Raw genomic sequence first — 219,928 nt, 5'->3', positions numbered from 1 at the left:
TCATCCGCTATCATCTCCTTCTCCTGCCCTCAGTCTTTCCCAGCATCAGGGTCTTTTCTAGTGAGTCAGCTCTTTGCATCAGTGGCCAAAGTATTGGAGCTTCAGGTTCAGCATCAGTCCTTCCAATGAATATTCAAGATTCATTTCCTTTAGGACTGACTAGTTTGATCTCTTTGCAGTCCAAGGGACTCTCCAGAGTCTTCTCCAGCACCACATTTGGAAAGCATCAATTCCTCAGTGCTCAACCTTCTTTATGGTCCAACTCCCACATCCATACATGACTACTGGAAAAGCCATAGCTTTGACTAGACGGACTTTTGTCAGCAAAGGGATGTCTCTGCTTTTTAATATGCTCTCTAGGGTTGTCATAGCCTCCCAGATACTGAGCATTAAGCCAGAATACCTGTGTAACTCATGGGAAACCTACCTAGGTTCACCTGTGGGTGATTGTGGGAAGGAAGAAATGAACACATCCCCTCCAGGCTCTGACCCAGAACCCGGACCTGCTCTCTCCCCTCTTAGTATAAAAGAAGTCTGAATTCTAACTCAGAGAAAATGGTTCTTTGAGACACACTAGTCCACCACCTTCTTGGTCTGCTGACTTTGTGAATAAAGTCACTATTCTTTGCCCTGACAACTCATCTCTGATTTATTGGCCTGTTGTGGGAGGAGCAGTACCAGTTTTGGCAAAGCCAACTGGGAGCCTCCTTGCTCCTAGCCAACCCACCCCTGTTAGGGAATTTTGGGGTAAATCCCTAGCAGCTGTGAGACCACTTGTCCTGAGGATCTTCCCTTCAGAATCCCCCAAAGCAACACCAGCTGCCCCATCGCTTGGCAGTTGGAGCAAGAAATTGACCTGTGGGAGCCGCTGGGTTCCATACAACAGGGCAAGTCATTTCCGGAGGAAACTTTTCTTCCAGGTGGGGCTTTTTCCCTCCAGAATAAGCCAGTTTGTTTTGTGTTGAAGTGGGGTACCCTGTTGGAGAGAGGCAATGATTGCTGAACTTTTCCCTGAATTGTGAACCGGTTTGTCTGATCCTGGCGTTTGTGTGTGCTGTGTGCGTTTTATTTTTTCTTGTGTTTCTGTCTCTGCAAATTGAGGAATGTTCCGACTATCCCTAAAGAAAACCCTCTAGGGCACATCTTGGGTAGATGATCTGATTACAGCTACAAACCCATGACTGAGAGGCACATAATACTTAATGCGTAACAATGTGTGACCACAGTACCTGTTAGGATCTCCACAAGAGGGTTGGGGAGGGGTCATCTTGGGACTCTGTGCCCTGTGTACCGTCACCTTTGCTGTGTTAATTCCATCATCTGCAGTCTCCTGGGTCATTGGTCTGGATACAGCAGCTCTCCAAGGAGTCACATTGCCCAGGGGTTGAGTTGATGGTTCTTGTGATACGTAAAACCTCGAGGCCAAACTTGAGGATTTATTTAGAGTTCTGCTTGTGGTCTGGGGTTTTTAATTTCATTTTGCTTTGGTACCATTTCTTTATTTACACACTGATGTCAAATGGAGGAAAGGAAGACAGACACAGATACACATATACAGACACACTTGCTGATAGACACACACACAAACACCTGTCCATCCCTGTCCCTAACTGGGAGAAGAGAAAGGTTTTACTTGGATCCTAAAATCACTGAAGGAATTATCCCAGAATTCAGCCCACTTGGTGGATGCCAAGGCCAAAAGTCATCTTTTAATGGTTAGAGATGCTCAATTGCTATGTATGGTTTTACAGGAGTCTTTGAATGGCTCTGTAGCTATTCTGTGGTGAAGCAAGGAAGAGTAATGGAATTATCTAGGTGCAAGCATTTGTATATGACATCAGGGTGAGAAAAAGACAGTCGTCACTTAATGGTAATAGAAACCCAAGAGAATATCTATCACACAGGAAGAAAAGGAAGGGAGCGAGTTGACACAGAGTTGACACAAAGTCAGTCTGTCCACTGAGGATCAGCACATAGGCTTTACTCAAATGCCTTAAGCTGTGGGAAATTTCAGATACCAGCTTGTGCATGTGGACAGTTTTTTTTTTTCAGGACAAGTGGAGGCATTTCCCACCCAGACAGAAAAAGCCTCTGAAGTGGTGAAAACCCTCCTTAAAGAAATTATTCCCCAATTAAGATTACCTTACAGCCTTCAATTTTCTTGGGCTCCAAAATCACTGCAGATGTTGACTGCAGCCATGAAATTAAAGACACTTTCACTTTGGGGGGGAAAAAAATGACAAACCTAGACAGCATATTGAAGAAGGCAATGGCACCCCACTCCAGTACTCTTGCCTGGAAAATCCCATGGATGGAGGAGCCTGGTAGGCTGCAGTCCATGGGGTCGCTAAGAGTTGGACACGACTGAGCAACTTCACTTTCACTTTTCACCTTCATGCATTGGAGGAGGAAATGGCAACCCACTCCAGTGTTCTTGCCTGGAGAATCTCAGGGACGGCAGGGCCTCGTGGGCTGCCGTTTATGGGGTCGCACAGAGTCAGACATGACTGAAGCGACTTAGCAGCAGCAGCAGCAGCAGACAGCATATTAAAAGTCAGACATCACTTTGCTGATGAAAGTTCATATAGCCAAAGCTCTGCAAGGAAATCCAACCAGTCCATCCTAAAGGAGATCAGTCCTGGGTGTTCATTGGAAGGGCTGATGCTGAAGCTGAAACTCCAATACTTTGGCCACCTCATGCGAAGAGTTGACTCATTGGAAAAGACTGATGCTGGAAGGGATTGGGGGCAGGAGGAGAAGGGGACGACAGAGGATGAGATGGCTGGATGGCATCACTGACTCGATGGACGTGAGTTTGAGTGAACTCCGGGAGTTGGTGATGGACAGGGAGGCCTGGAGTGCTGTGATTCATGGGGTTGCAAAGAGTCGGACACGACTGAGTGACTGAACTGAACTGAACTGAACTGAATGGTTTTTCCAGTAGTCATGTACCGATGTGAGAGAATATAAAGAAGGCTGAGTGCTGAAGAACTGATGCTTTCGAATTGTGGTGCTGAAGAAGCCTCTTGAGAGTCCCTTGGACTGCAAGGGGATTAAACCAGCCCATCTTAAAGGAAATCAGTCCTGAATATTCACTGGAAGAACTGATGCTGAAGCTGAAGCTCCAGTACTTTGGTCACCTGATGCGAACAGCTGACTCATTGGAAAAGATCCTGATGCTGGGAAAGACTGAAGGCAAAAGGAGAAGAGGGTGGCAAAGGATGAAATGGTCAGATAGCATCACTGACTCAATGGATGTGAGTTTGAGCAAACTCTGGGAGATAGTGAAGGACAGGGAAGCCTGGTATGCTGCAGTCCATGGGGTGGCAAAGAGTTGGACACGACTTAGCAACTGAACAACAACTTCCTTCAAAGGGACAGTGTCCTTGCTCTTGTCTCCAGTGTAACCAAACATATCTAAAGGATTACAAATCAATTGGAAAGTATATTCGTCCTGGAGATTACAATTAACAGGAAAAACTGAGAAAATGAATCCTATGTTAAAGAGGAGCATTAGTAAAATATGTCATGAGACTAATTTAACTTTGGGTTAGGCCTAGACAGTAATTGTTTTGTCTTACCCAGAGTTTATAATTGTTACCTGTTGGAGGGTTGGAATTTTTTAATCTCTGTGGCTCAAAGCTTTTAATTATAACACACTGCCCCCTAGTGGCGGAAGGTGGAGACTCTGTTTAGGAAGTTCAGTTCACTTCAGTTGCTCAGTTGTGTGCGACCCTTTGTCACCCCATGGACTACAGCATGCCAGGCTTCCCTGTCCATCACCAACCCCCAGAGCTTGCTCAACCTCATATCCATGGAGTCAGTGATGCCATCCAACCATCTCATCCTCTGTCGTCCCCCTTCTCCTCCGCCTTCAATCTTTCCCAGCATCTGGGTCTTTTCTAATGAGTTAACTCTTTGCATCAGGTGGCCAAGTATTGAAGCTTCAGCATCAGTCCTTCTGATGAATATTCAGGACTGATTTCCTTTAGGATGGACTGGTTGCATCTCCTTGCACTCTAAGGCACTCTCAAGAGTCTTCTGCAACATCACAGTTCAAAAGCATCAATTCTTCGGCCCTCAGCTTTCTTTATGGTCCAACTCTCACATCCATACATGACTACTGGAAAAGCCATAGGTTTGACTAGATGGACCTTTGTCAGCAAAGTAATGTCTCTGCTTTTTAATATGCTGTCTAGGTTGGTCATAGCTTTTCTTCCAAGGAGCAAGTGTCTTAATTTCATGGCTGCAGTTACCATCTGCAGTGATTTTGAAGCCCAAGGAAATAAAATCTGTCACCGTTTCCATCATTTCCCCATCTGTTTGCCATGAAGTAATGGGTCAGATGCCATGATCTTAGTTTTTTGAATGTTGAGTTTTAAGTCAGCTTTTTCACTCTCCTCTTTCACTTTCACCAAGAGGCTCTTTAGTTCCTCTTCACTTTTGACCAAAAGGGTGGTGTCGTCTGCATATCTCAGGTTATTGGTACTTCTCCCGTATAGGAAGGAGTAGGGCAGATTTGTAGCTTTTTGAGAGCTGCATGGCTACTTGATGCAAAGAGAAGAACCGACTCATTGGAAAAGACCCTGATGCTGGGAAAGATTGAGGGCAGGAGAAGGGGGTAACAGAGGATGAGATAGTTGGATGGCATCACCAACTCAATGGACATGAGTTTGAGACTGCTCCAGGAGATAGTGAAGGGCAGGGAAGCCTGGCGTGCTGCAGTTCATGGGGTCACAGAGTCAGACACAGCTGAGCGATTGAACAACACTGTTTTAAAACTTTTTTTTTTTTTAAATCAAAACAATAGACATAGCAACAAATTTGTAGGGAACAAATTATGATTAAAAGCTGCCCAGGGACTTCCCTGGCGGTCCAGCTGTTGAGATGCCACACTTCCAAGGCAGGTGGCTTTAATTAGTCACTACCCAATTCCCTCCTCCCTTCAGTCACTCAGTCGTGTCCGACTCTTTGTGACCCCATGGACTTCAGCACTCCAGGCCTCCCTGTCTATCACCAGCTCCCAGAGTTTACTCAAACTCATGTCCATTGAGTCAGTGATGCCATCCAACCATCTCATCCTCTGTCACCCCCTTCTTGTCCTGCCCTCAATCTTTCCCAGCATCAGGGTCTTTTCAAATGAGTCAGTTCTTCGCAAACCATTCAATATCACAGTAATCCAAGCCTATGCTGAAGAAGCTGAAGTTGAACAGTTCTATGAAGACCTACAAGACCTTTTAGAACTAACACCCCAAAAAGATGTCCTTTTCATTATAGGGGACTGGAATGCAAAAGTAGGAAGTCAAGAAACACCTGGAGTAACAGGCAAATTTGGCCTTGGAGTACAGAATGAAGCAGGGCAAAGGCTAATAGAGTTTTGCCAAGAGAACGCACTGGTCATAGCAAACACCCTCTTCCAACAACACAAGAGAAGACTCTACACATGGACATCGCCAGATGGTCAACACCGAAATCAGACTGATTATATTCTTTGCAGCCAAAGATGGAGAAGCTCTATACAGTCAGCAAAAACAAGACCAGGAGCTGACTGTGGCTCGGATCATGAACTCCTTATTACCAAATTCAGACATAAATTGAAGAAAGTGGGGAAAACCACTAGATTATTCAGGTATGACCTAAATCAAATCCCTTATGATTATACAGTGGAAGTGAGAAATAGATTTAAGGGACTAGATCTGATAGTGCCTGATGAACTATGGACAGAGGTTCCTGACATCGTACAGGAGACAGGGATCAAGACCATCCCCATGGAAAAGAAATGCAAAAAAGCAAAATGGCGGTCTGAGGAGGCCTTACAAATAGCTGTGAAAAGAAGACAAGTGAAAAGCAAAAGAGAAAAGGAAAGATATAAGCATCTGAATGCAGAGTTCCAAAGAATAGCAAGGAGAGATAAGAAACCCTTCCTCAGCGATCAATGCAAAGAAATAGAGGAAAACAACAGAATGGGAAAGACTAGAGATCTCCTCAAGGAAATTAGAGATACCAAGGGAACATTTCATGCAAAGATCGGCTCCATAAAGGACAGAAATGGTATGGACCTAACAGAAGCAGAAGAGATTAAGAAGAGGTAGCAAGAATACACAGAAGAACTGTACAAAAAAGAGCTTCACAACCCAGATAATCACAATGGTGTGATCATTCACCTAGAGCCAGACATCCTGGAATGTGAAGTCAAGTGGGCCTTAGAAAGCATCACTATGAACAAAGCTAGTGGAGGTGATGGAATTCCAGTGGAGCTATTTCAAATCCTGGAAGATGATGCTCTGAAAGTGCTGCACTCAATATGCCAGCAAATTTGGAAAACTCAGCAGTGGCCACAGGACTGGAAAAGGTCAGTTTTCATTCCAATCCCAAATAAAGGCAATGCCAAAGAATGCTCAAATTACCACACAATTGCACTCATCTCACACGCTAGTAAAGTCATGCTCAAAATTCTCCAAGCCAGGCTTCAGCAATATGTGAACCGTGAACTTCCAGATGTTCAAGCTGGCCTTACAAAAGGCAGAGGAACCAGAGATCAAATTGCCAACATCCGCTGGATCATGAAAAAAGCAAGAGAGTTCCAGAAAAACATCTATTTCTGCTTTATTGACTATGCCAAAGCCTTTGACTGTGTGGATCACAATGAACTGTGGAAAATCCTGAAAGAAATGGGAATACCAGACCACCTGACCTGCCTCTTGAGAAACCTATATGCAGGTCAGGAAGCAACAATTAGAACGGGACATGGAACAACAGACTGGTTCCAGATAGGAAAAGGAGTACGTCAAGGTTGTATATCGTCATCCTGCTCATTTAACTTATATGCAGAGTACATCATGAGAAATGCTGGGCTGGAAGAAGCACAAGCTGGAATCAAGATTGCCGGGAGAAATATCAATAACCTCAGATATGCAGATGACACCACCCTTATGGCAGAAAGTGAAGAGGAACTCAAAAACCTCTTGATGAAAGTGAAAGAGGAGAGTGAAAAAGTTGGCTTAAAGCTCAACATTCATAAAACTAAGACCATGGCATCTGGTCCCATCGCTTCATGGCAAAGAGATGGGGAAACAGTGGAAACAGTGTCAGACTTTATTTTTTGGGGCTCCAAAATTACTGCAGATGGTGATTGCAGCCATGAAATTAAAAGACGCTTACTCCTTGGAATGAACGTTATGACCAACCTAGATAGCATATTGAAAAGCAGAGATGTTATTTTGCCAACAAAGGTCTGTCTAGTCAAGGCTATGGTTTTTCCTGTGGTCATGTATGGATGTGAGAGTTGGACTGTGAAGAAGGCTGAGCACCGAAGAATTGATGCTTTTGAACTGTGGTGTTGGAGAAGACTCTTGAGAGCCCCTTGGACTGCAAGGAGATCCAACCAGTCCATCCTAAAGGAGATCAGTCCTGGGTGTTCATTGGAAGGACTGATGTTGAAGTTGAAACTCCAATACTTTGGCCACCTCATGCGAAGAGTTGACTCACTGGAAAAGACTCCGATGCTGGGAGGGATTGGGGGCAGGAGGAGGAGGGGACAACAGAGGATGAGATGGCTGGATGGCATCACCAACTCGATGGACATGAGTTTGAGTGAACTCTGGGTGTTAGTGATGGACAGGGAGGCCTGGCGTGCTGCGATTCATGGGGTTGCAAAGAGTCAGACACGACTGAGCAACTGAAGTGAACTGAACTTCGCATCAGGTGGCCAAAGTATTGGAGTTTCAGCTTCAGCATCAGTCCTTCCAATGAATAGTCAGGCCTGATTTCCTTTAGGATGGACTGGTTGGATCTTCTTGCTGTCCAAGCGACTCTCAAGAGTCTTCTCCAACACCACAGTTCAAAAGCATCAATTCTTCGGTGCTCAGCCTTCTTCACAGTCCAACTCTCACATCCATACATGACCACAGGAAAAACCATAGCCTTGACTAGACGAACCTTTGTTGGCAAAGTAATGTCTCTGCTTTTGAATATGCTATCTAGGTTGGCCATAACTTTTCTTCCAAGGACAAACGTCTTTTAATTTCATGGCTGCAGTCACCATCTGCAGTGATTTTCAAGTCCCCAAATAAAATCTGTCACTCTTTCCACTGCTGCTGCTGCTGCTAAGTCACTTCAGTCGTGTCCGACTCTGTGCGACCCCATAGACGGAAGCCCACCAGGCTCCCCCGTCCCTGGGATTCTCCAGGCAAGAACACTGGAGTGGGTTGCCATTTCCTTCTCCAGTGCATGAAAGTGAAAAGTGAAAGCGAATTTGCTCAGTCGTATCCAACTCTGTGCGACCCCATGGACTGTAGCCCACCAGGCTCCTCCATCCATGGGATTTTTCCAGGCAAGAGTACTGGAGTGGGGTGCCATTGCCTTCTCTGCTTTCCACTGTTTCTCCATCTATTTGCCATGAAGTGATGGAACCAGATGCCATGATCTTAGTTTTATGAATGTTGAGTTTTAAGCCAGCTTTTTCACTCTCCTCTTTCACTTTCATCAAGAGGTTTTTGAGTTCCTCTTCACTTTCTGCCATAAGGGTGGTATCATCTGCATATCTGAGGTTATTGATATTTCTCCCGGCAATCTTGATTCCAGCTTGTGCTTCCTCCGGCCCAGCATTTCTCATGATGTACTCTGCATATTAGTTAAATGAGCAGGATGACGATATACAACCTTGACGTACTCCCTTCCCTATTTGGAACCCGTCTGTTGTTCCATGTCTAGTTCTAACTGTTGCTTCCTGACCTGAAAACATATTTCTCAAGAGGCAGGTCAAGTGGTCTGGTATTCCTATCTCGAAGAATTTTCCACAGTTTATTGTGATCCACACAGTCAAAGGCTTTGGCATAGTCAATAAAGCAGAAGTAGATGTTTTTCTGGAACTTGCTTGCTTTTTCGAAGATCCAGTGGATGTTGGCAATTTGATCTCTGGTTCCTCTGCCTTTTCCAAATCCAGCTTGAACATCTGCAAGTTCACAGTTCACATACTGTTGAAGCCTGGCTTGGAGAATTTTGAGCATTACTTTACAGCATGAGAGGTGAGTGCAATTGTGTGGTAGTTTGAGCATTCTTTGGCATTGCCTTTCTTTGGGTTGGGAATGAAAACTGACCTTTTCCAGTCCTGTGGCCACTGCTGAGTTTTCCAAATTTGCTGGCATATTGAGTGCAGCACTTTCACAGTATCATCTTTCAAGATTTGAAATAGCTCCACTGGAATTACATCACCTCCACAGCTTTGTTCTTAGTGGTGCTTCCTAGAGCCCACTTGACTTCACATTCCAGGATGTCTGGCATTAGGTGAGTGACCATACCATCATGATTATGTGGGTCATGAAGATCTTTTCTGTATAGTTCTTCTGTGTATTCTTTTTTTTTTTTCCTTCTGTGTATTCTTGCCAACTCTTCTTAATCTCTTCTGCTTCTGTTAGGTCCACACCATTTCTATCCTTTATGGAGCTGATCTTTGCATGAAATGTTCCCTTGGTATCTCTAATTTTCTTGAAGAGATCTCTAGTCTTTCCCATTCTGTTGTTTTCCTCTATTTCTTTGCATTGGTCACTGAGGAAGGCTTTCTTATCTCTCCTTGCTATTCTTTGGAACCCTGCATTCAAATGGGTATATCTTTCCTTTTTTCCTTTGCCTTTAGCTTCTCTTCACAGCTATTTGTAAGGCCTCCTCAGATAACCGTTTTGCCTTTTTGCATTTCTTTTTCTTGGGGATGGTCTTGATCCCTGCCTCCTGTACAATGTCACAAACCTCAGACCATAGTTCTTCAGGCACTCTATCAGATCTAATCCCTTGAATCTATTTGTCACTTCCACTGTATAATTGTAAGGGATTTGATTTAGGTCATACCTGAATGGTCCAGTGGTTTTCCCTCCTTTCTTCAATTTAAGTCTGAAATTGGCAATAAGGAGTTCATGATCTGAGCCACAGTCGGCTCCTAGTCTTGATTTTGCTGATTGTATAGAGCTTCTCCATCTTTGGCTGCAAAGAATATAATCAATCTGATTTCGGTGTTGACCATCTGGTGATGTCCATGTGTAGAGCATTCTCTTGTGTTGTTGGAAGAGGGTGTTTGGTATGACCAGTGCGTTCTCTTGGCAAAACTCTATTAGCCTTTGCCCTGCTTCATTCTGCACTCCAAGGCCAAATTTGCCTGTTAGTCGAGGTATCTCTTGACTTCCTACTTTTTCATTCCAGTCCCCTATAATGAAAAGGGCATCTTTGGGGGGGGGGTGTTAGTTCTAGAAAGTCTTGTAGGTCTTCAAAGAAACGTCCAACTTCCCTCCTCCCTTCAGCCCCTGGTAACCACTAATTTATTTTCTGTCTCTATGGATTTGCCTATTCTGGACATTTTATGTAACAGAGTGTGACCTTTCGTCTGACTTTTTACTTTGTATAGTGCTTTCAAGGCTTATCCACTTTGTAGTATGGATCAGAACATCATTCCTTATGTCTGAGTAATATTTCATTGCATGGATTCAGCCCATTTTGTTTACCCATTCATCAGCTAATGGACATTTGGGTTGTTTCTACTCTGGGGCTATTAGAAGATTACTGCTGCATTCTAGAGATCATTCCTCTTGCCTGAGAATCCCATGGATGGAGGAGCCTGGTGGGCTGCAGTCCATGGGTGGCACCCTGAGCCAGCAATTTTCACTTTCATGCACTGGAGAATCCCCACTCCAGTGTTCTTGATGAGAATCCCAGGACTGGTGGAGCCTGGTGGGCTTCAGTCAATGGGGTCGCACAGAGTCGGACACGACTGAGCGACTTCCCTTTCAATTTTCACTTTCATGCACTGGAGAAGGAAATGGCAGCCCACTCCAGTGTTCTTGCCTGGAGAATCCCAGGGACGGGGGAGCCTGGTGGGCTGCCGTCTATGGGGTCACACAGAGTCGGACACGAGTGAAGCGACTTGGCAGCAGCAGCGGCAGAATCATTCATGTCGAAGTTTCTGCATGAACATTGTTTTCTATTTTCTTGGGTCTATGTTTAAGAGTGGAATTGCTATGCTCATTTTTAAAGGGATATGAAAATCTACTTGCACAATATCCCCTTTTGCATTTTAAAATTTTGATTCAGATAAAGTCCAGTTGTTTTGCTGTATAGGTCTATGAGTTTTGATAAATCAGTCATCCGACCACCACAATTAAGATACTGAACAGATCCATCATGCTGCCCCAAATTCTTATTATGCCAGCCTTGCAGTCAATCTCTCCTGCTCCCCTAGACACCAACAATTTGCTCTCTGTATATATAGTTCTCCCTTTCTAGAAAAGTCTCCCCATTAAAAAATCTCAACCAGTAATCATAATTGTCCTAAAATGCTGTGGGCTAGCTGATGCTGAAGGTCAAGATAAGCGCAGCATCCCCCACCCCATGCCCATTTCTTGCTCTAAACTGTAGACCACCATCTAGAGAACCTCTGCTGAGAAAAGACAAAATTTGTCTCCACTTCCCGTCCCACCCTTAGCTTCTGCTGTGGTCTGACTCTTGCTTCCTCTCCTTGTTACATTTGAAATCTTAAAGAAAACCTATTTCTTAGAGCTAAGACCTTGACTTGCACCCTACCCCTCCCAGGAAAGGGTATCTCAAAGGGCCTGTGAATTAAGGAGTGAGATTTAGGCTTCTTGTGGAAATCTGGGATTTCCAAGTTGCACCTTTAAGTCTTTATTTGGGGTAGTGAATGGCCTGTACCACACATAAACAGGATTGGAGTCCTTGGGTGGATGTGGTTCCAAGAGAAGACTCCGGGTAGTTAAAGGCTCTTAGGGAGGACAGAGATTGGGCGTGTTTAGCCTGGAAGATCCCATGGACGGAGGAGCCTGGTAGGCTGCAGTCCATGGGGTCGCTAAGAGTCGGACACGACTGAGCGACTTCACTTTCAGTTTTCACTTTCATGCACTGGAGAAGGAAATGGCAACCCACTCCAGTGTTCTTGCCTGGAGAATCCCAGGGATGGGGGAGCCTGGTGGGCTGCCGTCCATGGGGTTGCAGAGTCGGACATGACTGAAGTGACTTAGCTTAGCAGGGAGGGCTAATCTCATCACTCTGGGTATAAAAGGATGGGGTGAGAGCTTGCCACAGTGGAGAGGTGTGTGGGTGGCAGTGTGTAAAGTCTGAGGGAGGAGGAAGCATAAAATGATAGGGGGGAAGGGCAGGACTGAACAAGGGGATCCAGAGGTGGCTGATCTCTGGGGGAACCTGGGTTCAGCTATGGCCTTGAGCAGTGTGACTTTGGGCCAGCTTTCTCAGCCTCAGTGAGCTATTCTGCAAAATGGGTACAAGCATTCTTCCCTCAAGATTGTGGCCAGGACTTGCACACACTGTAGACCGACAGGCCCAGAGAGCAAGGGCGCCCTGAGTGTCAGCAGCACCTCAGCTAGTTTCTGGAGACTGGGATCCCAAGAGCAGGGCATGAAGGTTCTAGAAATGTCTGAGGGAGGAAATGCTGGGTTTTGGGGGCTCCCCAGGGTGCAAGCAAGGATGACCCACCCTCCTACTGATAACTCTTCCCTGCAGCACCCCAGATGCACCCCCTGGTCCTACACCAGACATGAGCTTGCCTAGCATTCAAGGACACTTATGAATCTCGTCTGGGCTTTGGATGACAAGACCATTTTCCAAAATGAAAGGGCAGAGACTGTTCAATGAACGGAGAAGTATGTGCATGGAAATCTCTTTGGTGGAAAAAACTCCTCTGAGAAAGACCTGGCTGATGAAGACCTGGCAGGACAGAACCCGGGGATCGCTCTGAGAGGCAGGACTTCCAGTCTTTATTTTTACACTCTGCCGTATTTTGCAGCTTTTAGCTCTGGTTCTCCACACTGCACAGGGTCTGTTTTTCTGACTCAGCGGTTATTAAAAACGTAGCTTGAAAGGGCCCCCCTGCCCTCCCAGCCGAGTCCGAGCTCCAGGCAGGTCCACCAGACCGGGTTGCTCTGACCTCCTCCCACTCTTCACACCCGCCAAGCACATTGCTGCCTCTGGGCTTTTGCACTGCGGTTTCCTCTTCCTCTCCACCCTCCAGCCGGCGGGGGAGGGGGTGTTCCTCACAGCCTTCTCTAGACCGGGTGCCTAACTTTCTCTCTCTCACAGACACAGCACTTCATTTCCTTTGGGTGTCTTATTACACTTTGCAATGGGAGACACGTGCCGCTAAAGCTCCCAGGCTTCAAATTTGGTTTAACTCAAAAGGAATGAGCGGGGATTTCCATCTACCCCGTTAACGTGGCGCCCTCCGGTGGTCGCAGCTCACATTCCGACTTGGGGCCACTCAACCCATTTACAGCTGTTTGTTTGCATTCCATTCAGACTTCACTCTTAACGTGAGACCACACCAAACATTCCTAGACCAGGCTTTCAAAGCACAGTCATTCCGGAGCGCACGCCATTCCCGGGCTCCTGGGCTCCGGTGCGGTGAATGAAGGCGCCACATGGCCAGTAGCGTCCAAGCCCCTTTTATTTGGTTTCCCGCGCTCAGGCCTGCATCACCGGCCGGGACTTCTCCGCCTGCAGCTTCACTCCGGAGCCCGCGAAGCCGGTGCCGCCCTGTAGGAGGAGAGGGTGCCATGAGGGTTCCCTAGCTGCGGAGGTGAGGCTGGCTGAGGAGGCCCTGGCTTGATGAGGGCGGGGCTAAAATAAAAGGGCGGGGCCTCTAGGAGGAGGGCAGGGTTACCGGAAGGCCAGGGGGCGCCACTCACCCGCTGCAGCACGATGATGTCACGGTCCGTGAGCTTCTCCCCGGTCACCGGGTCCACCATGTCCTTGCGAATCAGCTTCTCCACGCACTCCAGGGTGACCACAGCCCCACTGCGGTGAAGGTGAGGGTGGGGGGTGTGGATCAGGGGCCCCGCCCCAGACAGTGGGCCACACCTGCGCCCGCCGTGTCCAGCAGGTCCCCGGCCTGTCCCCTTGGTGACTCACGAGGGCCGCAGCACGGCGCACGGCGTGGCGTTGCTCAGGCTGTCGCGGGTCACGGCGCACACGTAGCGCTCGCTGCGCGTGATGAGCCCCACGCGGTCCACGGAGCTGTCCAGCGGCGTGAAGCGCACCGGCGTCAAGTCGGACATGCGCAGCGGCTTCCCGGACATGGGGCAGGTCACGATGCGCGACTGGGGGTAGGGGTGGGGGAGGGAGGCAGGGTCAGCAGGCGGCGCTGGAGCCGGGTGGTGGGAGGATGGTGAGGGGACCTTCAGGACCCCCGTTTGGGCGGGGGGTGTGTGTGAGGGGGTGAACCTGGCCCTCTCTGGCAAAGAGTACGCACAGGCGCGCGCTGGGGTAGGGGGCTCACCGGCTTCTCCAGCTTCGTGGCCTTCGCCTCGGGGGTCAGCGACGGGATCCAGAAGCTGGGCAGCGCTTTGTCCTTGTCCTTGCCTGCAGGGCCCGCACTGCACCCGGGTTGGGCATTGTCTGTGGGGAGGGGGGGAGGGGCTAGGATGCCGCACCCACGGAGGCACCTGTGGGACCCCCCCCCCCACCTGCAGACTCATCTCTCTCACCTGGGCCGTTCCCTGCCGAGGCGGCCTTGGGCGTGAAGGGGTTGAGGGGCCGGCTCACGATGGCTGCCTCCTTCTCCAGGAAGCCCCGCACGTGGTCCTGCGCCGCTGCCCGCTGCAGCTCCTTCTGCTCCTCTCGCCGGGCGCCCCGCTGCTTCTCGTAGGCCTGCAGGCAGCCAGGGAGCAATGAGCCGGGCACCCTCCTGTGGGTTGTGGGTTTGGGGCACCCTAGGTGGGGGCAGGGTGGCTCTCTGAATTTAAAGGAGGGTAAACCGGGACCCACCCAGGGGACACTCCTGGCAGAGGCTCTGTTTGGTGCCGGCTGGTGGCCGCAGTCATATGCCGTGTGTCTGCTGCCTTGGCTGGTTCCTCCCATCAACTGTAGGATGCCCGAACCATTTCCCTTTTAGCTGGTTTGGGACTCGGTGGCTTTTCTGTCCCTTGGCAGCAGAGTGGTCAACAGCTTGGCTGGAGACAGACTGCCAGAGCTCAACCCTGCCTCTGTCACTGATGAGCTCTGTGGCCTCTAGAAAGTGCTGTGACCTCTCCTGGCCCCAGTTTCTTCACCCATAAAACAGGCTCACCTTCATCTGCCGGGCAATTTCCTTCTTCTGGTGCAAAATGTACTCGAGGATTGCTTCCCGCTCATACAGGTAGCCATCTGGGCTGCAAAGACAGGATAGGACAAGAAAGCATGGCCAGTAGTTAACAGCCACCCGCCAAACATCAGCTCTCTGTCCTGGAGACCCCCTAAGCATCTTACAGGCAGCAGCTCACTCAGGGCTCTGCTTAGCTCTCTGAGGTGACTGCGCCGTTTTAACTCTCCTGGCTTTGTAATGTGCTCCAACACATAGGGGAAAATCTCGTGCCATAAAGGGTTAGCTCAGGAAGCCAAGGTCGTCCACACCCTGCATATTCCAACCAAAGGCCTGGCCTGTGCCTGGCTCCTGGGAGGGTACTTCTAAGCCCTTGGAATGTCCCGCCTGATAAGGGTTTGCCTGGGGGGTATGGCTTATGTGGCATCAGCTGGATCTCTGCAGTCAAGTGAGGGAAGTGAAGTCGCTCAGTCATCTCTGACTCTTTGCGACCCCATGGACTGTAGCCTACCAGGCTCCTCTGTCCATGGAATTTTCCAGGCAAAGGTACTAGAGTGGGTTGCCATTTCCTTCTCCAGAGGATCTTTCCAACCCAGGGATTGAACCTGGGTCTCCCACACTGCAGGTAGACACTTTACCATGTGAGTCACCAGGGAAGCTTCTGCAGTCAAGAGGCAGATAACGGGAAGCACTCTGTGAACTGTTATCATGGGCTGGCGGTGTCCCAGGAGCCCTACCCTCTATTATGAGCGTATTCTCTCCCACACCCCGTGAAGTATACTAGGATCGTGCCCAGTTATCAGAGGGAACACCGAGGCTCCGGGAAGGTAGGTGGCTTGTCTAGGGTGCCTTGGCTGTACAGCCCCTCTCTTGCCCTTTGCCCCCCGACCAGCCCACCCACGTGCCCAGCTTACGTGACGACAGGGTCGTGGCAGGGCTGCAGCGAGAGGCAGCAGCAGTCGAAGTCCTTGACGGCATCCCGGCTCAGTCGAATGTTCTGGGTGCCATAGCCTGAGGCCGCTGGGGACAGGAACACACAGACGGACGGAGAGACAGGGGACGTGCCCCTGTACAAATCCGGAGAGAAAGGCACAGCGAGGACACAACAGAGGTGGGGGGCGCTTGTGCCCGGGGTCTGTGTGTTGGGAGCGGGGCACATCCACAGGAGGTGTTCATCCCCAGAGGGTAAGTGACAGGCTCTGAGGCAGCCCGAGGGCCAGCTGAGGGAAGAGGCTCGTGGCTGACTCCCCTCGGGCCTTCTGGCTCTGGGACCCAGCTCAAGCGCCCGCATCTCTCTGGGCCTCAGTTTCCCCATCTGGAATATGGGCTGACAACACTGATTCCTTCCTCTGTGGGTGTTTAGGAGGCTTAGTCGAATTCAAGCAGGAAGGCACTTAATGTACAGGCAGGGAAAAGGTTGTTGGCTTGTGTGGGCTGTTATGTCTCTGGTTATGACCATCAGTCACATGGGCTATGTTAACACGGTCAGGAGAAAGACACACATAGCAAGCTCAACCAGAGGGGCAAAGTGAGCGACCTGGGCATTTTGGGGTCCATTTGCCCCCCTCGCAAACCCAGTACCTGTGTCCTTCTTTTTCTCATGGTAGGTGTAGACGGCCCCTGCTGTGCAGTTCTTGCCGTGCCGCGTCATCCCGGCGGGGAGGAAGGGGTAGCTGCAAGGCGGTGGTGACCGGAGGGAGCCCACACAGAGAGGACTGGACCTTTATGGTCCCCGAGCTGACCTGATGGGGAAGCTGGCAGTGGGGCAGGGGAAGATAGTTTTGTACTCATTAAATGGTTAAGAAAGGCCTCTACCCTCAAAAAAAAAAAAAAGCACTCCATCCTGAAAAAGACCTGAAGTTTGCTTCTGGAAGTGGTGTTGGAAGGGGCACAAGTTGCGAGTTATCCTGAGGTGGTGGAAGGAGGGTTACGTGCAATCTGACAGAAAGTTCTGGCATCCGAGGCAATGGGTGGGGCCAGAACTCACGTGGGAGACGGAAGCGCCAGGCAGATGCTCTGGGTTCTCGAGCCCATGTGGATGCTACACGCCCATTTCAACTGAGCGAGTCTGGATTCGCTTAGGTGCAGTGCGCCTGTTGCTCAAGTTGTTCCCTCATGTGTCATTTGCATTGGAAAAAATTCCAGGTTTTCAAAACAAGTGTTAGAGGGAGAACTGACTGGTAAATCAACCAGAAAAACCCAGCTACCCTGATAGGAAAACGCGCCAAGGGTGAGAACAGGTGAGTTACAGGAGCGGCCCAAAGACTGACAGGTGGATGCCTCAAGCTCTCCTCACAGGAGAACCAGGACGAGACGTCACTGTGCTCCTCTCTCCAGGGCGGCGGGTGGCACCGTGAGCACGTGCTAAGGCCAGGGTGAGGGCTGGCAAGAGGAGCCCCCGCAGGGGGTGCTGGGGGAGCATGTACGAGGATGTTCACAGCGGTGTCGTTTATCCTGGAGGGGAGCTGAAGGCAACTGAATATCCCACCCTGGTGAAACGGACAGTGAGTGCCCACCAAGGAGACCACCCAGCAGTGAGATGCAACTGACTGGGTGTGTACAGAGCATCATGGGTGGATCTTAAAGCCATGGCACTGGGTGAAAAGGAAAGAAAACAATCTACACGTGCACCAAACATTACATTTTGAACACCTGCAAACAAAAGGATCAAGCATGTAACAATGGCTGCCCACGTAAGGGAGGGGACTGGATAGGGGATGGATGCACGCATGCTCAGTCGCTTCAGTCCTGTCCCACTCTCTGAGACCCCATGGACTGCAGCCCACCAGGCTCCTCTGTCAGTGGGATTCTCCAAGCCAGAATATAGGGGTGGGCTGCCATGTCCTCCTCCAGGGGATCTTCCCAACCCAGGGACTGAGCCCACATCTCCTACATCTCCCACATTGGTAGGCAGGGTCTTTACCAGCTAGTGGAAGACTAGGGGGATTACAAGAGTAATCCCCTTTTAACAAGAGTAAATCAATCGAACAAGCTAAGGGTTGATGGGATCAATGGAATAAGACCTTCTGCCTGGCCTTGGCCCTCTCCTGGCGGTGACTCTGGATGGGTAATTCCCTTTCAGCGCCCTTTGGGTAAGAGGTGCGGAGAACCATGGGCTGAACCTGATGTTAACTGGATGGCTGTGTGGATTAAATGAGGTCATACACAGAGTCTGGCTATGGAATGCTCAGGAAATTATTCTCTCCAGTTCTCCGGCTGCAAGGAGGAGTCAGAAGGCAGGGGTGGGGGCACCACCAGGGGCTCCCAAAATATGAAAAAGCAACTTCATCTTTATTTCTCTGGTTTGTGATGCTTTCAGAAACTTGCCTTTCTCTTTCAAAACATAAACCTCTCCTGGAACTTATGGACCTTGCACGCCCCCTACTGGCGTCTTCCTCCCAGTAGGTACATTTACAGAGAATAGATGCACAGACCCGTAAGATGCAGTTGATGTGTTTTGACAGATGCATACACCCTCCTAACTACTGCCCCAATTGCGATGTGGAACATTCCTGTCACTCCAGCCACAGCCACTGTGCTGCATGCAGCGGTTCACCTTGGTGAAACACCCCAACTCGACCCACGGCCCCTCCTCAGGCTTCCCCTCACCCCCCAGCTTTGGAGCAGGTGTCAGGCACCTGCTGCCTCCCCGGCTCACCTGCCACCCCCCTCCTCCACCCTGGCCCCCTGGCTTCCGCCCCATTCCCCCACCCATCACCACTCATGAAGGTCGAGTTCACCTCCGCAGGGACAAATTCCCCACTCTATTCTTAGTTGTCAACTGCCTTGACCCTCCGTGGTATTTGGCACTGGGCTGCCTGTCTTGTGGCCAAGCTCTTTGGCTTTGTGGACTGGGACATTTTCTCTCTGAGAAGAGAGGAACTGCTAGAGAGGGATCATCACTTCTCTGGGCTGTCACGGGAATAAGCACAAGGGACACTGCTTGACCCCTGACCCCTAGGCCAACTCCCCGCGGCCTCATGTCGTCAAGCGTCCAACTTCAGCCACCCTCTGAGGTCTGCTCCATCGGCATCTCCACTTTGGAGACAGGCAAACAGAGGCACAGAAGTGAAGCCACTTGCCTAAGCCAGTGGTTCTCAAAGTAAGGTCTGCCAAGACCCCAGGGGTCCCTAAGATACTTTCAGGGGGCCCACAGAACGATTTCCATGACATCAATATGTATTTGCCTCTGTTCCTCTCATTCCCTAATGAGCGTCTGGTGGAGTTTTCCAGAGGCTGTGCGACTTGTACTTGTACAACCCTGGCTTTAAAAAATGTCTGGTACGGAGTGAAAGAAGCCAGGTACAAAAGGCCCTATTGTTGATTCCGTTTATATGAAAGGTCCAGAATGGGCAGATCCACAGAAACAGAAAGGAGACTGGTGGCTGCCACCCGCTGGGAGAAGGGAGGACGGGAGTGGGGAGAGGCTGCTAAGGGGGATGGGGTTTCTTTCTGCAGTGATGAAAATGTCCTGAAATCCGAAAGTGGAGATGGTTACAAAAATAGTGATTATATGAAAAACCAGAGTTGTATACTTTAAGATGAGTTTTTTGTTATTTGAATATTTCAATAAAGACCCTTTCATGTCTGTTTTCATCTTATAAGGCAAATCTTTTTTCCTTTGGCCGCACTTGTGGCTTACAGGATCTTAGTTTCTGGACCAGGGATCAAACCCAGGCCTTCAGCAGTGAAAGTGCGGAGTCCTAACCAGTGGACCACCAGGGAAGTCCCCTGATGTGGCCAACTATGATGGATCGAACTTCCACACACAAAAGCTTTTTGGAGTCCTTGCTGATTTTTAAGATCCTGAGACCAAGAAGTCTGACAACCGCTGACTGGGGTGGGCAGGTTTATGGTCTCCTCAGTTAGGACAGGCTCAGAAAACAGAACACTAGCACTTCAGAGAGGACACATCCAAGTAAGAGCAGCTATTATTTATCAACCTTCCCCTCTTACAGAGGAGAAACCAGGCCCGTGGAGCCCCCCTGGCAACAGAGCCGGACTTGAACCCGGCACTTGGGCTCCAGAGCCGCCCCCCCTTAGTCACGTGACAGCTGGCAGTCCTCCCAGGGAGGTCACAATCCGAGAAGAAAGGCTAATCCACTCCCATTCTCCCAAGAAATCTTCAAAATCCACAGTCTAGTCCACCCTTTTAATATGTCTCGACTCAGAGAACAATTTTCACTGGAGGAACTTGTCCAACATTTTAGATTTCATAAAATTTACAGGAGCAAATGTACATTCACACATCCTGGTTGTCCCAGACATACTTAAAAGTTTTCCAGGGACTGAATCCAGTATTGGTGCTTGAATGTAAATTAATTAAAATGAAGTGATTAAAAAAAAAAAATACAGTCCCTCGGGGCCCTGAGACAAGTATCAAAGTGCGCCACAGCCTCTGGGGACTCGTGGCTACTGTGTTTAAAAAACATGATCACAATACCATGGATGCATTAATAATTCCTTAACATCATCTACTATCCAGCTGGTATTCAAATCTCCCTTATTATCTCCCCAGGTCTTTTTCTGCAGTCGATTTGTTTGAATCTTCAATATCCTGAGGTCAGAGATCCCTCTGAGAACTAAAGGATGAGAAAACTAAAGAAGAACTAAAGGATGCTACAAGTCCCCTCCTGAGAAGAGCATGGGGTCACATGGATGCTGCTGGCTGTCCCAGGGGGGGTGTAGGCCTGTGTTGCTGCTGCTGCTGCTGCTAAGTCGCTTCAGTCGTGTCCGACTCTGTGCGACCCCATAGATGGCAGCCCACCAGGCTCCTCCGACTCTGGGATTCTCCAGGCAAGAATACTGGAGTGGGTTGCCATTTCCTTCTCCAATGCATGAAAGTGAAAAGTGAAAGTGAAGCCGCTCAGTCGTGTCTGACTCCTAGGGACCCCATGGACTGCAGCCTACCAGGCTCCTCCATCCATGGGATTTTCCAGGCAAGAGTACTGGAGTGGGTTGCCAGCCTGTGTTAAGGGAACCCAAAGGGCCAATTACATTCAAGGAATTCACAGACAGATATAGGAAGTATCGGAAGCAGGAAGGAGGGAGGCTCCCTAAAAGCAAAGGGGAACATCTGAGATTTTTCTATTAATAGTGACTGGTATTCATCTAAGAGGTTTGGTAAACCCAGCCCTGTTATAAGCACTTTATACATGTTAACTCCACTGAATCCCAGGGCTTCCCTGATAGCTCAGTTAAGAATCTGCCTGCGATGCAGGAGACCCTGGTTCGATTCCTGGGTTGGGAAGATCCCCTGGAGAAGGGATAGGCTACCCACTCCAGTATTCTTGGGCTTCCCTGGTGGCTCAGACGTTGAAGAATCCACCTGCAACGTGGGAGACCTGGGTTCGATCTCTGTGTTGGGAAGATCCCTTGGAGAAGAAGGGAATGGCTACCCACTCCAGTATTCTGGCCTGGAGAATACAGTCCATGGGGTTGGAAAGAGTTGACCAAGCGACTTTCACTTTCAGTCTCCACCGAATCCCACAGCACAAATGGCTGCTACAAACAAGGAAACAGAGGCAGGGAGAAGGTGCCCAGTGCAGCCGGGGGTTGCCCCAGGCATCTGCGTCTGTGGCCGAGGCCATCCCATCGCTGGTGCCGCCTGGCTGCAGGTGGCCCCAGGCTCTGTGCTGACTCAGTGTGGAATGGGCCCTACAGGCAGGGCCTGGCTCTGCTCCTGGAAATCCCTGTGGGCCTGGTGCACCCCCTACCCTGCCCTGGAAATCCCATCCGCTTCCTCCTCCCAGGACCTGAGGGAGGCATTCCTGATGCTCTGACAACGCCCTGATTTACCTCCATTACAGCCATCTCAGAATTTCCCCCTCCAGACTAGGAGCCCCCTAGAGGTGGGGCCTGGGCTGGACTCCAGGCTGGGTCCCAGCACTGCCTGGCACCTGGGGGTGGGGGCTGGGCACAGAGATGGCATGATAGTATCAGTTAACGACTTCCAACCATAGGGCCTGGGTAGGTGTGTAATCAATGAAACGAACCATCCATCCAGTCAATACATCACAAAAGCACTATAATAATAGAAATGACTGGACTTCCCTGGTGGTCCAGTGACTAGAAGACTTTGTGCTCGTAATGCCGAGGACCCAGGTTTGATCCCACATGCCATCACGAAGATCAAAGATCCCATATGCCACAACTAAAACCCACCACAGCCAAATAAACAAATAAATATTTAAAAAGAAAAAAAACCAGGATGGTGTGGAGGGGGAGACTGTTAGAAATTAAGAGGAATTTAAAAGACAAAACAATTATTTGAATTGATTCTGATTCAAACAAATGACATTTTTATTAGGGTTGCTTTTGTAAGTATTATGATAATAGTATGATATTATGATAATACGATTATGATAATAGTATTGTGGTCATGGAAGAAAATGTTCCCGCTTTTTTGTGTGCCTGAAAACGAAGATCATGGCATCCGGTCCCATCACTTTATGGGAAATAGATGGGGAAACAGTGGAAGCAGTGGCTGACTTTATTTCTCTGGGCTCCAAAATCACTGCAGATGGTGATTGCAGCCATGAAATTAAAAGACGCTTACTCCTTGGAAGGAAAGTTATGGCCAACCTAGATGGCATATTCAAAAGCAGAGACATTACTTTGCCAACAAAGGTTCGTCTAGTCAAGGCTATGGTTTTTCCTGTGGTCATGTATGGATGTGAGAGTTGGACTGTGAAGAAGGCTGAGCACCGAAGAATTGATGCTTTTGAACTGTGGTGTTGGAGAAGACTCTTGAGAGTCCCTTGGACTGCAAGGAGGTCCAACCAGTCCATTCTAAAGGAGATCAGCCCTGGGATTTCTTTGGAAGGAACGATGCTAAAGCTGAAACTCCAGTACTTTGGCCACCTCATGCAAAGAGTTGACTCATTGGAAAAGACTCTGATGCTGGGAGGGATTGGGGGCAAGAGGAGAAGGGGACGACAGAGGATGAGATGGCTGGATGGCATCACTGACTCGATGGACGTGAGTCTGAGTGAACTCCGGGAGTTGGTGATGGACAGGGAGGCCTGGCATGCTGTGATTCATGGGGTCGCAGAGTCGGACACGACTGAGCGACTGATCTGATCTGATGCTTTTTAAAATTAAAAAAAAAATTGTTGAAAAATTTTTAAAAAGTTGAGGTATAGTTAGTTTAATGTTGTGAAAATGTCTCTGCTTTTTACACATGTATCTTAAAGTATTTAGGGGTGAAATGTCACGATAGACAGGCTTTGCCTTATATATTTAATTAAAAAAAATACCCAGCCAATATGGCAAAAGTATTAATAAACAGAAACTCTGGCCATAGGAATTTTTATATTATGATCCCACTTTTATGTAAGTTGTGTTAGGTAGGAAGTTAGACATGAGCAAGGAGGGGAAGCCTGGCTGAAGGAGACACACCCAGGAGAGCTCACAAATATGCTACAAATATAACCACAGAGACTTTTCAACTCCTGCACAGGTATCCTATTCACACAGTGGATACAAAATGACCACAGGGGCCTCTCCAAGTAACCTTACCTGCGGTGAGGCAGTTAGGAGCCTATTAAGACATAACCAACACAGCCTGCAGCTATACAATTTATAATTAAATCATTGAGCGTATGCTTATTTCTATTCCCTTTCATTGACTGGTGGTGGGTAGAAGCCCTACTTTGAACGGGGCAAAGCCAAAAGAAGACTGGAAGTGTAAAGAGGGAGGCTTGACAGGAAGGATGAGGAGGACTCCTACGGAGTGTTGGATTAATAAAAGATTATCTGCTTGAGCTGAATGGAGCTGTAACTTGTCTGTTGTTCTACACCTTTTCGTCCATTGCTCCAAATTTTTGTTGCCACGAGACAAGAATGGAGGAAGAGACATTAACCTGACAGGTGGGACACTTTCATAGTAAAATATTACAGTAAAACTGCTTTAAGGATCCATCAAGACCTCAGTTCACAACGAATCGGCAGCACCATCAAGGTGAGAACCTAGGACTGCCTAACCCCAAAGTTCCACAGAGGAAAACGTTAACCTACAGCAACTCCAAGAGGGAAGGGCCTGTCAAAAAGGTGCAAGGAGGCAGCGGCGGCGACTGCACAACCCTTCCCCGCTCTCCCCATCACGATCTGAGAAACTGAGGCCAAGAAAGGGGGTGCGGGGGTTGCTTCTCATTCAATATCACTCCTTAGACCTCCAGGAGTCCCAGTCTCTTCCGTGCCCTGGGATCCGCAGCCCATTCGTCTGCACTGGAATTAATACTCTCGGGAGAACTGCCGGATGAAGGTTTGGCTACCTAAAGGGATTTAAAGCACCTCCAATTCGGCTTTAAACTTGAGGCACCTAGAGCGCTCTATTAATAACTGCCAGTAAGTCAGCATTTCAAAATATTGTCCCAGTCTCCCTCAGGACCACAAGACTCTTGCCCACAGGAAGGCAATCGCACTAACACTAGTCTTCTACCGCCTAGAACTCACCTCACAGACGACCCTCTTTCCTCGGTGGCTACTTCAACAGTACCCCTACACCGGAAAGGAGCGCTGTTTTCCCTCTCCGCTCCGACGCTTCCGCCCGGGGAAGAGATCGGAAGTAGTTCTGCCCCTAAAGGCGGAGATAGCTCTTCTGGCTTCATAAATTCTCCTTTCTTTTTTTTCCTCCCCCCGGAAACGTGAGTGGCAACTCGAGGGTTCCGGCCGGTGAAACTGGCGTGAATAGGGGGCGTGCTTAGTAAATACTAGGCGTTTCCCTGGGCGGGCAATTTCCTGCTTGTTCCTAGGCTTTGCGTCTCTTCAAGCCTGTGTTTAAGGACTAACCACTTTGCCCAGAAATTGAAAAGCCCGCTTACCAAAGTATGTATCATCCACTTTTCTGCCGCAAAAGAAGAAACAATAGAGAAGGGAGAGCTCCTCTGTCCCCACTTTGTAAATGGAGCAGTTGAGAAATCGAAAGTCAAAGCCTTTCAAATTGTCTTAGGAAGCAGGAATTTACTGCGGCATACCTGCCTATCTCTAGGGACTAAGGCATACGTTTCCCTCCAGTTTCTAGATAGCTAGATATCTAGATGTTCATTTCCCTAGCTCAGCCTGGCGAGCTCTCTGGGGTGGGGTGGGGGGAGGAAATTATAGGAGGGGAGGGGAGGAGGCGCCTATCCAACACCCTAAGTGTCCCCATGGTGTCAGGAGACCCAGGCTCTCTATGAGGCTCTGGACGTTATACCCTTAATTATAAGGTCCCTTTATCTATTTATGTATTTTTTCATAAGGTCCCTTTAAATACTCTGTCCCTTACCTGAGTCCCGCCCAGGGCAGGTAATAAAAAACCCCGCCCCTCTTGCCTGGAACCAGGATTGTGCCGGCTTTAATGAACAAAGTACCCTCTGGTTCCTCTCCCCTCCCCTCTCCCCTGCCCCTCTTCACAGCTGGCCGCAGTTAGCCGAGGAGGCCCCGATTAAGTAGAGGACAGTGCTCAGAAGTCTAGGCAGGTAAGTGAATGTCCCTGGAGGCAAAGCTTGGCTTGGGGACCTTGGCGACCTGGCTGTTGGAGCCCCCACATCCAGGAGTCCAGGATCACTGCCCCCTCCCTCAACTGCTGGACCCCAGGATATGCCCCTCTGGTTTTACTTCTTGTATACTCTTTGATCTCTGTGGGTGGAAAGGTTTCCCTGGTGCTCAGGCAGTAAAGTATCTGCCTACAGTGCAGGAGACCTGGATTCAATCTCTGGGTCAGAAGATCGCCTGTAGATGGGAAGGGCAACCCACTCCAGTGTTCTTGCTTGGGAAGTCCCATGGACAGAAGAGCCTGATGGGCTACAGTCAATGGGGTCGCAAAAAGTCAGACACGACTGAGCGACAAACGCTGTAGGTGGATATGGCAATGGGCACAGAGAGATGGGTGTGGATGTGGCAGTGGGCACATGGAGATTATCAGGAAGAAAGGGATCCAATCAATGGACGTGTTTACGAGCGCCTGCTATGTGCCCAAACCCATGCTGGGTGCTGCATGCACAGCTGGGAAAAAGATAAGCTCCTGGCTCTGGTCTCTGGAGGGACACTGCGTTTGCTGAAATCCTGCCTCTGAATCTTGCAAACTGTGTGAACTTGGGCAAGTTCTTTTACTTCTCTGTGCCTCAGTCTCCTCCTGTATCAAACGGAGATAATAGCACTGTGATGAAAATGAAACTGAGTTGATAGAGGTAAATGACCTTGAACAGTCTCTGGTCCAGATTACAGGCCACGTAAGTGTCTGCTCTTATTATAATTCACGGACCACAGAGTCTGATCAGGGAGACCTGGCCTCATTCTTCAGTAGCTGAGGCACTTCTCATCTAACCACACCTGGTTCCTAGTGTCCACAAAATATGAGGGGCCGCCCCTCTGTGCTGCTGCTATACCTGGGATTGGCCACCTGCCTGGACACTTCACCCAGTGGGAAGCAAGGCCGAGGTGAGTGTTGGGGGGAAGAGCCAGAGTCCAGGCACCAACACCCACCTTCCTCTGACCCAGGAGAAACCCTGCCTCCAGTCGCCTCCTCCCCAGGACCCCATAGCTCTCCGTCTCTTTAAGTTCAGGCTCCTTCATGTCCCCAAGGACTTGCCTGTAGCTCAAACAGGAAGGAATCTGCGTGCAATTCAGGAGACCAGGGTTTGGTCCCTGGGTCAGGAAGATCTTCCGAAGAAGGGAATGGCAATCCACTCTAGTATTCTTGCCTGGAGAATCCCATGGACAGAGGCACCTGGCGGGCTACAGTCTGTGGGGTCACAAAGAGTCGGACACAACTGAGCGACTAACATACACACACACACACACACACACACACACGTGTCAGTCCTAGGAGCCCTCCGTTTTCTGTCCCTTGTGTCTTTTGGGTTCCCCTGGAGGCTCAGACGGTAAAGAATCTGCCTCCAATGCAGGAGACCAGGGTTTGATCCCTGGGTCCAGAAGATCCCCTGGAGAAGGGAATGGCTACCCACTCCAGCATCTTTGCCTGGAGAATCTCATGCACAGAGGAACCAGTGCAGGTTACAGTTCGTGGGGTGGCAAAGAGTCAGACACAACTGAGCGACTAATGCCCTGTGTGTCTTTTGGGCCTAGAGGTCTTCCTGGACTCCCCAGAGGCACAGAGCTTCCTGGGCAGCCGTAAGCGGGTTCCAAGAGCCAATTACTGGGACCTGGAGTTGTTCACACCAGGGAACCTGGAGCGGGAGTGTCTAGAGGAGATATGTTCCTGGGAAGAGGCGCGAGAGTACTTTGAGGATAATATTCTGACGGTGAGGACCTAGGGTCTCCCGAGGAGTCCCCTCTAGGACCTGGGGGTGGGGTCCTGCCCCTCAACTCCCTCTGCCCTCCTGCCTCAGAGATCAGGGTGGGCTGGTCTGGGGATGTGGAATCTTCCAGATAATGCTTTTCAGCCTTCCCTCCTCCTGCCCATTCAAGGATCGCTTTTGGGAGAGCTACATCTACAATGGCAAAGGAGGTGAGTTGGGAGAGCTCTGTCATCCTGTACAACTAGGGCAAGGCTTTACCCGGGAGGCTGAACCACCATCCCCCACCCAAAACTGGCCCCTTCCAGATTCCACGCTCCCTGAGTTCCTGGAGGGAGTTGTCAAAGAAAGCCCTTCCTCTGAGACTAGAGCCCTTGCCTCAGAATCCCATCACACCTCACTGGGAGGAGGTCCCCTGTCCCCAAGAAGGGGGACAGTTGGAAGGAGAGGTTACAGCCCTGAGGCCTCAGACTCAGAAGCCCCGGCCCACCTGAGCCCATCTTTGGAGTCCAGAGCCTCAGCAGCTTGGTTGCTAAGGGGGTTGCTCCCTAGCAACGGGGCCAGGGTAGGCCAGTTGGTGGAAGCCTGTGTGTCTTCACCTGCCGGATCAGCGCAGGCCCAACCCCAACCCCTCTCTGAGTTCTGAGGCCCCCTTGGTGGCTGCAGCCTTGTTGCTAAGGGGGGGGGGGTGCTCCTTAGCAACCAAGCCTGGCCTGACCAAAGAAGCCAGCAGCACTCACTACCTGGTTGGTTCCCCCTCCCCCACAACTCCATCCTGGCTTTGCCCTGGTTGCTAAGGAGGCCTTCTCCCTAGCAACCACACCTAGCCAGGCTCAGGACCCAAGGCCTCCTGCCCACAGGAGGACCCCCCTCCAGGTACCAGGCGTCTCACCCCTCTAGTGGCTTGGTTGCTAGGAGTGTATCCTTAGCAACAGGCCCTAAGTCTGGGCTAGAATCCTTACATTGGTTGCTAGGGGAGGTAACTGATTTGCTACAGGCCTATCAAGGCCTGGCGGCTACTTGAATCTACCTGAAGCGTGTCCAAATCAGGAAGCCCCACCTTCTGAGTGCAGCTTTTTGCGAAGAGGGCTAAAAGCCTGGGGTTTACTGTTTGAGGAAAGTCCCCCCACTACCCAATCCTAAAGGAAACTTCCTCAGCAGCAAGACCTAGCAAGGCCTCAGGAAGCCAGGGTCCTCCCTGTGCCCCACCCCCATTTTGCTCAGATATGAAACCTTGATTGCTAAAGGTACTTCACCTTAGCCAAGGGTCCATATGAGTCCTAAACCCCTTTGCTCTGTGACTGAGGGGCGATGTCCCCCTTGATAGATGAGTTTTTCTGACCTGTGTGGTGAGGCCCCGCCCCTCTGTGGGCTGGGTGGTAAAAGGGACTGCATTCCAGAGGGGACAGGGTTGCCAGATAAAATACAGGATTGTATTTTATCCCCACCCTACACCCCCAGTTAAATTTGAATCTCAAATACACAGGGATAATTTTTTTTTTTAGTATATCTCATATAGTCCATGAGACATATGAAAAAGTTACTCATTGTTTATCTAAAATTCACATTTAACTGGGTCTCCTCATTATTATTTGCTAAAATCTGGCAGTACTCAGCGTTGGGGCTCAGAAAATTGTCTACCTGAACTCCCTACCTTAACTAGGCATGTCAACTGCAAACACCCCACCCCCCGCAGGACGTGGACGAGTGGATGTCGCAAGCCTGGCTGTGGGGCTGACAGTAGGCATTGTGCTCATCATCCTGGCCGGCCTAGGAGCCTTCTGGTATCTACATGGCCGTCGGGGCCGCAGGCAGCGTTCCTGTCCTCAAGAGTAAGGGGCTTTGGGGGCTTTAGAGCTTTAGAGCAGGGTGAGCAAGGGAGGGAGGGTCATCCTAAGGAGACAGACCAGATCGGGGGCACGTAGGCACTGCTGAAAGATCTGAGGAGATCGTCCTGTGAAGAGTCTGTGAGATTCTGTGTCCAGTTGCAGCATCCAATTATATCCACAGCGCTCGGCACCAAATAGGGACTCCGTCAATATTTGCTGCCTGGCTGTCTTTGCAGTACCCGGTTTACCAGTGATCTTCATCCTGTGGATGCTGTATCTGATGAGGCTGCAGCCTGTGGTCTGTGGGTGTCTGTGGGATGTCAGTTTCTGGGGTGACAGGATGAGGCTGTCTTTGTGTGTGTGTCCGTGTGAGTTGTCTAGGTGTGTCTTTCTCAGTGACAGAGTGTAAGAGAGTGCTGGAGCATCCGTCTTCAAGTGGAGTGGATTTGGAGGTTTCCGGGAAGAGTTTGTTGGAAGAGTGGATCTGGGAAATTTGCGCCTGAGTGTTTCCCTGTTGTGTCTGTCTGTTTCTTGTGTGTTCTCTGCAGGGCTGTCTGTTTCTCCATGACTCTGCCTGTATCGGGGCACATGTGTCTGTGAATAAGCCTGTCTCAGCAACTGTTGATTTCTGTGACTGCCTGTCATTGCGTGGTGCTTTTCTGTGTGCAGAGTTCGGTTGAAGGTGACCCTCTTTTTCCCTGGTCTATCTCCCTTACTTTGTCCCCCTACGACCCTCAGAGTCTCTGTCTCCCTAAGTCTGACCTTTCCCCAAGGCTCTCTCTCCTGTAGGTTTCCCCTGCTAACAGTGCACCTTCTGTCCCCAGTGTCGAACTCATTAGGCCCCTTAGCGATCTGAGCCCGCAGACGCCCCAGCCTCCACCCCCACCTCCAGGCCTCCCCACCTACGAGCAGGCGCTGGCGGCCTCAGGGGTGCACGACGCACCTCCGCCTCCCTACACCAGGTAATGGGCTGGGCTTCGGCCTGGGGGCGGGGCGCAGAGGGAGGGCCCGGCCGGAGGAGGGGCGTGGGCTTAGGGGCGGGACTTAGAATTTTGAGCTTATTATCCAGGGAGAGGCTTGGAGAACGGGGGCGTGGCCCAGCCGTGTGTATGTGTGTGTCTGGAATATTATAGGAGGGTGGGTCTTGTGTGTGTGTGTGTGTGTGTGTGTATGTGTGTGTGTGTGTGTATGTCTGGTATATTGTAGGAGGGCGGGTCTTGAACCCAGAGGGTCCGGGATTGGCTGAGACGCCCAGGGCGGGTCGGAGTGGTCTTGGTTGATGGGGCAAAAACAGCCGGGCCTTTGACTCCGCACTGTTATCCTCCCCCTGCAGTCTCAGGAGACACAGCTGAAGAGTGGCTTCAGAGCGGAGCCGGGGTTCTCTGAACCGTGCCCCAGATTCGCACCGGATTCCGGAAACCCCCAGGCCTCTTAAACTCCGGAGCTGAGCTTGGAGGGGTGATGGGAGTAGGGGTCGTCCGGCCCGAGGCCTACCCTAGCACACGTGTTTCCGCTGCGTACGGATACACGCAAGTTCCCAGGCAACGTGTTCCCGCGTCCCGGTCCCTCGCAGGCCCCCACGGTCTTCTGACCTGGGGGTATCCGCCAGCCCTGCCCCCGGGGTAGGAGTGCGTGGAAACTCGGACCCAGGAGCGCAGTCCGGGTGCGCAGACTCGCATGTGAGCGGGTGTGACACGGCCATCGCCCTCACTGTCACGGACCACGGACACGCAGAGACTCGCCTGTGCACACGCGTGTTTCCCTGCGCTCCCCGTGCGTGCACAGGGGCACTTTGCAACCCAGGAAAAGATGTGGGGGGGGGGGTGCGTATTGCAAGCGAGCTCGGTTGGGGGCAGAATCACGCTGCACCTGGGGGACTGGAGTTGAGCTCTTTCCCCAAATAAAAACACCTTGGAAAAGAGATGCAAGAGTGAAATAATGCAAAAATTAAAAAAAATCAAATAAACTGAACTGCGTTCCCGGGCGCGTCTGCGCACGGCGGAGCTGGCTTTCTGTACAAACGCTGCACCCTACACCCCCAGGCCCTGCTAGCGCCCTGTGTCTGCCTCTCTCTCTCTCTCTTTTTTTTTTTTTTTGCATTTGCACGGGATTGTGGGAGGAAGCGGAGCGCAGCCAGACACCCCGCCGCCCGCCCCCCCTTCCCCTCCCCCCTCCCCCAGCCGCCTTGTGCAAAGATGGCTGCACCGTGAGCGCAGAGGAGGAGGAGGCGGCGGCGGCGGCGGCGAGAGCGAGCACCCAGAGCCCGCACCCACCCCGGGGCCGCCCGGGACGCCCCCTCCTGAGCGCGCGCCCCCCCTTCTCTCTTGCAAGGGCCGGGGCAAAGGCGGAGACAGCGGGGTCCCTCCTCCCCCCTCTTTCCCTCCAGGGGGAACCCCCCTTCCCCCCTCCTTGGCTCGGCGGCTGCACCCCCTCCCTTGCCCGCCCCTCCGCCCCTGTCCCCTCCCTCCCCCGCCCGGGGCCTTCCCGGGCCTTCGGCTGCTGCAAAGAAAAAGAGAGAGAGAGAGAGAGAGAGAGAGAGAAGGGAAAAAAAAGCAACAGCGGAGGGAGAGGCGGCGGAGGAGAGCGCGCGCGCGCCCCCTCCCTCCCCCCTCCCTCCCCCTCCCCCAATTTCCACCGCGGCCAATTCATGGACAGGAACTACCCCAGCGCCGGCTTCGGGGACCCGCTCGGCGCCGGGGCGGGATGGAGTTACGAGAGGTCAGCGAAAGCTAGGTAAGGAGCCGGGGGTGGCCTGGAGGAAGGGGCCAAGGGGTGGGGGCCCAGCCCGGCCGGGCCCGCCCGGCTACGCGTGCATCGCAAACTCCCCTCCGGCTTGCAAGGGAGCGGCCTTCCTCGGTTTGCAACAACGCCGCCGCCCCAGTTTGCAAATTGCAAACTCCGCCAAAGCCAGCTCCGGCATGCAAAGAGAAAGATGCAGCGGGGAAATGGGGTGCAAAACAATTTCTGATCGAGAGGCCTTGGGAAGGTGGGAGGGACTGGCGAAGCAAGGCCTGGATTTCCCCCCATCCTTGGATTCCCAGCTTGCTGACCCCTCCCCCTCGCGCCCCAGGCTCTGCTCTTGCAAAGGTGGGAAGGAAAAGAGAATTAGAACGCAGACCTGGGGGGCGCGCCCCCCCTCCAGGTCCTATTGTTCCGGGACTGCGCGAGGCCGCGCAACGCGGGCCCCCCCCCCCAGAAATTCCGCGAGCAGAGTGGGCACGGGGCCCCGCCCCCTTCCTAAGCTGGGGTTCTGTGTGTGTAAGGGGGGGGGGTCCTGGCATCAGAGACACGCCCCCTTGAGCTCCCCCACCCGCAAAAAAAGAGAATCCTAGTTGATGGCGAGGAGTGGAGTGTTTGACCTCTTGAGTCCGGGCCATGGATGGGGGCCGCTGCATAGGAAGACGAGGCTGTTTTTCCAGTGTGTGGTTGTGTGTGTGAGCGTGGGCCCAGGCGTACATAGCTGGCAACCAGTTCACCTGCGAATCTGCCCCTTTTCTGCTGTTTGTGTCACGCCCTCACTCTTCACCTGCCCCCTGCTCCCCTCTCCCCACACACCTGGGTTTCCCAGCCTGGCAGGGCAGGACCCCACGTGAGTTAGTATTTTCCATGTGGGACTCCTCGCTCTGTATCTTGCCCCACGAGTGAGTTGAATACTGGTTTGCACACATACCTGGCCTTGCACAGGCCCATGCATCTGAACCTCAATCCGGGGGATGGACGACGTTCATGTTCACACTTGTACCTGGTACTTTCCCGGAGTCCTATCCTCACCCCACCTCCCCATCCCTGCTGTTGGGGAACAATCTGCTGCTGACCCTGGCTCGGTTTGCACCATCTCGTGAGGTTCAGGGCCTCTGTTCCCACGTGTCTGAAGAAGAGGGGGCGTCCCTCGGGGTTGGCCCCAGGGCTTTGTGTCACCTACAGGGTGGGGGCCCTGGGAGCAAACTCCCTGTTTTCAACTCAAGACACTTTTCTCTGACTCTTCAGCCTGTCTCCTTCTGTGCATGTCTGTGAGGCTCTCTGGGATCTATTTACTGGGGCTCGAGTGGGGACTATGGCTCTTTTAAGTTGGGGACCCCGATTCCCTTGTCTTTCCTTTATGGCCCAAGGTTCCTGATGATAACCCCCAGTCAGCTGGAAGATTCTCCCGAACTCCCTGGGGGATTTGCTGAGTTCCTCACTCCGAGGGCAGCTTCGGAGGAAACCCTAACACCTCCCTTTCCCCCCACCCCCGCCCAGCTTGGTCTATGGCAGCTCCAGGACCTCACACCCCGAGACGGACATCTTACACCGCCAGGCCTACGCGGCCCCCCACCCACTGCAAAGCTATGCCACCAACCACCACCCGGCAGGTACGGCCCCTGTCCCGCCCCGCCTGGCCCTCCCTCCAAAGCGGCTGATTGGCTGCTGAAAGTTCCACCCTTCCTAATTGGCTGTGCCCTCCGTCCTGGCTCGCCCCTTGCCACTTCTTCCCTGATTGGTTGTTCTGAGACTGGTCAATTTCTCGCCGGATTCGTCCGCTCCTGTTTCTGGTCCCGCCTCTTTAGCTCCAATTGGTCCGGTCCTCTCAGCCCCCAAATCCCACCTTCTCTTCCAGGCTTTTCCGCCTCTCCAGCCCACCCGGTCCCTTCCCTCTGGATTTGTCCATCCTCTTGGTTCTCTGAATTCTTTCTTCCTGATTCCCTTTCTTCCTGATTGGCTCCGATTCTTGGACCTCCGCCTCCTCGCTTAGATTTGCCCACTACCTGATTCTTCTGTGACCGGGCCTCTAGTACCTCGGGTTGGTTCTCCTTTGATCCTGCCGCTTCCTTTCCTAAATGGATCAGCAACCAGACTGTTGTCCAGTTTGACCCTAAGACCCTCTTGGTTGGCTCCTTCCCTTTATCCCTCTCCCCACCCCCACCTTTTTTAAAAAATCCGGACCCTCTCACTAGGACTCAACCCCTTTCGACTTGTTCTCTGGTTCTTCCCAGTGGCTCCAGTATCACCCCATCTCTTCCCCTTTCTTGTTAGAATTGCCTAACTCCTTTGGCCTCCCTTGGACCATAGGAACTCTCTGTTTCTCTCACTTTTTTTCACTTCTGGATTTTTCTACTCCTTTGTCTACCTTTCCCCTCCTGGGCTCCCTGCCCTTAGGATTGCATCCTACTCCATCCTGCTTACTGTCTCCTTGTTTCTGCCTACTTTCTCCTCTTTGAATCTGCACCTTCCATCCAACCCCCTTTCCTGACCCAACTTGCCTTTGGCTTGCTCTTTTCCCCTTTCGACCTTGCCCTATCCCCCACCTAGCTGACTCAACCCCTGCCCCCACCCTTGCCAGGCCTCTCTGGACTCTTCGACACTGGCCTCCATCACGCAGGCTCAGCAGGGCCCGACGCCTCCGTCATGAACCTCATCTCGGCCCTGGAGTCCCGGGGCCCCCAGCCTGGCCCTTCTGCCTCCTCTCTCCTCTCCCAGTTCCGCAGTCCTTCCTGGCAAACAGGTAAGCCCGCTGCCAGCCCAGGAGGGCCAGGGTGGGGCTGGCTTGTGGTCAACCCTCACCTGTGGTCTCCTCCCTCATTCATCCCTAGCCATGCACACGCCAGGCCCCACGGAGCTCTTCATCTCAGGCGCCCTGCCTGGTTCCAGCACATTTCCATCCTCCTCCGCCCTGTCGGCTTATCAGCACCCGGCTTCCTTTGGCAGCCGCCCCTTCCCAGTTCCCTCTTCCCTCAGCCTCCAGGATCCCCCATTTAGTCCCCCAGCTAATGGGCTCCTGTCCCCTCATGACGTGCTGCACCTGAAGCCCTCGCAGGCACCCACGGTGCCCTCCTCGCTAGGTTTTGAGCGCCTGGCGGGGGGTGGTGTCCTGGGGCCCGCTGGTCTTGGCCCAGCCCAAACCCCACCTTACCGCCCTGGTCCCCCAGACCCACCCCCACCTCCCCGCCACCTCCCGACTCAGTTCAACCTGCTGGCTTCCTCTTCTGCTGCTGCCGCCGCCGCTGCCGAACAGTCCTCTCCACAGCTCTACAACTTTTCGGGTGCTGCCCCCGGCCCGCCACCCCCCGAGCGGGCCCTGCCCCGCCAGGACACGGTCATCAAGCACTACCAGCGGCCCGCCAGTGCCCAGCCCCCCCCACCCCCACCCCCAGCCCATGCCCTCCAGCACTACCTGAGCTGCGGAGGCAGCTACACCTCCATGGGCCATCGGGCCAACTTGGCCTGTAGCCCGCTGGGCGGTGGAGAACCCTCGCCTGGCGCTGGTGAGCCTAGCAAAGCTGGGCCCAGTGGAGCCACGGCCGGGGCATCGGGCAGGGCTGCGGGCCCTGAGGCAGCCGGAGGAGGTGGGGCAGGGGGTGGCGGTGGAGGTTACCGCCCCATCATTCAGTCACCTGGTTATAAGACGGGCAAAGGTGGTTACGGGGCAGCTGCGGGCGGTGCCAGTAGGCCCCCACCAGCCCGTTCGACCGCCACACCCAAATGCCAGAGCCTAGGTGGGCCAGCAGCGGCCTATGCCACTGGGAAGGCCTCCGGGGCTGGAGGGGCCGGAGGCCAGGCCTATTCCCCCGGTCAGCCCCAAGGGCTTCTAGGACCCCAGGCCTATGGGCAGGGGTTCGGAGGGGGTCAAGCACAGGACTTGAGCAAAGGCCCTAGCTACTCAGGGGGGCCACAGCAGCCCCCGAGTGGTCCCCCGCCTCCTGGCCTAGCCACGTGTCAGAGCTATTCCCCAGACCAGCTGCAGGGGCAGCTGTATGGGGTGCAGGGTGAGCCATATCCGGGGCCAGCTGCCCACTCCCAGGGTCTGCCCACAGCCAGCCCCTCGCTCAGCTACAGTACTGGCCATTCCCCAGCACTCTCGGGCCATGGAGGCGGTTGGGGGCCCAGCTCCCTGGGGGGCGGCGGAGAGGCCAGCCCTTCTCACATCATCCGCCCACTACAGTCGCCACCTGCCCCCGGCCGCCCACCCGGAGTCGGCTCTCCAGGAGCCCCTGGCAAATACCTGAGCTCCGTCCTGGCCTCAGCCCCGTTCCTGGCACCCCCAGGGGCCAGCAGCTATGCAGCTGGAGCAGGTGGCTACAAGGGCAAGGGGGATGGCTCCGAGCTGCTGGCGGGCCCTGGTGGGCCTCCCGCTGAGCGCACGGAGGATGAAGAATTCCTCATTCAGCACCTCCTCCAGGCGCCCAGCCCTCCGCGGACCTCAGGGGCAGATGGCCTGGTGGGCGAAGATGGGGCAGCGGATGCCTCCAAGGGACTTGGGGGCAGTGGAGGGGCTGGGGGTCCCCCAGGCACACCCTACGAGCTGGCCAAGGAAGACCCCCAGCGGTACCATCTGCAGAGCGTCATCCGGACCAGCGCCAGCCTTGACGAGGGTGCCACCGCAGCCCTGGAGCTGGGCCTGGGGCGGCTGAAGGAGAAGAAGAAAGGGCCGGAACGGGGTGGCGAGACCCCTGAGGGGCTGGCCACCTCGGTTGTCCACTATGGGGCAGGTGCCAAGGAGCTGGGGGCCTTCCTCCAAAAGAGCCCTCCGCCCCCACAACCCACGGCCCAGTCGGCCCAGCCTGCCCCCCATGGCCTCCTCCTAGAGGCAGGGGGCCCCGACCTCCCTCTGGTGCTGCCGCCCCCTCCTCCCCAGCTGCTCCCCTCAGTCCTCAGCCACACTCCCAGCCCCTCCTCCAGTGCTCCCAAAGTCGGCGTCCACCTCCTTGAGCCGGCCACCCGAGATGGGGCACCCCAGCCGCCCCCGCCACCTCCCCCACCCCCACCGCCCATGCCCCTCCAGCTTGAGGCCCACCTCCGCAGCCATGGCCTGGAGCCTGGTGCCCCCAGCCCCCGCCTGCGGCCGGAGGAGAGCCTGGAGCCACCCGGCGCCATGCAAGAATTGCTGGGGGCCCTGGAGCCGCTGCCTGCTGGACCCGGTGACACTGGCGTGGGCCCACCCAACACCGAAGGCAAGGATCCCTCCGGTGCCTACCGCAGCCCCAGCCCGCAAGGCACCAAGGCCCCCCGCTTCGTGCCACTCACTTCCATCTGCTTCCCTGACTCCTTGCTCCAAGACGAGGAGCGCAGTTTCTTCCCCACGATGGAGGAGATGTTCGGCGGAGGGCCGGCGGATGACTATGGCAAGGCTGGGCCACCCGAGGACGAGGGTGATCCCAAGGCAGGGACCGGGCCGCCCCCCGGTCCCCCTGCTTATGATCCCTATGGGCCCTACTGCCCTGGCCGGGCATCTGGAGCCGGCCCCGAGACTCCGGGCCTGGGCCTAGACCCCAACAAGCCACCCGAGCTGCCCTCCACAGTCAACGCTGAGCCTCTGGGCCTGATCCAGAGTGGGCCGCACCAGGCGGCGCCCCCGCCCCCGCCTCCCCCTCCGCCGCCGCCACCCCCTGCCTCGGAGCCCAAGGGAGGCCTGACCTCGCCCATCTTCTGCTCTACCAAGCCAAAGAAGCTGCTCAAGACGTCCTCTTTCCACCTGCTGCGGCGCCGTGACCCGCCCTTCCAGACGCCCAAGAAACTGTATGCCCAGGAGTACGAGTTTGAGGCCGACGAGGACAAAGCCGACGTGCCCGCTGACATCCGCCTCAACCCGCGGCGCCTGCCTGACCTGGTGTCCAGCTGCCGCTCCCGCCCGGCTCTCTCCCCGCTGGGTGACATTGACTTCTGTCCACCCAATCCAGGCCCCGACGGCCCCCGGCGCAGAGGTCGCAAACCCACCAAGGCCAAGCGTGATGGGCCGCCCCGGCCACGTGGGAGACCCCGGATTCGCCCACTGGAGGTCCCCACCACTGCCGGGCCAGCCTCAGCCTCCACACCTGCTGATGGGGCCAAGAAACCTCGGGGCCGGGGCCGGGGCCGGGGCAGGAAGGCCGAGGAGGCAGGGGGCACTCGGCTGGAGCCTCTGAAACCACTGAAGGTGAGGGGTGGGACCCTAATGCCTGGGGGTTGGAGCCACATTTGAGGTTCTTGGGCAGGATAGGGAATGTGGTATGAACTGACTCCCAGGAGAAAATGAATCAGAGGGCTCAAACTCTAGAGTTCCACGCTTGGAGAGATCTGAGAGTTGAAATTTGTGTGTCCAGAGGGAGGCTGGGAGATAGTGCTTGTGTTCTTAGGTTCTAGGTCCCACAGGACTATTGATCGTGGGGATCCTGGGTTCCTGGGTCTTGTGGGAGGGAGTCAGTAATGAGGAAGGAATATCAGTCCTGTCATTCTGGAATCTGAGCAAAAGGGTTTGTGGGATTCAGTTCTAGGTCTGCAGGCTGAGATTGCTGAGAACTTGAACTTAATAGTCTTAAGCAGGGAGAGGCCTGGGGCCCCAGACTCCTGAGTCGGAGGGAGGAGGGGACTTAGGGGCCGGGACACGTGGGCCCTGACTGCCCACTGCTCCCACATCTAGATCAAGCTGTCTGTGCCCAAGGCCGGCGAGGGTCTGGGAGCCTCATCGGGTGATGCTGTGTCAGGAGCTGACCACAACAGCCTGGACTCCAGCCTCACTCGGGAGAAGATCGAGGCCAAGATCAAGGAGGTGGAGGAGAAGCAGCCTGAGATGAAGTCCGGCTTCATGGCTTCGTTCCTGGACTTTCTCAAGTCAGGCAAGCGCCATCCACCACTCTATCAGGCTGGCCTGACACCCCCGCTCAGCCCCCCCAAGAGTGTGCCGGCCACTGTGCCGGCCCGGGGCCTGCCTCCCCAGCCCCCCACCGCCCCCACTGTGCCACACCCCCCACCCGCCAGCGCCTTCGGGCTGGGGGGGGCGCTGGAGGCCGCCGAGAGCGAGGGGCTGGGGCTTGGCTGCCCTTCACCCTGTAAGCGGCTGGACGAGGAGCTGAAGCGGAACCTGGAGACCCTGCCCTCCTTCTCCTCTGACGAGGAAGACTCTGTTGCCAAGAACCGGGACCTCCAGGAGAGCATCTCCTCAGCCATCTCTGCTCTCGATGACCCGCCACTGGCCGGGCCTAAGGACGTCTCCACTCCAGATGGGCCCCCCTTAGCTGCAGAGGCTGCAGTCCCCGGGCCACCCCCGCTCCCGGGGCTCCCCAGCGCCAGCAGCAGCGGCACACCTGGTGAGAGCTGGGAAGGAGGTCTGTGGGGGCAGGCCAGGGATTCCCCAAGATTCAGGGCACAGGTCTGATGGTGTAGGTTACACGCTGGTCAGCATAGGTTATAAGTGATGGGGAAAGGTGGGTGACAGGGTCGGAGAGAGCTCTTAAAACTGATGAGGGGACATGGGATGTGCGAAGACCTCTAGGGGTTAGAGATGTATGACAGAGGACAGAAGAGGGTCTGGGGGAGCAGACAGAGACTTGGGGAGGGTTGGTTAAAGAAACATGCATTACCAACGACTAGTCAGATCGTGGGGTGTGGGGCATCAGGAAAGGCTAGGGGTACAGTCATGTCTGAACGGCATTTAGTCCTGAGAGGGCATGTCGGACAAAATTTCAGGGGCTTTGATAGGGGCATTGGGGATGAAAGAGTTGAGGTTTGGGGGAGGGTGTTTGGAGCAGTGAATGAAGCTTAGGTGCTCAGAGGAGTCTTATGGAATGGTGACGTCTTCTGGAAGGTGGGAAATGGGGAGTAAGACAGTGAGAGACTAAAGGAAAGCATCAGGGAAGAGATGGGAAAGACTGGCAAGTTCTATGCAGAGCGTCTGGATCAGCTGTAATGGGAGAGAGCATCATGGAAAGAGAGGGCCTTGGAAGGGTCAGGAAGGCTCACGGCTAAGGACCCAGGGATGGATCAAAAGCAGTTTGAAGAGTCAGGAGATCTCAAGGCGTTGGGCTGGGTGAGTGAGGATGTTTCAAATATCATGGGTATTTAACAGGAAGGAGAGGGCATTGGCAATTCCGAAGAGCAGGCTGAGGAAAGGAAAGGAAAGGGGAGAGCTTGGATAGAGGAGGATGAGATCTCTGAGCAGATAAGGAACAGGTATACAGAGGGGATGGCCCAGGAATCAGGAGGGACGTTAATAAATGGGAAGTAAGCACCAGACTGGGACCCCAAAACAGCAAAGGTAATTCTGGACTACAATGGACTCTGTGGGAGCCTGTTTCAGGGGCTCAGAATCCTCACTGGAGTCTCAGGGAGGGATGCTGGTGTGGCAGGAGGACTGTTGGGGAGCTGAGTGGCAATAAGGAAGGAGCCAAGGGGCTGTTGGCACAGGGAGAGACATTCACGGACAAGAGCAGAGGTGCTGGGATGGAGAATGGTATTTGCAGACTGGGGGGCAGGGCAGGGCCAGAAGATTGTAGGGACTAGGCTAGGGAGCCAGGAGGGGGGTTTGATGGGACCAGAGAGGCCTCCTGGCCATTGTGGTGGGGGGACACTAAGCAATGCAGTTGGGTTGCAGAACTGCCCTATGACACTGGGGGTCTGCGAAGACCGGGGAAAGATGAGGACCAGAGTGGCATGTCTGCCTGAGTGCCTAGTCAGTCAGTCACGTCTGACTCTTTGTGATCCCCTGGACTGTAGCCCGCCAGGCTCCTCTGTCCATGGGGATTCACCAGGCAAGAGTACTGGAGTGGGTTGCCATGCCCTCCTCCAGGGATCTTCCCAACCCAGGATTGAACCCAGGTCTCCCACGTTGCAGATGGATTATTTACCATCTGAGCCACCAAGGAAGCCCATTAGGACATTGGAAAGAGGAGTTAAAGGAACGTGGGCTTCTTGTAGGTGTCGGGGATGGGGCGGGTGTTGAAGGTCAGGGAGAGGACAGTGAGCGGGTCAGACAAGGACCCTCTTTGAAGGAGGAGAAAGGGCAACAGAAGAGTAATGGAAAGTAGAAATGGAGGGGGGTTGAGGCCAGAGATGGTTGTTAGGTGAAGAGCTCAGTTTGTTCAGGAGGGATGTTGGGATACAGGGCAGGAAGAGGACTGTGTTGGGAGCCCCCCCCAGAATAGGCTGAGAGAGTTTTCACCGTCAGCAGGTAACATGTTTGGTGGGAGGGTGGGTTGAGGGGGGGCTCCAGCCCTGATGCCCCTCTCGCCCCTAGAGCCCCCACTGCTGGAGGAGAAGCCCCCACCCTCGCCGCCTCCCGCCCCAACACCGCAGCCGCTGCCCCCACCGCCGGCCCTGCCCTCGCCGCCCCCGCTGGTGACCCCAGCACCCAGCTCGCCGCCACAGCCACAGCCGCCGCCGCCGCCTCCGGCTCCGGCCCTGCCGGCCCTGCCGCCGCCGCCGCCCCCCGCCCCCCCCGCCCGCCGCCCCGCCGGCCACCGCGCCCCCGCCGCCGCCCCCGGAGGAGCCCGCTGCCCCGTCCCCCGAGGACCCGGAGCCACCCGACGCCCGGCCCCTGCACCTGGCCAAGAAACAGGAGACGGCGGCCGTGTGCGGGGAGACGGACGAGGAGGCGGGCGAGAGCGGCGGGGAGGGCATCTTCCGGGAGCGCGACGAGTTCGTCATCCGCGCTGAGGACATCCCTTCTCTCAAGGTGAGCCCCCGCCCCCGACCGCCGTCGTCGCGGGGACCAGCAAGCCTGCTGCCTCGGCTGCTGGAGAGGCTGCTGGAGAGTTCGCGGAGCCCTTGTTGGATGACAGGCCCGGTGCTGGGGGCTGCACGTACCGCGGTGGCGGGGCCTCTCCGCTGCACCTCCTAAGACCCGTGGCAGGGCAGGTGGATGGGACCTGCTAGTCAGTGTGGAGGATCCCGGCCTCTGAGCTGTTACTCGGGTGTATATGCATATGTCACCGGTAAATACGGTGAAATGATTGTTGGCAGTTATTCCAGATACTCTTACTGTGAGTGTTAGGGTCATACTAAGGGACAAAGCTGAAGCAGGCGCTTTTAACAAGCCGATGGGTGCTGTAAAGGCTACTTGTCACTTATAGATGGAAAGGTGAGGTATTGATGTGACCCGTACCTTTGAAAACACACACCTATACAGTCACAGCTGATGGTTTGGGAATGCCTGTGTGTCAGTCCACATCTTAAACCCTTTTTAATTTTTTTTGCCTCACCATAGGGCGTGTAGGATCTTAGTTCTGTGACCAGGGATAGACCCTGTGCCCTTTGCAGTGGAAGCAGTGTTAACCACTGGAACACCAGGGAAGTCTGTTAAATACTCTATATACACCAGCCCATTTACTACTTCCAGTTACTTCATACAGGGATGGGTGCACTATGACACACACACACACACCCCACCTGGTTTTGGAAATTAAGTTTTATTGGCACATGGCCCCGCCCATTTATTTACATATCATATACATAGGCCGCTTTTCCCATCCAATAGCAGAGTTGGGTATTTGCAGCAGAGCTGAGCTGACCCACAAATCCCAAAATACTTCTTGTCTACTTTGTTACAGAAAAAGTGTACTGACCTCTCCTGTGGTCACTTGTTCATTGAATAAGGTAATTGGATCAGAGGGTTAATGTCAGTGCTTGATAAGGGTAGGTGAATTCAGATGCCTGTGTGGTGCTTCTCACAGGGCATGGGGCTAGAAGGAGTTCTCAGGTCAGCAAGCCATGATCACCCTGGTCAAGATACCAAAGTCTAAGTAAAGCCATTCTTTATGTTAGTTACTGTCACTGACTGGATATTCACTAGGGGGCAGGAACCATGTATCTTAACTTTAATTTCACCTTGGGTGTTGTTTCTTGTCAGTTACGGATAGAGAGGTTGTGGAATGCATTCATTATAAAGATAGACACTATTATTATACTTTGTTACTAAGAGTGTGTTTTGGGAGATGAGCTTAATGTGCTTTTTCCTGTGTTGTTTTCAATTTATTTTATTATGGAAAGAGTAGAGCAAATAGACCCCACTCTACTACTCTTGCCTGGAAAATCCCATGGACAGAGGAGCCTGGGTGGGCTGCAGTCCATGGGGTCGGTAAGAGTCGGACACGACTGAAGCAACTTTACTTTCACTTTTCACTTTCATGCATTGGAGAAGGAAATGACAACCCACTCCATTGTTCTTGTGTGGAGAATCCCAGGGACTGGGGAGCCTGGTGGGCTGCCGTCTACAGGGTCGCACAGAGTCGGACACGACTGAAGCGACTTAGCAGCAGCAGCAGAGCAAATAGAGTAAGGGGGCTGTGTGTATCCATCACTCAGCTTTTACCTTATCACCTTTTTCTTGGTCCTGCTTCCTCTCCACCCTGGCATTCTTCTTCTGCTCCTTTCTTTTTCTTCTGGCCCCACATCGCAGCATGTGGAATCTTAGTTCCCCAACCAAGCATCAAACCCATGTTCCCTGTATTGGATATGTAGAGTCTTAACCACTGGACCACCAGGAAGGTTCCACCATTCTACCTCCTCTGCCCCAGCCCGCCAATCCCAGGCTGTGTCTTCTTACCCATTGTTTTATCGTCTTCATATCATGGTATTCGATAACATACAAACGAACATTCACGAGAGATAGGTAAGTTGTAAAGCAGAGTGAATGCTAGCATGAACTCTCACATCCCCACCCCTCCGCCAGCGAAGGGACCATTCCCGATGCCTTGCGTCTCAGTATCCCTCCCTGCCCGGTCCTCCCACCTCCCTCACGGTCGTGCTCACTCTGCTAGTGCCCTGTGCACATCATTTCATTTGACGTCAAGATTTCTGAGACTCTTTGGCCATCAGCTGGGACAAGCGATGGAGATGTCAGATGAACAGCAGTGATGGGAACTGCTACCAGTTCTCAGGGGATAGGATTTTTTTTTTGGGGGGGGGGTTTATTTTTGGCTGCACTGGCCTTTCTTTGCTGCATGTGGGCTTTCTCTAGTTGTGGCTATCTTGTTGCAGAGCATGGGCTCAGGAGCTCAGGGTCAGTAGTTGTGGAACATGGGCTTAGTTGCTCTGTGACATGTAGGATCTTCCTCGACCAGGCATCAGACCTGGGTCCCATGCGTTGGCAGGTGAATGCTTAACCACTGGGCCACCAGGGAAGTCCAGGGTTTAGGATTCGGGATGCATCACATTCAGGATTTAATTTGTTTTTTTTTTTCCTTTCGGTTATGTTTTTCGGTTTTTCGGTTATGTATGATAACCGATACACATCATGAAGTTTATCATTTTAACCATTTTTTTTGCCTTGGGAGGGGGCCATGCCACACCGTATGTGGAATCTTAGTTCCCTGACCAGGAATCGAACCCACGCACCCCCTGCAGTGGAAGCACTGAGTCTTAACCACTGGACTACCAGGGAAGTCCTTGTTTTAACCATTTTTAAGTGTACCATTCAGTGGCATGAAGTATTTTCACATTGTCATGCACACCATTGCCCCCACTTGTAAATTTTATCTTTGTAATCACTTTCTTTATAAGGATTACTATCCTTCTTTTATAGGGAAGGAAACTGAGGCTCAGAGCATTAAAATGGCTTTTCCAGGCTTTTGCAGCTTGGGACCTGGATACAGTTACTGGCCCTGGGAGCCCACGCTCTCAGCACCAGGGTCAGCTGTTCTCTGGGTATTAGAATTCTAGCAAACACTAGTAGTGCCTCTGGGCACCCAGTACTGGACGAGATGAGCCAGGCTCTGGGACCCTGACCATTCCCAGTTTACAGATGAGGAAGTTCACATTCAGGGTGAGGGAATCATTTGGCTGGCGAGTGCCAAGCCAGGATTGGAGCCAGGGCCATCTGATACCACCTCCCAGCTGGCATGGGGCAGGGGAGGGGGCCAGCCAAGGACTCAGATGCTTAAAATACAACACGGGTATGTGTTCTGATGGGGAACTCAGAGCACCAGGATTGAGCCACTCATACAGATGAGGACTTGTTCGTGTCTCTGGAATCCGGGCGGGCTGGCAGCATGGTTATTAAGAGCCCAGCTTTGGCACAAAACTGATTGGCTTGAATCCGTGCCACTTCCATGCTGGACTAGGGTTTGACCGTCCCGAGCCTCAGTTTCCTCATCTGTAAAATGGGAGCTGATTGTGTTAGAATTCCTTCATATAATGTGAGGACTCAGGTGTTACAGCCTGTCCGGTGTTCTGATTGTGGGTGGCATGTCGAAAGCACCCTGTAAACTTTGCTTCTGGGACTTCCCTAGCAGTCCAGCGGTTAAGACACCACACTCTCAGTGCAGGGGCCACAGGTTCGATCCCTGGTCAGGTAACAGATCCCACATGCCTCATGGCCACACAGCCAAATAAAAACAAAACAGAACTTTGCTTCTATTATTCATCTCAGTGATCTTGGGCAAATCTCTAATGTAGAGCTTGGCAAACTTTTTTTGTGAAAGGCTAGAAACCTGGGCTCGATCCCTGGGTTGGAAAGATCCTGTGGAGCAGGGCATGGCCACCCACTCCAGTATTCTTGCCTGGAGAATCCCAGGGACAGAGGAGCCTGGCAGGCTACAGTCCATGGGGTCAAAGAGTCGGACATGACTGAGCGGCTAAGCACAGCACACATAATAAATACTTCAAGCTTTGCAAGCTGCTTATGGTGTCTGCCAGGTATTCTTTTGGTTTTGTTTAGTTTTTGATTTTCTTTTTCACAATCCTTTAAAGTAGAAACCATTCTTAACTCATAGATTTATAGAAATGGGCCACTGGCCATAGTTTATGGTAAAACAAGGGCAGCCCAGTATAAATAATCATACAAGCCATGTTCTTCATTTAAAATTTTCTTACATCTACACTTCTTTAAAAAAAGTTAAAAGATGTGTGAGGTTAGCCATAGGGTTTTCTTTAACCCAGTACATCTAAAATATTTAGTTTCTGGACAGTTTAGGAAGAGTTAGTGAGTTGTTTTACAGTCTTTCTTGTTTACCAAGTCTTTGAAATCCAGACTATATTTTACACTTACAGAACGTTGATTCAGGTGAACTGGGTTTCAAGTGCTCAAGAGCCATGTGTGAGGAGGGCTTACTGAACTGGACAGTATAGGGTTAACAGCCCTCTCTGCTTCAGCTTCCCCACCTGTAAAATGGGCATGAGAATATTAACTCCCAGTTCTTAGGAATGCTGAAGATTTACCAGGAGCTAATCTCTGAGCATGTAAGTTTATTGGATAGAGAAAAGTATGTGGAGGGCAGTCCAGGCAGAGGGAATAGTCTGTGCAAAGGCCCTGTGGTGAGGCATGTCTATGTGATGTGTTGGGATGGAAGCAAGGGCTTAAGTGTCTGGACAGCAGGAGCCGAGGCTGGGAAGGTGGGCAGAGTCCAGATCATGCTGGGGTGAGATCAGGGGTCCTTGCTTGAGAATCTGCTTTGGGTTGTCTGGCTGCTTCTCTGCCCCGGCCAGCAGGGAGGTGGCTGGGAACCTGCAGTCCTGTTGACAGTCTGTCCACTGCCTCAGTTCTGTGACAGACTCCCCTGTGTCTGACCCTGTAGCTTTCTCCTTAATGGCCAAGCTGGGTGCCTCTACCTTACTCATATCCTGCTGCTTACTGCCCTTGTCTCAGCTGGTCACCATTCACTTTCCCAGAATACAATCTGATTGGTCCAGCACAGCATTTGAAGTAAAGATGAGCTTCATGGTGTGCCTGCTGATTGGCTGTCCTTGTCAGGTCTCCTCCAATCAGCTGTGGCTTCTGTTGAATAGGGGCCATGGGTGGGGCAAGTTTCCCACTTAGGGGAAGTGGGTGTGGTCTGTGATTTGATTGACATGGGGAAAGGAAAGACGTGGCTTTGGGACTAACGGATCCTGGTTTGGGAGAAGGCAAGGAGGATGTTGCCAGGGCCTGGATGATTGGGGGATGGTGGGATCCTGGGAGGAAGAGTGGTTTGGGGAAAGAAGCCAAGCCCCATCGGGATGTGGTGAGTTGAGGGCCCCACGTCCAGTTAAGAGAAATAGCTGGCTCCTTAGAGAAAGGAGATTGGCAGTGGCAAGAGACAGAGAAAGAGGTGCTCTAATGGATTTTTTTCAAAAACATCTGAGAACTGGAACAAGGAACGTTATATCCACAATGAGAGGGAAAAAAAGGCACCCCTAGTCAGGGGCCCCTGCATATTCAGAGACTTGAAAGTCAGAGAGTCTGGGCTTTGGGTGCTGAGCTTTGAGGGCCACCCCAGGATGGCCTGGGATGGGAGAAAGGAAAGGAAACTGAGGCTGTCTCTATGCCAGGCTGCGGAATGTGCTTTGGAGGCCCTGGTGGAAGGTTTTGGAGCAGGCAGGATGTAAATGGACTTTTCAGTCCTTGAAAAGGATGGGAAATAGACTTTTTGATCTTTGGACTCCTGACCTGAGGAGCCAGGAGTGAGGATTGAAAACTGGTATCCTTGGGGAAAGCACTTGGGGTGAGAGGTCTACAGCCCTGTCTCATCCTGCCTCCTTTTTTTTTTTTTCCTTTTCTGCCTTATTCTGCCCAATGAGATTGCAGCCAAGAACCTCTCTGGCCCTGATTTTCATTCGGTTGTTTTAACTCCTCCTTTCTGTTCCCCTGGCTGATCTGAAGGATACAAAAATTCGTGGATGTGAAAACATTTGACCAAAAACCAAGAGTAGATAACCAGTACGTGGCATTCAGACTTCTGAGCTGCAGCTGCTGTCAGCAGCAGACATCACTAACTGATCCCAGCACTTGCTGCTCCTGAGCCTAGTGCTCAGGGCAGCCATGATCAATCCATTGGCGTTATCGTCTGAATCTTGTTTATCACTTGACTGTGGAGTCTTTGAATGCCAGGGCTTGCCTGTCGTTCATCTCTGGGTTATCACAAAGCCCAGTGCATATTTCCCACTGTGTTCTTATTCTTTACTTACTGATGCCTGTCAGTTGCTCTTTTCTAGAACCATAGCTGTCCTACATGTTACCTGGCGGTCCCTGGTCATCACCCAGCCCCCTCATGGGAGACACCGCCTCATTTAGGTGTCACTTCCTCAAGGAAGCATTCTTGGATTGAGCCTGAGTCCAGAGTCCTTCTAGGCTTCTGGGACACCTGCCATCAGCACATTTATTACTTGTGCTGCTATTTTTTTTTATGCCCAAGCCTGGTTCCCAGGTACCCCTCTTACTGCCTGAGATCAGATTCTGGGCCTGACATCCTTTGTTCTCAGTGCCCTGCTGGGATACATAAGCCTTGGGTTTGGGGATGGGGGTCTGAGTATGCTGAGGGGAGTGTAGATTGGGGAGCCTTTGTGTCACTGTCCTGCCCTGCAGTGGCCAGGCTGATGAAATAAATGGTCTCATGTAACCTGCCACGCGTCTATTCTAGGCACAAGCCACTACCTCACCCTGTTTTGTTTCTTTGCTTGTCTTATTATGTCTGTAATGACAACCCCAAAAAAGGCTTTGTCAGCCTTGTTCTCTGCCTTACCATGGTCCCCATCACCATATCTAGAATACGGTGGGTGGGTGAGTGCTCAGATTCTGTCATTTCTTTGAGTCATGCAGATGGCTTGTTCCAGAATAGATTCAGGGAACTAGATCTGGTAGACAGAGTGCCTGAAGAACTATGGATGGAGGTTCCTAACACTGTGTAAGAGACAGTGACCAAAACCATCCCAAAGAAAAAGAAATGGAAGAAGGCAAAGTGGTTCTCCGAGGAGACCTTACAAATAACAGAAAAGAACAGAAGTGAAAGGCAGAGGAGAAAGGGAAAGAGACATCGACTGAATGCAGAGTTCCAGAAAATAGCAAGGAGAAATAAGAAAGCCTTCTTAAGCGAACAATGCAAAGAAACAGGAAAACAGTAGAATGGGAAAGACTAGAGATCTCGTCAAGAAAATTGGAGATACCGAGGGAGCATTTCATGCGAGGATGGTCACAATAAAGGACAGAAACAGCAAGGACCTAACAGAAGCAGGAGAAATTAAGAAGAGGTGGCAAGAATACATGAAGAACTATACAAAAAAGGGTCTTAATAACCCGGATAACCACAATGGTGTGGTCACTCATCTAGAGCCAGACACCCTGGAGTGTGAAGTCAAGTGGGCCTTAGGAAGCATCACTATGAACAAAGCTAGTGGAGGTGATAGAATTCCAGGTGAGCTATTTAAAAATCCTAAAAGATGATGCTGTGAAAGTGCTGCACTCAGTATGTCAGCAAATTTGGAAAACACAGCAGGATTGGAAAAGGACAGTTGTCATTCCAAAGAAAGTTTAAACTACCGTACAATTGTGCTCATTTCATATATTAGCAAGGTATTGCTCAAAAGCGTTCAAGCTAGGCTCCAAACAGTACGTGAACCGAGAACTTTCAGATGTACAAGCTGGATATAGAAAAGGCAAAGGAACCAGACATCAAATTGCCAACATCTGTTGGATCATAGCAAAAGTAAAGGAATTCCAGAAAAATACCTACTTCTGCTTCATTGACTATGTTAAAGCCTTTGTGTGGATCACAACAGACTGTGGAAAATTCTTAAAGTGATGGGAATACCAGACCACCTTAACTGCCTCCTGAGAAACGTATATGCAGGTCAAGTTAGAACCGGACACAAAACAATAGACTCCTTCAAAATTGAGACAGGAGTTCATCAAGGCTATATATTGTCACCCTGCTTATTTAACCTATATGCAGAGTACATCATGTGAAATGCCAGGCTGAGTGAATCACAAGGGGGACTCAAGATTGTCAGGAGAAATATCAGCAACCTCAGATATGCAGATGATACCTAATGGCAGAAAGCGAAGAGGAACTAAAGAGCCTCTTGATGAGAGTGAAAGAGGAGAGTGAAAAATCTGGCTTAAAAGTCGACATTCAAAAAATGAAGATCATGGCATCCAGTCCCATCACTTCCTGGCAAATACATGGGGAAAAAGTGGAAATAGTGACAGATTTTATTTTCTTGGGCTCCAAAATCACTTTGTACAGTGACTGCAGCCAGGAAATTAAAAGGTGTTTGCTCCTTGGAAGGAAAGCTATGACAAACCTAGACAGCGTATTAAAAAGCAGAGACGTCATTTTGCTGACAAAGGTCCATCTAGTCAAAGCTATGGTTTTTCCAGTAGTCATGTACAGATGTGAGAGTTGGACCATAAAGAAGGCTGAGTGCCAAAGAATTGTTGTTTTCAAATTGTGGTGCTGGAGAAGACTCTTGAGAGTCCTTTGGACTGCAGGACTGCAAGGAGATCAATCCAGTCCATCCTAAAAAGAAAATCAGCCCTGAATACTCATTAGAAGGACTGATGCTGAAGCTGAAACTTCAGTACTTTGACCACCTGACGTGAAAAGCCAAGTCATTGGAAAAAACTCTGAGGCTGGGAAAGACTGAGGGCAAGAGAAGAGGGCAACAGAGGATGAGATGGTTGGATGGCATCAACGACACAATGGACATTAGTGTGAGCAAGCTCCGGGAGATGGTGAAGGACAGGGAAGCCTGGCATGCTGCAGTTCATGGGGTCGCAAAGAGTTGGATATGACTGAACAACAACCACAATCGCACGGTAAAGCTATGATAAGTAAAACCTGGTTAGCACAGAATGAACAGCCTATTTGTAACAGCGTGAACCGAACTAGAGATTATGGTACTGAGTGAAGGAAGTCAAAGACAAATACCATGTGAAAACACTTGCATGTAGAATCTACAATACGACACAAGTGAATTTAACTACAAAGCAGAAACAGACTCACAGACATAGAGAGCAGACTTGTGATTGCCAAGGGGGTGGTGGGTGCGGAGGGAACGATGGGGAGTCTGGGATTACCAGATGTAAACTGTTGTGTATTAGATGGATAAACTACAAGGTCCTACTGTATAGCACAGGGAACTATATTCAGTGTCCTGTGATAAACCATAATGGCAAAGAATATAAAAAAGAATATATGTAACTGAGTCACTTTGCTGTACTGCAGAAACTAGTGCAACATTGTAAATCAACTATACTTCAATACAATGAAACACACAAAAAACAATAGAATGAACAGCCCGGTTGGAAATACACATTGTCCTCAGTGGTTCAGTTCAGGATTTTCCAATTTGACGGTGATGCAAATGCAATAGGCATTTAATTTTGAATTCTTTTCTATTCCTGGGCTAATGATACACGCTTTGATACTCTTGTGATGGTAGGCAGTAGCAGGGAGCAACAGAAACCTCCAGTTCGTGGTCAGCCACGCAGTTAATCACAAGGGTGAACAAGTGATACACTTTCAAGCCTCCCGTATCCAGACAACCATTCTGTTTTTCACTTTCAGTCCAGTATTCAATAAATTACATGAGATGCTTTACAGTTTATTATAAAATAGGTTTTGTGTTAGATGACTTAGTGTTCTGAGAACGTTTAAGGCAGGCTGGGCGAAGCTATGCTGTATGGTATATTTAGGTGTATTCGGTTTATTGGGAGGGAACTCCATGGCAAGTCAGAGAAGCTCTGTTGGGTGAGCTGTAGGAAGGCAGGGCAAGATGGAAGCTGCAGCCCCAGAGCTCAGAGCATGAGGAAGCCAAAGATACCCATCAGCTGCGTCTTGGTTGATTCTTGTTGACGACGATGTCTTTTCTCTTAAGGGGGTATGGAGGGAGGAGAGAGGTCAGGAATTGGGTCTGGAAGAGCCGGGGTGGGGGTTGACCTTGCGGTCTTGCTGTGCCCCCCCTCAGCTGGCCTTGCAGACCGGGCGCGAGCCCCCACCCATCTGGCGAGTCCAGAAGGCGCTGCTGCAGAAATTCACTCCGGAGATCAAGGATGGACAGCGGCAGTTTTGTGCCACCAGTAATGTGAGCCTGCGGAGGACAGTGAGGGCCAGGGGCGGGGGGGAGCCGGGGTCCCCCTCACACATGACTCTGATTTACCGTGGGTCTAAGAGGCGTCCCGAAGGGGCTCTCCAGCCCCCGGCAGGCTCCCGCGGTAGCGCAGGGCGGGGCTGGGAGTGCTGGGTGTTGGGTTGCCCATCTGCGGTGGACGGAGTTCTTCACGTGCTCCTTTACTTTCGTAGTATTTGGGGTACTTTGGGGACGCCAAAAACCGGTACCAGCGCCTGTACGTCAAGTTCCTGGAAAACGTCAACAAGAAGGATTACGTGAGGGTCTGTGCTCGGAAACCTTGGCACCGGCCCCCAGTGCCTGTCAGGTACCTTGGAGGCTGCGGGGCAGGTCATGGGCGGGGCGAACAGTCCTAGGGGTAAAACATACTGGGATATTGACATAAGATCAACCATTTTAAAGTACAAAATGCTTCTAAGCAAGAGTCGGGAAGGGGGTGCAGAGACCCTGAGAGTGGGGGCCTCAGAGAGACGGGGACAGAAACCAACTGCGTAAGAGTCTGTGCTTTCAGCTGTGGGCTAGGTAGTGGGGGCTCGGGTACCCCAAGGGGGACAATTTGGGTTTTGGGGGCTGCTGAGCACAGTCCCATCTATGTCTCCTTCCAGGCGCTCTGGGCAGGCCAAGGGCCCCGTGTCTGCTGGGGGTAGCTCTGCACCGCCCCCCAAGGCCCCGGTACCACCTCCTAAGCCCGAGAACCCTGACAAGACGACGTCGGAGAAGGCCCCAGAGCAGACAACTGACACGGCCGTGCCTGAGCCGCCTGCCCCCGCGAAGCCCTCGCCGCCACGGCCCGCTGAGAAGGAAAAGGAGAAAGAGAGGGCAACGCGCGGGGAACGGCCGCTACGGGGCGAGCGGGGCATGGGTGGCCGGCAGATTCGGCCAGATCGGAACCTCACCACGGGCCAGCCCGCCACCTCCCGGCTGCCCAAGTCCCGACCCACCAAGGTGAAGGCCGAGCCGCCCCCTAAGAAGAGGAAGAAGTGGCTGAAGGAGGCGGCAGGCAACGCCTTGGCGGGTGGGGGCCCACCGGGCAGCTCCTCGGACTCGGAGTCGTCCCCCGGGGCCCCCAGTGAGGACGGTAAGGGGCCATCAGCAGTCGTTGGGCTGGTGGGGAGGTGACCCCATGGTTTTCAGAAAGAGGCATGGTTGGTTATTATACAGAGGGCTCCAGGCAGCGTCATCAGACAGTCATAGTAGTAATAAGTTAAAAATCATAGCTATGGCTGACGGTTATCTGGCACCTAACCATGTGACAGGCTGTCCCATAAGTTGTTTATACATGTTAACTTGCTTGATTTTTTTTTACCGTGGCCCTATGAAGTAGATACTCCATATTATCCTCAAATACAGGTGAGCAAACTGATGTGGAGAGAGTTCAGCACAGCTGGGTGTGGGTGTGGAATCCCACCTGAGTTGGCTTGCATCCAGCAGAGTCTCAGGCTGTGCCTCCACACTGTTTTGGCTCAGAACAGGCACGTTCTCGGGCTTCCTAGGTGGCTCAGTGGGTAAAGAATCTGCCTGCAGTGCAGGAGACCTAAGAGACAGGGGTTCGATCCCTGAGTTGGGAAGATCCCATGGAGGACAGCATGGCAACCCACTCCACTATTCTTGCCTGTAGAATCCCATCGACAGAGGAGCCTGGCGGGCTATAGTCTATAGAGTTGCAAAGAGTCCCAGGAGTTGCAAGTTGCAAAGAGTTGACTGAAGCATGCACACGCGTAAGCAGGTTCTGAGGAGCTCTGGGGACCAGCATCTATCCTGGAAGCCCATAGACAGTGGTGTTCCCTATGACCCGCTGGGTGACTCTAGGAAACAGGCGGCAGCACCTCAGTGACCTCACCTGTAAAATGGGTTAATAATAAAGTCAAGTAAAGTAAAAAAAATTCACAGTAAAGCATGTAGGAGGGTACTCGACTATAATGGGCACCAGATGGGAGCTCCATTGCTTAGAATGATGTCTGGTTTATTATGACAGGAACAACAAAAATATATGTGCACATATGTATAAAAATATAATAGCTGACTTAGTTCTTTTAAGTGACAGGCGTCATTTTAAGCATTTTACACATTGGCTCATTTTATCTGTAGATAAACCCTGTGGGATTAGGTACTTTAGAATTCTCATTCATTTTAAAATATGTATTATTTCATTTATTTGGCTGCACCAGGGTTTGGTTGTGGCATGTGGGATCTTAGTTCCCCAGCCAGAGTGCAAACCCAGGCCCCCTACAATGGGAGTCTTAGCCACTGGACCACGAGGGAAGTCCCTAGCCTCATTTTATTGTCAACAATTTTTTAATTAATTAACTTATTTATTATCCTCATTTTTAAAGATGAGAACACTGAGGCCCTGGGAGGTGCCATGACTTGCCCAAGGTCACCTACTCTTTGAGGTGTAGTGCAGGGGTAGCTGTTTTAATGGAGGCTAAACATATAGCTCGTCAGTCAAATGAGAGAGATGGAGTTAATTCTCTTTCCATCGAAGTCCTGATGAAGTAGAAGATTTGTGGAGCATAAGAGGCTCCTCTCAAGGTTGTCCACGTCTGGGTTTCTTTTCCTCTTGTTGCTCTGCTGCCCCCAAGCTTGCTGTCGTCAAGCACGTGGTGAGAGGCATAGCCCAGCAGCCCCACAGCTGCAGTCCTGCCAGTAGGAAAGGACCCAAGGGTAGCGATAGACTGGCCTTCCAGCTCAGTGCCAGATCTGGGAATGGCCCACATCCTGTCTCCTCTTCATCCCACTGGCCAGAACTCATACCATGGCCACACCTAGCTGCAAAGGAGCCTGGGAAATCCAGTCTTCTGTGGGTGGTGGGCTCAATCTGACCAGGTGGAGGCACCCTTGGCCCGTTACAGCTGGGTCAGGGGAAGATGCTGGCAAAGGAGGAGCTTAACCAAAGGCCCAGATTTGCAGGACTTGTTTCTTAAAACAGTTTAATTCTTTTGACTTTTAGTGTAGTCAGAGCTGTGTATCCATCTGGCAATCAACTTTAGAATATTTTCATTGCCCCTAAAAGACACCCTGCTTCCTTTGTCCATCACTTCCCTTACTCCCCCTCTTCATCCCTAAGCAACCAGTAATTTACTAATTTCTATAGATTTGCCTATTCTGTATATTTCACGTAAGGGATATCACACGATGTGCACTCCTGAAGCACTAGCAACTTTGCTTAGCGTGTTTTTGATGTTCATCCATGTTGTAGTGTGTATCAGTACTTCATTCTTTTTTTTTCTAATTGAACTACAGTTGATTTACAATACTAGTTTCAGGTGTACAATATAGTGATTGAACATTTTTATTATACTCCATTTAAAGTTATTATAAAATATTGGTTGTGTTCCCTGTGCTGTACAGTATATCCCTGTAGCTTATTTATTATTATACATAGTTGTTTATAGTATTTCATTCTTTTTTATGGCCAAATACTATTCCATAGCTTGGATATGCCACATTTTATTTGTGGACTGGTTGATGGGCATTTGGGCTGTTTCCACTTTTTGGCTACTGCTGCTGTGAACCTATATGGACAGCCCAGAATTTTCTGAACCTATGAAATGGGAGAATCTAAATTCTACACCCTTTGGGGAAGCTGTTCCCCAGCCAAGGGTCAGTATCTTTCTCTCAGTCTGATTCTTTGTCCATTCACCCCGTTTGACCAGGAGCCCCTCCAGGGCAGGGTGAACCTGACTCCTGTCTGGGTGCCCTGAAGGTTCTGCCCAGACAAGGAGACCTCAGACCAACCCTCTCACTGGTCTAAGACTGGTGACTCTCCTTGTGCTAGAAGCTGATGTGTCTCCTTGGATTCACAATGAAAGTTCTAAAAAGGGGCTGTGCCCTCCCTTCCTTTAGTCCACTCTCAATCTGGCTTTCTCAGTCCCTTTCTGCAGATGTTAACTGAACACCTACTATGTGCCCTGAACTGGGGGTTCTAACCCTGAACAGAGTAGACAAAAACATGTATCCCCATGGGAGTTTACCGACTCTCTGGGGGAGTTGATCAGATAAAGATGTTATGTAATAGAATTTCATAGAAAACTATGAAAAATCATCAGTGTAAGGCTGGTTGGGATTAAGGGCAGTAGAGAAAAATAAATCTGGTAAACAGGATCCAAGTGGGATCCTGGGTGATTATTTTCAGGAGAGGGGGGAGTAGGGGAAGGTTTCTGGAAGTGACATTGGAGCCAAGATCTGAAGGCAACAGGACTGGGGTGGTGTGACATTAGGGGAGAGAACATTCTGGACTGGGCGTGTCTGAGGATCAGGAAAGAGGCCAGGCACTGGAGGAAGTGAGGGCAGAGAAGGAACAAGACCAGATCCTGGAGAGACAAGGAACTTGGGACTTTGCAGCCCTACTGGCAGGATTTTATCACGAGCGAGACAGGAGCCATAGGAAGGTTTAGGCCGAGGCTTGACGGGGTCTAACTTCTGCTGCCAGGTGGTCACTCTGGGCTTTTGAAACTGCTGTCAGCGAGGACCGTCCATGTGGATAAATCAGGCGGTCATTTCTCGGGCCTCTTCCTAAGGGATTTTTTGGGGTCTTCTCATGCGTGGGCCCCCTGCTTCTGTTTTCTCCCCGCTACTCCTTCTTGAGTTGCTAGTGGGTGTCCCTCCAGTGCTATCTTTGGGGGATTCTCTGGTTAGGACTCTGAGATTTCACCGCAGAAGCCCGGGTACCATCCCTGGTCAGGTAACTAAGATCCCATGAGCCAGGTGCCATGCACTACAAAAAGTAAGAAGATGATCTTCCATCCTGTTGCTTGACCTTCCGTACCTCTCACTTGGCCGGCTCCCTCCACTTTCGTGAGCCTCAGACTCCTTTCTTTACCCTGGCCATCCTCCCAGCCTACCCCCACCCCCCTTCCAGAGTTCACGGAGCAGGTCCTGGTTTCTGTATCTCAGATGCAGCCCCACTAGCCACCCGCTCACCAGGCCAGACCCTTCAGGCCCCTCCCTCATCTCTGCAGCTCGGAAACCTCCAGTCCCACCCCTCCAACCCCAACTGTCCCCACCCTACTGCCCTGTCCCACAGCCCTGGCCCAGACACTGGCCCTCCTGCCCCTCAAAATCTCTGTACCTGTCCCTCCAGCCCCATCCCCGCCTTGTTCTTTCTCAGCTGCTCCATTGCCCTGGCCTCTGGTCTCCCTCTCCGATCATCAACATGGCCTCGGAGAGGTTGCTCTCCAATTACCTTCACCCTTCCCTGCTCACAGCTCTCTCCCATGGCTCCCTGGGACCCCTCCCTAAAAAAGCCCCTGCCCTTTGCACCTCGTCTTGGAGGCCTCATGTGGTCTGGCCTACACTAACCTTTGCAGTCTCGGTTCCCACCTCCTCCCTCAACCTTGCCCTTTGTGATCTGATCTCTCAGACTTGATTCACCGGTTTGGAAACCAATTCTGCTGCTGCTTTAGACTTTACAGAAACTTTGTGGAACTGGTCAAACACAAAGGTCACCGACCTGGAATTCTTTTTCCGATCGCAAGATTTGGTGCTTGTATGACCTTTAATAGCTTTCCCTGACTTGCCAGGCTGAGCTCGTGATGGTACCTGTGATTCACCCTTAGAGTTATTGTCCTGGTATTGGAGCGTCTTCCCCTCAGTGGACTCAGAAGTTGGAATAATGGATCCATGTCTCCTTTTTTTTCTCCCCAGAGCGGGCAGTACCTGGGCGTCTGCTGAAGACCCGGGCGATGCGGGAAATGTACCGGAGCTATGTGGAGATGCTGGTGAGCACGGCACTTGACCCAGATATGATCCAGGCCCTGGAGGACACACATGGTAAGTGGACGCAGACCCCTAACCCCTGCTTTCCTCCCACCATGTATTGTCGTGGGGCTAAGCTTTTCTGATGTCCCTCCTCCCCTTTCAGACGAGCTGTACCTCCCACCCATGCGGAAGATTGATGGCCTCCTGAATGAGCACAAGAAAAAAGTCCTGAAGCGGCTGTCGCTGAGCCCAGCCCTGCAGGTGCTTGGGGGGCTGGGCAAGCGGTGTCTGGGACCCAGAGCTCAGGCCCAGAGGAGACACGTGCACGTCAGCCACTGTGCTCCTTCCCAGAGCTTTGGGCCCTGGAGGGGGTGATCATTGGAAGGCTCAGGCTTGGCCAGGAGAGTAGTGGAAGGCTGAGATGTTCCATGGGGATCTCTGGGCCCAGCATCCCCACCCACCCAGATAGAGACAAGCTGCAATGGCCTGGAGGGGTCATTGTCAAGGTCTGGGCTGGGCTGCTGGGCAGGCCCAGCAGAGCATGGTTATGGAGTACAAATTTGGGGACAAAAGGTGAACTAGGACCTGGACCCAGGGCTCGCTGGAGCAGAGTGTCGAGCAGATTCTGATGGCTTCTCTTGTCAACATAATTCAGGCTCTTTGAATTTCAGGCTCGAGCATGAAGTTGTCTATGTAATTTCCCTTCTGGGATGGGATGTTAGGGTGGCTCCGGAAATTCTGGGAGATAACACTAATCTGGCTCTGAGAATTCTGATGGGGATGTTAGTGTGGTGCTGAGAATTGGGCTGTGAAATATCAGGACAGCTCAGAATTCAGCCATGGAATATTAGTCTGGCCCTGAAGGTTTGTTGGGGGGGATGTTAGTCTAGTTCTGAGAATTCTGGGATGGATTTTAGGCTAGCTCTAAAAATTCTTATTGAGATATTAGCCTAACTATGAAAACATGGGGTAATCTGGTTCAGAAACTCTGGGTGGGATGTCAGGATGACTCTGAGAAGCCTGGGATTGACTATTCGTCTGGCTCTGAGAAGACAGGGCTGGGTGTTGTGCTAGGATTAAAAATTCCGCTGTAATGGGAATTCCCTGTGGTCCAGTGTTTAGGACTCCATAATTTCACTGATGAGGGCACAGGTTCAATCCCTGGTCAGGGAACTAAGATCCTGTAAGTCTTGTTGGCATGCCCCGCCTCTCCAAAAAAAAAAAAAAAATTTACATGGTAGAACATTAGGGTATGTCTGAGCATTATGGGATGGAATATGAGTCTGGTTGTATAATTCTGGGGTGGATGTTAGGGATTCTGGGTTTCAGGCCAACTCAGAATTTTGAGTAGGACGTGCAAGTGACTCTAGAAGCTTGGGTGGGATGTTAGCTGTCTCGGGAAGGCCTGGGCTGAGCCACAGAGCACATGATAAGGGTCACCAGCCTGGCCTAGGTTTCTGCCGTCCTTGGAGGAAACCAAGACGCTTGTGTCTTTTCTGATGGGTTTTCTGGGTGAAATCCAGGCATCTGACCACTCGGAATCTGAGAACCGGGGAGGTGGGTGGGTCTGGGGTGGGCGGGTCCAGGGAGGTCCCCCTGATCCACCGAATTCCTGCAGGACGCCCTGCACACGTTCCCCCAGCTACAAGTGGAGCAGAGTGGGGAGGGCTCCCCCGAGGAGGGAGCTGTGCGGCTGCGGCCAGCTGGGGAACCCTACAACCGCAAGACGCTCAGCAAGCTCAAGAGGAGCGTGGTCCGAGCCCAGGTGCGATGGGTAACCGGAGAGTGGGGCCTGGACGGGAAGGTGGGGGGACAGGGGCGGGGCCTAGACTGGAGGTGTGTGGGTCAGGGGCGGGGCCTGAGAGAGGTGTGGTCAGGGGCGGGGCCTTGCGGGAGGGCGGGGTCCGGGCGGGCGTGGAAGGAGGGGCTGCCTCGTGCTGGGCAGGGTGGCTGAGGCCTCTCCTCTCCACTTGCCCAGGAGTTCAAGGTTGAACTGGACAAATCGGGATACTATACGCTCTACCACTCACTCCACCACTATAAGTACCACACCTTCCTGCGCTGCCGGGACCAGGTGAGCCCATGCACGCCCCGCACGTATCACTCTGGGATTCTGCCCATCACAGGCTCCTGGCTGGACCCTGGCAGTCCAGGTCCCCAACCCGTCTTCCCTCAGACCCAGGAGTCCCACTCCCAGCCCCCTTTTCCCTGAGACACTGACCCCGAGGCCCCCAGCCCCCTCCCACCCCAGATCTACGTTTAATCCCCTACAGACCCTGGCCATCGAGGGCGGCGCGGAGGACCTAGGCCAGGAGGAGGTAGTCCAGCAGTGCATGCGGAATCAGCCGTGGCTTGAACAGCTCTTTGACTCCTTCAGCGACCTGCTGGCCCAAGCACAGGCCCACAGCCGCTGCGGGTGACCCCACCCTGGCCTGGGGGGGGGGCACCTCCTCCATGAACCAAGAATGGGGACAGAACTGTGCCCTCAGGAGTTAACCCCTGGGCCCTGTTGCTGGGGAAGGGGGGGGTCACTGGTCAGGGTGTGTCCGTGCTGCCCCCACAGGGCAGGGTTCAGAGTTCGACTCCCCCCACTTCCCAAGCCCTCTCCACTCCCTCCCCTTTCCTCCCACTGTCGGGTGTACAGAGAAATTATTTATATATATGTATAAATGTCTATTTAGTAACGGTTTCCCTCCCCCACCTTGCCCCGATCCCCGCCTCCATGGCCATAGCCCCAGCCCCCTCCACCTTGTACATAATGTATAGGAAAAGTCTATGTATGGTTGAGGGGGGCGGGGCGGCTTCAGAGAGCTGGGGGACCCCTTCCCCCTCCCCGCAAGCCCTCCCTCACAGGCCAAGATCTTTGCTAAAGGCCATTCCCTCCCCAGGGCATTTGGCGTCGGGTGGGAGGGGGCAAACGCATCTTGTTAATTATTTTTAATCTTATTTATTGTACATACCTGGGGCGGGGGTCTGGGGAGGTGGAGGGGGGAGAAGGGTCCCCTCCCTTTACCCCTCCCACTCCTTTTCTACTGCGATTTGTCTGTGTCTGCTCCCTCCACCCCCATCCCCTTGTCATCTGGATGTGGTTCTATTTTTTATCAGTCTCTTCTCTCCTCCTCCCTCTCTCTAACCCCTCTGCTCCCATCTCCCCACCACCCTTCGTCTCTTGCTCTTTCTTGGGCTTCTGTACAACTCAACTTGTATACACTGTGTACACACAACCAGCCAAACGAAAACCCAACGGCAAACACTTTATCAGCTGGCTGGAGTGCCTCTGTCCTGCGGCATGGTGGGGCGGGGTAGGGGGGGTGGCATGGGCAGAGTCTGGAATCTGGAATGTGGCTTTTCTAGAGCCCTGGAAGGTGGTTGGGCTGGGGTCACTGTTTTCCATTATGTCTTGCTGTGTAACAAATTAGCCCACCCCAAAACTTAATACCTTGAAAACAACAAACATTTCTATCATAAGGTTTCTGAGTTCAGGAATTTGGGAGCCAGTTAGTTGGGTGGTATTAGGGTCAGTCATGAGGGTGCAGCCCTCATGGGTTTGACTGGGCTTGAAGGATCTGCTTTAAGGTGGCTCTCTCATGTGGCTCTCGGCTGGAGGCCTCAGTTGCTTGCTGTGTGGACTATGCCTATAGGATGGCTTAAGAGTCTTCCACACGTGACAGCTGGCTTCCCCCAGAGTGCGTGATTGAAAGGAGAGATCAAGGAGGAGGCCACTTAATCTTTACGTCCTAACCTCAGACGGTGTGCTCCACTGCTTCTGCCACACTGTTCATTAGAGGGGGGTCATTAAGCCCAGCACACACAGCTTGATTCCAAGGAGGGGAATCAAGCTCTACTTTGTGAAGGGGAAAGTATATGAGTTTGGAGGTGTTACCTTTAAACCAGTCCAGGCCGTGATGGGTGTCAGGAGTTAACCAGGTTTCTCTTGGCTCCCTGAGGTAGGCTTGAGGGTTCTCAAACTTGAGGTAGGGTTAAGATCCTAAGTGGGTTGGCATTTTAGAGGTCAGCCTGCAGAGTTGAATGTGAATTCCTGTATTCTCACGCCTTCCTGGAATCCTCAAAGAGCTGGTAGAGATGTAGACTCTTGGGTTCTTTCTCAGCCCTGAGTCAGAACCCATTTTTAAAATAAAATCCTGGGAGGATTCTAATACGAATTCAAGTTTGAGGAACAATGTTGTAGAATAAGAATGTTAACAATTTGGAGGTCACCTGGTGTCTACTAGAACCCAGCCTATAAGGTAGTGAGTAAGCCATTGTTCTAGTCGTGGACGCATCCTCAAAAGGAGACCATTGGTATTTTAGAACTCTGGAGTCAGCGTTGAGGGTGGCTGGTCAATGGGTAGAGACCCAACAGAAAGTGTAAGGTGGATTATCAGCATACTAGATTCTCTTCCAGATGAAACTGAGGAAGAACCCCTCTTCTAGAACCTTGGATATTGGCTAGATCATAACCAATGTGATAAATTTTAGAGACCTGGTTTTATAGAATAGAGGACTGCTAGTAACATTTGAGGACCATGACAGAGTGAATGATGAGCCATTTACTTTCTAGAATCATGGAATTAAGATGAGTCATTAGTGCCCTTGAACTCTGACCTATAGCACATGAGTGCAGCCTCTTGTGAGGGAGTCACATTTCTGGATTCTGGGCTGCTGATGTCAAATTGGGACCAAAGTTCCCTGGATTGTCCCAGAGTAGAGATCCAGGGTAGAATTCAGAAGAAATGTTCAGAAGGTGACCTGCGGAGGCAGTATCATCCCTTTGGGGACAGAATTACCCTGTGGTTGGCCTTCAGAATTCAACTGTCGAAATTCCTATATCAGCTCCAGCATTGACCAGACAAGTTGGATAATAGCCTCTACCCTCAGCTTTGTGATCTGTAAAACGGGCTTCTGTCAAAAAGGAAAGCTATTTGTTTGAAGCACTGTTCAGTGCATAGCAGGAGACCCTGAGAGGTTTGGTAGCGGTCCAAGAGATGGTGAAAAGGGAGGAGAAGCAAAGAACTATAAAGATGGATAAAGCGAGGGACATTAAAACCCCCAAGGGATTTGAAATCATTGACAAGCCCTGCTAAGCCCAGGGGAGGGCAGGAACCTGAGACTTACAGGCACACACTTCACCTAGGCAGATGCCAACTGGGCCAGCCCAGCCTCTTTGCTGTTGTCTGACCAGCTTTGGCATGGTGGTGGCTGCAAACTTTCCAAAAATGGCCTGCCAGTTGTCATGTGGGTTTTGTATCTGTGCCTTTTTTAGGGGCAAGCAGTAGCTTTCGTCACTTTCTCAGAGTGCATCTTGGTCTTCTGAGAAACGAGGTGTCCCAGCCAGAACTTAACCCCATTAGACCACACAGAAAAGACCGCTAGCGGCGAGACTGGTAGGAGCCGGGGAGAGAGGAGTTAGCAGGGGCCCCCCTGGTTCCTGTTGAGAGGAGCTCGCCCCTGACTGGGGCTTAGGTGGAGATATCAGATCTTAAATGAAACATCCCCGTCCCACAAGGGGAGGCCTTTGCTGAACAGAGGTTCTTCTGGGGGAGTGGACACTGGGGAAGGGAGGGGAAACGCAGCACAATACATCTGAGCCACGCTTATTCCCAGGGCGGAAGGTTGAACCCAGGCCAAGGATTCTGTGATAATGAAACCCGGAAAGGGATCTTTAGCTAATCGTTGTTCTAATCTGGAATACAGAGGGACCTTCATGCTTCTAAGACTGGAGAACTCTGTCATTGCTCCTGAGCGCGGAGTACCTCCCAGGCCCTGCTTTCATCCTCTGGGTGCAGGTTTGGTTCCGAAAGGCCTGTGGCCATGGGAAGCAACTGCAGTCTCCCCCACTCTGTAGATGTGAAAACTGAGAAGCACGCACAAAGGCACTTGCCTAGGAGAGTCAGCGCCGGATTGGAACCCAGGCAGCCTGCTGCCAGGGGCCACGCGGGGTCATCGTCCACCCCAGAACCAGGAAGCAGGTTCTGGGGTGGGTGGGTAGGTGTGAAGGGAGCGTTTTGGGATCAGGGCCCAGAGATTCTGTTGAGAATTAGCCAATGTGAGGGTAGGGGGAAGAGATCATTGACTGTTAACAGTAGTCAGGTGGGGACCAAAGTTCCAGGAGACACAGACATCTTGGTTGAGATTTCTGGTGTGGTGTGTTAGAGTTCAAAGATGGTCTGTCTGGGACTTCTCTGGTGGTGCAGTGGCTGACTGAGTTCTCAGTGCACATGGCCTGGGTTTGATCTCTGGTCCAGGAACTAGATCCCACATACCAAAACAGACCTGGTATAGCCAAATAAGGAAATATTAAAAAAAAAAAAGATGGCCTCTCTGATGGGCCTGGGCGATGGGGGAGTGGTGTTCTCTGGTTCTGGCTCCAGTCTTCGAAGTTAGCAGCTGCGGTACAGAATTGGGGGTCCTGATCCCCAAACCGTTGTCACCCTACACTTCGGCCCCACCCCCAGAGGAGAGGCTGGCAGGGAGGTTCCTCCACACCAGCCTCCAGTTGAATTCAAGGTTGAGAGTCAGACGTCAGCCCAACCGAGACCTTTCTGGAACTGAGAACCTGCCTGTCTGCGGCTTAAACACCATTCAGCCCACCTGTTCCTTCTCCCCTGCGCAACCAAACCGCCTTTCTCAGTACACATTGGAGGTGGGAGGCAGGTGGGCACGGTTCGTAGCACTTGCTGCTCGTCTCCAAGGTCTCCTAGAACACCACTTCTGTCCGACAGACCTTTCTGCAGTAATGAGAATATTGTGTATGTGCCCTGCCCACGGCGGTGGGGCTGGGGTGTGGGTAGTAGCCACTAAGTCACACGTGTGAATACTGAGCTTTTGAATGTGGCTGTGTGACTCAGGAGCTGAGTTTTTACATTGAAGTTAATTTAAATAGCCACATATAGCTTCCAGCTACCAGACTGAAAAGTGCAGTTCTAGAACTTCCCAGAAAAAAAGATTTTTTTATTTATGGCCCCCCACCCCCACCCCAGCCCCGGTCACCAGCTCCTCCCTGCCTGCCTGCCTGTGGGAATCTTAGTTCTCTGACCAGGGATCCAACCCATACTCCCTGCCTTGCAAGGCAAAGTCTTAACCTCTAGACTGCCAGGGAAGTCCCCCCTCAAATATTAATCCTCATCCCAACAAAATGCCCATTGAGACAGAAAAGGGTGGAATCTGTTAAGAGAGGAAGTGGGGGTCAGATGGCTGGCTCAGCTTGTCTCTGCTCTGAGCAAAGGGTCTTAGATCTGATGGTTCTCGGTGGCGCTAGGCTTTAGCAAGTGTGCACAGGCCTGGAGTTCACCCGGTCCCTTTTATAAAAAAACACCTCCTTGGCAGTGACGTTTATTTCTCTGGGGAGGGGAGTTATATACAGCAGTGACCCGGGTGCCCGGGAGCCCTCACCCTGGGGCTCGGGTGGGGGAAGGCAGCGGTGACAGAAGGCACAGGGTGGTCATGGCCCCCCGGGGGAGGCCAGGAATCGCGGGTGGGGGTGTAGTGTGTCCTGGGAGACCCAGATCGGGAAGGGGGCTCAGCGAGAGCAGCTTGTCCCTACAGAAGGACACAGGGGCAACCTCCGGCCTTCTTCCTGGGGGCGCTGGGCGGGGAGGGCGGGAGCTCTTGTTCCTGGTACTTCCTGTGGGAAGAGGCTGGTGAGTTTGGGTGGAGTAGGGGCTTAGGGAACGAAGAGGATCACGGGAAGGGGGCTCAGCTCACCGGACAGCCCGCACCAGCTGCTCGAAGGCTTCATCCACGTTGAGGCGCAGTTTGGCAGAAGCTTCGAAGTAGGCCACGTGGTGGGAGGCACTGAAGGTGGAGGCTTCAGATCGAGGGACCTGGGGCACGGGGGGCATACGGAGGAGTCAGGTGCCTGCTGTCAAGGCTAGTCCCAGCCGGCAGGGAGGCAGAAAGACAGACTGTGTGCTCTAACTGGGGTAACGTACTGTGGAGGCTCAAGTGTAGAGGAAAAGGTCCGGGGTGATCACGACAGAGGAGCCCAAGGGGCTGGGTGCCATGTAAGTAGGGAGTAAGAGAAGGCGCCACAGACCTTCCTGAGTTGTCAGGCAGAGAAAAGTCAGGGTGTTCCCAGCAGAGACCCAAGCAAAGCTCCAAGGCCTTAATCGAAAAGATGAGTTCTGTGTGGAAATCACAGTCTGTGTATATAGGGAAATGGTGAGAGCAGAGGAAGGAAAGGACAGGACCGCGGGGGTGGGCATCAAAGGCCAGGTGGCTGAGCTGGGGTGTCAGCAGGGGAGGGGCAGGTGGAGTGGGAGGTTGACTGGAGGGGAGAAATCCAGAGGAGGCTGAGGCCAGGCTCCAGGTGGGAACGAGAGGAGGGGTCAGGACAGAACAACACTGGGGCTGGTAGACCCTGGGAAAGACACCCTTTTTCCTTTTTACCATTCAGCCACCTCTCCTGAGAACTCCCGTGTGGGCAATGCTGGGGACTCAGAAGCTATGACTAGTGGGGTGTGTGGCTGCAGACTGAGGGAGTCAGAGGAGGATGCTGACGTGAGGAGCCTCAGGAGGTGGCGCCAGAAGGAACCTCCCAGACTGAGATGGGGTTGGGGTCGGGGGTAGAGGGGAATCCCAGACCTGGCGCTGTGTTTCCAGATCCGCCTTGTTGCCAACCAACACGACGGGGAAGTCGTCTCGGTCCTTGACTCGAAGGATCTGCGTGAAGAGCTTGCCCACTTCGTTGAAACTGCGGATGAAGCCAGAGGTCCAGCCAGCTGCTCTCTCCCTGCGCCCCCTGCCGACCCCCCTCCATACCATCACTCTCACCTCTGCCTGTCATTAATGGCAAACACCAGCAGGAAGCCATGGCCCGCACGCATGTACTGTTCCCGCATGGCACCAAACTCCTCCTGGCCGGCGGTGTCCAGAACTGCAGAGAGAGGGAGAAGGGTCTCCAAGGGGACGGGGGTCCGGCCAGCCACCCCCGCGAGCCCTCAGCCCTGCCACCCTGCCCCCACCGCCGCCCCTGCCGCCCTCACTGTCTAGCCGGGCTGGGACGCCATCCACAGTGCAGATCTTCGTGTAGGAGTCTTCGATAGTGGGGTCGTAGTCAGACACGAAGTAGGACTGGTGGGATGGGGAGAGGACCTCGTTAGTGCGGCGTCCCAGCCAAGGTGACGCAGCCCGGCCTCCAAGCCCTGGCTTTCTCGGCCTCCTTCCTTCTGGGTCTCTTCCCGCCCCTGAGTTTGTCTCCCTCTCTCTGGGTCTCTGGGTCTTCCCATTGCCTTCCCAGGCTCTTCTCTCTGTCTCCTGGTCCTCTCTCTCTTTTTCTGGCATAAAGTACATTCCTGGCATCGTCATTACATCCTGGCTGTGTGGCACTGGACGAATCACTTCCCTCTCTGAATCAGTTCCCCTCTCTGAACCTCAGTTTTCTTATTTGGAAAATGAGGATAAAAATAGCTGTAGGCTTAATCCAGGGTTTGTGAGATTCAGGGAAAACCCCTGTTCAGTATTTAACACATGACTTGGGCATAGTAGGTGCTTGGTTATTGGGAACTGTTCTTGTGCAGAATCTGCCTGTCTAGCTCTCTCTTCTCCTCCTCCTTTTTCTCTTCCCTTTCACCCCCTCCTCCTCCCCCTTCCCCTCCTCCTTCTCCTCCTCCTCGGGCAGTGTCTCCTCCCAAGGGAAGGTCCGGGTTCCAATCCGGCGGCGAGAAACTGCCCCGCCCGCAGGCCGGCCCCTCCCTTCCTGCCCGGTCCCGCCCGCCTCCAGCCAGGCTTTGGGCCAGTTTTGGGTCTGCCCCTGGGTGCAAGGGGCCCAGGGCTGGGGCCTTTCTCTACACAAACGGGGGCTCCCGGGCAGGTGCTGGCCGGGGTCTCTTGGTGGGAGAGCTCTGCGGTAGCATCTCAGTAGCAGACAGACACCTTTCTTGGGTTTCTCTGAGGTGGGAGGGTTTCCCCTGGCAATGGGGTGGAAGTTTCCCACGCAGAGGTGGGTTTTCAGGAGAGAAGTGATGACCTGGCAGCTGGTGGTCTGCAGGCTGCATTCTGCCTGTTAGAGGGGTGTTTGGTGAGGGAGGGATCTAGCCCTAGGGGACTGAGGGGTGTGTCTGCAAAGGGGAAGCTCAATGGTGAGAACTGGGGGCTGGGCTCAGGAGCATCTGGGAGATTTGCCCTAGAATATAGAGTCTAGAGAGTCTTAAAAACCCTGGAGACGTATTTAAGATATCAGAGACACTCTCAAGGGGCAGGTCTGTCGGGGGTGTCAAGAATCTGGGGGCCTCCTCCATGGAGATGATTTGAGGACTAGCCAGATTTTCAGAGAGGGACTCGGGGAATCGGAGTGGAGGACGACTCAAGATGGAGGAGTGGTTGGTTTTCCTTGGGGAAGGCTGGCAGGGGGGAGGGTATCGGTCTCAGGGGATGGGGGATTCCCAGAACTTGGGATCTCAGAGTTCTCTGGAATGGCCTGAGGGCAGAATCTGACTAGGGGAATCTCAGGGGCGTTTTCCCAGTTAGGTTCTGGGAAGCTGGGATCTGGGATTTGGGGGAGATGGGGCTCAGGGTTGGGGGAGGTGGCACCTGGTGGGGGTGGGGGCCCATGAGAGTGCTTAGGGTCTGGATGGGGTGACTTCTGGATTTAGGGTGCTCCCAGGAGGCACTCAGGGTCAGGTCAGCAGGGAAGTGGGGTTCTGATTACTAGGGATGGGGTGATGGGTCTCAGGACACACGTACAGGAGGAACGTCCCTCGTGTGTGGGGGGTGGAGGCCCCAAGGGGCTCAGAGTCACATCTGAGGGGATTTCTTTTAAGATTAGAGGGCCTCATAGGAGGGGTTGAGTGATGGATCGAGGGGCAACGGGAGATCTGGGATCCCGCAAAGGGCTCAGTTCTAGGTCCCGGGGGCACCCCCCCTGGTGAGGGCCCTCTACCTGGATGAACTGGATGGTCAGCGCGCTCTTGCCCACGCCGCCGCCGCCCACGACCACCAGCTTGTGTGTCTCGCTGGGTGGGGGGTCCCCGGGTCCCGGCACCCCGCCCCGGGGCCGCCCCCGCCCTGTCCCGGACGCCGCCCCGCTGCTCATGTCGCCACCGCTGCCTCTGCCGCCGCTACCGCCTGGGGGGGAACCGGGCGGGGCGTAGGGGCGGGCCACGCTAATAAGGCTACTGCATAATCATGAGCTCCGGCGAGAAAGGCTTGTGTCTCCGGACACTTAAGGAGGAGGCAAGGCCTGGGAAAAGGAGGAGCTATGCTAATAAGGGTAGGCGACAGGCGTTCGCCAAGAAGGGGAATTCCAAGTGGAGCTGGAGAATGCTAACAGAGAGCTGTGCTCACCCGGAGCAGCGCCACGCGCTCTCGGCTGCCGGGCCTCCTGGGGGCGGAGCTATGCTAATAAAGGCCTCATTCTCTCGGCGGACGGGTTGAGAAGCTCGTTCGGGGTGGGGCTATGCAAATAAGAAACCCAGGGAAGCAGTTTCTTAGGACGCCATCCCAGAGGCCTCGTTCTAGTAGGCGGAGCTCAAGGACTCGCGCTCGGCCGTATATAGGCGCGCTCCGAGAAAGTAGCAAGTCTTGAGGGGAAGCTCAGCCTCCGACCTGGGATCCTAGCCAAGCTCCCGACCCGGATGTCTGGGCTGGATGCTAGAGGCTCCGCCCGCTAAGGGACCCAGGCTTCCGGTCCCTGCTGTCCCAGCCAAGCGGAAGACAGACTGGGAGGGAAGATGGGGCCCTGGAGGGGGACAGCGGCTAGCTGGGCAGGGAGGGGCCGTGAGATCACTGCATTCCTAATTCATGAGCCAGCTCGCTCAAGCCGGGATGCCTGGGTTATGAACGGTCTAGGGTCAAGATGTCTGGGTCATGAGAGAGGAGAAAGCTGAGACCCCAGGGTCTCTAGGAGGGAAGCCCAGACCCCTGAGTCCCTAGGAGAGAATAGCGCTGAATGTTTGAACTCCTGGATCTTTGGAAGGAGGGGGCCAGGGGGTCCTTAGTACTAGGTTCGGTAAAGGAGAGATCTGAGAACCCAGACTCTTGGATCCAGTGGTTGCAGGGGCTAGGGACCGAAAGTTCTGGACCCGAGGGAGTTAGTGAACCCGAACACCTGTGTTAGTGTAAGGTATTTGCTTGAGACCAGGAATGGTCTGTGGAAGACCAAAGGGCCTGACTCCTGGATCTAAAACGCAAGAAGGGCTCAGACTTCTGAGTCCCATGTGTGCTTAGTCGTTAGGTCATGTCCGACTCCTTGCGACCCCATGGACGCAATCTGAGCCCGCCAGATTCATGGACTGTAGGCTCCTCTGTCCGTGGGGATTCTCCAGGCAAGAATACTGGAGGGGGTTGCCATGCCCTCCTCCAGGGAAACTTCCCAACCCAGGGATCGAACACAGGTCTCCCGCATTGCAGGCGGATTCTTTACCGGCTGAACAACAGTCCCATGGAGGAGGGAAATATGAGTTCGGATACTCTGCTCTGAGTGAGAGGAGTGTGGGCTTTTCTGTCCTAAATGAGGAGGAGGCTGTAGGGTCGGGCTCCTAGGTTCTAAATTTAGCGAGGACTTGGTATCGGGATTCGGGGATCCCTAGAATGTAGGCGGGGCAGCTCCCAACCAGTCCTGCATTTTTTTCCCTACGGCACACTCCGCGGAACTACAACTCCCTTGCTTCTGTCAGGCTGACCGCTCTTTACGTAACTTCCTTTTCCGCCGCTCTTTCCGCGCGCGTGCAGGGCACTATGGGGCCTAATCGCGGGCTACCGCAACCCCGCCCACTTCACCCCTCATCTCCTTGCTGTCCCCGCGCGGCAAAGGCGACGCGCAGACTACGCCTCCCGGCGTGCATCGCGCGCACCCTGCCCATGTGTCCCGTTGGCTGCCGGGAAAGTGAGTCCGGAGCCTTCTCACCAGCCTTCGCCGCACCGTGCTCGGTACTTGAAGTCCCGGCAAGCTCGGCGGCGCTTTAGCTCCACCCCTCCCCTCCCTCTGCTCGCGAGCCCCGCCCCAGCCCGCCCCGCCCCGCGCCGGGGCCGGAGCCGCAGCCCGAGCGGCGGGGTAAGATGGCGGCTGAGGTCCGGGCAGCGGGGCTCGGGCCTATTGGGGTGGGCGGGGCGGAGTCGGGTCGCTAGTTGTCCAGGGGTCCTCCCGGCACGCCGCAGGGCCTGGAGGGCTTGGCTGGGTGGCCTCGGGCCCGGTAGCGGTGGCAGAAGCTGGCGCCCAGAGAGGGGCCTTCTGAAGGCCCCGGGACGCGTCTGTGGTGCCGGGGGGCATCCACGGGGCGTCCCCGAGAGGACTGGGGGCGTCCACAGGGCCTGGACTGAGACTGAAGCCTGCCTTCCATCATATAGCTGCCTTGGGTCATTTCTGTGGGCACTGTTGAGCGTCTTTATGAGCTGACCGGAGGCTAGGGTCTGTTTAGAGGGTTCTGGGGCCATCTTGAGATCTTGAGATATGTCCCAGGGGTTAAAGAGATCTGCAAGAGCTGGAGAGTATCTGCAGAGCCAACTATAGCGCCTGGGCTATGTCTGTTAGCGCTGGGAAGTGTGTGCACGGGCTGACCTAAGGATGCGGCTCACCTACATGGGTAGGAGCCATTTAGGTGGGCTCTGAAGAACTGTTTCAGGACTGGGAAGTCTTTTATAGTCACCCAGAGGAGCCGGATGTACCCACTAAGGGAAGGAGACAAATCCTGAGATGTTCTCAGAGAGGCGTGGATGGGTTTCCAGCTGTCTGAGGAGTGTCTAGTCTGGGTGACAGAAGGCTTGGGGCAGTTAGAAAGACCTGGAACCATCTAGGTGGCTTTGAGTGTGACTGCAGGAGTGCAGTCTCTATGTCTGGAGCAAATTTGAATGTCTTTGGGGACCCGATAATTGCATGGAAAATAAGACAATGAAGAGATTTGGAAAGTTTGCTGGGCTGTGTTGTACTTGCCCTTTCGAAAGTAATTGAAATGCAAAATGTTGAAAAATTCTGCATGGCCCTGGGGCTACAGAGAGAGTTAAAATTAGTCCACATTGGTCTGGGAAAGTCCATAGGATCATCTAGACCCATCTATTGCAGTGCTTCTCAAACTCTTTTGACCTTGATCTACAGTGAGAAATACATTTTTCATTGAGACCCAGGGTACACTGTCATATGAATGTAGTACTCAAGTCCCATTAATAATATTTCCATTTACTTGTGCTGTATGGTGAAGAACCTTGTGTGTTCAATTTGCTTTGATGACAAGCTATTTGTGAAGCACTCAATTGCTACCAAGTTTGGGAAACTGATCTAGAGTGACCAAGCAGTGTTTGCAGAGGCTTCTCTGGTCTTAAAAGATGTAAGGAGCCCAGGGTGTGTCTGCAAAGCCTGAGGCATATCTAAATACACAAGGGAGGATCTGTATACCACAGAGGGTTTGAGGCTATGTAGGTCTGTAGTCAACACGTCTTGATTGAGCATCTCTTACCTCTTAAGACACTGCCCTACCATACAAAGTATGTGCTTCCCCCCAGAGGTGCCCGAGAGCAGCTCCAGGGTCGGGAACTGTCCGGGGGGTGGGGGTGGGGGCCTGATCAGGATGAGAGGTGTCTATTGGAGTTAGGGAAGGAGGTGCAAGCTCTTAGAGAGCTGGGAGGCGGCACAAGAGCTTTTTGAAAATCTGGGATGAGGCCAACCAGGACCGAGGTTTCTTTGTTTTGCAGGTATGCAACTAGCGGTGTGGGGGAGACCACAGTAAGGGAAACCTGGGTATTAAAGGCTAATGATAATTATTGTTACTCTGTATAGAGGGCTTGGGCTGTTAACTCTTGTGTCAGGAGGCAGTCTCCTTTCTCTTGAGAAGAGTTTCCTATTGGACCCACTTGGAGTTAAGTGGATGGAGTTGGGGGTTAGGGGTTTTGAAGCTTTCTAGGAGCTGTGGGACTGGATGCTGTTTTCAGAGTAGGAGATTTGATGGTTGCAGGGAAACGTACAGTGAAATAGTCACTTTTTCTGAAGCCCTAATCAAGCCCCGCCCCTCCCTCAATCAGTCTGAAGAGTGATCTTTCAATCTCTGCGTGTTACCTAAGAATTTCTGTGACAACGCAAAGGCTTTAGCCACACTTCCATACAAGGGGGCAGCTAGGTGATCGGAGGTTGCTTCCTGTGGTGTCTGGTGGACAGCATTCCTGAAATGCGTGTTTTCATCTTCAAGATGGCACACTGGTTTTGTAGATCATTGTATCCTAGTTCCATCTTCTGTGTTTTTTAATACATTTTGTCGGGTCCCTCACCATCGAGGAAAATCGATGCTTGAGGAAGTGGCGTGGCATTTGAGGCGCACGCGAGCACACTGGCACGTATCTCAGTTTGGGAAAGGTGGGTTTCTGAGACTTCCGGACGCAGTATTTGACATCACAACTGGCCAGAAAAAAGTCTCGGCTCCTGTGGGGTCTTAAAGTTTGGTTGTGGGGGAAGCTGTGGGAACTGGGGAGTGGGATGTGGACATATACTGGGAAGGCTGCCCTTTGACAGAGGGGGTATCTGAAAGTCAGAAAGAGTTGCCCAAGCCCCTCCAGGGTCTGCACTGGGCCTGGAGCTTAGCGCTGGCCGGGGATGAGGTGGGGGTTGGGGGAGGATGGATGCTGAAGCAGATGCAGTGCTGGAGGCCACTGAGGCCTCCACGTCCATCGTCTCCTTCCGCCACCTGACACCACCATGCGCTGCCCACTGGCCTCCACTCCAGACTCTGCCCCGCTCCCCCACCAGGTGACCATGGAGGAAGAAGATGAGTCTCGAGGGAAGACGGAAGAGTCAGGCGAGGATCGGGGCGACGGTCCGCCAGACAGAGACCCTACGCTTTCTCCTCCTGCTTTTATCCTGGTGAGGCTGTCAGACGCCTGGGGCCGAGGGAGGGAGGGGCGGGGAGCCCAGATTCCTGGGCCCTGACTCCTGGACCCCCGGAGGACGCGGGTTGGGGGCCAGGACTCTTGGCCTGTCTGTAGGGTTTGAGTCTGGTTGTAGAGGTGTCTGGAATGGCTGTCTCCTAGCAGCAGAGCTTGTGACCTTTGGCATGCATCTCTGACTCATCTTTGTTTCCACCCTCTTCCCTCTCACCTTGCCTTCAGCGGGCCATTCAGCAGGCTGTGGGGAGTTCCCTGCAGGGGGATCTGCCAAATGATAAAGGTATGATGGTGTCTGGTTCCTCCGAGACTCCTGCCCCATCTCTGTGTTCTTCCTCCTGCTCTCATTCATACATGATTTCCCCGGGTCTCCCAGGTGCCCCCGCTGGTGCTGGCACAGGGAGCCCCAGATGGGTTGGCCTCCGTGGCTGCCTTGGAGGGGCTCACAGTCTGGTGGAGGGGAGACATAGTCCCATCACAGAGGTAACCCAAGGCAGCCCAGCTAGGGTAGTGTGGGGAGAGATGGAGTCCAGGAAGGCTTCTGCGAGGAAGTGACAGGTGACCTTGGTCTCTAAGGCCGTAGGAGCACTGTCTGGTCAAGAGGAAAGCCTGAGAGGCAGCAGGTACACGACCCAGAGGCCGCTGGACTGAGTTATGGGTCTTTGGGGCTGGCGGGCAGAGGGTGTTGGCAGGAGAGCCCAGTGAAGACTGGGTTACAGCAAAGCTCAGAGGCCAGGCTGACCTATCTGGACTTTATCCCAAAGATGGCTGGGGGCACAAATCGGGTGAGAGAGTTGGGGCCTCTGAAAAGTGTTGGTGGGACCCGGCTTGGGAGATGGTGGGATGGAGGCCAGGAAAGTAGGCAGATGTTCTCGGTTCCCTTGTCAAGAGCGAGGCGGTCTCTTTCTTCTCTGCTGTGTAAGGTCTCTGCCTCTAGTCCCCTGTCTCTAGTCCCCCATTCAATGTCTCTCCAGATGGCTCTCGGTGTCATGGCCTTCGATGGAGGCGCTGCCGGAGCCCACGATCGGAGCCCCGTTCCCAGGAATCCGGGGGGACTGACACGGCTACAGTAAGTAAGAAGACAGGGCTAGGTACCTGGATTCCTGGGGCTGGGGCAGGAAGGTCACTGGGGCCTGGACCCCAGAGATGGGGCTGGGGGACCCAGTCTCCTGGATCTGGGGTGGTGATCAGGGGCAGTGTGGAAGAGTCTGAGGGCCTGGTCCCTTGGGTCCTAGAGGCAGTCACGTTGAGGGAATTGGTTGGATCCTTGTGTTTTTTTAGCGTCTCAGGAGTCTGGGTTACTGAGAGGTTGGGGCCTGGGGAAATGGGATGTGTGGTCCTCACATGAGCAGGGACAGGGTGGAGCCCCTCCTGGCCTATTCCAGGTGTTGGACATGGCTGCCGACGGCCTCCTTGCGGGGCTGGTGAGCATCCTGGATCCCCCAGACACCTGGGTTCCTAGCCACATGGACCTGCGTCCTGGCGAGTGAGTATCTGGGCTGCTGGACTGGGAGAGGCCCTGGCGTGGGGGTCGGACACACCTCTGAGGCTCCCTCCTCCCTGTCTTGCAGAAGCGAGGACATGCTGGAGCTGGTGGCCGAGGTCCGAATTGGGGACAGGGATCCAGTCCCTCTGCCGGTACCCAGCCTGCTGCCTCGTCTCAGGGCCTGGAGGACAGGCAAAACGGGTATGTGGGGCCAGGGCCGCCCTGGCAGGGGTCAATCGAGGCCTTAGCTGTCGCTGGTAGCAGTGGTAGTGCTGTTGGTGTCATTTAGACAAAACCTGTACCTTAATGTCTTTCCTGCTAGACTTCAGGAAAGGCTGTAAGCACGCACGTTCGATGTAAGTAAAGCTGAAACTGACATGAGAGCTAGTGCCTGGGAGCAGTGAGCGCGTGTCCAGGGCTCTGTGTATCAGTGTAGCTGTGTTAGGAATTCAGCTTTCTGGGATGGGGGCTTCTCAGGAGCGCTGACTCCAGGGGGAGAAAAGTCTGAAAGAGGGAAGGTTCTTCCTCGAGGTGGCACCAGCAGTTGCTTCATGGTGGTCCTGGGTCTGGGGCCTTCTCTGTGTAAAGCTGGAGTTTTTCTCTTCCAAGGTGGGCACCTGTCTGAGGGAGTGTCTGCTCCCAGCCCCACACACAGTGCGGGCTGAACTCCTGAGCACTGTAGAGCAGAGGGTGTCCCAGCTCTGGGCGTCTGAATCACCACAGAGGATTCGTTAATCCATGAGTGGCCTGGCCCAGGGATGTGTGTGTATGTGTGTGTGTGTGTGCTCAGTCACTTCAGTCGTGTCTGACCCTCTGGAATCCTATAAACTGCAGCCCGCCAGGCTCCTCTGTCCATGGGATTCTCCAGGCAAGAATCCTAGAGTGGGTTGTCATGCCCTCTTCCAGGGGACCTTCCCCACCCAGGGGTCAAACCCACGTCTCCAGAGTCTCCCGCATTGCAGGTGGACTCTGACTAATTCCCCGGTTTTGCTGCTGCTGGTCACTGGGGCGCTGATGAGAACCCTGGGTTTAGTCTTCCCTTCTGCGTATCCATACGTATCGGGAGCGGTGGGGAGGAGAGGAAGGTAGGGCACTGGGTCAGCTGTGAGCAGCTGTTCTGCCAGAGGCTCGCACATCCTGTGAAGCAGGTCAGGTTTTATCTCTTTTTTCCCTCACATATGCAGGATGACTTCCTTATCCACTAGACTCAGCGAACATGGTGCTGGGGGCCCATCAGACTCTTGGAGGCCCTCAGGGGTCTTTTCTTTTCTTTTATTATTTTAAAAAGTTTATTCATTCAGGCCTCACCACTCGGCCTGCGGGCTGTCAGTTCCCCAGCCGAGGGTTGAGTCCCAGGCCTGGACAGTGAAAGCCCCGAATCCTCAGGCCTGGGTCACCAGTGGCCACCCTCTTCCTTTAGAATCGGGAGCCATAGGGGGTAAGTAAACAAGTGGGCGGACACTGTTACCTATTTACTTATTTACAGTCAGACGTGATTTACTAAAACAGATGGTGGGCGGGATTTGGCCCCTGGGCCAAAGTGATATCCATAGGTGGGTCTGGAATAGCTGTCTTCAGTAGGATCGTGAGGTTATGATCTGTTGTCTTTTTTTTTTTTTTTTTTTATGGTTTATTTATTTTTGCTGTGCTGGGTCTTCATCACTGCACTCGGGGAGCGGGGCTACTTTCTAGTGGTGCTGCGTGGCCTTCTCGTTGCGGTGGCTTCTCTTGTTGCGGAGCACGGGTTTAGTAGTTGTGACACATGCTCTTAGTTGCCCCATGGCATGCATCAAACCCCTGTCCCCTGCATTGGCAGGCAGATTCTTATCCACCGGATCACCATCGAAGCCCATGGGCTTGTTTTTCTTAGGTGTTTTTTGGTCTTTATTTGGAATGTGTTAAGAATGCAAGAAAAAGAAAAGAAACTCACCTGTAGTCCTATTTTGCAAAAACAAAAACAAAACAGAACTGTAAAGAAGCAGATGTTTTGCTTTGCTTCAATCTGCAGGCTTGGTTTTTGCCTGAGGTGGTTGTAATAACAGCCAGGGTTGTCAGAGCTCCTGGCCAGAGAGTCCTTGAAAGCAGAGATTTTTATCTCTGTGTGCCGTTGTACTCTCAGTACCCCAAACTGCTCCTAATCAGTGATCAGAAAAAAGTGCTGAATGAATGAGTAGACTCCCATTTCATAGATGAGGAAACTGAGGCAGACAGGGGTTGAGTCGCTTGCCTGTGGGCAGGTTGAGGTTGAGGGCTGGGGCCTGGGGTCCAGGTGGAAAGAGGCCCCTGGTGCTACGATCTCAGCCCTGGGCTTCTCCAGCGCTGTCCGCATGACCCTGCCGAGGTCCACGTGACCCTGCTGAGGTCCCTGCTGGTGCAGGAGCCTGGCTGTTACGTGTGGTTGAGAGAGTGGCCTCTGAACTCTGATGTGTGTGTCTGAACCCTGGCCCCGTCACCTTGCCTGGGGGCAGCCCTGGTCACTTGGCTCTACATGTGTATGACTTGTGGTGTGGAGGCCATGAAGTGCTTCAAAAGCAAGATCTTGGGAGGGCAGAGGAAATAAGGGAGGAAAGCCCGCTGCCTGGCCGGGTCATTGATGTCTGAGTCCTGAGCAGATACTGCCCCGGGGATGGGGCTCATCAGACGGCCGGGGGCACACGGGGACTCAGCCTGTCGGGGCTTACCGGCTCTGCCACTTCGCACCTTCTCAGGCTCCTGATAGGCCTTCTGTACAAAGGGATGGATTCCCACAAGAGGGGCTTGACCCTGCAGGTGGCGCTAGGTTGGAACCTGGCTCTCCAGTCCCGGCACATGCCTCCTGTGGGAATGTCAGTTCTCTTGTTGGTCAGGGCGGTCTTGGGTTGCCGGCCTGCTTGCCTCTCAGGATATCAGAGGGCAGCCTCCAGGGGTCACTTGTACCGCGCTGACTGCGCCCTCAGGGGAGATCCTGCTGCTCTGGGTCACAGTACCTACGGCATGGAGCTGTTAGGAGCGTCCTCCGTGTTGACTGCATGAAGCACTGGGCGCAGTGCCTGCTGGAGCAGTGAGGGCTGAGTGAGGGGGCCCAGCGGACGGGGTGCTGCCCGCCTGCAGGCCCCTTGCCACACCGGGACAGGCCCCTGACCCCTGCTGTCTCCGCTCTTCCTTTGCAGTTTCTCCGCAGTCTCACTCTTCTCGACCCACCTGTGCCCGCCACCTCCTCACCTTGGGCACTGGAGACGGGGGCCCTGCCCCTCCCCCTGCCCCCTCCTCTGCATCCTCCTCCCCTTCCCCTTCGCCCTCCTCATCCTCCCCTTCCCCGCCTCCCCCTCCACCACCCCCAGCGCCCCCAGCTCCTCCTGCACCCCGGTTTGATATCTATGACCCCTTCCACCCCACCGACGAGGCCTATTCCCCACCGCCTGCTCCGGAGCAGAAGTACGACCCCTTCGAGCCCACAGGCTCCAACCCCAGCTCATCAGCCGGGACCCCTTCACCTGAGGAGGAGGAAGAGGAAGAAGAGGAAGAAGAGGAGGAGGGCCTGTCACAGAGCATCAGCCGCATCTCTGAGACCCTGGCCGGCATCTACGACGACAACAGCCTGAGCCAGGACTTCCCAGGTGACGAGAGCCCGGGCCCCGACCCCCAGCCCTTGCAGCCGACTCCAGCCCCTGGCACACCGCCCCAGGCCGACTCCACCAGGGCCGACGGAGCCACCCGCCGGCGTGTCTTTGTAGTGGGGACCGAGGCGGAGGCCTGTCGGGAAGGCAAGGTCTCCGTAGAGGTGGTGACAGCTGGCGGAGCTGCCCTCCCGCCCCCTCTGCTGCCTCCGGGCGACTCGGAGATTGAGGAGGGCGAGATCGTCCAGCCCGAGGAGGAGCCCAGAATGGCGGTTTCCCTCTTCCGCGCCGGCGGCCGGGCAGCGCGGCCCCCACCCGTGGCCCCCTCTGCGGCCCAGCCCCCGCCCCCGCCGCCCGCACCCCGGGCCCCCGAGGGGGACGACTTCTTGTCTCTGCACGCGGAGTCCGACGGCGAGGGCGCCCTGCAGGTGGACCTGGGGGAGCCGGCCCCCGCGCCGCCAGCCGCCGACACGCGCTGGGGCGGCCTGGACCTGCGGCGCAAGATCCTGACCCAGCGGCGCGAGCGTTACCGGCAGCGATCGCCCTCTCCGGCCGTGGCCCCCGCCCCCGCCGCCCCCACCGGCCCGCCCACCCGCAAGAAGTCGAGGCGGGAACGCAAGCGGAGCGGCGGCGAGGCCAAGGAGGCCGCCTCTTCCTCCTCCGGAGCGCAGCCCGCCCCGCCGGCCCCGGCCTCCCCCTGGGACTCCAAGAAGCACCGCTCGCGGGACCGCAAGCCGGGCTCCCACGCCTCATCGTCCACCCGCCGCCGCTCGCGGTCCCGTTCCACCCGCCACCGCTCGCGGAGCACCGACCGGCGCCGCGGGGGCAGCCGCCGGTCACGGTCCCGGGAGAAAAGGCGGCGGCGGAGGCGCTCGAACTCACCGCCTCCGGCCACCTCATCTTCCTCGTCCTCCCGCCGCGAGCGGCACCGTGGCAAGCACCGCGATGGCGGTGGCAGCAAGAAGAAGAAGAAGCGGTCGCGGTCTCGGGGCGAGAAGCGTTCCGGGGACAGCGAGAAGGGCCCTCCCCCGGCCCAGCCGCCCTCCGGCTCCACCTCCCTGGGCAGTGACCGGGACAGCCGCCGGCGGGGGGCCGTTCCGCCCTCCATCCAGGACCTCACGGACCACGACCTCTTCGCCATCAAGCGGACCATCACCGTGGGCCGGCCGGATAAGTCTGACCCCCGAGGCCCCTCCCCGGCCCCGGCCTCATCCCCCAAGCGGGAGGTCCTGTACGACTCGGAGGGGCTGAGCGCCGAGGAGCGGGGCGGCAAGAACAGCGAGAAGGACCGGCGGCGCTCCGGGGCTGCCTCCTCCTCCTCCTCCTCCCGGGAGAAGGGATCGCGGCGGAAGGCGCTGGACGGGGGGGACCGGGAGAGGGACAGAGACAGGGACAGGGACAGGTCGTCCAAGAAGACCCGGCCCCCCAAGGAGTTGGCACCCTCTTCGGGGCCCCCGCCAAAGCCTCCAGTCAGCAGCGGCTCGGGCTCCTCGTCCTCCTCGTCCTCGTCGTCTTCCCGGAAGGTGAAGCTGCAGTCCAAGGTGGCGGTGCTGATCCGCGAGGGCGTCAGCAGTACCACGCCGGCCAGGGAGGCCTCCTCTGCCGGCCTGGGCTCCATCGGAGTCAAGTTCAGCCGCGACCGGGAGAGCCGCTCCCCCTTCCTCAAGCCAGACGAGCGGGCCCCTGCGGAGGTGGCCAAAGCAGCTCAGGGCAGCACCAAGCCCAAAAAGACCAAGGTCAAGGCCAAGGCTGGGGCCAAGAAAACCAAGGGGACCAAGGGAAAGACCAAGCCATCCAAGACCAGGAAAAAGATCCGCAGCGGGGGCAGCAGTGGCCCGGTGACGCTGAAGAAGTCCAAGGCGGATAGCTGCAGCCAGGCCGCGGGAGCCAAGGGGGCCGAGGAGACCTCCTGGTCCGGGGAAGAGCGGGCAGCCAAGGCCCCCAGCACCCCACCCCCCAAGGTGGCCCCTCCACCCCCTGCACTGACGCCCGACTCGCAGACTGTGGACAGCAGCTGCAAGACACCTGAGGTCTCCTTCCTGCCAGAAGAGGCCGCTGAGGAGGCTGGGGTCCGGGTTGGGGCAGAGGAGGAGGAGGAGGAGGAAGAGGAGGAGGAGGAGGAGGAGGAGGAGGAGCAGCAGCCGGCCACCACCACAGCCACCAGCACGGCGGCAGCCGCGCCGAGTGCTGCCCCGAGTGCAGGGTCCACAGCTGGTGACTCGGGGGCGGAGGACGGGCCCGCTCCCCGCGGCTCCCAGCTGCCCACCCTGCCCCCGCCCATGCCCTGGAACCTGCCCGCGGGCGTGGACTGCACTACCAGCGGCGTCCTGGCCTGTGAGTGTCCCCCGGGGACCTAGGGCAGGTGGGGGCAGACAGACGGGATCCAGGAGGAGAAGGTCATTTGGGGATGAGCTTGGAGGCAGCGGTGGAGACACCTTGGAAGGACTGGGTGTATAATGACCAGGACCGGGAGGGCCTCAGGTGGGCGAGGGCCTCAGGTGGGCGAGGGCCAGTCAACATCTGTCCAGAAGACTCCATGACATCTGGGTGTGCTGGAAGAGAGCAGCAGGGTCACAGGGGCAGCAGGCAGCTGGGCCACTCCAACACAGCCGGGAAGGGTGGGCTGTGTCCTGGGGTCTGCGTAGAGGCAGCCTGGAATAGGCTTGGTGGAGGAAGAATGGAGAGAGCAGGGTCCCTTAGGGGATGCCAGGAGTCTGCTACACTGCAGACGTGGGGAACGGCCACGGGGGCTGGGGACCAGCCCCACGCCCACACACCTGAAGTCCTGAGAACACACAGGCTGTGGGTGGGCCCTCTCAGTGCCTGAGGCCCCCTCCTCCTGGTTGGTCCTGAGCGGAGACCTGCAGCCAGGGTGGGAGCGAGGGGGCAGCAGTGGTTGGGGGAGGCTTACCCTCTCCTCTCGCATCAACTCCCGATCCCCACCTCCTGCAGTGACTGCACTTCTCTTCAAGATGGAAGAAGCCAATCTGGCGAGCCGAGCAAAGGCCCAGGAGCTGATCCAGGCCACCAACCAGGTGGGCTTCCTGGGGAGGAGTCCCCGCTGCCCCCTTTCCTGTCCCCTGCTTCGGGTTAGGAGAGGACTACAGCTCCTGGCAGGCTCTGGAGCAGGGTATCGGCCAGAAGAGGAGCCTGTCGCCTCTGGGACTGTTGGGAAATCAGGGTGGGAACGGGTACTGGTTCCGTCATCCCCTCCTGCTTATCCTCCAACCTTTCCCCACAGATCCTCAGCCACAGGAAGCCACCCTCAAGTCTGGGGGTGACCCCAGCTCCTGTGCCCACCTCCCTGGGTCTGCCCCCTGGCCCCTCCAGCTACCTGCTGCCTGGCAGCCTCCCCCTGGGAGGCTGCGGCTCCACCCCTCCCACCCCCACTGGGCTGGCTGCAGCGTCTGACAAGAGAGAGGGCAGCAGCAGCTCCGAGGGACGTGGGGACACAGACAAGGTGAACTGGGCTTGGGAGAGGTGGGTTGATGGTGACGGTTCTGCTGAGATTACAGATAGATACTGAGATGCAGGGGCTTGAGGAGAGCTGTGGACTGATGCCCGCAGATGAGGACTTAGATAAAAGGGAAGTCATTCAATTGTAAGGAAGGAAACTTGTCCTTGATTAGACGAGTGGGTGGGAAAAGAGTGCTAGGCAGGTTTTTTAAGAGTTTCATATAGTGGTGGGGATAGAGAGAGATGGACATGAACACACACTGATATTTATATGTATACCCACTGCAGTCTACCCCTTGGTTACCTGTCTCCCTTTCTCTGACCCCAGTCTTTTTGTGTAAGCGGGGCACGGGGTGGTATACAAATGAAAAATCAAGCATCTCTTGCTGGACGGAGGGAGGAAGAAAGGATACAGGGCAAGCAGGGGTTTTTTCTGCTCCTCTAGCTTGTGTGCCTTTTTTTGGGTCTGGATGCTGGTCACTATTGTCTTGTCACCAGATGATGGCGCTGTTCACCCTTTCTGCAGCCCACGTACGGTGCCAGAAGGCTGGCAGAACAAACTCTTGTATTATAAACCCCGTATAAACGGAGATGGGCCACAGCTTTGATGGACACTTGTCTGTGGCCGGTGCCATGGGCTGCAGGACAGGAACAGTATGGGCTCTGTGACGAGCAGCAGGTCCCTGTGCCGCCGGCGAGGCTGCCCTGTATGTTCCCTGCCGTTGTTGTCTCGGCACATCTAGACAGAGGTGGGCCACACCCCCTTTCTCTTGGCCGCATGTCTAGAACCCACTCCTGTGGGGCTAGGGAGGCCTGAGGAGATGCCCTGGGGTGGCCATGCCTCCCCCAGCAGCTTGCCCGACAGCTGGCATTCTTGTCTCCGGGGAGATGCTGACCCTGAAGTGTGGGGTGTCCTGCCCTCCCGGGCCTTGGTTTTGCTGCTCCCATCTCTCTGAGGCAGCAGGGAGCAGCCGCCTGGCTCAGGTCTGTCTCCCTAATAGACTAAAGGGCAGCGGACACGTGGATCCTGGTCAGGGATGCCTGGGCCAGCCCAGGGTCCAGCCTGGAGGAAATGCTGGTGACACTGAGGCCCAGGCCTGGCTGGCGGGGGTGACCACAGCAAGGGCAGACCCTCAGCAGGACTTCACCTCCAGGAGTGCCCGGGTGGTCAGGAAGTCTGAACCTGCAGGCCGGTGAGCGAGGCAGGGTTCTGCAGAAACTCACCCGGCCTCTGCTGTCCCTCTTCCCACCCTGTCACCACCTCCCAGTATCTGAAGAAGCTGCACACACAGGAGCGGGCGGTGGAGGAGGTGAAGCTGGCCATCAAGCCGTATTATCAGAAAAAGGACATCACCAAGGAGGAGTACAAGGACATCCTGAGGAAGGCCGTCCACAAGGTGGGGCCCGAGGAGACAGATGCGCGGGGGTGGGCAGAGGGGAGACAGCGTGGTGGACGTGAGCGGACAGGCAGACAGGGATGGTGGGTCAGTCTGGAAGGTGAGAGGGAGATAGGATTTCCTCCAGCCGGCATCAGCGGGGCAGGTTCAGACGGCCTGGACCTGAGGGTGGGCCTCCCACCCTGGGGCCCTGGGGGCTGGTGGTGACTGCGGCTGCCCCTTGCCCCCCAGATCTGCCACAGCAAAAGTGGGGAGATCAACCCCGTGAAGGTGAGCAACCTGGTGCGCGCCTACGTCCAACGCTACCGCTACTTCCGCAAGCATGGCCGCAAGCCAGGGGACCCTCCGGGGCCCCCGCGGCCACCCAAGGAGCCAGGACCCCCTGACAAAGGCGGCCCGGGCCTGCCCTTGCCCCCTCTCTGAGATTCTCGGCCCCGCCCCTTTCTTCCTTCGCTGCCTCTCTGGAATTCTGGACGTATTTATGGCTCCATCTCCCCGTTTCCCTCCCCCGTCAGTGGGATGATTGGGGGAGGGCTGCTGCGGGAAAGAGGAGAGCCCCTGCCCCGTCTCACGCCCATCTCCCTTGCCCCAGAGCCTGTGCCCCGCGCCCAGACCCTTTGTTCGTGCCCCTCCCTCAGTTTCATTAAAGGTTTCATGAAATGTTATCCCTGAGCCCCATGATTTTTAGCCCTTCTCAGAGTCCAGTTTGGGAAGTGTTGGGGAGGAGACTTGGCCCAAGTGAGGGGGTGGTTAGCGGGGAGGATAGACAGTGTGACTTGGGGAAAGTGCAGCCGTCCCACCGGGCCTCACTCTTCGTGTATAAAGTGGGGGCTGTGAGGATTAGGAAAGACCCAAGGCGGGTGAAGCACTTAGAACCAGACCTGGCAGCTCCCCAGCTGTTGCTCTTGACAGTGGTGAGGGGAGGGCAGGGTCCCCACCCACCTGATCACTGCCTGCCCAGCTCAGGGCACCTGCGTGCTATCTGCCTGCCTTGGAACTGCCCCAGAAACCGGATCTTTGTCCTCCATTGAATTGGATCCTTTCTCCCGCTTCCCTGAGGCTGGGGTCGTCTAACTGACTCCCCCGAGATGGAGGGAAGCTGAAGCACAGCGCAGCGAGGGCCACACAGTAAGTCAGGCCTCTGTCAGCCCGTTTTTTTTTTTTTTTAAAGTAGAAGTAAATAGAATTGTGTCAGATGGGTTGATAGGACCTTGAAAAGGTGTTTGTTATTTTTTTTAAACTTTATTTTGTATTGGAGTATAGCCGATTAACAACGCTGTGATAGTTTCAAGTGGGCAGCAGAGGGACTCACCATACGTACACGTGTATCTGTTCTCCCCCGTCCATCAGTCCCTGTTACCCAGAACCAGGAGTGATGAGGCGAGGTGGGGGCATCCAGCCCATGGGGTGGGTCAGAACGTCTTTACAACTGGTCCTTGCAGGCCCACACAGAGGGGACCCCAGGCCCAGAAAGGCAAAGGACTGGTCTGCCCAGCAGGAGTTGAGAACGGCACCCGAGGCTCTTGACAGAGTCTCTGCCTCTGGCCGTTGGCTTGAACTGTTTATAGGCAAGATGGACGTTCCAAATTGAGCCCAAAGGCCACCCTCAAAGAGCAGCCATTTAAGAATGAGACCTGGATTCTGACCTGCCTTGTTTTCCTATTTTGTGACCTTTGTTCCTCTCCAAGACTCGGTGTCTTGGTCTCTAAAACGGGTGACTCACTAGGTCCCAGAGAAGAGAGGTAAAGTGTCAGCTGCCCCCTGCACAGTGCCTGGCCCTCAGGCCATGAGCACCTACGATGTGAGTGGCTTGCACAGGTGGATAAACAGGCCTTAAGGAGGAATAACCCCTTGTTTGGGTCAGGGCTGGCCCAGTGACACTGAACACCAGACACACAGTGATGACCATGGCCAGAACCAGTTTATTGGTCGAGGTGAAGGGCTTGGGCTCAGGCCTCCCCAGCAACCTAGAAATCCATGTCTTCGGCCAGGTCCTGGAGGCAGGCCATGTACTGGTCTGGGGTGAGGGAGAGGGGGTCGCTGTTGGAAATGTGCAGGTCGACAGTGTTCTCCAGGGAGGAGGCACCCCCTTGCCGCGCTATGTCTACAAGAACCCTGAGACACATGGGGACAACCTGTGGGAGATGGGGGAGAAATTGTCAGGAGACAGCCAACACCATCCTCTACCCAGGATGGGGTTGAGTAGACTACAAATCCCAGTATCCCCCACTGTAACCCAGGATGAACCATTAGGCCCAGGCCTGCTGGGAGTTGTAGTTTTCCCCATATTCACGCCCAAGTTCAGTTTAGTTCAGTTCAGTCTGTCAGCCATGTCAGTATCTTTGCAACCCCATGGACTGCAGCACGCCAGGCTTCCCTGTCCATCACTAACTCCCGGAGCTTACTCAAACTCATGTCCATCAAGTTGGTAATGCCATCCAACCATCTCATCCTCTGTCGTCCCCTTCTCCCGCAACCAAGGGAGACCACAAAAACTAGGGCTAAGGCTGCTGAAGGGGTTCCTAGAAGCTAGGGCTCAGCAGCTGGTGCTCAGAAGGATTCTTGGAAACTGAAGTACCTCACACAGGCTGCTAGGACTTGTAGTCCACCAACTTCCACATGGTTGAGTGAACTCAAAATTGGCTCTGGGAGAAAGGCCATTGGAGGGACACCCAGAAGCCCCTGAGGAAGAACTGGCAGTTGCAGAGACTGCCAGAAGAACTATGGGAGTTGTAGTTTCTGGAAGCAGCCTCTCTTTTAAAATCCACCTCTCAGCTCCAGGAGCCTGGGGCTGGCAATACCTTGACCATCACAAGCCTCTTGATCCATGGCTGGTCCTGGGGCCATGACTGCCCCACACAGAACCAGAGGGTATAGAGTGGTGAACGTCTGCTTCCTTCAATGAAGGTGATCAGATCTGGGGGCCAAGGAACAGAGAGTCAGGGATGGGAAGAAGACCTTCTACCTGCCCCTCTCCTCTGCCCCAAAACCTCATTAACATCCTTACCTTCTCTCCTGATCAAAAGCCCGGCATACCTCTGCCACCATGACTGGGGGCTGTTAATTTGGGGAAAGCCCCTCCACTTACGCACAAGCTTAAATGTTCCTCCTCCCTCCCTCTCATCAAGATGGGGCTGGAAGGTGAACCCCACCGCACCCTCCACCCCGCCCAGAGCCCCAGCCTTTGGATGGGGAAACAGGCCCAGGAGGGGCATTCTCCTCCCCAAGGATTCTCAGTGGTTCTGGAGTACCAGATCGGTGGTGGTAACTGCTCTTTAACCCCCCAAGCCCACACTGTTCACTATGTAGCCATTAGCTATGACTATTTAAGTTTTAATTGTATCTAATTAAAATCAAATAAAACTTAAAATTCACTTCCTCATTTTCACTGACCTCATCTAAATACTGAGCATCCACATGCAGCTAGTGGATACGAAGCTGGGCAGTGCAAATACAGTGCTATTTGCATCCCTGCACAAAGGTCTATTCGGATAGCAAGCCTCTAGAGGGTATCTTTCTCCTGCATCTGTCTTTCCACCACAATTGGTAATAACGATAACAACTCTGGCAGCTAATTCCCTGAGTGGCTTCTGTATGTTGGGCCTGAGCCCCCTGCCAGCTCCAGGCAGGTAAGGAGAGGGAGGAGACAGTCTGCAGATTTCACAGGTTCAGAGCAGTCCATCCTTCTCCCCAGGTTCAAGCACAAGCAGAGCCGCAGGGTCTGAATTCAATCTCCAACCTCCTGACCCCAGAGATTTTCACCACTGTTGCCTCCTGTTTCCACAGCAGAGTGAAGGCCCTGTATCACTCACCTGTTATGAAGGGCCCCAGGTTGAACACACCTCCTTCCCTGTCCTTCGGGACCTCGCCGTCAGGCTTGTGGCCACAGCTGGGGAGGAGCTCCTCGCCTATGGCCCAGTACACGTGGCAGTGCCCCAGCCTCTGGGCGCAGAGCCACTGCCCGGCCCGCCACAGGGCCAGCCCCCCGCCCAGGCAGCTCAGCACACGCTGCACGTAGTCTGTCACACTCTTGTCTGTCAGGGACGTCGCAGGGTCCGGCAGTCGTATAGGCTGCCCAGGCAGCATCCTGTCCCCTGCTTCTGATCCCACCAGCCGCAGGCCCCCAGGGCAGAAGACAGTCTGCTGGAAGACTTGGCAGCCCCGGTAGAAGGCAGTCACCTCGAACTCCCAATCTGAGCAACAGCAGCCATAACGTGAAGGGGGAGAGAGCATGAGAGGGTGTGAGGGGGTTCTCGACCCGGGTCCTGGCCCCTCCTGCCCCACAGCTGGCACTCACCTTCCTCGTTTGCCAACAGCTGCTTCAGGGGGTTTTCAGAGAGTCCCGAGTTTGGGCAAAGAGCAGGGATGTCTGAGTCGGGACTCTGCAAGAACTGAGGGGGGTTCTCAGAGGCCATAGTCAGATTCGAGGGCCCTCCTGGGCTCAAGTCCATGTCACTCAGTAACTTCTCCAGAGTGTCTTCCTGGACAGGAAAAAATAAAGATCCAGGTGTTTCCATGGCCTTTTCTGGACATTTCTCACTAACCAAGCTTTGTGTTCAGCCATGTGGAGACCCAGAGAGGAGACAGACCTGAGCTTTGCCCTCAAGGGGCTTCCAGCCCAGGGGAGACACAGCCACCAGCACAGTAAAAGACAGACAGCCTGGGTGTATGCTGGGCACTACAATGGCCCGAGGGGAGCAGCTAATTCCAACCTGAGGAACTGCCTCTGCAAGCAAGACGTGGGCAGAGGGCCTTCCCTGGTGGTCCAGTGGCTAAGATTCCGTGCTCCCAATCCAGGCAGCCCAGGTCCCATCCCTGGTCAGGGAACTAGATCCCACATGCTGCAACTAAGCGTCTGCATGCCACAGCTAAGACCTGGTGCAGCCAGATAAATGCTTTGTTAAGAAGACCTGGGCAGAGAAGTCTCAGGAGAATTTCAGAGAGGACTTTCCCCGGCACAGACATCAGCAAGATCAAGGATAGTGAGGTTCTGAGCTCACAAGAGGCTGAGAGAACCCTGCACAAGGAGGAAAGCTGTCAAATCCTGGAAAGTGGATTGGGGCCTCGAATGGCTGGTGAAAGCTCTGAGGTTTCTCTTGATGATGGCGCTGGGAAGCCATGGGAGGGCTGTGAACAGGGAAGAGTCAGGGGCAGACCTGGGTCAGGTTGGGGACAGACTGCAGGGGAGAGAATGGAGCCTGGGGTGACGGTCCCGGGGGAAGAAGATGACATCTGGACAAGCTGGTGAGAACACAGAAAGAAGATGGGGTAGAGGCTGAGGGCAGCATGGTTGGGGAGCCTTCTTACCTGGGTATCAGAGGTATTGTGTCTGCCATTGTCTTGAGAGGTATCTGGCTCAGGGATGTCCCTGACTCCTATGGAGAAAAGTGGGCAGTGTAGTAGCGGCCCTGGGGACACTCGAAATCCCATCCCTCTAAGGGAAGCCTCATTCCCAGCACACCTGAGTTCACAAACTCATAGATTTTGTGTGGGTCTTGGGAGTCCTTGCTGTGGTCCTCCGCTAAACGCAACACTTCCTTCCGGTTCAGGGCAGACCGGAAATTCCTCTTCCAGGTCGGCAGGTCGGGCTTATCCTTCCCAGGAGTATAGGCACCACTGGCTACAGCCCAGGCCTAGGGGACCAGTGGTGCCGAGATAGTGGGGAAGATGACTTAGACCTTGCTCCAGGGGTCCTAACCCTGTCTCCTCGTGCCCGAACACCGTCCTCTCCGCGGGCACGTTCTAACTTGTCAGGGTTTCATCCCCAAATTCTCAGATTCTCTGTGCCCCAAGTCCCACTACCTCCGCCCTTCGAAAACCTGTGCTTGCTAAGCCAGTCTTCCAGGTCCCTTTGAATGTCTGCCACCAACTTGTCCGAGGACACGCTCTGTAATAACCTCGGCCCCTCGCACTCTACTTCGGCTTACCACCACCGGTGTATCCCAGTTTGGTGGTAAGAAACCTTAGCTTCAGGGCCAAGTCTTGCCTCTAATATCCAAGACCGGCCCTCAGAAATCCTACAACCAAGATTCCCACCCCAGGGGCCTCTGAACCCCCTAGGATGCATTTCCTTCCTTTTCCGGTTCTATTCCCAGAACCAGGAGACTCCAATCCTGACTGCTCTCCCACACCAGTCTGCGGATCCTACCACCTTCTCCCTTTCGAGTTCTAACTCCACCCACTTCCACCAGCCAACATAAATACCGGGCAGCTCCAGGTGCGCTAGCCCCGCCTTCTCGGCCCCGCCCGCTTTGGGACCGCCCCGCCCTGCCCCACTCGGGGACGGCCCCTCCCCGCCGGCACGCACCTGGAAGATGCCGAAATCCTCCTGCTGGGCATCCTGCCGCAAGCCGTGCTTCCAAGGGATGCGGAAACGCGTGCGGCTCTCGCCCAGCCAGGCCACGCCCTCCAACTCCCCTCGGTCCAGCTGAGATATCAGCCAGGGCAGTATCCGAGGCTTTTGGGTTCCCATGGTCTGGCCTGCGCGCAGATAATACTTCCTGGGCACAGGCGGCCTCCCAGGCCCGCCCAGTCGGAGAGTTCCGCACCCAGACCTCCGTCTCAAGGGCCACGTCGCAGGTCTCTAACATATTTTCCTGGGGTACAGACCTCCCATCCTCCACGGAGGCTCTCTAAATTCAGCGAGGACTCCCTCCCAAGCTCATTTTACACCCCTCCCCTCTTTCCCCCAGCTTCTGATGTGTAGATATATCTACTTCCGTCAATTCCGCCGGTGTAGACCTCTCTTCCATTGAATACCTCTCCCTCCCACCTACATAACCCCGTGCAGATACTCCCACCTTCAAGGTAGCGCCCTCCCCCTAGTTACTGCGGTGTAGATGCTACTGACCTGTAGACCTCCACCCCCGCACTTACCCCAGTGAAGAGACCCTTCCACAGTTCCCCCCGCCGCCATGATCCTTTCACCCATTTCCACCGTAGACCATCCACAGTCTCTCCCAAACAACCTCCCCCAGAGCATATCCTCATTTTCTAGAGTGGACTGCCTCCCATTCGCAGTGATCCTTCTCTCCCGAGATCCGCCAATATAGATGCCTCCTCTCCCCTCCTCCTTGCAACTCCGTTTGTTTTTGTTTGTTTGTTTGTTTTACAGCCGACCTGGGCGTCTGCTATTGCTTCACTTTTTCCCCTGCTTGTTTCACTTTCCCCAGATTACCCGCGTTCCCCACTGTCAATGCACACCCATCCTTTCTCCGCTTCCTCACTCCTGGACGCCACCAGGTGTTCAGTTTTTCCGTGTTACCTAAGTGTTGGGTCGGGGCGCGCAGGGTGCCAGGGCCCAGCCCTGTCTTTGGGGTCCCGTAGCTCTCGAACTCTCAGCTGCACACCCCCACTTCCCGTCAGTTGAGCTTTAGAGGTGGGGCTTCTTTTTCTCTCGATTTCTCGAAATAAAAAGGGCTTGATCGTCGTTTGGGTGACAGACTCCAGAACCAAAGAGGCGGCTCGGCGAGTCGTGACGTCCGTTCACCTCCCATCCCTTGCCCTTCTTAGGTTTTCCGACCATTGGCATGCTGGGAAAGTCACAAGCAAATTAGGCGGGACCCAGCGCTCCGCCCCTCTGTGTTTGGGCCCTCACCAATCCGAACCAGTGCGCAGGCGCAGGAAAGTTGTCCTAAGAAAGGAAACTTAATACAAGTTCAGAGGAGGAGGAGGAGGTGGTGGCGGCGGCGGGGGCCCAGGATCAGGTGAGCGGGACGTCAGCGCGGGCTTGGAGAGGAGGAAAGAAGAGGGAGCCGGGATCCAGGAGCGGGCAACTCAGTCCTATTCCCCCTACATCCAAGCGTCTTCAGTCTCCCAAATTCTAGCGTGAGTCAGAGAGTAGAACTATACCTCCCAGCAGGCTGCGCGGCGAACCAGTAACGGACCGAGGGGAATGTTTGCTGCGAAGCCTGCTGGGATTGGTAGTTCTTGATCCTCTACGGATTTCAGTCTCTTTGCATCTTCCTTCAGAATCCAAAAGTCGGAGCCCTAGAGGCCCTTCTTCCTCGGGGATTCAGGGGTCTGAGGCCACAGCCCCAACCCTAACCCTTCTCTCTTAGACTTAGGAGTTCAAACCCCCAGCCCTCTTCTCCAAAAACTCAAGCGCTCAGGCCCCAGACCCCTCCTCCCTTAGACCCAAGAATCAGAATCCCCAGACGTCTCCTCTCTCAGGATCAAGGTGTCTTTGTCTTCATTCCTCTTCTCTCTCTAGAGACAAGCATCGGGGCTCCCAGACCCCGAACTCCCATAAAATACCTGGGATCCCCTTCCCTCTTTGGGGATTCATTAGTCCTGGCTCCCTCCTCATTCCCGGACTAGGAATTTGGGCCCCAGCCTTCACTTCGCTCTGAACCCTAGAGCCCATCCTCCATTTCCTTCTCTCACAGGTGCCCCCATGGCGGGCTCGGAAGAGCTGGGGCTCCGGGAGGACACGCTGAGGGTCCTAGCTGCCTTCCTTAGGCGGGGTGAGGCTGTGGGGTCTCCCATTCCGACCCCACCCAGGTAAGAGGGAGTTGCCCTCCTTCCTCAGGGTGCTGCATTTGGGATGGACCCCTCTCCAACTCTTGCTCCTGGACTCAGTCTGTCTCTTTCCCCGCCTCTTTATATCTCGCTCTACTCCTTGTCCTGGGGGTTGCAGGGAAGGGCTCTCAGGAGGACAAAGGGACTGCTTGCAAAGAGCTTCTGGGATCACTCTCTGAGGTCCCCTTCCCCAGGAGCCCTGCCCAGGAGGAGCCAACAGACTTCCTGAGCCGCCTTCGAAGATGTCTTCCCTGCTCCCTGAGGCGAGGAGCCGTTCCCCCTGAGTCCTCTCGACCTTGCTCCCTGCCACTCCGGCCCTGCTATGGTTCAGAGCCTGGTAAGAGATTTCCTTCAATCATCCAAGAACTGGCAGGGTCAGCAGCTTTGATTCTTAAAGCATAGAGAGGATAAGGAACTAGTTTAAGATCACCCAGCTAAGGTAGTAGCTCTGAGGGGTCTCCAGCACCTACCTTCACCCCCGACACCCAGCTGGATTGCTATCTGTCAGTTCTGTGAGCTGCTTTAGGAGAGCTTTTGGTCCCTCTCTATTATCTCTCTCTTTCTACACGTGCTTCCTTGCCCCTAAACTTTTGTAGCCACCAGTACCCCCAGTACTGGATTTAGAAAAGGCAGAGGAACCAGAGATCAAATTGCTAACATCCATTGGATGATAGAAAAAGCAAGAGAATTCCAGAAAAAATCTACTTCACTGACTATGCTAAAACCTTTGACTGTGTGAATCACAACAAACTGGAAAATTCTTAAAGAGATGGGAATACCAGACCACCTTACCTGCCTCCTGAGAAATCTGTATGCAGGTCAAGAAGCAACAGTTAGAACCAGACATGCAACAACAAACTGGTTCCAAATTGGGAAGGGATTATGTCAAGGCTGTATATTGTCACCCTGCTTATTTAACTTATATGCAGAGTACCTCATGTGAAATGCCAGGCTGGATGAAACTGGAATCAAGATTTCCAGGAGAAATATCAGTAAGGTCAAAAGTGCAGATGACACCACCCTTATGGCAGAAAGTGAAGAGGAGGAGCTAAAGAGCCTCTCAGCGAAAGTGAAAGAGAAGACTGAAAAAGCTGACTTAAAACTCAACATTCAAAAAACTAAGATCATGGCAAATAGATGGGGAAACAATAGAAACAGTGCAGACTTTATTTTTCTGGGCTCCAAAATCACTGCAGATAGTGACTGCAGCCATGAAATAAAAAGACGCTTGCTTCTTGGAAGAAATGTTGTGACCAATCTAGGCCACATATTAAAAAGCAGAGACATTACGTTGCCAACAAAGGTCCATCTAGTCAAAACTATGGTTTTTCCAGTAGTCATGTATGGATGTGAGAGTTGGACCATAAAGAAAGCTGAGCACTGAAGAATTGATGTTTTTGAACTGTGGTGTTGGAGAAGACTCTTGAGAAGAGTCCCTTGAATTGCAAGGAGGTCAAACCAGTCAATCCTAAAGAAATCAGTCCTGAATTTTCCTTGGAAGGACTGATGATGAAGCTAAAGCTTCAATACTTTGGTCACCTGAGGCAAAGAGCTGATTCATTAGAAAAGACCCTGATGCTGTCAAAGACTGAAGGCGGGAGGAGAAGGGGATGACAGAAGATGAGATGGTTGGATGGCATCACTGACTCTATGGACATGAATTTGAGCAAGCTCCAGGAGTTGGTGATGGACAGGGAGGCCCAGTGTGCTGCAGTCCATGGTATCGCAAAGAGTTGAACATGACTGACTGACTGGACTGAACTGAACTGTACCCCCAATAGGGAGGCAGGAGACCTGATTTTCAGTCACAGTTGCCTGGCCGTTTTGGTTACATGAACCCTTTTCTCCAGTAGCAAAGTAGGAATGAAGAGGGGTGGGAATTGGACTTGATCAAGAGTGATAGGTAGGTTTTTTCTCACACATGAGCCTGGATAGACTAGTAATGGCTACTGCAGGGGCTTTGTTGAAGAGGATTTCACAGCTGGGGAGAAGAGTTCTGTGATGAGTTGCCTGAAAAGAACAAGGGGTAGAATGGGATGCTAAGGGTCATTAACCTGGGGTGTGCCGTATGTCTGCCTTCCTTAGATGGGATCATCTTCAAGGTCCAAACACTCTTAAGTCCAGCTTGGGGAAGAGTACAAGGGGTTTTTTAGTCAGGTTTGCTCATTGGTCTTCAGTTTACCCCACTCTGAAGTAGAAATCCTTGCTACCTGGCAAGATGATTGGGAGGAGAGAATACCCAAGTTCCCGATGTTGGGTCCAAAGTTCCTAAAGACCCATCGCTGGCTCTTTTCATTCCAGGCCCTGCTACCCCAGATTTCTATGCCCTGGTGGCCCAGCGGCTGGAACAGCTGGTGCAAGAGCAACTGAGATCCCCACCTAGTCCAGGTGAGGTGCAGAGGGGTGCTGGAGAAGGATGCATGTAGAAGGGTCACCAGGGTTCTGCCCCCAGCCAAATTCTCTTCTGCCTCCAGAATTACAGGGTCCCGCACCCACAGAGAAGGAAGCCCTGCTGCGAAAACTGGTCGCCTTGCTGGAAGAGGAGGCAGAAGTCATCAACCAGAAGGTGATGGGTGGTCTGTTCCCCCTTTAGCTAGGATAGGAATTGCAGCATGGTTCCACACTGGGACCTGAAGCTGAATCTGCATTCTCACTGGATGGTCGGACAGGGAACGGTGGTACAAGGCTTCAGTGAAAGAGTGAGTAGAAGGGTAAGCCAGGGCAATACCTTAAATTACTGCCTTTCATTGATCGCTAGAGGGGGGTGGCTTATAGGCAAAGACTGTGGCCACCAGAAACACATTCTAGGAAAGAAATTGGGACCAGGTGAGGAAGTAAGGGACTGTATGGTGATGGGAAAGGGTGGGAGGTGTGGTTTGAAGCTGCTGATGCTGTTTAGTTGCTAAGTCGTGTCTGAGTCTTTGCAACCCAATGTACTGTAACCCAAAGGCAGCTATCTAAAATCTGAAGACCTGATTGACTATATAGGGCTATGACTTAGAATGTAGGAGAAATGGACTGCCAGAGGGAGTGTGGCTTGTGGCTCTGTCCTGGAATCTAGTTGGCTCAGGAGCTTGGGCAAAGTGTACAGTCTTATTCATTGTACGGTAGAAGGCAAGGTTGTTGTAGACACTGGCTTGGCCTCTGGGTCTCTGGGAAGCCCACAGAAGCGTCGCTATAATATTAGCAAGCTAGAAGGCAATGGCACCCCACTCCAGTACTCTTGCTTGGAAAATCCCATGGACGGAGGAGCCTGTTAGGCTGCAATCCATGGGGTCGCTAAGAGTCGGACACGACTGAGCGACTTCACTTTCACTTTTCACTTTCATGCATTGGAGAAGGAAATGGCAACCCACTCCAGTGTTCTTGCCTGGAGAATCCCAGGGACGGGGGAGCCTGGTGGGCTGCCGTCTATAGGGTCGCACAGAGTCGGACACGAATGAAGTGACAGCGTAGCATAGAAAGTTTAGGGCTTGGCCCTGATTGGCTGTTGGGGCCTTGGCAGGGGCGTGGCTTGGCTTCGATGGTTCTTGGCCATCTTTCTGGGAGTAGCTTGGCTGAGATCTTATAGTCTAGTTTGTGATTGGCTGATGTGCTGGATAGGGGCGTGGCCTAGAGCGTCAGTTACACCTAGAACTCGCTTGAAGCCACGCCTCCGAGCTTCCTATTGGCTAGCTACGAGGGTGTGACTGAGGCTTACCTTAGCTCTTCCTCTCCCTGTCCCACAGCTGGCTTCAGACCCAGCCTTACAGCGCAAACTGGCGCGCCTCTCTGCCAGTTCCTTCAGCCGCCTAGTGGAACTCTTCTCTAGCCGAGAGGTCAGCCCTCGCCCAAGCCAAGCATTACCGTGCCCTGGGCCTCCGCCACCTTCCCCGGAACCCCTGGCCCGCCTGGCCCTGGCTATGGAGCTGAGCCGGCGCGTGGCTGGGCTGGGGGGCACCTTGGCCGGACTCAGTGTAGAGCATGTGCACAGCTTCGCGCCCTGGATCCAGGCCCATGGGGGCTGGGTGAGCCGCCACAGCCTCTCTGGGCTTCTCTTTACCTAATTGTCATTGTATGTGTGTGTATTGGCGGGGAAGGACGGGGGTGGAGTCTTAACCTTCCTTTCAGACATCACGGGTGTTCTCCCGCTTCCACCGTTCGTCCGTTCTGTGTTTATTGAGCACCTACTGTACACTAGGCACTGCCGTGATAACTGCAGATGCCCTGCCCAGCTTTAACCACTCTGGTATACACAAAAAGTTATGTCAGAAACAAATTCCCTCATCTGTAAAGGCAGAACTCCAATACCTACCTCAAAGGGTTATTGTGAGGATTAAAATGGGATCATCCTTGTAGGTACTTGGTCTTTGTGGGATGACTGTCTGTGCAGCACTGCCTGCGGGAATGCCTTTTCCCCAATATCCCCCTTCCTTGCTTCCTCTGCCCATCTGCTCAGGTATCACCCCCAGTGAGGCCTTCCCTGGTCTTCATTTAAAGTCGCAGTCACCCCCACACCCTCCCACCTTACCATGCTTGCTCACTGCTTTAAATCCAGCGCTGGGCTCAGAGCTGGATGGGGCTCCTGTGTACGGACTAAATGACCTTTGGCTGCTGTCCCCGTCCCCTTGAACATCAATTTCTGGCTGCTTAATGGACACCATCTCATTTACCGGCCTCATCACTGCCAGACTGTCATTGCTTCACAGACTGGCAGAAACTGGCTAGGTGTGTTTGAGGAGCAGAGAGGCAGCCAGTAGGGCTGGAGCAGGGTGGGTGAGGGGGAGAGGATGGGAGATGAAAGCAGGAGAGGCGGCCAGATCGTGCAAGTCTTTAGGCCTTGCGATCATGCTTAAGAACTTGCACACAGAGTGAGCCCGGAGTTGTAGGAGGGCTCTTTGTAGAGGGATGCAAGCTGACTTGGGTGGTCACGGGCGCCCTCTGGCGGCCATATGGGGACTAATGTAGGGGGCAAGGGCGGAAGTGGGGAGCCCCAGAAAGATACCAGCGCTGGTCCAGGGAGGAGATGAGGGTGTATCAGACCAGGGTCGGGGCAGTGGAGAATTCCGGATTTAATTTGGAAATAGACCTGACAGATTTTGCTCACGGAGTGAATGGGGAGACCAAATGGGAGACAGGAGTCGCGGATGATGCCGAAGATGCCGACCTGAGCAGCTACAGAGCTACATCTGATGTCCCCTGAGACCAGGAAGAGCAGAGTAGAGGGGAAGGTGGGGGGCAGGTTTGGGGAGGAGTTAGAGGTGATCGGAGGTGGTTCAGTTAAGGGAGAGAGAACCTTCAGACCTCAATGCAAGATGATGATGGAACAGTGGATATTAGGGTCCAGAGCTCAATGCAGAAGCTGGATTAGTCGTAAGAACATTTTATTCTTTAAGGAATAACAGGCAAGCTTGGCCAGGTGCTCAGGCAAGGCCTTTAGTGGAATGATCCCATCTATACCCCTCACCCACCTTATAGGATTCGATTATTATCCTGGTTTTATGGAGGCTGAGGGAAAGTCCTTTATTCAGGGTGGGGAATTGGAATTAGGACTTTAATGCAAAGTCAGGGCTCTGTATTGTTAAAGCCCCAGGACTCTGTTCCCCTTCTTTCAGTCTCTCTACCCCAGCTGTGGGGCTTTGCCTCTCCCACCCACCCCCAGGACCGTTTCCACCCACCCCGGGTCTCTGATCCTTTCTTGGGGTCTCCATCCCTCACCTCTCATCCCTGTCTGCCTCTCTCTGGGTCTCTGTCCCCTCCTCCTCTCTGGTTCCTTGCCTTCCCGGTCTCTGCTCTCACTGGGCCAGCGTGGACACTGCTGTGAGTGGAGGACGCCTCTCCGCTCACGGGGATCCGCCACTTTTCCCTTCCAGGAGGGCATCTTGGCAGTTTCACCCGTGGACTTGAACTTACCTTTGGACTGAGCTCTCCCTCAGAAGTTGCTGCAAGATCAGACCTCATGTCCCTGCACCCTCTTTCCAAGCCTTCCTATTCTACTCAGGGCTGTGGGGTGGTGCCTGCCCTGTTTTTTTGCCAAAAAAAAAAAAAACTGTTTAAAATGTTTTCACATTAAAAACTTTTTCAAGTATTTTATTATGTGTTCTTTCTCTCAAAAACTAAAGGACTAAGTAGAGGAGATTTGGTTCAGGGACCTCTCTAGTTTATAAATTGGGGAAAGAACCAATATTTTCATTCCTTCTGGAAATATTCATTTGGGGCACCTACAAACTCCTGCCACCTGAACAGCTATCTCCAGAACAAAGCTATGCTCTTCCTTCACGGGGCATCCAGAACACCATCCGCTTCTCATTTTTCTCTTCACACCGCTCCTTCTGAGACTTTTTTGCTGGTTTCTCCTCATCTACCAGTCTACCAGAGGTTGTCACCCTCTTAGGGCTATCACTGCCTTCACTGAATTATGTCTGTAAATGCCTAAAATGAAAAGTACAGGATTACAAAGGAAGCCAAGTACAGTCAAGCCTCGGTATTCAGATTCCGGATTTTCGAATTCGCCTACTCTTGAACATTTGTCTGTAGTCCCCAAACGAATACTCACGTGCCTTTGCACTCACTGGTAGGCGTGCACGTGCTCAGGGCAGTTAACGATGGGACTGACCCAGTGGGCACCCTTCAGCTCAGGTTGGCGAGGCAGCGCTGCCTTCTCGTTGCAGCTCTCACACTGTGTACACACATCCTTTCCACAGTCTATTCAGTGCCACACTTTTCACGTCTCTGTGCTACTTGTGGTGATTTCGCTGTCCCAAAGGGCCCCAAAGCATAGCCCGAAGGTCCTAGCCAGCATTCCTAAGTGAAGGAAGGCTGCCATGTACCACAATTAACTACAGTCTGTCGTAGCTCGTTTTCGTTATAGTGCTGTTGGCTGCAAGACCAATGTGAATAGGCCCACTATACATTAAATAATGTCTCTACAAACAAAATACACAGAAAACCTGATTATATTTTGATGGGTTGATGAAAGTGTTGTGACAAGACACTTGTGGCAACCTGACCCTGTATCTCCCCCAGGATCAAGGCTGAACAAGGTGTTCGCCAGTTCAGTGTTTGTGATGACTTTGTGGGATGTAACCAGTGCAAATAAGGATCGAGTGTGGAAATAAAGCTTTCAAGATTAATATAAAAATTAGTGGTATAATAATAGACATGCCTCCTCATTAATTAAAAACACCTACGGTGGGTCTCATAACCATGATTTCTAAGTAGAGCAGGAATGACATTTGGAGATGGATCACTTATGGTCGTGTGACAAATCATACACATTTAGCGGCTTACAACAATGCATTTATTAATCTCAGTCTCTGTGTGTCAGGGGCACGGGTGCAGCTTAGCAGGGTGCTTGGCTCAGGGTGTGACTATGCTGCTATCAAGGTCTCAGCTTCAGTCTCACCTGAGACTGGGGGCCTCTTGCCAGTGCTGGTTTTAGCAGAATCATTGCGGCCTCATAGAGACACCCAACTCTTCAATTTGACTCAGGTCTTCTGACCACCTTTCTAATCACACGAACTCTCCAGTGATCTTGTCCATTTCGTGGTCTATGACCTAATGCAGCACTGGCCAACAGAAATATAACATGAGCCATAGGTGTTATTTAGAATATAATAGTAGCCCCATGAAAGCAAAGTAAAAAAGTTAATTTAATTTTAACAATAATTTTTACTTACCCCATTTATCCAAAATAGAATCATTTTAACATGTAATCAATATAAAAAATATGAATGAAGTATTACAGATTCTTTTCTTACCTGAAGTCTTCAGAATCTGGTGTTTTACAGCCATAGCTTATCTCAGCTAAGACTAGTCATGGCCCATTACTCAGTTGTCCCATGTGGCTGCCATCTTGGAGAAGGCAGAATTTGACACTTGAGACTCCCCCAGTTTTGCTTCCAGCCCAGACCTCCCCCCTGTACTCTCTGTGGTGTGGAATTCGCTCAGTCGTATCCAATTCTTTGCGACACTATGGACTGTAGCCTGCCAGGCTCCTCTGTCCATGGAATTCCCCAGGCAAGAATACTGGAGTGGGTTGCCATTCCCTTCTCTAGGGGATCTTCCCTATCCAGGGATCAAATCCTGGGTCTTCTGCATTACAGGGAGACTCTACCATCTGAGCCACCTGGGAAGCCCCTATACTCTATACCCAGTGACATTGGTTTATTTCCTAATGTTGTAGAGAATGTGTTATAATTTTTCCTTCTTCATAGCAACACAAAAGCAAAAGTAATTGATTGGGTTAACTGGAAATCAGAAAAAAAAAAAAAAGATAAGACACGAAAACCCTGCTGAAATATTTGGAGAAATAGAAAAGAAAAAAAAATTCCACACAACATATAAAGATCAAGATGTGGGTTCAGATAAAGTCTCTGCTTTTCAACAGACAACATTAAGAAAAGGAAAAGACAGGTCACAGATTGGGAGAAAAATGTAAAGTCAGTATACCTGACAGAGACCTGTATCTATAAAGAACGTTTACAGTTGATGAATAAGAAAACAACTCTGTTTGCAAAAATACACAAAAGACTTGAGCAGACACTTGACAAAAGAAAATACACAAATAGGGGAACTTCCCAGGTGGTCCAGTGGTTAAGGACCCGCCTTCCAATGCAGGAGATGTGAATTCCATCCCTGGTTGGGCATCTTGCAGCAACTACTGAACCCACATGCTCTGGAACTTGTGCACAACTAAAACCCGAAGCAGCCAAATTAGAAAAAAAAAAAAATATATATATATATATATATTTTTTTTTTTTTTTTAGAAAGAAAACATGCAAATAGCCGATAAGCACACGAAAACATGAAAAGGTGCTGAATAACTTGGCGGTCAGGGCAATAATGCAACTCACAACCAGGAGATAATCTCTTCCTACATAGGAGAGTCGTTAAAATTATAGACTGATTTTATCAAGTGCTGGAGGGGATGTGGAGCACCTAGAACTCTCACGCATCACTGATGGAAATGCAAAACGGTAGAACACCATAGGAAACTTTGGGGCAGTTTCTTATCAAGTTAAACATACACCTTGCATAGGACGCAAGCATGTCCTCCTAGATTGCCCCAAGAGAATTCAAAGTGTACATCTACAGAAAGGTTGGGACACGATGGTTTATAGCCACTTTATTCATAACAGCCCCAATCTGGAAACCACCCAGATGTCCACCAAGAAGAAAATGTGATCCAGCCACACAATGGAATACTCCTCAGCAATAAAAAGGGTTGGACAATCGTTATATGCGACATGAACGAATCTTGAAAACATTATGCTGAGAAAAACAAGACAGGCACAAAAGAACACATACTTTTATCGGAAATTTTAGAAGCTGAAAAGATACACTATAGTAACAAAACACAGTAATTGCTTCTGGGGTTGGGTGGGAGGGCGGTGTTGACTAGAAAGGGTCGTGAAGGAACTTTCTAGGGTGATGGATACATTCCACAAGTAGCAGTTACCTTCATTCAACAAGTAACTTTTTCTACAGGTCGAGGGAAGCTACCTGGAGGATGTGGCGACTGAGTTGTGTCGGGACTGACTCATGACCGCCAGACGAAGCGGGTGGGTGTTCCCAGAGTGGTAGGACTCGGCAAAGGCCAAGTGCTTGAGTGGGGTCACTGGGTTTAAAAAACTTGTAACAATTAAGTAGAGGGCTAGAGATTAAATACCTCGATGCCTGAGTCCCATTTCTGACTTGATTCGGGATCCTGGCCAAGACCTCCCTCTCCTTGAGCCTCTCACTGCTTCAGTTTTCCCGCAGGAAAATGGGCACAAGCTCCTTTATTCCCCCTTGGATTCCCTACAAACTGGGAGAGCCACAGAGTGGACGATGAGTGACAGTTTGTTTGAGCCAATCTCTGAAGCCTAAAGCCTGCTTTCCTTTCTCGTGGGCCAATCGTCACGTTCTCCTTGCGGCCAGCCGCTTGGTGAAGGCAGGCCGAAAGCCTCATGACGTCACATCGTTAATAAACCAATAGCAGCTATTAAGAGGCGGGTACTTTTGGTGATAGTTCTATTTCAAGATGTCCGCTCAGCGCAGGGTCCGCCGGGAAGCTTTGAGGCGGTACTGGAGAAGGGGCGGGAACTCCCAGTAGATTCTGCCCAATCGTCAGTCGCGCTTCTTGCGATAGACGGGCAGTCTTTCCCATCCCCGTCGACTTAAGGGGGCGGGGTTCGGCACGCCAGACTAGGCGGGCACCTCAGCTTTGATGGGCGTCTCCTTCGCCCAATGGCTAAATGGCATTTCCACACAGGTCACCTCCGCTACCAATGAGATCTCCTGGCGGGGTCGCGGTGGGCGGGCCGTGGACCCTCCGGTATAAGGCGGTCCCGGGGGAGTGCGGAGAAAGGGGGGGGTCTCGGCGGCCGGAGGAGGAGTAGACGCGGGTGAAGATGGCGGCAGCCGAGGCCGCGAACTGCATCATGGAGGTGAGCGCCAGGAGCGCCGCCGGGGGCGGGGGGCGGTTTGGAAGTCGGTGTTTTACGCCTCCGCCGTGGGGAAGGGGCTCTGAATCGCCGGATTGGGGTTGAAGACCCCCGGCTGTACGGAGGGGGGCGCCGCGTGCTCCGTGTCCGAGGATACCGTTTGAAGTGCGGGTTCCTTAGCTTTCGGGGGCCTGAGGCGCCACGCCAACGAGGGCCTACTGCCCCCTCCCACGTGGAGGAGGGCTGGGGGCGCTTCCGGCCTGGCCCCCACGTGGCCGCGGCACGGTGGGTGGGGAGGGGGTGTGCCGTGCCCGCTGGCCCGGCGGGTTCCACGTGCGGGACAAAGGCCCCGCCCCCGGCCGGGGGAGGGGCGCCCCGGGGGGGGGGGCGGAGAGGAGGCTCGGACCCTCCCTCCGAGGCCCCCTGCCCTCCTCCCCGGGGATCGTGACAAGCACCTCGGGGTGGAACTTACGTGGGGACCTCCGCGCAGTAATGAGGCTCTTGGGAGGGACAGTGTGTCTCGACCCTCAACAAACCCCTTCCTGGGACCAGGGCATCTGCTTAGGCATCCGTCCAGGTTTCGTGCACTCTTGCGTTGGGACTGGAGGAAGACGAAGAATTGGTTCCCTCTGGGACCCCTCCTACCCTCCAGTTTCTTGTCTCTGGATTCTCCCCCTCTTTGGGAGCTGGGGGGATGGGGCATGCCCCTGTGACCTCCCTCTGGTCGTTGGGGGGGCATCGAGCTGAAGGAGATCTTTCCCGATTAGGCGCTGTGCACCCCCTTGTGGCCATTTCTGGGTGTGTGGGCGGGACATCTTTTTCATGGGGCGTGTCTCCAAGCCCCCCTCCCCGTCGAAGCCCTCCCGGGCGAGGGAGAGAGAGGGAGAGAGAATCTGTCCTGGGAAGGGGGTGTGAGGCAGTGGAGGCAGCGGATTTACCCTCTTCTGGCCCTTCCTCTCCCTGGGGTATTTGTGAAGGTGGGAGGTGACTTCCTCCTCCCCGAACCCCTGTTTGAGGGTCTTGAGCCTGCTTGCGTGAAATGGTGTCCTGTGAGGTGTGATTCTCTTGCAGCTATGTGGGGCTTGTCCTGATGTTGTGTCTCAAGCGCTCTGGGGGCATGTCTGGCGGTGATGTCGGTGGTGTAGAGAAATGGGCCCCCTTGGGAAGTCCCCTCACCCGCCGTCTTTCTGTATCCGCGTCATTCACTGGCTTGGGGAGGATGGAGGTGGGGCTTGGAGCCCAGGGGTTATGTCTGTGATTTCACGCTTCTTGGCGCCTGGAGAGTGCTTGCATCTGGAAGAGCTGTAATCTGTTTGGCCCTCGTATTCTCGCCTGTTAGCTTGTAGCAGTCTCAGGAATGGGAGATGAGGTCCCAAGATGCATACCTTGGGGGGCAGCCCCCAGGAGTCACTCCAGTGACACCCCCCCCCCGCCCCGCCTTGGCTCTCTGCTAAACAGGGCCTTCTTGGCTGGAGGAAATATCTTCCTCAGAGGGGGCTCCAGGACTCGGCCCCTCCCCTGGGGAGTTTCGGGGCCTGAGATGGTGGTTCGAATGGGGAGTAGAGGGGCTTGGGGGGTCCAGGGTTTGGCCTCCTCCGTGGGACTCTGCCCTCCTGTGCAGAGGGTCATGATCAGGAGATTGGTGCTCCCTTGTTTTGTTTGGGACTCCCTGAGTCCCAGGCAGGAGCTAGCAGCCCACGTGCCAGCTCTGCTGGGGGCGCCTGTGTGCCACACCTCCTTTCTGGAATCCTCTCAGATGAGAGACTGCTTTGCAGAGGTGGCAGATGCCCAGTGGGTACACCCTGCCAGTCCCTTCCCCCAGCTACGAATGGTACCCCAGGATGAGGCTTTGTGTCAGGAAGTGTCATCTAATCTGGGGAGATTAGACGGTGAGGGGGAGTGACAGCTGGCAGTGCCCTTGTGCCCGGCGGGTGCCAGTTCCTTTGGCCTGGATGGGGGAGGCGCGTGTGCTCAGGTGCCTGGCCCAACAGGGGCCGTTGTGGGGGCAGGCCGCCATCTCTCCAGCCGCAGCTGGGACAGAACCCCCTCCCTGCTCCCCCCACATCTCCCACACCCCTGTTGAAAACAGCCTTGCCTCTTTACTTGTTCCTTCTCCCACCACTGCTCACAAAGGAAAAACAAAATTGTAGGAAACATATCTTTCTCCCCCAAGAGCCAGAGTCGCCTGGCCTGGCCCTCCCCTAGCCTGGCCCTCCCCTAGCCGCTCCCGGTAGCTAATCCTTTCTCCGTGTTACTCTCTCCTAGAATTTTGTAGCCACCTTGGCTAATGGGATGAGCCTCCAGCCGCCTCTTGAAGAAGTAAATATCCTTTTGTGAGACCCCTTCCCACATACACATATCTCCTCACATGTCAGGCCCTTTTTAGTGGTCTGACTGATCCCTCTGGCTTCAAATCACTCTACCCTTGGCCCCGAAACACTTAGTCCAGACTCCGTCCAGGTTTTGGCCCCCACCTGGCCTCCCCCAGTACTGTGGCTACTTCCTTAACTCCATTTACAGCCCCCCACCCCACCTTTGTCTTTCCCCGTGTCTGCCCTGCTTCTGCCTTCCTCTCCCCTCCCTTCCCCAGCTGTGGGCTGAGCTAGAGACGGGGGCAGAGAGACTGGAGAGATGGTAGGCCTGGCTGAGGTATTGGGGGTGCCCTCCTGGATGGTGTTCTGGGGGTAGGGGGTTCCTGGGAGAGGCAAGACGGCAGCTGGGGGCTGTAGGGTTGCCGTGGTACGGTTTGGGGAGTGTTCTGTATACTCCACGGAGCAGTAGAGACCTGCCTGGAGGCTTCCGAATCTGTGGGGAGCCCCCAGATGTGACCCCATTTGCTCCCATTCACCCCCTCCCAGGTCTCCTGTGGCCAGGCAGAAAGCAGCGAGAAGCCCAACGCTGAGGACATGACGTCCAAAGATTACTACTTTGACTCCTACGCTCACTTCGGCATCCACGAGGTGAGTATGGACAGACAACTCCTAAGGCTGCCGAATCTTCCGGGGGGTCATGTTGGGGAGGGCTGGAGCTTCATCTCTGACGCATGCGCACTCCCTTCCCTGGCAGCGGGCCACCCCCTCTGCGCAGGCAGAGCTCACACTCCGGGGTCGCCTCGCGCAGCCGTTGCCTGGGAGACGGGGTTAGCCTGGCGCTCTACCAGTCCTCTCCTGGGAGGCCGCCGTGGGAGCGCGCATGTGCGTCTGAGACGTCAGCCTGAGGTCAGGGCCTACCGGTCTTTGCCGCCCTCTAGTGATCGGCAGCGGCACTGTCCCCCAGCGGCTCGAAAGTCTTCTCCACCCCTTTTGCATGTGGTGGAGGCTGAGGTCCCAGAAAGCAGCAGAGATGGGGTGGGAAAATTTTTCTCTTTCCTTTTTTTTTTAATTGTTATAAAATATGCATAGCAAAATTTACCATTTTCACGTGGGCGGTTTAGTGGCTTTGGCTTACTGAGGACTTTTTAAAGTCAAGGCTCTACAGGGAGGCGGCAAGGGTAGAAAATGCCTAAGATAGGATTTTGGTCCATCCAGTCCAATTTCATGTAGGGAAACTGAGGCGTGTGGAAGGCAAATAACTTGTCCCAAGGGGACTAAAGCAGGTTTGAGGACTGAGTGCTGGTCCTCAAGTTGATCAGCGTGTTGGAGGCCAGGACACCCTGGTTTTCGGGACGCCAGTCCCCTCATGATCTCTTTGTTCCCACCCCTGCCAGGAAATGCTGAAAGATGAGGTCCGCACCCTCACATACCGCAACTCCATGTTTCACAACCGGCACCTTTTCAAAGACAAGGTGGTGCTGGACGTGGGCTCGGGTACAGGGATCCTCTGCATGTTTGCCGCCAAGGCTGGGGCCCGCAAGGTCATCGGGGTGAGTGTCCTCGGTGGCCAGCCGGGCCTGGACCTAGGGACGGAAAGGGGGCCCCTTGGGGCTCAGGGATTGGGTGGAGGGGAGTGGGGGCGGAGGGTGGGACTTGGGGGTCTCACCCTCCCTTCTTCCTGGGCCCCCAGATCGAGTGTTCCAGTATCTCTGATTATGCGGTGAAGATCGTCAAAGCCAACAAGTTAGACCATGGTGAGCCCAGGAAGAGAACGGGGTCTTTGGGGAGGGAGCGGGGGATCCCAGCTTCCCCGGGGCCCCTCGGCAAGGGAATGGGGGCCATGGAAGTCAAATTCAGGCGTTCATCCCCTGTGGGCTCTGGGCTGCCGACAGCCCCAAAATCCAGCCTTCTCAGAACCCATCACCTGATGAACCGTCTTAGAATCTGCATGTCGAAGTCACAAGCTTAGTGCTTCAGTCTTTTATTTTAAAAAAAACAAAAAAAAAAGTTCAAGAAGCATCTTGAGTTTTTTCAGTGAGTGATAGAGTCACGTGGTTGGCACATGAGGCCCATAGTAAGAAGTCTCCTGCCCGCCTCTCAGCCACTCTTCTCTAAGTGCAGCCAGCTCTCCCTCCTGGAGAGGTTCATACCGGTGAACAAACAAGCGTGCGTATGGTTCTGCATTCACGTGCTGGTTTTTGACACAGATGGTGTTTCCTATGTGCCCTTTGCGATTTTCGCCTGTGTATCGTGTAGTTTAGCACCTGACACGATGTTGAGAGGATCTTGCTTTTTGATGACGGCCATCCTCTATTTGCACATACACCAGCTCTGTTAACCAAGTTCCTGCTCATGGGCATTTGAGCTTCCAAGACTTCCGTCCCCCACGTGTAATGTCATCATCAGTCATATATGAACTAGTGTTATCTGTGAGGTCAGTTCATAAAAGTCGGGTTGCATGGATCAGAAGTGGAAGAAAGTTGGGCAGAAGGTGCCACATTGCCCTTCCCACCTGCAAGGTTTGAGGGGCGGAGAACATGGGAACGTGGGGTTTTTTGATATGAGGGCCCTTGGCATTCTAGAAGCTGAAGGGGTTTTTTTAAAAAAAAAAGAGAAACTAGTGTAATGAATCCTCAAGTTCCCATCACTCAGCTTTAAATACCTCCTTTTGAAGCAAATTCTTTTTTTTTTTGCAAATTCTGACTATAAATCCTGCCATGTGTCTCTAATAGATAAGGCTATTTCAAAAAACATGACCACGGGAATTTCCCGGCAGTCCAGTGGTTAGGACTGCTTTCACTGCTAGGGCCCCACTTCGATCCCTGGTCAGGGAACTAAGATCCCACAAGCTACACAGTACAGCCAGAAAAACAAAACATGACCATGGCTGTTAGCGGCAAAATCTCTTTTTTAAAAAAAATTTACTTTTCTGCGTCAGGTCTTAGTTGCAGCATGTGGGATCTAGTTCCCTGACCAGGGGTTGAACCCCAGTCCCCTGTATTGGGAGCACGGACTCTTAGCCACTGGACCACCAGGGAATCCCATGGGCTGACTTCTAGTAGATTTCAGGAAGGGCGCTGCTCTGCCCCATACAAAACCCTGACCCAGAACCAGGTTGTCTGCAAATGGTTTGGCACCAGGTTCCCCATGAGTGTGTGAGGCGTGACGGGTAAGAGGGTGGCCGCCTTTCCCATTCCGTGTCCTAGAGTGAGGGGCTGTCTGCGCCGGGTCCTGGTCCTGCCTGTTAATGGCAAAATCTTAACGTCCCCTAATACCTGATTCATGTCAAGTTCTGTTCCTGCCTCAGAAATACCCCGTGATGAATGAATTTTAAAACTTAAGTTGACAAGGTGTGGCTTCAGCTCACAGAGTTCTTTAAAGATGCCCCAACACAGCCCCCAGCCCTTCCTTGAGAAGACAAGGCTGTCCCAGTGGGGTCCCCAGGCCCTGGGGTGTCCTCACCGCCCCCAGGGGAGGCAGGCAGACAGCTGTCCTCGGGGCTGGTGGCATGTGCCCTTGTCTGCCCCACAGTGGTGACCATCATCAAGGGGAAGGTGGAGGAGGTGGAGCTCCCAGTGGAGAAGGTGGACATCATCATCAGCGAGTGGATGGGCTACTGCCTCTTCTACGAGTCGATGCTCAACACTGTGCTCTATGCCCGAGACAAGTGGCTGGTGAGGCCCCCGGTGGGGCGGGAGCAGCTCGTGCAGGCTGGGGTCCTGCTGTTGAGCCGGTGTGGGGGTCCAGGCAGAAAAGGAAAGCCATGCTCGGTACTTCCCACCACGGGGACTGAGTACAGGGGCTGGAAGACATCTACACGGATGTTGGGAGGCCCACGGGCAAGATGGAGGAGGCCCAGTACCAGAGGCTAGACAGGGACAGGGAGATGGTGCTGGAAAAGAACCACAGCAGGCCAGAGGGATTAGGAGGGACTATGGACCCAGGTGCTGTCACAGCAGGCCTCCCAGGGAGCTGACCGAGACCTGAACCCTGGACGGGGAGGAGCCACATGGGATCTGAGGGGCAAGGCACACTGGACAGAGGATTTCGGGCAGTGCAAAGGTCCTGGGGCAGCAGCGAGTTGGCTGTGTAGGGAACCTGCAGTGGAACGAGGATGGGGAAGGAAGTTGGAGGTGAGGGGTGGAGGGGTCTATGCAAGTCTCGTGGGACCTCATGGATGTGTAAGACTGCTTTACTCCTCAGAGGGGCGAGGTTAGGACGGGGTCTGACTTAGATGCTCCTCAGAGCCATCAGGCAGCTATCTGGGGAGTAGGCTGAGGCTGGGGACCAGTGAGGAGGCCACAACAGGGGCCCACCTGGGAAATGCTGAGCCCAGACCAGGGCGGTGTCGGGTGGATAAAGAAACAAAATGGGGCAACCTTGCCCAGTCCCCCCATCCTTCACGCCCTTGCCCTGCTCCCCGTAGGCACCCGATGGCCTCATCTTCCCAGATCGAGCCACGCTGTACGTGACGGCCATCGAGGACCGGCAGTACAAAGACTACAAGATCCACTGTGAGCTCGGGGCCCGGGGAGCTTACGGGGTGGGGACTGGCTGGGTGCCGGTTACCTCGTGGGCTCACCGCTCCTCCCCGCCTCCTCCCCAGGGTGGGAGAATGTGTACGGCTTCGACATGTCTTGCATCAAAGACGTGGCCATCAAGGAGCCCCTGGTGGATGTGGTGGACCCCAAGCAGCTGGTCACCAATGCCTGCCTCATCAAGGTGAGCGGGTAGGGTGGCTGGGGGTCGCTCAGGGTCAGCCCAAGAAGAGCCAGCACCTGGCCCATGTGTGGGACCGTGAATGCTTGCTTGTTCGAGGTCTCTGGAGCTTATATAACACACGTGGGTCCCTGATATACCGACAGCCATCATTTTTTGAGGATCCCCTTCTCAACCCCAGTATCAACTCTCACAAGGATACGGGAGGCAGGCCAAACTGGGTGGAGGAGGGAGTTTGTGGACGGAGATGGGGAGGGGCAGACGCCCTGACTGGGCACACCTCCGTGGCCTGAGGCAGGACCCCCAGTTTTACCCTGAGCAGTCAAAGGATTTTAAGCAGGGCTGTGACGTGATCCGTTTCTAGGCTGTCAGGCTGTCTGATAAGGGGTGTGGGAGGAGAAGGCGGGAGCCATGGAACCCTGTTAAGATGCTGCCACAGCGGAGTGGGGACACTGGCCGGGGGCAGGCATTGGAGAGTGGAAACTGGGCGATTCTCCAAGGAGCGGTACTCCTTCTAGGAGGTCAACCTGTCAGATTCGGGGTTGGGGTTTGGAGAGCAGGGGATCCAGCCGGGCCCCCAGGTTTGACCGCTGGGCTGGAGGTCAGGGAAGGGGGCTCACGAGGCTTTTCCCGCAGGAGGTGGACATCTACACAGTCAAGGTGGAAGACCTGACCTTCACCTCCCCCTTCTGCCTGCAAGTGAAGCGGAACGACTACGTGCACGCCCTGGTGGCCTACTTCAACATCGAGTTCACCCGCTGCCACAAGAGGACCGGCTTCTCCACCAGTGAGGCGGGGTGCAGGGGCGCGGGCACAGTGGGGCCTGCGACAGGAGTGGTCAGAGGGAGCCCCGGGGGCCTGGAGGCTTCTGACAGCAGCTCTGCCGGCCAGGCCGAGTGCACGGTGCTCCAGGCTCTGCGCCCGAGAAAAAGCCCGTCCCAGGCTTGATCGGGGTGAAGGGACCACAGTCACTGCGCAGTCAGTGGGCTCTGGAGGGCGAGGGGGTCCCGAGGAGGGAAGGTGGGGGTGGGGAGGGACAGGCGGCGAGCTGGGTGGGCCGGGCTGATGGCGCCCACGCCCACCCCCAGGCCCCGAGTCCCCCTACACTCACTGGAAGCAGACAGTGTTCTACATGGAGGACTACCTGACGGTGAAGACAGGCGAAGAGATCTTTGGCACCATTGGCATGCGGCCCAACGCCAAGAACAACGTGAGGCTCTGGGGCAGCTGGGGGGTGGGCTCGGGCACCTCTGCCTGTTCTGGGGCCCGGGGACCTCTCGGCCCCAAACCCACCAGCTAGCCTGCTTACCCTCTGTTCTGCAGTCATCTGTCTGGCCTGTGCCCCTCACACTCCCACCCCCGGTCTGCCTGTGACCAGTTTCATTGAGCACCTACTGGAAACCAAGGGACCCCAGGGACCCAGGCATGATCAGGCCGGACCCCTGCTGTTCAAGTTCTAGACACAGGAGAGTCATGTCAGTGCCAGCTGGTCATGACTTCTGTGCTCAGCTGGGAAAAGGGCCGGCAGGTACTGGAGCAGATGGAGACAGGGCCGGAGGATATCCTGGCCCAGGAGTGGGAGCGAGAAAGGAAAGGAGGGCTGTTTCATCTGCTGAGATGTGGCGGGGAAGCAGGTCTGGGAGAAAGTCAGGAGCTCAGGCATGGGTGGGAGGACTCCTGGGTTGGCGGGAGGAAGGTCTGGAAGTTGAGGGGCGTGGCCTGAGCTGGAAATGTCAGTGGAGCGGGGAGTGGCACTGCCTGAGCTTGGATGGAGGGGAGACCCCAGGGTGGCCCCACTTTCTAAGTCAGGGAGGTAAGAGCTGGTTTCAGCAGCTGTTCTCAGCCAGGGATGGTATTCCCCCCCCCCCCCCCACGTCATTGTCTGGAGACATTTTTGCCACAGTTGAAGAAGGGGCACGGCTGGCATCTAGTGGACAGGCAAGGGAGCCGCTCCGTGTGCAGGGCACAAGATAAGACTCCCTCACAGGAAAAGAGTGGTCTGGTAGCGAAAAGGCTGAGAAAACCCAAACCAGAAATTGAAAGAGACCCAAAGAGGGAAGAGGGACCCAGGAGTGACGTGCAGTCAGGTCTGAGGAGGGCATCAGTTCTTGAGGTTGTTGGTGGCTTTGCCCCAGTCTTTTCAGGGGTTGCTGGGAGCCCAGGCCACAGGGTGGGCCCCAGGAGGGTTGGCCTCCAGGAAGCTTTGGAGGAGAGGAAGAGGGGGGCGGTGGGGTGGGGCCCCAGAGTTTTTTGAGAGGAGGAAGTTTGCTAGAAAGAGGTTTGTTTCTTGTAAAAGAAGAAAGAAATAACTTTTGCTGATAGGGTTGGTTTTGATAAAGGAAATCTTAACGATGCAGGAGACAGCAGTTGCCCCTCCCTTCCCTCTCCACCCCCCACCCCCCAAGGCAAGGGATTGGCTGGGTTCCAGGTGGTTTTGAGGACGTCACGTTGAAAACCTCATGGGGAATCGGGCACCCCGGGTCAAGGCAGATGCTGGGTGTGGGAGCAGCAACACGGCGTCTCCAGGGAGGGGGTGTGGACCACTGGGGGCCTGCAGCACCTCTGGCGGGCTGTGCCGTCCTCCCCCTTCCCCTCGCTGCCCTCTGTCTCTGCCTACCCTGTCCCAGCCCCCCTCATGGCCGCACTCTCCCCACAGCGTGACCTGGACTTCACCATCGACCTGGACTTCAAGGGCCAGCTGTGTGAGCTCTCCTGCTCCACTGACTACCGGATGCGCTGAGGCGGCGCCCGGCTTCTCCCACCCCAGCCAGGCTGGCCCTGCAAGGGCCCAGGGGCTGTGGCGTTCTTAGGCGGTTTCGGGGCTCCCCCTTCCTCTCCCTCCCTCCCACAGAAGGGGGTTTTAGGGGCTGGGGGTGGGGGGGGCACATCGTGACTGTGTTTTTCATAACTTATGTTTTTATATGGTTGCATTTACGCCAATAAATCCTCAGCTGGGATGGCAGCTCAGCTTCCTGGGGGGCACGGTGGGGTCAGGGTTCTGTCTGCAGGTGTCCAAACCACCCAGGACAGAGAGACAGCACCCGCTGGTGGCTTCAGGTCTCTGTTACCACTTCTGTGTCTCTGGGTCTTGCTACCTTTCCCCAGCCTCCTGGATTCCACAGCCTCCACTCTCAAGTCCCACCTGGCCCTCAGCTCACTCACAGGGTGGTCTCCACTGGCTCTCAGAGTCTGCCCCCCGCCACCCCCATCTAATGTCTCCTCCTGTCACAGGGGCCTCTGCCGGGCTGGGGGAGGGCTGGGGTGTGGATTTCCAGCACAGCTGGCCTCTGAGGTTTCCCAGAAGCCCTCTCTCCCGCCTTCCCCCATCACACACATTGTTCCTCTTGGGCTGTTTTTTCCTGTCCAGGACCCTCCAAGGCCAAACCAAGGCTGATTGGCAGTGCCTGCTGCCCTGCCCTCTCCACCTGGGGAAACTGAGTCGGGGGTGGGAGGGCGGTTCTTTGTTGGGGTGGCTGCCTGCTTCCTCCCTCAGCCTGGCTTGGAACTCAGGGGGTTCCCACCATCTGCCCCACCTTGGAGATGCACACTGAGACCCCACTGGCCTTCACCGCTCCCAGTGACTGGCTCTCCAGCCTCTGCTGCAGACGTGGTACCTGCGCCTGCCCACCCTGCCCTTCCCAAGGCCATGTCCCAAAGTCACTGGCCCCCTAGGTCTCTGTCCACACGACCTGGATCACCCTAGACAGAACCCATGACCTTTCCATGACCTTCCTACGGCTGCTTCAGTACAGCTGAAATGCTTGGCCTGCTGGCACCCCACACCCATCTGCACACATTCCTCTTCTACCAGCATGGTGTTAGGGTCCAAGCTGACTCCACGACTTGAGGTGCCTCAGTTTGCCGCCTGTCCCAATTGTCAGTGCCCCGCATTGCCCAGCCCCCGCCCTGGAAGTCGCCTGTCCCTTGACATTGCTGTGCCAAAACAGCAGAAGAGGGTGAAGTCGCGCCTTGCAGCATCCCCGCCCCCAGTCCTTTCCTGGAAGCCCTAAACTGCGTCGCCACTCGCAGGTGTCGGCTGCCCCGCCCCTCCTCCTTCCGCCTTAAAGGGGTCGCGTCTCCCGGGGCCTCCCAGGGGCATCGACGGCACCACGGGTCCCGTGAGGTCTCCTTGGCCGTGGTGCGGGAGGTGGGCATTCCGAGTCCTAATCCTGCCCTTCTGGCGTGGTGTGGCTCATTCGGCCTCAGTTTGCACGGTCTGAGAAGTGGGGCCGCCCTGATTTCCTGACGCTAAAGAAGGCGCTCAGGGCATTTTCCAGGCCCGGGGAGGGGGCGGGGCCGCACCCCGGAGGAGCCGCTTCGCCCACCAGTTTCTCAAACGCCGGTCCGCCCCACCCCCACGATGACCACCCACATTCTCTTGCTGTTGCTCGTCGCCTCCTCCATCCTGGGGGACCCGGACTCGGCGGGCAGGTGAGAAACGCCGAGGGCAGCGGGGACGGGGCGGGAGGGAGACCGCGGTGGGTGTGCGCCCTCTCTAGGCCGTTTTCCGCTTCAGTGGAATGGGAAGTTGGCCAGGAAACGGGCCCCGCCCGTCTCGGAGTTCTGGGTACCCCCCGAGCCCCCTTTCTCGGGTGGGGTGTTTGAACCCGGTCTTCTCCCACGCTCCATCCCCAGGCGGTCCCAGCCCCAGGTCTCCCAGCAGCGCGGGCGCCTCTGTTCCCTGGGCACGTGCCAGACCCACCGCCTGCCAGAGATCATATACTGGCTCCGGTCTGCCTCCACCAAGGAGCCCTCAGGGAAGGCTGGCCGCAAGCCTCAGGATCCCCACAGCTACGGGCGCCGCCGGCGGCGCGAGGCCAGAGTCCCGCTACGTTTCCAGGACCCCAGCCTGCGGCAAGGCCAGCGCAATGCCCACCTCGCTGGCTGATGCTGGGCACATCTCTGCACGTCCCCTGACTTCAGTTTACCCATCGTGTATTGGGGCCGTGACCTCAAGTTTCAAGACCCCCTAACTCCACCTCCTCGGAGGGAGGGCTGGGCTGGACTGGGCTGGACCCACGTGCACACCGGCCCCAGCAGGGACAAAGAATATTAACGACCAGAACTGAATAAAACGAGAGTTCCGTGTTTCGGTCGGCTTGTCTGTGCCTATTCTGGCCTCCCAATTTGAGTCGGGTCTCTAATATATTTTCCGCTTTATCCAGGCAAGTCCACCCCCCAACGGAAGCCCCTCTGATTAACTTGAATCCGACCCGCTGTAGCACCTCCACGCCAACTCAGTCCCTACAGCTGCATCTCCCGTGGGTGGTTTTGGTGGGTCTACCGGACCCCAAAGCAGTCCCCTCCCTCCCCTGGGTGGTGGGGCTGAAATTCGCTCCGGCTCCCACTCGCGTGGGCTGAACTCTAAGCTGAGCTTCTTTCCTCGAAGAGAAAAGAGAGAAAAGAGACAAAGAGTGGACTCCGGAGCCGAAGAACATGGGGTTCGGAGGAGAGGTGCTGCGTAGAACAGGGGAGGCCCAATGGTGGAGAATCAGGCGGGTAGGAGTCTGAAGGCAGGGGATGCAATGGAGGGAGAGGATTGGACGCTGCAATTTGAAGGGGGCGGGAACTGAGCGAGAATTGAAGGGGGCGGGGATAGAAGATTAGAAGAGGGCGGGGATAAAAGCCGGGGCTTGAATACCCAGCGAGGAACCCGAGAGGCAGAAATTGGGGTTCCTGGATTTTGGATAGTCGGAGGCGACAGGAGCTCCGGAGGCGCATCAACCAAGTCGTGGACTCACAGCACTGGGACATATGCAAGTGGGAGGCTCCAGTCCGGCGTTCTAAATAGGGGGCGGGTGTGTATGTGTGCTCGGGCTTGGTCCCCAGGATCCGGTCGGCGGACCCCTGACTCAGCGTGGTAAGTGCTGGACTGTAGGGGCGCGAACTCCTGCGGGGGCCTGAGGATTGCGTCTTGGGCTGGGAGTGCGGGCATCTCCATCACTTGTCCTCGACGCTCGCCTCTGCTCTCAGCCTCAGCATCCCCGAGGCATGCGCAGCAGTGTGCCTCCTCCCCCGTCCCCTTCAGCCCGGGGCGGGGGGAGGGGACGCTGGGTCACCCCAGAGCACATGAATTTATCAAGAACCCCCCTCAACTCTCCTCCGCCCCCGCTCCCTGCCACAAGTCCCCCACCCCCAGTCCTTGCCTCGGAATGGGAAGCGGAAATGAAGTGGACAATGCCAACGTCCGGCAGGTGTTCATTTCAAAATCGGTTTGGGAATAACGCTTTTCCCGAGATCCCGCAACTCACCCTGGACCAGTTTCCCGCCTCGACCCCCAAATCTTGAAAGTCCTTTGGAGGGGGCCACTGTCCCCGCACCACGTTCTCAGAATAGCCACAAAAAGGGTTAACGCGAATTATCCGCCCTGCCTTTCTGTGCGTTCATAGAGGTCCCCGGCTGAAGTCCCCCCAACACTGGAGTCTACGGCCAGGACCCTCAGGACCCCGCAGGTGTTAGGGAAGGTTGAGCTGGCGTCCTACATTCCTGGGTCTGCGGAGAAGGGGCTGGGGGTCTGGGGAATGACCCTCTGTCCTCCTCCCAGGGCTGTAGCCTGACATGGCTGAAGCTCACCAGGCGGTGGGCTTCCGACCCTCACTGACTTCGGACGCGGGGGAAGTGGAGCTCGGTGTCCCGGTGTTACAGGAGATCTACCTCTCCGGACTGCGCTCTTGGAAAAGGCATCTCTCCCGTTTCTGGGTGAGAAGGGCTGCGACGCGGTTTCCTTCCGGGAATCCAGTTACCTGTTTCCAGGATACGCGAGGCTCCCTTCCTGGCATCCCGGGTGGTCCCGCTTCTGGGAGTTTTCATGTCCACTTCCAAACCCCCTTAAAGCCAATTCTGGATTCTCTGTGGCTCACTGCTGGGTTCCTCAACCTCACCTAGGAGAACTGCCATTCACCTGTGGTACCCACTTCCTGGACGCTCTTCACACTCTCCCCACAAACACAACTTCCATCCCAATTTCTAGAACTCAGTCCCCTTACCTGTGGTGCGCCTCTCACCTTTCCCTTTCATCTCCAGGCTCTAAACGAGATGCTCCCTGTTCCAGAACCCCATGGCCTGATCAACGACTTGGGTAGCCCACACCCCAGTCCTGAAGGCCCCCTTTCCCAAAGCCCTTGCCCACTGGCTCTCTGCGCCACCTCCTTGCCCCTGCTCTCAGCCCCCAGTACCCTCTCCAGTATGTGGCACACCCTCCCTCTGGTTCTGAAATGTGAACCTCCACCGACTGAATCCCAAACTCCCACTTCTTGCCTTTGCCCTAGAATGCCTTAGAATGCTCACATCCACCTAGAACCCGTGTCAGCCCTGGGGTCCCCAGTTCTAGAAGTCTGGCACCATCTATGGAGTCTCCCTAGAGAAGGAAATTGCAGCCCACTCCAGTATTCTTGCCTGGAGAATCCCATGGACAGAGGAGCCTGGCAGGCTACAGTCCATTGGGTCGCATAGTCGGACATGACTGAAGTGAATTAGCATGGGCTCATGGAGTCTCCCTGCTGGCCACACCCTCTTTGTGAACACAGGTCTTGAATGCCTTTGCAGTCTACCAGGACTGGGTTTGAGTCCTGACTCTGCCACTGACTAGCTGTGTGGCCTTGGGCAAGCGCATCTCTCTGAGCCTCAGTGTCCCCACATGTGAAACAAGAGTGATGGTAGCACCTCCCTCACAGCACAGTTGCAAAGATTAAACAAACTCTCACGTGTAAGCCTTGAGTCGAGTGCTTGGCCCATGGCAAGTGCTGAAGGTTAGCTTTTTTTTGGCTGCACCTTGAGGCATGTGGCCTGGAGAAGGAAATTGCCACCCCCTCCAGTATTCTTGCTTGGAAAATTCCAGGGACAGAGGAGACTGGCGGGCTACAATCCATGGGTCGCAGAAAGTTGGACATGACTGAGCACAAGGCATGTGGAACTTCCCTGACCAGGGATTGAACCCGTGTCCCCTGCAGTGGAAGTGAGGAGTCTTAACCACCGCACCACCAGGGAAGCCCTCTGAGTGTTAGCTTTTGATTATAATATGGTTTTTCATTTGCAAAATATCTGTGGAGCATTTGTGAAGGGCCTGGCACCATTTGAGGCCCTGGGGACATGGCAGGGAGCAAGACAGACAGAGTCCTTTCCTCATGGGGAAGATAAGTACTCAAAATGTAGAGTATGTCAGATGGTGACGTGCTGTAATGGACGATAATGTGGGCAGGGAAGAGGGAGCATGGAGATGTTGGAATACAACCCAGGGGCAGCCCAGGGTTCTCTCTGGAAGCTGCAACATTTGAGCAGGCTGGATAGCACTTCTATGGCCATATTGGTTGTTAAAACGATTATTAAAATAGGGATGTATCTGCTCCAGTGAGTAAATAGCCACTAACCCAAACCCCCAGAGAACCCCTTTCAGCCCTACCCCTGGGAACCCTTGGGCCTCAGGCCAATCCAGCAACCAAAGTGTTAACTTGTGGTTTAATAAACACACACATACATACACACATAAATAGGTATTTAAACTAAGATGTAATTAGATACAGAAAAATGAGGATGTTTTAAGTGTACAGACCTTGAATTTTGTAGTATCTTTGTAACTGGGGTAATACCTATGTAACCAACTCCCCAACAAAACAGCATAGCCATCATTCTAGAATGTTCCTTAGAGCCCCTTTCCTGCCAGTACCCCTTACCTCGCGCTCACTGCAAAGCAATCACCGTTCTGATTTCTATGCTTATAGACGGATTTGAACTGGTGCTGCTATGTCGAAAAATTTTATCTGTAACGCCTGTATTCGAGTCAGCTCTGAAACTCCTTTCTGACTCAAATGCCACTGATGGTCAGTGGCCCCCACCAGACACTCATATTAGTATAACTGATAATTGTAACAGTGACTCTTTCCTTTCAGTTACATAGCTGCCTCTCGCCCTGATGGTCACTTGGAGTTCTCACATCCTTCCTTTCCAGTCAGGGACCCCAGGAACCACCCTGAAGCCGTAGCTCCTGGAACTGGGTCCCAAGGAGAGGGCTGTGCCCTCAGTAACACCAGAGCTGTAATTCCATAGACTCATTGCTAAGCCTGAATTTCTTCACTTAAAAAATGGGAATCTTGACAGCCCCTGCCTTGAGGGACTGTTGTAACCATTAGTTGTCTTAGGAGAAGGTCTGACTCACAGAAGTCACCACTCCAGCATGGCCGTTCTTATCTCACATACCACACAGGTGCTGTGTGACCTCCGGCATGTTAGTAACTTCTCTGGCCTTCTGCTTCCTCATTTCTAAAACCATACTAGAGAGTAATAGATCTCAGGCTCTATACCAAGCAAACCCTTTGAATGTATTGCTCATCTGGTCCTCATTAAGACCTCTTTTTTTGTCATGCTGAACGACTTGCAGGGTCTTAGTTCCCTAATCAGCTAATCAGTGATTGAACCCTGGCCATGGCGGTCCTAACCACTGGACCACCAGGGAATTCCCTCATTTAGAGCCTTCTAAGGGAAGCCCATCATTAGTCCCATTTTACAGATGAGGAAACAGAAACTCAGAGAGATATTTTCACTTCCCCCAGGTCACACAGCTGCCATGATGCAGAAGTAGAGGCAGACCTGGAAGAATTAGAAGTCTGGCTCTGGAGCCCATGCTGACTCCTCACTATCCTGGGCTGCTTTTCTAGAACATGGTCTCAGTACTGATGCCCACGAGTTGTGAATTACACGCAGTGGGTCACCTGGGCCAAGCATGTGGCTTTGGTGTAGGTGGTTCATTGGCAGGAGATTAGAGTGTTGCCTGAGATGGTTTCCAAACGGATATGAAATTCTGAGATACAGAAGACTTCAGAGTATGGTACCCTCGTCCGGCTGGTTTGAGTGATTGACAGTGCCCTCTGGAGCCAGGAGACTGGATTCGAATCATGCCTCCACCACTTCCTGGCCATGTGGCCTGGGATGAGGTCTTCAAACTTTGTGTCGCCTCCGTTTCTTCACCCATATGATGGAGATGCGAATAATTACTATCTTACTGAGTGTGACGGGGGACGAAATGATTTAATGATGCTCCTGGTACTTGGGAAATGCTATAGAGAAATTTTCTGATATTAGGAAGCCCCTGTTCTATTGCAATCTAGAGCCCCAGATAGGAGCACTGAAAACATCTTTTAAAAAAAGAAAAACTAAACAACAAAAATAACCAGGTTCGCCAGTAACCTCCTTCTGCCAAGCCAAAGGGAGATTGCCCAGTAAATAAATCCCCAGTGAGAAGAAGATTAGCGACAAAGAGGACATGGTAATATTTATTGAGGTCCTATGGTGTGCCTGACTCTGAGCTATGCAATTGACCACCCTGTGCCACCCTACCCTCCCCCCCAGCCCTCTGCTTCATTTTCTCCATAGCACCTCTTGCCATCTGACTCATTCCACTAGAGCCTGTATTTATGTAGGTGTTGTCTCTATCCCCCATGAGAGCAGGAATCTTGCTGTCTTGTCCCTGCTGTTGGACTGCAGTAAGCCTTTGTGGAATGACATTTCCTCATCCAGCCCTCGTGACAGCCCTATGAGCCAAGTACTGAGATTTGGATTGTTCCCATTCTACAGATGAGGAAACTGAGACACGGAGGTAAAGTCACGTGCTTGCAGTCACTCAGCTAGGTAGTGACAGAGCAGAGATTTGAGCCCAGAGGGTGGGGACTCCAGAGCCCAAGGTCTTAACCATGATCTCTGGGAATTTCCTGGCAGTCCAGTGGTTAGGATTGTGTGCTTCTCTGGAAGACTGCAGGAGGCACAGTTTTGATCCCTGGTCAGGGAACTAAATTCCCGTAAGCCGCACAGTTTGTCAAAAAAAAAGTTTATACTTGTAAATGGCACCTGTCATGTAGTAAGCACTCATTAAATGTTAGTTATCACTTCCCTGGGAGTTGGGAGTTCGGTTAGTTAGCCAGCAGCTTGTGGGGATGTTCCCTAACCAGGGATTGAACCCTGACCATGACAGTGAAAGCGAGGAATCCTATCAACCTGACCACCAGGGAATCCCAACCCAACATTTTCATTCATTCCTCATTCATTCCAAGGCCAGCCCCTGAGCTCTGGACCCTGCTGTATCAATTGTTTTGCCTTTTTGACAGTCTCACCTTCAGGGTCCTGCCTGAGAGTAACCCCTCCTCCGGGAGCCCTCCCTGACTCCCTCAGCCTGAGCAATCTGCCTTATCCTATCACCATGACCACTCACTGCATTCTGGTCTGACCTCCTTGGGGGCAGGACCCAGATCTGTTTATTCCTCACGGTATCTTGGGCATGCATCTCAATGCTAAGTCAACATCTAAGAGTGGTGCTTAGCAGATGGGATAAGTGATTGAATAGGTGACCTTTCCTCTCCACAGAACGACTTTCTCACAGGTGTGTTCCCTGCTAGCCCCCTCAGCTGGCTTTTCCTCTTCAGTGCAATTCAACTTGCCTGCTTCCTCCAGCTGGATCCTTCCTTAGGACTGATGGAGAAGATCAAAGAGTCTCTGCCAGACTGGTGAGGTTCCCCACTTCAACCCAGTAACCTCCTAACCCCTTGGCCTCCACCCAGGACATTTCTGTATCAGCATGTGTGCCTGTTAAAGAAAAGTCACCTCTAAGACTTACCTGGGGTCAGATTAATAAAGGTAAAGCATCAAGTAAAGGGAGGTGATTTCCTCTATTGTCTCTGCACATTTTTCATCCTGGCTGCTTCTTGCTAAAGGGAATGTTGGCAAACTAGACAAAGGCCAGGTATGGTTATATATACTAACAGAAGTATGAGTTCTGCTAATCTACAGTTGTGTGGTCTTAGGCAAGAGACCTCACTGTTCTTGGTGTCAGGGGCTTCACGACCCAAATGAACTTTTGGGCCAAAACAATGATTGGTTTTTAGGGTGGTTGAGGAATTAAACAAAATCATGCATGTGGAATATATAGTACAGTACTAGGAGGTACTAGGATCTACCCTGGTGGCTCAGACGGTAAAGCGTCTGCCTACAATGCAGGAGACCTGGGTTCAATCCCTGGGTCAGGAAGATCTCCTGGAGAAGGAAATGGCAACCCACTCCAGTGTTCTTACCTGGAAAATCCCATGGATGGAGGAACCTGGTTAGGCTACAGTCCATGGGGTCGCAAAGAGTTGGACACGACTGAGCGACTTCACTCACTCACTCATTAGGAGGTTATGAAATGGGAGTAGTTGAATGATTATTGTTGTCTGGAAATCAGATGTAGGTGAAGTTGTCAGATAGCCTGAAAGGGCAGATCTAGGATCGGAAGTAGAAATTTCCAGAAAGGCTAGATTTACCTAATCTGAAGAGGGTAAGTGACTCCCTTCAAGTCCTCCAGGTGGGATTCGCTCATAGTCTGTCCTATTGCAACTTTGCAAACATGTTGACTTACTGTATCTTTAGACCAGCCATTCCTAATCTTGAGTTTGTATTAGAGTTATCTGGGAGGCTTGTTAAAACACTGATTGCTGGGCCTAGGGCCCAGGAATTTGTATTTCTGACAAGCTCCCAGAGGGTGCTCTTGCTGCTGGTCCAAGGGCCACACATTGAGAACCTCTGCCTCAGGGTGTAATTTCATATCTGGTATAGTGAAAGTAGCTCAGTCTGCCAGACTCTGGGATCCCACAGACTATACAGTCCATGGAATTCTCCAGGCCAGAATTCTGGAGTGGGTAGCCTTTCCCTTCTCCAGGGGAATCTTCCCAACTCAGGAATCGAACTGGGGTTTCCTACATTGCTGACGGATTCTTTACCAACTGAGCCATCAGGGAAGCCTGATATCTGGTATATTTCAATAGAAATACCAGCTCGCATTTATTAAACTCCTACCAATTTCCATGGGATGTGATTAGAAACTTGGTGTCTCCATATTCCTGAGGGGAGATGGTGGGCACACCAAGAGAGAGAATCACACCTCTAGCACTTCACAAGTGAGGAAACTGGACTTTTTCTGACCGACTCTAATTCTACGGGATATTCCTCCAACAGCCAAAAGATCAGAGTCAGAGAGTGTTAGGAACAGCAGGCGCTGGGTAGGGCTGGAGGGGAGGGATGTTCTGAGGCCAGGAGATGCTGGCCTATTCTTTTTCTCTACCCGCCCCCAGGGGTGGACAGCATCACAGGCTGCGGGGGGTCCTGGCGGCCGCGCTGTTTGCGTCCTGTCTGTGGGGAGCTCTGATCTTCACGCTTCATGTGGCCCTGAGGCTACTTCTGTCCTACCACGGCTGGCTCCTCGAACCCCACGGAGCCATGTCCTCGCCAACCAAGACCTGGCTGGTACGGGAGAGGCAGAGCCCTTGATCAAGCCCCCTCTGCCCTGTTTTCTCTGTGGAGTGCCACCCTCGCCGCGCCCCACCCCCACCCCAGCACCTTGGCCCCGGGCTGCAGTGAGGCGTTTAATAAACTACTAATTCCTGCTCCCCACCAGGCCCTGGTGCGCATCTTCTCCGGCCGCCATCCAATGCTCTTCAGTTACCAGCGCTCTCTTCCGCGTCAGCCTGTGCCCTCCGTTCAGGACACTGTGCGCAAGGTGGGCCAGGTACCCCAGGATGGGGAGGGAGGCGGCCGAGCTGGTAGGGGGTTGTCTATGGGACCTGCCCTCTTCCCTTCCGTGCCCCGCAGTATCTGGAGTCTGTCCGACCCGTCCTCTCCGACAAGGACTTTGACTGGACCGCGGGCCTAGCGCAGGAATTCCTGAAGCTGCAGGCCTCACTGCTGCAGTGGTACTTGCAGCTCAAGTCCTGGTGGGCGTCCAATTACGTGAGTACCGCGTCCTGTAGGCGAAGCTTCTGAACCGGCGCTCCTAACTCTGCGAGGTCTACGTCCCGCCCTACGCCCCGCCCACAACCCCAGGCCCGGCGGCGATTGGCGCTTCACTCCAGATGTGAGCCCATTGAGTCCCGCCCCCACGCTCCAATAGTTTAAACCTAGCCCAAGATGCTCCAATATTCTGGGCTCCCCTCACCTCTCCAATATTTTGAACCCCATCCATCCTGTGCTAACATTTTAGGCCCCATCCCCCACGCTCCCACATTCAGAGACTGGGTCTTCAATGATCTAGCTCCGCCTCCAGGACCCGCCCACATCGAGAACTCCGCCCCCAACCCTCTAGTATTTAAGTCGGAATTCCGGGCCCTTTCTAACATTTCAGTCCGTCCCCTGGTGGCCAGAGACTCCAAGCCCTACCCCTAGAATAGTTCTTTTCCTCTGCCTTCTGTGCGCACAGACGCCTGCCCTAAACGTACTTCCATCTGATTTCAGGAACTAGGGTCCTAGAAAGCACTCTGAGTTAAACTCCTTGAGAATCTGAGGCATGGAACCAGGCATCGAATTGCCCTGTAAGCGGCTTCCAGGTCTCTCATTCTGTAGGAAGCCATAAATAGCTGCCAGGCAGCATGTGATGTGCTGGAGGTAGTGAAGAAGAAATAGATGTTATTTTTTTTTAGGTTCCACGTAAAAGTGATAACATATAATATTTGTCTTTGTCTAACTTTACTTAGTATGGTAATCTCCATCACTGACTCGATGGACATGAGTTTGAGCAACCTCCGGGAGTTGGTGATGGACAGGGAAGCCTGGCGTGCTGCAGTGCATGGGGTCACAGAGAGTCGGACACGACTGAGTGACTGAACTGATGTTGCTGCAGATAGCAGTATTTCATTCTTTTCTATGCAAGCCTTAGTTTTAGAGGGGTTTTTTTCCTTCATGTTCTTAGACTAGAGTCCATTCTTAAAAATATATATATATATAAAACACTTAAATAACATAATAATTATACAATGTATAAATAATGTACATGTATAGTTATATAAATAATATATATACACACCATATGTATATCTAATTGATACATTTCATTATACCTCTAAGGCACTGTCAGCTGTAACATGCACCATTACCTTATGGACAAGAAAAGAAAAAGAATTAAGTCTAACACAGTGCTTTCTTATCACTTATACAGATCAATCCTCATTATTCACACATTCTGTATTTGAGATTCTTCTACTTATATTTGTAACCCCTAATCAGTACACGTGGCACTTTTGTGATCATTTGGAGAGTTGTGCAAGGTTGCAAAAATTTTGACTTGGCTTGAAGTGCACATTTCACTGAGGTGAAACAAGAGTGGAAGGAATCTGACCCTGTATTTCCCTTTGGAAAAATGGCTCAGTGTTGGCTAATCAGCCTTCACTGGCACTTTGTAGGACATAACGACCTTGAGTAACAGGTGTGTATTAAAAAGAGCTCACTTAGGGACTTTCCTAGTGATCCAGTGTTTATAGAATCTGCCTTCCAATGCAGGGGACACTAGTTCAATCTCTGGCTGCAGGAATGAAGATCCTGCGTGCAGCAACTAAGACCCAATGTAGAGACATCACTTGCATATACTGTTGCATCACATGGATATAATGTTACAATATTATACATATAGTAAAACACACAAGTCTTACACGTACAGCTTAAGTTTTATGTATGTATATAACCAGATAACCCCTACTTAGATCAAGGTATAGAACTTTTCTACCATTTGCTGGAAACTTCTGGATTTTTCCAGAATATGTTGCCTATTCCCAGGGAATGACAGCTACATCCTGGCTGGTCTAAGTTTAAGGAAATGTACGATACCACCAACTTAAAAGATCCCAAATGCTGCAAGGAAGACCAAAGATCCTGTGGGCTACTACTAAGACCCAGTGCAGCCAAATAAATAAGTAATTAAATATATTTTTAAAAAATAACCTTAATAAAAAGGAAGGAAAATATCTAGAAAACACTAAAAATCTCTGACCACCTCCCTTTTAATTCTTGTCCCTCCCAACATTGCCTGTGAGAAACACTTTGGTCAGAGTCTTTTCTGAGTGTATGTATACATATATTGATACCCAGGGTTATGTAGATATTCTTCAGGTATATATATTTTATTTTATAATATATAATTTTAATATATTTAATAATATAACATGTTATATATCATATTACATGTTTAATATATAGTATATAAACACACATAACATAAATATATATAATTTTAATTATGATTCAAATGTACATAATATAAACTTTGCCATTGTAACCATTTTCCAGTGTACAATTCAGTAGTACTAAGTATAGTCACAATGTTGTGACCCCATGGACTGTAGCCCGCCAGGCTGCTCTGTCCATGGGATTCTCCAGACAAGAATACTGGAGTGGGCTGCAATTCCCTTCTCTAGGGATCTTCCCAACCCAGGGATAGAACCCAGGTCTCCTGCATTGCAGGCAGATTCTTTACCGTCTGAGCCACCAGGGAAGCCACATAACATAAATATCATATAATTTTAATCGTGATTCCAAGGTACATAATATAAAATTTGCCATTGTAACCATTTTCCAGTGTACAATTCAGTGGTACTACTAAGTATGGTTACAGTGTTGTATAACCATAACTACTATTTATCTCTAGAGCTTTTTTATCATCTCAAACAGAAACTCTCTGTGCCCATAGGCAAAACATTCCTATCCCAGGGACTTCCCTGGTGGTCTAGTGGCTAAGACTCTGTGATCCCAATGCAGGGGGCCTGGGTTCGATTCCTGGTAAGGGAACTAGATCCCACATGCTGTAATAAGACTCAGCACAGCCAAATAAATAAGTAGAATAAACATTTTTTAAATATTTATTTACTTGTTAGGCTGTGTCGGTCTTAGGTGTGGCATGTGGGTTCATTTGTTGTGGCATATAGATTTCTCTCTAGTTGTGGCCCGCGGGCTCAGTGGTGGTGGCGCACAGGCTTAGCTGCCCCGAGGCACGTGGGAATGTTAGTTCTCTGATCAGGGATTGAACCCACATCCCCTGCACTGCAAGACGGATTCTCAACCACTGGACCGCCAGGTAAGTCCCTAAATATTTTTTTTTTAATTCCTGTCCCCATTCTCTGAAGCCCCAGGTAACCTCTATTGTACTTTCTGTCTCTATGAATTGGCTTATTTTAGATTTTTCGTAGATGTGGAATCATACACTATTAGTTTTGTTGTGTCTGACTCATTTCAGTTAGTGTGTTTTCAGGGTTCATCTGTGTTGTCACTCTGAAGAATCAGAGCTTCATTCCTTTTATTCTGTTGTATAGATAGACCACACTGTCTATTCATCCACTTGGTGGACAGGTTGGGTCTTAGTAGAATTTTTTTTTTTTAATAAAATGCGATCATTTCACATTTCTTGTTGTTTGCCTATCCTTTTTCACTGTGCAGCCCTTCTTGGTGCTCATTCTCTGTCAGTAATATAGATGTAACTTGTTCTTTTTAAACAGCTATGTTATTCCATAACATGAGGGTTGCACGGTTTAGCTAACTGGTCCCCCATGGATGGACATCTAAGTTATTGCTAGTTACCTCTCTTGACACCTGCTTCATTGAGCTCGACGCTCCCCATTTGACATAGCAAAGTCTGGAGGGACCACCCCCTCATTTACCCCCTCCCTTGACCCCAACCACCCCAGCTGTGTGTCTCTGCCCCACTCCCAGGTCAGTGACTGGTGGGAAGAATTCGTGTACCTGCGCTCCAGGAACTCACTGATGGTGAACAGCAACTATTACATGATGGTGAGAAGGAGAGACGGAGGTTAGGAAGTGGGCAAGGGATGGGGTTCATTGTTCCTCGGGTCTAGGGCTGGGGTGTCTGGCTAGAATGTGGGGTTTAGGGTCAGTGACCCCAATCACAGTCTGGAATTCACCATCCCGCCTGTTGGGATCAAGACCTGTGTTTGAGGTCAGTGCCTCCATCCTGCGCAAACCTGACGCCTGGCCTGGCCCACAGGACTTCCTGTACGTCACGCCCACTCCTGTGCAGGCGGCGCGCGCGGGCAACGCAGTCCACGCCCTCCTTCTGTACCGCCACCGCCTGGACCGCCAGGAGATCCTGCCAGTAAGAGGGCTGCCCCTGCGGGCTGGGGATGGAGGCTGTGGTCCTCAGATGTGTGGCCACCACCTGGGTCCTGGGAGGCAGGTCACGAGCCTGTGATCTCCTGCAGACTTTGCTGATGGGAATGCGACCCTTGTGCTCCGCCCAGTATGAGAAGATATTCAACACCACGCGAATTCCCGGGGTCCACAGAGGTGAGGCCCCTCTACCCCTCTCGTTAATAGAGGTAGAACAGTATAGTGGCTAAGAACACGCTCTCTGGAGCCAGCCTACCTGGGTTCGAATCCCAGCTCCGTAACTCCCAAGCTGTGTGACCTTCAGTTCAGTTCAGTGACCTTGGGCAAGTTATTACCCTCTCTGAGCTTGAGTTTCCTCTTCGCTCAAGTGGGACAATAAGGGTACCCGCAAGCCACTTGGTAAGTGGCTAACAAAGGTCCTTATTCTTACAACGTATCCCCCCCAACCCCAGATCACATCCGCCACCTCCGTGACAGCCGACACGTGGCCGTCTTCCACCGGGGCCGGTTCTTCCGCGTGGGGACCCACTCGCAAAGCCGCCTGCTTTCCCCGCGGGCCCTGGAGCAGCAGTTTCAACGAATCCTGGACGACCCGTCTCCCGCCTGCCCCCACGAGGAGCATCTGGCGGCCTTGACCGCTGCTCCGAGGTGAGGGTCAGAGGTCTGGGGGCCCCAGGCCCGGCCAGAACCCTGAGGTCGCAGGCCTGGCGGAGGCTGGGCAGGGAGGAGGGTGGACTCAGTCACTCCTCCGGCAGGGACACCTGGGCCCAGGTGCGGAGGTCTCTGAAGACCCAGGCCCAGGAGGCCCTGGAAGCTGTCGAAGGGGCCGCTTTCTTCGTATCCCTCGACTCAGAGCCCGCGGGGCTCACCAGGGAGGACCCCGCAGCTTCCTTAGACGCCTACGCACATGCCCTGCTGGCCGGCCAGGGCCACGACCGGTGAGTCAGCCCGCAGATCTGGCCCCCACCCGACCTGTGACCCCAGACCCAATGCACTGAGACCTGGGGACCTCTGAGGCCGTTAACCTCTAGACCAGGGACCCCAGATTTCAGGACCGCCAAACTCCTGACCTGGATTCTCAGACCTTGAGAAACTCTAGACCCAGACTCCAGACTCACAATTGCAGACACAGGGACCCCAGATCTGAGGATTAATAGGTGCCAAATCTAGGACCCAGGGAATCCGCCAGCCAGACCCTAAGCCTGGGGACCTCAGACTCAGAACTTCAGACCATGGAATCCTCGGACCTTAATGTAGGTGCCCCAATTCAGGACCTCAGCCCTGGGACCCCCTACCTAGAGATTCTCAGATAAATTCTTAGATGCCCACAAGGCACCACTCTGATTTCTGAGACTCCTGGGAGAATTTCCCTAAGCTCTCAGCACCTGTAAACCCTGAAAACTTTTTAAATTTTTTCTGAATTTTTTTTGAACTTAAAAAAAAAAAAATGTTCTCTCAAAACCCCTGAACCCTATGATCCTGAGATACATTTCAGAGATGATCAGAACCCCCCACTAGAGACCCCTACCTTCTTAGGGATCCCCACACCAGGCCCCCAGCCCTGATTCCTAGATCTCCCAACCAAAACCCACTCAGTTCCCACAGAGAGTCCCCTGACTTCCCTCCTGGCCTCTTTGACTCTTTGGTGACCGCTTTGAACTCTCTCCCGGCAGCTGGTTTGACAAATCCTTCTCCCTAATCGTCTTCTCCAATGGGAAGCTGGGCCTCAGCGTGGAGCACTCATGGGCTGACTGCCCCATCTCAGGACACATGTGGGAGGTACGGCAAGCCAGCTGGCCCTCCACCCTGGCGACCGCCACCCTCCCCCCACCATTTCCAAAGACCTTCCTCTCTGGTGCCTTAAGGTTAGAGGAAAAATGAGACTCAGAGAGAGGCAGACACCGGACCAGGGTCACCCAATAAAGAAGGGTATCTAGGATTGAAAAGGGAGAGTGTTAGTTACTCAGTCTTTGCAACTCCATGGACTGTAGTCCGCCAGGCTCATCTGTCCATGGAATTCTCCAGGCAAGAATACTGCAGTGGGTTGCCATTCCCTTCTTCAGGGGATCTTCCTGACCTAGGGATTGAACCCCGGTCTCCTGCACTGCAGGCGGATTCTTTACCATCTGAGCCACCAGGGAAGCCCATCTAGGATTATGACCTTTCTTTTTTTTGGCCTATGCTGCTTAGTTTGCAGAATCTTAGTTCCCTGACCAGGGATGGAACCCAGGCTCCCACAGTGAAAGAATTGAGTCCTAACCATTGAACTGCCAGGGAACTCCCTATGACCTTTCTTTGACAAATAGGCATTTGGGACTCAGAAAAAGGAACTGATTTGCCCAGAGTCACAGAGTTAGAAGCTGCCGAGTGAGAATAAAAATCCAGAATATTCTGAGACCAGAGTGAGGCCTTCCAACCATATCACCCTGAGTCAGAACCATCCTCTGGCTCTGGGTTGCTGTGTGACCTTGGGCAAATTACTCCCCTCCTCTGAGCCTCAGTTTCTGCCTCATCAAGTGAAAGGGTTGTATTTTCTTTCATTTTTAAGCTCCTGTGCAGTCCTGAGAAACTTAGCCTCTCTCTTTTCTCTGTTTCATTTAGTCTTTAAACCATCGGGGGTGGTGTCTGCATCCCACTGGGTTCCCAGTCTTCCATAGTGTTGCATGAGGGGTTGGCTAGGGCCCAGGGTGAGGATCAGGCATGTATGAGAGGAAGGAGGGCTGATTCTAGATCTTGAGAGCAGCCCTAGCTAAGCACTGATTCCTCTGTGCCTATTTTTTATTTAAAAAACGAATTTTTTTTTTTTGCCTTTGATTATATTGGTAAATGACACTCTTAATTCAATTTAACCTCAGACCCTACAAGACACTTCCTGTCATCTGTCATCTCTGCATATCATACTTTGAACCAGTCAGAAGTACAAGGGCAGTAAGCACCAACTGAGTATTAGTATTAGCCTTGCTCTCAATGACTGTGACCCCAAGATCCCACCTGTGACCATCCAGAGGTTTCTGTTTCTCAGAGATTGTCCTGACTCCCTTAAGAGGGGACTTCAGAAAAGGGGGGCCTGGTTCGATGCCCCTTGCTTGGTCCAGCGGGAGGAGGGACTCTGACAGCTTCAATCTGCACGCAGTTCACTCTGGCCACAGAATGCTTTCAGCTGGGCTACTCGGCAGACGGTCACTGCAAGGGGCACCCTGACCCCTTGCTGCCCCAGCCCCAGAGGCTGCACTGGGACCTTCCAGACAAGGTGAGGCTAAGTTTCTAGGTTCCTCTTCCACATCCCCAAATTCCTGGGTTTGCCTCTAATCTCATCCCCAACCCCAGTCTCAAGCAAAAAATCAATCCCATCCCTAAGCCCCCAATTCCAAACCCACATCCCAAATCAAGCCAAACCCAAACCCCAATCCTGTCTCTAATCTAACCCCATCCCAACCACATCCTCTGTTCTAACCCTAACCCCAAACTAACCCTGTTTCCACCACCCCTGCTCAACCCCAATCTCCACACCATCCTCAACCTCAATTTACTTCTATCCCAACTCAGATCCAACTTTGTCTCCATCCCAAACTCATATCCACCTCCATCTCCAGCAGCATTCTTTTTTGGTTTATTCACTCATTCATTCATTCATTTGGCTGTGCCGGGTCTTAGTTTCATCTTGTGGGGTCTTTTTGGCATGTGGGTCTTTTCGCTGGGGCATGCGGGATCTAGTTCCTTGTCCCGGGCCCCTACGTTGGGATCATGGAGTCTTAGCCACTGGACAACCAGGAAAGTCTCCCCATCACCATTCTTAAATTCAATCCCATCCTCAACCCTAACCCCATCCCATGCATCCTAAGTGGCCTCAGTCATGTCCAACTCTTTGCCACCCCATGGACTGTAGCCCACCAGGCTCCTCTGTCCATGGGATTCTCCAGGTAAGAAGACTGAAGTGGGTTGCCATGCCCTCCTCAACCCCATCCCATACATAACCCCCATTCATATCCCATCCTATACCCAATCCCAACCCCATTCCCAGTCCTAATTCATTCCTCATTCCCAGCTCCATTCCCTGTCCATCCCATCCCTGTCCCCAAACCTCAATCCCATCCTGACCTTCACTGCCAGCACCAGCCCCAACTCCAACCTCCTCCTGTCTGTAACCCCCAGCCATTCCTCCCTCCCTCCTTCTCTGGCAGATCCATCTATCCATCTCTCTAGCCCTGAGGGCAGCCAAGACCTTGTCTGGAAACATCGACTGCCACGTCTTCCCCTTCTCCCACTTTGGCAAGAATTTCATCAAACGCTGCCATCTCTCTTCAGACAGCTTCATCCAGACCACCTTGCAGCTGGCCCACTTCCGGGTCAGTTGGGTTCCTAACCCCAGCCCCCCTCTCAGGACCTCAGTTCCCCTGGGCCCCCAAGACCCGTATTGTCGAGCCCTTTCATGACTCCTTGGTGGTGGGTCTGCCATCTTGATTAAGGGCTCCATCGAGCCCTCTCCCAACTGCATGTTCCTGGGTGGAAGGAGGCTGGAGGGCCACACAGAGGTGGGTCAGGTCTGTGAAGGCTTCCTGAGCCTGGCTGACAGGCGTGTCTCCTCCTTGTCCCCAGGACAGGGGTCAGTTCTGCCTGACTTATGAATCTACCATGACTCGCTTGTTCCTGGAAGGCCGCACAGAGACGGTGCGTTCTTGCACGAGGGAGGCCCGCGACTTTGTGAGAACCATGGAGGACAAAGAGAAGACAGTGGGTGTGGGCCTCATTTGAGGCTTCGGTCATTTCCACCTTCTCATTCATACATTTACAAACACTTAAGGAGCGCCTTCTGAGGTCCAAGCTCTGTGATGAGACAGGGGAGGAACAAGCCGAGTCTCTGACCTTAAGGAGCTCACTGATGGGGGAGACAGAGGTAGTTCAGCATAGTGTACTACATGCTTTAATGGGGATCACACAGAGGGCACGAGTGGGCACCCGTTTCCAAAATGTAGGTCTCTTTATTTAACCTCTGTGTGACCTTGTAGCTTTCATTTGTACCATTCCTCATGTTCCCTACATAATCTCTCACTCAGAACCCCGCAGGCACCTCTGTTTCCTCTCCCCCTACTTGTTTTGAGGCTCAGTGAAGGGAGTTTGGGCCCTCGATACCTGGGAACCCACCTGATTCTGCCTTGCTGTGTGACCCTGGGCAAGTGACTTCCCCTCTCTGTGCCTGTATCCCTGCTGCGAAGTGGAGTTGATATCTCTGCCTTGCAGGGAAGTTGCAAGCTGGGTTGAGGCCGGGGGTGCGACAGGCCCCAGCAGTAAGCCCATTTCCTGTCTTTCCATGACCTGTGACCTCCCCGGGGGTCCCCAGGACGCACAGTGCCTCGCCCTGTTCCGCCTGGCGGTGGATAAGCACCAAGCTCTGCTGAAGGCAGCGATGAGTGGACAGGGGGTCGATCGCCACCTCTTTGCTCTCTACGTCGTGTCCCAGTTCCTCCACCTGCAGTCTCCATTCCTGGACCAGGTTGGGAGCAGGGAAAGGGTTAAAGAAGAGAAGGGAGGCACTTCAGGGCAAGGAGGGTGATGTTGGAAAAAGGAGTTATCAGCAGAGGAGAGAGCTAGGGAGGCCAGGCAAGAGAGAGGGAAGGAGTGGAGAGGGAAGTGGGGCCTAGAGAAGGGGGCACAGTTATGGAAAGGATGTGAGGGGCGTGGTCAGGGCGGAGGGGCGGGGCCAGTGGGAGAAGAATGTGGTCTAGAAGACAGCAGGGTCAGGAGTTGAAAGGGAGAGGGGCGTGGTTAGGGGCGGGGACAAGGAGAGGGGCGGGTTCTGAGTTGGTGAGAGGGGCGTGGTTAGGGCGGGAACAAGGAGAGAGGGTGTGGTCTAGAGGGGAAAGATCACACGGTGACGTCAGGAAGGGGCGGGGCAGAGTGGCACATCTTGAAGAGAAATTGGCAGTTCAGCAGCCGTGGCTTGTCTTTAGCGCACAGGTGACCGACTTCTGTCCCTCAGGTTCACTCAGAGCAGTGGCAGCTGGCCACCAGCCAGATTCCTGTTCAGCAAATTCACCTGTTCGACGTTCATAATTACCCCGACTATGTCTCCTCTGGTGGTGGATTCGGGCCTGTGAGTGGAACTGGGTCCTGAAAGAGGAGGGGGCTGGGAGGCCCGCCGTCCCACCTATGGCGGGAGGATGGGACCTAGGGCTGTGTTGCTCCCCTCACTCGTCCCTCTGCAGGCCGATGACCATGGTTACGGTGTGTCCTACATGTTCATGGGCGATGACGTGATCACCTTCCACATCTCGAGCAAAAAATCAAGCACAAGAACGGTGAGGCTAACCCACCCCGGCCCCTCCTCTCTCGGGACTTCCGCCTCCCTCCTCTCCTACAGCTCAGGATTCCAGACTCCCAGCTTGCCGCCTGCCCACGATCCCGGAGCCCCAGTGCTCAAACCCCGCAGCCCTCAGGCCCAGGGGCAGGGACCCCAGCCCTCTTGTTTCTCAGCCTCTCGGAACCCCTCTCCCAGCTTCTCTTGCACGTGACACATCTCTCCTTCCAGGACTCCCACCGGCTGGGCCAGCGCATCCAGGACGCCTTGTTGGACGTGGCCGCCCTCTTCCCGGAGGGGCAGCGTCTTAAGCGCAGAGGGTTAGGGGAGGAAGACTCGGGTTAGGGGAGGAGGACTCGGAGCACAGCTGTGGCTCTCTCCCCTGCCTTACCAGGGGCTCCAGAGCCCCACGACAGCCACTAACTTTTGACGCCTTCCAGAGGGGAGCTGGTCTCCCCAGGAACTAGGGGGAAGGTCTCTGCAGCTGGGCTGGTGCAGGACAGAGGCAGCCTGTCTGGGTTTGGAAATCCCACATCCTGACTAATAAAGATGTGTAAGCTGGGGGTGTGATGTCTGCTGTGCTCTTGGGCTGGGCAGGGATGGGTGAGGTGAGGGTCATGGTGGAGGAAGAGAAAAGTTCCCATCCATCCCCAGGCTCTGCCATGAATTCTCAGTTACAGTCACCATGTCAGCTATAACCCTGGCACCTGCTTAATTTACTGCCTTTCAGCTCCAGTCACACCACACTCAACCATGCAAGACCCATCCCAATCAACCCCACAAGCTTTCATGAGCTCAGTTCCTGCTGCCCCAACACCTACTGCCCACCCCGCATTTTAAATATATATATATATACTTATTTATTGGGCTGTCCTGGATTTTGACTAGGGATTGGACCTGGGGGCCCCTGCCTTGGGAGCACAGAGTCTTAGCCACTGGGCTACCAGGGGAGTCCCTGCCCACCCTAAACTTAAAAGGTTGAGAACTCCCAAATGAATCCCCCAATATTCTTAATGCGGTTTTGATTCTATCTTCCATCTTCATAGCCGTTGTTGCATCCCTCTATGCCTTTCTCCACTAGTCATACCTCCTGTGACTGATTCCTGCCATCTAAGGACCCTTGTGGTTGGACTGAGCCCATCCAGATGATCCATGATTAGCTCCTAATCTCAACTCCAACTGATTAGCAACCTTAATTCCCTCTGCAACCTAATTCCCCTTTGCCATGTAGAATACCATATGCACAGGGTCCAGGCATCTTTGGGGGAACCATTTTCTGCCTACCACAGGTGCATAGATGAAACCAGACTGGCCATGAGTTGGTAAGTGGGGAAACTAGGGGAAAGGTCATTGGGGTGGGGCTGGTTCACCAGAGTGGTTAACAAGCTGCCTAGTGGTTGCAGAGAGCGGCTTCGGGCAGAAGGCCTGACATCAGGGGGACTCCTCAAGGGCTGCGGGGTTCTGGGGGCGGGGGGGCTCCTAGTTGTGCTTAAGGCTGAGCTTTTCAAACAGATACTCGCCCAGCCAAGCCTGGGGACCAGCCAGCCTGCGGAGGTCAGTCAGGTGATCACCCATCTTGCAGATAAATGTCACCTGCTCACCTAGGCTGAGGATCCAGGAAGTCACAGAGGTGGGAGTCTGCACAGGGAGAACCCAGGGCGTGCGGATCCATATGGGCCTGGTTCATGGAGGTTCTTCTCCATGAACACGAAGGCTTCCGTAGCATCCTGGGTTTTACCCCACTCATCTTGATACAGTTTCTGCCCGTCTAGGAAGAGGGCATGGCAGCCATGCTGGTTTTGCAGTTTCAAGAAATGGTGGGTGCCCTGGCGCTTGTCCTAGAGCAGTTCAAGGAAAAGGGGGCTCACGCTCTCGAGTCACATTGTGGCAGTGGAAAAAGAAGCCCAGAGGCGGGTAGGTGTAGGAGGCCTGCAGATACTTGTTGACCAGGTGGTGGACAGCGGCCTCTACCTCGGTGAAATGATTCTGACGAATCTGGGAACCCATGGTTGATCGGTAGTAAGGAGTTAAGCTCAAAAAATGGTGTCGGCTGGTCTTGGTGACCGAGGATAGCTGCGTAGCTGATTCCAAAGATTGCAACTGGAAAAAAAATGTTGGAGGGTGGTGGGAAGCTGGAGGAAGGGACATCCCTGGGTCTGTCGCATCCAAACACTGTGGAAGAAAGAGGGTCTGTGAGACCACCACGTGCACTCTATAACAGCGGTCTCCAACGTTTTTGGCAGCTTTCGTAGAAGACAATTTTTCCATGGACCAGTGCGGGGGTGGGGGGATGGTTTCAGGATGATTCAAGTGCCCTACATTTATTGTGCACTTTATTTCTACTAGTACTGTGGCAGCTCCACTTCAGATCATCCTGCATTAGATCCCAGAGGTTGGGGACCCCAGTCTATAAAACCCTTCCAAAGAAAACAGGCGCAAGGCTTCATGACATTGGATTTGGCAATGACTTCTCAGCTTGGATGTGATAGCCAAAGCACAGGCAACAAAAGGAAAAAAAAAAGATACATGGCATTACAACCAGATTAAAAAATTCTGTGCATCCAAGGACATGATCAATAGAGTGAAAAGAGCTGGCATGTTGGGAGACTATAATCTGCATATTGTGTATCTGATAAGGAGTTAATATCAGATATATGACATGACTCCTACAATCCAACAACAAAAGCCAAGCAACCCCATTCAAAAAATAGGCCAAGGACTTGAATAGACATTTCTGCACTGAAGATTCACAAATAAGCCCATGAAAAGATGCTCCTGGCAGTTGCCAGGAGCTGGGAGGAGGGAGGAATGGGGAATGAGGAGGTTTTGTTTAATGGCTACAGTGTTTCTGTTTGGGAGGATGAAAAGCTCTGGACATAGACAGTGGTGATGGTTACCCACTGTTGTGAGTGTAATTCATGCCACTGAATTAGACACTTAAATATGACTAAAAGGGTAAACTGTATATGATGCATATTTTGCCAAAATTTTGAAAGCCAGTCATTCAATTTGCTCACGATCATACAATCTGGGTTGAATTGGACTCACTGGCCTTGTTGTGGTCACCAGTCATTGGTCATTGCATTAAGCTGAAGGGTCACCTGGGAAATGGGATGGCCAGGGCTCTCTGTGTCTGTGGGGTATCTTCAATAAGTGTTCCCCAAAGAGCAGCCTGATTTGTTCTTTTTTAAACTTTTTATTTATTTTTCTCTTTTTAAATATGATTTTTAAAAGATACTTAGCTGTGCTGGGTCTTTGCAGCATGCAAATTCTTAGTTGTGGCATGTGGCATCTAGTTCCCTGACCAGGGATCAAAGCTGGGCCCCCTGCATTGAGAGCTCAAAACAGTGTCTTAGGCACTGGATCACAAGGGAATTTCCAGTGTAACTTTATATTTTAACATACTGGCTGTAGACTTATCTTATTACTCTTCTGTAGAAACAAAAAACTTTGCTTCTCTCATCTATTTGTTTCTTCAGGAGACCTTTAGAATAATTGGGTCAATTCCTTTAACAATAATCTCACTGGGATTTTGATTGAATTTTCATTAAAACCACAATAGAATTTGGATAGAATTAACATCAGCACAACATTCAGACTAGTTATCCAGGAAAATAATTAGTCTCTCAAGTATTCAAGGACTCCTTAAAAGATGCATTTGGGCCTTAAGGGTATGGAATTGGATTACTCATAATCGCTGATCATCGGTACACACTCCTGTTACGTGCGCCAATTATTAAGCTATTATCTCTCGGATTCAAATTCCCTCCCTTGTGAATCTGGGACACCGAAAACCACTTTTTCTTTGCCAACAGGCTGTGTTCGACTCTGCCAGTAGGGGGCACCAAAGGGACTGAAGGAAGCTAAGAGACTGGGCTCTTCCGGTTTGCGCTCTGCTTATTTCCTGTCAGTTTTTCCTACTCATCGGTTATCACCCAGCATAGCTTCTTTATCCCAGCTGAGGCATTTCCTTCCTGCAGCAGCTGCTAAGTTCAGTTTGCAGTTTTTCCAAATCTTGCGCACCCTGAGAAATGCCAGTACCATTTTAGCATGGTTTCAGAGAAGGCCCCAGTCCCTGGTGGTCCTCTAAGCTCAGATAACATCTGCAGCAGCTGAGCAATCCCCCCTCCTCATTGTCCTCCTCGGATTTCATCTTCGGTGAGCCTCTCACCCAAGTGCTTAGTTTTCATAATTCTAAGCCATATTTGTTTGTCCTTCACCAGTGTTATTAGCTGCTTCCACTGCCACGAGTTATTACCACTATGATACCATAGCGCTCTCTTTTTGCCTTTTCAGTTTCCTAGTTACCAACTCTTTATACCTAAGTAACATTTCCTTATATGAAATCATCTCTGTAAAAATAACCAGTGTGATTTCTGTCTCCTGAATATACCTTGGCTGACATCAATATTTGCAATAGGAAGTGAATTCTCAAATTTGGTTTGGGAAATGGTTTAGTTGGTTCTTAGGATTTGAACATAGTGATGAGCTCCTTGTCAAGAAATGGAATGCTAATATTCCACAGTCTGCAGTGGCATCATGGTAAATCATATATTAGCATCCATCTTGACTGTTACGAGGTTCTAACTGAAGTCTGTGACTTCAGGGATGAGCGGCTGCTGCAATGAACCATCAGGGCACTAACAATGGCCACAAGGAGAGTGGCATTCAGTGGCTTCTTCTGAGTGCCCTGACAGGCTTAATGAAAGAACATTATGAGCTCAGATCTTTGAAATATTGCTTCTATGTTTTGTTTTGTTTTTTTTGGCTGCAAAGCATGTGGGATCTTAGTTCCCCAAACAGGGATGGAACCTGTACCCCCTGAGCTGAGATCTTTAACCTCTCAGCTCCAGTCACATTCAGAGAACCAATGAGCTTCCATGGAAACCCTAAAAGAATTTCACATTTCTTATAAACACAGGGTCAACATGGCTGAAAATCCAACACAAGCTGTAGCTGTATGGGTTCCAGAATTACATACCAAGTTGAATTAAAAACCTTGCTAAGTCTCTGATAGGAAGGTTGGGACATTGATTGGGAAGGAGTGGAAGCCTGAGACTTACAATGGGAACATCTGGTTGAACACAGATAAATTTCAGACTTTTGAACTTTGTTTGTTCCCACTTCTCCACACCGGCTATCAATTCATTCTTGACTCCCCTTTCAAGCAGAACTCGGAAGAGTGTACCATCATCGACATCCCATCGGCTGAGGATCAAGTCAGAGTGAGCACAGACGCTGGTGTGTGGCATGTGCAATTTTACTAGCTCTCTTTTGGTGCCAAACAGGAGACTGAATTCATGCCAGCATGAAGGGCCATTTATTGCTCAGGGGTTGGGCCCCCACGTTTTGGGGGAGTTCCCCCACCGCTTCCTCCCCCCATTGTCCCTGTGGACCCCTCAAGTGGCAGGTTGCTGAGCTGATCGTGAAGGGAGCACATTTTCAAGTGTAGATAGTCCAGAGCGGCCACCTTCTCCCTGTAATGAGACAGCGGGCAGTTAGTGCTGGTGAGGCCAGAGGCCTTGGGGCTGAAGTGGAAGGTGGGGGTGTCTCAGGCCCTCTCCCCAAGACCTCACCCTCCTCCCATGCCCTCAGCCTCCTTCCTCACTCCGGCTTCATCTTGTCCGTCAGCAGCAGGTTCTTGGCCCGCAAGGCTTCGTCTTGGGCCAGCCGAAGGGTGGAGCTCAGGGCCTCTGCCCTGACGTGTTTGGCCAAGGCCTGGCGCTCCAGCTCCTGGGGAGAGGAGCGTAGGCGCCGCTGGGCTTGCTGGACTGGGCTGGGGGTGGAGGGGGGATCTGGATCGTGAAGCGCAAGGGGTAGGGTCCTCTGGGGCCCGCATCCCCCCGGGAGTATCCCATCATGCCTTGAGCCTGAGGCTGACCCCAGCTTCCCACATTGCACTGGGCCTTCCTGATTCCCTTGTGCACTAGACTTGTATCTGTCCCACCATCTGTCCTCTATTGATTGCACTGGCCTTCTTTGTCCCTGTAAGCACTAAATCAGCATCTGTTAAATTGTTCCTTACTGCCCATGAGCCATCATGCACTTGACGTCTGGGCCCCATCTCATCACGTGGTGACCGTGACCATCCCATAATTCACAAGACCCCACATCTCCTATCTATCAGGGCTCTCTGTCCCAATAAATAGTCCTCAGTGCTCTGGTGCCCTGTGTCCCACAATGCACCAGGCCCCAGGTCCTTTACTGCCTCATTTGTCCGTCTTACCCACTACAACTCATATCCCATCACACATTAGGCCAATATCCCATAATATACTAGATGGCTATGTTTCAGAATGTACACTGGTCTCAGATTCCACCTGCTATTGCGCCTGTGTCTGTGTGCAATGCCTCAGGAAGAGCTGTGGTCCCATTTCCCATAATGCGTTAGCTTACTGTGAGCTGTATTCATTGGTCCCCCATCTGACCGCAATGATCCCATATAATGCATTGCCTCTCAAGGTTCATAGAAAATCAGGCTTATATTCCACGAAGCTATAGACTGGTGTCTGTCTTCTCTGTCCCACAAAGCACCAGATCCAGGTTCCATGATGCTTTAGGCCCAAGTCCATCACCCAAGCTTCCATAATGACTGACCTATGACTCACTAACCACCAAACTGCTCTCCCTGCTCCCCCCATTCTGACATATCAGAGCCGAGCGTAACCCCAACACCTGCTGCCCCCAGTTCACCCTTCCCATCCTGCCACACACCAGCAGTATCCTTGTGCCTGGGGCTCCCCTCCCCCTGCCCTGATCACAAACTGGACCACGGTGGCCCATGGTCCTTGGTACCAGAATCTTCTTGTGTAGCCTCTGGCAGCTGGGGCAGGCAGGAGCCAGGCCTCTCTGCTTCACCTCGTCCACTAGCGGGGTCAGCGCTCGTTCCAGCAGCTGCTGCAAGGACTCCGTGGACAACTGCTGCCCCTGGCTGGGGGAGGGGTAGTCACCAGATGAAAGAGGCCTCAGACCCGGATGGCCCAGGCCAACCTGCCTTCACCCAGGCCACCTTCCCACCATGCACAGGGGCCAGACTACAGTGCATCTGGTGTACTTTGGCTTCCACAGCATGGGGAACTCCCACAGTGCCTGGGGGTTTCCACTCCCGACACCAGATGGCCCTCAGGGCATCAAAAACTCACACTTCTCACAATGCGCTAGTTAAAATTGATCCCACATTGTATTGGAAGTGCCCCCACTGTTCCTAATACAGGTTAAACATGGTATTCTGTGCCTCTCCAATACCCCAAGTTCTCACACTTCCCTACAGTGCACTGGGCAACTCTGCCTCCCACCAGTACCACTGCCCAACCTTCCCATGATGCACTTGGAAATCCAGGATGCTCGAAACAAAGCAAGACTTTCTCGTGTTCCACAAGACACTGACTTCACCGTGTGGGGAAGGGAAGAAATGTGACTCCCCAAATGCAGCAAGACTGGCCCGTCCTATAATACGTGGGGCTGCCCTGTGTCCCACAGCACATCTCCCTCTCCATTCATGCTAAAGTCTCATTTCCTTTGATGCTGTGTTCTCAATATGACACAGAATGCACCTGGAGCCGGAGAAGGCAATGGCACCCCACTGCAGTACTCTTGCCTGGAAAATCCCATGGATGGAGGAGCCTGGTAGGCTGCAGTCCATGGGATCGCTAAGAGTCGGATACAACTGAGTGACTTCCCTTTCACTTTTCACTTTCATGCACTGGAGAAGGAAATGGCAACCCACTCCAGTGTTCTTGCCTGGAGAATCCCAGGGACGGGGGAGCCTGATGGGCTGCCGTCTATGGGATAGCACAGAGTCGGACACGACTGAAGTGACTTAGCAGCAGCAGCACCTGGAGCCAGGCGCTGCCCCCTTACCTGGCACAGCGGGTACAGGAGCCTTGGGCTCCCCGATCCAGGTTCATAGAGAGGTCAGACACCCTCCGAGAGCTCTGAAATTGCCGTCCAAGCTCCTCCAGAATTGGTTTCACTGGGCCCAGCCCCTCCAGTTCGCTCCTCAGTGAAGCCACAGACACTGCAGACCGCTCCACCCTGAGATGTGAGAATAAGCAATGCAGTGAGGTTGCCTCTCAAAGAGAATACAGGCATTCTCCGATTTCTGAAAGGTCACTTTATCCCAGTCCATTTCTAGGAAAGACCTACATTAGTACCTGTTTTCACTAACCAAAAGAAATCAGAAAAGGATTTTTGCTTTTATGAAAAAAGCACAAAGCATTTGTTTTGTAGCAAGCTCTTGTTCATTCGCTGTCGCGTCCAACTCTTTGCAACCCATTGATTGCAGCAGGCCAGGTTTCCCTGTCTTTCACTATCTCCTGGAGTTTGCTCAAACTCATGTCCATTGATTTGGTGATGCCATCCAACCAACCACCTCATCCTCTGTCGTTCCCTTCTCCTCCTGCCCTCAATCCTTCCCAGCATCAGGGGCGTTTCCAATGTGTCAGCTCTTCGCATCATGTGGCCAAAGTACTGGAGCTTCAGCTTCAGCATCAGTTTCCTTCCAATGACTATTCAGGGTTGATTTCCTTTAGGATTCATTGGTTTGATCTCCTTGCTGTCCAAGGGACTCTGAAGAGTCTTCTCCAGCACCACAGTTGGAAAGCATCGAGTCTTCCGCGCTCAGCCTGTTTTTACAGAAGCAGGACACACTACAAGCAGTGAGAGTGGAGCCACCAAGCTCCTCCTCTGAGAACTGCACTCAGTATCTAGGCATCACGCCACCATAGCTTTGAACTGTGTTCTGTGGGCATCTGTGCTTTACCTCACTTTATTTTGTGCATCTGGTGGCAAGATGTATTCTAAGGTAGTTGCTTCTTCGGTTTATGTTATTTTGGCTTACCAAAGGTTTCACAGGAACCGCTCTACTTTTGTATAGCAGGGTGAGGGCCCAGCAAGGCTCCACCCAAGATTAGCCCAGTACCTCTGCCTCCGTACAGTTTGCAATACCTCGCCATACGTGCAGCCTCTGCTCTGACGGGTTCATCTTTTTTTTTTTTTCCTTTTATTTCCGGAATGCCTCTCCTTGTTCTCTAACTGGTTTGTCCTGTTCCATTTGCCTCCCCTTGCCTTTTTAAGGTACACTGAAAGTGAAAGTCGCTCAGTCGTGTCTGACTTTTTGCGACCCCAGGGGCTATACAGTCCATGGAATTCTCCAGGCCAGAATACTGGAGGGGGTTGCCATTTCCTTCTCCAGGGGATCTTCCCAACCCAGGGATCGAACCCAGGTCTCCCACATTGCAGGCGGATTCTGTTCCAGCTGAGCTGTCCGAGAAGCCCCTCTTTTGTAGTGGCTCCGTCCCTCAGTCCTTAGGTAGAAAGCACCCTTCCCCTCCTCTCTAATTGGGGCCCCCACCTGTCAGTACTACAGTCTCCACCGATTGACTCCAGCTGATTGGCCCACCCCCTCACTCAAGGATCCGCCCTCGCAGGTTCCCACAGTGCTCTCGGGTGGGCCCTTACATGGTGCACAGCTCGTCCGCCCGGCCCCGCAGCTCCTGCAGGCCCCGCGCGGTCTGCGCCTGCTCGCGCTGCGCCCGCTCCCACTGGCCCAGAAAGCCGTCGAGCCTGCCACCCAGACCCCCGAGCAGCCGTAGGGCCTCCTGCACGGCTCCCTCCTCCTGATGCCACCGGGCGGTCAGCGAAGACACCTCCCTCCTGTAGGGGCAGAGGTAAGGAACCCGGCAACGCTAAGTTTGGACACGCCCCGTCCGCCCGGCCAGGGGCTCCGGACCCACGCAGTCCCCGAATTCTCCCGTCCTGTCCATGTCTTGGAATCCTCTCACGTCCTCCAGAACCCGGCCCGGAAAGAATCCCCTTGTCAGATATCCTGGCCTTCTCTCGGCCTGCCTCACAGCCCTGCATCAACCGCTCCAGACACTGCCTCCTCAAGATACCACTCGCCCCAACCCTGTTCCCCTGAGTTTGGAGCCACCTGCCACCTCCCCAAACTTCACCCACCTCATTTTCACGGGCCTCCCTGCCACCAGTCCTATACTCTACTCACTTCTTCGAAGTCCTGCCCTTTCGGGTCATGGCCCCAGAATACTCCTTCCTAGGCTCTTCGAGGCTCCACCCCCCGGGCCCATCTCGAGATCCCACTCACCTCAGCTCCTCCAGGCCGGCAGAGACCTTCTGCAACTCCTGCTCGCTCACGATGGGGCCCTCCCCTGCCCGGGGCCCCATTCCCCAGCCGCCTGGGGCCAGGCCTCGCGGTCGCGGGGGTTCGTCGGGGCTCCCGGGCGGACCGGAGCAGCCTGGGGGCTGGGTGGCGGGGCCCAGGCCGTGCCTGGAGAGGCCAGCCTCCAGCTTCTGCTCCAACTCCTGCAGCTCGGCCTCCTGCCTCCTTGGAGTCTCATCCTGCAGTTGCTGCTGGAGGTAGCGCAGCTTCTCCTGGGCGGCGAAGGCAGGCAGGGTTAGCTCGAGCATCCGGCCCCTTGCCTCCCACCACCGCCACCTCCACCCCCCAGATCCGCCCAATGAATTCCTGACACTAGAAAGTAAATGTATGTGGGGACGCGATTAGGGAGGGAGGTTCCATTCGACGCCCAGCTGGAGTCCCAACTTACCTTAACCTCTAAATGCCTGCCTCTCTGTCTCCATCTAGCCCTCCACCCCAACTCTAATCCTCGATAGGCCTCAAACTCCAGTCCCTCCTGTTCAGGAAGAACAACTGAAGCTTTTCTAACATTCTGTTGGGAAATCAGTGGGCGTGTGGGCAGGACAGGCAATCCCACCCACTCCAGGTCTGACATGAATTCCTCTCCCTGGGACCTGAATATGACTGTGCGTGGAGACGTATGACCGTGAACACGAAGGGGCAGGGTGGTGGTGGTGGTGGTGGTAGAGGTGATTGGCAGGACGGCAAGTCCTACCCGAAGTCCACCTCAAGTACCTCACGTACTTGAGTAACTTCCTCAAACCCTTAGACCCCTCCGCCTTACCTCCAGCAGGGCAGAGTTCTGCTTCAGGACGTTGGTTTTTATTTCAGCGTCTTCCACCGACCGGGTCACCTTCCGGCAGTTCTCCTGCAGGACACCAGGGCAGGGGCCCTGCCTTCCCATTCCGGTTTCGTCTCCCAACCCTTATCCCCGTTATTTTCCATGCAGGCTCCACCCACCTCAGCCGAGACACGCCCACTTCTTCTGCAAGGACTGCCTCCGCCCAAGGTTCACTTGGCTAAAGGGCCAGTTTGTCCTCGGACCTCTCCCATGCTCCCTGTCCGCTTGCCCCCGTCTCTCTCCTGTCGACCACTCCACTCCTCCCCATTTCCTCTCACCCTCTTCCTACTTCTGCTCCCTTCTTTCCGCCCCGCTCCTGCCCCTCAGCGGCTCACCTTGAGTTGACTACAGTACCCTTCTAGTTCTTCCGCCTCTTGCCGCCTTTTCTCTAAATTCTCACTCAGCACAGAACACTCACTCTGGAGCATGGAAGGGAGGAGGGGTTAGCCAGGGCCTCCAGGGGACACCCCGTGGGGAGGAGAGGTGGGAACATCCCTTTCCCTTCTGAGCCTCAGTCTCCCCCAACTGGGCTATGGGTGCATTGAGCTGGAGGATAGCTCAAAGAAGGGGAACGTGGCCCCGAAAGAAGAGGAGGTATTGGCGGGGGACAGGGTGGCCCTCACACCTGCAGCGTCTGCACGTGCTGGTTAACCCGGGTGGTCTTCTCTTTCAAGCTGGTGATGGAATCTTTGGCACGCACCAATCCACTGTTGACCCCACTCTGGGGAAGAACCGGAGACAGCCAGGGGTCGGTGGGTGTAGGGGAGCAAACCCCAACCCCAAGAGAAAGTCTTAAAACTGGCTTTACACCTTGATTCTGCCCTGGAATGGCTGGTGGAATTGGGGGCCAGGGCTGCGCGTCTTTGATTCTCGGTGTTCTTGCTCCATTAAGCCAGGGGGCAGACTCTTTTTCTGCTTAGTGGATGGGAAGAAAAATAAGTAGGATCCAGGAGGGAGTGGGGGGTGGGGGGTTGCTCAGACATGTGGGAGGAGGAGGATGTTCTTAACCTGAGATAAAAGCCTTTGGGTCCAGAGACATAAATAAGATAAACTGTTAAAACACATGCCCTGTCTTTCTCTCCAGGCAGTGGAGAATTCTAAAGATAACCCACTTTCCAAATATAAGCACTCACTATGCACCTAGTCACGCACTTACCCACGTTTTCCCTTTTATTCCCCATAACCGCACCTCTTGAGGTTATTTTGGCGCATTTTGCAAGGGAGGCAAATGAGGCCCAGAGAGGGGATTTCCTTTGTATTTCCAGGTACATGGTACGTGAGGTGCCCTTGTCAGAATTTATACTCAGAACCATTGTTTTAAACCATGATGCCGTGCGGCTGCTGATCATAGCTACCTTATATCATAAAATGCTTTGTGACCCCTGTCAAAAAAACTGGCTCAGGAAGGCCGCATGTGACAGGATCTCCACTCTCCTCTCTTCCACATTTATAGAAGAGTTAGCCTGGCAACATGACTGCCCAGCCAAAGACTACATTTCCCAGGTGCCCTTGCAGCTGGGCAAGCCCATGTGACTAAGTTCTGGCCAATGGAATATGAGTGGGAATAATATAGGCAATTTCCAATTCATGCCTTTAATAAAAGAAAGTAGGGAACATACCTCCCTTTCTCTCTCCCCATGATGTTGATGGCTAAAGCCAGAGCAGCCATCTTGGACTATGAGATGGAGGACACAAGATAAAAGAATATTGAATTCTCAACCCTGTGAAGCTGCCATACTCAATTTCAACCACTTTCGAATACTTTACATGTGAGAAGGAGAACATTTTCCACCTTGTTTAAACTGTGCTACTTTGGGGACTTCCCTGGTGCTCCAGTGGCTAAGACTCTGTGCTTGGGTTCGATCCATGGTCAGGGAAGTAAGATCCTCCATGCTGCAATTAAGAGTTTGCATAAACACATGCCACAACTAAAAATATCCGGAGTAAGGTAACTAAAGACCCCACATGTCACAAGGAAGACCCAGTGCAGCCCAATAAATATTTAAAAAACCCAACACTGCTACTTTGTGTCTTTTTTGTTACAGCAGCCAAACTTGTGACTTAATAACAGCCTCCAGAACCCTGGGGCCTCTGACCTGCTATACTTGAGATGTTTATGTCAGCAATAAACTATCCTGCTTCAACCAGATATTTGGGATTTCTTTCACAGCTGCTTAAGTAATACACAAAGAGAAAAGAGAACAAGCTTCCTTCATTGTAAAATGGGAACAACTTCACATTTCTTGCACAACTGCTCTGGATAAATACCGTGATAAATACTGTATTAAGGTGATATCAGCAAAATAGAAGAGTTGGAAACCCCCAAATTCCACCCCTCAGTGAAAACAATGAAAAAAAGTGACCAAAACTGACTCAAGTCACTGGGAAGATTACAACAATCATAAATATATATGCACCTAATAGAGCTTCAAAGTACGTGTATCAAAAACTAACAGAATTGGGAATTCCCTGGCAGTCCAGGGGTTAGGACTCCGTGCTTTTACTGCCGAGGGCCCAGGTTCAGTCCTTGGGTCAGGGAACTAAGATCCCACATGCCGCATGGCACAGCACCCTTCCCTCCCCCCTCAAAAAGAAAGAATGAATTGAAAACTAGAAAGTAGATCAGCAAAGAGATAGAAGACTTGAACAACACTATAAACCAACCAAACCTAACAGACATCTATAGAACATAACACGCAACAGCAGAATACACATTCTTCCCAAGTGGAATGAAACATTCTTCATATGGTCAAGGACAGATACTAAAGTATATGAAAACAAAGTGTGCTTTCTGAACTTAAAGACCTCAGTAGAATGAAATTAGGAATCAAACGCAGAAAGAAATTTGAGGAAATCACAAGTATTGATATACGAAAATTAAACAACACACTCATAAATAATGGGTGGAAGAAGAATCACAAGAGAAATTATACTTTGGAATGAGAGGAAAATGAAAAAAGTTTACAGTGGAGAAAATGAAATAGAACAGTAGAGAAAAATCAGCAAGCCGGAAGTTGTTTTTTTTTTAAAGATCGACAAAATTACCAAATTCTTGACTAGAATGACTATGAAAAAGAGGAAGATTACTCAAATCACTAAAATCAGGAAGGAAAAAGGGGACATTACTACCAGTCTTAGGGAAAAAGAAAGGATTACAAGAGAACTCTGTGAACAATTGGATGGTGTCAAATTTGATAACCTAGATGAAACGGAAAAATTCCTTGCAAAACACTAACTGGAGAAGAGATAGGACATCTGAATAGCCCTACAACAAGTAAAGAGTTTGAGTTAGTGATTTTAAAACTTCCAACAAAGAAAGCCCAGATGTCTTCACTGGTGAATTCTACCAATCTTTTTTTTTCCCAAAAGTTGCTGCCAACTCATCTCAAACTCTTCACCAAAAAACACAAGAGGAGGGAACTAACATTCTATGAAACCAGTGTTACCCTGATACCAAAACCAAAGACATCACCAGATAGTAAAACTACAGACCAGTATCCTTTCTGGAAATAGCCACAAACATTTCAACAAGATACTAGCAAACCAAGTCCAGCAGCATATAAAAAGGACTGTGTGCATGTGCGCTCAGTCATGTCTGACTCTTTGTGACCCCATGGGCTGGAGCCCACCAGGCTCCTCTGTCCATTCGATTCTTCAGGTAGGAATACTGGAATGGGTTGCCATGCCCTCCTCCAGGGGATCTTCCCAACCCAGGGATTGAATCCGAGTTTCCTGCATTGCAGGCAGATTCTTTACCCACTGAGTCACCTGGGAAGCCCTTAAGAAAAAAAAAGAAAGAAAAGGATTATACACTACACCATATATGATTTACCCCAGGAATGCAAAATTGGTTCAACATGAAGATTAACCCATGTAACATACCATATTAGTAAAAGAGAAGGGGAGGGTGGAATACAATCATGTCACTGAATACAGAAATAGCTTTTGACAAAATCCAATATCCTTTCATGATAAAAACACTCAACTAAAAGTACAAGGGAACTTCCTCATCCTGGTAAAAAGCACCTACAAAAAAAAAATAATTAAAAACAATAAAACCCACAACAAAGCCATGGTGGTTTTAAATATACCCATAAATTTTTTGAGGCTGTTTCCAAATGTAGTGCTTTATTCCCTCACTTGAGTGTTGGCTGGACCTAGTGACTCATACCCAGTAAATAGCATAAGTCAGAGTGATGGTATGTGACTTAAAAAACTAGTTCACGAAAGGAACTGTGGCTTCCTTCTTACTCTTGCCTGGCTCTGGAGGATGATAACTGCCAGGCCATAAGCAGCTCCTTCTGGAGAGGCCCATGTGGCAAGAAACTGAGGCCACCAACCAAGAGCTATACGAGTGTGCCGTCTTGAAAGCACCCCCTCCATCCCTAGTCAAACCTTCAGATGTGTGGTTAGTTGCTCAGTTGGATCCAACTCTTTGTGGCCCCATGGACTGTAACCCACGAGGCTCCTCTGTCCATGGGATTTTCTCCAGGCAAGAATACTGGAGTGGGCTGCCATTTCCTCCTCCAGGGGATCTTCCCAACCCAGGGATCAAGCCTAGGTCTCTTGTATCTCCTGCGTTGGCAAGTGGATTCTTTACCACTAGTGCCACCTGGGAAGGCATCAGATGACTACGTGATATTCACTCAGTTGTGTCCGACTCTTTGTGACCCCATGGACTGTAGCCCACCAGGCTCCTCTGTCCCTGGGATTCTTCAGGCAAGAATACTGGAGTGGGCTGCCATTTCCTTCTCATCAGATGACTATGGCCCCTGCCAAAATCTTTTTTTCTTTTTTTAATATTTTTTGGCCAAGCAGCATGTGAGATCTTAGTTGTCTGACTAGGGATGAAACCCACACCCCCTGCAGTGAAAGCATGAGGTCTTAAAAACTGACATGCCAAGGAAGTCCCACTTGGCCAAAATCTTGACTGCAACCCTAAGCCAGGAGCACCCAACTAAACCACTCCAGATTTGTTGTTTTAAGGTCATGAATTGTTTGTTTCACTGCAATCGCTAACAGATATACAGAATGATATTTTAAAACTGAAGACCCGAAAAGTCTTGGACTTCTTGTAGGTAGAAGTTCTGGAAAACTAGGAGAGCAGGTTCTGGGATCAACTCATTTCTCCCACTTATTAGCTGTAAGGCCTCAGAGAGGGGACTTCACCTCTCTAAGCCTCTGTTTCTCTCCTTGTAAAACAGGGAAAGACTAATCGCTACCTTCACGGGGCTGCTGTTGGGAAGAGTACAGGCTGACCCACAAAGGCCGCTGGTCAACACTTGGGGAAAGAGAAAGGGCACTGGAGAAAAGCTGGGGTCACTGGAGGTGAGTTTTAGTTTCTCTGAGAGCACATTTGGGAAACAGTGAAGGCTGAGCCTGTTAGCCTTGGCTGAAAAGTGAATGGCGTGAAGGAGGTACATCCGTGTGTACCTGCTCAGTCCCTGCAGTGGCATCTGACTCTTTGCCACCCCGTGCATTCTAGCCCACCAGGCTCCTCTGTCCATGGGATTCTCCAGGCAAGAATACTGGAGTGGGTTGCCGTGCCCTCCTCCAGGGGATCTTCCCAACCCAGGGATTGAACCCGCGTCTCCCGTGTTGTAGGCGGCTTCTTTACCACTAGGCCACTGGGGAAGCCCCATGGTGGAGGTGGGCGGCAGCCAGATCTGGAGATAAACCTCTCCTCCTTGGCCACCCACACGCCATGCAGCTGGGCAGTCCAATTCCCCATTCCCAGCCTGCCTCAGTTTTCTTTCCTGTCCAATGGGAATGATAATACCTTGGCAGATGGTGGTGAGGAAGGGCCAACAAGATGTTAGGATCCATAAGGCAAGTGCCATGATTAGTCAGCATCATTAAAAGTAACAATAGGGCAGGACATACCAGGAAGGGGTTTAACACTGAGATCGCACAGCTGCCTCAGGGAAGGCTGCAGGCAGCAGGACAAGTGGGAAGCAAGGCTGCAAAGACCTAATCTGGCCATTTCTGCACGGAGGCGCCGACATTTCCTAAAAGCAATACCACCTCCTCAGTTGCATCCTCTGGCCTCATAAAGATCTCAGAGCTTAAGCCACGAACCAGGAACTTCCCTGGCAGTCCAGCGGTGAGGACTCTGTCTCTCACTGCTGTTGGCCCAAGTTCGATCCCTGGCTAGGGAACTAAAATCCCACAAGCTGCACCGGTATGGCTGAAAAAAACAACAAAAAGGAAAACACGAACCAAAGCTGTCTGCTTCACCATCTTCTTCCGACCCTCCTTCCAGTCTGGGAATTGTCATTCTCTCACCGGGGTTCTCCATCACTCAGGGGTGTCTTCCTCTTCTGTCCACTTCTCTGTCCCACTTCTGTCTATGGTGTCCGTTCCTTCCTTCTCTAGGTTTCTGGCCCCCTCCTCTGTCTCTGGTTTTCTGTCTCCCTCTCAGCTGGTCTCTGTGCCCCTCCCTAGGTCCAAGTCCTCCTCTCTCTGGGGTCCGTGCCCTCCCCCCTACCCCGGATCTTGGTCCTCCTTGATCTCTGGGTTTCTGCCTGCTCCTCTCGGTCCATCTCCAGCTTTCTCTCCTGATGTAGCTCTGACGCTGTGAGCCAGTCCCTGTTACTGCCCGCCTCTTCGCTCTTCTTGCCCCTAGCCCAAGGTGCTGCCTGTCACTAGTTTTTTCCATTTTACAGAGAAGCCTCATAGAGGCCGGGGCTCCCCCGCAGCCCCACAGTGAGCTCAAAGCTGCAGCAGACCTTGATCTTGGCCGCCCAGGGCTCTTTCTCAGGCATCACAGTCCTCTGGGGGATGTGACTCAGAAATAGCTCCAGTGGGAGGTGGACCTCTGCAAGAGATGCCTGAGCGATGCTGGCAGCGACGGGGAGAAGATGCCTCCCAGGCCATCCATCCCAGCTGGACTCTCTCTGCCTGCTCCCTTCTCTCCACCTGGTCCTCTTACCCGGGATCTTCGCCTGGCCTCCTCTCTGGCCCTCCTGCCTCCAGTCTCTCCCCTCCAAACATGTCCCACCTGGGCCCAGAGGCATCTCCTAAGGAAAGAAAGCATCAGACCCACTAAACCTCTGGTCCTGGCCCTGCTTCTTACAAGCTCTCTAACCTCGCAGAGGGTCACGCCACTTCTCTCTGCCTCACTTATTTTTTTTTTTTCTTCTTCTTCAAATGGGTCATTATTCCATTTGCTTTGCAGAACTTCTCAGAGAGGAAAATGAGACCCCCTTCCCCACCACAGGGATGTGGCACAGTGCCTGGCACATAGTAGGTGCTCAGTAAATGGGTACAGAGCCCAGACTCCAGCGTGGCTCCTCTCCCCCTGCCCAGGAACACTCAATGGCTCCCTATTGCTCTCAGGAGAATGTCCACACTTCTCAGCCTCTGTGTCCTGTGCTCTACCCCCTGCCAGCCTCACCTCTCCCACACACCATGATTGAACCACAAGGACCTGCTCCCCCTGGGACTCTTTTCAACCCCTGTCCTTTTGTCTATGCTGTTCCAGCTAGGTGGAACACCCTTCCCTGTATTCCACCTTCTTTATCTTAAGATCCAACCTGGGAGTTGCCTCTTCCAGAGAGAAAGCCTTTCTTGACCACGGCCAGCTGGGCCAAGGCCTTGCTCTTCAGGGCTCTCACGGTGACCTCTACTGCCCCCATAAATGCAGGGTGCCTCCCCCCACCCCTGACCCCTAAACCTGGCCCCACTACTTAGAAGCTGTGTGACTTTGGGGGTGCTGTTTAACCTTCTAGAGCCTGAGTATCTTCATCTGTGAAGAGGGGATAGCAACAACTAACCTGTATTCTGTGCATACGGCTGACTCTTGGGCTACACATTTTACATGAATGAATTGCATTTCATTGTCATGACAACCTCATGAGGAGGCAGAAGTTCTCTACAGAACTCTTAGGTGCGACTGTATTTCCCGCTCCTAGACCAGCGCCTGACACATTTGTAGGTGTTTAACCATCACTGCAAATGGTGACTGCAGCCATGAAATTAAAAGACGCTTACTCCTTAGAAGAAAAGTTATGACCAACCTAGATAGCATATTCAAAAGCAGAGACATTACTTTGCCAACAAAGGTCCGTCTAGTCAAGGCTATGGTTTTTCCTGTGGTCATGTATGGATGTGAGAGTTGGACTGTGAAGAAGGCTGAGCACCGAAGAGTTGATGCTTTTGAACTGTGGTGTTGGAGAAGACTCTTGAGAGTCCCTTGGACTGCAAGGAGATCCAACCAGTCCATTCTGAAGGAGATCAGCCCTGGGTGTTCTTTGGAAGGAGTGATGCTGAAGCTGAAACTCCAGTACTTTGGCCACCTCATGCAAAGAGTTGACTCATTGGAAAAGACTCTGATGCTGGGAGGGATTGGGGGCAGGAGGAGAAGGGGACGACAGAGGATGAGATGGCTAGATGGCATCACCGACTTGATGGACATGAGTTTGCATGAACTCCTGGAGATGGTGATGGACAGGGAGGCCTGGTGTGCTGCAACTCATGGGGTCGCAAAGAGTCGGACACGACTGAGTGACTGAACTGAACTGAACTGAAGAAATATTTCTTGAAAGAACATACACATGCGTCTCCATTTTACAGATGAAGAAACTGAGGCTCCGGAACATAGAAAGTGTTCAGTATCTGCTAATGAATCTTAGTATCATTATAACCAGGGTTATTGTTAGTGTGATTCTCAATGTCTGTGTCAAGCCTAGTTCAGAGCCTGGCCCAGGAGAAACCTGGCAAGGGGTGGAAGGTGATAGGGGAGTTAAAGGACCAAGGTATAGCATTGGTTAAAGAATCTGCCTGCAATGCAGGAGACACAGGAGACTTTGGTTCGGTTCCTGGATCGGGAAGATCCCCTGCAGTATTCTTGCTTGGAGAATCCTGTCGACTGAGGAGCCTGGTGGACTATTGTTCATAGCGTTGCAAAAAGTTGGACACAATTAAGCATGAACATTCTATGCTCTAGTCAGAAATCCTCTAAATTTTCCTAGATTTTGCTCACCTGGCAGTTTTGTCACACCTTCTGAAGTGGTCCCCTCTGAGAACTCATACTCATCCTTCAAAGCCCAGTGTCAATGCCGCCTCCTCCAGGAAGCTTTACCTGATATACCTAGTCTGGTTTGAGTGGCCCTTTTCTGGGATCTCTGGTGTTACCTCCATCATGGAATTTATCATTCCATCTGTATCTGTCACTCCCACCAGACTGGTAGCTTCCTGGGAGCAGGGACCTGGCCCGATTCCCAGCTGTGAACCCAGTCTCACTCAGGGCATTTGGAAGTGACTGAATGAATGGAAGACCAACCCCAAGCAACATGCATCATTTAGCCTCTATGGAGCAGATTCGTGGCTGCCTGTCAGGGCCCTGTAGGGTGACCAGAACCTTCTCATTTCCAATCATGAAGACCACCCCTCCATCCTCAGTTGTCTACCACCAGGGTGAGGGCCCTGGTCTTCCCCAGCCCAGCCAGGGGCCCCTCACCAGTATTTCCGTGATATCTGGGTCATCTGGTGCCCAGGGTGGGGTTGGGGAGGCAGGGGGCACGGGCAGTGCCAGTGAGCTGCTGTCTTCCGTGGTTGAGTCTGTCCCCGAGGAGTCGGTGGGCTCCATGGCCGCCAGGTTGAGCAGGGACACATTGGTGCAGGCCGAGGACCGTTTGAGGTTCAGGCACCAGTGCATCGGCTCATGGGACATGCGAGGCTCAACCCTGGGGCGGAGAAACGGGCAGGAGGGTCAGGGTGTGGCCCCAGCAGGGCACGGCCCCTCCCGCCTCCCTGTCTGCACATCCCCTAGTCCCTCTGACTCCATCCCCACTACCTTCTTCCTCCTACACTCTCGAGTCCCCCTTGGCCACTGGCCCCCTGCCTGCCTCTCCTCTGCGCTGTCCTCTCCTTCCCCACCCCTTCCTCCAGCACCCACGGTGGGACTCGTGCTCTGTCGGACGCAGCGCTGGGGGCTAGGACCCCGCCAGGGTGCGACAAACCCACCCGTGGAACGACACAGCCTTCTTTTTCTTTGCGATCCCCTTGACTGGGCTGGTCACCCCCCCAGGAGTCTCGGGGACCAGCTGGGAGCGGCTCTCGACCCCCGCAGGGGGGTCCCCGGCCTCGTGGATCTCTTTGGACTGCCAGATTGTCTTCACCACCACGCTCGCCATGGCGTGTGGGGGGCCCGGCTCCCAGGGGCTCCTTCCTCCGAGACTATCCACCTATTCTGACCACTGCCCCTCAAGGTCCCCGGTCCCCACAAGTCTGCCTCATAAAGGACCCAACCACTGGGCTCCAGTAAGGCGGGGGTGGGGGGGTAGGGCGGGGCACAGGGGTGGGAAACGTGACTTATCACCTTCCCCCAGAGGGGTTCAGTGAACTCTTCCTTGTCCAGGTTTCTAGTTCTGCCCTAATCTTTCCCCCACTTCAGAACCATAGTGAAATTGATTCATTCTGAACGTGGACTGCCTCACTGTTTCTTGGGAGGGGTCCAAATTCCCTTTCCCTGACACTCTCTTATTTCAGCACTCTCCCCACCCACCCCCACCCCTGCCACCTGCAGTCAGACTTGATTCATCCTGCGGGACTTCTCCCTTTCCCAGGGTTTGGGGGAGGATGAGGATTGGAAGGAGGGTCGCTGGAGGATCTCACATTCAATGGGAGGCTGGAAGGGAACAGACAAACAAGCAGTAGCAACAAACCGAAAAAGTCTGAATGTGATACGAAGCGAATCAAAACCGCGTGACAAAGTGGACATTTGTCAAAGCTCATCGATTTGTGCACCTGGGATTTGAGCCTCTTATTGTGTGAATTCTGCTGATTTAAAACCCCCCTAAACTAAGGACTTCCCTGGTGGTCCAGGGGTTAGGACTCTTCACACTGTCTTCTCTCTGGACCAGTTTCCAAGTTTCCCCTCTTTTAAGAACACACACTGGATCAGGGCCCATCCAGATGCTGCTGCTGCTGCTGCTGCTAAGTCGCTGCAGTCGTGTCCAACTCTGTGCAACCCCATAGACTGCAGCCCACCAGGCTCCCCCGTCCCTGGGATTCCCCAGGCAAGAACACTGGAGTGGGTTGCCATTTCCACCCAGATGACTGCATCCTAACTTCATCATTGCTAGAGACCCTACTTCTGAATAGGGGCACATTCACACCTATTGCAGGTTAGAACTTGAACATCTTTTGCAGGATGTAATTCAACCCATAACAGGGTTGACGTGTATTGATGTCTACAACTTTTTTTTTTTTTAATGGTTTCTTTATTGAATAAAGTTGACATATATTTTTATTGTTTTTTTTTTTTTCAGCTGTGCTGTGTGGCTTCCGGGATCTTAGTTCCCCAGCCAAGGATTGAACCCCAGCCCCAGCAGTGAAAGCACCAAGTCCTAACCACTGGAATGCCAGGGAATTCCCTGTAGCATTTTTTAAAATTAATTAATTTTTGGCTGCACAGGCTTTTCTCTAGTTGCAGAGAGTGGGGGCTACTCCCCAGCTGCAGTGTGCGGGCTTCTTCTCATTGCGGTGGTTTCTCTTGTCGTGGGCCACAGTCTCTAGGGCTCTCGGCCTTCAGTATTTTTTGACTCACAGGTTCTAGAATGTGGGCTCTCTAGTTGCGGCGCGTGGGCTTATTTGCTCCATGTCACGTGGGATCTTCCTGGATCAGGGATCAAACCCTGTCCCCTACATTGGCAGGTGGATTCTCAACCACTGAACCATCAGGGAAGTCCCCCTGTATCATTTTATAAGACTCCACATGAGTGATACCATACGGTACTTGTCTTTCTCTGTCTGACTTACTTCACTTAGTGTGGTAATCTCTTTGCCCATCTGTGTCGCTGCAAATGACATTATTTTCTTCTTTTTTTATAGCTGAGCAATATCCCATTGTATATATAGATCATATATTCTTTATCCAGTCTTCTGTTGATGGACATTTATTAGGTTGCTTCCGTGTCTTGGTTATTGTAAATAGTAGGCTATGAGCACTGGAGTGCACCTGTCTTTGCAAAGGAGAGTTTTCGTCTTTTCTGTATATATGCCCAGGAATGGAATTGCTAAAACACATTAAAAAAAAATACTGGATAATGTGTGCAAGTATAACAGGGAAAGATCACTTTAAATCCCTAAATCCGGATTTCTCTCCGAAGAGGCGCCATTCTGTTGTGACCTGAAGGACAAGCCAGCCGCGGGGAAAGCCAGGGTTGGCAGGGGGCAGGAATGAGTCTTCATGTTGTTGTTGTTAGTCACTGAGTCACGTCCAACCCTTTGCAATGGACAGCAGCATGCCAGGCTCCTCCGTCCTTCACTGTCTCCTGGAGTGAGACAGGTCCATTGAATCGGTGATGCCATCCAACCATCTTGTCCTCTGTCGCCCCCTTCTCCTCCTGCCCTCAATCTTTCCTAGCGTCAGGGTGCTTACCAATGAGTTGACTCTTCGCATCAGATGGCCAAAGGAATAAGTCTGGAGGGTCTGAGTTGCCTAGAGGAGGCCAGTGTGGCTGATGCATTTAAGCTGGGGAAGGACACAGCTGACTGATGTTGCAAAAAGCACCCTGAGTGGCCAGGATGGAAGCAGGGAAAACAGCGTGGGATGTCACAGCAAGGTTCCAGCAAAAGACGATGGTGATGGTGGTCTGCACAGGGGGAGGCAGTGGCCGTGGGAGGGGGTGGCTGGTTTGGGGGTGTGTTCTGGCTTTGGTTTGGTGTGAAGGACATGGCGGGGTCCTTTCTGGTGAGAGTGCCTGGGTGATTGATGGTGGGCCCATCTGCCAAAATGGGAAGACGGGGGATGAGTCCTGTTTTTCTGGTGAAAATTGAGTTGATTTGCTCAGGTCAGAATCTCAGAAACTATTGCAGTTCAACTTGTGAGCTCTTCGAGGGACTCCTCGTGTTCTCTTTGTGCTCCATCCTGAAACCAACAAGGACTTGTCTAAACCTCATCTAGACCCCCACACATGAGCTTGTTCATGATGGTCTTAAAACTTAGCAAAGGGTCACCTGCTGAGCCCTTGCACCCCAGAATGGTCTCGCTCAAATCCGGTCTCTAATTTTCTGCCTCTGATAATGCCCCGTGGCTGCTAAGCGATTGTGACATGGTGAGTTTCCACTGAGATGTGCTATGTTTATCAACACCAGATTTCAGACACTTAGGATGATATGTCAGCTATGTTGAAATCATAATATTTGGGTTGTTGTTTGTTGTTGAGTCGCTAAGTCATGTCCAAATCTTTTGTGACCAAGGGACTATAACCCACCAGGCTCCTCTATCCATGGGATTTCCCAGGCAAGGGCAGTGGAGTGGGTTGCCACTTCCTTCTCCAGGGGATCACCCTGACCCAGGAATCGAACCCGCATCCCTTGTATTGGCAGGCGGATTCTTTACCACTGGGCCACCTGTGCTGTGGTTAGTCACAGTCGTGTCCGACTCTTTGTGATCCCATGGACTGTAGCCTGCCAGGCTGCTCTGTCCATGAGATTCTCCAGGCAAGAATACTGGAGTGGGTTGCCATGCCCTCCTCCAGGGGATCTTCTCAACCCAGGGATTGAACCCACTGAGCCACCAGGGAAGCCCAATATTTGGGTGCATGGGGTTAAATGAAATATATTATTAAGATTCATCTCACCTTTTCTTTTTATTTTTTCAACACGGGAGGAGCATATTTGTGACTGTATTTGTGGCTCCCACTGCATTTCTTTTGGAAGGCGCTGCTCTAACTTGGCACTGGTGAGCCCATGAGCTCTGGGGTGCCACATCCATCCCCATGAAGTCTAGGAAGAGGGTGGCTTTTCCCTCTTCCTTAGGGACATAATTCTGTTCATCCGGCTCTGGATGGCTCTCTTTGCATCCCCTGAAAAGCAGACTAAATCCAACCCACTACTATCTATCTATCTGGTATTTATCTATATTTAATGGTGTTATCCTCAGGGAGAAAAGTGCTTCTTCCCTTGTCATGGACTCCTCCAGTCCTTGGATTGCTTGAGGTTATCTTCCATGCTGCTGCTGCTGCTAAATCGCTTCAGTCGTGTCCGACTCTGTGCAACACCTTAGACGGCAGCCCACCAGGCTCCTCTGTCCCTGGGATTCTCCAGGCAAGAATACTGGAGTGGGTTGCCATTTCCTTCTCCAATGCATGAAAGTGAAAAGTCAAAGTGAAGTCGCTCAGTCGTGTCCGACTCTTAGCGACCTCATGGACTGCAGCCCACCAGGCTCCTCCATCCATGGGATTTTCCAGGCAAGAGGACTGGAGTGGGGTGCCATATCTTCCATAAAAAAGGAGTTTTTCCAACTCCTATTGGTCCTAATAATTTGTTGTTATTGTTGTTTATGGGGCCATTCTATAGTCTTCAGGGGCAGACCGCCTCCCCCCACACCAGAGATGTTTGTCCTCCTAGAATCCAAAATAGATTTTCCCAAGCCCCATCCCTGGAAACCCAAGTGGACGAATCCATTGAACCTGGAAGATGGGCTCTTCTGCCCCGTCCCCATCTCCCCCAGGGGATGTTCCCGGACCTGTGACACACCTAAGGCTCAATCCAAGCATACTAGGCTTCTGATATTGGAAAAGCCTGATGGGGGGCTTAGTTCCTCTAGGTGCTAGAATGGACTCTTCCAGTTCCCTTTGCCCCAAATTTCTCAATAGCCCGGGGCGTTGGAGTTTCTGAGGTTTTTGCCTTCCCCAAATACAGTCTAATGAGGAAGGTCTCTGGGGCGACAAGCGGTGTTGGTTGGGTCAAACAAAGCGGGCTCACCGACTGCTTTCCTTATGCAACGTTCTTCATTCATTACCAGGTCCCCTTCTTGTTCAGGAAGAACTCAAAGTCTGGTGGAAAGACTCGCAATTTGTATTTGATATCTATTTAATGGTGTTACAGTTGCAACAACAAAAAAAGCCATTGTATATGAGAAAGTAGTTAAATGTTAGTATATAGTTTAATCCTCCCGATCTCTGTGACCTTGGGCATGTCATTCAACCTCTCTGGACGTCAGTTTTAACCTCTGCTTAATGGGAGTAGACTTGAATTACTGTTTCTTCAGCTCTGAGATACTAGGCTTCCGGACAAGTTAGGTCCCAACATCTACGCGGCTAGAGAAGGGAAAGGAAGGAAGAAGGGAGGGGGAGGAGGTAGGGACGGCTCCCTGGAAGAAGATTTAAGGAGTCCGGGGGGTGGAGGATAGGAGGGGCGAAAAAAAGGGGGGGGGGCGGTGGACAGAAAGACGCTTGCGCAGTAAGCACCTCACGCTCTCCCGCCCCTCCCAACTCCTTCTCTGCAGCAGGGAATTGCAGGAGCCGCTCCACCTATCCCAGCCCAGGCGAGTAACGACCCTCCTTTCTCCTTCCTTCTTTACGGATCGTAGCCTTCCTCCTTTGCCGGCCCAATCGAGGGCGGGAGTAGGACTGGCCCGGCGAATCCGCGACGCCCACGGGGGCGATCTACCCGCCCATTGGCCTCCGTCAACGTGAGTCCCGCCTCTGCAAGTTCACGCCCCCTCCGTCCTTCGCGTCCGTCCCTCCTTCCTGGGAGAGCCCCCGGATCCAATCGGTCCCTCACCCGGACGAGCGGAGGGGGCGGTCCCACTGTACGTCATTGAACTCCGCCCGTCGCTCGGGCAACGCCCCCACCCCCTCCACTCCCGAGCGGAAATAGCGGGGCGCTGGGCCAATCGGAGCCGCACGCCTTTGTTCAGCGACCAATGAGACAGGCGGAGGGGCCGAGCCTGTGTCTGAGCGCCAGTAATTGCAGCCTATAGGCGGCCCCGAGAGCGCAGGCCGGCGGAGGCGAGGGGAGGGGCCTGGGGCGGAGCCGCGGCCTGCCCGCCCGCCCGCCTGCCCGCCCTCCCCCCGCCCCGGCCGGCTCGGCTTCTCAGCGCTGCCTGGGGTCCTTTCCTCCCGGTCCCCCCACCGCCTGCCAGCCCCCGCTGTGCCGTGCCCTGCCCGGCCAGGCCTGGAGCCGACGCCACCGCCATCATGCCGGCCGTGTCCAAGGGCGATGGGATGCGGGGGCTCGCCGTGTTCATCTCCGACATCCGGAACTGTGAGAGCGCGGCCGGGGGAGATCGGGCAGGGGGGAGAGCGTGAAATGGAAGGGTTCGGGGGAGCGTTACGGAGGGGCCCAAGGATTAGAAATCCATTGCGGCCATAGAGTGAGAGGCGAGAGAGGCCACCGGGGCGGGGGTACTTAAGGGTGGGTTGGGGGGAATGGAGGGGGTTAGGGTGTCATAGTGTGTCTCTCGAGGTGACGACGCGGAGTGTTTAGAGGCATCGCGGAGGGTCTTAATAGAGAGGAGATTAGTAAAGTCCCGGGAACAGGGCATAGAGGTGTCCCCTGGGAATGGAAGGAAGACTGGGGAATCGTATTAGCGGTAGGGTTAGAGAGATCCCTGTTGTTGTAGATGAAAAAGGAAGAAGGTGCATGGGTGGGTGGGTGGGTGGGAGGGTGGGTGGGGGTACCCTGTGGAGAGGTAGAGTAGGAAGAGGCCAAAGAGGACTGGGAGGACGCGAAACACAGGAAACCTAAAAGGAACCGGGCTTGAGGGCCTGGGCGAGGGGGTGTTATAGAGACCAAGGGGCTAGACAGGTCACGGAGGCGCCCAGCTGGTTCATAGAGAGGACTTGAGAATGATAGAAAGTCCCAGGGATTTGGGGAGGAGAGATGGGAACAAGGGAGACTCTCTGGGACCTTGGTGAGGCATAGAGGGGATCCTGGATGAAGGATTGCTTAGGAGACGTGGCGGGCAGTGGAGAAGGGGCTAGAGGGATTATTGAGGGGAGCACGGAGGAGAAGCACTGCAGATGGATAGTCTTGGGAGAACCCGAAACAGGGAGCTGGGGGGCCTGGAAAGGAGAGGTCATTATAATGTGGGGACTTGCGGGAAGTGCCAGAAGGTAGAGAGCTCAGATCTCAAAGAAGGGGCCTGGGGGGGCCTTAGACATCCATGGGGAAGAGATCTGGAAAGCTGGGGGGCATGGGGGGAAGCCTGGTTCCAGAGGGGTCATGAGTCGGGGAGCAGGACAGCCCTGAATCTGGAGCCCTCTCCCCTCTGACCACATCAACATGGGGACAGCCCTCACCAGCAGGAAGAATGGTCGTGACTATGGGAGGCCTGGCGCCAAGTCAGCTCCCAGCTCTTGGGAGCGGGTGTTGGTGTTTGGAGCTGCCAAGAGCTTCAGAGACTGTATCCGCACAGGCTCCGGGGTCAGCCAGGCTTCGGTTTGAGTTTGAGTGCTCCCTTCCCCTTGCCTTATGACCTTGAATGAGGGACTTCACCTCTCAGTTTCCTCATCTGTCAGGAGGGGCTGCCGATGGCATCTTCCTAATGGGGTTGTGATGATAACTGAATGTGAGTGAAGCGTTTCACACATTCCAGGCACTAGATGTCTTGGCTCTTGTTTTTGTTACTTGGCTGAATCTGAGGAGCAGCCTCTGCAAGTGCCCAGTGATGATTTTAGAATTTAGCAGGTATGGGATGATCTGGCACATAGTAGGTGCTCAGCGAGCAAGAAGGGTGGACAAGTGGCAGAGGGAGGTTATGTTTGTTAGGAAAGGGGTGGAACATTGAGGGGTTGTGGGTTGTGGCGGGGGGCAGCTGTTAGAAGCAGGTGTGCATTGCCTCTGACACCTACCTTGTGACCCTTGGCAAGTCATTCAACCTCCTGAAGGCTCCCTTTTCTTGTCAGCTGACTCCATTGACCAGAACATCTTGCCTCTGAAGGTTCATTCATTCATTCTCATTTGACAAATGCTTTTTGATCACTCCAGTGTGCCAGACACTTCTAGGGACGAGAGCTACCACAGTGAACAGAAATTCCTGCCCCTTGGAGCATTCGTGCCAGGAGGGAGATTAAAATATAAACACAGAGAACTACAGATGATAACTAGTGCTGTGAAGAAAAATAAGGATGGGAAGAGGGGGAAGGGAACAGGATTGAGAAGGGGCAAGTGGTACAGATTTTGGAGGCAAGAGGGGTCCAGGCAGCAGAATGGCGTGTTCAAAGGTCCTGAGGTTGTAGCACACTTGGTGAGGGTTCAGATAAGAGCGAGGGGGCTTGTGTGGTTGGAGCCAAGCGAGGGAGGGTGGGAGAGGTGGGAGGTTTGGGCAGAGAAGGGATAGGGAGTGGGTACGGCTTTGTGGGCCATGGGGAGCACCTTGGCCTTTCTCTGAAGCAAGGGCGGCGGGAAGGTTTTGAGCATGGGAGGGACGGGACCTGATTGATGTTTTAAAATAGTTCCTTTGACTGCTGGATAGAGAATAGACCCAAGGAGGTAGGCATGGAAGCAGGGAAAGAATTAGGGGGCTGTTGCAGGCATCCCTGCACAAGATGGTGATTTACTCGACTGGGGTGGGAAGGAAACCGTGAGAAGTGTTTGGGTTAGAGATAGATCTTGGAGGATCTGCAAAGGGATTGGATGGCGGGGATGAGGAAGGAAAGAGAAAACAAGTGGGTGTCACCGCTGGACCCCAGTGGGAAGCCATAGGATGGGGGAGAGACTCCGACTTGGGGGCAGTGGAGGTCGTTTAGCCAAAAGAATCAGGACTGGAGGATCAGGGTGCCCCTTGTCCTTGGTTTTCTCATCGAGTGTATGTTGAATGGCTGGTATGTTTCAAACCTTATCATGGGTGCCGGGAACACAGTGGTAGATAGGACAGACTTGTCTGTACCCCCATGAACCCAGAGGGAGACAGGAACTGCATAAAAATTGCAGCTGTCCATCTCCCAAACACTCGTATATGGATGTTTGTACAGCATCATTGATGATCCATAGCCAGAGAGCACAAACAAACCCAGATGTCCACAGCAGATGGATGGAAAAACACAGTGTGGATGCCCACATGATGGAATATTATTCAGCCATCAAAAAGAATGAAGTACTGTGGAGGCTACAACATGGGTGAACCTGTAAAACACCATTTTAAGGGAAAGAAGCCAGACATAAAAGGCTACATATTGTAGGATTCCAGTACATGACACGTGCAGAAGAAGCAAATCCAGAGAATCGGAAAGTAGTTGAGTGACTGCCTAGGGCGAGGGGGTGGTGGAATGTGGAGTGACTTCTAATGAGAACAGGGTTTCTTTAGGGGGTAATGAGAATGTCCTGGAGTTAGATGGTGGTGACAGATGGACAGCACTGTGGATCTGCTAAAGAAGCCCTGAATGGCACTGCCGAGTGGTGAGCTGTGTGCTCTGTAAGTTGTAGCTCAAGTTTTCTTTAACTGAAGTACAGTTGATGTACAATATTGTGTTAGTTTCAGGCGTACAGCAAAGTGATTCGGTTACACATATATGTATTTTTTTCACATATTCTCTTCCACTGTGGTTGAATATAGTTCCCTGTGCTATACAGCAAATCCTTTTATTTCACGTATGCCACTGTTTGATGATACATTAAATTTATTTTCTTTATGTAACATAAAGTCAGATCTAAATATATTACAAAGCATTCAGGGAGGTATATCTTGTTGCCCCTCAGAAAGTCACGTGAAATTTACTTTCAGAATTGATATCGACTTGTTTAAAAGCCCTATCCTGGCTCCTTTCTTGTTCTCATCAAAAATTTTATATGCATTATTTGTTTGGCTGCACTGGGTCTTGGTTGCAGCATGTGGAATCTAGTTCCCCAAACGGGGATTGAACCCAGGCCCTTTGCATTGGGAGCTTGGAGTTTTAGCCACTAGACCACCACGGAAGTCCCCCAATTTTCTTTTTTTAAGTGGGAAAAAAAAAGAATGTAGCCGCCCTAAGTCCAATGAGGGAGAGGGCCATGGTGTTGGGAGAACAGGAGCTGTCTTATTGCATTGCCCAGACAGTGTGGAGGAGTTTAGCCAGGCCAGAGGAAGGGGAGGTGAGCTCTGAAGGCAGAGGGACAGCACGTGCAAAGGTCCTGAGGCCCCGTCGAGACTCTCTAAGGTCTGTGTTACAGCTGGTACAGAGAGGGATGTGATCTGACCTTGGGGAGGTGGGCAGAGGCCAGGATGGTGTTTGTTCTGAGAGCGCTGGAGAGGGTTTCAAGCCCGAGTGAGGGAAAGAGGAGGGTTGGGGTGGGGGGGCAGGTGGAGGACAGGAGGAGAGTGGAGGCCTCCTACTGGATGATTGGCACAGTGGAGCTGGGGGGAGGATCTAGAAGGGGATGAAGGCAGGCTTTGTGGAGAAGAGCCAGGAAGGGCAAATTCTGCAGATAAGAAAGGGAGGGGTGAGGCCAGGCCTGGCCTGAAGGCGTGGTCCTGTCTTGTCTGGAGGGGGAGTCTGGCCTCCAGACACTTATCTGCTGGGAGCTCACTAAGGCAGGGGTGGGGCTCCCTCCTCTCTAGGGCCCCAGCCCTCCCCAAGCCTGAGGAGAGTGCAGGTGATGGATGGGAAGTGGGTGCTGGGAAGTAGGTGCTGGGCTGTCGCAGTGCCCCGAGCTCTCCAGGGGGCACATATTACAACAAACTGTGACCCATCCTGTTTGTGGCAGTCTTCCCCAAACCCTGGAACACAGGCCCCGGTCTGATTGCTCCCTGGGTCCCCAGTTCTACCTTCTTCAGGCCCTGGCCCATGGGAGCCCTTTTGAGGTACTTGCTGATTGAATGAATGAATGAACGAATCTATCTTTGTGAGCACTGACTGAGTGCCAGACACTCTTCTAAGTGATGAGACCACAGTGGTGAGCAAAAGTCCCCTCCCTGTGGTGCTCCCATTCTAGTGGGGAGCTGGACCAACCCACAAGTAAATATACAGTGTTCAGCTGTTCAGAGTGCTGGGAAAAAATAAAGCAAGGAAGGGGTGTAGGGACAAGGTCAGGGATGGCACTCTGGTATTGGCTGGTCAGAATCTCTCTCTGAGGTGACATTGGAGCAAAATTTGGTGGGTGGATTGGCCCATAGAAATCTGGAAAAGACATTCTTGGTTTCACAGACAGCCTGTGCAAAGGCCCTGAGGCAGGACTGTGCTTGAGGAATAGGAATGTGGGGAGAGGGTGGGAACTGTGGTCAGAGAGGGAACTAGTGGATCCAATAAGGACTTTGCTTTTACAGTGGGCCAGATGGGAGCCAGGGAGAGATTCAGAGCGGTAAAGGAATAGGATTTGACTCAGCAGAAGGAATGAGTCCCACTTTGGTGATGCTCCAGCATCAGTGTGTTAAAGGAACTGGCTCGATGCCGGCAACAGACAGATCCAGGCCTGAGCCCCCTTTCTCCCTCTCGCTGTGTTTCTTGTGACCTCGGTCCACAATCGCATTCAGCACCTCCCCTGTGTCAGGACAAGGGGCTTCCCAGGTGGTGCTAGTGGTAAAGAACCTGCCTGCCAATGCAAGAGATGCAAGAGATGTGGGTTCGATCCCTGGGTCAGGAATATACCCTGGAGGAGGGCATGGGAACCCACTCCAGTATTCTTGCCTGGAGAATCCCGTGGACAGGGGAGCTTGGAGGGCTACAGTCCATGGGGTTGCAAAGAGTTGGACACGACTGAAGCAACTGAGCGCTGTGTCAGGACTGCCCTGGGCCCTGGCCCTGATCTCGGGCTCCTACCCCTGCCCTTGGGGAACCAGTGTTCCCAGGCAGAGGCCTGGGGTTTACAGAGCAGCACATGCCCTCTTCATATATTGGGAAGCAGTTCAGGAGGTCTTTGCAGCTGAGCTCAAGCCAGGGAATGACAGGGTGTGACTTGGTTGCTCAAGGAGAAAACTCTGTCTAGGGGATGTTGAGCACTTTGATAACATCTAACCCGGGGCTTTCATATGTCAATCCACATAGGTACATTTTTTAAAAGTTGTTCAGTCCATGGGGTCGCAAAGAGTTGGACACAACTGAGCAACTGAACTGACTGAACTGAACTGAGTCAGTGATGCTAACCATCTCATCCTCTGCCCCCTCCTTCTCCTTTTGCCTTCAATCTTTCCTAGCATCAGTCTTTTCCAATGAGTTGGAAATTAACTATACCTCAGTTTTTTAATTGAGTTCATATGTATATACATATATATATATACACACACACACACACACACGCATATATCCTTTTTCAGGTTCTTTTTCATTTTAGGATATTATAAGATATTGAGAATATAGTTCCTTGTGGTATACAGTAGATTCTTATTTATCTCTTTTATGTATAGTAGTGTATGTATGTTAATCCATAACTCCTAATTTATCCCTCCCAACTTCCCAGCTATCCCCTTTGGTAACCTTAAATTTGTTTTTTATGTCTGTGAGTCTGTTTCTGTTCCATAAAGAAGTTCATTTGTATCATTTTTGTAGATGCCCCAGATAAGTGATATCATATGATACTTGTCTCTCTCGTATATTTGTTACTTCATTTAATATGACAATCTCGAGGTCCCTCCACATATAGACATTTTAATTTTCCAGGAGTCACATTACAAAAGTAAAACTGGGGAAATTAACTTTAACATGTTTTATTTCCTTTACCCCGGGATGGCCCAAATATTATCTGAATGTGTAATCGATATTTTTCAATGATTAATGAGACAGTTTATGTTCCTTTCTCCACTCGGAAGCTCCGTTTTCATTGGAAATAACTTGCTCTGTCTGAATAGTTTACAAAACTTGTGGTTAAAAAGAAGCTTCACAAAAGGGTCCAAGTCGTTCCAAACATACTTTCCCGGTAACTGAGTGGAGGATCATTTTTTAATTTTTAACTTATTACAAGTAAATTAGGAATCCAGTCCCTCAGAGGCACCAGCCGTATTTGGAGTGCCCAGTGGCCGCGTGTGGCCAGTGGCTCCCCTAGTGGACGGAGCGGGGATAGCACGTTGTGAACTTCACAGGGATCCAGAGTCAACAGTCTGATCTCCCAGAAGCCTCTTTGAGGACTCCGGGCTGTCAGGACTTGTGTGGGAGACAGCAGGGCACATCCTCGTAGAGAGAAACATTTGCTCCTTTGTACTGTAAACAGCAGTTGTCTGGAAGGCACAGAAGGGCCTGGCAGTGAGGCGCCGGATAGTGCCTGGGTTACCTGACTGCTGTAAAAGCGTCACAGTCCCTTCTTGGCAGTCACGGTTGGTGAAGATCCCTTTGATGGCAGTGACAGCCCCACCCCGATGCCCCAGGTTACATGTTCAGGGAAGCTGCAGCTCCCCCAGCCAGGAGTCCCCTGGTATATGTGGAGCGTTCAGCAGTCACCTGCCCTGGCCTGTAGCCAGACGGTGGCCTCGTTCCCTCCTGCACGGCCCTCACAGCAACTGCTGCAGGCAGAAGAGGTCCCCTGCCTTCCCGTGGCTCCCCAGCACCTGCAGGGAACCCTGCAGTCTACCGCCACCTGCTGTGCTAGCCCCTGGGCTTTCACACAAGCTGACCTTCGTACCCCAAGCACACCTCCCCTTATTGCTGCTTGATGCATTTCAGCCTTGTCCTTTGAGCCTCAAATCCTAGGAGTGGGGTTCCCTGGCAGTTCAGTGGTTAGGGCTCCATGCTTCCCCTGCAGGGCGCATGGGTTTGAGCCCTTGTCTGGGAGCTAAGATCCTGCATGCTCTGCTGTGCGGCCACCAAAAAAAAAAAAAAAGTATACCAGGAGCTGGGTACCAGGAAGCTTTCTTCCTCCCATCTGATTCTAGCCTCCCAGCCCTCACCGTGTGTGCCTCTGTCAAAGTTTTCCACGTTAGCCCTATCAGCCTCCCCTCCAATCAGGGAGCATCCCCAGGGCAGAGCAGGGTCTGAGCCTGGCCCAGGGAATGTTTGAAGATAAAGAAATCTCTTTATAATAAACACCCTGAAGTGCTTACATGCCTCCTGTGACAGGGAGCTCACTTTCTGTTGCAAGCTGCCCCTGAGTGATGAAAAATTTCTTCCAAAAGCCCAGTTCTGTCACAGCTGCCTATAGCCTCTTTGTCCCATGCGTTACCCTCAGCAGCACCCAGGTGCTGTCTCTGGGCGCCTGGGCACTAGATATTTGCAGAGGTTATGTGCTCTGCCAGAATGCCCTTCCTCAGGGCCACAGAGCATTCTCTTTGGGAGACCTGATGCTTTGTTCTTTCTGTGAATTCTTTTTTTATAGGGAAGTATATTGGTGATCCAGAAGACAATGTCAAATAGATGTGGACAATTTAAAGACTTTTTAAAGTTTATTTTTAATTTTTACACATAGAAGCCACTAATATTTTTTATTAAAGGACTGAAATGTCCAACTATAGCATAATAAATGAATAATTCACTCAGCTGACTATCATAAATTCTTTTTTAAAAATTTTTATTTATTTGGCTGCATTGGGTCTTAGTTGTGGCGTGCAGGTTTTGGGGTGGGCTTAGTTGCTCTGCCGCACATCGGCTCTTAGTTCCCTGACCAGGGATTGAACCCATGTCCTCTTCATTGGAAGGTGGATTCTTAACCACTGGACCGTGGGTAAGTCCCTTAATGTTTGTTTATTTATTTGGCTGTGCTGGGTCTTACTTGCAGCTCACGGGATCTTTAGTTGTGGCCAGCAGGATCTAGTTCCCTGACCAGGTATCTAACCTGGTCCCTCTGTGTTGGGAGCATGGAGTCTAAGCCACTGGACCACCAGGGAAGTCCCAAGGAATTCCTGAATATTCTTTAAATTTTCCTTATCTGTTTGATATTCTTTTCTATGTCCTTGATGTACTTAACTATAAAGACATGTTAATATATATTCTATACAAATATATATATTCACTTATAGGTGTATATATATATAGTGTATCTATAAAAAAGCTCACAGATCATAAATGATGAATTTTGATGAAGCCATCATCAAAATCTGATGAATTTTCCCCAGCTGAACTCAGCTGCATAACTGGCCCCCAGATGCAGGAACAAATAATAAATGAATAATTTATTCATTTTTAATTTTTACCCAGCTCCCCAGCACCCCCTGCTCACTGCTCAGTCATCCAACACTCTCGGTTAGTTTTGCCTGCTTCTTGAAGCTTTTAATAGAGGTGTAAGCAAAGGCCGGAGAGGGTTTTAGTGTCGGAAAGGTAATTACCATTCAGGTTTCCATCTGCCTGTGGTAAAGGTTAGGCAGCCACTGTGTGGTATGTGGTCCATTTAGAAAAACTGTTTTTGTTTTTATTTCTTTTCTGGTCCCTACAGAATAGCTTTAAGGCAACTTAAGAGTGTTGCACAGGCTGGGAGAATGAACGGAGCATGCGCACGTGGAGCATGCGCACCACCTGCGTGGGTGCAGGTCCCCGCCCCTGCCCCGCTCCCAGGGGAGGTGCTGTCCTGACGCCCGGGCCACCCTCCCCTGGGCACTCAGAAGAGTGGCTTAGTTCTCCCTGGTGAACTGCGCCTGAACTCTCCTCATCTTTCACGGCCCTCCTCAAATGTCCCCTCCTCTCGGCAGCCACCAGCAAGGCCCCATGGGTGCCCCCGTGACTTCCATCCACGCATACCTTGCTCAGGTGTGGGCGGGGGATATGCAGCCTGCGCCCCACCCGGCCCGGAGGCCCTGGGGGAGGCTCAGAACTGCTGTAGTCCTGGGTACCCGGCGTGGTCCTCCTCAGCCTGCCCCGCAGGGCTCAGGAACCGTGTAATTAATAAAGGAAGCATCAGATGGGCTCTGGGGCCACACAGGCTGGTTCAGCCTCATCACGGCCCTTCATCGCCTAGGTCCCGGAGACCTCCTCCCTCCCTGAGGACTGGGAGCGGGTCACTGTACCTCTTCAGGCTCTTTGTATTTTTTCACATCTTGTCTTTCCTGAGCGCAGCCACTCAGTAAGCCTGTGAAACATGGAGTCATTACTAGAAAAGTGGCCCATGCTCAGCCCTCAGGTGGTTCCCACTGTGGTCTGGGGACGGCGCAGACCCAGACACCACAGCAGCGCTGACCCGGGCAGTGTGGGGAGCCCCGGGAAAGCCTGAGAGCAGTCCTACCCAGAGTGTGAGCAGCATGTGTGGTTTTTAACTTCCTCGGGAGCCACATTTTTGTTAAAAAGCAGAAAGGAATGGGCCAAATTAATTTTAATGTATTTATGTAATTTGATACACTCTTGTTCAGTCACTCGGTCGTGTCCGACTCTGCAACCCCATGGGCTGTAGCATGCTAGGCTTCTTTGTCCTCTACTGTCTCCTGGAATTTGCTGAAATTCATGTCGAGTCTGTGATGCCATCCAACCTTCTCATCCTCTGTCACCCCCTTTTCCTCCTGCCCTCAGTCTTTCCCAGCAACAGAGTTTTTTCCAGTGACTCAGCTGGTCACATCAAGTGCCCAGAGTATTGAAACTTCACTTTCAGCATCAGTCCCTCCAATGTATATTCAGGATTGATTTCCTTTAGGATTGACTGGTTTGATGTCCTTTCTGTGTACAGGACTCTCAAGAGTCTTCTCCAGCACCACAATTTGAAAGCATCAGTTCAACATGTTATCAGTATTTAGATTTTTTTTTTTTTTCATTTAAAACCACCCTAATGGCAGAAAGTGAAGAGGAACTAAAGACCCTCTTAATGAAGGTGAAAGAGGAGAGTGAAAAAGCTGGCTTAAAAGTAAACATTGAAAAAACTAAGATCATGGCATCCAGTCGCATCACTTCATGGCAAATAGATGGGGAAAAAATGGAAATGGTGGCAGATTTTTTCTTGGGCTCCAAAATCACTGCAGATGGTGACCATAGCCATGAAATTAAAAGACACTTGCTCCTTGAAAGAAAAGCTATGGCAAAACTACATATCTATATTAAAAAGCAGAGACATCACATGGCTGACAAAAGCTGGTCTCGTCAAAGCTGTGATTTTTCCAGTAGTCATTTATGGATGTGAGAGTTGGATCATAAAGAAGGTTGAGTTCCGAAGAACTGATGATTTCGAACTGTGGTGTTGGAGAAGACTCTTGAGAAGCATCCCTTGGACTGCAAGGAGATCAAACCAGTCAATCCTAAAGGAAATCAATCCTGAATATTCCTTGGAAGGACTGATGCTGACGCTGAAGCACCAGTACTTTGGCCACCTGATGCGAAGAGCCGACTCATTAGAAAAGACCCTGATGTCGGGAAAGATTGAGGGCAGGAGAAGGAGGTGATAGAGGATGAGATGGTTGGATGACATCAACTGACTCAGTGGACATGAGTGTGAGCAAATTCCTGGAGATAGTTGAAGGACAGGGAAGCCTAATGTGCTGCAGTCCATAGGGTTGTAAAGAGTCGGATACAACTTAGCAACTGAACAACAACAAATAATTAATATTTTAAACTTTGCAATGAGATAGTTTACATTCCTTTTCTTCCCCCGCACTGAGTCTTCTAAATGTGTCTTTGCCACTCACTTCAGTAGAGAAGAGCCACCTTTCAGGTGCTCGAGAGCTGCCTGGCTGACAGCCGCCACATTGCACAAGGCAGCTGTAGCATCTGCTCGGAAATGACCAGGAGGTGCTGATCAGAGGGGGCTTCCTGGAGGCATCTGCTTGGAAATGACCAGGAGGTGCTAATCAAAGGGGGCTTCCTGGAGGAGCTGGCCGCTGAAGTGGGGCTTGTGGGAGCTTCCCTGGAAGTTGGGAGTGGTTGGTGAGGCAGGGTTTCTAAAAGAGAAGGAGAGGACATACTCTCAATTGCTCCTTCATTTATTCATTCATCTGAACCTCCTTGTTGCCTTGGCACAAGCCATGGGTCAGAGCAGTCTCCACCCTTCATATGACTAGCCGTTTATTTTTATTGTTTATAATATTTATTTTTATTTATTTGACTGTACCAGGTCTTTGTTGCAGCATATTCTAGTTCCCTGACCAGGGACCAAACCCAGCCCCCTGCATTGGGAGCTTGGAGCCTTGGCCACTAGACCACCAGGGAAGTCCCAACCAGACATCTGTTAAGCACCTGCTGTATGCTGGGCACTGTTCTAGAAACTCCCTCATGATGGCTTGTAATGAAGAGGGAGCTGAGGTTTGACGGTAGAGATAAATGGTTATGCAATGTGACATGTGCCAAGGAGGACATTTTTTAAAATGAGGAAACCGAAGAATAAAGCATTGCCTTTAAAGAACTGGCCAGGAAAGGCCACATGGAGGAGGTGACAAGAGCTGAGACCCAAATGATGAGATGAGAACTGAACAGATGGGCATAGCAGGTGCAAAGGCCCTGGAGGTGGGAGGGCGTTGGAATGGCCCTGGAACTGGCGGAGGCCCGCCAGGCAGGACACACAGTGAGATGTGAGGGGTGACCAGGGCAGGGCCAGAGGGTTTGCTGGCTCCGGGGTGGAGTCCCCGCCCTGGGAGGCAGGGAGGCTGCTGCAGTGATCCAGGTGGGCGGGCATGGGGTCTGGACAAGGTGGTCATGGTGGAGGTTGTCTGGGCTCATGTTCTGAAGGTCGAACAGAGAGGACGTGGCGACGACTTGAGTGAGGGGTGAGGACACCCAGGTTTCTCTTCTCGGAGGAGCTGAGTGAGCGCTAAAGCCTGTCAGGGGTGTGATGGTGAAGTCTGGCTCGAATGGGACTGGGAGGCTGGGGGAGGGACACAGCCGGCGGTGAGGGCGGCCGAGACCAGGTCACTGTCCAGTCGGATCGTGGTCCGATGGGGTCTCCTGGGCATCAAGGAGCACAGAGGCTCATGGGGCCCAGGGAGGCCCTCTCGAGTCCACCTCTGGGTGGGTCTCGTGAGAAGAGTAGGGATGTGGCAGATGGATGTGTAGCGGGGAAGGAGGAAGTGGGTCTGTGGGCCAGGCTTCGGGGGTGGGATGGGGTATGGAGAGAACTGGCAGGTTGTGAGGAGGGACCAGGTGGCGGCAGGGGAGGGCAGCGGGGAGCTTAGGATGCAAGGCCTGGTGAACGAGTCAAATTAGGAAGCTGAGGGCAGAGCAGGTTTTCAGGAGATGCTGAGCTCAGTGGGGATGTGGGTCAGTGGGGTTGGCTTGAGGGCAGCCAATCTCTTCACTCATTCATTCATCACACATTCTCTGCCAGGGGCTTATTTCAGCTGGGGGCTGGTGCAGAGCCATGGATGTGATGGGAACAGGAGGAGGAAGAAGGGAGGGGGTCAGGGATCACTTCAGAGTATGTGCCAGGCTTTTCCTCTGGGTGGTAGGGACCCCTGAGTGAACGTTCTCACCTCCCTGAAGCTCCCATATAGAGATGGAGTCCGAGGCCTGACTTCAGCCCCCAGACCGGGACTCCAGCATAGAGAGAATCGCCCTTCCGCCTGGGAGGGTCCTGGCCCCGGAAAGTGAGGTCAGGCAGCTCAACTCTCTGGGACCCTCCTCACCTGCCCTGCCTTCTCCTCCCCAGGTAAGAGCAAGGAGGCAGAGATTAAGAGAATCAACAAGGAACTGGCCAACATCCGCTCCAAGTTCAAGGGTAGGCTGGGGGCCCATCTCCTGGGTCTGCGGGAGGAGTGGGCTGGGGGCTGGAGTACCCGGGACTTGTAAGTATAGTCCTTTCTCACTTTTGCCACCCCGTCCTCCTTCCTCTGACCCCAGGGGACAAAGCCTTGGACGGCTACAGCAAGAAAAAGTATGTGTGTAAACTGCTCTTCATCTTCCTGCTTGGCCACGACATTGACTTTGGGCACATGGAGGCTGTGAACCTGCTGAGCTCCAACAAGTACACGGAGAAGCAGATTGTGAGTCTGGGGAGGAGGACCCCTGGGTCTGAGGGTGGGGCTGGGGGCCTGGACCCCTGGGTCTGAGGGAGGAGGGGCCGGGAGCCAGACCCTTGGGTCTGAGTCAGGAGGCCTGGGGGCCTGGACGCCTGGGTTGAGTCGGGAGGGGCTGGGGGCCTAGACCCCTGGGTCTGAGTCGGGAGGGTCTGGGGGCCTGGACCCCAGGTCTGCAGGAGGAGGGCCTGGGGGCTGGACCCCTGGGTCTGAGTCCGGAGGAGCCAGAAATGTAGACTGCAGGGCTGAGGGTCAGTTAGCCACAAGCCCCCCACCTCCTTCTCGCCACCCAGGGTTACCTGTTCATCTCGGTGCTGGTGAACTCCAACTCCGAGTTGATCCGGCTCATCAACAACGCCATCAAGAATGACCTGGCCAGCCGCAACCCCACCTTCATGTGCCTGGCCCTGCACTGCATCGCCAACGTGGGCAGCCGCGAGATGGGCGAGGCCTTCGCCGCTGACATCCCTCGCATCTTGGTGGCCGGGTGAGGTGCTAGGGACCCAGCTGCTGGGGCGGGCTAGACAAGCCCCAGCCCAGTTTGAGGGGCCAAGAGGTTGCGTCGCCTGCCCAGGTCTCCCAGCCGGGACGTGGGGGTTATGCTGGGCTTGGTGACAGCCCCATGCTTGTCCCTTATCATCTCACCAGTCTGACTTGGCCTTGTAAGGCAGCTCCCCAGCAAAGCCAGTGGGATGTCTGTCTAACTGACCTTTTTTTTTTCATATTTATAAATTATTGTTTATGTACCATAAGAAAAAATAAGGTCAAAAGTACAGTTAAAAAAAGTAGAAATTTGTTACTATTTATTAATAACTTACTATTCTTGGTAAGAACTAGAAAAATGTATTGTCCCAAATAAGAGACAGTCGAAAGGCTTGGAGAGTTTCCTAGGCATTTTCCTTTGACTCTCATACAACGTTGGTTACCATGTGGTATAAGATAAACCAATACAAAGAGAGTGAAATAACCTTTTTATAAAAATAACAGGAAGCACAGGCCTAGTAATGAGAAACACTGGAGATAAATATAATGATAGTGTTAGTCGCTCAGTCACGTCTGACTCTTTGCGACACTGTGGACGGTAGCCCACCAGGCTCCTCTGTCCGTGGAATTCTCCAGCAAGGATACTGGAGTGGGTGGCCATCCTGCAAAATGAATTAAATGACTTTTTGCTCGCAGGAATGAAGGGGCTATCACTGAATGTGATAAAACTTGCAAAATTCCTGATTGACCTTTAACATCTGGTAAAGAAGAGGCAATGACCTTAAATTATGTCAGTGACAGCCTTCCAGAACTTTTGCCTCTTCTCCATTCATTCATTCAACAATCATCTATTGGGCATCTATGTGTGAGGCGCCGTGCTCGTTGCTGGGGACGTAGCCATGACCAGAGGCAGACATGCTTATCATCCTCCCGGTGTTCACGGTCCAGAGGTGGGAGATAAACATTGATTGAATAATTGCAGGATGAAACATATTACTTCCTCTCGGAACCCTGCTGTGGGGTACAGGAGCCTAAGGGCATTTAGTGGGAGCATTTGAACTAGGCTGGGGGTCGGAGGGCTTCTCAGAGGAAGTGGCATTAGGTTGAGAACTGGGTGAGGAGGAGGAGTTGGCTGTGGAAAAAGGAAAGGCATGAAGGTCCGTGATCAGCCTGTGATCTTTCTAAAGCAGGAGGGCATTGAGCAATTATTTCTTGAGCACCTGCAAAGTCCCAGGCTCTGTTTTGGGCGTTGGGAGGCAGGAGGGAGCTGGGGGAACAGTTGTCCCCACCCTCAGGGAGCTGGCATCTGAGAGGCACTCCAAAGAGCGAACGCATAGGCAGAGAAGTGAGTTGAGTTCAGACAGTGACAGCTACACTGAAGGAAAGAAAACAGGTGGCAGGATGCGGATGGGCTACTTAAGTCAGACTCATCAGGGAGGGTGTCTTCACGGAGGTGCCATGTACCTGGAGGCTGGAATGAGGAGAAGACAATTAGAAGTATCGGAGAAAGTGTTCCAAGCAAAAGGAGCAGTAAGTGCAAAGGCCCTGGGTGGGTATGAGCTTTGTATTGGGTTGGCCAAAAAGTTCACTTGGGTTTTTCCATAGTGGTGTTTGGATTTTATTCTGATCAAAATGGGAAGCAATTGGTGTGTTTTGAGCAGGTAAAACCATTGCGGTTTTGAACTGGATTTTGCTAAGAGCATTAGCTGAACTGGATGAACCTGGGTATTGGTTTTGGGGCCCTTCAGCCTCTGGGAACAGAAGACAAAGCTTGTTCAAGCAGAGGCTCCAGAGGCCACACTTCAAAGTGAGGGTGACCTAGAAATAAATCCCCTTAGGGAGTATAGGCAGAGTTACCCCTTTCAAGTCTTGGCATGGAACAGGCCACAACACTGGTTTTCAGCCTGATTTTCCCTTTCCTGGATCATCCATAGATCTGTAAGCCAAGCTGTAGTTTAAAGTGATACACACGGCTAGTACCCTAGTGCCTGACAGACGCAAACAAGTCTTTTTCTGGAGAAAGCCACTTTCACCACAAGCCTCTGTAATTTCCCTAGATGAAGCTCCAGGTTACATGAGAAGCTCACAGTTGAAAATCACTAAATGCAGGCTGCAAGGCGCCATGAAGGAGAGCCAGCAAAAAGAAAACGGAAAATAACAGTTGAATTGGAGTTTTCAGGGAATTCCGTGGTGGTCCAGTGGCTAGAACTCAGCATTGTCACTTCTGAGGGCCCAGGTTCAATCCCTGGTTGGGGAACTAAGATCTCATAAGCCACGTAATACAGCCAAAAAAAGAACTGGGAGTTTTCATAAAGAAAGTAAGTGTTTTAGTTTAGCAGCAGAGTAGACAGAACCAAAGCAGGGATTGGAAATAGGCAGAGGAACTGGACACGTTGATCAGAATGCAGCCCAGAGAAGCAAAGAGGTGGAAAAATTTAAGAGAGGCTAAGAGTCAAGGGAGATACAGTCTAACAACACCGTTTAGAGTTCTAGAAAGAGAAAAGGGAGAGAATCGTAACAGAGGCAGTGTTTGAACAGATGACAGCTAAGGAGATCCAAGAATCAATGCAAGAGCTTGATCCTAAGATTCAGATAGCCTAGAGACTGTAGGGGGCGCCAAACCTCCTCCGGGCTCCTCCCACACACAGGCCCACCTGCCTGGGGGCCTCCACAGGCTCTTGGGTCTGCCGGGAAGATCTGTGTAGATTTTTAGTGTTTTCTCGCAGTTTTCTGTTCACCTGGTGCCTTATCAGTGAGGCTTTCATCCTAAACACCATCCCCAGAGCTCCTGCGCTAGGTAGCCCTGGAGCACTGAACCCAGACAGTATCTGTTGTAGGATGGGGCTGCCCTGGCAGGAACATAAGCTCTCTGAGGACACACTTTGGACCAATTTGTCCACCACTCTGTCCAGTATTCTTGTCCGGAAAATCCCACGGACAGAGTCTGGCGGGCTACAGTCCATAGGGTTGCAGAGTCAGACGCAGCTGAGCTACAGAGCACACACACACAGTCCGCAGTGCCGACAGGAGCGCCCGGTGCCCAGTAGGTGCTCAGATAAGCAGACGGTGACTGAGTGAAGGTGCAGAGCCACGCTTGCCCTGCCTGTGACCCCATGAGGTCACTGGGATGCAACCCATTTTGCAGAGGAAGAGACGGAGGCCCAGTGGGCAGTGAGGGCAGTAGCAGAGGGTTCCTGGGAGGCTCTTGTCGCCTCTCGCTGGACAGCCTTCCCAGGAGGGGTGAGAGGAGGAGGGGGTGTGCCAGGCTGGGGTCGCGCTGAGCCCCCCCACCCACTCTGTGTGCCTGCAGGGACAGCATGGACAGTGTGAAGCAGAGCGCGGCCCTGTGCCTGCTGCGGCTCTACAAGGCCTCGCCCGACCTGGTGCCCATGGGCGAGTGGACGGCCCGCGTGGTGCACCTGCTCAACGACCAGCACATGGTGAGGCCCCTGCCCCCACGACCCGCCCTACTTTGGGTACCCCCGGACGCCTGAGGCCCCCTATCCCCGACACCACACCCTCCTGGCTGCCCGGGGTCCTGTCCAGTGTCCCCAGCATCCATCACTCACTCCGCCCCTCAGAGAACATCCAGCCTCTGTTTCTGACACCCAGAGGTTTCCCCCACATCCCAGCGCCTGCCCAGCCAGCGTAGAGACGTGGACCGCTGTCCCCTCCCCGATGCCCTAGTACCCCGCGGGCCCTGAGCTGCCTCTCTCCTGCCCCCGCAGGGCGTGGTCACAGCCGCTGTCAGCCTCATCACCTGTCTCTGCAAGAAGAACCCGGATGACTTCAAGACGTGCGTCTCCCTGGCCGTGTCTCGCCTAAGCCGGGTAGGTGTGGTGTCTGTGCCAACTGCAGGAAGGTGGCCCTGGTGCGCCTGTCCCCTGGGCACCCCTCTGGTCCCCCTCGCTCTCCCTGAGAGACCACCTAGCCCGGCAGTTAAGAACACAGGATTGGAGCGGAGTTCATCCCTGCTCGGCCACTCCCTGGCTGTGTGGCCCTAGGCAAGTGGCGTCACCTCTCTGGGCCTCACTGGCCTTATCTGTTCAACGGGATGATTCCAGGTGCCTGCCTCACGGCATAGCTGCTGTGAGTTAACCTGGACAGAGTGTGAGCACAGGGTCCAGTGCACCCGGAGCTCCCAGCAAGGGAGGTTGCTCTCCTGTCTCCCTCCTTCTTGCACCCTCTCGTTTCCTCCTGCTTCTTCTCTGGCTTCTCCTTCTCATGCGTCTTTCTTTCCCTCCTTTCTGCTCCTCACCACCTTCGCCCCTATCCTGGGCGCATGCCCTGAGGCTGCTTCTGTGTCCAGCTCTGTGCAGGCTGACACTGGAGACACAGATGAGTGAGACCCTGCCTTCAGGGGCTTCCTGTCCTGGTCGGAGGAGGGATGCGTTGCAGGACAGGCCAACTCAGGCACAGATGATCATAAAAGGGACAGTGTGTATGGTCATGGAGATAGCAAGGACGTTGTAGGCCCCCAAAGAAGGCACTCCACCCAGCCTAGATGTCCAGGAAGGCTTCCTGGTGGAGGTGATCCTTGCCTGAGTTGAAACTTGGAGTAACTAAAAACATTTCCTGAGCAGGTAAAGAGAGGCCTGGGTTCTCAATCAAAGAGAACAAAACATCAGCTCATTCATTCAACCATCTTTTTCATTCATTCACCACACATTCGAATAGTCCTGTGGGTCACGCTTGGTAGGAGAGGCACAGACAGTGACAGTGGAGGAGGGGCAGCTACTGTCATGGAAGGGGCTCAGAGCAGGATGAGGCTTGCCTCTTGGAGAAGGGGTTTTCACAGTTGCATAGGAGTTTGCCGTGAGGACAGTAAAGTCACACGCTCTTTCACTAATTCCCCCACCCCTTTGCTGAGCCCTTCTCTTGTCTGACTGTGTAGTAGGCCCAGGGACCCAGGAAAGGGTCAGACTCAGTTCCTGTTTCTGAGTAGCTTCCCGTGTTGGGGGACAGCTACAAGGGAGCGCGCTCCAGGGAGCTGGTGAGGTCCAGCTGCTAGTGGAGGTGGTCCAAGTGTTGTGAGGTGCCGAGTTGGCGTCAGGCATTCACAGAAGGGGATCGATTGGCCAAGATTCCCTGCCCACCCAACACCAGCTTTACTTGGAAAAATCGACCAGTCCTAGCTTGGATCCACCCAGTCACACTCTGTGTCCCCAAGGCTTCCTCACCACCCTCCCTGAGCCTCCAGTTTCTGCTCCATAAAGGTTCACACTGTGACAGCCGCCCCTCCCCATGCCCCTGCCCCTGCCTGCCCCTCTCTGCCCCCAGATCGTCTCCTCGGCCTCCACTGACCTCCAGGACTACACCTACTACTTCGTGCCGGCGCCCTGGCTCTCCGTGAAGCTCCTGCGGCTGCTGCAGTGCTACCCGCCACCAGGTACCAACAAGCCCACACAGGCCGGGGTCTGGGGGCCTCCGACCCCAAGGCTGGCCACGGGGTGGGGCGCCAGGGGTCTGTGTCCAGATTTTCCAGAGGCTGGCCTGGTGCCTCCAGCCCCTGATCTGAGGCTGCAATGGGGGCAGTGCCGAGCCCACGGCCCACTCAGGCGCTGGGACGAGTTTATTGTTCGAGACAGTGAGGGGCCGGGGTGCAGGGCACCTGCAGCAGGGAGCCCTCCCCCCAGCACAGGGAATGGACAGATCGCTGTTTGATTCCCCTGCTGTGGGCCAGGGGCCCTGTAAAGCCAGACTCATGCCCTGGCCCTGGAACGTCAGGGCTCTTGTCACCTGTCTCTTACAGATGAGGAAACCGAGGCTTGGAGAGGGGGGCCTTGCCCAGGGTCACCCAGCAGATCAAAGGGTAACTCCAGGCTGTGTGGTAGGAGTCAGCATAGCTCTGTTAGGGGTTTTCACGCCCTCAGTGCTCGTGGTCACTAGCGCTGGTGTGGATGAAGGGCCTGCAGTGAGCAGGTGCTGTACCAGCGTGGCCTGCTGCCCCCGCAGAGCTGGCGAGGGGCAGCCATCTCGGAAATGGGGGCTTGGAGATGAGGCATCTTTCCAGGCCCTGGGCAGTGACAAAGAGCAGAGCCTGACCCCTGAGTCCATGCACGTAACCCCTTCCCGCTACCACATGGGCCGGGCTCCCTTGGAACGTCCCGATCCTCGGCTGTCTGACCTCACAGAGCAGTTTCGAGCACCTATGCTGAGGTGCTCGGCACATAGTAGGTCCTTGAGAGACAGTGCCTTTCTATTCAGCCAGGGTGCTGGGCGCCTGCTGGGGATGGTGGCTGGTGTGTGGCCCTGAATCTTGCAGCCCGTGTGCACACACTGTAGCAGAGTGTATGATGAATGTGACACAGAAGGCCCTTCTCAGCCTGTGAAAGCCAGGGATGCATTTGGTTGTGAATCCCTGGGGAAGGCTCTTCCCAAGCTGAGCTGCTTTGCTCACCCCTTAAGAAAATGTACAGCTGGAGCCTAAGCCCCACCTCATAATTTTGGGGTGTGCCCAGGGCGGGCTTAAAAACTACAGTCCAGGACTGCAAATTAACTGTGATTACAACTGTCATTTTTTTTTTTTACGTCTGTCATTTTTTGCCCCACATCTGGAACAGTTGTGCCTCCCACTGCCTGGTTTTTAAAAAACAGGAGAGTTTTGTGTTGTGGTGTGTCAAACGTTCTGGATTCGGCTGATCGCTCCCTGGGTCCTTTAGCTGGTTTTCTGTCTCGTGAATTTTCTGATAGATCTGGGTGCCTCATTCTTTGCTGGAACAGTTGCCAGCTGTTCTGTCCACTTGGGGTCACCTCACAGGCAAGGAAATGGTGGTTCTCCGGGTTTTGTGAGCTCCTGGTTGGCAGCTATCTCAGGCGCTCAGACCCCTCCTTGGGAAGGGCTGGGTTTGGGGGTGTCTCTAGGGAGGGTTCCTGGCGCTGTCTTCGCTCTGTGAGACTCCTCCAGGGCCTGGGTGCTACAGCGGGGGGAAAGGGGGGCTCCCAGGGTGCTCCCTCTGGCCCAGCAGAATCAGAACAGAGCAGGACGAGAGCCCAGGTCTGGGGTCCTGTCCTCTGTCAGCTTCCTCGTGTGGCCTGGGGACCCCAGAAGGGCTTGGGGAAGTCAAGACCCCAGCCTGAAGCTGCTGGGCCCGCCCTCTTCCTCTGGAGGACAGGGGCCATGGCGTGGCCTCTGCCCCCTGGCAGGGGGCCCGGGCCTGCAGGGAGCTCAACCCGGGGCGTGCCCTCTGTTTCCTCAGAGGACGCGGCCGTGAAGGGGCGGCTGGTGGAGTGCCTGGAGACCGTGCTCAACAAGGCCCAGGAGCCGCCCAAGTCCAAAAAGGTCCAGCACTCCAACGCCAAGAACGCCATCCTCTTCGAGACCATCAGCCTCATTATCCACTACGACAGGTGCCTGCGGGGGCCAGGCTCCCGGGTCCTAGGGGAACGGGGTCTGGGAACGTGACTTCGAGGTAGGAGGGCGATGTGGTTCTGGAGTGTTGCCGTGACTCGTGGGCGCTGGGCCCCTTCTGCGGGGCAGAATTCCTGGCTCTCCGTATCTGGGCTGGACAGCCCAGGTGTCAGGTCCCCAGCGTGGCTGTGACTGGGACAGGGCGGGAGCTCAGAGCGGGGTCCTGAGGGGGACGCGAGATGCGTCGGCTGGGGCCAGTCCTGCGTCTCCTCAGGTCAGCTGTGTGTTCTCACCGCCCCCACCCGCCATCTCTCCCTCTCGCGCCGGCAGTGAGCCCAACCTCCTGGTTCGGGCCTGTAACCAGCTGGGCCAGTTCCTGCAGCACCGGGAGACCAACCTGCGCTACCTGGCCCTGGAGAGCATGTGCACGCTGGCCAGCTCCGAGTTCTCCCACGAGGCGGTCAAGACGCACATCGACACCGTCATCAACGCCCTCAAGGTGCAACTTCTGGGAGCCTGTCCTGGCCACACTGACCTGGCCTATGGCTCCTCTGCTCCCTCGGAGCGGCTTGGGGACCCAGCGGCCCTGGGTGACCAGCCCAGGGAGCCTAGAGCACACTCTACCTGCTCTGCTTCCTCAGACGGAGCGGGACGTCAGTGTGCGGCAGCGGGCGGCTGACCTCCTCTACGCCATGTGTGATCGGAGCAACGCCAAGCAGATCGTGTCAGAGATGCTGCGGTACCTGGAAACGGCCGACTACGCCATTCGTGAAGAGATTGTGAGTCCTGGGAGGGCCAGGCACCCAGATTCCAGGGTCTCCAGGTGGGGACCTGCCCAGACGTGGCGAGTCCACACCCCCAACTCCCCTGCCTGGGGCACACACGCACGCCCGACCTTCCCTCTGGCCGGCAGGTCCTGAAGGTGGCCATCCTGGCTGAGAAGTACGCCGTGGACTACAGCTGGTACGTGGACACCATCCTGAACCTCATCCGCATCGCGGGCGACTACGTGAGTGAGGAGGTGTGGTATCGCGTGCTGCAGATCGTCACCAACCGCGACGATGTGCAGGGCTACGCTGCCAAGACCGTCTTCGAGGTCAGCGCCCCCGTCTCACCCCATGATGGGGCATCAGGGCAGAGCCAGGACAGCTGGGGCTGTGGGGCCAGCTGGCTCGGGCCTCATCCTCAGAGGGGCTGGGCCACCACGAGCCAATGTGAGGGTCAGCAGGGCACAGGGTGCCTGCTGTGTAGTCACTGGTCCCTGAGTGCCGCCAGTTTCCCACGCCTTCCACCCCAGACAAGAGGGCCCATTCAGTTCCGTTTTATTCTCTGTGTGAGCTCAGTTTAGTCACTTAACTGCTCCGTGCCTCAGTTTCCCCAGCTATAAACCCACCCGCAGCAGTCACCAGGCTTCGGCAGTTAATAGGAGTCAAGGGCTCAGTGGAGCGCCTGGCACATGCTGAGCACTCCTGAGCCAGGATGCTGCTGCTCACCGCTGTCCCCACCTGCAGGCGCTCCAGGCGCCCGCCTGCCATGAGAACATGGTGAAGGTCGGCGGCTACATCCTTGGGGAGTTTGGAAACCTGATTGCTGGGGACCCCCGCTCCAGGTGAGGGGTCTGGGGCTCCAGGGCCCACCTGGGGTCCTGGGAAGGGTCCCTCTGAGGGAGGGTGCACCTCCCGTGGGGGCTTCTAGGAGAGGGTGGTGGAGCCGGCCACCCACCGATATCCGCCCACTCCCGCAGCCCCCCGGTGCAGTTCTCCCTGCTGCATTCCAAGTTCCACCTGTGCAGCGTGGCCACGCGGGCCCTACTGCTCTCCACCTACATCAAGTTCATCAACCTCTTCCCGGAGACCAAGGCCACCATCCAGGGCGTGCTGCGGGCCGGCTCCCAGCTGCGCAACGCCGACGTGGAGCTCCAGCAGCGGGCTGTCGAGTACCTCACCCTGAGCTCGGTGGCCAGCACGGACGTCCTGGTCAGAGCCCAGTCCCCACGTGCCCCGCCCCTGCGCCTTGCCCCTGCTCCAGCCCAAGACCGGCGCTGACGCCCGTCCCTGACCGAACCTTGCAGGCCACGGTGCTGGAGGAGATGCCACCCTTCCCCGAGCGTGAGTCATCCATCCTGGCCAAGCTGAAGCGCAAGAAGGGGCCGGGGGCCGGCAGCGCCCTGGATGACAGCCGGAGGGACCCCAGCAGCCACGACATCAATGGGGGCGTGGAGCCCACCCCCAGCACCGTTGTGAGTACCCGGGGGCTGGGCTGGGGGCGGGGGCGGCTGGCCCGGCCAGGCCGGCCCCTTCTCACCTGCCTCCACGTTGCCCGCAGTCCACACCCTCGCCCTCCGCCGACCTCCTGGGGCTGCGGGCAGCCCCTCCCCCCGCGGCACCCCCGGCCCCCTCGGGTGCAGGCAACCTCCTGGTGGACGTCTTCTCCGACAGCCCGGCCGCCCAGCCCGGCCTGGGGCCCAGCCCCGAGGAGGCCTTCCTCAGGTACTGGCCTTGGGCCCAGGGTGGGCCCCCTTTTCATCTGCCCCCCACCCCAGCTCCCCCTCTCCCTGAGCCTCGTGTCTGCCCTGGCTGCCGCCTGCCCCAGTCTCCCCCCTCGCTCCCTCTGGGCCTCTCTGGGCTCTCGCTGACCCTGGCCACCCTGTGTCGTCCTTCCCTGTCACCGTCTCAGCCTGCTCTTCCTTCTCCTTCTCTCCTCCCGTCTCTCTCTCTCTCTCTCTCCGCCCTCTTGCTGCCTCTCTGGGACTGGCTGCCTGCCACGCCTGTCTTCTCTTGTCTGCTCTGGGATTGGATGGCCCAGCGAGCTGGAGCCGCCTGCCCCTGAGAGCCCCATGGCTTTGCTGGCTGACCCAGCTCCAGCTGCTGAGTAAGGGGTGGCCTCAGGGGGTTGGGGGGCAGACTCTTGTATCCCCCAGGGAGGGTTAGGGGACTGGGAGCTCTCAGCAGACTCTCCTGATGAGCTGCAAGGGCTTGGGAGTGAGAATCAGGGCTGTCTGGTACAGGGTAGGGGGGTGATGGCTCCTGCCAGGGTCCTATTCCCATCAGAGGCAATTGCCAGTCTGATTGAGGGGCTCTGTGGGGAATCAAGGTATATGGATTCTGGGCTTCTGTTCCTTCAGGGCTTGCTGTCTCCCACCACTAGCTCTGGGCCTTGACCTCTAGCCCCGCAAGCCCCCTCCCATCTCCCTCTTTTCCCATCTGCAGCCCAGGTCCTGAGGACATTGGCCCGCCCATCCCAGAAGCTGATGAGCTGCTGAATAAGTGAGTTGTGGGTGAGGTTGGGGAGGGAAGTAGGGACAAGTAGGGAGCACAGAGCAGAGCCCAGGCAGGCACCATCATCCTGACCCCCCACTGCCCCATGCAGGTTCGTGTGCAGGAACAATGGGGTCCTGTTTGAGAACCAGCTGCTGCAGATTGGAGTCAAGTCAGAGTTCCGGCAGAACTTGGGTGGGTACTGGGGGCAACGGGGTGAGGTTTCCAGGAGACCCCGGCTCGGGGAGGATATGGAAGGAACTCAGATAGAACCCTGCCTCTCACCTCCATTCCCTCAGGCCGCATGTATCTCTTCTATGGCAACAAGACCTCGGTGCAGTTCCAGAACTTCTCTCCCACTGTGGTTCACCCCGGAGACCTCCAGACTCATATCCTCTCGGCCTGGCCCAGCCCCGCCCCTCCAGGTCTGCCTTCCTGGCAGCCGGGAAACAGATCCAGATCCCTGTTTGGCCTCCTTACTTGAGAGCCTGAGCCCATGGTACTTCTCTGAGATTTAGCATCATCTGTAAGAGGGAGTGGGCCTCTTTCCCAGGACAGGAGAGGACACTGACATGACATGACAGGGATGCAGGAGGTGTTATTTCCTGAATCCCACATGCTCTGGGCCTCAGTTGGTCCCTGTTAGGCCCCTCTGCCGTGTCCTAACCTTGTCTTCCATCGGGCTCCACACCCGTGATTCCAGTGCCTCGGCCAGTCGCTTGGCCTCTCCGAGCCCTGAAATTCCTTTAGTGAAATGTGGACCCTCCTCTCCTTCTCAGTCTTGTTTTGAGAATCAGTGTGGCTGGAAGACCCTGGAAGGGTGCTGGCATGAAGGAACTGCTTGAGCAGTGTCAGTCCCCTGTCCCCCTTCTCTTGGCCTCAGTTTCCACAACTTGGAAATTAGAGTGATTATACCCCAAAATTTGAAGACCATTTTAGCTCTTTGTTTCATTCATCATTTCCAGAGACCTTGAGGCTCAGCTTTGTTCTGGGCAGGGGCGGGAGGAGAGAAATAAGGCCCCAACTTGCCAATGGGTTGTCGACACAGATAGATGGTAGTAACACTGATTGCTCCCATTTCAGTGAACTTACCATGTGCCAGACACACTGACAGGTACTTGTGGGAGATTATTTCATTGACTGCTGAGGACACTTATATCCATTTCGAAGATGAGGCTAAGAGAGGTTAAGTGACTTCTTAACCTCTAAGAAGAGCTGAGATTCAAGCCTAGGTCAGCCTTCAGAGCCAGGGCATGACCTGTGCCATAATGGAGGTGGCTGAGCCCACTGTGGAAAGCCAGAGGCACCCAGGTCAGAGGTTTGGATTAGGAAGGACTTTGGAGCTGGTTCATGTTGGATGAGCCCGGGATGGCAGGGCTGGGGGCGCCAGGGAAGTTTTGAACCATCAGGTGATGGTGAAGTCCTCGAGCCCTCGTCGGCTCCCCTCCATTCCTTCCCCCTCCCCCGCTCGCGTTTCTGGCTTCCTTGACCACGGGCGGGCACAGCTGGCCGTGCAGACCAAGCGGGTGGCCTCGCAGGTGGACGGCGGGGCGCAGGTGCAGCAGGTGCTCAACATTGAGTGTCTGCGGGACTTCCTGACGCCGCCGCTCTTGTCGGTGCGCTTCCGGTGAGTCAGGAGGCGGGGCGCTGCCGGGTGGGCGGGGCCTCCAGGGCGAGGGCGGGGCCTGACGAGCCCTCCCTCTCCCGCCAGGTACGGGGGCGCCCCCCAGTCCCTCACCCTGAAACTCCCAGTGACCATCAACAAGTTCTTCCAGCCGACGGAGATGGCGGCCCAGGACTTCTTCCAGCGTTGGAAGCAGCTGAGCCTGTGAGCCGAGGGCGAGGGGAGCCAAAGCCGCCCTCAGGGTGGGCGGGACTGGGCTTCCAGATCCCTGACTTGGACCTTTTCCTGCCCCTAGCCCCCAACAGGAGGCCCAGAAAATCTTCAAAGCCAACCACCCCATGGACGCGGAGGTCACTAAGGCCAAGGTGAGAGGCTAGACAGGAGAGGCACGGGGGCTACCATCCCAGTCCTGCCTCACTCTCCTCTCCCGAACTCTGGGATTTGGGGTACGGTGGCTGCTCTACTTGAGCCTGTTTTCCCATTGGTAAAGTCGGACTAATTTCCACTCCCAAGGGTTTGGGGTAACTGGCATGCTGCTGTCTGGGAGCTAACAGAGATTGGGCCCCCCGCCCCCTTAGCTCCTGGGGTTTGGCTCTGCTCTCCTGGACAATGTGGACCCCAACCCTGAGAACTTCGTGGGGGCTGGAATCATCCAGACTAAAGCCCTGCAGGTGGGCTGTCTGCTCCGGCTGGAGCCCAATGCCCAGGCTCAGGTGAGTGGTAGTTTCCAAGGCCTTCTGCTCTTTGTGCATTCTCTGCCCTTCTGTCTTCCTCTCCCTTTTTCTCCCTGCTTTTTGTCTCTATATCCTTTATACCCTTTGTGACCTTTTTTACCTTCATCCTTTCCCTCTCTTATATTACTTTTCTGACCGCTTGATCCTTTCTCATCATTTATCTGCCCTGTGTCTAACTCTCCTCCCCCGGCTCTCCATCCTCTCTGCCTCCCCCCTGAGTCGCCCTGTCCCCACTAGATGTACCGGCTGACCCTGCGCACCAGCAAGGAACCCGTCTCCCGTCACCTGTGTGAGCTGCTGGCGCAGCAGTTCTGAGCCCTGGACTCTGCCCCCCGGGGATGTGGCCGGCACTGGGCAGCCCCCAGGACTGAGGCAGCTTTGGTGGATGGGGCAGCGAGGGACCTCCGCTGGTGACAGGGAAGACCCTGGGGTGGGGGGATGTCCAGGAACTTCCTCCGGCCTTTTGTATTTTTATTTTTGTTCATCTGCTGCTGTTTACATTCTGGGGGGTAAGGGGGAGCCCCCTCCCTCCCTTTCCCCCTGAAGCACAGAGGGGAGAGGGGTGGGGAAGTGGGTGCCTCCTCCCCTCCCACCCCATCCTGTCATAGCCCCTCCTGCCCCCTCCCTTCCAGGGGCTGTGTATTATTGTGAGCGAATAAACAGAGACGCTAACAGCCCCCGTCCTTGTCTATGTCTGGCGTTCAGGTCCAGTGGTCAGAGGAGCGGGGTGAGGGCATGCAGAGTGTGGGTGGCCAGGCCCCGCAGCCCGTATGTGGGACTCTGAGCAGACAGCAGCAGCAGCAGCCGCCGTGGCCCCAACTGCAGCGCCACCAGCCGCCATCCTGTGCCTGGCTCCTCAGTCCCCAACACCAAGTAGCAGGCTCTGGCTACCTGGGCCCGGTGGATGGCCTCTTCTGCTTTCTCCTCTGGCTGCCCTGGCTCTGAAGGAAGGACAACGAAGGTCGAGGTGACCAGTGAGGCCTGGACAACTAGAATGCCAACCTGAGGGAGCCATCCCCCATCCTGGGCTAAGTTTAACATCTGATGGAAGAGGCTCGCAGCTCCAGCCAGCTGTCAGGACTTGAGATCAGACTCTCCCCCTCTTCCAGCCCCAGTGCCCCACTTTCCTGGGGACACTGTGTGTGCAGCCCCAAGCAATCTGGTTAGCAGTACAGATCACAGACATGCAAGAGATGCTGCCCAGGTGCCAGGCACTGGCCTCCAGAGGACCCCACCCCACTTGGGAAGCAGGTGAGGGAGGTGGGGTCGCATGGCTAGGAAGGGGCAGTCCTTTGCCCCTCCAGATGGAACTTTTCACTATTTTGTTACACTCATCAGGGTCTTTGCTGGGATTGTAGTATCACTCTGGGTCCCTTTCTTTGTCTGGGCCTCAGGTTCTGTGTGACAGCTTTTCCTCCTGGACCTGTGTTCTGTGGAATCTACCAACCTCCTCCACCCAAAGCCTGTATTTTTAGCAGTAGAGCAGGAGCGTGTGGATTGCCTGTGTTTGAATCACAGCAGAGCTCTGCTGTTTATTAAGCCTGTTTGCTCATCTATAAGATGGAAATAATGATGTAACAGGAGATAACCTTCAACTATGAGGATGCGAAAATCGCTTAGTCTTCTCTGACTCTCTGTGATCTCATGGACTATACAATCCATGGAATTCTCCAGGCCAGAATATTGGTGTGGGTAACCTTTCCCTTGTCCAGGGGATCTTTCCAACTCAGGGATCGAACCCAGGACTCCCGCATCGTAGGTGGATTCTTTACCAACTGAGCTATAAGGGAAGCCCGAGGAAGAAGTGAGTCAATACACAAAAAGCACCTGGCAGGAGATGAGGTCTCGGTGTTTAGGGTCAGCCAGGAGGCTCTGAAACCTGCAGGCTGGGCCCTTCCTGCCCCTCCCTTAAGCTCTCTTCCCTTCGTGCCCGTGTACATGCCCGGGGCTCCCAGACGGCCATCCCCAGTCCACGCTTCTCCTACCGCTTTCCCCCTCCCCTGCCTCTTACTCCCGCCTCGTGAGAACTGGGACCCAGTGCCCCAGTGTGTGCAAAGGGGTCGCTGTGCCCGCCGCTGACCTGGTGGGAAGTGAGTGGCGGTAACCAGGGTGTAGAAAGAGCGGAGAAGGCGCCGGCGGTGCTCCGGAGACGGTTCTGAAGGTGGAAGAGGGGTGCGGTAACGCAGAGCCCCTGCCCAGCCCCCGCCCCTCCCGGCCCCGCCCACCTCCCAGTCACCTTTATCCCGCGAGGGCTCCACCGTGAAGAGACAGCGTTTCAGTTCCAGGTGGAGGAGCAGCAGCCTGTGGGGAAACAGGTGTCACGGCCAGGAAAGAGGTGCGGAGGACCCCCAACCCATTCCCCTGCCGCGCCCTACCCGAGGATGTCCGTGTGCAGTGGGAAGCCCGCGGGCAGCGCTCGGGTTCCCAGCGGCAGGCAGCCCCGCAGCGGCTCCAAAAGGGGCTGCCACCAGCGCTCCAGAAGCTGCAGGGGGGCGTGATCAGCGAGAGAGGCGAGGCCCAAGGACGAGGTCAGGGCGGTACCAAGGGGAGGCAGTTTGGCCAGGGAGCTGGGGAGGAGACCACAAAGGCAGAGGGGACCGCGGGAGGGAAGAGAGGGAGGCCTGGAAGGATGGGGGCCACTGAGGCGGAGCCCAGAGGGGCGGGGCCTACGAGAAGGTGGGGTCTGTTAGGGGCGGGGCCTGCGAGGGGCGGGGCGGACACAGGGCGGGTCCAGGGTAAAGGCGCACTCGCCCCGCATGGTGCTCAGAGAAGGGCCAGGGCTCGCGAGTAGAAAGGGTAAACTAGGAGAAAAGCGGGACGGAGCCCCGATTCACCTGCGCATCCAGCTGGCTGAGAGGAGGCTGCGGGCCGCAGAGAAGACACAGCTCCAAGTCCGGCAGAAGCGTCAGGGTCAGTAGCCGGTGTGGAACCTGCAGCAGCGAGGAGGGTGGGCTGGCCGGAGCCCCTCCTCTTCTCATGTCAAGCCCGGGCTCCTAGAGGCGGTCCTCCAGGTCCTACCCCTGGCGCGCTCCTCCCAGCCCTCACCGTTCCGCCTGTCCGCCCCACCCACCCACTCACCGTGGGGCTCCCGTGCGGCAGGTACACCGGGTAGTCGCGAGCGGCCTGCGGGGGCAGGGACCCCACCAGCCATGGGAGCAGCACGGCCTCCGGCATCCCCAGCCGCCACCAGCTCTCGGTCGCTGCAACCACCCGGCCTGACACGACCAGGCTGACGAAGGCCGTGCCCGCCGCCTCAGCGAACCCAGAGAGGGCTTCCTGGGTAAGGGAGGCAGGCCGACTGCAAGTCAGAGGACATGAGCAGAGGCGACAGACTTCCAAGGCGGGTTAGTAGGGGGAAGACACCGGCGTACAATTCAAAGCTAGCTTGGTGGCCGTGCTCCTGTGTCTCACCCTCCCTGGGCCTGAGTTCCTTCACCTTCACATGCGGCTTACCATCCCCAAGTCACACTGTAAAATTAAACAGGTAGGGTGACCGCTGCCTAGTCTGACACATCCTGCCGAAGCTAGTAATTTTAACAGCAGCAGCTACAGTTTATTGAGTGCTATTAAGTGCCAGGTGGGCGCAATCCACAATCTACTGAAGCTCAGAGAGGTCGTCACCTGCCCAGAGCCACACTGCTGGGAGGCACCCATGCCAGATGAAATCAGATCGATATTTAAGGAAAAGTAGATAGAGATTTCCGTGGAAGAAAGAACGGGATGTGCCAGGGCAGAGAAACTGGGGAGTTGTGGGGATTTGCGAGACTCATGAGGCAGCTAGGAGAGGGTGGACTGTGGAGTTAGGAGTTAGAAGAGGTCAGGGCGAGAAGGCGGGCAGGCGTCAGATTCCTCAGGTCCTCAACTTGACACTAAGGGGCTGGGACCTTGTCCTGGGGCTGATGGAAGTCGAGGGTGGGCTGTGACCAAGGGAGGGACAGAGTCAGCTCTGGGTGTAGAAAGATCCTTCCGGGGTCAAGTGGGAGTTGGACCGGAAGCCAAAAGGATAGGAAGAGGCAATGGTCCAAAGGTAAGAGGATGGACACTGAGCCAGGGCCAGAGGGATAGTTTTAAAAGTTTACAAGGTATTCCCGATACCTGCAGCAGGGACCCCTCGGGAGGAACCACACAGTCCACACACTGGGTCAGGTCTCCGATGAGCTCTGAGTCCCCCAGGAAGCTGTCGATGAGGCGGTAACTGGCCTAGCAGAAGGGGAAATGGAGAAGCCTAAGATGCAGGTGGCACCCAAATCTGCTGGCTCCTCCTCAGAAAACTGGCCCACTGGGCCTTGCTAGGGGATGTCAGACAACCAAGATGCCCTGGGAGCCCAATGGATAAGGCTGCCCCAGGGTTTTCTGGGAACTACAGTTCCCAAATATCAGTGATCAGGTACCCTAACTTCCCATCCTCATGTCCTTCAGCCTCACCCTCAGCTCCTTCTTCAGTCTCTCTACGTTGCGGATATTGGTTAGCTCTTCAAGTCCCACGAGAAGAACCTAGAAGAAACATATAGGAGAGTAGGGGCCCTGGACAATTGGTTATAAGACAGGAGGGGCTGGGACTCAGACTCCTGTGTCTAAGGGAGGAGTCAGACTGAGGGCCAGAATTCCTGGGTTCTACAGGAGGCTGCTGGAGTCTGGACTCCTGGGTCTGAGGGAGAGGGATGCTGAGAGCTCAGATTCCTGGGGTTGGGAAAGAGAGTTAAGGAGGGACTTCCCTAGTATTCCAGTATTCCTAGTATTCCAGTATTCTTGCCTGGAGAATCCCATGGATGGAGGACCCTGGGGGCTACAGTCCATAGAGTCACAAAGAGTGGGACACAACTGAGCAACTTCTCTCTCTTCCCTAGTGGTCCAGTGGTTAAGACACTGCACTTCCACCCAGCAGGGGGCGGGTTCAGTCCCTGGTCTGGGAACTGTGATCCCACATGCCACAGGGTGTGGACAAAAACAAACAAGAACTTTAAAAAAAAAAAAAAAAAAGGAGTAGGGAGTCTCACCATGGCCCCAAATACCATCTGGAGTAGTCTCTCCAGCCTCAGCTCCGAGGTGCCCTCCTCAGACGACAGAACAATGAGGGTGATGCTGTGAGAAAGGAAGGTGAGAAGGATGAGTCCAGGCCAAGTAAACAAGGCAAAGAGGAGAGTAGGTCTGCCCTGGACCCATGCCCCAGCACAACCGGCCTCTCATACAAAGAAGCTCAGGAATCAGGCTGAATGCCTTGTCAAAGATCCCACAACCCAGTCTCAGCTGGCGCTGGAGATCTGGACAGGCTAGGGGTCATCTTCAACGGGGGCTGTCCCCCTGGCCCTGCCCCCAAGCTGCCCTTGGAGACCTGTCGTGGAAGCTCTTCCACACCACGGTTGTGTCCTCCGTCCTCGAAGAGCTCAGTTGCACCTCGAGATTTTGCCCAAACATGTGGACTCCATTGAGAGAGCCGATGACAGAGAATGGGAGCTGGGGAAAGATTGTGAACTTGAGACAAGAGCCCCCCAATTTCCTCCTCCTTGGGAACCAATTACTCAGGCCCCCAACCCCGTTCCTCTCTCTAGATCCCCTGGGCCCTCCTCTTCAAGGAACCAGGATCATTGGTCAATTGCACCTTCGACGGTCTAAACAAATTCTGAAACGTCCCCAGCCTCTACTCCCTTGAGGACCCAAAGTCCTTCTAAAACCCTGCTATTTCAGAGATCCAGGCGCCCGGGGTCCCACCTGTTGGCGGGCGGGGGCGCCACCGCGGCTGCTCCTGCAAAACAGGGGGACCCCGCTAGATGCAGCGAGGCACAGCAGATGTATCGTGCCCTCAGTCCCCTCCTCCCCCATCTGGAACGCTCGCCACCCAGTTCCCTCGTGGAGAGAGTCAATGCCCCCTTCTGAGCACGCCCATAGTCACACGAAGCCGGGCTGCTGCGGTCCGGAGCCGCCAGAGGGCGAGATAGGGAGCTGATTGGAAGAGGACTGAATTCCCGCCTTCCTCATCCCAACTCAAACCCCTCGTCAAGACCTTTTCCAGCGCCTCCCCCAGAGCCCCGTTACGCTCTCTTCCGCCCCCGCCGGAAGTCACAATACCCCTAACAAAGATGGCGGCTTTGTATTTGCTAAGTTGACTGGTCGCTACTTGAAGCGATTTGAGTTTATTTAAAGAAGAGGATGAAGAGCCCAATTTGAAGGTAGTGACAACCCCAAGGCGCTGCCTAGTAACCACCACGTAAGCGAGTGTGTTTCACATTCTGAATTGACAAACAACCGTACCACACTCAAAGATGGCGATGGCGTCTAGGCGTTGCCTAGCAACCGCTTTAGCTTGGCTTTCTCTTTCAAGGTAGAAACACTATGCCCCGCTCAAAGATGCCGACCTTGCCTTGGGGTTTCCTAGCAACGACCAGTCTTATTTTCCTTCTAAGGCTGTAAATAGCTGTGCCCCTCTCAAAGATGGCCGCATGACGAATCACGAGCAATCTTCCTTAGAGCAAAATTGAGAAAGATATCATCTCCCCCCTTACCTTCGAGGATGGTTTGGTCCGGCAAGAGTTGCCTAGTAACCAACAAATGACTTGGTTGTTTTTGTTATTAGAAGAAGGAAGATGAAGTCCTTTATATTCCAGAATCGTAAAATAATATTTATAATGAATTTATTCATGATAGTGTATAGTGCAGAATGTGAAAATACTCCTACCGAAATCCTTTCCCTGAAATAAAAAGTTGACAGTTTAACACAGGTTATTCACGTTTTCACAGATACTACTGTGCTAATGTTGTTTTCAAACTTTGTATTTCTCATGAAATTGTAGAAATATACCTCGTCTTTTTAAAATGTCTTATCCTAACCTATATCATGGATGTAACAATATATTTAGCTCATCCTATACTGACATGTTAGGTTCTTTTCACTATGTGTTTAAAGGGATAACTATTCATTATCAGTTAATCAGATCGTTTTTCTCAGAACAGTTGCCTTCATTTATGCAAATATATTTACAAAACATATAGTTGTATTAAGAAGGCATTTATTTCTTTTAAACATGCTTTGCCTGCATTCTGGATTTGATTTCTAATAGCTGATAAGAAATAAGACGTTTACTCTGCACATTAAATTACATGAAATTTAAAGAGGAATAAGGTGCATAAGATAACAAATGAAGTAGAATATCAATTTTTCCTTGTAGTTCTATGAATTTTTCCTTTAGTCTGCTTATATTTATTTAGACTTCTGATATACTTAGGTTTATTTCTATCACTTTATTTTTTTTTTTTGGTAAGAAGTAGAACACTCCATAGACAGCATGGGGGCCATCTCAGAGGCAAAGGGGACCTATTTCTATCTTTTTATTTTTATATTTCTTGTTGTCCTGCCTTTTCCATGCTTTTTTTCCTCCTTTCTTTTACTGGATTTGTTTCCTCGATCCATTTTGTCCTCTTTCTTCTGGTTTCAAATTTATACATTAATTCTCTTTTATTAATTTTTGAAATTTTGCCATCACATTTAATTCAGCAAAAGGTTAAAGATTTTTAAACCGTCTCTCAAAAACTACAAAGAATGTGACAAGTTAATTCCATTAAACTCCCTCCAGAGTAAGCAACTAGTGTCGCTAGCATTCAACTTGACTTTTTTAATGCCTTCATTGAATATTTTTTCTTATTTTATTCAGGCAATTGTAATTGTATGTTTATGATTCATTTTGCCCTCCCTGTTCCTTCTTGCATTTCAGATCACTTTCCAGGGATAGCTGAAAATTTTCCTGCTTCCTAGAGGATTTCCTACTGGAAAACTCTCTACTCACAATATTTCTAATACCAAATGTGCAGGCTTTTCACACCAAGCAGTTCCCCAGTTTTCTGTGGACACAGACTGTCTTATAAGCCAGTTAAATTCTGACACCAACCACCTAGAGTTACACACACACACACACACACACACACACTCACATCCTTAAGGTCTCGGATCCACAAGACTACAGCCACTTCACACACCAATTAGAAGTAGTGGGTCCCCAGGTTACCCACACTTCGGTCTGAGTGGCCTACATATAACAAGGATCCCCATGACCCCCTCTTCTTATTGCCCTAACTTGGCCTCTGTTCACTGGTGCTGAATAGAAACGTGGAGATAAGAGTTTTGGGTGGAGTAGAGAAGAGTAGCTTTTATTTCTTTGCCAGGCAAAAGGGACCAAGTGGGCTGATGTCCTAAAGACTGTGACCCACTCTGGAGCGGGCAGTGAGGAGTATCACAGTGTTCAGGGAGCAGGGCATGATCAGCTCGTGGACCATTCTCGGATTGGTTGGCATTTAGGTGAAGTTTCAAGCATCATCAATTTTCTGGTTTCAACCAGTCTAGGGTCTACATTTTTGTGGTCAGCAGTTTTCATCTGGAGCGGGTCTGCTTCCTGTAAAAAACAACTTAGGAATGTGTGTCAGGCCTTTATCTATATCTTTCAGGGAACTGGGATTTCAGCATTTCTGCTGTGTGGCAGAATCATAGTCTAAATTGTTACCATTTCCCCAATTCAACAGCTATTCTTTGTTTCTACATCTTCATATTTCCAAATCATTAACTTTTGGGTCAGCATTTTACTTCAAAAGACAAGGACACAGGGCTTGTACACTATTTCATTCTCATGTTCAATAATTTGCTCTTAGGGTTCACAGAACCCACGGAAACATTTTACTCACTACTGTTGGTTTATTATAAAGGATATTACAAAGGATGAAAACGAACAGCCAGGGGAGTGATAGATCGGGACTTTGGAATTAGAGACACAGACAATTACCTGGATATGGGACTTCCCTGGTGGTCCAGGGCCAAGATTCCACAGTCCCCATGCAGGGGGCTCCTGGGTTTCATCCCTGGAAATGGCCACCCACTCCAGTATATTGCCTGGAGAATCCCATGGACGGAGGAGCCTGGCGGGCTATAGTCCATGGGGTCGCAAAGAATCGGACACAACTAAAGGGACTGAGCATGCACATGGCACGCACAGGGAACTAGACCCCTTATCCTGTCACTAAGCGTTCACATGCTGCAGCTAAACATTTCATGTGCCACAACTAAGAACCGGCAAAGCCAAATAAATAATAAAAAAAGAACTTGGCAAAAGTGGTGGGATGTCACTTCTGAGATTAGGTTATAAAGTGGCAACTTCCATCCTTCTTTGTATTCTCTCTCTTGCCCTCTCTTGTTCACTCTGATGCAGCCAACGCCGTGTTGTGACTTACCCAAAAAGAGGTCCTTGTGAGTCAGGCTGGGACCTGAAACTTGGCAACCTTTACTAGAGTGCTTGCACTTAAGACAGACATCTCCTTGAGCAAGAGAATACAAAGAAACTATGAGACTAAAAATAACTGCATGCATGCAGTTGGGGAAAATTATGTACATATGTGCAAAGTCGCTTCGTGTCCGACTCTTTGCAACCCCATGGACTGTAGCCCACCAGGCTCCTCTGTCCATGGGATTCTCCAGGCAAGAACACTGAAGTGGGTTGCATGCTCTCCTCCAAAGGATCTTCCCCACCAGGGATTGAACCTACATCTCCTGCAGCTCCTGCATTGAAAGCAGTTTTTTTTTTTTTTTTAACTGCTGAGCCCTAATTAATGTTCAATAAGATACAAAAAGGCCACAAACCAGTTGCCACTTCTGAGGCTCCAGGAGCAAAAGCAGGGTACTGTGCCCAATTCCTGCACACAGCACCACCAAGGGGTGGGCAGACCACCTAAGCCACCTTTCTAGCCCAACCCCTCCCCACCCTCGCCTCATTTAAAGAACCAGCCTGTTTCCCCTCACAAGCAAGCAGGGGTGCCTGTTTCTTGTTCTTCTTTTCTCTCCCTCATGCTAAGAGTCCGTGGGAGAGTCCCAATAAAGCCTTGCCTGAATTTCTCATTTGGTCTCTTATCAATTTCTATTAATTAAAAAGTCCAAGGACCCTAGTCAGTAACACATGGAACCTCTAGTCAATAGCCTGGGAGGAACTGAACCCTGCCAACAATGACAAGAATGAGCACGGGAGCAGGTCCTTTCTAGTCTTGCCTTGAGATGATTCCAGCCCTTGCTGACCCTTTGATTATAGCCTGTAAGAAACTCTGAAGCACAGACCCGGCTAAGCCACATCTAAATTCCTGATCTACAGGAACTTGAAAGTAACAATGTTGTTGTTTCATGCCACTAAGTTTTGGGGTAATTTGTTACACAGCCCAAGGTAACTAAAATAGTGTCCTTTATTTCTATTATTTTGCATATTGTGGTACTTTATGAACCTGACAATTCCTGTACCTGAATCCTGGGGGTGGGAGTGGGGCAACATCCCGTTAATTTTTGTTTCTGTGAATTCTAAATTCAATCCTTGTCTCTGCAGCTGTGGTCTTTGTGCTATTGATCGGAGTCCTCTAGGGAGGATTCACCCTCCAGGTCATTGCAGAGTGTCAGGCTGGGCTCCGTGTGTTATTTAGCAACTTCCCACAATTTTACACATGACTGTGTAGATATGTCAATGCTACTTTCTTAGTTTGTCCCACCCTCACCTTCCCCTGCTGTGTCCACAAGTCCCTCTACTAGATTTCATCAGTACCATTTTTCCAGATTCCATATATTTGCATTAATATATTTGTTTTTCTCTTTCTGATTTACTTCACTCTGTGTAAGAGGCTCGAAGACTATCCCAGAATTAGATCAGCTGCTGTGGAAGGCCATTGCTTAGCTGAAGAACTACACCAAGTTTTTCACATCACAGCTGCCTTCAGGTTCTTGGTAATGACAATGAGCACCTCTGGAATTTCTTTTCCAACCCCATCTTTTTTTGTTGTTGTCGATTTCTGTTTCCTCTCTGGGGGAGGTAAGATCCTTGAAAACTACCCATACCTCTTATGAAACCACCAATGTTGCAAAAACAATGTCATATCATCTAATTATCAATGCCAGAAGCTGAAGTCCAAGCTAAAGTATCTCATTGTTTTACCATTCGTAATCCATTGATGGTAACCATGGTAACAGTTTAAACTCAGTTAACAGAACCAATTATGCATTCAGCTTATCTAAAGGAAAGTTTCCTTACGGTTAGGAGGGCATTTTAGGTGCCATTTCAAGCTCCATACCTGTTGATCATTTTGCCTTTCTCCAGTTTACTTTTATCTTCCTTATGATTTTATTAAAATTTAATTACGCTAGCATACAAAAGAAGGGATCTACTTTAGATTTAAAGGAATTTTAAGATGTCTAAACACAGGTTCAGTCATTGTTGGATCTTGATGCAAATAAAACTGTAAAAAGACATTTTGCAAGAACTGGGAAAATTTGATTATGGATTTAAGTGTTTGACAATACCAAGAAATAAGAATTTTGTTGGAGGTGTTAATGGCATAGTGGTTACCTGCAACTTTTTGGAGATGCCTATCTAGCAGGCAGAGGTAAAATGATACGATGTTGGGATTTGCTTTACAAGCGTTCAGCAAAGAAAATAAAAGAAAGGGATCAATAAAGTACATGTGACAAAATGGTGATACTGCTGAGTGCAAAGCAATGCACCCTTTTACCTTGAAATACATTGACAAACTGCATTGGAGCAAGCTGTTTTGGTTTCCATCTCCACTAGATCACGTCTGAGCCTGCTCATTTCACCCAAACCTTCCCACCCTCATGAACTTATTTTTCCAACCTTAACATGACAAAGATAAAATGACATATCACTGGACTCTGTGTTAGCACTTATTAACTTGTGCATATGAGCGACTTTAATATTTTTTTGCGTATGGGAAAAACCTGCTTAGTTTTCTCCCCAATTAAAAAAAAAAAAAGCATTTCTGCTTTCCTAAGTTTTTATTGATCAGTAATACGTATTTGGGTAGTACATTTCTGTCGACACATATGTTACAGTGACTTCCGCAGTTTACCGTATCGTTTTCAGCTTGGTTTATGAAGTCTTCTGCGGACAAACAGTTTAATATTTTCCGTCCTCTGGCTTTGCTGTAATGATAAGAAACTCTTTTTTCCCCAGTCTTCAGGATTATACAGTGTTATGGTTTCATTTGTTATATTTACATTTTTAATCCACCTGGAATGTATTTATGTCCTAGGCCAGTTTCTGGCTCTTCTCCCAGAAAACAACTATCAGGTGTTGCTTAGCAACTTCCTCTTGGGTTAGAGTTCGGCTTCTTTTAGTGGGGAAAAAACAGCTGCACTCCCTTCTGAGTTGATTGCCGCCTTAAAGCGTTGCCTAGTAACCCCGTTTCAGACGTTGTGATTGGACCCTTCACACGACCCACCCACCCCCATCCCCCAAGAACCAGAAAGAACTTAACTAGAAACCTAATCTGTCTTTTTAGGAAAACAAGGGCAGCGTATGCGTTGCATAGCAACCAGGTCGCCTGGCCCTTCCATTGAAACCGGTGTTGGAAAGGTCGCCCCCCTCAAAAATGGCCTCTGACGCGCCGCTTTCGGTATATTTCGCCCTCGAAAGTTCTGCCAATAATTCAAGCTTCCACCTCTGGTCCCCGAAGGAGTTCTCTAGGTCTTTTTTGAGTCTTGCACACACTGGGTGCGAAGGAGGATGGAGATAAACCCACCCGCTCTGGGCGCCCCGCACAAACATGGCCGCGAGCGCGCCGCCAGCGCCGAGAGGCGGTCCTGCGCGGGGGCGCGCGCGGCGCAGGCGCACTTCCGCTCAACCCGTGGTGTCTGAGGCGGCGGCGGCGGCGGCAGCGGTGGTGGCGGCGACGGCGGCATCTGCGGCGCGGGGCATGGTCCCCGGGTCGGAGGGCCCGGCCCGCGCCGGGGGCCTCGTGGCTGACGTGGTGTTTGTAATTGAGGGCACGGCCAATCTGGGGCCCTACTTCGAGGGGCTCCGCAAGCACTACCTGCTCCCGGCCATAGAGTGAGTGCCGTTTCCGCGGCCCCAGCCCCGCCCTCCGAGTTTAGTTTTCCAGTCTCTCTCCTCACCCCGACCTTTCACTTCCGACCCTCACAGGTATTTTAATGGCGGCCCTCCTGCCGAGACGGACTTCGGGGGAGACGTGAGTCTTGGAACTCTCGAGTTGGAGGGAAGATGGGAGTCTGGACTGGGTCTGCGGGAGGAAGGGGCGGTACCTGGACCCTGGGCCCGAGATGGGAGGGGCTCGGGTCCGGACTCCGGGGTCGGCGGCGGGAGGGGCTGGGGTTTGGACTCCTGGGTCCGAGGAGGAGGAAGCTCGGGTTCTGGGTCCGAGGGGCTGGGGTCAGGATTTGCGGGTCCGAGCGGGGAGGAGCTGGGATCTGGTCTCTGGTTTCCAGGAAAATGGGGTTCGGGTCCTGGGTCCGAGGGAGGATGGGCTGCGGTCTGGACTTCTGGGTCCGAGAGGGGAGGAGGCTCAGGTCTTGGGTCCGAGGCGGGAAGGGCTCGGGTCCTGGGTCTGAGGTGGGAGTACCGGGGTCCGGACCCCTGGGTCCGAGGGAGTAGGGGCTGGGAGCTCCGACTCCCCTGAGGGAAAAAGAAACTGGGTCCCAGATGAAAAGTTCTTCTGTCCTCCCCTCCCAGTATGGGGGCACCCAGTACAGCCTCGTGGTGTTCAACACGGTGGACTGCGCTCCAGAGTCCTACGTACAATGTCACGCTCCCACCAGCAGCGCCTATGAGTTTGTCACCTGGCTCGATGGCATTAAGTGAGCTCTTTTCTTGGCTTCGGGAAGGGTTGGGGGAACCTGGGAGGGACCGCAGAGGAATGGTGGCCTGGATTTGAGCTGCCGGATCCAGCCCCTCACATTGGTTGCTAAAAAGGGCTGCGATGGGGGTTGTGGTTTTGTCCCTAGGTCACTTAAATGGTCAGTTCTGTATGCTCAGCTGGTGTTGTCTGGCTTGGAAGTAGAAAGAATTTCCTGCTCAAGGAAGCCTGGGGAAGTCCAGCACCCCTGTCCTACTCCTCATGTATTCTTCCCCTTTCTGTCTGTTGCTTCTCTTGTCTACTCTAGTCCTTTTTTTTCATACCAGGGGCATTGAAGCTTGAGTGCAAGAGGGCTGGGGCTAAGCCTCTGTGCTTTGGAGTAAATTTTGATAGTTGACACTGCAGATGCAGACAGCCTGGGGCCACTTTTCAGCTCTACCACAACAGGACTCCCAGACCCACGAGTCCCTGTCCTCTGTGTCTAATAGAACTTATCTCTTAAAGGGGAACGGTAATAGTACTTACAGTCATCCTGTTACTTATCCAGTGTTGGAAAAACAGATTAAAGCTTACTGACTTGGAAATTCTTTGACAGTCCAGCAGTTGGGACTCTGTGCTTCCACTGCACGGGACATGGATCCGATCCTTGGTGGGGAAACTAAGATCCCACATGCTGAGGGGCACAGCCAAAAAAAAAGAAAAAAACTTTTTTAGTGCCTGGTTTCCTTAAGTAAGGAATTCAGGGATGGCTTTGATGGATGGTTCTCACTCACTGTCTCTTGTGGGATTTCAGTCACGGTGAGCTGGGACCACAGTCATCCGACTGTTTGATCGGGACCAAGGGATCCATTTCCAAGGTGGCTAACCCTGTGGCTGTTGGCTAGAGGCCTCAGTTCCTTGCTAGCTGTTATTCCTAAGACATCTCTCGATGGGGCTGCTTGAGTGTCCTCCCAACATGGCAGCTGGCCTTCCTCAGCCTGAGCAATCCAACAGAAAGAGCAAAAGGAGGCCACAGAGCTTTTTATAATCAAATCTTAGAAATCACACACCATCATTTGTGTCACATTCTGTTTAGTATCCAGGTCAGTTGTGTTCAGTGTTGGAGGGGGCATGAATACCAGGAGATGGCGCTCATCGCAGATCTAGTTCTGGTGACACTGTAGGGAACTTTGGGAATCAAACGAGTTGATGACTGTTGAAAACAGTGCCTGACATGATTAAGTGCTCCCTTAGCTTTTGCTGTTCTTTTGTGTTTTGGTTTCTTGGTCTGCAGAGGGATAACGGTAGTCCATGGCGGCACTCAGAGGCGGGTCACAGAAGCTAATCTTCATACTGTGTTCAGCTCAGGGTCTGGTCAGAGTCCATTAAACAACACGGATTCGTGGGCTGCCGTTATCTTCATTCGCCCCTGCAGCAAATGTTTGTTGAACACTTGGTTTGTTCCAGGCTTCATGTGCTAGACCAGGCGCTGCACGTTCACTTTCCCCCCTTACGGTTGTTAGAATTCATGGTCAGGGCAGAGCGGGGTTTCTCAACCTCAGCACTGTTGACCCTTTGGGCCAGATGATTATTGTATGTATGTTGTGGAGGGGTGGGGGGCATTCCTGTGTGTTGTAAGGAGTTCGGTAGCATCCCCGGCTCCTACCCCCCAAATGCCAGTGGTCCCCTCCGTCCCCAGTGTGATAAACAATAAAAACAAAGACGTCTCCAGACATTGTCATATGTCCCTTTGGGGACAGAATCCGCCCCAGTCGAAAACCTCTGGAACAGATTGTGGTGAGACTTGAATGATGTGGAATGGGGGCTCCTTGAGGTTCAAGTCCAAGTCTGATTTCCCTCAAGTCTCTAGTACCCAGCACAGGGCCTGGCATGAAAGAGCCCTAAGGAAAACTTTGTAGAACGAGTGAATGAACGAATGTCCAGAATGTACCTGATACTCTGGTTCTCCCTGGTAAACGCCTATTTAAACATCAAGAGCCAACGCAAACGTCCTTTCCCTGATTCCGGCAAGCGGTCAGTTGCTCTCTCCTCCGCCCCCATTGCTCTCAGGTGTTTCCCTGTTGCAGCTTCACACCTCTGGACTGTGAATGTCCAGGCCTTGGGTGTTTCTCCTGCTGTTTGCCTGAGATGGGAGACCTTTGCTGAATAAATAAACGAGTGAAAGCTGTAAGGAAGAGAATCACCAGGAAAGTGAACCTTTTGGTGGGTGTCAGGAGAAATAGTGAAACCCCCTTGTTTAAAATGTCAAGGGCACTAGGAAGATAAGAGGGAAATATATTCTGAACACTTCCATCCCATATCCACCCTCTCCCTTAACCAGCTTCGAATACACTGCCTGTTTAACCAAAAAAGAAAGCTTTATGTGCTGCCTGCTCACCAGAATCCTCCCAATCAGCCGATAAACATTTTAAGCCATTATTGAATATTCAGAGTCATTACTGTTTTATCAGGCCCTATGTAACCATCTAAATTCAGTTTCTGTGACGTTCTGGGGAAGTCTGTAACAGAGTCACAAAGAAAGTCAGCAAGTTTTGTTCACATGGAGAAATCTTATCTTCTCCTGGAACATCCATCACTTACAGTACAAAGCAGGCAGTGTGATTTTTGGAAAGTCCTTGCTTTGAGGAGATTCGTTTCTGATGTTACATTTCCTGTCTGAAATGTAAGCGAGGCGGTTCCCCCACCCCCGACAGCTAGTGACCCAGCATCAGAAGGGACAGCCCAGGTGACTTCCCCACAGCATTGTGACAGTGCGTGTGTGCCTTCATTCATTCACTGGTTTGTGTGTTCATTCATTCAACAGACAACCTGTGGAGCAGATTGTTTCAGGCACTGAGGGGGCAGAAGGCAAGCAGGGTTCTGGCCCTAAGGAACTGGTGTTTCCTAGGGGTGACAGGCTGTGGCAGTCATTGGTCAGGGCTGGCTGCGGTTCACATTCATTCATTTTGACTAGTCCCTCTGGGGGGCTCCAGAGGAGGGGCCCCTTAGCCTGTGAAAGTGAGTGACAAGGACTCAGGGGCATGACCTCAGGGGTGGGGTGTGAGGATAAGGAAGCAGTGAGTCAGATCCCACCTGTATCTCCCAGCATACTTTCATTTTTGTTTCACTTTCTGTTTCTAATCTGAGGGATTTATTTGAAATTTTTTAATATTTAAAAACCTACTTCTAACTGGCCATATATTTTTTTTTCCTGCTCCCCAGTTTTAAGTTTTTCTCTAGACAAAATATTTGTTTTGTGTCTTTTTTTGAGTTGGTAACAGATGGCTTATGTTTAATATTCATTGAAAAAAAACAAACTCTAGGGTCTCAGAGTGGTCAATCTCACTTTCCTTTAAATTATTATTTTTTTTAGAAATTAAGGTGAAATTCCCATAACACAAGCAGTCAATTTGAAGTGGACAAGTCAGTGGCATTTAGTACATTTAAAATGTTGTGCAGCCGTCTTTTCTGTGTAGTTCTGGAACATTTTCATCCCTCTTAAGAGAAGACCCTGCATGCCTGCAGCAGCTGCTTCCTGTCTCTCCCCCTACCCCTCACTCCTACCCTTAGCCCGGCCGGGAAGATGGCTTGATTTCTTCTAGCACAGGCAGTTGGCAGTAGGGTGGATCCAGGATTGGTTGATTCATCGGCCTCTGCCCCAGCTCTGTGGCATTAAAATTCCTGTGCAAACCAGAGTCTCGATGGTGAGGAGGAGGAGGAGGAGGTCTGGGGAGTGGGTGGCGGGGAGGGGGAGTGGTGTAGGCTGAGCTCCCTGAGTGTGGGGGCAGAAGACCGAAATCTACACTGGGGAAGAATCCAGGTAGAGCACGGACGGGCCACGCGTTGGGGGCTCACTTATTCAGAAGGCACTTCCCGGAGCCTGTGTGTCCTCGGGCACATCATAGAGCCGGCTGAGGTCTCACTGAGGGCTGCGCTTTCTTGGGGCTGTAGGAGGAAGTGTGACAGTCACAGTATTGGGGGACATGTGATCAAGGGTGATTCATGTGGCAGGTGGGGAAGGCTTCCTGGAGGAGGATGACACGGGGCTGGGAGTTGGAATAGGTATGCAGGGTTTCCTGGGCCAGAGTGGGTGGCGTTATGTGGTCTTCGGGTGGATAACACAGGCAGAGACCTGGGTGTGTGGCGGATGACAGACTCCAGGGGCATCCAAGACCTTCTCGGAGGCACCCAGGGAGCGATGGAGCGGGAAGGTGGGCAGGGCCCAGGGCGGGGCAGGCTTGGCTCTGTTCTTGATGACCAAGGTTGGATTTGAAGCTGTTTGTTTATGTAACACACAGTTCCAAGCCCTCCCCTGTGCCATACTGCGGGGGCGGGGCGTGTGTGGCTGGGACAAGAACAGTCCAGACCTCATCCATGCCTGGTGGGGGAGACAGGTGCAGACACAGACACGGGGGCCATGGTCCAGAGCCACAGGGCCCAGTCTGCACAGATGTCCCTCGTGGCAAAGGGTCAGCCTTGCCACCGTGTGACCCAGAGAGTCATGGTGGTAGCAGCTGCCATCTGGCAGAGGCCTGCCACCAACCCCACAGGGACGGACACCGGTGACCCCTCTGTGGATCAGGTGGAGGAGAGACCAAGTCTGTGTGTCATAGTTTCCTGGGGCTGCTGGAGCAAAGTACTGGAAACAAGGTGGCTTACAGCCACAGCAGGTTACCGCCCCTCAGTCTGGGTCCAGGAGCGTGAGCCGACGTGGGGTGGTGGGGTGCCATGCTCCCTCTGGAGCATGTAGGGGAGGGTCGTCCTTCCTTGCCTCTTCCAGCTTCCGGTTGCCCCAGACGTTCCTTGGCCTGTGCGGTGTCCCTCTGATCTCCACGTGGTGTCCCGCCCCCTCTCTCATCACATCCATGTTCCCTTTCCTCTGAGCGTGTCTGTCTCTGCTTCCCCGTTCGCCTTCTAAGGACACTGGTCATATTGGGTTCAGGCCACCCTGCCGACCTCATCATGGCCTGTTCACCTCTGTAAAGACCCTGTTTCCGAATCCAGTTGCCTCCTGTGGTAGTGGGGGGATCAGGACTTCAACATACGTTTTTGAAGGATGCAGTTTCACCCCTAAAGGTGGGAGGGCAGAGGAGGCCCCACAGCAGGCTGGGAAGGTAGGGGAAGGCCGGGCAGACGACCCAGCGTGGGGCAGGCGCATGGGGACTGGGCCTCAGCGTAGGCTCCTGGGCTTAGTGTCCCGGGTCCTTTCTCTGTTCTGTGCTCTCATGGGGCCTTTTGCCAGAGGGACTCCCTCTTAGGAGATGACAAACAGCCCCTGCCCACTGGGGCTAGGGCAGGGCACTCTTGAGTGTCCCCATCCTGAGGGGCACAGACTGCGGAGAGGGTTGGCCCAAGTGTGGGCCCCTCCCTGGTGGCCTGGGGGCTGGCGGGTGGTGGCCCTGGGCACCCCAGGCGCTGACCCCTTGCCCCCTGCAGGTTCATGGGCGGGGGTGGTGAGAGCTGCAGCCTCATTGCCGAAGGCCTCAGCACGGCCCTGCAGCTGTTCGACGACTTCAAGAAGATGCGGGAGCAGATGTGAGTGTGCCCGGTGTGGGGCCCGCACCCATCTGTCCACCTGGCCCGTAGCCCGCTTGGTGGGTCACAGGCTCCACCCCCAGCCTCCCTGTGGGGCGTTGGGTGGGCTGTCTGTCCTGGGCGCTGGGAGCCAGGAGGCAGGAGGTATCCCCTGGCCCACTCCCTGTCTCGGAGTCCTCATCCGAAAGGGGAGCTGGCTCGGAGTGTGCCTCCTGCCTTCCCTGTGGCTGGGTGACTTCCAGTGACTCAGGAGGCTCTCTGGGCCTCAGCATTCTCAGTTGGGAAATGGGTCCCCACTCCTGACTTCCAGTGGGGTGGAGGACTTGGTCACTGCTGCTGCTGGCTCGGGTCTTTTCTTGGGGTCCCTGCTGCCACCCTCTCCTCACCTTTGCTTGTCTCCGGTAGCGGCCAGACACACCGAGTCTGCCTCCTTATCTGCAACTCGCCCCCGTACCTGCTGCCTGCTGTCGAGAGCACCACGTACTCGGGGTGCACGACGGAGACTCTGGTGCAGAAGATCGGAGAGGTGACGACTCCTGACCTGAGGGAGGAGGGGGCTGCCAGCCTGGGTCTCAGGATGGGCACAGATGCCATTGGCTCCTATTGGGAGACCTACAACCCAGAATCGCCCAGGGCAGCTACTCTAGGTCTTGGGTCTTCTGTCCCAGAGCTTGGTGGGAACTTGGCCCCGTGGCTTCGTCCTGACTGCTTGTCCCCTCTTGTTCAGCGAGGAATCTACTTCTCCATTGTGTCCCCCCGGAAGCTGCCTGCCCTGAGGCTGCTGTTCGAGAAGGCGGCTCCTCCAGCCATGCTGGAGCCCCTGCAGCCGCCAGCAGACGTGAGCCAGGACCCACGGCACATGGTGCTGGTGCGGGGGCTTGTGCTGCCCGGTGAGCCTGGGGGCTGGTGGGGGGCAGGGTTGGGGGTGTCCTCCCCAGCTCCCTCTCACTCAGATGTGCTTCGTGTCTCTCAATCCCCTCCTTAATGGGCTCTACCGATCATCCTCGGCGCTCAGTTGGGGGTGGCTCAGCCCCAGGCCCCCTCCAGCCCAAGCAACCTGTACCCCTGCCTCCAGCCGCACCCGCAGGCGCCACACTCTCAACAGCCCCCCAGCAGCCTCTGCCACCGGTCCCCCAGCAGTACCAGGTATGGATGTTGCCAGGGGAGGGACGTGCTCCTAGGGCTTGGCGGAAGCCCTGGCCCCTTGGCAGAGACCTGGTTGGAATTGTTAAGTCTTGGATAGGGGAGTCTCCCCTGAGACACTGGAGGGTGGGACTCTTCAGGCTAGGAGTCACGTCCTCTTAGGATTTTGGAGCTGGGCAGGATGGTCCTCAGCAGCTCTTCCCCTCTGTCACCAGGTCCCTGGGAATCTGAGTGCAGCTCAGGTGGCTGCCCAGAACGCCGTGGAGGCAGCCAAGAACCAGAAGGCGGGGCTGGGCCCTCGCTGTGAGTACCAGCAGGGACGTGGGTTTGGGCAGCCAGGTCTCCGCACCCCCACCCACACCGCTTCCCTTGGTCTCTCCCACAGTCTCGCCTATCAACCCTCTTCAGCAAGCCACTCCAGGAGTGGGTCCCCCCTACAGCCAGACCCAGGCCACCCAGCTGCCCCCAGGGCCCCCCGGTGCCCCCAAGCCACCTCCTGCTTCCCAGCCCAGCCTGGTCTCCACTGTGGCTCCAGGCCCGGGCCTGGCGCCCCCTGCACAGCCCGGGGCACCGTCCATGGTAGGTGCCTGCCTCCTGGCCGCCAACAGTGCAGGGAGGAGAGGTCGGCCTTCCTGAAGAGGGCCCGAGGGCACATGGGTCTTATTGTTTGGGGTCCTTGGGAGCTCACAGAGCCTGTGCTTCAGGCGAGGCTGAGACTAATTCTGGGGGCAGAAGCGGGTGGGTGAAGACTGTTCCGAGGAGTCCAAAGGGTCCTGGGAGTCCAGGGTCTTTGAGAGAACCTGAATCCTCCAGGATTAGAGCATCTGTGGCCCCAGGTGCGGCCCAGTGGCGTTCTGGGCCTGGGGAAACACAGGAAGGGACCTTTGTCCTCTTCTGCCTGTTGACCTGGTCCTCTCAGGACAGCCCCTCCCAGGAGATGATCTGATCCTGCCCTGTGGCTTTTCCTTCTCTTTCCCCTCTGCCAGGCGGGCACCGTGGCCCCAGGCGGGGTGAGTGGCCCTTCCCCGGCCCAGCTCGGGGCCCCAGCCCTTGGCGGGCAGCAGTCAGTCTCCAACAAACTCCTAGCCTGGAGTGGGGTCCTTGAGTGGCAGGAGGTGAGCGGCTCTGTTGGGCCAACCCTGGTGTGCTGCAGGGCTGGACCAGTGCCCGTGGGGTCATAGGATTTGTCGTCCTCAGGATAGTCCCGAGGAAGCTTGGGATGGGTAGCCCAGAGTTCAGGGTTAAGAGAAGTCTCAGCTTCTCGGTCCGGGGAGGACCCAGGAGATCGTGGCATGGAGGGGACAGTGGGTGGTAGGGTTTGAGGGCAGGAGGAAGAGGCCCACATTCGTGGAATTTGAAGGCTGGAGGATTGCAGGGTTGGTGGTCTGATGAAGGGGCCCAGGGCTTGTGGGCCTTAAACTGGGGGGTTATCCTGAGCTTTTGGGGCTCCCCGGGAAGGGCGGAGAGGTCAAAGAAATGGTGGCTCAGGGCCCTTTTCACCCAGATACACCTTTCCTTCCCCCTTAGAAACCCAAACCCGCCTCTGTGGACGCCAACACCAAGCTGACCCGGTCACTGCCTTGTCAGGTCTACGTGAATCACGGCGAGAACCTGTAGGTTGCCAGGGGTGTGGTGGGTGGCGAGCTGGGATGTGCGTCTCCTGACGCTTCTCCTGGTGTCACCCCAGGAAAACGGAGCAGTGGCCCCAGAAGCTGATCATGCAGCTCATCCCCCAGCAGCTGCTGGTGAGTGGCCGGTGGCGGGTGACCTCCCACCCCTCCTGCCTCTGTCCTTGCCTCCGCACGCCCGCTGACCTGGGTGTCTCCCGCAGACCACCCTGGGCCCTTTGTTCCGGAACTCGAGGATGGTCCAGTTCCACTTCACCAACAAGGACCTGGACTCTCTCAAAGGCCTCTACCGCATCATGGGCAATGGCTTCGTGAGTTGGGTGGCCAGGCAGTGGCTTCCTGTCTTGGGCCCAGGGAGCTGTTTTTGATGGTGGGGCTGCCTTTGTGATGCTGGGCTCCTAAAGTCTGCCCCAGATTGAGGTTTCTTTCACTTTAAAACCATGGCAGGGTATGACAGGAGCCATCGGAGAAAGCTCTTGGCTCTGACGGGTTTGCAGGGTGTCACAGCTTCCTGGGGCCAAGAGCAACAGAAGTGCATTCTCTCGCGCTCCTGAAAGAGAGAAACATGATCGAAATCAGGGCGTCGGCAGGGCTGCGCGCTCTCAAGGCTCTGGGGGAAGACCCCTCCTTGCCTCCTGCGGGTGGCAGCCCCAGGCGGGCTTGGCTTTAGACAGCCTGCTCCTGTCTCCTGTTCTTGTCGTCATGTGGCCGTCCTCTCTCCATGTGTCCTCACGTGGTGGTCTCTTCCTGGTGTGTGTGCCTGCTTATGGGGACACCTGTCATTTGGATTGGGGCCCACTCGAATGACCTCATCCTAACTTGTTACCTCCGCAAGCACCCTATTCTCAATAAGGTCCCGTTCCCACGTGCCACGGTCTGGAACTTCAACGTGTTTTTGGAGGACACCATTCAGCTCATAGCACTAAGGGAGGGTCTCTAAATAGGACCAGAACCAGTTACTGAGTCCATTCTGTGAACCTAGCTCTTTTTCAGGAGAGGGGACTCCTCATAGGTTATCTCATGGTACCTTGAGGAAAATTCTCCAAAGAAGGCAATCCTGAGAGTTAAGAATGCCTCCAACAGCAAGTAACAGCACACCCAGCCGGCAGGTTTTTTAGAACAGATAGATGCTTGGGGTGAAGGCTTGGACCAGCAATTTACTGTTTCTCGCAGTCCTGTGTGGGTCCGCTGGGCTCAGCTGGGCTAGTCTTGCTCGGGGTCTTTGATGGGGTTGCCATCAGATAGCAGCTAAGACTGTGCTCATCTGAAAGCTCGTCTGGGCTGGAAATCAAGATGGTCCCCTCTCATGGTGCTGCCCATCAGCTGGGGTTCAGCTGCGCCTGGTCTTCCGAGTGCCTCCATGTGGCCTCCCCGTGTGGCTCGGGCTCCCTCACAGCGTGGCATCTGGGTTCTGAGAGCCGGATACAAGCAGGCGTTCACTTGTGATGTGTAACAGGATGCCCAGAGGAGGGCACTCTCAGGGCTAGGTCTGTAGCCCCTTGACGTCAGGGCCAGGATCTCTGGGGCTCCCTTGTTTCTCTCTCGTGACTGTGAGATGGTTCCTGAAGCTCAAGGAGTCCTGTCTGACTTAATGTAGGAGGGCAAAAAGGAGGTGTGTTATCAGCCTGTATTTCCCCTTCTTTAGGAAAACACGTTCCCACACCAAGCAGGCTTCCTTTCACATCTTGGGCCAGACCCGGGCCCCTGATCCCCCCGTAGGGACAGAGGAGACCGTGGGGGAGCAGGCACCAATGAGTGCCCTGGGGCCCAGACGTGCTGCTACCCAAACAGAATTGGGGTTCTCCACACAGGGAGAGGGGCAGATGTTAAGCAGCTATCAGGGTCTGCCTCGCCTGAGAAAGCGAGACTGGCTTGGCCGAGGTTCCACCGGTTCCGTAAGCTCATCAGCCCCTCCTCCACTAAGAGCCCCTCTCCCAGAAGCCTTGCGTGTTACGGCCTCGCTTCATGTTCACTAGCGTTCCCTGGGCACTTCCTGTGTATACACCCAGTGCAGGACAGTGGACATGATACCCGGGTCTGTCCCTTGAGGTGTGAGCACCACCTCCCGTGAGTTTCACTGCAGACGCTGAGGTTGAGGCGGTGTGGCACCCCAGGGGCCTCTCGGATCCCTGGTCCGTCAGGGTGTCTGCCACCACCACTGAGCACGCACTTCCCATGTCAGCTCTATGTTGAATTCCCTCCCTGTCAGCTGTGAGCCCTTTGAGGGGGGCAGGATTGGAGGGGGCTTCCTCTGCTCTCCATCCAGCCATTAGCAGCAGTCCCAGCTGCACCCTGTTCCTTCGGGCACCCAGCTCTCTGGAGCAGCCTCAAGCCAAACCTGGACCCTCCTCCACCTTTCAGAGCAGAAAGCTGGCCACGCCTGGCCTGTGCGGTTTCTAGAAGCTTCTAAAACCCAGAGAGGTGGGCTGCCCCCTCCTGCAGGGCGTGATGGCTCTGATCCCCTCCCGCAGGCGGGCTGCGTGCACTTCCCCCACACGGCCCCGTGCGAGGTGCGCGTGCTCATGCTGCTGTACTCGTCCAAGAAGAAGATCTTCATGGGCCTCATCCCCTACGACCAGAGTGGCTTCGTCAACGGCATCCGGCAGGTCATCACCAACCACAAGCAAGTCCAGCAGCAGAAGCTGGAGCAGCAGCGTGGGGTGAGCGACCCCGCGGCTCCCCCGCCCTGGGGCCTGTGCTGCCCTCCTGGGTCCCAGCTCTCACGGCAGGACCCCTGGGGCCCTCCTGGGGCTCCAGTGTTGGGCACGTCCTCCTCCGCCAAGTTCAGTCTCCCCCCATGTTTCCCTGCAATCTTTCTTTCCTTTATAAAGAGTATTCTTAGTGAATTTCTAAGACACAGTCCCCTCTTTAGGGGCATAAAGTTTACATCCTAGACAACCCCGCCCCCTGCCCAGGAAAACGTTCCCAGCTCCTGACAGGGTCCCGTTCAGGGTGCAGACTCTCCGCAGCATGGGGATTCCCCGCCCAGCCACTGACCTGCTCCCTCTCTCCCCACACAGATGGGTGCCCAGCAGGCGCCCCCTGGGCTGGGTCCCATTCTGGAGGACCAAGCAAGACCCTCGCAGAACCTGGTGAGGACAGGGCCGCGGAGGGGGTGGGGGTGTGTGTAGAGGACACTGTGATTCTGATCTCGCTGAAGAGGTGGAGGGGTCTGGGGGCTCCATCCCTCACCCGTGTCTCTTCCCGTCAGCTCCAGCTCCGCCCACCGCAGCCCCAGCCTCAGGGTACTGTGGGGGCCTCTGCAGCCGCCGGGCAGCCCCAGCCCCAGGGTGCTGCCCCGGCCCCTCCAGGCGCCCCGCAAGGCCCTCCTGGAGCAGCCCCCGGCCCGCCCCCTCCTGGACCCCTCCTCCGGCCCCAGAACCCTGGGGCCAACCCCCAACTGCGGAGCCTCCTCCTCAACCCGCCCCCGGTGAGATTTGGGGAGGGGGTCATATGGGAGCCGGGGGTTCTTGGCTTGACAGTCGGATTCCCTTCCTCGTGGAGGCGGGAGGTTGGTTTGATGGGAGTGGGTGATTGGAGGTCGGCCTGGCCATTCCCCACATGTCCTACGTGGGCTTCTGCCGAGATTCCTTTGAAGGAAGACCACAGGCTCCACCAGGGAGTGGGGCAGGTGGGGGCTCTCCGCCAGGGCTTCTGAGCCACTTTCTCTGCCCCCCCCCAGCCCCAGACTGGGGTGCCCCCTCCTCAGGCCTCCCTCCACCACCTCCAGCCACCAGGGGCCCCTGCGCTGCTGCCCCCACCGCATCAGGGCCTGGGGCAGCCCCAGCTGGGGCCCCCTCTCCTGCACCCGCCGCCAGCCCAGTCCTGGCCTGCTCAGCTTCCCCCGAGGGCTTCACTGCCAGGTAAGGGGGTTTGGGGGAGGCCCGGGGCCTGGGCTGAGTGTCCCAGTGTCCCGTGACTTCTGGGAAGTGAAGTCCTGGGCCTTTGTGGCTCATGGGGGCTCCATGGGCCCCCGGGAGGTACAGCCCAGGGCACCGAGAGCCAAGGCAGCAGGTGCTCTCCCCCCGGCTCCCCGCCTCTGTGTCCTCTGGGGTTGCTGGGAAAGTCTCAGGGCCGGAGAGTTGTGCTGGGGATGGGCCCCCACAGGCTCACAGGAGGTGGACGGCCCGTGGCCATGTGGGGTCAGGAGGTGCCCCTGGGGTCCCCCCGGGGCTCCCTCGACCCCCCCGTGCCTCGGGCCTCCAGAGGCGGAGGGAGGACTCAGGCCCAGGGCCCTCCCGGGCCCCAGGGACTACCGGGAGATGCAGTCCCTTCCCACTGCCCCCCAGGTCAGATGCTGCTCAGCGGGGGGCCCCGGGGCCCGGTCCCCCAGCCGGGCCTGCAGCCCAGCGTCATGGAGGACGACATCCTCATGGACCTCATCTGAACCCCGACACCCAATAAAGTTCCTTTTAACACACGCCCCGGCTCCCGTCACTGACATCCCCCAGGACTGGGCAGGAGGAGATGGGGGGAGACACCTCTGCCCTTGTTCTCGCTTCAGCAGATGCCCCCAAGGCCCCGGGCTGGTGAGGCCGGGGCCTCCGCAGTGAGTCAGGCCATCTGGTGCAGCCTGGCTTCCGGGAGGTGAGGAGGCTGTAGGCAGAGGTCCTAGGACCACGAGTGCCCATGGAGGTAGAGAGGGTACCAGGCGGGCCCAGAGGAGGCCTGTGAGCCAGCCAGGCAGGTGGGGTCTGTGAGCAGCAGTCAGTGAGGCAGTGAAGGAAGGTGGTGACAGTCTAGGTGCTGAGATGACAGAAAGGAAAGTGTGGGGCAGGAGGAAGCTTGGGATGGTCAGAGGACAAGTCAGCAGAGGCCTCTGGGAGCACGAGCCTTTGCGGGGGAAGGAGGGCCTGGAGAGGTGGGGAGGGAGCTCAGATTCCAAACTGAGCAGCTGGAGGCTTGTCCAGGGCGTACGGAAGGGCTGCAGGAGGCCAGGCCCTAGGGCCAGGCCTGGGTCGGTTGGGTGTCAGCCCCTTGTGGGCTGCGGGATGTGATGGGGCAAGATAGGCAGGGAGGAGCCGAGGGCAATGTTCCTGGGGAGGGAGAGGCCAGAGGAGCAGCCAGAGTTGGGGGGCAGGAGGGGTGAGGCCAGAAACTGGTGTGCCCATGTGGAAAAAGTTGTGGGTGTAGGGTGGGGTCCAGGGTGGTCCCCAGGACCTGGCCTGGGTGCTGGTAGACGGTGGGCCTTCCTGAGGCAGGAGCCGGGAGAAGGAGCCAGTGGTGATCGCTGATGGTCCGGGACATCTGAGGGACAGAGGCCACGCTGGGAGCCCGGGGTGTGTCTTTAGCGGCAGCGTGTGTGCTTGGTGGTTGAAGACACAGGAACAGAAGAGGTCTCGTGTGGAGAGAGCAGGCAGAGACCAGGCTTCTGGGGCTTTGGACAGAGTGGACAGTGGGGCCATCCTGGTGATGGGAGACACGGCGGGGATCTAAGGAGGAGATACAGGTTTGGGTGTAATGAGGCAACGGGCCTGAGGCTGTCCTTAGGGAGACATCCAAGGGCCAGCTGCTTTGGCCTGTGAGCAGAGACTTGGTTGTCTGTTGTCAGACCGAACCCAGAGCAGTGATGCTCAGAGTGTGGTCTAGAGGTGGACCCCCAGCGTCCGCATTGTTTGAGATGCCTGTTAGTATCAGATGCCCAGACCCCCTCCCAGGAGAGAGGTTGCAATCTGGTGGCCCCTGGGCCACTCTACAGATGAGTTTTGTTTGGCCTTCCCTGTGTTAGGCTATGTGGCATTTTTTTCCCTAACGAGTTAGTTGTAAAAATCAGGATGATTCTCTCTCTCAAACACCCACACACACACACACAAAATCTGTAGTCTTGTCTTCTCTTGACAAGTCAGAAGATCTGGCTCCCCTGGGTCCACCCTCCCGCCCAGCAAACAACGGGCTGGAGCCGTCCCTCTCCATGGGGCGTGTGCTCTCTGGTTCGCCACAGTCCCCACCACTCCCTCCTGACTCCCCCACCATGAGGCAGAAGGCTGTCGCCTTTGGCACGGGGCTGGCACGGTTGGTGTCCCCGGGGTAGTATTCGGAGACAGTGAAATCTTTCTTGTACCCATGTCTCTACCAAAAGTGGCAAAACGAAAGAGAGAACGAGAGGGCCACGTGTTTCGAGAGAAATGGGAGCGAGCCTATTTCTTTGTGGAGGTGAAGAGCATGCCTACGTGCTTAATATGCAAAAAAATCGTGTCTGTGTTGAAAGAATACAACCTGAAACGTCACTATGAATCCAAGCACAGTAAGAGCTTCGACCAGTACACAGAGCAGACACGAGACGCGATTCTCAATGAGCTGAAGAAGGGCCTCAAGTGTCAGTAGGGCCGGTTTCGGAAAGCCGACGGAAGCAGTGGCGTGGCTGCCGCTCGAGGCTCCAGAATCACGTGACACAAATCACCCAGGCGTTCCAGCCCACGGACATCCAGTTTATAAGGGAGCTGAAGAGACGCCCCCCGAACAGAAACCCCCGTCTGCTTGGACCGTCGTTTGGGTCCAGCAGGCATCCACGTCTCGCGGGAGGGGAAGAGAAATCTGAAGATCGACACGTCCAGTTGCTTGACCGAGTCAGATCAGTCGTGGCCTTTACTATCGCTGCTCATGAACTATCACCACCCAGTTAGCTTTATTTATTTGTGGCATGGAGAATCTCGATGTGACTGAACAAAGCTGTGACATGGTGCCAAGGCAGGCCCGACCTTGGGAAGTGACTTGTTTTCTGTGTGTCAAGAGAAATACACACTTTTCATGAAAGCTGGTCTACACCTAAGCACAGCTACAGACTGCGGTGGTGATGAAAGACATCTGTGTCCCTGGGGACGTAGGCGGGTTACCTCAATCTGAGGGGGCGTCATTGCCAGAGACTCAAGTCAGGTCATCGCATCAATTACCAGGCCCCGACCTTGCCGTGAGAGGTCAGTGGAACACACGACACGGCACCTGTGACAGGGTTTTGTACCTTAACCATGGCAGGCTGGTGATGAACTTGACCCCAGTGTGTTTTATAGAAGCTCTGCGACCTTGTCATGTGACATGTGGAAGCAGTCTGAACTGTTGCAGTCCATCAGCTTAGCTCATTTCAGGTGAGCCAGCAGCCATACCTTGGTCCCCCTGAGAAGGTCAGTCAGAGACTTTGGGTCAAAGTTCCTACCCTTCTGAACATTCTTTTTCTCCCAAGGACATTCACAAATAGCTACTTGAATGTATGATCATGTTCACCCAGTCCAGGCAGAAATGGGGATGCCGTTGGCAGGGAGTATTCTGACTCCCTTTCCGTGGCTGCAGGTGGTCTCCAGAAATAAAGGGCATGGCCTGGACAGCGTCCACTCAACTCGTGGGGCTAAAGACCAAACTGCCCCAAGGCTCCCGGCGTCCAGACTTGATGAAAACGAACGAACACTGCCCCATTTGCTTTTCTTGGTTGCTGTCGATCATGTGAGTGCGGACCGCAAATACTAGCCGCTGATCTCCAGGGCAGTGGGCTGCCGGTCGCCCAGTGGGCTCCCTCGGAAGACAGCCCTCACCACTCTCCAGCAGTCGCCTGAATCTCCATGTCTGGAAGCGCCCACGCTTGTGAGCAGCCATTTTCCGTTACACAACTGAATCAAGTTCAATGCTGCCCCCAGCTTCAGGAGTCCAGGTTGAGTTCTCAGCCACCAGTCCCGCCCTTGACATCTGGGGGTGGCATGGATGAGGCCCACCCCCCGGCTTCATAGTCCAGGGAGCAGAAGAATTACGAAAGAGAAAACAAAAAAAATTTAGTAATTAAATATTTCTATTTTTCAATTTGTATTTTTTCAATTTGGATTTGAAAGATAAACTCCAGTACCATACCTGTTTGTATTATGTTCCATGCATTCACCAGCGTTCAGTAAAGATTCCATTTGATTATATTTCTGGCCGTCGACTTTTCTTATACCTGGCGAGTTCACTCATTTATGTGGCCCACCTGGCTCCTGCAGGCATTTGAGTTTACGATCCCTGCCCTAGAGTCTTCTAGAACGGTCGAAGCGAATACTCCATCGGGGGAGGGAGGGAGGCTGGGCTTCAGCATCAAGCGCAAGCTCCCTCGGCAACTCTGACGCAGACGAGGTCGAAGGAGGGAAAGCGGGCCACGTGTCCCAGGCGGCGTGTGTCGCAGGGGTTCTCGAAAGCTCAGATGGCTCCAGGGGCCAGGCAGGTGATGGAAATGGGTGACACAGGCGGGTGTAAGACGACAGGGATTGACGGGGACTGTGGCGAACTTGGGGAGTGCTTGCCCCACCTCACGGCATTCAAATTAAAACCAAAAAAAAAAAAAAAACACACTGTGAGGACCAAACAAAATCCGCTGGTGGGTCTCAGGAGGCCGCCGGGCTGCCATTTTGCGACCTCTGGAAGAAGAAGACGCAAGGACAAGGCCAGAGGCCAGAGGAGGACCCACCTGTGAGGGCTGGGCAAGGGCTGGGAGACAGGAGGAGCAGGCAGGTGTGTTCTGGAAGACAAGTGTTTTCAAGGAGAGAGTGACCGACTTGTGTCCAAAGCCATCAAAAGGGAAGAGGACTAGCAGGATGCAGGCTATGCTCTTCCCACAGGGTGGACATTGCCCCATGGGCGCAAACAGACACTGCTCGAGTCCTCCTGGGACAGATTGATCAAACAAACCAGTGGCTGTTCCCAGTCACTGGAGGCCCCAGACCTCAGCACCCAGTTAGATGAACTGAAGGGACTGTCCCCGTGTCATCACCCCGTACTGTACCCCAGATGAGAAGGAAGCCCTGGGTTACAGCGTGCCCAGAGAGAGGAGATCTACCCACGCAGCACTCACCTCCACATTTCACAGCCCAGGTGTAGACAACAGCCTCTCAGAACCAGCCAACACTGAGAGAGCAATCTTTCCAGAAAGTTTTTCTCTGAGCATGAGGTATTGTTAAAGCTGCTGCAGTGTAGTAGTACAGGCCTTAAACATCAGGGTTGAGACTCCAGCTTCTGTACCAATGGGTTGTGCGGCTTTAGGCAGGTCCCCGTGCCTCTCTGAATCTCTGACCCCATGTGGCTAGAAGTGATTTCTGCAGGATTGAGCCCTCGAAGGAGAGCTGCCGTTAGCCACGGTTGCCATCACTGGTCAAAATATGCTCCTAGAGGGCAGAACTGCATGCATGCTACTTTGTCAGAACCACCAGGGCATCCATGACGGTTGTAATTTGGGTGAGTGACTGGTTAGAAACATTTCATTTCTGACCAGTTTGTTTTTGGGGCCAGGCATGTAGGACTGGAAGCAAGACTGGGAAACTGATGAGAATTCTTGCACAGGAACAGATCTGGCAAAAGTGGGAGAACATAATTAAAAAAAAAAGCTAGATCACTGATTTGTTAATGGTTAGATATCTGTCTTGGGTGAGAGACTGCCCACCTCCTACCTCTGTGAAGAAATTTTATGAGAAAAATGACACCCTCTAAAAAACATGTTTGTCTAAAGGTACATAAAACTCACTAATATTTTCCCATCAGTTTGGGCTTTTAAGAAAATTAACCTTAAAATTCTATTGAGTTACATAGGAATCTAGTTTCATAAAGATGAAAAAAAACTACTGAAGTGTAGAACAAAAAGTGAAATATTCCTCAGAGGCAGGTTTATCAGTTTGGTGTTTGGGTTTATATGCTTACGGTTGTAGACACACATTGATAGCTTCTTAAATGTTTTATGTAAACGAGGTCAGTTTCTATACGCTCTTGATCTTGCCTCCCCCTCCCCACCTCGCTTGAATCATGGCCATTTGTCCACATCATTCACTACAAGTAACTCTGTGTGCTTTTAGTAAATGGTTGCTTCCCCTGGTCCATTAAGTGGACGCATTCCAATCCCACAGACCATCCAGTCTGCATAAACTGCCTGTTGATGTAACCATTCCAGGGCTTAAAACAATAGCATTTACTGTCTCACAGTTTCTCCGCATCAGGAATCGAGGCCCAGCTTAGCTGGTGCTTCTGGCTCAAGATCTCTCGAGGTGGCAGTCAAGCTGGGGCTGCGGTCTCATCTGAAGGCTCCACTGGGGGAGGGCCCGCTTCCAAGCTCATTCACATGCCTGGGGGCGGGATCTTGTTTGCTCCTGGCTGGAGGTCTCGCTCGGTCCCTCACCTTGCAGTCCTTTTCACAGGACACCCAAGTTGGGAGGCACAGTTTTTTCTCACAGTAACCCAAGAGTGGAAGTGATAGCCTATCACTTTTGCTGTATTCCGTTCATTAGAACAGTTGCTAGGTCAAGCGCACAGTGAGGCTGAGAGGACAATAAAAGGATTATAATACTAGGAGGTGGGGTCACAGGGGGCTGTCTTTGAGGCTCTGCCACATTCTTCGCGGCAGCTGGGTAGCTGTATACTTTTCCACTATTATAAAAAAAGTTTCAGAGAATCAGCATGAACATGTATCTCTTCCCCTTCATTTGTATAGGCATTCCTTTTTTTCTTTTTGGCCACACCCTGGGGCGTGCAGGATCTTAATTCTCTGACCAGGGATCAACCGTGTACCCCCTGCAGTGGAAGTGAGCTGTGTTAATCACTGGACAGCCAGGGGAGTTCCTGTTCAGGGATTCCTGTGTGATATATTTCCAAGTGGAGAATTTCCAAATTGAGGTGTATGCCGATTCTATTTTTATTTACTTCACTTATAAAAAAATTCAACTTATTTTTTGCATAATAAAGCCTCCTGTGGTTCACACTTTTAGAGGCCTCCAAATCAACCCAATGCACGGCCTCTCCCAGCCCTCTCTGGAGACTAGCAACCGATTTCTTGTGTGTTCTTTGATGATCTGGACTAGCAG

General features: G+C 53.4%; 14 protein-coding genes and 1 long non-coding RNA gene across 32 annotated transcripts; 9 read left to right on the top strand and 6 right to left on the bottom strand.

Annotated features, from left to right (window-relative positions):
- Positions 1 to 13,440: 13,440 nt before the first annotated feature.
- NOSIP (nitric oxide synthase interacting protein) lies at positions 13,441 to 24,693 on the bottom strand. Its single transcript, XM_070387337.1, has 9 exons — positions 24,545 to 24,693; positions 16,670 to 16,842; positions 16,003 to 16,108; positions 15,077 to 15,158; positions 14,496 to 14,658; positions 14,288 to 14,406; positions 13,921 to 14,108; positions 13,698 to 13,806; positions 13,441 to 13,545 (listed from the first exon to the last, which is right to left on the bottom strand). Exons 2-9 carry the CDS (start codon positions 16,737 to 16,739, stop codon positions 13,474 to 13,476), a joined length of 909 nt encoding a protein of 302 aa, XP_070243438.1. The 5' UTR covers positions 16,740 to 16,842; positions 24,545 to 24,693; the 3' UTR covers positions 13,441 to 13,473.
- Positions 24,694 to 24,795: 102 nt separating this feature from the next.
- PRRG2 (proline rich and Gla domain 2) lies at positions 24,796 to 31,017 on the top strand. 3 transcript variants are annotated; one of them, XM_070387339.1, is made up of 8 exons: positions 24,796 to 24,916; positions 25,486 to 25,548; positions 26,339 to 26,509; positions 27,158 to 27,333; positions 27,500 to 27,539; positions 28,991 to 29,159; positions 29,981 to 30,118; positions 30,490 to 31,017. In XM_070387339.1, exons 3-8 carry the CDS (start codon positions 26,425 to 26,427, stop codon positions 30,506 to 30,508), a joined length of 627 nt encoding a protein of 208 aa, XP_070243440.1. In that variant the 5' UTR covers positions 24,796 to 24,916; positions 25,486 to 25,548; positions 26,339 to 26,424; the 3' UTR covers positions 30,509 to 31,017. The 3 variants fall into 3 exon arrangements, with proteins under 3 accessions (XP_070243440.1, XP_070243439.1, XP_005905059.1); XM_070387338.1 differs by having other exon boundaries at positions 26,413 to 26,509; positions 30,490 to 31,011; XM_005904997.2 differs by having other exon boundaries at positions 26,413 to 26,509; positions 29,024 to 29,159; positions 30,490 to 30,995.
- A 320-nt stretch (positions 31,018 to 31,337) lies between these two features.
- On the top strand, positions 31,338 to 60,662 carry PRR12 (proline rich 12). Its single transcript, XM_070387325.1, is given in 15 exon segments — positions 31,338 to 31,889; positions 33,396 to 33,508; positions 34,477 to 34,638; positions 34,727 to 38,046; positions 38,530 to 39,196; positions 41,122 to 41,309; positions 41,311 to 41,559; positions 51,543 to 51,659; positions 51,878 to 52,011; positions 52,310 to 52,782; positions 57,351 to 57,476; positions 57,568 to 57,665; positions 59,023 to 59,169; positions 59,383 to 59,478; positions 59,678 to 60,662. Coding segments are annotated over 15 exon segments (6,123 nt in total). The 5' UTR covers positions 31,338 to 31,803; the 3' UTR covers positions 59,825 to 60,662.
- A 4,061-nt stretch (positions 60,663 to 64,723) lies between these two features.
- On the bottom strand, positions 64,724 to 68,486 carry RRAS (RAS related). The gene is made up of 6 exons (XM_005904998.3): positions 68,284 to 68,486; positions 66,389 to 66,476; positions 66,177 to 66,279; positions 65,988 to 66,096; positions 65,109 to 65,227; positions 64,724 to 65,028 (listed from the first exon to the last, which is right to left on the bottom strand). The coding sequence occupies exons 1-6, from the start codon at positions 68,434 to 68,436 to the stop codon at positions 64,944 to 64,946; spliced, it is 657 nt and encodes a 218-aa protein (XP_005905060.1). The 5' UTR covers positions 68,437 to 68,486; the 3' UTR covers positions 64,724 to 64,943.
- A 1,761-nt stretch (positions 68,487 to 70,247) lies between these two features.
- SCAF1 (SR-related CTD associated factor 1) lies at positions 70,248 to 83,805 on the top strand. 3 transcript variants are annotated; one of them, XM_070387327.1, is made up of 11 exons: positions 70,248 to 70,395; positions 73,072 to 73,185; positions 73,431 to 73,488; positions 74,180 to 74,274; positions 74,591 to 74,691; positions 74,777 to 74,892; positions 77,841 to 80,621; positions 81,240 to 81,322; positions 81,529 to 81,747; positions 83,012 to 83,140; positions 83,372 to 83,805. In XM_070387327.1, the coding sequence occupies exons 2-11, from the start codon at positions 73,078 to 73,080 to the stop codon at positions 83,561 to 83,563; spliced, it is 3,882 nt and encodes a 1,293-aa protein (XP_070243428.1). In that variant the 5' UTR covers positions 70,248 to 70,395; positions 73,072 to 73,077; the 3' UTR covers positions 83,564 to 83,805. The 3 variants fall into 3 exon arrangements, with proteins under 3 accessions (XP_070243428.1, XP_070243427.1, XP_070243429.1); XM_070387326.1 differs by lacking the exon at positions 70,248 to 70,395 and adding an exon at positions 70,401 to 70,412; XM_070387328.1 differs by lacking the exon at positions 70,248 to 70,395 and adding an exon at positions 70,467 to 72,681.
- A 1,237-nt stretch (positions 83,806 to 85,042) lies between these two features.
- On the bottom strand, positions 85,043 to 90,798 carry IRF3 (interferon regulatory factor 3). Of its 2 annotated transcripts, none has more exons than XM_014481221.2 (8): positions 90,405 to 90,798; positions 89,448 to 89,640; positions 88,602 to 88,773; positions 88,448 to 88,515; positions 87,438 to 87,621; positions 86,953 to 87,333; positions 85,942 to 86,057; positions 85,043 to 85,275 (listed from the first exon to the last, which is right to left on the bottom strand). In XM_014481221.2, exons 2-8 carry the CDS (start codon positions 89,610 to 89,612, stop codon positions 85,108 to 85,110), a joined length of 1,254 nt encoding a protein of 417 aa, XP_014336707.1. In that variant the 5' UTR covers positions 89,613 to 89,640; positions 90,405 to 90,798; the 3' UTR covers positions 85,043 to 85,107. The 2 variants fall into 2 exon arrangements, with proteins under 2 accessions (XP_014336707.1, XP_005905061.1); XM_005904999.3 differs by having other exon boundaries at positions 89,448 to 89,620; positions 90,405 to 90,796.
- Positions 90,718 to 97,727, top strand: BCL2L12 (BCL2 like 12). Of its 6 annotated transcripts, none has more exons than XM_070387332.1 (7): positions 90,718 to 90,846; positions 91,528 to 91,642; positions 91,855 to 91,997; positions 93,962 to 94,048; positions 94,135 to 94,226; positions 95,389 to 95,667; positions 97,513 to 97,727. In XM_070387332.1, the coding sequence occupies exons 2-7, from the start codon at positions 91,536 to 91,538 to the stop codon at positions 97,561 to 97,563; spliced, it is 759 nt and encodes a 252-aa protein (XP_070243433.1). In that variant the 5' UTR covers positions 90,718 to 90,846; positions 91,528 to 91,535; the 3' UTR covers positions 97,564 to 97,727. The 6 variants fall into 6 exon arrangements, 4 of the variants coding, with proteins under 4 accessions (XP_070243433.1, XP_070243436.1, XP_070243434.1 ...); XM_070387333.1 differs by having other exon boundaries at positions 90,836 to 90,967; XM_070387334.1 differs by lacking the exon at positions 90,718 to 90,846 and adding an exon at positions 91,129 to 91,319.
- A 1,189-nt stretch (positions 97,728 to 98,916) lies between these two features.
- LOC106701298 (uncharacterized) lies at positions 98,917 to 101,467 on the bottom strand. Its single transcript, XR_001351776.2, has 3 exons — positions 101,310 to 101,467; positions 99,400 to 99,493; positions 98,917 to 99,207 (listed from the first exon to the last, which is right to left on the bottom strand). It is a non-coding gene; the product is annotated as an uncharacterized lncRNA (long non-coding RNA).
- Positions 101,468 to 101,915: 448 nt separating this feature from the next.
- Positions 101,916 to 112,054, top strand: PRMT1 (protein arginine methyltransferase 1). Of its 3 annotated transcripts, none has more exons than XM_005905002.3 (10): positions 101,916 to 102,069; positions 104,925 to 105,026; positions 105,773 to 105,928; positions 106,069 to 106,132; positions 107,910 to 108,052; positions 108,805 to 108,892; positions 108,985 to 109,100; positions 109,734 to 109,884; positions 110,186 to 110,307; positions 111,754 to 112,054. In XM_005905002.3, exons 1-10 carry the CDS (start codon positions 102,034 to 102,036, stop codon positions 111,835 to 111,837), a joined length of 1,062 nt encoding a protein of 353 aa, XP_005905064.1. In that variant the 5' UTR covers positions 101,916 to 102,033; the 3' UTR covers positions 111,838 to 112,054. The 3 variants fall into 3 exon arrangements, with proteins under 3 accessions (XP_005905064.1, XP_070243431.1, XP_070243432.1); XM_070387330.1 differs by lacking the exon at positions 101,916 to 102,069 and adding an exon at positions 104,344 to 104,385; XM_070387331.1 differs by lacking the exon at positions 101,916 to 102,069 and adding an exon at positions 104,682 to 104,700.
- A 27-nt stretch (positions 112,055 to 112,081) lies between these two features.
- ADM5 (adrenomedullin 5 (putative)) lies at positions 112,082 to 113,985 on the top strand. Its single transcript, XM_005911820.3, has 2 exons — positions 112,082 to 113,528; positions 113,733 to 113,985. Exons 1-2 carry the CDS (start codon positions 113,458 to 113,460, stop codon positions 113,983 to 113,985), a joined length of 324 nt encoding a protein of 107 aa, XP_005911882.3. The 5' UTR covers positions 112,082 to 113,457.
- Positions 113,986 to 114,717: 732 nt separating this feature from the next.
- Positions 114,718 to 133,848, top strand: CPT1C (carnitine palmitoyltransferase 1C). 2 transcript variants are annotated; one of them, XM_005905030.3, is made up of 19 exons: positions 114,718 to 114,957; positions 115,642 to 115,796; positions 120,447 to 120,586; positions 122,186 to 122,357; positions 122,509 to 122,610; positions 122,703 to 122,840; positions 126,582 to 126,659; positions 126,874 to 126,981; positions 127,088 to 127,172; positions 127,448 to 127,643; positions 127,751 to 127,933; positions 128,669 to 128,774; positions 130,129 to 130,245; positions 131,177 to 131,341; positions 131,592 to 131,726; positions 132,334 to 132,486; positions 132,973 to 133,086; positions 133,199 to 133,291; positions 133,522 to 133,848. In XM_005905030.3, exons 2-19 carry the CDS (start codon positions 115,656 to 115,658, stop codon positions 133,633 to 133,635), a joined length of 2,340 nt encoding a protein of 779 aa, XP_005905092.1. In that variant the 5' UTR covers positions 114,718 to 114,957; positions 115,642 to 115,655; the 3' UTR covers positions 133,636 to 133,848. The 2 variants fall into 2 exon arrangements, with proteins under 2 accessions (XP_005905092.1, XP_070243425.1); XM_070387324.1 differs by lacking the exon at positions 114,718 to 114,957 and adding an exon at positions 119,538 to 119,685 and having other exon boundaries at positions 115,657 to 115,796.
- A 4,740-nt stretch (positions 133,849 to 138,588) lies between these two features.
- TSKS (testis specific serine kinase substrate) lies at positions 138,589 to 154,423 on the bottom strand. Its single transcript, XM_005905005.3, has 11 exons — positions 154,254 to 154,423; positions 153,748 to 153,973; positions 144,913 to 145,008; positions 144,623 to 144,706; positions 144,231 to 144,314; positions 143,393 to 143,679; positions 142,750 to 142,944; positions 141,151 to 141,324; positions 140,086 to 140,221; positions 138,899 to 139,023; positions 138,589 to 138,767 (listed from the first exon to the last, which is right to left on the bottom strand). Exons 1-11 carry the CDS (start codon positions 154,421 to 154,423, stop codon positions 138,611 to 138,613), a joined length of 1,734 nt encoding a protein of 577 aa, XP_005905067.1. The 3' UTR covers positions 138,589 to 138,610.
- A 5,651-nt stretch (positions 154,424 to 160,074) lies between these two features.
- AP2A1 (adaptor related protein complex 2 subunit alpha 1) lies at positions 160,075 to 187,904 on the top strand. 3 transcript variants are annotated; one of them, XM_070387322.1, is made up of 24 exons: positions 160,075 to 160,286; positions 173,412 to 173,480; positions 173,603 to 173,745; positions 174,072 to 174,265; positions 177,572 to 177,701; positions 177,990 to 178,091; positions 179,542 to 179,650; positions 181,461 to 181,611; positions 181,943 to 182,111; positions 182,254 to 182,391; positions 182,526 to 182,708; positions 183,124 to 183,221; positions 183,357 to 183,588; positions 183,684 to 183,851; positions 183,938 to 184,101; positions 184,418 to 184,483; positions 184,822 to 184,878; positions 184,982 to 185,064; positions 185,169 to 185,269; positions 186,375 to 186,496; positions 186,581 to 186,697; positions 186,789 to 186,858; positions 187,072 to 187,206; positions 187,465 to 187,904. In XM_070387322.1, the coding sequence occupies exons 1-24, from the start codon at positions 160,220 to 160,222 to the stop codon at positions 187,540 to 187,542; spliced, it is 2,946 nt and encodes a 981-aa protein (XP_070243423.1). In that variant the 5' UTR covers positions 160,075 to 160,219; the 3' UTR covers positions 187,543 to 187,904. The 3 variants fall into 3 exon arrangements, with proteins under 3 accessions (XP_070243423.1, XP_070243424.1, XP_070243422.1); XM_070387323.1 differs by lacking the exon at positions 184,418 to 184,483; XM_070387321.1 differs by lacking the exons at positions 184,418 to 184,483; positions 186,375 to 186,496; positions 186,581 to 186,697; ... (1 more) ...; positions 187,072 to 187,206; positions 187,465 to 187,904 and having other exon boundaries at positions 185,169 to 185,368.
- A 37-nt stretch (positions 187,905 to 187,941) lies between these two features.
- FUZ (fuzzy planar cell polarity protein) lies at positions 187,942 to 193,245 on the bottom strand. Its single transcript, XM_005905009.3, has 11 exons — positions 192,937 to 193,245; positions 192,560 to 192,681; positions 192,225 to 192,309; positions 191,653 to 191,721; positions 191,323 to 191,427; positions 190,306 to 190,503; positions 190,062 to 190,157; positions 189,603 to 189,709; positions 189,464 to 189,528; positions 189,308 to 189,382; positions 187,942 to 188,168 (listed from the first exon to the last, which is right to left on the bottom strand). The coding sequence occupies exons 1-11, from the start codon at positions 193,045 to 193,047 to the stop codon at positions 187,942 to 187,944; spliced, it is 1,260 nt and encodes a 419-aa protein (XP_005905071.1). The 5' UTR covers positions 193,048 to 193,245.
- A 6,607-nt stretch (positions 193,246 to 199,852) lies between these two features.
- Positions 199,853 to 217,021, top strand: MED25 (mediator complex subunit 25). Of its 3 annotated transcripts, none has more exons than XM_070387307.1 (18): positions 199,854 to 200,081; positions 200,175 to 200,220; positions 200,721 to 200,845; positions 206,260 to 206,358; positions 206,764 to 206,884; positions 207,086 to 207,248; positions 207,374 to 207,504; positions 207,717 to 207,804; positions 207,887 to 208,080; positions 208,488 to 208,616; positions 209,029 to 209,114; positions 209,189 to 209,246; positions 209,333 to 209,440; positions 211,601 to 211,789; positions 212,150 to 212,221; positions 212,341 to 212,559; positions 212,812 to 212,992; positions 215,209 to 217,021. In XM_070387307.1, exons 1-18 carry the CDS (start codon positions 199,948 to 199,950, stop codon positions 215,451 to 215,453), a joined length of 2,388 nt encoding a protein of 795 aa, XP_070243408.1. In that variant the 5' UTR covers positions 199,854 to 199,947; the 3' UTR covers positions 215,454 to 217,021. The 3 variants fall into 3 exon arrangements, with proteins under 3 accessions (XP_070243409.1, XP_070243408.1, XP_005905069.1); XM_005905007.3 differs by lacking the exon at positions 215,209 to 217,021 and adding an exon at positions 213,419 to 213,550; XM_070387308.1 differs by lacking the exon at positions 208,488 to 208,616 and having other exon boundaries at positions 199,853 to 200,081.
- The last annotated feature ends 2,907 nt before the right edge of the window (positions 217,022 to 219,928 follow it).

This window comes from Bos mutus, chromosome 18 (assembly GCF_027580195.1).
Source record: "Bos mutus isolate GX-2022 chromosome 18, NWIPB_WYAK_1.1, whole genome shotgun sequence".
Lineage (NCBI taxonomy): Eukaryota > Metazoa > Chordata > Mammalia > Artiodactyla > Bovidae > Bos > Bos mutus.
Note: the sequence above shows the minus strand (reverse complement) of the source record. Positions and strands in the feature narration are given on the sequence as shown.

What these genes read in the sequence shown, in the direction of transcription:
- NOSIP (XM_070387337.1), bottom strand. Translation starts at nt 16,739, where the DNA reads ATGACGCGGCACGGCAAGAACTGCACAGCAGGGGCCGTCTACACCTAC. An exon ending in TGCCACGACCCTGTCGTCAC is followed by an intron (nt 15,159 to 16,002) that starts GTAAGCTGGGCA and finishes CTGTCTTTGCAG; the next exon opens with CCCAGATGGCTACCTGTATG. An exon ending in CTCGGCAGGGAACGGCCCAG is followed by an intron (nt 14,407 to 14,495) that starts GTGAGAGAGATG and finishes CCCTCCCCACAG; the next exon opens with ACAATGCCCAACCCGGGTGC.
- PRRG2 (XM_070387339.1), top strand. Translation starts at nt 26,425, where the DNA reads ATGAGGGGCCGCCCCTCTGTGCTGCTGCTATACCTGGGATTGGCCACC. An exon ending in TTGAGGATAATATTCTGACG is followed by an intron (nt 27,334 to 27,499) that starts GTGAGGACCTAG and finishes TGCCCATTCAAG; the next exon opens with GATCGCTTTTGGGAGAGCTA. An exon ending in CAGCGTTCCTGTCCTCAAGA is followed by an intron (nt 29,160 to 29,980) that starts GTAAGGGGCTTT and finishes TTCTGTCCCCAG; the next exon opens with TGTCGAACTCATTAGGCCCC.
- RRAS (XM_005904998.3), bottom strand. Translation starts at nt 68,436, where the DNA reads ATGAGCAGCGGGGCGGCGTCCGGGACAGGGCGGGGGCGGCCCCGGGGC. An exon ending in TGACCATCCAGTTCATCCAG is followed by an intron (nt 66,477 to 68,283) that starts GTAGAGGGCCCT and finishes CCATCCCACCAG; the next exon opens with TCCTACTTCGTGTCTGACTA. An exon ending in GCCATTAATGACAGGCAGAG is followed by an intron (nt 66,097 to 66,176) that starts GTGAGAGTGATG and finishes CTTCATCCGCAG; the next exon opens with TTTCAACGAAGTGGGCAAGC.
- SCAF1 (XM_070387326.1), top strand. An exon ending in CTGGAGGACAGGCAAAACGG is followed by an intron (nt 74,893 to 77,840) that starts GTATGTGGGGCC and finishes CTTCCTTTGCAG; the next exon opens with TTTCTCCGCAGTCTCACTCT. An exon ending in GACGTGGGGACACAGACAAG is followed by an intron (nt 81,748 to 83,011) that starts GTGAACTGGGCT and finishes ACCACCTCCCAG; the next exon opens with TATCTGAAGAAGCTGCACAC.
- IRF3 (XM_014481221.2), bottom strand. Translation starts at nt 89,612, where the DNA reads ATGGGAACCCAAAAGCCTCGGATACTGCCCTGGCTGATATCTCAGCTG. An exon ending in AGGATTTCGGCATCTTCCAG is followed by an intron (nt 88,774 to 89,447) that starts GTGCGTGCCGGC and finishes CTGGTCCCCTAG; the next exon opens with GCCTGGGCTGTAGCCAGTGG. An exon ending in CCTGGGGCCCTTCATAACAG is followed by an intron (nt 86,058 to 86,952) that starts GTGAGTGATACA and finishes CTTGGCCCCCAG; the next exon opens with ATCTGATCACCTTCATTGAA.
- BCL2L12 (XM_070387332.1), top strand. Translation starts at nt 91,536, where the DNA reads ATGGCGGGCTCGGAAGAGCTGGGGCTCCGGGAGGACACGCTGAGGGTC. An exon ending in CAGAAGTCATCAACCAGAAG is followed by an intron (nt 94,227 to 95,388) that starts GTGATGGGTGGT and finishes CCTGTCCCACAG; the next exon opens with CTGGCTTCAGACCCAGCCTT. An exon ending in TCCAGGCCCATGGGGGCTGG is followed by an intron (nt 95,668 to 97,512) that starts GTGAGCCGCCAC and finishes TTTCCCTTCCAG; the next exon opens with GAGGGCATCTTGGCAGTTTC.
- PRMT1 (XM_005905002.3), top strand. Translation starts at nt 102,034, where the DNA reads ATGGCGGCAGCCGAGGCCGCGAACTGCATCATGGAG. An exon ending in CTCACTTCGGCATCCACGAG is followed by an intron (nt 105,027 to 105,772) that starts GTGAGTATGGAC and finishes CACCCCTGCCAG; the next exon opens with GAAATGCTGAAAGATGAGGT. An exon ending in GAGGACCGGCTTCTCCACCA is followed by an intron (nt 109,885 to 110,185) that starts GTGAGGCGGGGT and finishes GCCCACCCCCAG; the next exon opens with GCCCCGAGTCCCCCTACACT.
- ADM5 (XM_005911820.3), top strand. Translation starts at nt 113,458, where the DNA reads ATGACCACCCACATTCTCTTGCTGTTGCTCGTCGCCTCCTCCATCCTG. An exon ending in GACCCGGACTCGGCGGGCAG is followed by an intron (nt 113,529 to 113,732) that starts GTGAGAAACGCC and finishes CTCCATCCCCAG; the next exon opens with GCGGTCCCAGCCCCAGGTCT.
- CPT1C (XM_005905030.3), top strand. Translation starts at nt 115,656, where the DNA reads ATGGCTGAAGCTCACCAGGCGGTGGGCTTCCGACCCTCACTGACTTCG. An exon ending in CGCCAACCAAGACCTGGCTG is followed by an intron (nt 122,358 to 122,508) that starts GTACGGGAGAGG and finishes GCTCCCCACCAG; the next exon opens with GCCCTGGTGCGCATCTTCTC. An exon ending in TGCAGCTGGCCCACTTCCGG is followed by an intron (nt 131,342 to 131,591) that starts GTCAGTTGGGTT and finishes CCTTGTCCCCAG; the next exon opens with GACAGGGGTCAGTTCTGCCT.
- TSKS (XM_005905005.3), bottom strand. Translation starts at nt 154,423, where the DNA reads ATGGCGAGCGTGGTGGTGAAGACAATCTGGCAGTCCAAAGAGATCCAC. An exon ending in CAGATATCACGGAAATACTG is followed by an intron (nt 145,009 to 153,747) that starts GTGAGGGGCCCC and finishes GTTCTTCCCCAG; the next exon opens with AGTGGGGTCAACAGTGGATT. An exon ending in ACGGACAAGATGAAGCCGGA is followed by an intron (nt 138,768 to 138,898) that starts GTGAGGAAGGAG and finishes GTCTCATTACAG; the next exon opens with GGAGAAGGTGGCCGCTCTGG.
- AP2A1 (XM_070387322.1), top strand. Translation starts at nt 160,220, where the DNA reads ATGCCGGCCGTGTCCAAGGGCGATGGGATGCGGGGGCTCGCCGTGTTC. An exon ending in CGGAGGTCACTAAGGCCAAG is followed by an intron (nt 186,859 to 187,071) that starts GTGAGAGGCTAG and finishes CCGCCCCCTTAG; the next exon opens with CTCCTGGGGTTTGGCTCTGC. An exon ending in AGCCCAATGCCCAGGCTCAG is followed by an intron (nt 187,207 to 187,464) that starts GTGAGTGGTAGT and finishes TGTCCCCACTAG; the next exon opens with ATGTACCGGCTGACCCTGCG.
- FUZ (XM_005905009.3), bottom strand. Translation starts at nt 193,047, where the DNA reads ATGGGGGAGGAGGGGACTGAGGGCACGATACATCTGCTGTGCCTCGCT. An exon ending in CTGCACACGGACATCCTCGG is followed by an intron (nt 189,529 to 189,602) that starts GTAGGGCGCGGC and finishes GTTTCCCCACAG; the next exon opens with GCTGCTGCTCCTCCACCTGG. An exon ending in CGCCACTCACTTCCCACCAG is followed by an intron (nt 188,169 to 189,307) that starts GTCAGCGGCGGG and finishes TCCTTCCTTCAG; the next exon opens with AGCCAGGGCAGCCAGAGGAG.
- MED25 (XM_070387307.1), top strand. Translation starts at nt 199,948, where the DNA reads ATGGTCCCCGGGTCGGAGGGCCCGGCCCGCGCCGGGGGCCTCGTGGCT. An exon ending in AGACGGACTTCGGGGGAGAC is followed by an intron (nt 200,221 to 200,720) that starts GTGAGTCTTGGA and finishes CTCCCCTCCCAG; the next exon opens with TATGGGGGCACCCAGTACAG. An exon ending in CCCGAGGGCTTCACTGCCAG is followed by an intron (nt 212,993 to 215,208) that starts GTAAGGGGGTTT and finishes CTCTACCAAAAG; the next exon opens with TGGCAAAACGAAAGAGAGAA.